Source organism: Mustela erminea, chromosome 1 (assembly GCF_009829155.1).
Source record: "Mustela erminea isolate mMusErm1 chromosome 1, mMusErm1.Pri, whole genome shotgun sequence".
NCBI classification, from domain to species: Eukaryota; Metazoa; Chordata; class Mammalia; order Carnivora; family Mustelidae; genus Mustela; species Mustela erminea.
In genome coordinates, this window is record NC_045614.1 from 164,140,245 (window position 1) to 164,411,191 (window position 270,947).

The 270,947-nt window shown below is 39.4% G+C and overlaps 2 protein-coding genes and 1 pseudogene across 2 annotated transcripts; all 3 read left to right on the forward strand.

Annotated features, from left to right (window-relative positions):
- Positions 1 to 15,064: 15,064 nt before the first annotated feature.
- On the forward strand, positions 15,065 to 196,160 carry MORC1 (MORC family CW-type zinc finger 1). The gene is made up of 28 exons (XM_032344363.1): positions 15,065 to 15,126; positions 18,934 to 18,987; positions 21,610 to 21,644; positions 28,225 to 28,293; positions 31,881 to 31,971; positions 32,639 to 32,747; positions 41,122 to 41,281; positions 43,642 to 43,747; positions 73,360 to 73,485; positions 84,605 to 84,684; positions 85,421 to 85,491; positions 87,656 to 87,720; positions 90,504 to 90,647; positions 92,927 to 93,081; positions 117,666 to 117,794; positions 120,669 to 120,774; positions 125,505 to 125,643; positions 149,861 to 149,923; positions 151,080 to 151,325; positions 155,610 to 155,717; positions 170,514 to 170,583; positions 172,718 to 172,784; positions 175,940 to 176,086; positions 183,123 to 183,210; positions 184,774 to 184,827; positions 191,148 to 191,342; positions 194,769 to 194,921; positions 196,116 to 196,160. The coding sequence occupies exons 1-28, from the start codon at positions 15,065 to 15,067 to the stop codon at positions 196,158 to 196,160; spliced, it is 2,937 nt and encodes a 978-aa protein (XP_032200254.1).
- On the forward strand, positions 95,300 to 95,800 carry LOC116594366 (annotated as a pseudogene).
- Positions 196,161 to 199,401: 3,241 nt separating the features above from the next.
- GUCA1C (guanylate cyclase activator 1C) lies at positions 199,402 to 241,171 on the forward strand. The gene is made up of 5 exons (XM_032301747.1): positions 199,402 to 199,650; positions 215,387 to 215,536; positions 220,308 to 220,395; positions 228,803 to 229,070; positions 241,134 to 241,171. Exons 1-4 carry the CDS (start codon positions 199,447 to 199,449, stop codon positions 228,970 to 228,972), a joined length of 612 nt encoding a protein of 203 aa, XP_032157638.1. The 5' UTR covers positions 199,402 to 199,446; the 3' UTR covers positions 228,973 to 229,070; positions 241,134 to 241,171.
- Positions 241,172 to 270,947: the final 29,776 nt, after the last annotated feature.

Sequence of the window (270,947 nt, forward strand, 5' to 3'; positions counted from 1 at the left end):
ATATTTTCTCTACAGGTAGCTCTGTGGGCATTGGTATTAGTTCCATAGGGAAGCAATCTTTTCCCATGGTTCTGGTAATATCAGAAGATAAATTGATGATCTAGGTTAGATTTGAAGTAAAGGCCATTCTATCATTTCATGATGGTTTTTCTGCTAAGACCTGTAGGAGAGCCCTTGCCAGTGTGACTTTCTCAGGATCAAAATGTAAGTGCAGATGTTTCAGTCTGGTACCTATAAAAACAACAGTTGGTTTAGCTTTAAGAGATTTAAAGTATCACTTGAAATTCCTGATCCCCTGGTAAAAAAAGAGGGTATTTAAGATAGAGGAGAGGAATATGGAGGAGGACATATACAGATGGATTACTGTGGGAAGGTGGGGGAACTGGGGAGAGTAAGCTGAGAATTTTGAGTTCCGGGTTGGAAGTAGCAGAGGTTAGAAAGATGGACGGAAGGCACAGGGGCTGGATCAAAATGGCAGCAATTGCTTCCTGTTGATTGTTTCTGGGCAATGTGTTGGTTAGCTAGGGCTGCCATAACAAATATCACAGACTGGGTGGCTTCAACGGTAGACATTTATTTCTCACTGTCTTGGAGACTAGAATCCAAGATCAAGGAGTTGGCAGTTTTGATTTCCTGAGGTCTGTCTTTTTGGCTCTTAGCTGGCTGCCCTCCTGCTGCCTGTTCACAAGAACATCCCCTATGCACGCAGACATCCCTAGTGTCTCGCTGTATTTCCTAATTCCTCTTCTTATCAATATACCAGTAAACTTGGATTGAGCATACCCGAAGGGCCTCGTTTGAACGTGATTACTCCTTTAAAGGCCCTGTCTCCAACTTCAGTCGCATTCTGAGGTAGAGGGCTTAAGGACTCAACATATGAATTTTGGAGGGATCCAATTCAACCCACAACAAGTAGCAAAGATTAAAATCCTTCCAGTGCGGATAGTTCTGCTTCTACCAGGCCTTGTTTCTGCTTAAGGAATAGGAGTGTTTAGGAGGATGATAGAGGATATCTGAGGGCAGAAGGGCCCCCATGAGGGTTTGTCAGCTGGTGATGTCTTTCCGGATGAGATTGCCTTTCTTTCTTTCTTTTTTCTTCTTTTTTTTTTTTTTTTAAAGATTTTATTTATTTGATACACAGAGAGAGAGATCACAAGGAGGTGGAGAGGCAGGCCTAGAGGCAAGCAGAGAGGCAAGCAGAGAGAGAGGAGGAAGCAGGTTCTCTGCTCAGCAGGGAACCTGATGCGGGCCTCGATCCCAGGACTCTGGGATCACGACCCAAGACGAAGGCAGAGGCTTAACCCACTGAGCCACTCAGGCACCCCACCTTTCTTTCTTAAATGGAGGAAAATTCTACACTCCCCTTCTCCATGTCCATTGATTCTGTTTCCATTCTAGGTCTTCAGGTATTGTTCAGTGATTTTTATCTCTGAATCACGTGTTGGGGCTAATATAAAATTTAGTTCTCCTTCCTCCTGAGGCTGACAAACAAGTTGATGGGGTCATTCCTTTTCTCATGGAAGGAAGATGTAACAGGGCAAGTACATGCGGGCGAGAGTGAGTTAGAGAACTTGGCAGAAGGACTTCTGTACCACAGCAGCATTGGTTTCATTTTTAGGAGGCTATTAAGAAGGAATTCACAAATTTCTCATGAGCCCTAAAACTAGATGATTTGGTTTATTCCTGGTTATATAGCAGACATTAAATGCATTATTATAGCCCTTTTTCTTGTTATCCCTTTTTTTTTTTTTTTCAAGGAAACCTGAGAATATGATCCTTTGGAACTTAAACATCAAGCCTAGTGCATGTTTCAAGGCTCTTGTAATTGTGATTATCTCCATACAAAGGGTTTCTATGAGGAACAGACATTTAACTTTTCTTTTTAAGATTTGTTTATTTAATTGTGTAAGACTGATGATCACAGACCTGTACCCCTGAAACAAATAATACATTATATGTTAATTTAAAAAAAAGAAAAAGAAAAAATTATTTATTTACTTGAGAGAGGGAGAGAGAAAGAGAGACAGAGAGAGAGCACGAGCAGGGGGAGGGGCCGAGGGAGAGGAGAGGCAGACTCCCCACTGAGCAACTAGGGGTTGAGGCGGTGGGGGGAAGAGAGAATCTTCATGTGGGGCTCAGTCCTATGATCTGGAGACCACGACCTGAGCTGAAACCAAAGGTCAGATTCTTTTTTTTTTTTTTTTAAGATTTTATTTATTTATTTATTTGACAGAGAGAGAGAGAGAGGGTGAGAAAGAGATCACAAGTAGGCAGAGAGGCAGGCAGACAGAGAGGGAGAAGCAGGCTCCCAGCTGAGCAGAAAGCCTGATGTGAGGCTCGATCCCAGCACCCCGGGATCACAACCCGAGCCAGAGGCTTAACCCACTGAGCCACCCAGGTGCCTCCAAAGGTCAGATTCTTAACTGACTGAGCTACCCAGGCACCCCAGGCATTTAACTTTAATACAGGCATAATGCTCACAGAATCTCAACCTTTTTTGATCCTCTTTATGTTCAAGATATGCTATATTCTCTACAGTCACCATCAAACTTTCTGCTCAGGATTAACACTCTTTGGGTTATTCTAGATGAGAATTTAATGCTATAAAGAAGAGAACTTTAGGTGGAGACAATAATAGAAGGGTAGTTCTAAACAGAAGGATGAGAAAAAGGAAAAGAGACTACAAACTCAGAAAGAATAAGCAGCATTAGGACTCAGTCCAAGATAATTAAACAAATATATATATATGTATATATATACATATATATATATATTTTAAGGTTTTATTTATGTATTTGACAGAGAGAAAAATCACAAGTAGGCAGAGAGGCAGGCAGAGAGAGAGGAAGGGTAACAGGCTCCCCGCTGAGCAGAGAGCCCGATGTGGGGCTCGATCCCAGGACCCTGAGATCATGACCTGAGCCGAAGGCAGAGGCTTAACCCACTGAGGCACCCAGGAGCCCCTAAACAAAGGTATTTCATGGTCTGATTGAGATACAGGTACAAAGATGAGACCATGATAGGAATTGGGGGTGCGTCTGTGTACCAAGAGAAGGTGAGAAGCCAACGAAGGGGTAGGTATATGACCAAGTATCTAGTATTCCCTCAGGCACTCAGCAGTCTTGAAAAAAGTTTTGAACTCCTAAGTTGGTAAAATAAGGGAGCAAAATTTAATAAATCGAGTCAAGTCTAATGAATGTGCTCATTTGAACTCTAGCATATGATGGCTGCCTCTTTCTAGGGAAAGGTCCTGTTGGTGGGAAGTTGATAAAATAATCATTCATCCTCTCTGGTATTTATGGGGATTTTTATCTCTAAGAATTAGCTACAAGAGGAAGGGAGATACCACTCTGGAGTGGTGATATCTACTCCAAATATCACTTCATTGGTGAGAGGCAACCTAGTGATAGGCGTTTCTTAAATGATGAAGTGATTAGTTTTGGCAGGAAATGATGTTCTGTATAAGACAACAACCCGATTTACCAATTCCGTGGTTAGTGATCACAGGGTAGAGAGTGTTTCTTCTAGGACTGGGGAGGGACAAGAGAGAGAATTAAGGAGAAAGAGATAGCCCCCCCCCCAAAAAAAAAGAAAAAGAGACTGAGAGAGGCATGTTACAGAGATTGATGCAAAGTCAGGAAGCTACTGTGGAAAAGATTCAGAATTTAAATGAACCATTCACTTTACACCTCCAACCTCCCTGTGCTGCACCAAAACTGAATGATTTTGGGTGAAAAGGTATGGAATTTGGAGGCCTGAGAGATGTGGATTCTCAATCCTGATATGCACTCTACACACCAAAGCCTTTTGGCATTTTTGTTGTTGTTTAGATGTCCTCCAATAGCAGCATATGCTATCACAGATCAGACCCAGGAAGATGCTCCTTCATTAACCGCACCAGGACGATAAGGTCCGAGAGCAAGGTGCCCACTCTGGACACTAATCCAGTCCTCATCCAAGGTGGGAACATCCAGCAAACACCTGTGAGCCAGAAGAGCAAGACAACATCAGTGTTTCAACTTGGAACCTTGCAAGTAGCTATTTCTCCCTTCAGCTAACAGTAATTCTCCATCACACCCTATTATTTCTTCCAGTAGGATCTGAAATGGAAGTCTTTATGCCTTATAGAAGAAATTTCAGGCTAAAAATAAGAAGGAGGCACAGTGTTGGGTTGATGGCAGAAGATCCCTGACGTCATATCACAGGTTCATTTCTGTCACATATTGGATTTTTTCATTCCTTTATCATTAAGTTATAGTTTTGGTGCAACACAGATAATTCACATTCAACAATAAAATCGGGGTGTCTGGATGGCTCAGTCGGTTAAGTATCTACCTTCTGCTCAGGTCATGATCTCAGGGTCTTGGGATCCAGCTCCATGTTGACTCCCTGCTCATCTGGGAGCCTGCTTCTCCCTCTCCCTGCTGCTCATGGTCTCTCTATTGCTATCTCTCTCTCAAATAAACAGACAACATCTTTATTTAAAAAAAAACAATAAAATAATAAAACCAAAAACTATTTTAAAACTGTTGTGTTGTTTGGTTATAGACAAAAGCTGTGCCTGCTCTTTTTCTTTTTTTTTTAAATTACAAAATTCTAGGTGCCTCGTTAGTGCGTCAGTCTCATAAATTACAAAATTCTTTGAGCTTACCTCAAATAAAAGAATTCTGGCAATTTGATATAGGAGGGATATGTTAATATGTTAATAGTAAAATATATATTAATATATGTTAATAGTAAATAATATGTTAATAGTAAAAAATGTATGTCGGTAGTCATCAAATTTTACATCAGAAACAAAAGTTTGAGTGCCTGAAACATGTCAGGCATCTTCTGGATGTTGTGTTCTGGTATGAGGGAAAGACAGTGCAATTATGGGCAAGAAAGATCCCTAGACTGAAAATTGTCAGAGAACATCTAGGAAATCTGTTTCATTTCAAAGGTCTGCAATTTGAGTTAGCTAAGTAATTTTAAGAGTTTTTTTCCCCCCATAGCAGGAAAAATGTGCTTACCTCTTTCTTGGAATTACCAGTTATTCATTGCACGTCTGTAAGTACTATGAGCAGAGGTCAAGGTACGAGTCTTCCTTACATGTGTGAGGTTTTTTCCACCTTTGAACTTTTAAAAAGACTTTTATTACAGAGTGCCCCAAAGATCAAAGTGTCTTATTTCATTACTTTGCATTCTAATAATGCACTAATTTGACTATTTGCATTTTTTTGGTTTGTTTGAGATTTTATTCATTTATTTGACACAGAGAGAGAGAAAGTACAAGTAGGCAGAGAGGCAGGCAAAGGGAGGAGAAGCAGTCTCCCTGCAGAACAGGGAGCCAGACCCAGGGCTCATGGGATCATGACCTGAGCCAAAGGCAGATGCGTAACCTACTGAGCCACCTGGGCACCCCTATTTGCAATGGTTTTAAAAGGGGTTTTGTTGAAAGAAAGTGGAACCAGCATGAGAGGAATCTAGATGCATTATGCATTATTTTCCTTTTATTTTCTTTTTCTTTCTTTCTTTCTTTCTTTCTTTCTTTCTTTCTTTTCTTTCTTTCTTTTTTTTCTTTCTCTCTCTTTTTTCTTTCTAGATTTTTAAATTCCTTTTAAAAGATGTTATTTATTCATTTGAGAGAGAGAATGAGAGAGAGTGAGAGCATAAGAAGAGGGAGGGTCAGAGGGAGAAGCAGACTCCCTGCTGAGCAGGGAGCCCAATGCAGGACTCCATCCCGGGACTCCAGGATCATGACTTGAGCTGAATGCAGTCCCTTGACCAACTCAGCCACCCAGGTGCCCTCTAGATTTTACCTTAAGTAATCTTTACACCCTATGTGGGGATTGAACCCACAGCCCCGAGATCAGGAGTCTTATGCTCCACTGACTGAGCCAGCCCCCTTTCATTTGGTATGAACAAATCCCAGAAAATAACAAATATGGAAAACACTGTCTTGAGGTTTTAAGGCGAGGCTGGGATATGATAATTCTTGGCAGCCTACTGAAAGGATATATAGCCTCAATTCAGAAATTAGACATTAGTATCTAAGTGGAATTTCTGTACAGAAAATTTTCTTTGCAGATTTTTTTGGTCCATCTTGACAAATATTAACTTATATCCACAAAATGTGCATTTCCCCAGACATTTACCTGTGCATGTCTTTCTTTCTTGGTGTCTCTATCTTCTCTCATTCTCATTAGTTCCTCAGCCTCTGATTTTGGGGGCACACAAAGCTAAATAATTTGACTAACATTTCCTGTAACACAAAATTATATTTTCTTGAAAAATGACAATCTATTGTTAGCTAACTCTATGGAAGACAGGAAAACCACGTGTGTGTGTGTGTGTGTGTGTGTGTGTTTTAATTTAGGGAAACCACATATGTATTTAAAGCACATTGACAGGGTGCATGGATGGCTATGTATATTAAGCATCTGCCTTCGCTTCAGGTCATGATCCCAGGGTTCTGGGATCTAGCCCAGCATTGAGCTTCCTGTTCAGCAGGGAGCCTGCTCCCTCTCCCTCTGCCCTTCCCCTGCTTGTGCTCTCTCTCAGTCACTCTTTCTTGCTCAAATAAATAAATAAAATCTTTAAAAAAAAATAAAGTACATTGACAATTCTCTATTAAGATGTGCAAACGACATATCAGATAAAGGACTAGTGTCCAGAATCTATAAAGAACTTAGCAAACTCAACACCCAAAGAACAAATAATCCAATCAAGAAATGGGCAGAGGACATGAACAGACATTTCTGCAAAGAAGACATCCAGATGGCCAACAGACACATGAAAAAGTGCTCCATATCACTCGGCATCAGGGAAATACAAATCAAAACCACAATGAGATATCACCTCACACCAGTCAGAATGGCTAAAATCAACAAGTCAGGAAATGACAGATGCTGGCGAGGATGCGGAGAAAGGGGAACCCTCCTACACTGTTGGTGGGAATGCAAGCTGGTGCAGCCACTCTGGAAAACAGCATGGAGGTTCCTCAAAATGTTGAAAATAGAACTGCCCTATGACCCAGCAATTGCACTACTGGGTATTTACCCTAAAGATACAAATGTAGTGATCCAAAGGGGCACGTGCACCCAAATGTTTATAGCAGCAATGTCCACAATAGCCAAACTATGGAAAGAACCTAGATGTCCATCAACAGATGAATGGATCAAGAAGATGTGGTATATATACACAATGGAATACTATGCAGCCATCAAAAGAAATGAAATCTTGCCATTTGCAACAACATGGATGGAACTAGAGCGTATCATGCTTAGCGAAATAAGTCAAGCAGAGAAAGACAACTATCATATGATCTCCCTGATATGAGGAAGTGGTGATGCAACATGGGGGCTTAGGTGGGTAGGAGAAGAATAAAAGAAACAAGATGGGATTGGGAGGGAGACAAACCATAAGTGACTCTTAATCTCACAAAACAAACTGAGGGTTGCTGGGGGGAGGGGGTTTGGGAGAAGGGGGTGGGATTATGGACACTGGGGAGGGTATGTGCTTTGGTGAGTGCTGTGAAGTGTGTAAACCTGGTGATTCACAGACCTGTACCCCTGGGGATAAAAACATATGTTTATAAAAAATAAAAAATTAAAAAAAAAAAAAAGATGTGCTGTTTAGTGCTAAATCTCAATGTGACAATAGTGAACTCACTGTCTTCTATCTTCCAAACTTGTAATTTTTTGTGACTTACCCATTACTATTTCTTAATTTATTTTTTATATTAACATGTAATGTATTACTTGTTTCAGGGGTACAGGTCTGTGAGTCATCAGGCTTATGAATTTCACAGCACTCACCATAGCACATACCCTCCCCAGTGTCCATCGCCCAGTCACTCTATCCCTCCCACACTCTTCCCCTCCAGCAACCCACAGTTTGTTTCTGAGACTAAGAGTCTCTTATGGGTTTGTCTCCCTCTCTGGTTTCATCTCGTTCATTTTTCCCTCACTTCCCCTATGAGCCTCTGTCTTGTTTCAAATTCCTCATATCAGTGAGATATATAATTGTCTTTCTCTGATTGACTTATTTCACTCAGCATAATACCCTTTAGTTCCATCCGTGTCATTGCAAATGGCAAGATTTTGGGTTTTTTGATGGCTGCAATATATCTATATATATATATATAGATAGATATAGATAGATAGATAGATAGATAGATAGATATAGCTAGCTAGCTATGTATCTATATATTACTATCTATCTATCTGTCTATATATCTCATATCTTCTTTATCCATTCATCTGTTGATGGACATCTAAACTCTTTCCATAGTTTGGCTATTGTGGACATTCCTGCTATAAACATTCGGGTGCATGTGGCCCTTCGGATCACTACGTTTGTATCTTTAGGGTGAATACCCAGTAGTGCAATTGCTGGGTCATAGGGTAGTTCTATTTTCAACTTTTTGAGGAAGCTCCATACTGTTTTCCAGAGTGGCTGCACCAGCTTGCATTCCCACCAACAGTGTAGGAGGGTTCCCCTTTCACCGCAACCTTGCCAACATGCCAACATGTCATGCCAACATGTCATTTTCTGACTTGTTAACTTTAGCCATTTTGACTGATGGGAGGTGGTATCTCACTACGGTTTTGGTTTGTATTTCCCTGATACCAAGTGATGTGGAGCACTTTTTCCTATGTCTGTTGGCCATTTGGATGTCTTATTTGGAGAAATGTCTCTTTATTTCTTCTGCCCATTTCTTGATTGGATTATTTGTTCTTTGGGTGTTGAGTTTGATAAGTTCTTTATAGATCTTGGATACTAGCTCTTTATCTAATATGTCGTTTGCAAATATCTTCTCCCACTCTGTCAGTTGTCTTTTGGTTTTGTTAACTGTTTCCTTTGCTGTGCAAAAGCTTTTGATCTTGATGAAGTCCCAAGAGTTCATTTTTGCCCTTTCTTCCCTTGCCTTTTGCAATGTTTCTAGGAAGAAGTTGCTGCGGCTGAGGTCGAAGAGGTTGCTGCCTGTGTTCTCCGTGAGGATTTTGATGGATTCCTTTCTCACATTGAGGTTTTTCATCTACTTTTTGTGTGTAGTGTAAGGAAGTGGTCCAGTTTCATTCTTCTGCATGTGGCTGTCCAATTTTCCCAACATCATTTGTTGAAGAGACTGTCTTTTTTCCACTGGACATTCTTTACTGCTTTGTTGAAGATTAGTTGACCATAGAGTTGAGGTCCATTTCTGGGCTCTCTATTCTGTTCCATTGGTCTATGTGTCTGTTTTTGTGCCAGTACCATACTATCTTGATGATTACGAGACTTGCCTATTGCTGTTAATGACAATACAATCTCCTTAGGATTAAGGCTTAAAAGCATGGAGCAACTTTGGCCCTTTCTTTTCTGCTTCCTTCACACCTTTGAAGAACTAAAGTAAGCCACCCACACTTGTCCCCCCCCACACACATTTACTATTACATTCTTCTGTTTGTTTGTTTTAGAGAGAGAGCAGGAGGGGGGCAGTGAGTGGAGAGGGTCAGAAGGAGTGGGAGAGAAAGAATCCTAAGCAGGATAAGCAGCTAAATAAGCTAGCAGGGCATCAGTTTATCTCTTTTCCCCTTGATATCAAGACTTGCCCATCTTAAGAGTCTATTCCTCACTTTTTATTGCAACAGTGTTCTAACTGGACTTTCTATGTCTGGTTTTGAATTCTCCCTCTCTGGTATTCACATGTTTCCAGAGTGATCCTTAGGAAGCATGAGTTTATTGATTCTACTGCTTCAGACCTGACTCTGGATTCCCACTTCCTATGGGATACATTCCAAATTCTTCAGCACAGCATTGAGGGTGTGCCACAATCTGCCTCCCATTTCCTCCCCAGTCCGCTCTAAACTTGCACCCCCACCCTCTGCCCTACTTTGCTTCCCACACTGCACACATGATGAGCTGCTTGCTAATGTCCACTTTGCCTTTTTTTCAACTAAGTGCTCCACCTAGCATGTCAACCCTGATTCTGCCCACCAGGCAAATGTAAGCTCATTTTCAACTATCATCAATTCTTTTTTTTTTTTTTAAGATTTTATTTATTTGACAGACAGAGATCACAAGTAGGCAGAGAGGTAGGCAGAGAGAGAGACGGGGGAAGCAGGCTCCCCGCTGAGCAGAGAGCCCGATGTGGGGCTCAATCCCAGGACCCTGAGACCATGACCTGAGCCAAAGGCAGAGGCTTAGCCCATTGAGCCACCCAGGTGCCCCTATCATCACTTCTTTGAGATCTTTCCTAACCCACCTCCCTCCTTGGAGCCTGACTTCTCTCAGAGGACCTGTAACACCTTCATGTACCAGTTAGCGCTTTAAAGTCCATTAATGTGGTAGACACTGTATATTGTCTCTTTCAGTCCCCACGTACATTTTCTCCCAGCTCTCTACTTAGAGAGGTTGGAAAACTGGAAACTGTACTGAGACACCTTAGCATCCCAGGCTCTGGACATGGAAGACATTGCTTTGTTCCATTTTGCTGCTACCATGCAGGACATGGGATGTGAGTGTATTCAGGCAGCAGCCAACCTCAGTGTTTCCGTACACGGAAACCACCCTTGTGGGTAATTGGAGGCTGTTGTAGCTGTGCCATTAGTGGACTGCTGTCCTCTGATCTGTACCTGCCTGGTGGGAGCCTGAATTCAATGAGCAGTGGTAGGCCCCTGATTTCAGCCCTTCTGTCCCTTCCAGAGGTTTTACAAAAACTCATTTCCCCATATTATATTCCTTTGTGTCTAATACACCTGGAAGGGTTTCTGTTTCCTACCTTGAAACTTGATACTGTCTACCTCTATTAAACTGTACCCCTAGAAGGAAGCAGCAAGATATTTTTATATTCTTGGAATCTACATTAAAGCTGGCTCTCACCAAACAGATGTCTGACTCACTGGATGAACCCATAATGGCTCCAGCTTACATATCACACTAAACATAAACTTCACCCTGACTCTCCCAACTCCCTTTTAGTTCTCTCCTTCCTTATAAGGCCAACCTTGTCCCTTCCAGCACTGGAGTCTGATGATTCTAGTAATTATATTCTGTACACATACATATGTCTTGTCCTTTCCCCAAGAACAAGGGGTTCTGATGACTGTGTTCTGATGGCTGCTTCTGTCTATGGTGTCTTCCTTCCTATGGACTCACATTTACCATCTCTGGCAAGAAAAGTCTTCTAAATCATAGTCCATAAAAAATATTCTCTACTGATGCCCAGTGATGGGAAGGAAGTATGTTTCAGGACACCTGGGTGGCTCAATTGGTTAAGTGTCTGCTTTTGGCTTAGGTCATGATCTCAGGGTCCTGGAATCGAGTCCCACATTGGCGGTCCCTGCTCAGCTGGAGCCTGCTTCCCCTTCTGTGCATGCATGCTCTCTCTCTTTCTCTCTCTATCAAATAAGTAAATAAATTTTTTTAAAAGTAATTTCTGGGATTTCTGGGATTATTTTTTGTCATTATTGGTTAAGAATAGTTTTGGTATAAGCAAAAAAGAACCACATTTTAAGTACTTAATCTCATAAAGATAATGTTAAGTTTTATTTCATATGAAAATTCGAGATGGGTGGCTGTTGGCTTTGGGAGAGTTTCTTGTGATTCTCTTGATTTTTCTTTCATGGATGCAAATAAGACCCCTAAATTCAGGCATTGTGCCCATATTTAAGACAGAGACAAGAAAGATGGGAGATGGAGCCAGCCCTGCCTCTCTCTTTTATAAAGAGAACAAATGCCTTTCTGGAACCACTAAGCAGATTTCTGCTTCAATTTTATTTATACAGACTTGGTCAAATGGCCACCCCTTACTACAGGAGTGTCTGGGAAACAAGTTTTCACCTTTGAAAGTGGAAAGAGGAAAGTTGGGGAAATGACTAATGTGTGAGCCAACCCAAGATGACTATTATACCAATTCATTTAATAACCATCATTATTTTCTGGGCAAGCTCTAGGCCTCATATTTTCCATGGTCTCCAGAGATGTTTACCATAGTGCTGCATGGAGTAGAAAGACTGTTACCTATGTGGGCAACTGAGAACCAAGGTAATGAAAACCCTACCATTCTCTAGTGCGAAGGAGACTGGAAATGGGATGAAAACACACCAACCAGGTTCAGAATTGCACAAAAGCAAGCAAATGAGCAAGTGGGTATGACTCCTTTCAGAGATATTTCACTATTGTCCATTGAGGGTCAGTAACATCTTTCAATATTATTACCTCAATAGTGTTTGGTTTCTGTGTCTATCATAATATACTAATGTCATTTCTTAATTGTAATTCTTAGAAAATGGCATACCATTGTGCTTAGTTGGTAGGTACACACATCTGTTTTCTTTTTAGTGTTCATCAATTTTGTCTTGAGTTTAAACGTGTTTGTGAAGAGTAATAAAATGTTGGCTCATGCAATTTTATTTTATTTATTTATGAGAGGAAAAAAGAATAAAGCAAGAGAAGGAACAGAGATAGTCTTAAGCAGACTCCACGCTGAATGCAGAGCCTGATGCAGGGCTTGATCTCATGACCCTGAGATCATGACCTGACCCGAAATCAGTTGGATGCTTAACTGACTGCGCTTACCCAGGGGCCCCACACAAAGTTATTTAAATGAAAAGGGGAGAGAATAGTTTGAAAGATTTGAGCCATTTTTTGCGACCAGTACATGAGTGTTGGAAAGCTGAAATGTCTAGTTAGGAAGAACTGAAGAGTCTCTTATCCCACACTGACTCTTTAAAAGCAGGATCAATCAAAAGATGAGCAGATGATGTTCTCATTTTTAAATTTCCCCTTCCTGTTATTTCCCCAATAGTTTGTATCATAAAATGATGTTAAAATGAATCTTGAGGCAGGATTGAGGGAGGTGGCTAAGATAAAGAATTCCAAAAGTATACTGGAAGAGGAGCAAGATTTACCTTTATGATTGGAGGGTGGCTAGGTGGAGTTGAAATTGTGAAGAGGAATGACTTTTGGGGGTTGTGTGCAATGACTCTCAGGTCTCTGTTTTAGCATATCTAACAGATTCCTCATGAATGCCTGCTATCCAGGCCAACCAGAAGCCTCTAGTGCTTTGGGGCTGGCTACTTACTGTAGGAGGGCTCCTCTCATATTATTAGAAGACCTGATTCTATGATAATCACACCCTTCCCTCTGGTAGAAATTAGATATTACAGCCTTTACTAATTACAGGCGAGTGGCCCCAGTGCCCTCCCAATAGTAAATTGCTTTGAGATAGCAGCTGGAAATTGGGGTAGTAAAATAAATCCAAAAGAGGCTTGTCAAGCTTTTCTTGTTCATAAAATGAAAATAAATATCATATGTCTGAAGTTCTATGGAAGGAGAAATTGGAAAGATAGCTCAAGTTGCTTAGTAAAGAGAATTTTCCTATCAAAATACCACCATGTCAGCCACTGTTAAAACAAAAATGCAATCAGGGAAATTACTTGAAATGTTTATGTTTACTTCCAGTTTTCAAATTAAAGTAGAGCATCATGTTCCTTTGGGTTGTCATTCAAATTCTCTCTTCCTCTCCTGATTCCTATAAATGTAGTAGCTGATAAACTACTTTCTTTAGAAGTAAAATGATTATCCCAAAACTGACTTTTTTTTTTTCTTTTCTGAGACCTCATTGCTTATATGATGCCTGGAAATCACAAACACATCTAGTTCAAGTTCTTTATTCAATAGACACTCATTTCTGATTTCAAAACTATCACAAAATCGCTGCCGAGTTCTATTGAACTAATTTAGTTTGCAAGTCATCTAGCCCTAGATTGAATGAATCTGAACACTTTTTAGAGGTTAACTAGGTTAACTCTAATTTCTCATCACTACCAGGACCATCCCAGAAAACATCTTTGACAGGTGCTATTTCATCTGGGGTTTCTGTGACTTGGAACTCAGTGCTTTGTGAGCAACAGCATTTGGACAGCTGGTGCTCATAGTTCTTCCTTACATTCACCCCCACCTCCTCATTCCCCTGAACCTTTACCTGCCCAGTTCTATCTTATAGAACAGTACAGAATGTCTGTTCTTTGAGCTGGGCCAGCATATAAAAGAGTTGACTATCAGCTGACAGGTGAGAAAGTTTCTCACAAACACAAGCCTCCACATCACAGCAAAGTCCAAATTCTGTTCTGACCACCTTTAGTCCTTCCTTTTTATCTCTGACTGATCTTTTCTTCCTTACTTCTTTGATGGGAGAGAACAGTTGCAACCCAAGAAACACAGGAAGGCAAGTTATGGGTTAGAACACAAACACCTCTGGTGCTGTGTAACAAACTAATGCAAGTAAAGGAAAACTACCCATTTTCCTCCTCTATAACCCCCAACCTCCAGACCCAGCCTCTTCAAATTCTTTGTGTGTGTGTGTGTGTGTGTGTGTGTGTGCGTGCGCGTGTGCTCAATCTTTCTCATCAAATTCTGATCCTAGCCTTGGGCTCCATTTCCCATCCGGGGAATGACAGAACAACTATGCGGGAAGGTTAAATAAATCTCAATGTGGAAAGAGAAGTCTAGCTCAGATGCCTCATTCTCAAGAATCTATTCAAGACAAGGAATAGACTTAACCTTGCCGGATACCCACGCCGACAGCCCAGGGTGAACTTCACCTTCCAACCGGCAGGGGGCGTGGGTGTTTGCAGAGCTGGTGTTTGTGCACAGCCCTGAGCGTGGGCGGAGGAGGGCGTGGGCAGGGAAGAAGACGTGGGCGGGGACCAGCACGTGGGCGGGGCAAGGGCTGGGTACAGCTGTCCCGCCACCCGTAGGCCGTGGTCCGTGTGTCTTAGGGCTGCGCTGGTCGAGTTCGAGGACATGGGTGACAAGTACGCTACTCTGCGGCGGGCTCAGCTGCATCTGGATTTCATCCACGCCAATTCGTGAGTGTCCGGTGAAGCCTGAACGAGGGAGGGTCCCACTAGTGGAGAAGAGTTTGGTCTGTCTCCTAGTGAAATACCCAATTTGACACACACACAAAAAAAGAATTTGGTATCATCGATTTATGGAAATTTTACTTAAAGTTTTTGTATTAAAAATAATGAAAAAGTAGACAAGATACCATTCTGGGCCAGATTATGATTATTTTTAGGGAGAATAACAAGCCAGTATGCTGGAGTTGGGGGCGGAGGTTGGGGGCGGGTGCTCGTGGAGAGTTTCAGAGTCCCCATGGTACTGAGCATGACACGGGGCTTAGTCTCAAGACCCTGAGATCGTGACCTGAGCATAATCAAGAGTCCCAACAACTAACCAACTGAGCCACCCAGGTGCCCCTGCTCCAGGCTAGGTTATAAACCTTTTTGTTGTTCTAAAATTAAGACCAGGTGGTAAGAAGTCCCCGCATTTAGCGAACTATTTAATTGGGGGCTAGCAGAACCCTAATTCTACCAACCTGGCCTATGGTTTTTGATTTCTCTGCCCAGTGCACTGATACTTTCAAGATTAAGTTTGCCCTCCAGAGAGTAATTTGTATTTATTGATTCCAGCCTTTGTCGTTGTGTCCTTGCAAAAACATAACCTCTCCCAGGATAGAATCCTCCCATTTTAGTTATTGCTAGAGCACTGGGCTTCTCTGTCAGGCCCAGGTGCCTTTTGCAGCCTCATCCGGTATTAATTTCAGATCCTTAGGTTCCCAGAGACAGATGACGGGGGCTTCCTGTTCCATCTGTCATCTCCAACACAGCACAGCCTAGCAGTGAGTGCTTTGGTCTTTGAGTAATCCGGAGTTACTAAAAGTACGGATTGATACAAGGGATTCACCAGGTTTGAAACCACAGAAAAGAAAGTGTAAAGAATGCCAGGCAAAGCCAGCCTTGCTGCTTGGGACAAGCATGTAATTTTTCTAGAAGACAAAGTAAAATAGGCAGTATTTGGCAGATGTTTACTTTTTTTTTTTAATCTTTTTAATCTAGAGAATAATTTCAAGCTGGAAAGGATAGAACAAATATTTAAAGGTTAACTGAGACTGAAGACAAATGACAAAATAGCAGTTTTGAGTCGAGTTTAAGAAAAGTTACTGGTGGAGCAGTGCTTGGGTGGCTCAGTCATTAAGCGTCTGCTTTCAGCTTAGGTCATGATCAAGGTCCTGGGATCAAGCCCTGCATCCAGCTCTGTGCTCTGTGAGAAGCCTGATTTCCTTCCCCCGCTCCCCTTGCTAGTGTTCCCTCTCCCCCTGTGGCTCTCTCTGTCAAATAAATAAATGAAATCTTAAAAAAAAAAAAAGAAAAAAAGGAAAAATTATGGGTGGGATGCTGGAAGGACTATGCATTTTATCTTAGGAAACCTGCTCAGCCTCAGTGTTGTGTAGTTACCACAGCTGTTATTCCCAGGGTACCTCCCATCCCGGGGTTCCCCCTTGCCTGTATCCCATTATCAGTTGGTGGCGCACTAACTTAGTAACAGAAGTGACAGCAGTCTGAAGGAATAACCAAAACATCAAATACAAATTGGCATTTTCTCAGCTTCACCAGAGAGATTTTTGTTTGTGAGTTCCCTCAGTAAGAGCAGGGGTGATTTTTTTTTTTTCTCTTCATTTCGCTCCCATATCCAATTCAACAGCAAATCCTCTTCACCATTTCTGTATGTCTCTGATTCATCCATTCCTCTGCATTGCCGCTGCCCTTGACTTCAGTCCAGACCAGCTGCTGTCTCCTTGGGGAGATAATCCATGTAGCCTCTAAACTGGGTTCTCTGTTTCCCATTCTTACTCCGATGGTCCATTTTTCCTGAGAGCTGCCAGAGTGAGATTTTTTATTTCTTAAAAAAGATTTTACTGGAGCGCCTGGGTGACTCAGTGGGTTAAAGGCTCTGCCTCCGGCTTGGGTCATGATCCCAGGGTCCTGGGATGGAGCCCTGCATTGGGCTCTCTGCTCAGCGGAGAACCTGCTTCCTCCTCTCTCTCTCTCTCTGCCTGCCTCTCTGCCTACTTGTGATCTCTGTCTGTCAAATAAATAAAATCTTAAAAAAAAAAAAAGATTTTACTTATTAGAACACTAGTGAAGGAGGGGCTGTGGGAGAAGCAGACTCCCCGCTGAACAGGGAGCTTCCCAGGGAGCTTCCCAAAATCATAACCTGAGCCAAAGGCAGACGCTTCACCTACTGAGCCACCCAGGCTTCCCCCGCAGAGTGAGATTTTAAAGAAGTAAATCAGATATGTCACTCTTCTTAAAACATGACCACGGTTTCCAGTCACATGTAGGGGAAGTACAAGCTCCTAAGCATGGCGTAGAAGGCTGGGCTTGACCGGCCACCCTGTATCTCCTCATCGTCACCCTGTTTTGCCATAGCCAGAGCCTCCTGGCCTCCTCTTCCTGCATCCGTGTCCTTGCAGATGCTTCTCTTGCTGCAGAGTTTCCTCTCTGGCTCTGCAAGGGACTGAGTTCTCCTCAGCCTTCAGGGCTCAGCTTAAATGTCTTCTATGAAGAGAGGCTCTCCTTGACCACCGTGTCCTCTGCTTACCATTACTCTTCCCCATCACCCTTTCCTCGTGGTATCTAATCGTGATCTGTTATATCATCTCTATGTCTGTTTACTTGTATGTTTTTCATATCCCCCCACTGGCTTGAGTCCCAAGATGGTGAAGACCTTGTTGGTCCGCATTAGCACATGGCGAGCAGTGTGTTAAAATCTCTTGAGTGAAATAGAACAGAAACTTCTATGGCACTTCTTGGTCAGAATGACCCCGGTTACTTTCCTAAGGTATTGTTTGTATGTTGAGTTTTTATATATTAAATCATGTATTTTGAATTCACTAGTAAGTCCTATGGTTTCAAGTGCTCCTTTTGTAAAGCATGTAACCTTCACTTTTTCTCTATTTTAGGTTTTTATACTCTAGATTTCTTTTGAGTGAAGGCCATCTTTTCACAGCAGTTGTATTTATTTTTTTTTTAATTACAAACTTGAGAGATCCCACATCAGCATGTGTTTAAAGTTTAAAATTCCCCCAAAATGGAGGAGTAAATGGTTGGTGCAGTCAGTTAAGCGTCAAACTCTTGATTTTGGCTCAGGTTGTGATCTCGGGGTCCTGGGATCCAGCCCCCACTTGGGCTTCCTGCTCAGTCCGCTTGAGGATTCTTTCTCTCCCTCTGCCCCTCCCCCGCTCACTAGAGTATGCTCTTTCTCTGTAAAATAAATAAATCAATCTTAAAAATGAAATACACTTTTGGCTAATGTGTTGTCTTGTGGCCTAAGGTTTTTGGAATCTCAGAGACATTGCCGATGATCTTTCTTCCGTACAAATGAGCAGATGTTTTTTGATCAGTGGGTCTTTCCTGCTTCTGCTACCCGTTTACTAAATATAAAAAAGAAAATTGCAGACTGAATCTTCCCTTAATGCTGTGATAGAGTTGCTGACTGAAATATCTACATCAGGAAATGAAAAGCAAGTGTGGGCCCCCACAGGCAGCTACTAATGATGGCTGTCTACTGTGCTCTGTTACCCGGGACCTAGCGTGAGGGGTACAGGGAAGAATGACCACGGGTATTTGAGAGGAGAAAAGGGCCTTCAGAAAAATATGAAGAGAGGATTAGTGGCACAAACAGGGGTCCCCTGCCAGTGACTGTGTCTGCGGATGGAGCCTTAAGGCCTTCTAGTGTGCCAAGATTTTGATCAAGATCTTTCAGAAATAATTTGACCTTAAATAATATAATTTTAATGACAGGTTCTCCAAAAAAACTTGAATAAATGCTTATGAAGCAATTTGAAAACATCAGAATTTGCTGTAAGTACAGTAAGGTCCTTGAAGTCTCTGTTTTATTAGAAACAAACAAGCTATTTTGGCAATCGTGTTCTTAGCCTTGGCTTTGTAATAGACCGCATCTACTTCAGAATCTTTACTGTGCTGAGAAAGTTGTTTCTAGAATAAGTCCTTAATTGATTACCTGTCCTGAGCCGGAGAAGGTTTGTCTGCATGTATCCTGAAGCTTTTATGCTCATTACAGAGTTGGTTTAACTTTTGGCTTTCCCTCTTTCTTCATCAGCACCACGCACAGTTTCCTTTTTGGAGCGCTGGCCGAATTGCTGGACAATGCAAGGTAAAGCTCATCTGTAAACCACCCCTATGTGGTAGAAGGAGATTGGCAAAGAAAAATTGACTTCAGACCCAGGGGAGTGAGAGAAATGTAGTCAATAAAACAATTCTCAGAGCAGCATCTGTAAACTGTCAGGCCTCTAACCAAGTCTAGCCTGTTTCCTGTTTGACTCAGGGTGAGTTTGTATGGGAATTATAAAGAAAAAGAAGCAAAGAAGGGATTGCTTATAAAGTTTAAGAAACAGGAGGTTCCACACAAGAAATCTGCATCCCCTGCCTTCACCCCTCACCTCCCTCCTGCTTTTTCTTTAAAGATTAGAAGTAGCAGCCCCAAGGTTGGTCACTGGGCTCAGGTGGCATAGCCCATGTGATGCGCTCTTGGGACTAACTAGTCTGTGCCTTCAGTGCTGGTGTTCCCAGTGGTCCCCATAGCCAGCCTGGACAAACCAGTTCCTCTGTCTTCAGCAGACACTGGAGTTTGCCAAGGTTGCTCAGATGCTTATAATTGATATCACATGAAGCTCTTTCATAGACTTACTCAAGATGCTTAGTTGTTCTCATGAAGAAGGTCTTCATGAAGTTCCTGTGTTATTCTAAGAAATTAGTTTATATCATTTTATTTAAGAGTTTTGTGGTTTCCTGTGGTTGTCAAAATTAAAACTGGAGGATATTAAAACAATATTGTAGACATCAGGCAAAAAACGTGCCAGTATAGGAAGAGATGGTTGGTAGCCTCTTCCTGATATGAGAGCTGATCAGAGTACTGATCAGTACTAGGGTTAAACTATAAAGCTTACTATAAAATTTATTTAAAAGATATTTTATTGGAGTGCCTGGGTGGCTTCTGCCTTCTACTCAGGTCATGATCCCAGGGTCCTGGGATCGAGCCCCGCATCAGAATTCCTGCCTGCTTTGCGGGGAGGCCTGCTTCTCCCTCTCCCACTCTCCCTGCTTGTGTTCCCTCTCACGCTGTAATAAATAAATTCTTTAAAAAAAAATACTTATTTGACCAAGAGAGGTAGAGCACAAGCAGAGGGAGTGGCACATAGAGGGAGAGGGAGAAGGAGGCTCCCTCTTGAGCAGGGAGCCCGATGCAGGATTTGATCCCAGGACCCTGGGACCATGACTTAAGCCCAAGGCAGTCGCTTAACTAACTGAGTTATGCAGGTACCCCTATAAAATGTCTTAATATGCTGTAGAGGTGAATGATTTTTCTGTCTTATTCCATGGAATTTTTCTATGAAGAAACTCCTTCTTTGAAAAACTTCCATTTCAGGGCAGCAGTGGCATTTACTGAGCACCTATCATGTGCATGGTGTTTTATATAAAGTATAATTATATAATGGAGATGATGATACTCTTGTGTCATGGGATTGTGGTAAGGATTAGGAGAGGCTTAAAAATACTTGATTCAGTGCTTACTTGAGCCACAGAAAACGCTCCAAGAAATGGCAGTAGTGCCTCCCGAATTTCCATAAAGGAAGAGCTTATAAAAGCAATTGGCTAGAGGAAGGAGCTAAGTTGACTAAGGCCAACTTTGAAGGCTTGTAGAACAAGCCGTTGTACCTACTCAGACTTACCTGGTATAGTTTGGGGTTAGAATTGATGGAAGTTTTGGGAGAGCCTCAAATTTCCCGGTTAGAGTCCCAGCGGTTGTTACTACTCTGAGCTTCCCTTACTCAACCCCTCTACTGCTGCATCAGCTAAGACCGCTGTCCTCATTGTCTTCACCCCTCACACTGAACCCAGGCTCTTTTGGCTCTTGTTCTTTTTCTTCTGAGATTTCTTCTTAAAAAAATAATTTAAGAAAATACACAATATCTATGAGCTGTAGAAAACTGAGAAAATAATAAGAAAAAGAAAGTCATCAGTAATCTCATTACATGACAGGGGAGGTGTCATGTTTCAGAAGCATGTCATGTGTCATGCTTCTCTGTAAAAGACCAGAAAGTAAATATTTCTCCCTGTGCAGGCTGTGTGTTCCCTGTTGAAACTACTCAACTTTGCCATTGTGCTGTGAAGGCCACCTAGGCAATATGTAAATGAATGGACATGATTGTGTTCCAATAAAACTTTATTTACAAAAACAGTTAGTGGGCCCCATTTGGCTTTTGGACCATAATTTGCCAGCCTCCAATCTAGAGAAAACCACTGTTTTGATTTATTTCCTTACATATATGGACATGCATATCATATACATTCTTCAAAAACATATGTGATCACAGGGTACATATTAGTAATTTGCTTTTTCTTATCATTTTTGGGGAACTAAAATATAACATGAAAATCTGTCTGCAATTTATGGATTATTATCCAACTAGGTTTTTTTTAAATATTCATATCCATTTTTGGTGAGCTTTTGTGTAACTACCATTAAATTCCATCTATTCTTTCAAATTTCCAAGTTTCAGGTTTTGTAACATTCTCAAATTATGAGTGATCATAGGTCTTAGTACATAAATGTAGAGTGAAACATTTTAGTAATTGTTTTGAAGCAATTTAAGTGGATTTCTCTATTATTTGCTATCCGACAATAGGTTATACATCACGTAAGCAATTCAGATTAATGTAATTTTTTAAAACATAATTTCGTATTGAAGCAGTGATATTTTTATATTGTTTCCAGAGATGCAGGGGCTGCAAGACTTGATGTATTTTCAGGTGAGTGTTTTTGTTTTCTTTTTTTCCCCTTCTAATGGAAAAGCTTGTAGTTATTTTGCTTTTATTTTATTTCATGAAATCAAAGCACTTTTTATAGATTTCTAATGTAATTTAAGTGCTTTGTAAGTACAGTGACCCTATGGGGAGCCAGGTTGAGAAAAGTATACTCTGAGAGTGGAATTGTTCACTTGTTAGGGGACCCATTTACAAAATTAGATCTTCTAGGGTTTTGTGAAAGTATCAGAGTGATGTGGAACAGTCAATTTGCCTGCCACAAGAAAACAGTTTTATTTTAAAAAGCACATTAACTTAATGGTTATCCATAATTAAATATACATCATTCTCAACTTACCACAGTTTTAAAATGTGTAAGTGAATGTGAAGCATGAATGTTTGAGGGCTCTAAAATTCAAGCAAGGTGTGTTTTCTTCCCTGACTTCATTTTTAGTCATCAAATACTTATTGTACTTAATAGTTCATTTCATTAGAATATGATGCAGATGAATTTAGGTTCTGAGATCCAGTCTTGTATTAAGTACTGCCTGGGTAAATGTCTGCAGTGTTAAAACTGATCCCCAATCCTGATTCTGTCAGCTCTCCTGTAAACATTGGCTGTTGGTCACAGGCAAGAATATATGGTCCATGATGTCAATCTGTATTTATAATGAAAAAGCAGCGCAGTTCAAATCAGTTTTTTGTGTTAAGTGTTTAAGATCCTGTGGGGCACCTGGATGGCTTAGTTGGTGCAGCATCCAACTCTTGATCTCAAGTCTTGATTTCAGAGTTGTGAGTTCAAGCCCCACATTCGGCGTGAAGCATACTAAAAAGAAAAAAGAAAAATGAAATCCCGTGTTAAGTGGGTGCTTCTGGTTCATGAGGCAGAGAGACATGGACATCTTGAGACATCTGAGAAAACATAATAAATGAACGCTCTTCTTCCCTTTCTACTCTTAAGGTTCTGAAAAGTTTGAGAAGGTCAAGAGGGTCAGTCTTTATTATTTATTCAAAAATGCTAGTCAGTCTTTATTGTTCAAAAGTGGAGGTTAGCGTGAGAAATCCAACGGATTTGCTGGTCATACCCCAGAATCAGATACTTGCCCGACCTGTGGAGTCAGGCTTCCCCTCAACACTGGTCCGCTTGGAGTGAGCCGAGCAGAGCTCATGCACTCTGCAGGCAGCTCATTCCCAGGAGGGAACATGAGAGCTGGAGAGATCTGAACTGAGCCTCCCTAGATGATTCTTCCCTAGGTTACCAGTCAGATGAGTGAGAAGTGAGTCAAGGGACAGAGAAGGGCACCTGTACTAATATTAATGTCACTCCATTTCACATGGAAGGAAATACCAGTAGTGGTGAAAAAGTGGTCTTCCCTTATATATCTATCCCCTTAGGTAGTATAAGATAGAATAAGTGCTTCTTGCCCAGGAGAGGCTCAAAGTATGGTAGGAACACAAAGAAAGAATACCTCATATTAAAGAGCAAGGGCCTAACATATAGATGTAGTTTTTGTCAAGTAGTGTTTGGAAAAAAAAAAAAAAAAGAATATCCCTGTCTGAGAAATTATTGTGAGAAAGAGAATGGAAGTAGATCGTTTTAGAGATTCATTGATTCAATAACAGTTTATTGAGTGTCTGTCATGAATGAACCAGGTGCTAGGGATAGAGCACAGAGCCACATGTGTGACTAAATACGTGTTGTCAGGGATGTGTGTTCTCATGAGGGGGAGAGAGACAGTAAGGAAGTGAACAAATGATACACCAGGCAATGAAAAGTGCTAAAAGGAAAAAGAAAGTGGGAGAAGAGAACCAAGAGCAATGGGCAGGGTGTACTATTTTTCATGATGTGAACAGGGTGAGTTTCTCTAACCAGGTGGTGTCTGGTCAAAGACCTGAATGAGGTGAGGGAGCGAACTGTGTAGGTATTTGGAGAAAAAACAGTCAGAAAACAAGGAGTAGGCCAGGATGATAAAGCTAATTGTTAGAGCCAAAGAGATGAGCACCTTCAATGCCATGCTAAGGTTTCTTTCTATAGACGGTGACTGCTGAAGAATTTTGAGCAATATCATTTGGCAAATTAGAAATGTGCCCTTTTCAAAGAAAGTTACTCCAGCCATAGCATGCAGGGTGATCCTTAGAAGTGTCAATGATGGGTATGCAGGGGTGTGGAAATGACCTATGGAAGATTTCGTGAGAATTGGAACTAAGGAAGTGGTCCTAGAAATGGAGAAGGAGAAAAGATTTAAGCTGCATTTCATTCACAGCACACACGCATATATTTTTGAAGATACTGTTTATTTGTGTAAGAGAGAGCACATGAGAGAGTGAGCATGAGGTCGGGGGAAGGAAGGGGCAGAGGGAAAGGGGGAAGAAGGCTCCCCACTGAGCAGGGAGCCTGATTTGGGTTTGATCCCAGGACTCCGGGGTCATGACCTGAGGTGAAGGCAGAAGCTTGACTGACTGAGCCACCCAGGTGCCCCCAGAGCTCACATATTATTGATGAGGGGTTGAAGGGTTGAGAAGAATGATCCAGAATCACAAAGCACAACAAATATCATTGGAATTCACATGTTATGTTCTTTTAGGTTTGTAGCAGAACACCAGCAGGGCATGGCTGTACTCATTTCCCCAATTTTCTCTAGCAATTGGCATGCGCGCGCGCGCATACACACACACACACACACACACACACACACACACACACACAGTCTTTGCCATTTGACTTCAGAATGGCACTTCTTTATTTAGGTTATGTGTTTTGTGAAAAACTGAACTTACGGTTTTTGGTTTTAAATTACCTATTCATAAAAAAGTACCTATTCATGTTATAAAATTTTTTATTGCTGCAAATCACAATATGGCTATCAACTTAGCAAATCGATTTTTTAAAAAAAGTAATAAGCCAGGGTCAGGGCTTATACAGCAATAGATAGAATTGATATGGGGATAATTAATTAATCTAAGCATTGAGCCAGTCTTCAGATTATTTACTGAAATCCCTGAATTACTTTTCAGCCTTTTTTTTAAAGATTTTGTTTATTTATTTGACAGATCACAAGTAGGCAGAGAGGCAGGCAGAGAGAGAGAAGAGGAAGCAGGCTCCCTGCAGGGAGCCCGATGTGGGGCTTGATCCCAGGACCCTGGGATCATGACCTAAGCCCAAGGCAGAGGCTTAACCCACTGAGCCACAAAGGTGCCCCTACTTTTCTATCTTAAGTTTTCTTCAGGTAACTTGAGGGAGGACCATAAAGTTCAAACTAAACATGTTTGGCCATTGTTGTTTATCTGTTCATATGTATTGGTTCTAGTAAATGTGGATTTGCAGTTAAAATTTTTTTTAAGTGCTTAGCAAGTGGCAGGCACTAGGTTAAGTGTTAAGCATGCAGTGCCTGCTCTTAAGAAAGACCCCATCCTAGCATGGGGGTCTGTAGAAAATACGCTGTATATCTTCACTTTCATGGGTGGAGGGCCCTTAGCTTGTACCGTACCTCTGAGGCTACTGTGTTTTAAAAAGTAAGAGCCAACAGTTTGAAAGATAAAGAGATACATAAGAAAGTGGGGAACACAAACTACAAAGAAAATGTTCACTGTGGGCTCCTGTGATGTGTGGGAATGAGGAAGTTGTCCTAGAAGGAACCTTACTGGATCTAAAGATCTATAGGGGAAATAGGCTTCCACCTGGTGAATCAGGGGCAGAAAGGGAAAATGGGGAGCATATGCAGGGGCTTGAATTTGGAGAGAACATAGAACACCGATGGAGTTGCAAAAATGTTTGTGATGCTCAAGGTTAGTTAAGGAGAATATTTGCGTGGAAGTGGAAGTTTGCAGTATGGGTGTGGGGAGGGAATGACAAGAGGTGAGCTTGGAGAGTGTAATTGTTAGGGTTCTACAGAGAAACAGAATCTGTACGAGATAGCTACATGGACAGACAGGTAGACAGATAGATGGACAGATCTGATCTGTCTCCCTCCACTGTAGATATGTACGTGTGTTGCTATATTGATATATAACTGTATCTGTCTACATCTATAGCTATTGATAGAGTGTCTGGGGAGGGTGAGAAGGAGAGATTTTAAGGAATTGACTCAGGATTGTGGGATGGGGGCCGGCACACCTGAAATCTGTGGGGCAGCTGGCAAGTTGGAAATCCAGCTAAGAGTTTGTGTTGCATTCTCAAGTTCTTCATCTTCAGGGTAGGCCAGCAGCCTAGAAACTCAAGCGCAATTTCTGTGTTGCAGTCCTGATGCAGAAAATTGCTTCTTTGAAGAACTTCAATCTTTGCCTTTAAGGCCTTCAACTGATTGGATGAGGCTCACCCATATTATGGAAGTTATTTGCTTTATTAAAGTCAACTGATTGTAAATGTTAATTATATCCACAAATGTTTTCAGAGCAATATCTAGACTAAAGTCTGACCAAACAGCGGGGTACCAGAGCTTAACCAAGTTGACACATAAAATTAATTGTGAAATGCATACTGGTCTGCATTCTGCTTTTAGCAGGAACAAGGAGTGAGGCAGCTGTTGCTGTAATTCAGAAGGCAGATGATGGTTTTCTGAGCTAGGACAGTGTCATGGTGATGGAGAATGTGCTCAAACTTGAAAGGCATTAGGGGGGTGAAATTGAGAATACATGGCAATCCTGAGGTTTAGACTTGGGGAGCTGAAGCCTAATGGCAGAGTGGTGGACATTTATTGAACAGGAAACATCAGAAGGGGAAGTTAAGTCTGATGAGGGAGAAGGTGCTGGGGTGTGTTTTAGACATGCATATTTGACAGATAATGGAAATTTATCTAAAATGCTTAGCTTTAAGGAATTGAAATAAACACGACCAAGCTTCAGCATGGATAGTAGGGGAATATTACATTCTGAGGCTATGATTGTTTGTAGTTCCTCTCTTGGGTTTATAGAAAAAGTAAGCACTGTATATGTCTCTTGGGAATTTTGAGTCTTTCCCACCTTTGCACCAAAGAAATTCCCTTCTTTCTGCAAGTTCCTTACATGGGGACTTTATCCCAAGAGCTGCAAAATCTGTACAGAGCCACCTAAGGCTTGGATCAGGTGGTTCCTAGTGCTGATACACAGCAGGATAATTGGGGGAGATGTTTATTCCTGAGCCTCACCCAAGACCAGTTAATTCGGAGTATCTCCATGTGATTAAAATGTTCAGCCACAGTTGAGAACCACCTCACTGGCAAAGAACTCCACAAGAGTTCTTTGTTCCCTTTGTTGACTAGTGGGGTTTGCTCAGAGCAAAGTGGGGGAGGAATATTCTGATACATGAGTTGAGGTAAGCACTCCAGAGGACCAGGCAGAGAGAAGAACTGGGAAAACGAACTGGTAGGGAAGATCCAAAGTGCTTATAGACAGGAAGGGAAATAGTGGGGGTGGTAGGGAATTAGAAGTGGGCATGTGACGATAAAATTATGAACCTGGAAAGCTTAGGTATATGTTTTATGTATTTATTTACAGGTTATCTTGAACACTATTTGACTTTTGAAATGTTGATCAGGGGTGACCGTTGAACGTAGAACTGACTTAACAAATGTGCTACAACTGAATCATAGGTATAGAGTTAGCAAATCAGTGGCTGCCTGAGGTTGGTGTGGGGGGGATGGGCATGGAAGGAGGCAGAAGGGAGAGACTGTAGAGTGACCTGAGGAAACGTCTGAGGTGATGGGTATGTTCACTACCTTGATTGTGATGATGATTTCATGAGTATGTACATATGCCACAGTTCATCCCACTGTACACTTTACACATAGGCAGTGTTTTGGTGTGTAAGCTAGTTCTCAAGCTATTATCCAAAAAAAAAAAAAAAAAAGAGAGAGAGGGAGGGAGAGAAAGAGAGATGTGGTAGAAGTCATATATCCAAGTGTTTAAATTACTCTGAGCCAGATTGGCCAGATCACAAACTGAGCATTAAAATTAGTCTCATTAGTTTTCGTTACACCTTTCCATTTTTTTTTTAAACAAGAGATGACTTTCTGTTATCTTGATGATATCTCTTGATCACCACAATTGATTCCAAATAACCTGATCATTTAAAAAATTCAAAAGCTGTTTCAAGAGGCAAATATTTACTGCCACTAAAAGCACACAGAAATGCCTCTTATGGGAATTAACTACCGACAGGAGAGCCTGAGGAATTAAAGAAGAACAGCCTGGATTGGCTTTAGAATGAGTGCTTTGGTAGAAGGGCACAAAGGTGGATCAGTGGGAAGAGGGATCCTGGGGTCACATCACCATCTCCCTTTATTCCCACCCCCAGGGTGGAAAACATTTGAAGTTTAAAGGCTAGGCGGATTCCAGAGCAGGGCAAACCCCACTGTACACATAATTTATTAATGTTTAGATGTTTCATGATAATTTAAAGCCTTCTTGGTGCAGGACTGTCTTCCCCCTGCAGTGTCCTGTGAAACTATAGCTTGGACACCTTTCTGAGCGTCATCTTTGCACCCTCACTCTGTCACTCCGTGGCTGCCTTTGAGGGGGACAGATAATTATGTAAGCAGCATGACTTTCTGATGAACAAATTAAGGCCCATATTTATCAGTGATAACGAAGGAACTGCTTTCTCTTACAGTGGATAATGAAAAACTGCAGGGTGGATTCATGTTGTGCTTCCTGGATGATGGATGTGGTATGAATCCTGGTAAGTTAATTAACTGGCTGTTCGGGGAAACAGAAAACGCATCAAACAAATAAAAATAAATTGAGCTATCTATGCAAAAAAAAGGTATGGAGCTATTAAGGGAAAATAAACCCTAGACTTAACATATTGTTGAACTTTCTAGATTTAAATATTCCAGCTGACAGAGTAAATTAATTGTAATCATCTAAACCAAAACAAAAAGGGAGCGTAGATAAATACTGCAAGAAAGATGAAAAGCAGAAGGTGTGATTATGTGTGAGGAAAAACATCTGGGAATCCGTGGAAAAGGCGGGGTAACTGGATGGATTTGGAAGTTGTTTGAGCGCACCCTTCAGGTAGTGCTTGCAAGAGGCCTGAGGCAGTTTCCAGTACCTTCAGGCTGTTTTTAATTTTCTGCTTAACCTTGAGGAAGAGGTTACCTCTTCTTGTTTTTAGTGGTAGATTTTTTTTCTCGGTATGTTCAAAGGTTTAGTAGCTTCAGTCAGCTATTCTCACCGTAATGAATACATCTACAATTCTTTGCATGATTTTTCTTTTTCTTTTCTTTCTTTTTTTGGGGGGGAGTACCTTAAGGCTAACCAAAACACAACACACAGTGGGGGCACGATATCAGTTTACTATGAAATTGAAATGTTATTTCTTCTGATAAGAGTTTTGAGTCATTTGGGATAACTTATCCCTGAATTCTTATTTAATACTTGTCTATGTCCCACAAGACAGGGTGGTTGACTGCTAGGTTAAAAAACAAAAAATCGTGAGGGGAATTCAAGTAATAGGGAACAGTTCTGGTCTTTTCTACAGCAGTGGAAAGCATTCTTGTCATTTTTGGAAACTCAGAATACAAAGTAAAGCAGTTATCTTCTTGCTAGTCTCTGAAGTACTCTCTTGGTATGAATAGTCAGAGATTATTAGCAAGCTTAGAAAATGGCCAGATATCTTACTCAGGTCTCATTCTGACTTTATTGGGATAATTTTGATTTCTCCAGGTGATTTTGACTCAAGGTATTGTTGGTTTCTTTATTGTTTACAAGAAAGAAGAGAGTTTGTGAGAAAATCATGATGAAAAAAAGTTTTTTCACTTCTAGACTGACCGTTAAGTTCATTTTCCTAAATATCTAAATAACAGAATGTATGATATATTCTAAGTCACTTCCTTTAAAAAAAAAAAGAAAATAGAAAAAGAAGCAACTCCTTTTATAATATGGCCATGAGCAAAATGATGAAAACACAGAAAAGTGGCAAATGCTCATCTTCAGAAGGAACTCACACTTCAGTTGAAATATACAGGACTATTTTTAAAAGCCTGCTAGTGTTGAGAGAGCAATTCCTATTAATATCAATTGGAAATTGGGGCACCTGGGTGGCTCAGTTGGTTAAGCATCTGCCTTCTGCTTAGCTCGTGATCCCAGGGGCCAGGCATCTAGCTCCCTGTTCAGCAGGGAGTCTGCTTCTTCCTCTCCCTCTGCCCCTATGCCCCCTCCCACTCCTTGACCAGCTTGTGCTCAAGCTCTCTTTCAAATAAGTAAATAAAGTCTTTTAAAGAAAAACATTGATTGGAAATCAAGTAATAAGTTGGAAGGAAGAGTTTATCTGATGGCTGAAGATAGAAACTGTCTGTGGCCCAAACTGAGTTAAATCAACCTTAAGCCAGAGGGTAACTGAAGGAATTTTCACTCTTGGCTTCCAGTCTTCCCTATCATGGTCCATTCCTCACACAGCGATCCCAAGGGTATTTTCTTTTAATAAAAATGACCTCGCGGGGCGGGGGGGCGCCTGAGTGGCTCAGTGGTTTAAGCCTCTGCCTTTAGCTCAGGTCATGATCTTGGGATCCTGGGATCAAGCCCCGCATCGGGCTCTCTGCTCAGTGGGGAGCCTGCTCCCCCACCCCACTGCCTGCCTCTCTGCCTACTTGTGATCTCTATCAAATAGATAAATAAAATCTTTAAAAATAAAAAATAAATAAAATAAAAATGACCTCGGGGCACCAGGGTGGCTCAGTTGGTTAAGATTAAGCATCTGCCTTCAGCTCAGGTCATGATCCCCGGTTTCTGGGATTGAGCCCTGCATCAGGCTCCCACTCGCTCACTCTCTCTGTCAAATAAATAAATAAAATCATTAAAAAAAAGATATCTATAATACAAATTATCACCTCATATCCTTCCCCTGCTTAAAACCCTTGGTGGTTTTTCATTACTTTGGGATATAATTTATACTCCCCAGTAATGCTTCCAGTTTCTCACATTATTTAGCCTTTGTCCACCTCTTTGACCATTTCTCATGGCACTCACTCCCTTGCTTGTAACACTCCAGCCACAGCTGCTGGCCTGTGATTTGTAGCTCATCTCAGATGTCACCTCATGAAGGAAGCCTTCCCTGATCATTCTGTCTGAGGGCCACACCTCTCTTAATCCTCTATCACATTACCCTGGTTTTATTTTCTTCACTAACGTTCTTAGAAATTATCTTGTTTGTTTGTTTCTAATCTGCTTCTCCTACCATGACATAAAGTTGTGGTGGGAAGGGGTCATGTCAGTGTGCTTTGAAAACCACAGAATATGTTCTCTGACAGCCTTGGAGTATTATCCTTACAGTCGCATTCATCAGCTGTTTCACCTTGGACACGTTATGTATACTTTGAACTTGAATTTCCTCATCCATAACATGCAGATCATCATCACAGTATCTATTCTGTATGTTTATTATAAATGTTACATAGGCAATGCATGTAAAATATATGATACAGTCCCTAGCATATACCGAACAGTAAAGGAAGCTAATATTGTTATTATGGATACCCTCACTTAATACCCATCCCTTTATAAGAACACGTGATAAAATGTCCAGTTGGCTGCAGACAAGCAGAGTGTCTGCACATAGACTGACACTGGTCTTTGGCACACTTTCAGAGCACATATTCAGGTATGCCCATTGGGTGACCCGTTTCTATCCTTCCCTGTTTCTCTAGGGGCATTCTGGTTTCTGGAGGTATGTATATTTTGAAGTTCAGACAGTTCTTCTCTAGAATTCCAGAATGCTCTGGAGATATCTGGTAAATGACTCTGAGAGTCTGGAACAAGTGGCCTTTCATCCCCAGTGAGTGTCAGACCAGAAGCCATTCTGCCCTGCTCAGTCTTCCATGGAGCTGGCTAAGAGCCGAATTCATGGAAAATGATTAGTGGTATGGATAATTTTAACACTTAAAATTAATTGGCACTTATTAAGTGTATTGTGTTCAGAGTTTCACAAACAAATGATCACATTTGATCTATTTGTCTTCATCAACAACTCTATAATATCGGTCTTAGTACTTTTTTAGAGATGAGGAAATCAAGACTCAGAGTTTAAACCCTGTTTACCCACGGTCATGTGGCTAGGTCTGTTTGACCTCTTTCAATATATTACAGTTAAGATCCTGGTCAGAATGTGAAGCCTGTCTCTGGGCTCCACATGGAGCTGTACCTGGCCTGACCCAAGACATATGGGTTTGTCTTAATGTCCTGAGATACGTGTGACATCCTGACAACTGGACCTATGGCCAGTGTCAGTGACTTTTAATTTCTAACCACCTAAATGTCTGTCAATTATAGAGGAAGCTTCAGAAATCATTTACTTTGGAACATCCAAGAAACGGTCATCAGCCTTGAAGTTTATTGGACAATATGGTAATGGTCTCAAAAGGTAAGAGATTTTTTTTTTCCTTTAAAGCATGTATTATTGATACTAGGAACAAATTTAATTTAAAGGCAGTCTTACACAGAACGATCTAGGTTTGTAAAGCTTTAAAGATATATATAAACTGAAAGGTCCTATCTTCTTTTGGGATGTCCATACTGATAACTGACTTGGATCTTTACAACATTTGTAAATTTAATTCTCAAATAGGGGATGGATCATCTCTCAGGTGTGGTAGCAGAAGCCTTGAACTTCAGAGCTTCCTTGAATCTCTGTTCTTTTGTTTCTCAGAGTGTATGTTAGTTCAGGTGTAATATGTGTCCACAGCTTATTTTATTAGTCTGCCTCCATGGAAGGCGAGGACAAGAGTAAATTGTCACCCATTTGACTCCTGCTACGGGCACATGATTGTTCTTTTCTTGAGTCCTGGACAGCACCTTACTTCTAGTAGTCCTGTCTTAAGCAAGAGTGTAGAGCTGGATTGGTTTAAATCCATCTGCTGTACTTGGAGGAAAAAAAAAATCATTATTTACACCCTTTTGGTGATGGGTCAGCAAAACAGGGACATTACTTCTGTGAAAGAACAATTCATTATAGTGCAGTTTTGTGCCTGCCTCTTTCTTCTTTTCATTGTTCATGATGTAAACCAGTATGTTCTTGATTTTTAATATAGTGGATCCATGAGGATTGGGAAAGACTTTATTCTTTTTACCAAGAAGGAAGAAACAATGACATGCGTGTTTTTTTCTCAGACATTCTGTGAAAGAGAAGGTCTTACTGAGGTAAGAGTTGAGATTTTTCCTTTGGTTTCCATAGTAACAGTGTTTTTTCATTTACTATCTCAGGGTGAAGTCTACAGTGGTTCTTTTCTGATTATGATTTAGAAATTTAGGAATGTATTTGGGAAATGGAGAGAAGGTGGCTGGACGTTCTGGGCAGGTCAATAGAACCTGTCCTGTTGAGCAATCTTTTTTTTTTTTTTTTTTTTTTAAGGAATCTATGGGCACTTACTTTTCTTGGGTAGTATTTTTTAAAACAGATTTTATTTATTTATTAGAGAGTGTGAGCGTGAGCACAGTGGGGGGCAGAGGAAGAAGGGAAAGCAGGCTTCTTGCTGAGTAGGGAGCCTGATGCATGGCTCCATCCCTGAGATCATGACCTAAGCCAAATCCTATGCTTAACCAACTGAGCCACCCAGGTACCCCCCTGTTGACCCTTCTTGAGTGGCTTATTAACTCCTAGGCAGTTTTTAGAATGTTATTTTCATTATACATATACCCAAATCTCCCAGCATAAGAGGCTCCCTTTGGCACAGTGAGATTTTTGGAGGGAGCCTGCAAAACATTTCCCCTATTTATGCCATAAATGGGTTATCATTTTAATAATAACTTTTGGGGGCACCTGGGTGGCTTAGTGGGTAAAAGCCTCTGTCTTTGGCTCAGGTCATGATCTTAGGGTCCTGGGATCAAGCCCCGCAGTGGTCTCTCTGCTCAGCATGGAACCTGCTTCCTCCTCTTTCTCTGCCTGATTCTCTGCCTACTTGTGATCTTTGTCTGTCAAATAAATAAATTTTAAAAATCTTTAAAAAAATTAATAGAAAATAAAAAAAATAAATTTTGGATTAAAATACTTGGAATACAAAATCTAAAGAAAATGAGTGCAAAATGGACTTAAAACTGAAACCCCGGTGACCATAATTTCAACTCCATCTGATGACCTAACTATGCTTTATTAATTTGCAGTGTCTGAGCTTCGCTATTCAGAATGTCAGTGTAATTCAATACAGCAAATGCGGGTTAAGAAACTACCCAGCACTTCTACCCTGTGGAAGGTAGAATACCAGCAGGAGATCATCTGACCATCAAAGTGGTCACAAAATATAGGCAAACACATATGTGAATTGGACACATAACAAAATGAGGGTGTTTAAGAAGAATGGCGTTCAGCATACTCATGGATTTCTGCTGTTACAGAATTGTCAAAAGCAGGGGTATGGATGGAGAGATTAGAGAGCCTTGATTGGTCTACGAGGGTTTTATGGAGTGAGAACCACTTGCTGCTGGAAAGGCTGGTATACGGAGAGAAGTGTCATGCGCAACTCTCAGACCTGGACAGCAATATGGCGGTGGAAGGATGGTGGAACTGTGAGGTTGTTCCTAGGGATGCAGCATGCCCACGGGCCACAGTGGGGTCGGGTCAGAGAGGCAACATTTTGTAGGCAATAGGGAGTAGCTGAGTGGGAGATTGATAGAAGGAAAAGCAGTGGCTTAAGAATTGATGTTGCCGGGACGCCTGGGTGGCTCAGTTGGTTGGACGACTGCCTTCGGCTCAGGTCATGATCCCGGAGTCCTGGGATCGAGTCCCGCATCGGGCTCCCAGCTCCATGGGGAGTCTGCTTCTCCCTCTGACCTTCTCCTCGCTCATGCTCTCTCTCACTGTCTCTCTCTCTCAAATAAATAAAATCTTTAAAAAAAAAATAATTGATGTTGCCATTTATGTATGTAAAGGCATGGAAAATTGGGCCAAAGCTGAGGTTATAGCTCTCCTAAAATGGGCCATTTCCCCATTAAAAAAAAAAAAGGCAAAAAAATTAAAACCAGCACCCCCTTCCCATTTCTACTTCTACTTCCAACCAGGCAATCTCTTTCAACAATATTAGCTGATTTTTTTCAGTATTTTCCTGCATATTGCTGTGTAACATACTTATATTGCTACTTCTTGATTTCATGTATTATGTATTAACTGTTCATTATAAAAAGATTTCTATATTATTTCCTCTGTATCACACATACATATCTTTCCAATTTCCATCCTCAACATAGCTCCATTGTAAGTTTATGTACGCTAATGTTCAGTATTTACATTATAAGACTGTATAAACACTATTCACAACTATATCCTGTCATAAAGTGTTTTTTCCTTTTTCTGCACAATTCTTATTCTTCCTGGAATTAAAAATTGTCTGTTTCGTGTTCTGTGTACTTACTGCTGTCACTGAGTACTTGCTTGGTTTTCTGTCTTTATCACTATGTTAGTTCCAGTCTCCAGCTGTACTCTTCTCAGTCCCATCTTCCTGAAGACTGTGCTCTGGAGTCTTCTGTGCTACCCCTCACTCCTGGTGGTGTTCCGCTGTGCTCCTAGGACCTTCCCTTGCCAACACATCCTCCGTTAGCTTTCTTTCTTTTTTTTTTTTTTTTTTAAAGATTTTATTTGTTTATTTGACAGAGAGATATCACAAGTACGCAGAGAGACAGCCGGGGGGGGCGGCGGGGAAGCAGGCTCTCTGCTGAGCAGAGAGCCGGATGTGGGGCTCTATCCCAGGATGCTGAGAGATCATGACCTGAGCTGAAGGCAGAGGTTTAACCCACTGAGCCACCCAGGTGCCCCTCTCCATTAGCTTCCTTAACAAGGATGCATGAGAGGTCAAGTATTTTGAGGAAAAAACACTTTATGTGAAGACATGCATGAAAATATTTTTTTTTAAAGATTTTATTTTATTTATTTGACAGAGAGAGATCACAAGCAGGCAGAGAGGCAGGCAGAGAGAGAGGAGGAAGCAGGCTCCCCGCCAAGCAGAGAGCCCGATGCGGGGCCCGATCCCAGGACCCCGGGATCATGACCCAAGCCGAAGGCAGCGGCTTAACCCACTGAGCCACCCAGGCGCCCCAGCATGAAAATATTTTTATTCTACATGAGCACTCAATGGTAGTTTGGCTTGGTGTTATTTGTAGGTTGAAATGAATCTTCCTTCAGGAACTGGAAACCATTGATCCATTTTCATCTTATTTCCAGCATTGTCATTGAGAAGGCTGAAGCCATTTTAATTTCTGAGTCTCTTCTTATCCTCTATCTACTCTTTGAAGTCAGTAGAACTTCTTTTTGTCTACTCAGAACTACTCTTTGTCTCCAGTGTTCTGATTTAAGTATTTTGCCTTTGGATGGGTGTATTTGCATCCATTGTGCTGGTTGCTTACTGGACATTTTCAATTTGGAAATACGTGTCCTTCAGTTTGGGAATATTTTTCTGTAATGCTAATGATTTTCTTCCATTCATATTCTCTTTCTTTTTACAACTTCTCTTCTTAGCTCTTGGACATCTGGGACTGGTTCTTTGATTTTCTTATCTTTTCTCTCCTATTTTCTGTGTTTTATTTTCTGGGAGGTTTTCTATTTATTTATTTATTTTCAGCTTAACAGTATTCATTGTTTTTACACCAGACCCAGTGCTCCATGCAATATGTGCCCTCTCTGGGAGGTTTTCTAACATTTCTTCTTCCAGCCTTGTTAGAAATATTTTTCTGTAGTCATATTCTTCATTTCTAAGAAGTGTGTTAAAGTCTCTCAGTATTCTTTTTTAAAGACATATAGTTCTGTTTCATAGATACAGTAATTCCTTTTAGCACTCTGGGTTTCTTTCTTTCTTTTTAAATTTTTATTTATTTTTTAAAATTTCTTTTCAGTCTTCCAAGATTCACTGTTTATGCACCACAGCCAGTGCTCCATGCAATATGTGCCCTCCATAATACCCACCACCAGGCTCACCCAGCCTCCCACCCCATCCCCTCCAAAACCCTCAGTTTGTTTTTCAGCATCCACAGTCTCTCATGGATCATCTCCCCCTCCAATTTCCCTCAACTCCCTTCTCCTCTTCATCTTCCCATGTCCTCTGTCTTATTTCTTATGCTCCACAAATAAGCAAAGCCATATGATACTTGACACTCTCTGCTTGACTTATTTCACTTGGCATAATCTCTTCCAGTCCTGTCCATGTTGATACAAAAGTTAGGTATTCATCCTTCTGATGGAGGCATAATACTCCCTAGTATATATGAACTGTATCTTCTTTATCCATTCTTCTGTTGGAGGGCATCTTGGTTCTTTCCACAGTTTGGGACTGTGGCCATTGCTGCTATGAACATTGGGGTACAGTTGACCCTCCTTTTCACTACATCTGTATTTTGGAGGTAAATACCCAATAGTGCAATTGCAGGGTCATAGGGAAGCTCTATTTTTAATTTCTTAAGGAATCTCCACACTGTTTTCCAAAGTGGTTGCCCCAACTTGCATTCCCAGCAACAGTGTAAGAGGGTTCCCTTTTCTCCACCTCCTCTCCAACACATGTTGTTTACTGTCTTGTTAATTTTAACCATTCTAACTGGTATAAGGTGGTATCTCAATGTGGTTTTGATCTCTGATGGCTAGTGATGATGAGCGTTTTTTCATGTGTCTGTTAGCCATTTGTATGTCTCCTTTGGAGAGGTGTCTGTTCATTTCTTCTGCCCAGTTTTGGATGTGATTATCTGTTTTGTGTATGTTGTTTCAGGGGTTCTTTATAGATCTTGGATATCAGCCCTTTGTCTGTAGTGTCATTTGCGAATATCTTCTCTTATTCCATGGGTTGCCTCTTTGTTTTGTTGACTGTTTCCTTTGCTGTGCAGAAGCTTTTGATCTTGATGAAGTCCCAAAAGTTCATTTTCACTTTTGTTTCCTTTGCCTTTGGAGAAATATCTTGAAAGAAGTTGCCATAGCCGATGTTGAAGAGGTTACTGCCTGTGTTCTCCTCTAGGATTCTGATGGATTCCTGCCTCATGTTGAGGTCTTTTATCCATTTCGATTCTATCTTTGTGTATAGTGTAAGAGAATGGTCGAGTTTCATTCTTCTACACGTAGCTGTCCAATTTTCCTAGCACCATTTATTGAAGAGCCTGTCTTTTTTCCACTGGATATTTTTTCCTGCTTTGTTAAAGATTATTTGACCATAGAGTTGAGGGTCCATATCTGGGCTCTCTACTCTGTTCCACTGGTCCATGTGTCTGTTTTTGTGCCAGTACCATGCTGTCTTGGTGATCACAGCTTTGTAGTAAAGCTTGAAATCAGGCAATGTGATGCTCCTAGTTTGGTTTTTCTTTTTCAACATTTCCTTAGCAATTTGGGGTCTCTTATGGTTCCATACAAATTTTAGGGTTGTTTGCCTCAGCTCTTTGAAAAATGCCAGTGGAATTTTGGTAGGGTGGCATTTAAAGTATAGATTTATGTTTATTCTTCTGATCCCTGAGCATGGAATGGTCTTCCATCTTTTTGTGTCTTCAATTTCTTTCATGAGTGTTCTGTAGTTCGTCGAATAGAGATCCTTTACCTCTTTGATTAGGTTTATTCCCAGATATCTTATGGTTTTTGGTGCTATAGTAAGTGGAATCATTTCTTTCATTTCCCTTTGTGTATTTCCATTGTTAGTGTATAAGAAAGCAACTGATTTCTGTATATTGATTTTGTATCCTGCCACATTACTGAATTGCTGTATAAGTTTTAGTAGTTTGGGGGTGGAGTCTTTTGGGTTTTCCATCTGAAGTACCATGTCATCTGTGAAGAGGGAGGGTTTGACTTTTTCATTGCCAATTTGAGTACCTTTTATTTCTCTTTGTCGTCTGATTGCTGTTGCTGGGACTTCTAATACTATGTTGAACAAGAGTGGCAAGAGTAGGCATCCTTGCTGTATTCTTGATCTCAAAGGGAAAGCTGTCAGCTTTTCTCCATTGAGGATGATATTTGCTGTGGGTTTTTCATAGATTTTATGAAGTTCAGGAATGTTCCCTCTATCCCTATACTTTGAAGCGTTTTAATCAGGAATGGATGCTGTATCTTGTCAAATGCTTTTCTGCATCAATTCAGAGGACCTGTGGCTATTCTCTCTACTCTTACTGATTTGTTCTATCACATTGATTGATTTGTGAATTCTGAACCACCCCTGCATCCCATGGATAAACCCCACCTGGTCACGGTGGATAATATTTTTAATATACTGTTGGATCGTATTAGCTAGGATCTTGTTGAGAATCTTAGCATGCATATTCATAAGGGATATTGGTCTGAAATTCTTTTTGGTGGGGTTTTTACCTGTTCTGGGGATCAGGGTAATACTGGCTTCATAGGAAGTTTTCCTTCTGCTTCAATTTTTTGAAACAGCTTCAGGAGAAAAGGTATTATTTCTTCTTTGAAAGTTCTGTAGTATTCCCCAGGGAATCTGTCAGGTGCTGGGCTTTTGTTTTTTGGAGGTTTTGATCACTGCTTCAATCTAGTTACTAGATATTGGTCTACTTAGGTTGTCAGTTTCTTCCTTATTCAGCTTTGGAAGTTTATAGGTTTCCAGGAATGCATCCATATCATCTAGGTTGCTTAATTTATTGGCATATAACTGTTGATAATAATTTCTGATGATTGTTTCTATTTCCTTGCTGTTATTCATGATCTTGCCCTTTTCATTCATAATTTTATTAATTTGGGTCCTCTCTTCTTTTGGATTAGTTTGGCCAATGGTTTATAGATCTTATTGATTCTTTCAAAAAACCAGCTTCTAGTTTTGTTGATGCGTTCTACTGTATCTCTAGTTTCTCTCTCATTGATCTCTGCTCAATCTTATTATTTCCCATCTCTTGCATGGAGTTGGCTTAATTTGTTGTTGATTCTTTAAGGTGTAAAGAGATCTGGTGTATTCTGGATTTTCAGTTTTTTTGAGGAAGGCTTGGATGACTATGTATTTCCCCATTAGGACTGCCTTTGCTGTATCCCATAGGTTTTGGACTGAAGTGTCTTCATTCTCATTGGTTTCCATGAATTGTTTAAGTTCTTTGATTTCCTGGTTGATCAAAACATTTTTTTTTTTTAAAGATTTTATTTATTTATTTGACAGACAGAAATCACAAGTAGGCAGAGAGGCAGGCAGAGAGAGAGGAGAAGAAGAAGGCTCCCTGTTGAGCAGAGAGCCTGATGTGGGCCTTGATCCCAGGACCCTGGGATCATGACCTGAGCCTAAGGCAGAGGTTTTAACCCACTGAGCCTACCAAGCACTCCAGATCCAAACAGTCTTTTTTTTTTTTTTTTTAAAGATTTTATTTATATGTTAGAGAGAGAGATACAGAGCGCAAGCACAGGCAGACAGAGTGGCAGGCTAGAGGCAGAGGGAGAAGCAGGCTCCCTGCCGAGCAAGGAGCCCGATGTGGGACCCGAACCCAGAACGCTGGGATCATGACCTGAGCCGAAGGCAGCTGCTTAACCAACTGAGCCACCCAGGCGTCCCCAGATCCAAACAGTCTTAAGCAAGGTGGCCTTTTAGCACTCTGAAGGTGCTAACAATGATTTTTCCTGAAATTTTCATCTTCCTTGTACGGTTTTGGTTTCTGATGAGTTGCTTTGTTTGTGCTTATTTATTTAATCTGTTTTTATCATATTAGAGGCTTTTCTCAGATGGTTATCAAGCCTGAATACTTTAAAGAGTATTCCAGTACAGTTTCAACGGAAAGCTCTGCAAGAGTGGGGTTGGGGGTGGGGGTCTTGGCAGCTATGAGTGTCATAATAGTGAGCTCTAGCTGAGCTGTATTGTTAGGAAACCCTCGGTGTAATTTTCATTATGTCTTTCCTTCTGGGCTAGTCCAGTTTCCCAGAGAAGGATCCTACAGTCTTCTGCCTGAAGGACTAGCTGACAGCTTTCTGGGACCCAAATGAGAGAAGAAATCTGGGTTCTCAGCACCCAGTATGTATTCTTTAACCCCGCCAATCTCAGTAAGGTCCCCCTGACAACTGTACCTGATATATCCTCTAATCTAGAAATGCTTTGTTCTGCTCTTTCCAGAGAATAAGCATCTAGTCTCTGTGGAGGTGGGGAAGCTAGTGCCAGATGGGGATCTGGATGCTACTTCTATTTCTCTTCCCCTTTCTCCCATCCCCGAAGTGAACTCATGCCATCCATCTCTGAGTCTTTTAGGGTATTCCAAATAATAATCAGACTGTTTTTCTCTTCTGGCATGGGCCTCAGATTGGTTTTCCTGGATTTGCTGCCATGTACTCTTCAGCTTCTAACATGCTGCCACTGTTGTTCCCTCTGCCATCCTACCCATATTTCGTTAGGGGCTGAAGTAGATTCCATCTGTCCCCACCTTCTACAATGGAGCCTTTTAGAATAATACTCTTTGAGTATACATAATTAGTTTTTGTCTCTTTCTTATAAAACTAGAATACAGGGGGAAATAAACTTTTAACTTTGTGTGTTGTACTTTGACTAGATGATGAATGGACTGAATCAGGATCAAATGAAAGGATGATGGTTTTTATTTGTGTACTTCGTAGTAAATTGATGTGTGTATGTGTGTGTGTGTTTTATAGGTTGTAGTTCCAATACCTTCATGGTTAACAAGAACCAGAAAATCTGTCACAGATGATCCTCAAAAACTATCAACGGAATTGTCTATAATTTTTAAGTACTCTCCATTTAGAAATGAAGCTGAACTGATGCAGCAGTTTGATGTGATCTATGGGAAATGTGGTAAGATCATCAAAACTCTGCAGTTTTGTTAGAAGTATTTCATTTTTAGTATCTTTCAAAAGATACTCTGCATACACTTTTATATTTTTTTCTATTTGTAACACCATGCAGGATCTTACATGGGGGCAGTCATTCATTGTATCCACAGGAATTTTGTCTTAAGTGAATCCAAACATAAATAGCTCCAAGTCCAAAGTTGTACTTGGATGAGCTTGGTGAAGGCTGGATGAGAAGGGGTGGCATAGTCTGTGACCCCAGGGAATCCATAGTCCCTGCACTGCACAGCAGATTTAGGACATGCTTACTGCAGGGTCTACGACTAGATGATCTCACATATACAAGACAGTTAGCAGTTTATAAGCCAGTGAATCCAGGTTTCTGAGGCATAGAGTTTCTGTTTTTTCTGTATTCTTTCAACCTACACCAGCCTTCTACTCAACATGTAGAAAGCCCTGTGTCTACTAACATTTTCCAGTGCCAGTCTTTCTCTAGATGTTTGCCTTTCTTATCTGGAAACAAGAAGAATCCTACTCTAGAGAAAACTATGTGCATTTTCCTTTTTGGAACTCCTTGATTTAGATAATGTTTTTAGTGAAAATCTTTTTTTTAAGGTTTTATATACATATGTGTGTGTGTGTATATATATATATATATAATATATAATTAATAATAATTATGTAATATATATATTATAGATAATAATTATATATAATATATAATTTAATTATATAACTATAATTATATAATATATGGTAATTATATATAATATATATTAAATAATATATAATAAATATATATTTATTTGAGCAAGCACAAGCCAGGGGGAGACATAGAGGGAGAGGGAGAAGCAGGCTCCCTGTTCTACCCCATGACCCTGGGATCATGACCTTGGCCAAAGGCAGGCACTTAACCCACTGAAATTCTGAAAAATTTGTTTCTGACTTGGCTTGTATTACCTTCAAAATTTCTTCTCTAATTTATGGCATTTTGTTTAAAAATGATTTTTTGTCATCCTTTCCCTTTTAGAGGAAAACTAGTGGCAATTCAATAAATATTAATCTTCTTAATATATACATGTTATACTTTTTTTTTTTTTTAATTTTTGGGGAGAGAGTGGATGCAAGCAGTGAGGGAGGGGCAGAAGGAGAAAGAGAGAGAGAATCTTAGGCAGGTTGCACGCTTAGCGCAGAACCCAAGTTGGGCCTTGATCTCGCGACCTGGAGATCATGACCTGAGCTGAAATTACGTCAGACCCTCAACTGACTGAGCCACCCATGCACCCCTATTCATGACATAATTTAAGGACAGCAAATGTTAACTTGTTAGCTGACTTTTAATTGTGAAAGACTCATGTAAGTACTAATGAATGGTGTGCTGTTTCTTGAATACTTTTCTAAATGTTTTATTAAAAATTAACACATTTAATTCTCAAAATAATTTATGTGTTCTGTTGTGTAGATTAGAAAAATTTAGGTTCAAAGAGGTTAGGAAACTTATCTGAGGTCATTGTGCTGGTAAATAAATGGTTGATTAGGATTTGGACATTCTTAGTCACTGTGCTGTTTGTTCTCTCTTGTGTTTTAGTACTACCAAGAGAAGTATATTTGGTTGTTCTTTTAATTTCTCTGACAATCCTGTTTGCCTTTGTATCATAATCAATTTTGTAAAGAATTTGGATTATTTTGTTAACAATGCTGTAGAGCCGGGGTCAGCAAATGTGACCTGCAGGTCAAACCCAGCGATGCTTGTTTTTGTAAATGAAGTTTTATTGAAATATAGCCACACTCATTCATTTATGTATTCTCTGTGGCAGCTTTCATGCTACAGTGATGGAGGTGAGTTGTGAGTAGACGTGGCAGAGACCATTTGGTCTGCAAAGCCTGAAATGTTTGTTATCTGGCCATTTATAAAAAAAGTTTGCCAACACCTGTTATGGGGTCTAAAAGCAATTCTTTGTATCTGTACAAATTTTAAAAACTCATCTTTGTTCTTATGTGCATTGATTATAGTTCCACCAGTGAGACCTTTACCTACAATACAAATTTTAGCTCAGACTCCTAACGGTTTTCATAATGCAAATTATGAAAAGAGTGCCAAAGTGTAGAATCTACATTGAGAAACTTATAATGAATTGAATAGGAATAAGCACTATAACGCAGAAACTCAACACTCTTTGGCAGAGAGTGGAATTTGCCGTGAGACTTATATCTTGGAACTTATCCAGGCATATTACTTACTGAAGTACAGAAGGAAATTTGGTCTAGAGTTGGCTTAATTCCATAGATGAGATAATAACACTATAACTAATATTTAGTGTAATTAAAGTATTGACAAGTCAAATGTCCTTTTCTTCCTACTAGGTACTTTGCTGGTTATTTATAACTTGAAGCTTTTGCTTAGCGGAGAACCAGAGTTGGATATTAAGACCGACAAGGAAGATATACTAATGGCTGGAGCTCTTGAGGAGTGAGTAGTGTTTGTGTTTGACAGAATGTCTCTCAGGGATGGCAGCAAGCTGGCTTTGGAGCTCTTTGTCCTGGTTCTAGGTCTGAGGCCCCTGTCCTTAGGTTCTAGGAACCTCCCCACTAGGTTCTAGGACAGTACATTTTTTCCCAATTACTGATGAAGTAAGTTAGGCTAGACCACTGATTCCCAAACCTGGCTCACTCTCTGAATGACCTGGATAGATTCTTAAGAAGTATAGGATTTTGTCTTATCTCAGACTGTGTTGAGTCAGAAGTCTCCCAGTATCAGGCCCAGGAATCAATATTTTTCACATGTTCCCCAGGTGACTCAGAGGTGGCTGTGCATTTGGGAACCACTGGAATAGTATCTCTAAGCTTCTCTAATTCCAAAACTCCTATTTGATGAATATCAAAACTGAAAAAACCCCTCAGAGTTCATTATCCATTACATGTCATTAAAATTGGGCATCAGTGGGCGCCTGGGTGGCTTGGTTGTTTGGGCGACTGCCTTTAGCTTGGTTTGTGATCCGGGAGTCCGGGGATGGGGTCCTGCATCAGGCTCCCTGATCGGCCTGGAGTCCTCTTCTCCCTCTGACCCTCTCCCTTCTTGTGCTTTCTCTCTCTCTCTCTCAAGTAAATAAATAAAATCTCAAAAATAAAAGGGGGGGCATCAGTATGGTGAGAAGCAAAAGGAAATAGGACCAGCTGACAATTCAGAATGACAATATGAACTTCATAGTTGTAGTTTTTAAGTAAATAAATTGGCACATCATTTTTCCTGGCCACTAGGGATCCGTAGGAAACAGAATAAGGAAGCATTGGTGAGCATGCGTGAAAAGGATGGAGAAATAATGAAACAGTGACTGAACCTAAGTTTCTCCAAAATAACTTTGTATTTGAAACTTAACAGCTTGAGCCCACAGTCTCTTAGTGTTAGAACTCTGGAGCTAGAAGGGATTTTGAAGGATTTAAATTCAGACTGATTCATTATAATTAAATACTGGTATTGTCCAGTGGAAATGGAATGAGAGACACAGATATTAACCCTATATGAAATCTAAATTTTCTAGTAGCCTCATTAGGAAAAGTAAAAAGAAACCGGTCAAATTAATTTTAATAATGTTTTGTTTAATCTGTTATATATAAAATATAATTTTAATATGAAAAATATTAATGAGACATTTTGTACCCTTTTTCCTACTAAATCCTTGAAACCTAGTGTGTTTCTTACACAGATAGCATGTGTCAGTTTGGACTAGGGCCCAACGGCCACATATGGCCAGAGGCTACCATATTGGACAGTGCAATTTTAGATTAAGAGACTGAGACTCAAGTAAATACATAAAATTACAGAGAATTTCTTCTGTCTTTGAGGTGAAATTTGAAAGTCCCTTCCCCAGTTAGAAAATTTAATGTTTGATAATGCACTTTTAGATTATCTTTTCTTTTTTCTAATTTATATTTTTCCTTATTTCATTCTAATGTATTATTCTTGATTTATACAGAAATGAAGGTTTTTGTCTCCTGGAAAAAAAATCCAGCCTCATTACTATTGTACAAATGCTGGAACCCATTGGCAACATTAACACGCTGATATCAGAAAGGAGGCACAGACCTGTTCCTGGCATCTCCTCCTTCCCCCGGCCCTGCCCTTCTCACAGCCGCTTCCAAAACCAGTATCTCATGCTCTTTAAAAGCTCTGAACCCAAATTTTCTAACAGTTATCTGTCAGAGTGCCTTGGCATTTCAGCACTAGCATCAGAAAACAAACACATTATTAGAGGAATAATTTGACAGCTAATTTCTTTGGGAAAAAAGTTCTTACTGTTTCCAGATTGTTTAATGAAGTCAGAAGCTTCTTAAGCCATTTAAATCACAAAATGAAGAAAATGGGTCAGACCAGGACATGTACAGTTTAATTTTGGAACATTGACCACGTTGGATTTGTGTGATTTTTTAACGTTTTTTGTAGTTTCGTCGTAAGAAAGGCTTTTTAAAGAAAGGGTGGAGGATTTTTATGAGGATGGGTTGTTGTAATGAGGAGACATCATTTCTCTACCAAGGGTGCTATCTATACTATACATTTCATGGCTTATGATACGAGTCTCACAGTAGTGCGAAAGAGGGACAGCAGTACCACCTCCTGGGGAGGAGTGATGTGTAGTTTTCCCCTCTGAAAAGTCAGTGGGTCTGACATTAACACCCAGTCCGTCTTCATTAAGGGGCTGGAAAACGGTTAACCCTTACAGCCGAAAGAATACTCTAGTAGAAGATGGATCTTTCTCTGACTCTTCTTCCATTTATGACTTCAGATACTTGAACTTCTGATCAAATACAGTTTCCCTAATCTTGGTTTCAAGAACAAATGGTTTAGTAATGTAACAACTCCTTTGCCATTTCTTTTTCTTGTGGTTATGGTGTCCTCTTAAAGCCCCTGGGCATGATTCTTCATCTGTTCTAAACAAGTTTCAAACCTTGGAACTATGCAATTTCCACCTTTGGTCTTAGACGGCTTTGTCCTGCTGATTCTGAAAATAATTTTCTACATAGAAATAGGAAAATTAAAGCCTTCAGACTTTTTTTCTGACACATTTTCTTCCAATTTTGTTTATTATAAAGTCAAAAGTGAGACAGTATTTTTAAAAAATTTTAACGAAAAGAATTTATCATAATTGATCAATTTTTTGTTATTCAATTCTGTTTTTTTAAGTGTGATTTCTCCTTTTGTTGCATTTACGATTTGCTTCTGAACTTTAAGTTATTATGTAGTCTTGGTAAGTCTCATTTTATAATGATTTCTTGATAAGTGGTTTTACAATAGTGCATTAAATTGATTCATCATAGATTCTATAGCGATTTCATTTTTGATAGTAGCATGGGTCCAAGTGTTTTACATTATTTTTAGATTTTTTTTTTGCTTTTTTAATATTAACTTATAATGTATTATTTTTCATAGGGGTACAGGTCTGTGAATCATCAGGCTTACATATTTCATAGCACTCACCATAGCACATACCCTCCCCACTGTCCATAACCCCAACACCCTATCCCTGCCCCGCCAACCCCCAGCAACCCTTAGTTTGTTTTATGAAATTAAGAGTCTCTTATGTTTTGTCTCCCTCCCAATCCCATCAGGTTTCATTTTTTCTCTCCCTTCCCAGCCACGACCCCCACCCTGCCTCTCAAATTCCTCATATCAGAGAGAACATATGATAATTATCTTTCTCTGATTGACTTATTTCACTCAGCCTGATACCCTCTAGTTCCATCCACATTATTGCAAATGGCAAGATTTCATTTTTGATGGCTGCATAGTATTCCTGTGTGTGTGTGTGTGTGTGTGTGTGTGTGTGTATGTGTGTGTATACCACATTTTTTAAATTTATTCATCTGCTGATCGTCATCTAGGCTCTTTCCATATTTTGGTTATTGTGGACATTGCTGCTATAAACATTCAGGTGCACGTGCCCCTTTGGATCACTACATTTGTATCTTTAGGGTAAATAACCAGTAGTGCAATTGCTGGGTCATAGGGTAGCTCTATTTTCAACTTTTTGAGGAACCTCCACGCTGTTTTCCAGAGTGGTTGCACCAGCTTGCATTCGCACCAAGAGTGTAGGAGGGTTCCCCTTTCTCCGCATCCTCGCCAGCATCTAGTTTCAACTTTTTGAGGAACCTCCATACTGTTTTCCAGAGTGGCTGTACCAGCTTACATTCCCACAACAGTGTAGGAGGGTTCCCCTTTCTCTGCATCCTCGCCAGCATCTCTCCAGTAGTGCAATTGCTGGGTCATAGGGTAGCTCTATTTTCAACTTTTTGAGGAACCTCCACGCTGTTTTCCAGAGTGGTTGCACCAGCTTGCATTCGCACCAAGAGTGTAGGAGGGTTCCCCTTTCTCCGCATCCTCGCCAGCATCTAGTTTCAACTTTTTGAGGAACCTCCATACTGTTTTCCAGAGTGGCTGTACCAGCTTACATTCCCACAACAGTGTAGGAGGGTTCCCCTTTCTCTGCATCCTCGCCAGCATCTCTCATTTCCTGACTGGTTAATTTTAGCCATTCTGACTGGTGGTATCTCATTGTGGTTTTGATTCGTATTTCCCTGATGCTGAGTGATACTGAGCACTTTTTCATGTGTCTGTTGGCCATTTGAATGTCTTCTTTGCAGAAATGTCTGTCCATGTCCTCTGCCCATTTTTTTTTTATTTTTAATATTTTTTTCTTTATTTTTTAAATTTATTTTTTATTTTTCAGCATAACAGTATTCATTATTTTTGTACCACACCCAGTGCTCCATGCAATCCGTGCCCTCTAGAATACCCACCACCTAGTACCCCAACACCCACCCCCCGCCCCTTCAAAACCCTCAGATTGTTTTTCAGAGTTCACCTCCCCGTCCAATTTCCCCCAACTCCCTTCTCCTCTCTAACTCCCCATGTCCTCCATGCCATTTGTTATGCTCCACAAATAAGTGAAACCATATGATAATTTACTCTCTCTGCTTACTTATTTCACTCAGCATAATCTCTTCCAGTCCTGTCCATGTTGCTACAAAAGTTGGGTATTCATCCTTTCTGATGGAGGCATAATACTCTATACTGTACATGGACCACATCTTCCTTATCCATTCATCCGTTGAAGGGCATCTTGGTTCTTTCTCTGCCCATTTCTTAATTGGATTATTTGTTCTTTGGGTGTTGAGTTTGATAAGTTCTTTATAGATCTTGGATACTAGCCCTTCATCTGATATGTCGTTTGCAAATATCTTCTCCCATTGTGTTGGTTGTCTTTTGGTTTTGTTATCTGTTTCCTTTGCTGTGCAAAAGCTTTTGATCTTGATGAAGTCCCAATAGTTCATTTGCCCTTGCTTCTCTTGCTTTTGGTGATATTTCTAGGAAGAAGTTGATGTGGTTGAGGTTCAAGAGGTTACTGCTTGTGTTCTCCTTAAGGATTTTGATGGATTCCTGTCTCACATTGAGGTCTTTCATCCACTTTCATTTATTTTGTGTGTGGTGTAAAGAAATGGTCCAGTTTCATTCTTCTGCATGTGGCTATCCAATTTTACCAACACCATTTGTTGAAGAGACTTTTTTTCTGTTAGAAATTCTTTCCTGCTTTGTCAAAGATTAGTTGACCATAGAGTTGAGAGTCCATTTCTGGACTCTATTCTGTTCCACTGATCTATGTGTCTGTTTTTGTGCCAGTACCATGCTGTCTTGATGATGACAGCTTTGTAATAAGCTTGAAGTCTGGAATTATGCCACCAACTTTGGCTTTCTTTTTCAACATTCCTCTGGCTATTCAGGGTCTTTTCTGGTTCCATGTAAATTTTAGGATTATTTATTCCATTTCTTTGAAAAAAATTGAGGGTATATTGATAGGGTTGCATTAAATATGTAGATTGCTCTAGGTAGCATAGACATTTTCACAATATTTGTTCTTCAAATCTGTGAGCATAGAATAGTTTTACATTTCTTTGTGTCTTCCTCAGTTTTTTTCATGAGTACTTTATAGTTTTCTGAGTACAGATTCTTTGCCACTTTGGTTAGGTTTATTCCTAGGTATTTTATGGTTTTGGGTACAATTGTAAATGGGATTGACTCCTTTATTTCTCTTTCTTCTATTTTGCTGTTGGTGTATAGAAATGCAACTGATTTCTGTGGATTGATTTTATATCCTGATACTTAATGAATTACTGTGTGAGTTCTAGCAGATTTGGCATGGATTCTTTTGGGTTTTCCACATAAAGTATTATATCATCTGCAAAGAGTGAGAGCTTGACTTCTTCTTGGCTGATTTGGATGTCTTTTATTTCTTTTTGTTGTCTGATTGCTGAGGCTAGGACTTCTGGTACTATGTTGAATAGCAGTGGTAATAGTAGACATCCCTATTTCCTGACCTTAGGGGAAAAGTTCTCAGTTTTTCTCCATTGAGAATGGTATTCACTGTGGGTTTTCCATAGGTGGCTTTTATGATATTGAGGTATGTACCCCTGTCCTTACACTGTGAAGAGTTTTGATCAAGAAAGGATGCTATACTTTATCAAATGCTTTTTCAGCATCTATTGAGAGAATCATATCTATTTTATTGAACAGTTTTAGGAGAACAGGTATTAATTCTTCTTTAAATGTTTGGTAGAATTCCCCTGGGAAGCTGTCAGTCCTGGGCTCTTGTTTTTTGGGAGATGTTTGGTGACTGCTTCAATCTCCTTACTGGTTATAAGTCTGTTCAGGTTTTCTATTTCTTCTTGGTTCAGTTTTGGTAGTTTCTGTTTCTCTAAGACTGCATTCATTTCTTCTACGTTGTCAAATTTGCTGGCGTATAGTTGTTCATAATATGTTCTTATTATTGTTTGTATTTCATTGGTGTTAGTTGTGATCTCTCCTCATTCATTTATGATTTCATTTATTTGGGTCCTTTCTCTTTTTTTTTTGATAAGTCTGGCCAGGGGTTTATCAATCTTATTAATTCTTTCCAAAAACCATCCTCTAGTATCATTAATTTGTTGTACTGTTTTGTTTTGGTTTTTGGTTTTTTGGTTTCTATTTCATTGACTTCTGCGCTGCTCTTTATTATTTCTCTTCTCTTGCTGGGTTTAGGCTTTCTTTGCTGTTCTTTTTTCAGCTCCTTTAGGTGTAGGGTTAGGTTGTATACTTGAGACCTTTCTTGTTTCTTGAGAAAGGCTTGTGTTGCTATGTACTTTCCTCTTAGGACAGCCTTTGCTGTGTCCCAAAGATTTTGAACAGTTGTGTTTTCATTTTCATTTGTTTCCATGAATTTTTTAAATTCTTCTTTAATTTCCTGGTGAACCCATTCATTCTTTAGTAGGATGATCTTTAGCCTTCATGTATTTGAGTTCTTCCAACTTTCCTCTGGTGATAGAGTTCTAGTTTCAAAGCATTGTGGTCTAAAAATATGTAAGAAATGATGCCAGTTTTTGTACTGGTTGAGACCTGATTTATGCCCCAGGATGTGATCTGTTCTGGACAATGTTCCATGTGCCCTAGAGGAGAATGTGTATTCTGTTGTTTTGGGATGGAATGTTCTAAATATATCTGTGATGTCCATCTGGTCCAATGTGTCATTTAAAGCCTTTATTTCCTTGTTGATCTTTTGCTTACATGATCTGTCCATTTCAGTGAGGGGAGTATTAAAGTACCCTACTATTATTGTATTATTATCGATGTATTTCTTGATTTTGTTATTAATTGGTTTATATAATTGGCTGCTCTCATGTTAGGGGCATAGATATTTAAAATTGTTAGATCTTCTTCTTGGACAGACCCTTTAAATATGATATAGTGTCCTTCCTCATATCTTATTATGGTCTTTAGCTTAAAATCTAATTTATCTGATAGAAGGATTGGCATCCCAGCTTTATCTTGATGTCCATTAGTATGGTAAATTGTTTTCCACCCCCTTACTTTAAATCTGGATGTGTTTTTGGGTCTAAAATGAGTTTCATGTAGATATCATATTGATGGGTCTTGTTTTTTTTTTTTTTTTTTTAATCCATTCTGATACCCTGTGTCTTTTGATTGGGGACATTTAGCCCATTTACATTCCGGGTAACTATTGAAAGATATGAATTTAGTTCCATTGTATTACCTATAAGGTAACTATTACCGTATACCATCTCTGTTCCTTTCTGGTCTGTTACTTTTAGGCTCTCTCTCTGTTTATTGGACTCCTTTCAATATTTTCTATAAGGCCGGTTTCATGTTTGCAAATTCTTTTAGTTTTTGTTTGTCCTGGAAGATTTTTAATCTCTCTTCTATTTTCAATGACAGCCTAGCTGGTTATAGTATTCTTTCTTTCTTTCTTTCTTTCTTTCTTTCTTTCTTTCTCTCTTTCTTTCTTTTTAAAAGATTTTATTTATTTATTTGACAGACAGAGACACAGCAAGAGAGGGAACACAAGCAGGGGGAGGGGGAGAGGGAGAAGCAGGCTTCCCGCAGAGTGGAGAGCCCAACGCAGGGCTTGATCCCAGGATCCTGGGATCATGACCTGAGCCAAAGTCAGATGCTTAATGACTGAGCCACTCAGGCACCCCTGGATATAGTATTCTAAGCTGCATGTTTTTCTCGTTTGGTGCTCTGAATATATCATGCCAGTCCTTTCTGGCCTGCCAGGTCTCTGTGGATAGGTCTGCTGCCATTCTAATATTTCTGCTGTTGTGTGTTACAGACCTCTTGTCCTGAGCTGCTTTCAGGATTTTCTCTTTGTCACTGATACTTGTAAGTTTTACTTGTAGATGCCTGGGTGTGGATCTATTTTTATTGATTTTGATGGGAGTTCTCTGTGCCTCCTGGATTTTGATGCTTGTTCCCATCACCATATTAGGGAGATTCTCTACTATCATTTGCTCCAATATATCTTCTGCCCCCATGTCTCTCTCTCCTTCTTCTGGGATCCCAATTATTCTAATATTGTTTCATCTCATGGTACCACTTATCTCTCAAATTCTCCCCTCATGGTCTAGTAGTTGTCTTTTGCTCGGCTTCTTTATTCTCCATCATTTGGTCTTCTTTATCACTCATTCTCTCTCCTGCGTCATTTATCCTAGCAGTAAGAGCCTCCATTTTTGACTGCCCCTCATTAATAGCTTTTTTTATTTCAACTTGTTCAGATTTTAATTTTTTTATTTTTCCAGAAAGGGATTTGATTTCTCTGCTTTTTTCGAGCCCAGTTAGCACCTTGATAACCGTCATTCTGAATCGTCTAGTTCTGACATAGTACTAATGTCTGTATTGATTAGGTCCCTAGCCAGTGGTACTGCCTCTTGTTCTTTTTTTTTTTTTTTGTGAGTTTTTCCACCTTATCATTTTATGCAGATATGAATAGATGAATGAGAGAACAAAATACCTAAAGGGTAGCAACAACCCCAGAAAAATATACATTAACCAAATCAGAAGAGACCTGAAACTGGGGAAGAAAGAAAGGGGCAAAAAAGAAAAAAAATATATGTTTATGTATATATAATTAGAGTGGTGAATAGAACAGAGCCAGACACTTTATTTTGAGTATATTTTGGTCTGTTAGAAGAAAATACCTCCCAAAATTTTAAAGACCATATGTATATATATATATATGTATATATACATATATATATATATACACACACACACACATATACACACACACACACACAAAATAAGGGTAAACAGGATGAAGAGATGAAATATGACTATGAATATGAAAATTAAAGATTCTGAAAAAGGAATTGATAAGTTGGTTGAATAAAGAAAAAAAAAGAAAGAATGTAATCAGGCTGGAGATGAGAAAGCTGTCTGCTAGGTTTAGGGTATATTTTGATCTATCAGAAGAAATTGTTTTCCAAAATTCTAATGAAGAAAAACCTATATGTATACAAAAAATAGGGTTAAATATAATAAAGGGATAATATAAGACTATAACGATGAAAATTAAAGATTTTTAAAAAGATATTGATAATGTAAATCATTAAAAAACATTAAAATAGGAAGAAGATAAATTAAAAAAAGAATAAGAATAAAAATTTAAAAAATTTAACTTTGAAAGACTAAAGGATCATGGAAAAAAAACCATGATTTCTGTGTTTCTTTCCCCTACCTCTGGAGTTCCACAGTTCTCATTGATTAGTTAACTTGGTCTTGGCTGGATTTGAATTTGGATTTTCTTGCTGATTTTCTAGGGGAGGGATCTGTTGCAGTAATTCTCAAATGTCTTTGCCTGAGACGGAATTGCACCAACCTTGCCAGGGGCCAAGCTAAGTAATCTGCTCGGGTTTGCTCTTGGTAGCTTTTGTACCCTGAACACTTTCTGTACAGCTTTGGAGAACAGGAATGAAAATGGCAACCTTCTAGTCTCCTACCTCATAGGAGCTGAGAGTGTGCCCTCAGAGAAAAGCAGTCAATCCCTCCCATCTCCCTGGTTTCCAGTTATGCTCCAGACTTACCAGCCTGTGACCAAGCGTTTCTATCTCTGGGGCACAGCCTCCTTTGGAGTCTCTAAACCCAGCAGATTCCTGCCAAACGCTCCTGTGTTGCTCCTCCCAGGGGAGGAAGGAGGGAGTCTCCCCAGATCTGCCACTCATGGGGGTCCCTGCTCAAAAAGCAGTGGTCCGACTGTGCCTTGGATCATGGTTTAAGGTAATCCGGAGCTGAGAGCCCACTCCCCAGCTCCATCCCTGCAGCTGGTCTCCCCACTCCAGTACCTGAGAGCTCTGCTGCACACAGGCACCCCCAGTTTTTCTGTGATCTCATGGGTCCCAAGACCACACTGTCCCTGCGAGGGGTCTTCCTCCGATGTTTAGCCTCTGGAGTGATATCCCTCAGTGGAAAATACTTCTCAAAGTTCTGATTTTGTGCTGCGCTGCTCTACCGCTTGCCAGGAGCCAGCCCCTACCCCTGCGGTCTATCTTCCCACATGTTGAATCAGATTGATTTCTCCACACATCCTGCCTTCTGGAAAGTGGTTGATTATCTATTCCTGGGGTTGCTGCTCTTCTCTTCTCTCTCCTCTTGAGTTTGTAGCTGTTCAGAATGGTTTGATACCTAGCTGAACTCCTGGGACCTCTGCCATCTTGCTCCTCTCTTATTTATAGATAATATGGAAAAAAACCATTTTCATACAGATGGATTTTTTTTAGAAAAAAATTTTAATGATTTTATTAGAGAGAGTGTGTGTGTGCATGAGCGGGGGGAGGGGCAGAGGAGAGGGAGAAGCAGACTCCCCACTGGGCAAGGAGCCCGATGCAGGGCTCAGTCTCATAAAACTTGGATCATGACTGGAGCAGATGTGTAACCCACTGAGCCACTCAGGCAGACTTGAATTGTTTTATATATTTATTTATTTTAAACAAATTCCCAAGAAGGGAACTACTGAGTCACAGTATCTGGACTTTCATATAGTTCTTGTGAATATTTCATATCAGTTGTAAATTTTGCAATCAAAACCCTTTATCTGCTTTGGGCTGAGGCTCTACAATCATAATCCGACCATCAGCAAGGCCTTGTTGCAAAATGACAATAACGTCATGAAAATTTCATTAGGAGTGATGTTCAAGTACACAGGCATGTGCTTTGGCAGTAGCTGTCTAAAAGCCTGTTTTCTCTTTGAAAAATGTAGATAGATAAGTCATCTCAGAATTTCAGAATCAGATGAGGCAGAAGTTTGCATTTAATGTATGATATATTAAATCAGAATTCGAATCTGTGAATGTGGCATGTGGAGAGTGCCAGGGAATCATACATAGTTGCAGGGTGATTTGCGGAAAGTGGGTTATATCTGCAGGGAAAGAATCTGCCATTTTAAATTTAGGCAAAGTGCCCTAAAAGGGAAGATGATGATATGAAAAATAATTTTGTAAGAAATCAAAATAAAGTTAAGACTTTGGAACAAAGAAGCAGGGGAAGGACTCAGAATATGGAATATTAATGAAAATAGTAGTGAACTAATGACAGAAAATAAGAGTTTTCTTCAGAGCCGGCTTAGACAATGTTTCTTTGTTAATTTATGTTGCGGTAATTTTTGGAACTCTGGACCAAGTCCCACATCTCAAACTTTGGCAAATTTTACTCCCACCAAGTTTTTTTTTTTTTTTCCTTTGAGGTAGTCAAAACAAAGTCAGATAACTTGTTCTTTCCTTCTCATTGGTGGCTGTTAGTAAACTTTAGTTACAATTAGATGATTAAAATCAGAGTGATTTGCAGAGGTCCTCTGTTGGTTGAATGCAGAAGGACTGAGCAAATGGTTGTGATAGGTGGTAGAGGGGAGGCTCTGAAGAGGCCAGTACCTGGCCTTGCCTCACATGTGGCTAGTATCAACTGGCTTCTGCAGAATTCACAGGATTGTAATTCTACTTCTGTGTTCTGTACCCAGAGAGTCTATATAGATAGCACATATGGAATTACTCTATCATTCAGATGTTTTAAATTTCCTTCGTAGGACATAGAATCCTTTATGTGGATATGAGTATGGAATTATAATTTCAAAATTGAGATCTTGAAATTTTATATAAGGTATGCCACCAAATCCTGGGTCCAAGTGTTAGTTTTTTTCACGCTCTCCTGGCTCTCACTCTTTGTTGTGGTCTTCCTGGTGGTCCAGCACCTGCTCTAGGGACAGTAATCTTTGGGGCAGAGGTAAAGTGGGCCTCAAGGCAGAGGTAGAGTGGGCCTCAAGTAGTACACAAATATGAGTTGATTGAAAACCACTTAAACATACATAAATATAATAGTGCTCTCTCATTCTCTACCCCAACCCCCTTCCCACCATCTTGCTTCTACTATAGAAACCATTCTGCAACTTGGGTTTTTAAATATGTCATCAAGATTTTCCAGTAGTTGTCAGTTTAAATTAAAGTCATCCTTTTTGTCTCCACGGCTTTTTCTTTTGATGTAATTTAATCTTTTCAATAAGGTTGCAAAGATAATACGGAGGATTCCAACATACCTTTCCCTCGGATTCCCCAGATGGTATTCTCACACTTGCTCTATCGGTCTTCCTCTCCCTCTTCTTCTCTGTAAGTATGGTAGAGACCCATGCAGTCCTTCTAATTTTAAGGGCAATAATCTGTCACTCCCAGTGTTTTGTGGCCAAAGTTGTCCTAGCTTTGGCTAGGGGGAGCCTGTTCAAGTGGGCTTTATTTTTATTTTTTAATTTAAATTCAATTAGTTAACATACAGTGTATTACTGGTTTCAGAGGTAGAGGTTAGTGATTCATCAGCCTTCTAGAGTACCCAGTGCTCATTACATCACATGCTTTTCTTAATGTCCATCACTCAGTTACCCCAAACCTCTACCCACCTCCCCTCCAGCAACCCTCAGTTTGTTTCCTATTATTAAGAGTCTCTTATGGTTTGTCTCCCTCTCTGCTTTCATCTTGTTTAATTTTTCCCTCTATCTCCCTGTGATCCTCTGTTTTGTTTCTTAAATTCCACATATGAGTAAGATCATAGGATAATTGTCTTTCTCTGATTTATTTCAATTAGCATAACACCCTCTAGTTCCATCCATGTCGATACAAATGACAAGATTTCATTTTTTTGATGGCTGAGTAATATTCCATTGTGTATATATACTACATCTTCTTTATCCTTTCATCTGTTGGCGGACATCTGGGTTCTTTCCATAGTTTGGCTTTTGTGCACATTGCTGCTATAAACATTCGGGTGCACCTGCCCCTTCAGATCACTACATTTGTATCTTTAGGGTAAATACCCAGTAGTGCAATTGCTGGGTCATAGGGTAGCTCTATTTTCAACTTTTTGAGGTACCTCCATCCTGTTTTCCAGAGTGGCTGCACCAGCTTGCATTCTCACCAACAGTGTAAGAGGGTTCCCCTTTCTCCGAATCCTTGCCAACATCTGTCATTTCCTAACTTACTGATTTTAGCCATTCTAACAGGTATGGGGTGGTATCTCATGGTGGTTTTGATTTGTATTTCCCTGATGCCTAGTGATACTGAGCACTTTTTCCTGTGTCTGTTGGCCATTTGAATGTCTTCTTTGCAGAAATGTCTGTTTATGTCCTCTGCCCATTTCTTGATTGGATTATTTGTTCTTTGGGTGTTGAGTTTGATAAGTTCTTTGTAGATCTTGGATACTAGCCCTTTATCTGATATGTCATTTGCAAATATCTTCTCCCATTGTGTTGGTTGTCTTTTGGTTTTGTCAACTTTTTCCTTTGCTGTTCAAAAGCTTTTGATCTTGATGAAGTCCCAATAGTTCATTTTTACCTTTGTTTCCCTTACCTTTGGAGATATGTGAGGAAAGAAGTTGCTGCAACTGAGGTCACAGAGGTTGCTACCTAGGTTTTCCTCTAGGATTTTGATGGATTCCTATCTCATATATAGGTTTTCATCCATTTTGAGTCTATTTTTGTGTGTGGTGTAAGGAGATGATCCAGTTTCATTCTTTTGCATGCAGTTCAAGCTAGCTTTTGTGTTCTTTTGACATATAACCATCATTTTAAAACATTTTTTGGCATTATAAGATATTCCAGGCTCATAGTATACTACTACTGTTGCTGTAATGTAATCAGCCATTTCTCCAAGAAATCCTGGTTTCTTTTATTGGATAATTATAGTCCTCATTTTTTATTTTTATTTTTTAAAAATACTTTATTTATTTATTTGACAGAGAGAAACAGAGATCACAAGTAGGCATAGAGGCAGGCAGAGAGAGAGGGGGAAGCAGGCTCCCTGCTGAGCAGGGAGCCTGATATGGAGCTTGATCCCAGGACCCTGAGATCATGACCTGAGCTGAAGGCAGAGGCTTAACCCACTGAGCCACCCAGGTGCCCCTAGTCCCCATTTTTTTAAATGACTTTTTAAAAAGTCTATAAACTAATAAATTACTATACATTAGTGTATAACAGTTTTTGCATAATATTAAGTTACTTTGCGTTGATATATGGTATGTCAATACTCGCTAACTAATGATGGGAGCTTAAGTTGACTTTACTTTTTCACTATTTTAACAATGCTGATCTGTATTTTTTAAAAAAGGTTTTATTTATTTGAGAGAAAGAAAGCAAGCAAGCATTAGGGAGGTTCAGAGGGAGAGGAAGAGAGAGAATCTAAAACATACTCCCCACTGAGTGAGGAACCTGATGTGGATTTTGATCCTAGGACTCCAAAATCGTGACCCGAGCTGAAACCAAGAGTTGGCCACTTGACTGACAGCCACCCCCAGCTGCCCTGACACTTGGTCTTTTTAAAATTAAAATCTGTATTTGGGTAACTGTAGACTTATAAGCAGTTTCAAGAAATAATATAGAGAAAGTTTATGTACCCTTTCCCCTGGTGCCCCACTGCTGTTACGTTGCTAAACTTTTAGTACAACATCACAACTAGGACATTGACATTGATGCAGTCTACCTAGCCTGGGTCAAATCCACCAATACATCAGACAAGGATCTTTCCTATTGTCTCTTTTTTTTTTTCTTTTAAGATTTTATCCATTTATTTGAGAGAGAGAGATGTGTGAGAACAAAAGAGCACAGGCAGGAGGAACAGTAGAGGAAGAAGGAGAAGCAGACTTCCCACAGAGCAAGAAGCCTGATATGGGCTCGATCCCAGGACCCTGAGATTATGGCTTGAGCCAAAGGCAGACACTCAACTGACTGAGCCACCCAGGTGTCCCCTTCCTGTTGCCTTTTTTTTAAAATATTTTATTTATTTATTTGACAGAGAGTGAGATCACAAGTAGGCAGAGAGGCAGGCAGAGAGAGAGGAGGAAGCAGGCTCCCCACTGAGCAAAGAGCCCGATGCGGGGTTCGATCCCAGGACCCTGAGACCATGACCCAAGCCGAAGGCAGAGGCTTAACCCACTGGCTCAGTGGGTTAAGCCCACTTAACCCAGGTGCCCCTCCTGTTGCCTTGTATAGCCACATACACTCTCCCTCCTCTTTCCCAACTTGATCTTTAACATTGTTAATATTGTCCTTTGTCTAATAGAAATTTTTGATATTTTGAGATCAAATCTGAAATACTTTTCTTTATGAGGCTCTTTTGCATTTCTAAACCTTAGATAGGTTCCTTAACCAAATATATTTTCTTATCATTTCTTTTAATATTTGTAGTTTATTTCTATAGCTTTTTAATCTATCTGGAATTTGTTTTTTGAACATGGTGTGAACAGGGGAGGACAGATTAATATTTTCTAATGGATACAGCATTTTAAAAATAGTTCAGGCTTTCCTACTGATTTGAAATGTATACTAATATAAGCTAAATTATCATCAGATATGGATCTGTTTCTAGATGGCCTATTTCTTTTCATATATTTTTTCTGTTTTTGCTTAATTAGAACTTTTTAATTGCTATAGCTTATATAATGTGTCTTGGGATTTAGACTGGGAGCCCATTGAATTTATGGCTTAATTGGAGAAGAACTAACATATTTATGTTTTGGTTCTTATTTCAGTTTACATATAGTTGAGTGGAGTTTTACATCATCGTATATATCATAGTAGTTAAGAACAAGACTTTGGTAGTTAGGCTGTATGAGTTCAATTTGTATTTCTATAAGCTGTGTTGATATGGGGAAGGTGATTAACCTTACAGAGCCTCTAATTAGTTATCCAAAAATGGCAATAATAATAGCAGTTGTATTAATAGTGGTATATCACAGCATTGTTGTGAGGCTTACATGATGTATGAGCTGAAAAGTGCTTAGACCACTACCTGGCACAGAGTTCATATTCAGTAGTTGTTGGATATTATTATTTCTTCATATAGGTCTTGTACATTTCTTTCTCTTTTTTGTACATTTCTTGTTAAGTATGTAGGTATTGTGACTCTTCTTGGCATTCAAACAGGATCTTGTCTCTATTGCTTTTTCTAATTACTTAATTGTTAATGTGCATACAGGAAAACTGTTGACTTTAAAAAAAAAATTTTATTTATTTATTTTGAGAGAGGAGGGACAGAGGAAGAGGGAGAGTCTCTAAAGCAGACTCCACTCAATTCCATGACCCTGAGGTCATGACCTGAGCTGAAATCAAGAGTCAGAGGCATAACCAACTGAGCCACCCAGGCATTTCAAAACCATTGACCAGTCAAACACCTCTGATTTTTTTTGAAGATTTTGTTTATTTATTTGACAGAGAGAGAGATCACATGTAGGCAGAGAGAGAGGAGGAAGCAGGCTCCCCTCTGAGCAGAGAGCCCAATGCGGGACTCGATCCCAGGACGCTGACCTGAGATCATGACCCGAGCTGAAGGCAGAGGCCCAACCCACTGAGCCACCCAGGCGCCCCAAAACTTTTGATTTTATATCTCACCATTTACTGAATTCTTTTATTCTAAGTTTTCAGTTGAATTTTCTATTTAGTCTTTATTTGCAAATAGTTATGGTTTTGTGTCTTCATTTCTGTTACTCTGTTTTAACTAACTAGTTAACTAAGAGTGGTAATAACAGACATGATTTTTGGTTTGGTTCTGTCTTAATGGGATTCTTTTATCTTTGACTATTAGGTGTGATATTTGCTCTAGTTATTATTCCTTCTAATCAATGCCTTCCGTCAAATGTAGGAAGTCATTTTATTTCTAGTTTATTGAGTGACTTTTATTTTTCACATCAGGGTATTGATGTTAAGTTTTGTCAAAGCTTTTTGACATCTGTTGAGGTAATTTAGTTCTGTTTTTCTCTTTTAATCTGTTAAAGAAGTATATTTATTTGAGTAAAGCTTGTGATACTGAATTATCATTCTTCTGTTCCTCAAACCCAACTAGTTCACTGTGTTAATTCCACTGGTATTTTATTTAATATTTTTTGCCCTTATGCTTATACATGAGTCTGGGCTATAAATATGCTTTTATTTTCCTTACCTTATTTAGTATTAGTGTATAGATTATGGAAGAATGAGTTGAGAAGTTTTTTACCTCTTTGGTTGATTTGGAAGAGTTTGTAAAATGAGTCTTTAATTTGCCTATAGGTTTGGTAGAAATTCTCTGAAAAAACTGTGATTTTTTTTTTAATTTCTTTTCATTGTTCCAGAATTCATTGTTTATGCACCACACCCAGTGCTCCATGCAATACATGCCCCCATAATACCTACCACCAGGCTCACCCAACCTCCCACTACCCCCCAAAACCCTCAGGTTGTTTTTCAGAGTCCACAGTCTCTCATGGTTCATCTCCCCCTCCAATTTCCCCCAACTCCCTTCTCTCCATCTCCCCATGTCCTCCCTGTTATTTCTTATGCTCCACAAATAAGTGAAACCATATGATAATTGACTCTCTCTGCTTGACTGACTTCACTCAGCATAATCTCTTCCAGTCCTGTCCATGTTGATACAAAAGTTGGGTATTCATCCTTTCTGATGGAAGCATAGTACTCCATAGTATATATGGACCACATCTTCCTTATCCATTTGTAGGTTGAAGGTCATCTTGGTTCTTTCCACAGTTTGGTAACTGTGACCATTGCTGCTATGAACATTGGGGTACAGATGGCCCTTCTTTTCACTACATATGTATCTTTGGGGTAATTACCCAGTAGTGCAATTGCAAGGTCATAGGGAAGCTCTTTTTTTAATTGCTTAAGGAATCTCCATAATGTTTTCCAAAGTGGCTGTACCAACTTGCATTTCCACCAACAGTGTAAGGGTTCCCCTTTCTCCACATCCTCTCCAACGTGTAGTTTACTGTCTTGTTAATTTTGACCATTCTAACTGGTGTAAAGTGGTATCTCAATGTGGTTTTGATTTGAATCTCCCTGATGGCTAGTGATGATGAACATTTTTTCATGTATCTGTTAGCCATTTGTATGTCTTCATTGGAGAAGTGTGTCTGTTCATGTCTTCTGCCCATTTTTTGACATGATTATCTGTTTTGTATGTGTTGAGTTTGAGGGATTCTTTATAGATCCTGGATTTAAGCCCTTTGTCTGTATTGTCATTTGTGAATATCTTCTCCTATTCCATGGGTTGCCTCTTTGTTTTGTTGACTGTTTCCTTTGCTGTGCAGAAGCTTTCGATCTTGATGAAGTCCCCAAAATACATTTTCGCTTTTGTTTCCTTTGACTTTAGAGACATATCTTCAAAGAAGTTGCTGTGGCCTATGTCGAATAAATTATTGCCTGTGTTCTCCTCTAGAATTCTGATGGATTCCTGCCTCACGTTGAGGTCTTTTATCCATTTCAAATTTATCTTTGTGTATGGTATAAGAGAATGGTCGAGTTTCATTCTTCAACACATAGGTGTCCAATTTTCCCAGCACCATTTATTGAAGAGACTGTCTTTTTTCCACTGGATATTTTTTCCTGCTTTGTCGAAGATTATTTGACCATAATGTCGAGGGTCCACATCTGGGCTCTCTTATCACTGTTTCTTGTTTTTGTTTTTACTTTCATTATTTTTGAATTGTGCTATAACTTAATCTACTCAGATTTTTTAAATTCTTGGGTCAGATATGTCATTTGTAATTTCTTATAAAAGCATTCACTTTATTTAGATTTGCAAATTTGTTGATAAGGGGTTTTACATAAAATATTCTTTTTAAAAAATTACTTATTTATTTGAGTGAGAGAATGAGACAGCACAAACAAGGAGAGGGAGAAGCGGGGTTCTAGCTGAGTCGGGAACTTGATGTGTGGATTGACCCTGGGATCATGACCCAAGCCAAAGGCAGACTTTTAACTGACTGAGCCACCCAGACACCCTGCATAAAATATTCTTATAGGGACGCCTGGGTGGCTTAGTTGGTTGGACGACTGCCTTCGGCTCAGGTCATGATCCCGGAGTTCTGGGATCGAGTCCCGCATTGGGCTCCCAGCTCCACGGGGAGTCTGCTTCTCCCTCCGACCTTCTCCTTGCTCATGCTCTCTCTCACTATCTCTCTCTCAAATAAATAAATCAAATCTTTAAAAAAAAAATAAAATATTCTTATAAAATTTATTTTCCCCAGGCTTATAGTTGTGTCTGCTTTTACCATTTTTATTGCATGTTATGCTGTCTCTTTTTCTTGGACAGAAATGTTTAGTTGTTTCAACTGTCTTCTTTCTTTTTTTTTTTTTTTAAAAAGATTTATTATTTATTTATTTGACAGAAAGAGATCACAAGTAGGCAGAGAGGCAGGCAGAGAGAGAGGGGGAAGCAAGCCCCCTGCTGAGCAGAGAGCCCAATGTGAGGCTCAATCCCAGGACCCTGGGATCATGACCCAAGCTGAAGGCAGAGGCTTAACCCACTGAGCCACCCAGGTGCCCCTCAACTGTCTTTAAAAACAAAATAATTTCCAATTCTTTTTAAGTCTACTAGGTTTATATTATATATTTCTTTATTTTCTCCTACATTCTTTGGATTTGTTTTTTAATTTTTTTTATTTTTATAAACATATATTTTTATCCCCAGGGATACAGGTCTGTGAATCACCAGGTTTACACACTTCACAGCACTCACCAAAGCACACACCCTCCCCAATGTCCATAATCCCACCCCCTTTTCCCAACCCCCCTCCCGCCAGCAACCCTCAGTTTGTTTTGTGAGATTAAGAGTCACTTATGGTTTGTTTCCCTCCCAATTCCATCTTGTTTCATTGATTTGTTTTATTTTACTTTTTCTCCTTCCTTGAGGTGTATCTTTTATTTGTTTACTTTCAATTCATTTTCTACCCTAAATAACTGAGGCTTTTATGTATCTTCCTATCCCCACATCCTGTATCATGGCTCTATTCTACAGGTTTCAGAAGTAGACCTATCATTATTGCTTCTTTCCTTCTTTCTTTTTTTTTTTTAAGATTCATTTATTTGAGGGGGGATATGAGGGGCAGAAGGAGAGAAGCAGATGCCTTACTGAGTGTGGAGACCAATGAGGGGCTCTATTCCATGTCCCTGAGACTACAACCTGAGCAGAAACCACAAGGGTAGGATGCCCAACTGACTGCACCATCTTTTTAAAGATTTATTCATTATTGCTTATTTCTAAATAGTTTACAAATTCCGTTTTGATTTTCTCTTTAGCTCAAGAATTACTTTAAAAAAGTATTCTAAAAATCAACAAGTACATAGGTTTTTGGGGATGGTGTCAAAAATCCTTTTATGGTTCTGATTTTATTATATGGTAATCAGAGAATGTAGTTTGCATTAAATCTGCTTTTTGAAATTTGTTGAGATTTCTTGTGGCCTAACATTGGAAAAATTGTGAATCTCTGAAAAGGGTAGATTCTGTAACACCGTGTGTTTAATTAAGTTATTCAGATCTTCCATTTCTTTTTTCCCCTCAATCCCTTAATTTCTGAGAGTAGTATGAATCTTACTGTGCCTGTGGTTTTGTCCATGTTTCTTTATTTCTTCTAATTTTTGCTGAGTATGTTTCTGAATCATTAGATTTATGGCAGATACACATTTTAAGTGAAACTTTATTAATATAAAAATCCCTCGATGTTAATTAATGCTTTCTAATAAATTTGTTTCGGTTTTTGTCTAATATTTACCTGTGTTTGCTTTATTTTTGTTAAATTTTCTTACCATTTGTTTTTCCACTGCTTTATTCTCAACAGTGTTGTTTAATTTTTAGTTTGTCTCTTATAAATGGCATATAAGTAGATTTGTGACTCAGTCTAAGTGCTTCTATCTTTTAATAAGAAATTTATCTAGTTTACACTTTGTGACATGTGCTACAGCTGGACCTACCCTGCCTTATCAATTTATGTTTTATATTTAATTTGCTTCTTTTGTTGTCATTGGTTTGCACTTGGGTTGTTTTTTAATTTTGTTCGGCTTTATTCTTTTCCCCCTTAGTGAGATTGGTTGACTTGTGATTTTTTTGGCCAAGAAGGAAGGTTCATTTTTTTTTTCTATTCCAGTAGTTTGAAAATTATTTCTTCCATTCTATTTGTCATAGTGAATTACATTTACATTTTGTTTTATTTATTTTTTTTAAAGATTTTATTTATTTATTTGACAGAGAGATATCACAAGCAGATGGAGAGACGGGCAGAGAGAGAGAGAGAGGAAAGCAGGCTCCCTGCTGAGCAGAGAGCCCGATACGGGACTCGATCCCAGGACCCTGAGATCATGACCTGAGCCGAAGGCAGCGGCTTAACCCACTGAGCCACCCAGGCGCCCTACCTTTACATTTTAAATAAACATATCTAAACCTAGTTTTCTTATCAAACTGTAGAGTTAGTATAAATTGCATCTCACAAATAAGTCAAGACCTTAATATGCTTTGTTTCTCTTCCATACTAGTTCCATATTTTATGAATATTCTTTTTGGATTTATTTATAACATTTTATAGTATTATACCACACCCTGCATAAAAAGTTATTTAGACTGAATTATAAGATTTAATTTTTCCTTTGCTTACCACACTGTCTTCATCCTGTATCTTTTTCATTAACTCAGTTCATTTGCTGGGTTATATCCTCAAATAATTATCTCAAAGTCCATTTGAGATAAATTTTTGAAAGCTTTGTATCCTTAAAAGTGTCTTTATCTTTCCTTTCCTCCTCAATGTTTGTTTAAATGAATGAAGAAACTTTGATTCAAAAATAGTTTCCAAGGGGTGCCTGAGTGGCTCAGTAGGTTAAGTGTATGACTCTTGATCTTGGCTCAGGTCGATCTCAGAGTTATGAGTTCAAGCCCTGCATTGGGATCCACACTGGGTGTGGAGCCTATTTAAAAAGAAGTTTCCCCCAGGATTTTTTGCCCATATGACTTTTTTATTTTTTTAAATATTTTATTTATTTATTTGACAGAGAGAGATCACAAGTAGGCAGAGAGGCAGGCAGAGAGAGAGAGAGAGAGGAGGAAGCAGGCTCCCTGCTGAGCAGAGAGCCCGATGCGGGACTCGATCCCAGGACCCTGAGATCATGACCTGAGCCGAAGGCAGCGGCTTAACCCACTGAGCCACCCAGGTGCCCTGCCCATATGACTTCTTGAATCCATGCTGTTAATGAGAAATCTGATCCAGATGTGATTACTAAGTTTTTGTAAATTACTAACTTTTCCCCCTTGGATATCTTTGAAGAGTTCTCTTAATTTTATTTATTTATTTATTAACATATAGTGTATTATTTGTTTCAGGGATACAAGTCTGTGATTTATCAGTCTTAACACAATTCACAGCACTCACCATAGCACATACCCTCCCCAATGTCCATCACCCAGCCACCCCATCCCTCTCACCCTCTCCACTCCAGCAACCCTCAGTTTGTTTCCTGAGATTAAGAGTTTGTTATGGTTTGTCTCCCTCTCTGGTTTCATCTTGTTTCATTTTTTGGAGGACACTTCTAACTTACTTATTTCACATTGGCTCTGCCTTCAACTAGAAAGAGACCCAGCCATTTATCACCTCCTCTACTCCTGTGATCCTTGTGCAGGCCACCATCATGTCTTCCTGGGGTTATAGAGAGCCATCCACCAAGTCACAGTTCTCTCTGCTTCCACCCTTCACCCTGTGAGAACTTTGTCACCCTTGCCTCTCTTTAGCAGCCAGAGCAGTCTTTTAAAAACTCTCTGTACAAGATTCCTCAGTGACTTCCCATTACACTCAGAGGAAGAGTGAAGGTCTTCATAATGCTCTGAGCATCCTGTGTGATGATATCCTCTGTTATCTCTCTGGCTTACTTTCTCCTTCCATTCCTCTCTAGGCTCATGGGCCTCCTAACTATTATTCCTTGGGTTTTAGCAGAAGACAAATATGTGTTCATAGTTACCAACATGCCTTTGATTTTTTTAAAAAAATGAAGTTTACATAATAGCATGGTCTGTCAGCAGAGACATGAAGGTTAATTGAAGATGGGGGGGAATATTTGCAGTCTGTTGCCATATTAACATTTTCTGTGTGTAGTAAGGTACATACAGAATTAGATAACGTGGTCACCATACCTTTGAGTCCAGTTTTGTGGATTAAGCTGAAGGAACCAGAACCTCAGGCTCATAGGCAGGCAGGGTCCATGGGGGGCGGGGCTGCCCAGCCAACTTCTGATTCCCACTCCAAGTCACTTTGCTTCAGACCAGTCATCTTGGGAGGCAGGTAGTACATTAGAGAAAGAATGGAGTTTGTAGTTGCTTGGAACAGGTCTCAAATCCTGGTTCCTTCCCCTGAGTAGCTGTCTGAATGTAGATGGATTCATTTTACATCCACTCCCTCAGTGGATACTTACTGAGTATCAGGCCCTGTTTTAGCAGCCGGGGATATATAAGGAACAAAACACAAATATCTCTGCCCTCACATGGCTTGAATTCTGTTGGGAGAGCTTTCATTCTATTGATAAGTTATCTGTGCTCTCAGACCCTCAATGTTTTCATCTACAAAAAGAGGCTCTGTATAACATCATCTATGAATGCTGTTGAACTAGAATACTCACAGACCCAGCATGTGGGGATTCTGAGTGCATCTTAGTTCCTCCACTCTGGTTTTCTCTACAACACTTTTTTCTAGCACTTACTATCACAGTGCTCTGGAAACTGTGTCTGATACATAACAAGCAACAAACTGAATTGAATGCCAATGTGTAGGTAATTTTCTAAGAATATGTAGATACTTTATTTGGAAGACACTGGCACTCTTAGTAGTGGCTTCTGTCCTCCATCCTTGAAGATTATTGGGGATCCTTATTGGGAGCGGGGGAGAGGGAGTTTTAGGAAATTTTGTAAATTGCCTCTATTACCTTTGAAATCTCTTTTCAACTCCATATTGTGAAGACTTGATCACTCCTATACCATTTTTCCTGATTCCTTTTTTGGGGGTTGAGACCATGTGAGCATTTTACCTGTTCTTTTGCATGTGTGAGATTTCCCTGTGCCATGTTGCTTTTGTGACTTGCCTTATTAACATTATAAATATTTTATTATTCAACTTTATGAGAAAATGCAAGAAAGCACAGACTCTTGTAAAAAAGTCATGTTGTGGAATTGGCGGTCATCTAAGAGGCCTGTCATACACCTGGAATCCATCATGGCTAGGATCTCAGGCAGCTAGGGGAACTCATATTAAAAAACAGCTCTGAGAATGGTGATATAATATGGAATAATGGAGTTGAAATTTTGTGCTAAATAATGTTTTGAAATTCGATGCCATGTTGCCAGTGTGTTCCTAAATTGACAGTCATTGGGCAGCATTCCATATTGTCTCTAGTTTATGTCTTAACTGAGCTGGCTGGGAACACATCAAAAGTTACAGCTTCAAATTGTAATGTGCTGCTTGCCATACCGTGGGTATGACAGAAGCACTTACATTACTTTGCATAGCTTATAACTCTTCTTTTAAATTACCTCTCTGGACTGACATTTCTCTTAGGTATAATCCACCCTAAGATTAAATTTGGTTAGCCCCTTCATAGTTCAGAATTTAAACTAGTTAAAAACCTTTATGCACTTCTTTATACTCAAGATAATGTAGACCTTGTTAATTTCAACTTTAAGAACTCCTAAGAGATTTTGTAGGGACTTTAGCAATAAATTTAGAAAACAATTTTGGTTATAATATGCATTATTTTCATGAATAAAAATATGGCACTTCTAAGATATTCCAAAAGGAATCTAATTTAGTGTCTGGAGTTTAAAGTCATTTTCTCAACTGTGGACCTTACAAGGGCAGTTCATTGGGAGTCTGTGTACCCATTGTTGATCAATGTAGAGGGTGTCCTGCATCCAAACACCTACTTCTGTCTTTCAGGTAGTCTTTCTTGCCTACTACCCTGTCCACTAGGTCAACCAAACCAGTGGTTCTCAAAACTTGGAAGAGTTAAAGGAATCACCTGGGTAGTTTAAAAAAATTTACATTCTTAGACTCCAGCCACAGAAATTCTGAATTGGTAAATGAAGGAGATGTGACACTTGTCATGGGACCTCTCTTTCTGGCCCCTGTCCTGTCCTTAACAGTTTGGTGACCATACCGATGTACCCATGATATACCCCATATAAAACAACACTTAAAACAGTAGCAGAGCAGTGTGCCTAGACTGGGAGAAGAAAGAGGCCACACCGAGGCCACAGACACAGCTGCAGGCTGAAGTAGAGACTTTATAAGAATACCTAAATGCTGGACTGGAGACAGACGCATAGGCTACTCCATCTGCTGTTATTCCACAAACTTTCAAGCCAGTTTCCAACTTAGAACACTCTTTTTCCCCATGTCTGTTATGTGGCTGTGTGTGTGTGTGTGTGTGTGTGTGTGTGTTGGGTGGCGCGCTCTCTTCCTTTCTTTAGTTTATTATAGCCAGTTAAATAGAAAATGAGAGAGAAAGAGATACAAAGATAGAGATATGGGTACTTTTGGCAAAGTTCAAGACAGAAAAGAAAGACATGTAGCAGTAAACAAGAGAATACTTGTTGAAAAAATATGTGAAGTAGTTCCTGGTGGGTGGGAAATAGCAGTATTTTTTTCTTAGATCTTTTAAAGATAACTTAGTACTCTTGTATTTGTTTCCCAAGTAAATGGCTTTATTTATAAAGACTGATAGCATCATCATTGAAGATGATCAGTCATTAAAAAGTCAGTCTTGTAACGGGAATTCCCTGTTGTTCATTCTAAATTAAGCCAAGGAAGTCCTGAATAATTATCATTGATTCAACAAATATTTATTGATGCAGATGCTAGCCTCATGGGGCTTACAACGTGAAGGGGGTACAGATAAATAAAGACAGTGACACTGCTAAGTAGCAAGTGCTGTAATGGGGAGCACCAAAGCCACTCGATTCACCCAAACTTGGGGAATGCAGGAGGGCTTCAGGAGGACAGGAGATCTCAAGTTGCATTGTGAAGGGAAAAAAGGTGCTAACCAAAAATCCAGGGAATCAAATGTGCTAAGACCTGGATATAAGAAAGCATGACCACTATCTGGAGACCTGAGAATGGTCCTCAATGCGTATACTATCTACAGCTGGCAAGTGATGGGGCTGGGGAGTTAACTGGATGCCAGATCATGAAGAACCTTGTACATCATATAGAGAAGTTCCAAAGTTATATTTGGGTTGCCTGTTTCATATGTAGCTTTTATAATTAGCTACCTTTGTCTTCTTTCTATCACAGACTTCACAATAGCATAAGAAGTATTGCCATTCTGTTTGTTACAAATAACGAGGAACTTTGAAAGTGGCACGTGTATAGAAAAGGATTAACATGGAAGGCTTTTGTCCATAGAAAGTCTTGCTTTCAAGGTTGACCCTTGGCTGGTCCCACCCCGATAGAAACGTTCCCTAACCAATAAGGTTGGCTCACTGTATCTAAACTATGCAAACAATATGGTTTATCCTGGAATTTTGATACAGGCTAGAAGACCAACTCCCAGTGAAACCCTTCAGTGCTGTCTCTAAAGGCCTTCCATAGGCAGAAACATCACACACGTTACTGTATTTTCATAAGTGGGGGAAGAATGAGCTCTGACCCATCATGAGAAGGAAAAAACACAAAAAAGCTGCAGTCATATTCCTTCATACCCCACCTATTTTTCCCCATTATGATCCACTGTATATCCTTACCGCATCACTGTGATAATACTTAGCCATAAATACAACTCTATGCGAAGTCCCATGAGCCCTTCCTATGAATTTCCTAACACAGGGGAAGTCTTGAGGCTCACCAATACATCTGCTAGGACTGTTTATACCTAGAGTTATTTATTAGACGAAGACAAAATGTGAGCTATCAAATGTAGACGTAACAGTTTCCTTATTTTGTTTTTGTAGTATTTTTTTAAAACCCATACTCTTCTAACCCAGTTTGATCTGTCATCACTATTTCTCAAATTGGGCTCTGAGTTACTTTTGACTTTTACTTTCAAATGACAGAAACACGTTAGCTTTTAGGAGAGTGAAAGAAAGCTACTGGGTCTAAGGGTAATTTTTAATCAAGAGATCCAGAAAGGATTTGAAGTCCTTGGAATAGTTGAGGTGTCCCAAGGTGATTTTTTTTTTTCCTTTTTCTCTATCTCTCTTTTTAAGATTTTTTTTTTTTTTTAAATTTGCAAGAGAGAGAGTGAGAGTGTGCAGGAGAGGGGAGAGGGTCAAAGGGAGAAGATACTACCCGCTGAGCTGGGAGCCTGACAGAGGACTCTATCCAGGGACTCTGGGATCATGACCTGAGCCAAAGGCAGTCGCTTAACCAAGCCACCCAGACCCCCTTTCCTTTCTCTTCTAACAGGTGAGGATGTATTTGATTGGGCAGCTTCTGATGTACTTGCACAGTACTATGGTGTAGCACCATAGTACAGACAGCCTCTCTGGCCATGTTAAAGATGCTTTAGTATTTATAGAATACCTGCCAAGAACCAGATACTTTTATATATTTTTTATTGGGAAATTCCACTCAAGTCTTACTTGAAAAGAGCTTCTTTTTAAACCATTGAAAGAAGTCCTGAAATAACTTACGACCATCCAGGAAATCCTGGGATTTCTTACAGGCTTATCTTCAATTAGGTAAATTCCTTGGGGCTCTGCCCTCTCTTATGAAGTAACTGGTAGTGGTCTGCCACTCAGTTGAGCCGCCCCCCGCCCCCGCCCTTAGGCAGGCTTTCTGTTTCCATCATCTTTGTCTCCCTTTAGACTGTGGTAGGACTGTCAACATGGTGGGCATAGGGCTCCCTGCTTTCTATTTGACCTTGTAGCCCTTCATAGAAGACTTTTCTGGGGTCTAGTAGGTAAAGAGTGCTACTTTCACAGCACAGCTGAGCTTGTTTTTGATCTTTATTTCTCATCTAATTGGAGAGGATTTACAGTTCATAAATGGACTCTGATAGAGGAGGTCCCTGGAGTTAGTATATGGCAACACAGTGATTTCCCAGCAACGTGCAGTTTTACAAGGATAGCTTTCTTCATGAGGCTATTTACGTTGTGTCTGCTCCCACTTTATTGCCTTTCCGTCCTTTATTTTTTCTCCTTTATCCTCTCACTTACCACGTTGTCAGACTTCTCCCTGCAGCTGGCCATAAATACTTAATACTTAACTGCACTTACAGACCGAAGTTTTGTATTTATTGTTCATAACTTCCAATGCAAATGAAACATTTTTATTGTATTTCTCTGTTTACAGTAACTCCATGGAAATGTTTCTTATTCATGGGAGCCTAGATTTTGTTGTTGTTGTTGTGTTGTTTTGTTATGTTTGAGCAGGGGGATAATTTTGTTTGACTTGGTTTTGCCCTTCTGATCCAATAGCTGTAATGAGAAGTGGATTTTCTATTGCTGGTATAAGTCTGCTTAGTATCAGTTGCCAACAAAAATTCAGTTATAATCAAATTGGAGGTGATTTATGCTGCCCTTTGTATTTAGAGTCCTGCTTAATGAGGTATGTGAGTGTTGCAAGATTTGCTGGTGCAGCCTCTACACTGTGCCCTTTGATATATATATATACATATATATATATATATATATATATATATATATATATAAATATATATAAATTTAATTTAATTTTTTTCAGTGTTCCAAAATTCATTGTTTATGCACCACACCCAGTGCTCCATGCAATACATGCCATCCATAATACCCACCACCAGGTTAACCCAACCTCCCATCCTCCTCCCCTCCAAAACCCTCAGTTTGTTTCTCAGAGTCCACAGTTTCTCATGGTTCATCTCCCCCTCCGATTTTCCTTAATTCCCTTCTCCTCTCCATCTTCCAATGTCCTCTGTGTTATTCCTTATGCTCCACAAGTAAATGAAACCATATGATAATTGACTCTCTCTGCTTAATTTATTTCACTCAGCATAATCTCTTCCAGTCCCATCCATGTGGTTATAAAAGTTGAGTATTCATCCTTTCTGATGGAGGCATAATATTCCATTGTATATATGGACCATATCTTCTTTATCCATTTGTCCGTTGGAGGGCATCTTGGTTCTTTCCACAGTTTGGCGACCGTGGCCATTGCTGCTATGAACATTGGGGTACAGATGGCCCTTTTTTTCACTACATCTGTATCTTTGGGGTAAATACCCAGTAGTGCAATTGTAGGGGCATAGGATAACTCTATTTTTAATTTCTTAAGGAATCTCCACAGTGTTTTCCAAAGTGGCTGCCCCAATTTGCCCCACCAACAGTGTAAGGTGGTTCCCCTTTCTCCACATCTTCTCCAACACATGTTGTTTACTGTCTTGTTAATTTTGGCCATTCTAACTGGTATGAGGTGGAGTCTTAATGTGGTTTTGATTTGAATCTCCCTGATGGTTTCTATTCTAGTTTTCCAGAGAGATGGTCATTCAGAGCCTACACGTCTGTTCTGTATTTTGAACCTTGGATGAGAATATTCATTCAGGCCAAAAGAGTTAAAACAAAACATCTCTGTTACTGCCTCTACAGACCCAGGTAACTCACCTTCTTTCAATTAACTTCATAGAGTTTTTATTTATAAAATCAATATGCCCCTTTCCCTCAACGTGTCAAAGTGATTTGATAGTAAGAATCTTAAAATTTGATAGTAAGGTTTATAGATGAAAGTCAGACTGCTTCTGAAGGGTTTGCTGAAGGGTAATCATGTGTAACAAATATTTTGCCATAATATTTGCCATAATAACAACACACTGCCATGAACACTCTGAAGTTAGAGAATCATTCCAAGGGTGATTTTATTTTTTACTCCGTTGCATCTTAGGTGCTTTGATTTTGATGTTCATTAAACAAATCACAGTTCACTTACGTGTTCTGTTTACACAGATATTTGAACTATTAAATCATATATATGTGTATGTATATTTTATATGTACAATGAACTTACAAATTTGGTTCACTTGTATTTTAGTGTAAACTTTTTTATACCATATAACTTATACCACAATAACTTATTATAACCATAATAACTTATTATACCCATATAACCCAAATAACTTATTATAACCATAATAACTTATTGTACCATAAACTTATTATACCTTAATAAGTCTAGTTAACATACATAACCACACATAGATTAAATTTTTCTTGTGATGAGAACTTTTAAGATCTCTCTTAGAAACTTTCAAATATGCAATACAGTATTGTTAACTGTGCTATACATTACATCCCCAAGACTTATTTTGTAACTGGAAGTTTGTACCAGCATAAATTTTTTTTAAGATGACATTTGCATATTACAAAATTCATCTTGCCCAATTACACATGCAGTCAGAACAGTCTTTGTGTGTGTTGTTTCTGGATGGTCATTCATTTACTCACCAAAACATTTATCAGAGTCTCCTATGAGTCCTAAGATTGTGCTAGGTTCAAAGCATAAAAATGATTAGTTCTAGTTTTGAGGAGCTTAATATCTTTTGGGAGAAGCATTTAATGCTTGTATGCTGTTGATATATATATGTCTTATTACATACATTGTTGTGTTTGGTTTTTGTAGTAACTTTATGGGTCACATTTGATTTTCACCATTTCAGAGATAGGGAACTATCACAACTGGACAAGAGCTCAAATATTCTGGCTTCAGATTCTTTACCAATTCACATTCACTGCTTCTTCCCCTATATTACATTAAGTTTTTATAATAGACCTACATTTGTTATGTTGTCTTTTTTTCATGAAAAATTAGTGGCTTTCCTGGGGCTTTGCAATCACTCATGTTAATATCAGTATTAAAGTTATAGATCTCTTAATCGTATGTCGTGAATAAGTCTAGTTATCATCTGTCACCATACAAAGTTATTACAATATTTTGACTGTATTCCCTATGGTATACATTACATGCTTATTACTAATTTATTTTATAACTGGAAGCTTGTCCTTCTTAATCCCTGTCACCTGTTTTGCCTGCCTTCACCTGTCCCCTCTCTGGTAATCAACATTCTGTTTCTTATATCAGTGAGTCTGTTTCTGTTTTCTCTTGTTTATTCATTTATTTTTTAGATTTCACATATAAATGAAATTATATGGTATTTGTCTTTCTTTGTCTGACTTATTTCACTTAGTATAGTACCCTGTAGATCCATTCATCAGGTTATTTTTTATACTAAGTTGTATAAGTTCTTTATATATTTTAGATATTAACTAGTTATTAATTGTTTGATGTGCAAATATCTTTTCCCATTCAGTAGGTTGCCTTTTCATTTTCTCATGGTTTCCTTAGCTGTGCAAAAACTTTTTAGTTTGATGTAAATCCATTTATTAATTTTTAAATAATAATACTTATTAATATTAATAATAATTATAATAATATAACTATTAAAACTTTTGCCCTTGCTTGCTGAGACTATTCTAAAATAATATTGCCAATACCAGTGCTGAAGAGCTTACCATCAATGTTTTCTTCTAGGAGTTTCATGGTTTCAGGTCTTAGGGTCAAGTCTAATCTATTTTGAATTTATGTCTGTATATGGTATAAGATGGTGATCAAGTTCATTCTTCCCCATGTATTTGTCCAGTTTCCCCAGCACCATTTATTGAAGAGATTGTACTTTCCCCATTGTATGTTCTTTCCTCCTTTATCATAGATTAATTGACCATATATGTGTGAGTTTATTTCTGGGCTCTCTATTCCTCTTCATTGATCTTGTGTGTCTGTTTTCATACCAGGACCAAACTTTTATGATTATTATAGCTTTGAAGTATATCTGAAATCTGGAGGAATGACCTCCAGCTTGTTATTTTTTTTCCCCCCAAAAGTGCTTTGTCTACTTGGGGTCCTTTGTGGTTCCATTCAAATTTTAGGATTCTTTGTTCTAGTTTTATGGGACATGTCATTGGTATTTTGATGAGGATTGCATTGAATGTATAGATTGCTTTCTGTAGTATGAACATTTTAATGATATTAATTCTCCCAGTCTATGGCATTGACATACCTTTCCATTTATTTTTTTCCCAGTTTCTTTCATCAGTGCCTTACAGTCTTTGGAGTACAGGTCTTTCACCTCCTTCGTTAAATTTATTCCTGGGTGTTTATTCTTTTTGGTGTAATTGTAAATGGGATTGTTTGTTTAATTTCTCTTTCTGATAGCTTATTATTAGCATATAGGACTGCAGCCAATTTCTTTTTTTAAAATCAATTTATTTATTCATCCATTTAAGACTGTTATATTAGTTTCAGGTGTACAATTTGGCAATTCACCACTTCCATACATCGCCCAGTGCTCATCACAACAAGTGCACTCCTTAATCCCATCACATATTTAATCCAACCCCCCACCCCTCTCCCCACTGGTAACCATCAGTTTGTTCTCTATGGTTAAGAGTCTATTTCTTGATTTCTCTCTCTGTCTTTCTCTTTCCCTCTTTTTCCCTTTGAAACACAGCCAATTTCTATGTTATGTTATGTATGTTAATTTTGTATCTTGAGGCTTTACGGAATTCCTATTTTAGTTGTAATAGTTTTTTGATGATCTCTTTGGTTTTTTTTTTTAATGTGTAGTATTGTGTAACTAGTGATAGACTTACTTCTTTCTTCCTAATTATGGAATTATTCTTCCTAATTATTCTTCCTAATTATTTCCTTTTCTTACCTAATTGCTGTAGCTAGGACTTCCAGTACTATGTTGAATAAAAGTGGTGGTGAGAGTGGGTACCTTTGTCTTGTTCCTAAGCTTACAGGGAAAGCTGTCACCTTTTCACCTCTGTTGTTTGTTGTGTAGAAGCTCTTTCAGTCAGCTGTTGTTCTTCAGGAGGAATTGCTTTATGTATAGGTATACATGGGTATCCATGGGTAGAGGTGATCAGGATCTTCCTGTGCTACCGTCCTGGACTGTCTCCCTGCTTTACTTTTCATTTCTGATTATACTGCAGATTATAGTTGAAAAGTGAAATGTATCATGCCCAATACTTTCTTTATAAGTCTCCTACTTGTTTCCCAGTTCATATCAAAGTGATGCTTCCTTTCCATCAGTCTTATTCTTCTGGGAAGTACCGAGGGTCTCTTGGATCAATCAATATAGCTGATCTTTTCAAATTAAATTACTTCTCTGTTAGTGAGTTTGGGTAAAAAATGTTTAAAGCCAAAGGAAAATGTGGAATTGTCTCATTTTCTCAGGGAATTATAGTAAATTGAATGTCAGGTACCTAAATTACTGGTATTGAGTGATAACTGTTTCCCATTCTAGTATATTTTTTATTCACCTTTCAAAGTTATATTCTCAGGTATGTGTTACTAGGAAATAGAGATAGTGTAAGTGCTTCGTTTGTTTCATAAAAGTTATTTAAGGAGGTCTGCACCTTTGCGAAGCTTCCCTTAGGGTTCTGATAAACTGTCAAATCTGATATTTGGTATTAACGGTATGGACAGATTTAATCCTTTATGGCTTTGTCCTTTTTAGACTTACCTCTCTCTCTGCTATATTTACTTGCATATAATTTCCCTCACTGGTTCTCTGGAGGGAGAATTTTTGTGTAAGAAATTGTACAGCTCCTCCATGTTATCTCATCCCTAGTGGGTTAACCCTTCCTTTCCTTTCCTTTTCCCTTTCTTTCCTTTTTTCCTTTTCCTTTTTTTCCTTTCCTTTCCTTTCTTTCTTGAAGGGCATTATAGCTCTCTCATGGCTGCATCAGAACAAATTAAGAGCTGGAAATGACCCTATTTGATCAAAGTGGGGGCATGTAAATGGTATTAAAAAGTGATTAAATACTTTGTCCACCCAGGCTCTAATAAACTTCTAGAAATGAACTCTGAAGTATTATTAATAAGAATACATTACTGTACTTTGTGGTTAGTCATTTTCTGTATTTTTGTAGCAAACAACAAAAAAAAAGAATACTACATTTTATTCTTGGTAAAATTACAGTTGCTTCAGCTACTTTTCCCCCAAGATCTCTAACAAGTTCAGAAGAGGACTAGGATAGGACTTTTTGCTGTCATATCATTGGTTTCCTTCCTTGATCATATTATGTTCAATATTTTTTTATCAGTAACTTAGATAAAAAACAAACATGTTTGATTTCATATTAGACCCTGAACTGGGAGGAATATCTTCTATTAGGCATAACTGAAACAAGATATGAAAAAGCTGAAGTCCAAAAGATAAATGTGGTATCACTAATTTACAGCCCTGAGTTTAGATTTAAAAGATCTATCATATAAGCATAGAGTTAAGAGGGTTTTACATGAAAAAAGAAATAAAAAGCATAGATGTCTTAATTGACCAAAGCCTAGGATAAGCTGGTAGTGTGAGGACAGAGTTGTTACAAATGTTTGTAGAACTTAGCAGAACAAGATTGTGATAGTACTGATAAACCATATCCTCCTGCCTATACCATGCCCGGAGGGCCATGTTCAGATGGGGATGCTTTGGGATGGACATTGATTTACTAGCTCACAGGAAATTAACTATTTGATAGGGGGTCGTTGATGGAACTGACCATCATTTTGAAGAGAGAGAGGGGCCTGAATGAAAATGTGTTAGCCTTATCATGTGATACCTGGAACTCCAGAGAGCAGAACTTGGATAGCTGGATGGAAGTTGAAGACAGAGTTAGTCAAGCTCAGTATGATGGCAGTGTTAGATATTTTTGCAAGGAAGAGACACAGACTACCTTTTTCCATTGATGTTTAGTAGAAGGATATTCAGAGAAGACGAGTTAACAGAGAGCCGTCACACCTGCCTCACTGCCTCCTTTGACTCAGTGTTTTCAGGAGGAATGTTTTGGAGAAATGAAACAACATCCCAGTGTTGCTTTGGTTACAGCTGTGTCTGCTTTATGTGCCTAGCACTTGCCCCTCTGAGAGTAGGTTATCTGCCATCAGATTTGAAACTTCCCTATTGGACAGAATTTAGGAACAAGACACACCAGAGGGGTTTAGGTTCTCATGTAACTTTCTCTGGTTTAGCACCAACCAGTGTCTGGTCCAGCTGGGAAATTTATTAGCCAGAATACTAATCTAGTGGATCCAGGACAGCAAATTTAGTTTCTCCAGACACACATGGCATGAGGTATAGCAACTCAGAGAGGGCCATGAGTGTGGCATGAGATTAAAGAAGTTTATACTCTTTTACAATAGAAGGCAATCCCACCCAAGATGAGGACAGATTTCCCTGGACAAGGCTAGATTATAGTAGATGTTACTAGTTTGGGAAGAATTTTAGCTAGGTGATTTCTAAGATCTGTTTCAACTTAAAGGTTTTATAAGTCTGTATTTCTTGAAGCATTAAATATTGTTTATTTGTATTGTACAGACAAGTTAATATATGGCCATGTTACTTGATTGTAGACAGCAGACAGTACTGATTTTCTTTGGCTTTGAATTCTTCAACTTTAGTAGAAAGATTAATAGCTCTCAGATTTATGCAGGCATTGTATCTCTGCACATTACGTCTAAAGACAGATGGAAAGTGGTCACTTCTGAAAGCTCTTTTAGGGAAACAGGGCTAAAGTATCTGAAGGTATCCATTCTTCATTGAAACTGTTTTGCCAAAGACCCATAGCATGGAAAGGAGCCCAAATGACATGGAATTGGAGTCATTCTGCTTTCATAGGAGCAGCATGGTTCTTTATAAGTTATTCAGGGACTCTAAATTTATAGTTTGCTGTTGACCACTCCGCAATACTATGCTCGTTGGATGGTCTTTCAATTTTGGGACATGCTTCCTACCCTCTCACATCCCACCCACCTAAACAAACTAATAATACTTAAAAAGTATCTCTTTTGCAAACTATGCATTTTATGTGTCCCTTCATGAATTTGTATAATTTTAATTATTTAATCTTTTGGTATATGGTAGTAGTTGCAAACAAAATCTGGATGAGCGAAACCTGGATCTGAGTTCTGATTTTGTCATTTACTAGTTGTGAACCTTTGGCAATGCCTTGAGCCTGGCTCTTACCCTCTGTGCATTGGAAACTCCTCTGCCACTTAGGGTTGTTGTGAGGATTGAAATAAAAATAGGTTTTGTTTTAAACATGAAACTGCTCAGTGCAGTTCTCAACATATTCACAAATAAACATTAATTGTTACTGTACAAATGAATAGTGACAAGTGGATGGAATGACCTATGCGAGGTAATGTCAAACAACATCAGAAAATTTCTGTCCTCACAAACCTTACATTCTAGTGGAGAAAAAAATAATAGGCAAACAATAAATAAAAAATAAGTGAAATAATGGGTAATTCTAAGTGCTATGAAAAGAAACAGAGTAAGGCAGGGAATAAAGACCTAGGAGGAGGAGGAGAACTGTTCTAGATAGGAAATCAAGGGAAGGGGCTAGTTCTAAGTAAGTAACCTTTGAGCAGAGAGCTGAATAAACTGAGAAAGTGAACATGTTATCTACCCTTGCATAATAAATCACCCCCAAATTTAGTGGCTTATTAATAAAAGTAATTCCTTATTAGTTATTCCTCAGTTTCTATAGGTCAGTAATTGGAGAGTGGTTCTGTTGGGTGCTTTAATCTTGGGATTCCTCATGAAGTTGCTGAGACATCTTGGCTGGGCTTGCTGAAGGCTTGATGGGAGCTAGAGGATACACTTCCCAGCTGGCTGACTCACATGGCTGGCGGGGGGGGGGGGGGGCGGTTCCTGTTTACAAGGACCACTGCACTGGGCTTCCTGAGTGTTCTCATGGCAAAGGGACAGGCTTCTACCAGAGTGAGCAGTTTAAGAGGTTACCATTACTGTATTGCAGGTACAGGTGGCCTGAGTTGGAGTGGTAGTAGTGCAGTCACAAGAAGTGTTCAGATTAGAGATACGCTGTAAAGACAGAGCCAGCAAGACTTGATGATGGATTGGGTGTGGAGTGGGGAGGAAATGGGGAGTCATGGATGCCTTCTCAGTTTTTTGCCTGAGCACAGTCTTAGGAATGATAGGGAAGATGCTAGGTAGAGGTGAAGACTGATGGTGAGTGGAGTTCTCTCTACCCACTGTGAACGAGCTGGTCCATTCGACATCCTGGTGTAGCTATCAACATTCTACTGGCCAGAAAATTTTTGATCATGTTTCATTACATGTTTTGATGAATAACTAAGGACTATAGCTATTTCATAGTATGACTAAACTAGATAAACTCACATAATTTTAAAAAAGGAAATAGTTATGATTGTGAATTCAATAACATAATTAACCATGGGCTAATTTTTTCTGCATCAATAAAAGTTAGGAACTGTAGTTTTCTTTACTTGTGGTCGTTTGACCAACTCAAAAACTTAAAATACTATAGTTTGTGTTAGCCAAAATGTCTTTCACAAATTTTGTATATGTGACTATCAAGGGCCAATAAAAGTTTTAATTTCTGAAGGTGGTTATGATTGAAATACTCACTCAAGATGCTTTATTATGCTCTACTCTATACATCTGTAACATAAAACCTTAAAAATCACTTTGTTTTCATATTTTTATTTCTCTTGGGGGGAAGAGTTCTATTTTGCTCTTAAAAGTGTAAAATTAATAAAAATACAAATAATACAGTTAGGTTATTGGGGAAAAATCAAATAACTAAATTCCCCCTTTGCCAGTTGGCATTCACTCTGTGCTCTACCAATCCATAGTCTCCCCAGATGGGAACCTCTGCTAGAAGTTTAATAAATACTCTTCCAGATTGTCTTACACACATTTACACACATACGTGTGTGTGCAAAAACACATTTGTATATAGAATTCTTTTTTAAAACATAAAATTCATATGCAGATTGCTCTTTTCACTTACAAATTATCTCTTGGAGACCTTTCTCTGTCATTTAAAAAATATATTATGTAGTACTCTATGGCTTATTTAACTTTGTTGCATATAGTTAGGACTTTTAGAGTTTTTATTGTTACAGTGCTAAACTGGACATGCTTGGGCATCATTGGACAGATGTGTATTTATGCTAATATGTCATTATTTCTGTGGAACGGACTTCTGAAGTAAATTTCTGAGTAAGAAGAGAGATAACACCATTAATTTTAATGGGTGCGCCATTGATTTTCCCTCCAAGAAGACCCAGTTTATTCTTACACCAAGTGCCCTTTTGTCTGGTTCCAAATTTGCACTTGCTATTAACAATATTTTCTTTTTTCATTTTTACCATTCTGAGGAGCAAAACATTTGTATTGTTTTAGTTTTCATTTCCCTCAATATTCTCATTGACCTTAAGTTTTTTCAACTCCTTCAGAAGAAAATCTTCAATAAATTGTTTTCTGTAGTAAGTGAACATCAAATATGTGAATGCAGTTTTATTGATGGAAAGATTCAGGGAGGTAGAAGCTGAAATGGGGGAGGGAGAGTGAAGGCCTACAATGTGGCAGAATGCGGTGGTTTAGAGAGAAAGCAGAAACAGTAGGAGGGCAAAGGCTGAAGCCTAGCATTGTGGACAGAAGTGTCAAGTAAAAGTGAAGTTTGGGAGATGGGTTTGGAAAGAGTTCTAACCCCTGAAGAACTGGAGGCCTAGTCATAGAGGGAATCCTATTCCCCTGCCCTCAGATGCAAGGAAGGAGAAATAGACAGTTGGAAAGATTCCCTTCCTTGTCCTCCAGGGTGTGCATTGTTCTGGCTTTTAAAGGCGTTTTTATCTGCAAGAGTCCACCATTAGGAAGATTAGAAGTGTCCGGCTGAAGTAGACTCCCGGTTATGGATGGGGATTGACCGAAAATTCTTTCCTTATGACAATGGTCAGATTCATTACACTGAATTCCCACAAGTACATATCTTTCTTTGTTAGCTTTCTAAAACTGGTATGGACACTTGTAAAATTTAAATTGTGAAAGCATGTGGATCATCTGAGATGTCCCAGATCATCTGGGACCAGGTTGTCTCTGATGTAGACTACAAAGAGAGCACATGCTCTGTTGGTCTTCATTGTTTAAATCAAGCACTAATGTGTGTTTGGCACCTTCTGTGCCACTTTTACTTTCTAGGACTGTAAACACAGCGTCTGTAAAATGTTTGAATAGTTTAATTCATAGCAGTTTTAAAGGATCACTTCATTGTTCAAAGTCTCTCCTTAATTTTGCTTTTTTTTTTAAAAAAAGAAAGATTTAAAATGAACAATTCATACCAGATTAGTTATGTGATTAATGTGTGATTTTTCAAAAAACAAATGGTAATTCCAGTATGTCGAGACTAGTAATTTTTTTTACTTTAAAACTTAGGTTTTGCTGTTTTCTAAATGTAATAGAGGTTGATTTGGAATACACCTTGGGTGTGACTTAAAATAATAATGTTCATTGTAGAAGAAAAGGGAAAAAACTGAGAATTACTTTACCTTAGATTTTATGGGTATTCCTTTCTTTTTAAGATTTTTTAATTTATTAATTTGACAGACAGAGATCAGAAGTAGGCAGAGAGGCAGGCAGAGAGAGAGGAAGAGAAGCAGGCTCCTTGCTGAACAGAAAGCCTGATTTGGGGCTCGATCCCAGGACCCAGAGATATAACCTGAGCTGAACGCAGAGGCTTTAACCCACTGAACCACCCAGGCACCCTCTGGGTATTCCTTTCTTATGGTTAACTGTAATTCCATTGGAAAATGAACCTTAAAGTTAGCCATAAAGAGACTAGTTCCTTAAACCATAGAAGTAGATGAATATAAGGTGACATTTAGCTATTTTTTTTTTAGTAGTTAAGCCTTTTCATCTAGGTAACCGGACAAACCTCTACAAATCCTTCAGAGTCTTAAGAGAAAAGCAATTTATCTTGCTTCTTTTTTTTTTTTTTAAGATTTTATTTATTTGAGAGAGAGAGAGTGTGCCTGTGAACAGAGGGAGGGGTAGAAGGAGAGGGAGAAGCAGGCTCCCCACTGAGGAGGATACCTGATTGGGGCTTGATCCCAAGACCCTGGAATCATGGCCTGAGCCCATATCAAGAGTCAGATGCTTAACTGACTGAGCCACCCAGGCACCCCAGGGGCATATAGATTCAGACTCTGTCTCTGCCTGAGCAAATGCCTTTTTTCTAGATATCTGTAGACATTTTGGCTTCCAGGGATGATCTGCAGGTCTCTCCCCATCTCTGGCTGAACATTTGATGCCTTTCTAAACATGGAAGGTTTCAGAGAATAGTGAGCTCCTGGGTTTATAAGGGTAAGAGGCAAAAATTACAGAATGAGGTATATCGTTAAGGTATACATATAATTGTTTTTAATGTATTTATTTGTTTATTTCTTTACTTGGTGGTTCTTTGTGTTTCTGATCATTTTAGTTAAAGAAAGATAGCTGTTTGGGTCTGGGAGAATGGGTTTATCCAGTGTCTATGGCCTGAGTAAGAGGGTTATGTATATTAACTAGAAACGTTGATAATGGGTCAGTTACATAGAAATTTTTCTTTTTAAGAAAATTATCCTATTTTATATGTATCAATGAACATTTGTATAGGCAGAAATTTTATCTCTCTCCTGAAGTTCCCTTTCAAAAGCAAAATGGCCAAGTACTAAAAGGCAAGGAATTTCTTCCTAAGTATAAAATTTGCTGGTTTATCAGTTGGATGCAACTTACTCTATGACTCTTTCTTAACAATTATGTATATCCGGATTATATATTCTTCCTAAGGAATATTCTCTAAGTATTATGGACTTCAAAATGATCATCTGCTTATGTTCTTTCTTATTTCTCTTCAGAAAGTATCTGTATGTCACATCTTCTTTTAAAGGAGCATTTAAAAATGAAGTTAAGAAGGCAGAAGAAGCTGTCAAAATTGGTATGTAATTACCTGTGACCTAATCATTGCTCAGTCAGCCATTAATTGTGCATTTATTCTGAGACATGTACTGTTCTAGCATGGTAGGAATGACCACAATTAATCAAATCCCTGCTTCTCAAGAACTTCATAACACATTTTTCTGTCTTTGCCTTTGTTTAATTATGGTGTTATTTATTATTATAACATACATTGCTATATCTCATTATTTACTATTATTCCAAGTACACACTTGGAACTAGATTGGTATATATTGATATAGGAAATTCTGGTTGGCATGATGCTGAGTTAGATCATTTAGAGACTAGCATGACATGCACTTTAAGAAGGAATGTTCTACACATTCACTCCCCCCCACCCCACCACAAGAGGACAAAGCCATCCTTTCCTGGTGGTCCAGGAGCAAGGAGTAATTTTAATCTATACTTCATGGATTTTAGAGAGTTTTTAGTGAGCCACACATTCAGTCCTAACTCTTTAATTGGTATGTATAAAGTTGTGCCCTGTCAACTGTACTGTCTAAGAGGAAGCCCATGTGGCTGCCTCCATCTGGCACGTGTGGGACCTATGTAAGGAATGTAGGATTTTCCAAGATTATTTTCTATAAGCCATTCCCACTGGTCACAGCCATAGAGCGTGCACACGCGCGCGTGTGTGTGTGTTTGTATCTACCTCTCACTTAAAATTGCTTGAAAGGATTTTCCTGGTGTTGTAATGATCTTGCTTCTGCTTCCAGCCGAACTCATATTGAAGGAGGCACAAATCACAGTAAACCAGCCTGACAGGACTTCTTTGTCTTCTGCCGAGGTATGACACCTAGCCTTCTTAAATGGCAAAGTGTCATTTGCTTTTCCTGCACACAGTTGTCTCTTATCATTTACTTCCCAAACTTATAAACACAGACAAGCTCAGAAGCTTAAGTTGATTTTCACCCAAGTAAACAGAACAGAGGCGTGCAGGAAAAGGAGAGGCGCCTCAGCGGTGAGAGAAGGCTGAGTCTGAGAGCAAAGATAAGCAACGTGGGGTGAATTCAGAAGAGTGGGGAGGAGTACTGCAGCTCGTTTCTTTAAAATGAAAAGTAATAAGAGAAAAGGAGAAAATAATGAAAAACTAGCAGAAAAAAAACTAGCCTATCAAGTTTCCTTGAAAATATCTTTTCAAATTATTGCTCCCTACAGACCTGAATAAATGGGGAAAGCAAGGAGAAGACTAATAAGCCATCCTTTCTTCTGGTGTTAGGAATTATGTGCTATAATTATGAATATTAATAACAGTACTTCCAGCTTACAAAGCTCTTTCCTTAGGAGTTGCTCCATACAGTTCATAAACATTTTCTGTAATCCTTGCCGTACGCCCATGAGTAAGATAGGTTATAAAGAACTATTATTATTAATTATAATGCATGGCAACTAAGGAAAAGAATATTGCTGCAGAACATGTGTTCTAAGTTTGCCAGATTTTACCAAAAATGTGGTACAAAGCTTTCTACCATGGTGAATTATGAAGCAACGTTTTATTCGCTTGCATATAAAGGAATACAAAGGTGTAAGGAGAAAAAAATGCTTCATTTCACCTTTCCTTCATCCTTTTCTGCAGATTCAGTAGATGAATCCTTTCTGTGATTTGCCCTTAAACTTTCAAGGACAAGGGCTGATACAGAGCTCTCTCATCTCTAAAGATCATGAATTGGGAGTAATATCAAAGAGTAGCACCTGGTAATACCCCAAAGTTATCTATGGCTTTCCTGAAATTATCTAACTTTTTTTTTTCCTTTTCAATTATTATTTTAAGGTAAACATAGGCCTATCTTACTGTTACTGATTTGTAAAGAAAGGTTTAAGCTTTTTAAGTTCTGTCTTGAAGAAATCAGTTTCCTTGGCTTTATGTATTTGAGAGACAAGGGAAACAGACTCTTTCTAATGGGTCAGGACCTTGCTTTCTTCTTGCCTTATCCTTACCTCTCACTGCCTCTTTGCTCTGTGTTCTGAATGCATTGACAGGTAGGGTGGGGAAGTCTTTGACCACCTTGCTTTGTTGCTCAGCAAAGAGAGCAAAGCAGAATGACCTTGGCTTCCAACCTCTTAAATTCCTCTAGGCAGTTGAGTGGTTGCATTTGATGCGAAATACTTAACCATTTTACCATTTGCTTTTACTTTAAAGTCAGGGAAAATAGTATTCAGTGAGTGGTTTACTCACTGAATGAGATGGCCATCTTTCACATCAGGTGGATAGAGCACATTAAAAACCTGTTGTTATTTGTGAAATAGTAACAGTGCATTATTTCTTTTCTGCCTGGTTAGAGGGAGAGTACTATAGAGATAGGGCAGTGAATGAGTCAGTACATCAAGATAAAAAAGAAGATAAAGACAGGTGGGCATTAGTATTGAGGTACTCTGAAAGGCAGAAAGCCTAAGGATGGGCTAACCTATTAAGGGACAGCTTGGGGAGTAGTATTCGGGGTATCTGGAACTTGATATAAAGGAGACATTTTCTTATGACAAAATTTTTAATAACAAAATTCTTTAATAGCAACTTTGTTTTTCCTGAAGAAGCTTTAGTGATTGCTCATGCGATTTAGCAATTTTTGTTGTTGTTGTTCTCACAGACAAAAGTCAAAGTCATTCAGTGTATTAGTACATCAAATGACTTTGTTAAGCTTTTGTGTAATTTGTGTGAAAGCCAGTGTGACCTTACAGGGAGCAATGGCTCTTTTCTAAAAGGCAGAGAGAGAACATTGGAATAAGTACAAAAAGAGAACTGTGGGTTAGGATTTGGTGTGTCCTCTTAGCTACTGGAACCGAATCATTTATCAAGTATTTATTGAGTCTCTACATGGTACAATTGCATTAGGCAATGTGACCTATCACTATTACCCTTGTGAAACATTTGGATAATAGGATAATAAATATCAGCTCAGCTTTCATTAATTTAATAGAATTATGTTCTCTCCTAACCAAATGTACTTCTCCAGGACATATTACAGAAAGCTCTGGACGATGTAGAAGAGAAGCGTAAGATTCTTAAAGAGAAACAGAGGTAAGATGTAAGATTTTCTGTTCCACCAGAATCCTCTGCACTTTGGTAAAACAAATTCTGATTTCTGAGGAGACAGATTTGCTGGTTAATTTGATAACTTCTCTTTCTCAGCCTATGACATCTTATTATATTAAGATGTTATATTAAGCATAATATGGTCAAAATTCCCCAACCACATAATCAATGAGAGTATTTATAAAATATATATTTGCATGCATACATGTATTTACATAATGTTAAAAGTTATGCATAGAGAGTGAAAAGTCAGCACAGTGTCCAGTTGAGGAAGTGAAATCTGCCCAGAGGATCAGCTGACTACTTTCTCTGTGTCCTTTGCCAGGCATAAGCCTTTAGAGGGTTGGTTTCTTTTCTCTTCTTGTTTCTGGTTTCTTTTCTCTTCTAGTACTGCTTAAAATTTAAAATTGAAAATGTTTCAAATAAATGTATCACATATATAGTTAAAATAAAAATAGCAAGCCTAACTTACAAAACCATTATTTAAATTTGTAAAGTTGACTTGGTTTCCAGCTCAGGTGTTAAACCAGTTAAACTCAGAATATACAGTGTTGTCTACGTAAGGTCAGACTTTGAAAACTGGGACAATGTTGAGAAACAGATTTTTAAAGAAGCATTACCAGTTTCCAGAATTACTGTTTGTGAACTATAAAGTGCTCTATAATCATAACTTTCCTCAGAACTGAAATTTGAAATGTTAACTCTATGCATTTATCAAAATAAATATTAAATAAATCTCATAGAAATCTTCATTAAAAAACAAAGTCCTCTTTACTTTTTAAAAGTTTTTATTTAAATTCCAGTTAGTTAACATACAGTATTATATCCATTTCAGGTGTATAATATAGTGATTCAGCACTTCGATACAACACCCAGGTTCTCATCAGAACAAGCACCCTCATTGTTTTTGTGGCTGAGTAGTATTCCATTGTATGTGTATAAACACACACACACACACACACACACACACACACAGCATCTTCTTTGTCTATTCATCAGTTGATGGATGCTTGGGCTGTTTCCATAGCAAAGGCCTCTTTAAAGTTTCCAGAAAGAAAAATCTGGTTGATGAATTGTTTGTAGTTAGTTACATTGATATGCATGAAAGGTGACTGATATACATTTTATTTATAATAATGCCTGTTAGTTGGTATGAACTTATTTTTAGAACGAAATGCTTTTTAACTTATTGATTGATTTTTTTAAATTACTTACTGATTTTGAGAGAGACACACACACACATAAACACGCAGAGCAAGTGTGAGGGGGAGAGAGAGAGAATCTCAAGCAGACTCCCCACTGACCCACAGAGCCCAGTGCAGGGCTTGATCTCACGACCCTGAGATTCTGGCCTGAGCTGAAACCAAGAGTTGGATGCTTATCCCAACTGTTCTACCCAGGCAACCCCAAAATGCTTTTTTAAAAGAAAATTCAAGGCAATCAGTATTATTTACTTTTTTAGAGTGATTACATAATATCCTATAACACCCTGTTTTGGGGTCCTTTACATAGTCAGTATTCTTTTTTGTTGAAGAGTAAGGATTTAATATGGAGTATACATTTTTGGGAAAAAGTGTGATTTGTATACATTTGACCCAACATGTATGTGCTTAAAAAATAGATACTATATTAATCCAAGTCAGTAATTTCCTTACAAAGTCTAATGTATTCTGTATATCCTATCTACATAGAACTACTAGGACTTTTTCTTAGTCCATTAATGATAGACGTATTTAACCAATCCAGTAAGTATATTACGTCAGTCATAATGGCATGTTATCATTAATTTGAAAAGAAAAGGCTGTTTTTTGGAATGAGGAGAGCTACAAGATGAGTGGAGGGGAAGGATTATACTGGGTACCATTCTTGATAGGAAAAGGAAAATAGCATTGGTGAGGCACCTACTCTGTTCCAGGTTTATACTTAACGTTCTCTTTTCCAGTCCTCATGACATCCCAAATGGCAGGGTGTGCATTTTTCCAATTTTTCAGATCAGACAGAGAGTTAAAGTGACTCATTCTTAGTCACATGGTTATTACAGAGATGAGCTTATATTTGAACCCAGCTCCGTCTTTCTGATTCTTATATCCAGGCGCTTTTCATGGCTCCAAGCTGACTCCTATTACTACGGTTGTTTCTAGCATATTCTGCTGTGTCTTGATTTCTGTTTTTACACTTTTATAGAAAAGTCATATACAACACAAGATAGCAGGACAGAGTCAGAAAAACAGGAGCTCATGGCTGTTGCCCTTGTAAACTTGCCTTATTAACTTTGATTTACCTTTGATTTTGGAGAAAGAGAGAAAGCTACAGAATATCTTTTGCACATTCCAATCTATATAGGATATTGAGAGGCCTGAGGACATGCTGAAAGTTAGAAATCACATCCAGTGTTAAAAATACCTAAATTTAAAAGAGTCAAATCAACATTTTTCAAAAATGCTGCAGCATATATACATATAAGACCGCGTAGCATTTCAAGAATCTTTTGGAATTTTCTAGTTCTTATAATTTGAGGTTGGCAAACCTGTTTCTTAATCAAGTACTGCTGGTGTTTGACGGGTATGACCATCATGTTTATACAAAGTACTAGGCTCTATAGAGATGCTGAGGGTACCAACTAGGTTTTACAAAACTCCTGGGTATTTTATATATAGTTCTATTGATTTTCACTGTCACAGTTTAATTATGGGAAGCCTGTAAATTGTATATTTTTATTTACTAAAAACTTTTTTTTTTTTTTTTTACTTTTCTAAATATAATGCCAGAGAATTAAAAAAAGCAAGGACACTCTGCTTGTTCTTTGGAGTGAACATAGAAAATCGAAGCCAAGCTGGGATGTTCATTTACAGTAATAGCCGCCTGATCAAAATGCATGAGAAAGTGGGTCCACAGTTGAAACTGAAGTCCTTGTAAGTATGTTTTTGTTCTCAGAGGCATAGACAGGATGAGGGAGGCTGCAGTAAGATTCTGTCTGTGGAGTTAGATGAGTGATTAATCATAATGGGAGCAGGTGTCATGTCCTCTGTTCACCCTTCCCATCAATATGCAGGCATTAATCTGCCTAATTTATAATATCAGCAGAGCTTCATGCCTGTCCTAGGGCAAAATCATACTTCGGGACATTTTTTCAATACATTTCCTGAGCAACCTGATGTTTTACCATTCCTTGCACCATCTATTTGGGTTAGGTTCTTAATATTTCACCAATTTAAAAATGATACAAGCATAATAAAGAAATTTTAGGAAAGAAAAATCCGTAGTCTTGTAAAGCAACCCTGTTAACATTTTGTGCAACCCTTACATGTGTGAGTTCTTGCCAGTTACCTTTGTGAGCGTGTATTATTAACACTCTCCAGCCTACTTGGCTTCTGGAGTAACACGTTCTGGTGCTTTCCTGATGGGCTGAAACTCCAGGAGCTGCTTTCATGAATTATGTAGAGAGTGAAACAGGAAAATTGTGACCTGTAAAATGGTGCAGGGCTCAAACACAATAATTGTGACTAGTAGAATGGCTCAGGGGAACATTTTTCATCTTCTGTCTCACTCTCGAGGAATTCATTTGCTCATTCAGCAAGCTCTCATCTTGCGGGGTCATGCACCAGGCACGGCACCAAGTTCTGCAGACAAGACGGTGAATGCCTGCTGCCCTCTGCTAAGAAACTTACAGTCCAGGGAAAGGGAGAAGTATATGAATACGTATTTTTTTTATATTCTATGGAATCAGCAAGAATGATCTTTTAAAAAAAATTACTCTCTTGCTTAAAACCTCACTGCATGTCATATAGAATTGGTTACCACGGTTTTCCAGTGATCTGGCCTCTGCCTGGCTCAGGGACAGCCCCTGCCCTGCCCACACTCTCAAGCCTTCTCCTAACACCATAGCTTCCTATCTCTCACATATCCTAAGCTTGCTCCTGCCTTACTGCATGGTGCCTGCCCTCCCCCTGCCTTGAACCTTCTGTCCTCAGGTCTCCCTACTTCTCATCCTCGCATGTTAGTTAAGCACCAACTCTAAAATCCCCTCTGTAGGAAGGTCTTCCCAGACTGTCTAATTAACATTAGCCCCTCCCACCAGCCCCTCCACCTTACCACCTTCACATATTACAGGACCTGCTTGATTTATCACCATCTGAAATGATCTGGTCACCCATACTGCCGATTATTCTTCAATAGAAGAGAAACTTTATAAGGAGGGACCTTGTTTTTCTTGCTTAATATTACATTCCTGGTTCCTGGAATAGGGCCAGGTGCTATGGATGGATGGATGCATGGATGGATGGGTGGATGGATTCTAGAGGATGAATATGTGCTAGAGGCTTACTTAATATATGCAGAAAGAGCATTGGGAGGGGTAATCAGCAGAACTGCAGGAAGTTGAGTCAGGCTTCCTGGAAGAAATGATGCCCAGACATAGACTTAGAGAATGAATAGAGGGCAGGGTGGAAGAGGAAAGTATTGGAAAACATCATAGGCAGCTCCACATCGGGAAGACTTGGTCTGTGTGCCTTGCCAAGGGGAGTTGGGAGAGCTAGACAACTGGATGTTCTTTCCCAAAACATGGAAAGTAACCAGAATATTCTGTCACTAAGTGGAAATATCCCAGTTACGTACATCATAAGCTGCTGAAAATCTGGAAAAAAGATTGAATTTATCCATCAGACTCAGGCATATACCTGTTGCTTTCTGGAATAATCTAGCCCTTACGTTCCTTTAGCAGAATTCACTAAGTACCCCACAGACCTCTGAAATGATGAAGAAAAATCCAATCTGACAGATGAAATGAGGATGGAGAAAGTGACTCTCTGGCCAGATCACTAAGAGGGTCATGTCAGTTTATTTCAGCAAAGCCTTGTTACTGGTATCTAATGCTAAAAGGCTTCCTCTTCCCACTCTGATTCCCACGGAAGGTTTCAGTTTGGAAAAGGAGTCATATTAATTAAGTAACAGTGTTCATTAAGAGATTTTTTATTATGAGACCACACATACCGAGGATTACCATAGATTTATATAACAAAAGACAGTTTTAACTTGTTAAACTTTGACGTGGTCCAGACCAAGTGAGTCAAGTTATTTGGTAAAAAAAAAAAAAAAAAAAAAACTGATTTCAAAAGACCGTGGTATATTTGCTTTTCCTTTTTCCTTAGCTAAATTTCACAGAATTTACTTCTGTATTTATTTATTCTTCCAGACTTGGTGCAGGTGTGGTTGGAATTGTTAATATACCCTTGGAGATCATGGAGCCATCCCATAATAAGCAGGAATTTCTCAATGTCCGAGAGTATAATCATCTTCTAAGAGTCATGGGACAGTACTTAGTCCAGTACTGTAAGGACACTGGGATCAGTGAGTATTCAGTAGTAAATAGTAAGAGATACTTAACAGGGAGTCATCTTGTGTGATTTCTTTAAGCTGGAATGATTGCACTGATTTAGGTAACTGGTAGCCCAAAGCCCTGAAAGAGAGTTCCTTTTATTTATAAAAATAATAATATTGGGGTACCTGGGTGGCTCAGTTGGTTGAGGTCTGCTGTTGGCTCAGGTCATGATCCCAGGGTCCTGGGGTTGAATCCCACATTGGTCTCCCTTCTCAGTGGGGAGTCTGTTTGTCCCTCTCCCTCTGCCCCTCTTGTGCTGTCTCAAATAAATAAATAAAATCTTTAAAAGATAATAATAAGTAAGAGAGATGAGAGGGGAGTCAGTCTCAAAATCTTTCCCAGAATATTATGTGAAAAATATGAAAAATATAGCAGCAGATTAAAAACTGTAAGAGGAGGGCAGTCAGCAGAAAGCTGATCGTAGAGGAAGGAAGCAGAAGTCTACTTGAAGAAGGCCTAGGGGGTCACTCTAAGAGTCTGCTGTGTGGGAAGGAGCACATATGTCCACACAGACTGAGAAGCTCCCTTAGCATTGTTGTGTCATGCCATAGCAGAATCATTGTTGACCTTGGATAATTGTGGATATGTGTTAAACCTTGTTTTGTAAGACTAACAAGTCTAGGATATGTTAATGAAAATTTTGACTAAAAATCACTGAAACAAATATATTTGGAAACTTAAAAAAAATCTGATTTATTTATTTATGAGAGAGTGTGCGAGCCTGTGAGCAGGGGGGAATTGCAGAGGGAGAGGGAGAAGCAGGCTTCCAGCTGACAGGGAACCTGATGCGGGATTCAAACCTAGGACTCTGGGTCATGATCTGAGCTGAAAGTAGATACTCAACTGACTGAGCCACTCAGGCACACCCCCCTTTCTAAATTTTCATTTTTTTACTTATGAGAGAGAGTGTGAATGCGTGAGCAGTGGGGAGGAGCAGAGGGAGAGGGAGAAGCAGACTCCCAGCTGAGCAGGGTGCCCATATATTCAGAAACTTAAGATAAACTTTAGTTATCTGGAAAATTCGGTTTATTCAGACTACTTCACTTTCCAGAGATACCTGAACAATGAGATGGTGTGCTGTGCATTAATGAAATAAACTTCCTTTAAGTTATGCAGACATAGGGCTTCATTTATGGAAAGAAATAGGCTACCGTGTTCAATGATTTGCATGAAGTATGTATAATTCATGCATATCAAAAATTATGTCTCTACCCTTGAGACAACTTAAAAATCTTACTGCTCTACTTGAAGTCATGATTTTAGAATATTTTCTTTTCTTTTGTACTCACTTAGCTCGGTGCTGAAATTTTCTTACAGTAGCGAAACAGGAGAGTGTACAGGAACTCAGGGGAGAAGAAGGGGAGTGGGAATGAAGGTGCGGGCACAGATTTCCTGCCAAAGCTGGGTTTTCTTGTCCTGGTCTAAAACGTACTTAGAGTGAGCAACAACAGCATCACCTGAGAGCTTGTTAGAAATGCAGCATATCAGACCTGCTGGCCTACACTCAGCATGTCAGCAACATCTCTAGTAATCTGTAGGCACAACTGAGTTTGAGAAGCACTGCTCTGAAGAGTATATCCATGTAATATTTGCTTAGCATAGACATACTTTTTCCACATGTATTTTTTTCTCATAGACATGTCTGAAGTTATACTAAATGTAGGAGTGAGTACCTTATTTGGCAGGTCATGCTTAAAGCTGTAGAAAGCAGAGGATTATCAGAAGAAGATCTAAATCAAGGATTTACTTTCTTGTCTTGAAATGCTAGCATGACATAGTACAAAAGAAAAAACATTAAGCCTTTGAAAGCTGCGTGCCTTCTCCATTCTCATGTTTTCTCTGTAATCTCTTCCTTGTCTTGTTCATCCTTGCAATAAGGAATAACCTCAGAAAGAGGCATGAAACTTAAAGGTGATAGGATCCATCTCCATCTGGCCCAACTTCCCCAGAACAGTCTTAGTGAGTTCTGTTCTGGGGAGAGCTCTCTTGAAGCCCCTTTTCCTGGTGGGTTTGCCCTCCTAACAACTGAACTTTCCACCCTTGTCTGCTTCCTCCCCTCTGTGTAACTCCCCAGCCCTATCCCAACCTAATTTTTTTCAGAAACTTCTCAGTGGATGTACTGGGATTCAAAAGTAAGTTAGGTTTGGCCTTTTGTCCAGAACTGTCATCTTCTAGTAAATCGCCAAAATGACCAACACAAAGAGAAAGAGGAGAAGTACCCGCTGTGTTCTCTAGGCGTTGTAGAAAACATGGTGGTGTTCCTTTGGCCACATACATTCAAATCTATAAGAAATATGATATTGGGGATCTCAGAGGAATGGGCACTATTCAAAGAAGAATGCCCCACGAATGTTACCATGGCAACACTGAAAGAATCTATAAGGTTACTCAGCATGCTGTTGGCATGGTTGTAAACAAGTTAAAGGCAAGATTCTTGCCAAGAGAATTAATGTGTGCATTGAGCATATTGAACACTCAAGGAGCCGAAATAGCTTCCTGAAGCCTTTAAAGGAAAATGATTAGGAAAAGAAGGAAGCCAAAGAAAAAGGAACTTGGGGTCAATGGAAACACCAGTATGCTCCAGCCAGAGAAGCACACTTTGTGAGAACTGATGGAAAGGAGCCTGAACTGCTAGAACCCATTCCCTATGAATTGTGGTTTGATAAATGTAAAGAAAATTTAAAAAAACTCAAGGTTATAAAAATGTTTCTTTTTCTTTTTAAAAATTTTATTTATTTATTTGATGAAAGCACAGTGAGAGAGGGAACACAAGCAGGGGGAGAGGGAGAGGGAGAAGCAGGCTTCCGCTGAGCAGGGAGCCCAAGGCTGAACTCGATCCCAGGGCCCTAGATTGTGCCGTGAGCTGAAGCAGATATATAACGACTGAGCCACTGAGGTGCCCCAAAAATGTTTCTCTTAATTGAGTAGAAATATGGTGTCCTTTCCCCCCAAAAAATATTTAAAGCAAAAAAAAAAAAAACCTGTTAGGTTTGTATTTTAATTATTAATGCCATATTGTTTTCCTAATTTCATAATTGCCTAGGAATTGATTCCTGGCTGGGGGTACTTTTATAAAAGGTATTCCTCAAGAAGGACGTCAGTGAGTGGAGAAATGAGAGCGAGCATGTGTGTGTGTTTACATGACAGCCTCATCTCAAAACTTCTTATTGAACTGAATCAAGTAATCAAGGTCAGAATTGGTAGTCTCGGGAACTGTGCTGAGGAGATGGGCTTTCAAGTTCTTTGTGTATTAATTCCCAGAGGAATAACCAAAGTTATCTAATGCTTCCTAATACTCTAAAAGCCAGTATTATAGGGCACATAGTTTTAATGAAAAGTATTTGGGTAGATTTTTACTTTATAAATAAAAGATGTAGTCTCTGTATTTGCTATAAATTTGGTCTGTTTTTATGGAAAATTGAGGCCTTGTAAAAATCAAATCCACAGAAAGGGAAATGGAGAGGTAATGACTTTGTGTCATTTATCAAATCTGCATTTATGTTTGGCACAGTTGATGCTAAGAACCTCAAAAATATTTCTCTTGTCTTTAGTCTGACCTCACCTCACTGTCTGCTACATATTTCCTGAAGCTTTATGCATCCTTACAGTGAAATAGAGGTATTGATCATCAGCTTTTTGGAGTAGGGAGAGAAGGGGAAGGAAAAGATAGAAAACCATCAAGTGAAATTTGGATTTGAAAGGAAGCAATTACACAGAAATTTATCACTAAAACTTTTCTAAAATGGATCAGACAGAATACAGCTGATGTGCTAAGGGAAACCTGGGACATAATAAACGCGACCTCTCCTAGCAGAACTCAAACAAGAGGGCTGCAGAGGGGCAAGGAAGCTAAAAATCGTATAAGCTGGTCACCCCCCTGATGCTTTAATCTCCTCTACCTCACCCACTCCTGCCCCAGGCAAGTGGACCACCATTTTAAGCCTGGGTGAGGGTTTCTTGTGAGAGAAAAATTGCTACTTCCTGAGGCAGCCCATGAATCTCTACACAATTGTATTAAAAAATTACATTTTCATAGCAGAGTCACATCTGTTCCTCAGATGTTGTTACATTCATTTACCTGTGGTAGGCACAGAGTGTTAGAGGACTAACAGATCAGACCAGTCCAACCTCTCTGGGAGTCTGCAGTCTAGCAAGGCTAACATGATTTGACAATTAGAAGTAGGATTTGTGCCCAACAGAGAAGAAGCCAGTGCTCTGGAGCCAGAGAGGCCTCCATGAGGAAGTGATGTTTCCTGAAGGATGAGGAGTCCTTAGCCAGATCAACAAAATTTTTCCCTCTTGGGACCATGAAGGATAGGCCTAAATAAAGCCTTTCTAAATGACAGGTATTTGAGGACAATCTTTCTCTTTTCAGCTTTATTTTATCATAACATTTCCAAGTTCTGTTGCTATTTTTCATTTGATGAGGGTTAAATATATTCACCATTTTAATGTTATATTTTATGAAGTGTGCTGGTCATGTAAAAACAAAAATTTCAGAGGAAACCCAGCCTCGAATAAAATGGGATCATCTCTTTCTTCTTAAGTTGTTGTAATTCTACTATTGAAGCCTGATGTATTAACTCTCAGTAAGCACATTATTGGCTTTCAGTGTCTTTATTGCCAATTAAAATTCTTAATAAAATTTTTTATGTATTCTTGTTAACCCATACATCTCATCTTTTTTTTTTTTTCCAGTGTTTTTGGACCCTAGATTAGAATCCTACATTTAGTCCTATTAAATGCTATCACCTTATTAGGCCCATACTTTCAGGAATCTCTTGTTGACTTCTAACTGATATGCCATTTTTCCAGATAAATTTGGCTAGTATTTTCTCTATAATTTCTTATAAATCCTGCTGCAAAGGAGAGAAAAATCAAGCACGTGGCCCTCCACTGTTGACATCCACTGAGAGAGAATATACTGGATATTTATTAGATTGGATAAATATATTAATCAATTACAAATCTTCCTAGTTAGGCTGTCATTTCGCTTACATCAGTGTCTCAGTTTGTGTATAATTTTGAGAGTGAGAGATAGTATTTGTTAGATGGAATAGTTTAAAAAAAATAGATAATGCTTTACATCTTAGGTTGGGCTGCTATAACAAAATACTATAATCTGGTGGCTAACAAACAGCATGAATATATTTCTCACAGTTCTGGAGGCTGGAAGTCCAAGATCAGGGTCCCAGTATGGTTGGATTCTGGTGGGAGCTGTCTTCTAATTTGCAGACTGCTGCCTTCTTATATTCTCACCTGGTAAAAAGAGAGCTTGCTCACTCTCTGGGCTCTTGTAAGGGCACTAATCCCATCATGAGGGTTCCACTCACATGACCTAATTACCTCCCAAGGACCCCACAGCCAAATACCATCACCCTGGGGATTAAATTTCAACATATGAATTTAGTGGGGTTGCAAACACTCAATCCATAACACTAATAGCTATAATTAGCTACTCAGCGACAAATATTGTTTCTCTTATGATATGTTTCCATCTATAAGATCTCAGAAAAGCACTACAAGAAGAATGAAATGGGACATCTCTGCTAGGGATACATGTTGAGTGAGGAGGTCTATATAAATATTAAAAGGGACTATGAGTCAAGTTTATTTGGAGATGTAAGTCAAAGAGTTAGAGAGAAGAAGGGAGTTGAGGGAACTTGGAAGGAGAGGTGAACCACGAGAGACTATGGACTCTGAAAAACAGTCTGAGGGGTTTGAAGGGGTGGAGGGGTGGGAGGTTGGGGGAACCAGGTGGTAGGTATTGGAGAGGGCACAGATTGCATGGAGCACTGGGTGTGGTGCAAAAACAATGAATACTGTTACACTGAAAATAAAAAAATAATAATAATTTGTATCTCTTTTTTAATTCAGTTTTTCAAGGTACAGATTTTATGTATTCTATTTCATTTTATATATATATATATATATATATATATAGTTTTAGATTTTATTTATTTATTTGACAGAGATATCACAAGTAGGCAGAGAGGCAGGCGGGGGGGTGGGGGGAAGCAGGCTCCCCGCTGAGCAGAGAGCCTGATGCGGGGCTTGATTTTAGGACCCTGAGATAATGACCTGAGCTGAAGGCAGAGGCTTAACCCACTGAGCCACCCAGGTGTCTCTAAAAAATATATTTTCAATATTATATGTTATTTTTAAAGAGTTTATTTATTTATATAAGGCGGAGGGAAAGAGAGCATTAGCTGGGGGTGGGGGGGAGGACAGAGACAGACAGAGAAGCAGACTCTCCACTCAGCATGGAGCCCTGACCGAAGGCTCCATTCCAGGACCCTGAGATAATGACCTGAGCAGAAGTCAGACACTTAATGAGCCATCCAGGTGCTTCTTATATGTTATGTTTCATTTTGAAATTTTTCATTTTGGTATTAATGGACTGCATTGTTTCACCAGAATTCTTATGTTTTAGTCCAAACCCCTAATACTTCAGGATCTGACTGTATTTGGGGCCTTTGAAAAGGTGATTAAGTTAAAATGAGGCCATTAGAGGGGTGCCTGGATGGCTCCCCTCTGCCTTAAGCCCTCTGCCTTTAGCTCAGGTCATGATCCTGGGGTCCTGGGATTGAGCCCTGCATCGGGCTCCCTGCTCAGCGGGGAGCCTACTCCCCTTCCTCTCTCTGCCTGTCTCTCTGCCTACTTGTGATCTCTGTCAAATAAATAAAAATCTTGAAAAAAAAAAAAAGGCCATAGAGTGAGCCCTAATCCAGTCTGACTAGTGTCCTTATAAGGAGAGGAAATTTGGACAGAGTCTGTGGATGGGTGTCTGCAGAGAAAAGATGATGTGAGGAAATAAATTTCCATCATTTACACCACCCAGTCTGGATTTTGTTGTTGTTATTGGAAGCCCTAGCAAACTAATATATATGGGAATTTGTGAAATTAGAATTAAAGAGAATATTATAATGAAACCCATAAATCTATCATCCAGTCTCAACAGTTATCAACTCCTGGTCAAACTGGTATCATCTATATTCCTCCTACTCCTCAACAACTAGATTATGAAGAAAATTCCAGACATTGTATGTCAAATATATTTATCATGTTTTTTTTAGTTTTTAATTTTTTTAATTTAATTTTTTCAGCCATCCGAGACTCACTGTTTATGCACCACACCCAGTGCTCCATGCAATACATGCCCTCCTTAATACCCACCACCAGGCTCACCCATCCCTCCACCCCCTTTCCCTCCAAAACTCTCAGTTAGTTTCTCAGACTCCAGAGTCTCTCCTGCTCTATCTCCCCCTCTGATTTCCCTCAATTCACTTTTCCTTTCCTTCTCCTAATGTCCTCCATGTTATTGCTTATGCTCTACAAGTAAAAACCACAATAATTGGCTCTCTCTGCTTGACTTACTTCACTCAGCATTATCTCCAGTCCCGTCCATTTTGATATAAAAGTGGGTTTTCATCCTTTCTGATGGAGGCGTAATATTCCATTGTATATATGGACCATATCTTCTTTATCTTTTTGTCTGTTGAAGGGCATCTTGGCTCTTTCCACAGTTTGGCGATTGTGGCCATTGCTGCTATGAACATTGGGGTATGGATGAGCTTTCTTTTCGCTACATCTGTATCTTTGGGGTAAATACCCAGTAGCGCAATTACAGGTCATAGGGAAGCTCTATTTTTAATTTCTTAAGGAGTTTCCACACTGATTTCCAAAGTGGCTCCCCAGCTTGCATCCCACTGACAGTGTAAGAGGGTTCCCCTTTCTCCACATACTCTCCATCACTTGTTTACTGTCTTACTAATTTTGGCCATTCTAACTGTTATCTCAGTGTGGTCTTGATTTGAATCTCCCTGATGGCTAATGATGAACATTTTTTCATGTGTCTCTGAGCCATTTGTCTTCTTTGGAGAAGTGTCTGTTCATGTCTTCTGCCTATTTTCTGACTTTATAAAAGAAAGAACTCTGTTTAAAAACATAATCACAATACAGATATAATACCTAAACAACTATCAATACTTCCTTAATACAATTTCTAATTATTTTACAATATAATTCATGGTCCTTCTTACCTATCCCCACTTTTCTTTTTCTCCCTTGTTTTCCCCTGCAATTTAATTGTAGGAAAACTGGACTGGTTGTTTCAGTTTCTACATGCTCTAAATTTTGCTAACTGTCTTCCTGGATGGGGTTTAACAGCTTTTTTCATTCTGTTGATTTTTCTTTTTTTTTTTTTTTTAAGATTTTATTTACTTGTCAGAGTGAGAGAGACAGCACGAGCGAGCACAGGCAGAGCGGCAGGCAGAGGCAGAGGGAGAAGCAGGCTTCCTGCCAAGCTAGGAACCTGATGTGGGACTTGATCCCAGAACATTGGGATCATGACCTGAGCCAAAGGCAGCTGCTTAACCAACTGAGCCACCCAGGCATCCCTCTGTTGATTTTTCTGCAAATGAGTAGAATCTAGCAGCTTGACCAAATTCAGACTTGGAGTTTTTTCATTTGTTTTTTGTCAAGATGCTTCATAGGTAGTATTGTGTTCTATCATCAGATTGTCTGATTCTCTCTCTTTTAATATGAGCAGTTAATGGTCAGTGCTCAGATCCCTTAGGAGTTCCAAATCTTGTATTTCTATCATATTTTTATCATTTATTAGCTCTAAGACTTCTGTACAGAAAAACTGTTTTCATCTTCCATTTGGTCACCTATGCTAGTTTGTATTTAACCATTTGACAGAAACAACATAGAGCTCTATACTGATTAAAAAAATAATAAACTTGTATTTTTTAAAAAGGTTTTATTTATTCATGAGAGACAAAGACAGAGAGAGAGAGAGGCAGAGGGAGAAACAGACTCCCCACTGAGCAGGGAGCCCGATGCAGGACTTGATCCCAGGACCCTTGAATCATGACCTGCCAGAGGCAGAGGCTTTAATCTATTGAGCCACCCAGATGCCCAGAAAACTTGTATTGAGTAAAAGCTTGATTAGAGATCAAATTAAAACAACAAAAATGATAAAGACATTTACCTGCCTTATAGGACATAAATATGTTTTAAATAAATATGTATAAATAAATATGTTTAAAATAATTACTTCATGTCAGTTTTCAGCAAATAGCAGGATGGTTCAGGAGTTCACTGAATTGGTTTCTGTTCTAAAAAAATCACATTTTATCCATTTATACTGCTTTCACCTGGTAATTGAAATTATCACCATCGACAGTGGTTATGCTTCCTTTTCTTTCTGACTGCACTTGTATTATTATCATGATAATGACATTTTTTACATCTACAATGAATTTTCATGCTAAAATATCTCAGAGGATCTTACTTATATTGCAAATAAAATATTAAAAAGCCTGGTGGCCGTCTTTTGTCTGGAATTAAATACACTCTTATTCTTCCAGTCTGATTTCCCTTGCCATACCAGGAGCAAGACCTCAAAACTCTGTTAGTCCACTTTTGTGCACCTTTATTTAGTAAAGAAGAGTAGGTTTCATCTTCATGAATTTAAAACAGTGCAGCCAGCATTAAACATATGTTGTATTAACAAAAAAAAGTAGGTTGCATTGGCCAGGGTCAGAGTGCACGGAGGAAATCCTCGTGCTCCCCATCCTGAAGTTAAATGGTCAAACCATGAAGATTGATCATGTCCAGCCCAGAGTACCTACACAGCACGTGAATCATGTCCAGCACAGAATACATCTGTTCTGTCAAGAGCTCATTGGGATTATTCAAGTCATGGTGGATGGTTGGCAAGTGTTGGGAGAGGGTCATCTAAACATCAGGTCAATTTTTGTCTCCTCTGGAGACTGGGGCCTGAAAGTCTTGCTCCTGGGCCAGTGCTAGTATTTGGGTTTGCCAGTGGCAGATTACTTCAAGCAGTGGGTTGATCTGAAAAAGGCTTACAGCTTCACCATGGGCTGCCGGCCCAGTAATGGACTTCTAGATATGAACAAGGGCATCAGCCTGAAACACACAGGCACTGATGATTGTAAGAACATTGCCACCATCATGAAGATACTTGAAAAGCAAGGCTTCATTATCAAGCAGACCTCACCATTCTGATTGGTGGAGGACAAGAAGGGGCAGGACAGGAAGCTTCTTGGCCTAGCCCAGAACCTTCCTTTCCTTCACCAGAAGGGAAAAGGGAGAGTAGCACAGCTCTACATCCAGGGTGTCCCACAGCCTTCCCTGTGGGCTTATGCCCTGGGTAAGGACTTGGCCACTTGGCCCTTCTGGAGAAGACACTTTGTGCCCCCCACCCCACCCCTCAACCTCAGCCCAGTATTAGGGGGATGGGGGACCTAGGTACTCACTGCCTCCTCCCTGGTACACAGGTTTCTGCTGGAGCCACTAAGCTCCCCCTGAGCCCCCTCCTGTCTGTATTGCATGGTGTTTGCTGCCCGCAGCACTCCAGGACAGATCAGGCCCAGTCTTGGTGTCTCTACCTCTATCCCCACTGTGAACGTACCACTGAGTAAAGTCAGGGAAATGAGAAAATTAAAAAAAAGTAACTTTGAATCTTTAGATCTCTAAGGACCTTAGGTCGGTGGGCTTTGTGTATGTCTGAGCAAAGGAAATCCTGGTAGAAAGATAAACTTTGCTAACCCAGATATTTGAGAGAGTGAGCTGGTTGGCTAGGCAATTGCCCATAACAACACAGGACTCTAGCACTATGCTTTAGATTAGATTATTATGTCTAATTTTAATTTCCCCACTATAGAGGGAATTAGAAAAGTTGAGTGTATGAAAAGAAAAGCAGTGAAAATGATTAAATAAGAATATAATCTAAAAAGAGAAAGTGAAAGTTCTTTCTTCCTGAGGGAAGACACAAAAGAAGCCTAACATTTGTCAGTTTTGTTTCTAAAGGCTTGTTGTCAATGAGGCCCCTAACCCTCTTCCTTCTAGGGTCCAGCGCACACAATGTCATTTTTCTGAGCTGGGAGCCACGCAGCCCTAGAGGATTCTAGAGTATGGTTTGGAATCTTCAAATCCGTGTCTACCAATAATTGTCTAAAGTGGCATTATACCTTACATATGCATATGCTACAGTTTTTCCAGTATATATAGATGTAGTTTGGATAGTAAAATCTAGAATCACATAGGAGTGCTATTGAATTCAGTTAATTTTTTTTGTCATGTTATTTTCTCAGGTAGGGGGGTGGTTAGTGGTTCTGAACTTTGTGTGTGTGTGTGTGTGTGTGTGTGTGTATAGCTTATGGAGCTTCTCATGGGAAACCACTGATACAGAACAAGAGAAAATGATGCTATGTTGCCAGGTGAGGTAATGAAGTTGACACTTCCAGGGACTTGGCCCAATTCCTCAGATTCCTGGAGCTCTGTCCTGGAGCCTACTGTGCTCACAGCAGAGTGAAGTGAAAACATTCTGGCCATGGCTGCCACCTACTTCTGCCACTGACCATCCTGGTGGAGTGAGACTTGCACAACCCACTCTGCCCCACCCGGGAGCCAAGGGAAGCTATGGAGGTCTGTTCCCTGGGAACTATGTTGAATCAATCATGCACTATACTGATTAAATTTTTTGCTTTTAAAGTAGGTGGTTCTTATTACTCAGTCATACTGTGGGACTATTATGGTTAACAGAATTGTCTTAAAATGTTTTAAAATGTGCCCATACTTTCAGGACATGCTGTTTTATTGATATAACTGAATGTCTACCTGTAAGCATACATCTTTGAGGCAGTTTGTGTATTGCTAAACAGCAATTTATACAAGAGGCTGTCTGTAACTGATTATGCTTATGTACTTACTTACACAGTTAACTTTATGACCAGCTTAAGTATTCTGGGGGTGTGGGGTATAATATTTAACAAATCATGATTCAGATTGTACCATTACATGTTCAGTGCAGCATGGTTACTAACGCTATGTCAGACTAATATTAAAATCAGAAAATTTCAAAAAAAAAGGGGGGGGGGGCAGCTTCACCAGCACTGAAGACCTCTTGCTTTGCTGTCTTTGGGCAAGTGGTTATATAGCAGCTGTCATCAGGTGCCCTGCTGACACTTTAAAGCCGCCATGGCAGCTCTCTCTCGTTAGTAGCCTTTGGCTTCACAGTCCTCCGCAAGAGTGTACAGGTCTCACTATGAACTGATTGGGGTTGGCATGTTGGTTGAAACCAGTTTGCCACCCCTATCTCAGCAACTCCAGCATGAATATAAATGATCAGTGATCCCACATGGATCAGCTTAGGAAGGGTCTGATGTCTGGCTTGGCTAAGAATGAGGGGTAATGATAAACAGGACAATTTCAACAGAGCAGGAGGCATGACTTAAAATCCGCTGAGAAGGGATATGTAATTTCTATCTCAGGAGATCTTTAAAAATAGAATATAGTCATCTATTTAGTTGCGGAACTACCTAAAGTTGGGGACCTGATTTAAGTACCTTCATCTTACAGTTTTCCTGGTGCTTTGATTTTGTAACTGTTGTAACCTTCCTTATTTTGATTGAAACCATCAAAGCTTTGCTTTGGTAGTTTATTACTGAGTTTTATTACTTCTTCTCTTGGCTAATTGATTCCCTGGATGTCTCTGTACATTCTATGAATAGATGTGAAACTGATATCTAGGAAGGTGTTGCATTTCTCTTCCTTTTAAGAGGCAGAGTCTTTGTGAACTGCTCTTTTAGTTACTGGTGTTTGGCAAATATTTAGTAAGTTACTGCACCAGTTCCCATTATTTTTTCTGAGTTTTAAAAGTCTCCTGAAAAATTAATTAGATTAATTTAAACATTTGGAATCTCCTGAATAAAGTACTCTGTACATAGCTAGCAGTAAATTAAATTTTCAGTTCTCAGATACTCGTCTAGAAATTAGGACTTTAATTCTGTGTTCACTAATCCCTGATTATTCTAATTTAACAAGCTTGTTGGTTATTCAAGCACAAATCTCAAGATAGGTATTCTTTTATAATTTTGAATATTGTCTGTGTGCTTGCAGTCATTTCTTGTTTATAAAATAAATTGAATTTTTAGATAAGAATACCTTTAGGATATTAATATAATTTTGAAATTAATAAAGTTTGGGTTATCTACATAGTAGCCTTTATAAGTATGTGTATTAAGATGTATTTTAAAATACAAGTATTAAGATGTATTAAGATGTATTTTTAAAAATCAAGTACTTTTCAAATTTTGGAAATTTCACCTCTTTTAATGCCTAGATAAAAGGACAATTTAAAAATCTTCATCAAGACATTAGCAAAACATTAACAAAAACATCAGTTATTAAGGACACATATATAACCAAATGTCCATAATTATATACCATACCATTAGCCAAAGCCAACTTAATATCATGAATGATTATTAATTTTACTATTCCTTTCCAGACTAGAACAAGAATTTTTTTCCAGCTTTATTAGAATATAATTGACAAAAAGAGTTGTATAAACTTAAAATATACAACATGATGATTTGATATGTATATACATATACATATACATTGTGAAATATTTACCACAATCAAATTAATCAACAATCCTTCCCCTCACACAGCTATCCTTTTGCATGTGTTTGAAGGTAGAATGCTTAAGATCTGTTCTCTTAGCAAATTACAAGTATACAATACTAATCATAGTTGTCATGGCATACATTAGGTCCTCAGAACTTACTCACCTTATTACTGAAAGCTTGTACCCTTTGACTAACATTACCCCAATTTCCCTACCCCACAGCTACTGGCAACCACCATTCTACTTTCTATGAGCTCAACTTTAATTTTTTTTAGATATCTACATATGAATGATACCATACAGTGTTTGTTTTTCTCTGGCTTTTCACTTAGGATAATGGTTTTTAAGTTCAATCATGTTGCAGATGGCAGGATGCCCAACTTTTTATGGCTAGATAATATTCCATTATCTAAATCTAACCATATTTTCTTTAACCATTCATCCATCAATGGACATAGAGGTTCCATATTTCTGTATGTTGGCTATTCTCAGTAGTGCTGTAGTGAACATGAAAGTGCAGATACCTCTTTGAGATACTGATTTCATTTCCTTCAGATGTATATCCAGAGGTGGGATTTCTGGGTCATATAGTAGTTCTATTTTTAATATTTTGAGAAACCTCCATACTGTTTTCCATAATGGTTGTACCAATTTACATTCCCACCAACAGTGTGTGAGGGTTTCCTTTTCTCCATATCCTTATCAGCACTTGTTATCTCTTCTCTTTTTGATAATACCCATTCTGACAGGTGTGGGGCGATATTGTGCTTTTGACTGCCCTTTGCCTGACAATTAGCACATTTCCATGTACCTTTGGCCAACTGTCTATTCAGGTCCTTTGCCCATTTTATTATCAGTGTGTAAGTGTTATGTTTTTTTTTTTGCTATTGACTTGTGTGAGTTCTGTGCATATCTTAGATATTAAGCCTTTATCAATAGATGGTTTTCAAATATTTTCCTCCTCCTGTATGTTGCCTTTTCATTCTGTTGATTGTTTTTTTTGCTGTGAAGAAGCTTTTCAGTTTGATGTAGTCCCACTTGTTTTTTGTTTGATTTTTGTTTGTTGTTATTGTTTGTTTACTTTCCTTACCTGTGCTTTTGGTGTTGTATACAAAATAGACCTGTGTCAAGATTTTCCCCTATGTTTTATTCTACGAGTTTTACAGTTTCAGGACTTATTTTTAAGACTTTAATCCATTTTGAGTTAATTTTTATATGTGATATAAGATAGAGCCCAGTTTCATATTTTTGCATGTGGATATCCAATTTTTCCAGCACCATATATTGAAGAGATTGTCCTTTCCTCAATTGTGTGTTCTTGGTACCCTTGCCAAAGATTAGTTGACCATATATGAGTGGGTTTATTTCTGGACTTTCTATTCTATCCTGTTGGTCTCTGTTGTGATACAACAGTATCCTGTCTGTTTTTATGCCATCATCATACTGTTTTAATTGCTATAGCTTTGTAATATGTTTTGAAATCAGGAAGTGTGATGCCTCCGGCTTTTTTCTTCTTTTTTTCAAGATAGTTTTGGCTTTTCAGAGTATTCTCTGGTTCCATACAAATTTGGAGATTGTTTTTTATACTACTTTTGTGTTGACTCTATAGATTGCTTGAGTAGTATGGACACTTAAAAAATATTAGTTCATACAACCCAAGAATGTGGGATATCCTTCCATTTATTTGGTATCTTTGCAATTTCTTTTATAAGTGTCTTATTGTTTTCAGTATATAGGAATTTTACCTCCATGGTTAAATTTAATCCTAAGTATTTTACTGTCTTTTTATGTTATTGTAAATGAGCTTGCTTTCTTAATTTCTCTTTCGGACAGTTCATTGTTAATGGCAGAAATGCAACTGATTTTAGTATGTTGCTTTTGTATCCTTTGTCTTTACTGAATTAGTTGATTAGTTCTAGTAGTTTTCTTGGTGTAGTCTTTAGATTTTCCATATATACTGTAATGTATCTGCAAACGAGAAATTTTTTTTTTTAACTTCTTCCTTTCTGATTTGGATGCTATTTATTTTTCTTTTTATCTAATTGTTCTAACTAGGACTTCCAGTATAATGTTGAATAGAAGCGATGGAGATAGGCATCCTTGTCTTTTTCCTGATCTTAAAGAAAAGCATTTAACTTTTCACTGCTGAATATGATATTAGCTGTGGGCTTGACATAATGGCCTTCATTGTGTTGAAGTACATTCCTTCTATACCTAGTTTATTGAGATTTTATCCTAAAAAGGTAATGAATTTTGTTATTGTTTTTTAATTGAAATGTAGTGGACATATACTATTATATTAGTTCAAGTGTACAACATAGTGACTCAACATTTATGTATATTACAAAGTGCTCACCATGATAAATCTAGCTATCAATTGTCATCATACAAAGTTGTTACAGATCATTAACTATATTCCCTATATTGCAAATTGTATCCCCATGTATTATTATTTTAGAACTGGAAGTTTACACCATTTATTTATTTATTTATTTATTTATAAAGATTCATTTATGTATTTTAGAGAGAGAGGGCGTGGTGGGAAGGGGAAGTGGGAGATGGAGAGAGAGAACCTTAAACTGCCTCCCTGCTTAGTGCAGAGCCCAACAACCCTGAGATCATGATCTGAGTCAGAATCGAGAGTCAGAAATTCAATTGACTGAGCCACACAGGCACTCCTAGAAGATTATACTTTTTAATTCTCTTCCCTTATTTTATTTATTCCTCCTGGCAACTACCGGATTGTTCTCTATTTATGAGTTTGTTTCTGCTTTGTTTTGCTTTTTAGATTCCACATATAAGTGAAATCATCTGGTATTTTTCTTTCTCTGTCTGATATTTTTCACTTAGCTTACTATCATCTAGGTCCATCTAGGCTGTCACAAATGACAGAATTTTATACTCTTTTATGGTTTAGTAGTTCATTGTATATGTATATTATATCTTTATCCATTTGTCCGCTGATGGACACTTAGGGCATTTCCAAATCCTGCTATAGTAAATAATGCTGTAATGAACATAGGGATGCATGTATCTTTTCGAATTAGTGTAAATACCCAGAAGTCTTATTGCTAGATCATATGGTAGTTCTATTATTAGTTTTTTGATAAAACTTCATACTTTTCCCATAGTGTATGCATCATTTTGCATTCCCAGTCACTGCACAAGGGCTCCCTTTTCTTCATATCCTCACCAACACTTGTCATTTCTTGTCTTTTTATTACTGGTCTTTCTGACAGTTATGAGACGGTATCTTATTGTGGCTTTGATTTATATTTCCTTAATTGTTAGCGATGTTGAGCATCTTTTCATTTGTCTGTTGGCTGTATCTGTTTTTTTGGAGAAATGTGTATTTAAGTCATCTACCCATTTTTTAATTGGATTGTTTTTTTCTTTTGATATTGAACTGAGTGAGCTCTTTATAGATTTTTGTTTTGTTTAATTTAAATTCTAGTTAGTTAATGTATAGTGTAATATTGACTTCAGGAGTAAAATTTAGTTATTCATCATTTATATATAACACCTGGTGCTCATCACAAGTGACCTCCTTAGTCCCCGTCATCCATTTAACCCATCTGCCGCCCACTTCCTCTAGAGCAACCCTGTTTGTTCTCTATAGTTAAGTCTCCTGTGGTTTGCTTCCCTCTCTTTTTTTTTCCTCTTCCCTTGTGTTCATCTGTTTTATTTCTTAAATTCCACATATGAGTGAAGTCATATGGTATTTGTCTTTTTCTGACTGACTTAGTTCACTTAGCTTAATACACTTTAGCTCCGTGCATGTTGTTGCAAATGACAAGATTTCATTCTAATTTATGGCTGAGTAATATTCTATTGTATATAAATATCACATCTTCTTTATCCATCAGTCAGTGGACATCTGGGCTCTTTCCATAGTTTGGCTATGGTTGATAATGATGCTTTAAACATCAGGATGCAGGTGCCCCTTTGAATCAGTATTTTTATATCCTTTGGGGAAATACCTAGTAGTATAATTGCTAGGTTGTAGGGTAGCTCTATTTTTAACTTTTTGAGAAACTTCCATACTGTTTTCCAGAGTGGCTGTACAAGTTTGCATTCCCACCAACTGTGTAAGAGAGTTCCCCTTTCTTTGCATCTTCATCAACATCTCTTGTTTCCTGTGTTGTTAATTTTTAGCCATTCTGACAGGTATGAGATGATCTCTCATTGTGGTTGTGATTTGTATTTCCCTAATGATGAGTGATGTTGAACATCTTTTCATGTGTCTGTTGGCCATCTCAATGTCTTCTTTAGAAAAATGCCTGTTCATGTCTTCTGCCCATTTCTTGATTAGATTATTTGTTTTTGGGGTATTGAGTCTTATAAGTTCTTTATAGATTCTGGATGTTAACTCTTTATCTGAGAAGTCATTTGCAAATATCTTCTCCCATTCTGTAAGCTTTCTTATAGTTTTACTGATTGTTTCCTTCACTATGCATAAGTTTTTATCTTCAAGTCCCAGTAAGTTCACATTTGTTTTTGTTTTTCTTGCCTCTGGTGATATAGCTAGTAAGAAGTTACTATGGACAATGTCAAAGAACTTGCTGCCTGTGTCTCCTCTAAGATTTTGATGGTTTCCTGTCTCATATTTAGGCCTTTCAACCATTTTGAATTTGTTTTTGTGTATGGTGTAAGAAAGTGGTCCAGTTTCATTCTTCTGCATGTTGCTGTCCAGTTTTCCCAACACTCATTTGTTGAAGACACTGTCTCTTTTCCATTGGATATTCTTTCCTGCTTTGTTGAAGATTAGTTGATCATATAGTATGCATCCATTTCTGGGTTTTCTGCTTTGTTCCATTGATCTGTGTGTCTTTTTTTGTGTCAGTACTACACTGTCTTATGACTACAGCTTTGTAATGTAGCTTGAAGTCTGGAATTGTGATGCCTTCAGCTTTGTTTTATTTTCAAGATTACTTTGGCTTTTTGAGGTCTTTTGTGGAATATTTTTTTATATTAACCCCTTATTAACTATTTGTCATTTGCGGATATTTTCTACCATTCAGTATGTTGACTTTTCATTTTGTTAATGGTTTTCTTTGCTGTGCGAAGTTGTTTAGTTAGATGTAGTCTCTTTTGTTAAGTTTTTGCTTTTGTTGCCCTTTGCTGGAGGAGACCCCCTCCCCCCCCAAAAAAATACTGCTCAGACTGATGTCCAAGAGCTACCCCTAATGTTTTCTTCCGGGAGTTTTATTTGTTTTGGTTTTACATTTAAGTCTATAATTCATTTTGAGTTATTTTTTGTATATGGTATAAATTTCATTGTTTTGCATATAGTTGTCCTCATATGTCCTTTCTATATCTGTTGGGATGATCATGTGTTTTTAATCTTTCCTTCCATTAATGTGGTACATTGCATTTATTGATTTTTATATTGATTGAACCATCCTTTCATCTGGGGATAAATCCAACTTTATCATGGCATATGATCCTTTTTTTGTACTGTTGAATATCATTTGTGTGTATTATTTTGAGGAGTTTTCCATCTGTATGCATTGGTGATAGTAGCCTGTGCTTTTCTTTTGTTGTAGTGTCTTCATCTGGTTTTGGAATTAGAATAATTCTGGCTTCCTAAAATGAGTTTGGAAATGTGCCCTCCTCTTCCATTTTTTGGAAGAGTTTGAGAAAGATAGGCATTAATTGTTATTTAAATTTTTGATAGAATTCACTAGTGAAGCCATCTGGTCCTGAGCTTTTCTTTGTTGGGAAACTTCTGATGATTAATTATATCCTCTTACAAGTTACAGGTTTTTCAGATTTTCTATTTCTTCATAATTCAGTCTTAGACATCTGTATGTTTCTAGGAAATTACCCATTTCTTCTAGATTATGCAATTTGTTGGGATATCATTGTTCACAGTAGTCTCTTATCTCTTATCAATTGTAATGTATCCTCTTTGGTTTCTGATTTTGAGTCTTCACTCTCTAGTAATTAAACTAGAGTAATTAAGGGTTTGTCAATTCTGTTTATATTTTCAAAAAGCAGTTCTTAGTATCATTGATCTTTTCTATTTTTCTATTCTTTCATTTATTTCTGATGATATTTGCTATTTCCTTCCTTCTAACTTTGGGCTTCATTTGTTCTTTTTCTAGCTCTTTGAGGTAGAAAGTTAGATTGTTTATTTGAGATCTGTCTTGTTTCTTAATGTCAGTATTAATCACTATGAACATAGAACACTATGAGCTTTTATTGCATCTGTTAAGTTTTGATATGCAGTTTCTATTTTCATTTATCTCAACATATTTTTAAATTTATCTTTTGAGTTTCTTCCTCTTTGACCAATTAGTTATTTAAGAGTATATTGTTTAATTTTTGCCTGTTTTGAATTTTTCATCTATTCTCCTATTATTAATTTCTAGTTTATACTATAAATAGCCTGAAAAGATATTTGATAATGATTTTAGTATTTGGAAAGTTGTCAAGACTTGTTTCTGGTATAACATGATCTGTCCTGAAGAAAGTATGGACTCTGAAAAACAATCTGAGGGGTTTGAAGTGGTTGTGGTTAGGGGGAGGTTGGGGTACAAGGTGGTGGGTATTATAGAGGGCACGGATTGCATGGAGCACTGGGTGTGGTGAAAAAAATAATGAATACTGTTATGCTGAAAATAAATAAAAAATAAATTTAAAAAAAAAAAGAATGTTCCATGAGAAGAATGTTCCATGTTTTGAGAAGAATGTGTATGCTGCTGCTTTTGGGTGAAATTTTGTGTGTCTCCTAGGTCCATTTGCTCTAAAGTATGATTCATGAATAGTATTTCCTCACAATTTTTCTCTGTGATTAATCTATCCATTGTTGAAAGTGGGTTAATGAAGTGTCCTACTATTATTGTACTCATTTATTCTGCCTTCAGGTTTGTTAAGATTTGTTTAATATATTTAGGTACTCTGATTTTGGGTATATATACATATCTATAATTATTATTTCCTGTTGATGAATTGACTCCTTTACCATTATAAAATTACTTCCTTTATCTCTTCTTGTGCTTTTTGGGTTAGAGTGCTTTTTGACTGATATCAGTATAGCTATTTTTACTCTTTCAGTTTCTATTTGCATAGGATATCCTGTTCATTCCTTCAGTTTGAGCTTATGTATAGCCTTAAAGCTGAAATAAGTTTCTTATAGTCAGCATATAGTTAGGTCTTGTTTTTTTAATACACTCAGCCACTTTATGTTTTTGATTAGAGAATTTAATCCATTTACATTTAACATAATTATTGATAGATAAGGACTTATTATTGCTATCTTAATGTCTTAATTGCTGTTTTTTTAGGTCCTTTGTTACTTCCTATCTTGCTGTCTTCTTTGCTGTATAATTTTCTATAGTGTAATGCTGTGAATCCTGTCTCTTTATATTTTGTTTTGTTTTATCATTTGTTTTGTTTTACTTTGTTTATCCTAGGTTTTGCTTTGTGGTTACTATGAGGCTTGCATAAAGCATGCTTTAGTTATAATAGTCTATTTTAAGTTTATGACAGGTTACCTTTAATCTCATACAAAATTGAGATTTTGTTGTTACATTGTTACTCTCTGTCCCCACAAACATTCTTTGTTTTTTATTTCACAGTTCACATGTTTTAATATTATATATCCACTAAGAAATAATTATAGCTATACTTATTTTTAATATTTTTTTCTTAACCTTTGTACTACAGGTAAATGAGTTATACACCACTGTTATAGTATTACACCATTCTGAATCTGATGATATACTTACTTGTACCAGTGAATCTTACACTTTTATGTTTTCAAGTTACTAATTAGTATCCTTTCATTTCAGCTTAAAGAATTCCCTGTAGCTTTTCTTGAAAGATAGTGGTAATGAAAAACCTTGGTTTTTGCTTGGGGAATTCTCTGTGTCTTCTTAACTTCTGAAGGACATATTTGCAGGCTAAATTATTCTGGGTTGGCAGGTGGTGGTGCTCTCAGGTTTGTTTTTTTTTTAAGCACTTTGATTATATCATTCCATACTCTTTTGATTTGCAAGGTTTCTGATGAAAAATCCACTGATAACCTGATGGAGTTTCCCTTGTATGGGAGGACTTTTTTCAGTTTATCTGTATACATGTCTACAGACTGAGTAACACATAAAAAAAATAGAACTGGCATGATATGTTTGCTCCTGCTGCTATCCCTCTGGCTTACTTATCCACTTACTGAAGCATCTGCCTGGTCTTCAGGGTCCAGTTCTTGGAAATTTGTTTTAATAACATGTTGTAAGTTGTGCATGTTGGAGTTGTTTCTATCTGGAGAAACAAAGTTGAATTTCTCTTGACAGTTAGAAAAAGCTGTTTCTGACCCCCACAGTGAACAACTCTGGTTGTTTTCTTTGTCCTGATATTTGCTTTTAATAGTATAATACCTTCTACCAGGCCTGCTCTTGATATTTTGAGCTACGGAATATCCTCTCTTCTGCTTTGATAGCCAGTCATTCTTTAGTATTGTTTAGTCTTACAAGTAAACATTAAACTCTGTGTGTCAGCCTCTGGAAACAAGATTCTAACATAGCCACTCTCTTCAAGGCTTTTGCTATCTAGAGGGAAAAGGAGGCATATAGTAAGCTAAAATGTAATGTGTGAGAGTTAAAGTGTGGTTTGATCACAGAGCAGGGATCATCCCTCCCGTGAGAGTTATGTATCTGTGTTTCTAACATCCTAGTAATTTAACCACCCTTAAGGTATTATGTTGGGGTTCACAGTTGATACTTGTGTTAGAAGTTAGGTGGGTTGTGTTAACTGTGTTTAGTTAATGTTTCATGGAGAGACATGATTTCACCTTCATTTTAACCCACACAGCACATTATTAAGGTAGTTTGTCAAGATTAACAGCAACATTTTTTGAGGGCTTGTTAGGTGCAGGATGCTGAGCTCTGTATTGAGGGCATGCAAAGTTATAAAGCACACTTCCTCCTTTGAAAAAGTACAGTATCCTTGGGGAAGCAATATTTAAAGAAAGGATAAATATAATACAGCAGCAACTTAAATTTCTACAGAGTGCTACAGTTTTTAATATACTTTCATATTTATTCTTTATGATAACCCTATAAGGCAAGTTATTGTAAAAACTTTATAAGAAAATTCAGTAGCTTCCCATTGTTATACAACTAACATGTGGCAGAGACAACAGTCCAAGCCACCTGACTCTAATCTGTAGCACCTTTTACTTTGATGTAGTAAGAATGGAATAGTTCATGTGGAAATCAGAGGATGAAGTTTCACAAGCCCTGTCCAGACACCAAAGAATATTTCAGGCTCTGGTGTGCAATGAAGAAGTAAGAGTCTGGGCTGGGCCAAGACTAATGGCTGAGCAATTAGCTGAAATCCAGGAGTTTAAGTTGAGAGAATCCCAAGAAGCAGAGTCCAAAGGGAAATTTGTTGGGAGAGCTGCTAGGAGTTTTGTGAAGAGATAGGGTAGGAGAGCTGGAAATTTGTGGGGGCAGCTTTCAACCTGGAATGATTTCATACTTCCTTTTGAAGACAGAGTTCCTTCCTTCCTGGGCTTAATGTCACAAAGCATTCTGAACCTAAATTTTAACAGGAATAGTAAGGTATGAGGATGTTTATTTGTAGTTTGCATGGATTATACAGTCATATGTTAAGGTTGATGTAAGGCTGGTCCTACTGCATATACTTCATTTCCAAGGTATATGTGTTAGATTCTCACTGTTTGACTGCACATAGGTGAAATGTTTTAATATCTGCCACTTTTCAAGTACTCAGCAGCCACATGTGGTGGTTACCATATTGGACAGAATGGTAAACTTGGATTCTTTTTTTTTTAATGTTTTTAAAGTAATGTAAATTACTTTACATTACGTGCTTTACTTTACGTGTACATGTAAAAATATTCTAAGTGTTCAAAAGGTAAAAAAATGAAAAGTGAAAATGTCTTACCCCCCACCTTCTTCTCGGTTTCTTTCTCTTTCTCCAGTGACATCCACTATTAAAACTTTCTGCTATTTCCTTTTAGGAATAGGAAGGCATATCCATCAAAATTGTATATGTATAAGCTTTTTATAAATTAAAAATTGACTATACTAGGTTTTCTGTTTCATATCTTTAAAAAAAAGTTATTAACACTCTATCCAAGAGGTCTTGACACAACTATGTATTTAGCTCTAACTACCTATTTTAAAGGTTGCCTAGTATCCCTTGTTCAGAAATAAAATGATCAGTTTCCTATTTTAGGTTTTTTTTTAAAGATTTTATTTATTTATTTGACAGAGAGAGATTACAAGTAGGCAAAGAGGCAAGCAGAGAGAGAGAGAGGAGGAGGAAGCAGGCTCCCTGCTGAGCAGAGAGCCCAATGCGGGACTTGATCCCAGGACCCTGAGATCATGACCCTAGCCGAAGGCAGAGGCTTAACCCAGTGAGCCACCCAGGCGCCCCCTATTTTAGGTTTTTATGTTGTTTCCTTTTTCTTTCTTTTGTTATTCGAACAGTATTGTGATATATATAGTCTTTGTTTAGTATGTTTGTAGGGAAGAATCTTAGCAGCACTATTGCTGGATCAAAGGATAAGATCACAACCTCTTAAGAAGGGCTCCTAGTGGTCCTCCATGACAAGTGCTATTTCTAAGCAAGGAGGCAGTATAGAATCTGGGGCAAGGGTTGGGTATAAAACACTAGATGGAAGGGGACCAGAGATAAAATAATGGTGAAGAAACTGGCTGTAAGACAAGATGATAAATATATGTATCAATAGTCTGAAGGGTGGCCTTTAAGTTTAATCAGTACAATTGCTTCTTGGGAATATTTAAGAAAAAGTTTCACCTGTATATATAGTTTATTGCAATATGTATATATTTTTATAACTGCTATTGTGTTTAATTTTGCTATACAAATATTACAATCATATATTTATTATATATAGTTTGGAAAATGCAAATATAAAGCAGAAGACAAATTTCACCCATATTCAGAGAAAACTAATATTATTTTTATTTCTTATTTTTGAATATGTAGTAGTTTTTACATAGTTGAGATCATATTGTATGTACATGTGCTTATATTAAAATTTTGCTTATATTCTAATCTTGTTGATTTAATTTTCTTTCATTATTTTTTGCCTGCTTTTTTTTTTTTTTTTTTTAGGTAATAGAAATCTGACATTGTTTTGGAATGAATTTGGATACCAGAATGACAAGGACAAGGAGAAATCTTTAGATTCTGTTCAGTATCAAAGACGACAAGCCATGGCCATCCCATTCATCATTCAGTGTGGTGAGTCTCGAATTCCATTCCAATCAGCAAACATTTAGTGTGGTCCCAATAGCAAGTCATTGTGCTAAAAAATGGGTTGTGAGAGGGACGTGGATGGGACAGAGTCTCACTTTCAAGAAGATTAAGGTCCTAGGAAAGGTTCAGAAACACGTGAAACTAATTGTAATCGAGATGAAAATAAGGTAAATGAGGTCAAAGAAGTGTAAAGTTACTTGCGGTTTCAAAAAAAGGGAGGTGGTGGAAGTTGAGGTCAAGCCTCATGACAGAGGTATCTTCTTCGATGTGGCTGCTTCTCTCCCTTTAGTTGTGGAGTTTGTCCCAGTCTTCAGGTCTATGTCTGGGATATTTAGGGTGATGTGACAGTTATCTAGCAGTCTTTGTGGGAGAAGGGGAGCCTGTGCTCCTTCGCCTATGCTGTCATCTTCCTCTGTGTCTCTCAAAGATAGAATTTTCAGAGGTGGAATAGTGGGGAGTATGTGCTAATATCAAGCGTAAACTTCAGCTAAAATTTTTGTGATAGAATAATAGAAACAGTTATTTTTTAATTTTTAATACCTAGCACTGTGTTAAATATATAATGCTTAGTAATTGACTCCTGAGTGAATGATGAATGAGTAATAAAAGATAAGAGTGTTCAGGTTGAGTAAACCTATTAGAGGTCCTCGAATGCCAGAGTAAGGACTTTTTTACTTTGATAAGTAATGATGAGGCTTTGGGGGTTTTTCGGTAGGAGAACAACATTACTGAAGCATTCAGCACTTAGGTTCATGTGCCTCTCATCCATCTTCTAGCCAATATATAAAGGGTTAGAGAATTAAAGGCGCTCTTTACTACCTGCAAGGAATCTGCCATCCAGTGGGGAAGGCAGCCAGGCAAACAAAAAAGTGCACAATAGTGTGCAAAATTCTGTAGTCACTTACACTGTGCCCAGGGAACACTTGTCCCATCTTGTCCCTGCAGTGGTCCAAAGAGGACCTGAGTGTCATATGTAACTTGTGGTAAGGTAGCTCTGGCAGCTCAGTCTAGGATGATTTGGAGTAGGCCTACCGCCAAGATTGAGGTCAGACCTGTGAGGAGACCACTGGCATCATCCAGGATCCAGGGGAGAAATTATAAATCTCCAAAGAAAGGCATGGCTGTGCAATTTCAGAGAAACATACATGCCACACACTTAGAAGGAATAATTAAGGAAACTGATGATACAACAATATGCAACAACCTCTTGGTTGATAACAATAATGGCTAAAAGTTACTGTGTGTTTTTGATGAGTGCAGGGTACTGCCAGAATCCAACTTCGAGTATCCTTGAGCTGTATGAAATTGTGCAAATTCCTTGAATTCCGTAAGCCTTATTTTTCAGATTTACAAAACGGGGTTAGTATTTGTAGGCACATCATACAGCTTTGTGAAAAAATGAATGAACACATACGAAGTTTACTAAGTGCTTAGGATGGTGTATTAGGGTTCTCCAGAGAAACAGAAGGAAAAGGACAGATGGATGAATGGTCAGATAGATATTAATTCTGGTGAACTGGGTCACATGATTAAGGAGGCTGAAGAATCTTGAGACCAGCAGTCAGCAAGCTGGAGACCCAGGAGAGCCACTGGCTTAATTCCAGTTTGAGTCTGAAGGCCTGAGAATCTGGAGACCTGGTGATACAGTTCCAGTCTGAATGTTGACAGGCTTGATACTCAAGAATTGCTGACCTTGTAGTTTGAGTCTAAAGGCAGGAAAAAAACTGATGTCTCAGCTTAAGACAGGACGGAAACCTTACTTATAGGACAGTAAGCCTTTTTTGTGTGTCTATTCAGGCCTTCAGCTGACTAGATGAGGCCCATCCATGTTAGGGAAGATAATCTTTATTCAGTTTATCAGTGCAACTGCTCTCATCCAAAACACTCTCACAGACACACTCAGAATAATGTTTGACGAGATATCTGGGTATCCTATGGACCAGTCGAAATGACACATGAAATTTACTGTCATGAATAATCCCTAGCAATGTTGTCTTTTATCACTATTATGTCATTTAATCCTCAATGATCCTTTTGGGTAAGTGCTAATATTAATCGCTTTTCACAGATGATGATACTGAAGCATAGACAAGTACTTTGTCCAAGATCATAGAGGTGGTAACTGGTAGAGCTATTCCAGTTCTTAGCCACTGTGACTTGAACACTGTGTTCTTAACCAATGTGGATACTGCCTCGACTTTAGATGAAAAGAGAATATTTACCTAAGATCCATTACCTGTGGATCTTACCACAGGATAATGTGGATAGAATTCAGGATTAGAGTTGAGAATAACCTGGAGAGACTGGAGTGCCTTGGTTCTACAGGCAGAGAAGGAGTGACAGGAAGAAACAGACAAAAGTCAGAAACTGTAGGCTGGAGGGTGGGGTAAGAGCAGGAGACAGGTGCAGAGTGAGCACCTGTGTAAATGGTTCAGAGAGCTTGATTTTCCTTGTTATGTTACTCATGTGGTTGAAGATGGAAAGTGGTGGAGGCAGCAGAGGGATTGTAGGTCAGAGAAAATTGAAGAGTCAAGTCCCTAGAAGTCTTCCTGTGGTTCAAGAAGAGGTGGGGACCTATTAGCAACATTCTTCTGGCTGAAAGGAGCAGGAACCAATTGGAAAGAGCTTAAGCAATAACAACGACAACGATAATTGACAACAGTTTATTGGTGGTGTCTTGGGGGTAGCTTATAGAATCCCAGGCTAGTTGTGCCATCAGATATAAAGGTATGTGATCATGGATTCACTTGTCTCTGGATTGAAAGATGCATCATACTTTTAGTATGTGCGATCTGTATGTTACTTGCTATGTTCCTTATGACTGCTCTTTCTTGTCTGTGATTTTGTTTCCATTATCAGATCTTTGCCTTAAATGGAGAGTCTTGCCTTCTTCTATTACTTATCAGGAAAAAGAATTTTTTGACCTCTGGATTTGTGCTAATAATCCTAACCTCTTGGAAAACAGGTAGTTTTTGATAGTTTTCTTAAATTCACTATCCATTTAATTCCCAAAATGCATATGTGTGAAACTGGAAAATGTCAGCGATAGATACATTTTAGCTTAATAGCAGTTATCCCTGTGAACTCTTTCTAGCTCCTTGCCACCTGTGGAAAGATACTTCGTTAGTGTGCTTTTCCATCAAGATAAAGGAGACCTGCATATAACTATTTGCAAACTTTGAGATGTGCAGCTCTGTGCTTCCACCGGCAGGAGACAATGACCCACTGTTGGAGTTCTGCCTTCCACGGCCTTACTGTAAAGGAGCCTTATCCAGAGGGTGTCTCCAGGGGCACTAACCTGTTAGACCATGTGCTCTTTCTATTTAAGTCACATATTGATTTCATTGTTTTGTGCTCTTGGAGGAAGAACTTCAGGCTAAAACAGGAAAAAGACCAATTAAGTATTGATGAATGTCACTGTTATTATAGGCCCTTTAGACTTACGTTATTTTCCTTGGGGAGGGAATGAATGAGTATCCCCCCTTTAATGAAGGCACCCCTAAATCAAATGTTGCTTCTCCATGGAGTTTTTTCTAAGTTCTTTGGCCTGGATAAGTGGATCAATATTGCTAATACAGACATTAGAGTAATAACCCCTGTTTTATTATTTTTATCTAGCCCTAAAAAAAAGAGAGGGAAATTATAACACACACACACACACACACACACACCCCAACATTTAGAAACTGCTGCTACTACCCTTGCTACCTGGAGTCCCCAAGTTATTGTATTTAGAGACTAAGGAAAATAGCAGAGGTGGTAAGGGCTCTTAGATTCCTTATGGCCGAGGGCTTTCTAGTCTCATTTTTTTGGTTTGCAGCAGAATCTGTTTTCCCCAAATAAAATTTGTTCAAACCCCAAATACATAAGATAAATGCAGAACTTTCCTGAGTAAATTGGAAGCTGGGAATCTGAGGGCCTGAGACTCCACTTCTCCTTTCTCTTCTGTACTATCTGCGAAAAGCTTAGAGCTCCAGGGAGCCATGATTATAAATTACTGATCTAGCCTCACTCCTTCATTTTAGAGAAGTGAAAATTGAAGCCCGATGGGGGCTAAGAAACCTGTTCATGAGGCTACTGGCCAAGGTCTCTGACTCCTAACTGGGTTCCAGCCCTGGCTTGAAACTCAAGTATCTCCCACATAAGATCCAAGAGTTGGCTTGGTTTCAATATGAAGAAGAGTTACTCATATTGATCTCTTCCTATGAGCTAAGAACTTTTCCTATAGCATTAGGATAGTGTTTAGAGTTCTGACTCTGGTGGAGCCAGCCTGCCTGTGTTTGACTCCTCGGGCTCTATTAGCTGTGAGATTTTGGATAGGTGACATAACCTCTCTTTAACTTGGCTTTCTGTCACTTAGTATGGGGTGTAATCATAGAACCTTTTGCATTCTCTCTGGGTCCAGCTGAGCCCCTTAAAAGACAGTTTACTAAATTTACCAAGTTCCTGGTTACTGGGAGCTTCTAGGTCCCTCTCTACAGATCTAACCTATATCTGTGACTTCTTAGCCCAGTCTTGGGCGTTCCTGGACCCAGAGAACTGGTATCTATCCTCTACGGTTTTCCCTACCTCCAGCTTACCATTGTCTGTGAATCGGCACATTCTCAACCTTTCCTCCCTGAAAAGTGATGATGTCATCACAAAGCATTGCAAAATTAGTTTCAGAGCATCAGTTCTGGCTCTTTTATACATCCAAACGGTGCCCCTGGTGACGACAGGCAAGAGAAATTTAGCCACATCAATGGAAAACTGATGGTCGTTCAAAGCTTAAAATGCAGAGTTGTCCTATAATTTAAGTCCCTGATTCTTGAAATATAATGACATGATTTTGACCATGTGTATTTCATTTCCGCTGAAAAGATTAGGACCCAAAAATATGCTTAATGTGACAGCAAGCAATTTGGGGGCCGTGTAAAGAAAAGCTCCTGATTATGAGGGCAATTACTTGAGAGTTGACACTTCCTTTACTGGAGGACATTAACGGCTCTGGTTCAGTACGGTAGGATGGACCCTGTGTACTTTGAGAACATGCCCTGAAATAGCAAAACCTTATGCCATTTGATTTGGATAGAATCCTGTAAAATCGGTGTATGTAAGTGATGAGAAGTACAGTATAGTTATTAGGTAACATTCGGTGAATGGAAGGCCTGAGTAATGGGGTAAAAACATGGCCCTGTCTGTATTTACAGAAAGTAGAGTGTTATTGTCAGCAGTTAATTGCCAATGTCAGCAGTGTTAATCCCAATGAAGAGCATTTCAGTGAACATGTCTGCGTAACCAGAACTTAGCAGGAAACATAGTAACAGCTTTCTCTTACATAGCAATTACATATGTCATCTCATTTCCTCTTTACCATAACCATATGAACTTGCATCATTTTTCAGAGGAGGAAACAGTGAGGGCAGGAGAGGCCCAGTGACTTGTCCAGGATGCCTCCCTAGAGCTGAGGCTTGAAGCCAAGCCTTTGGATGCAAACCTATACTCTTGGTGCTTTATCACACCCACTCCCTGAAGGCTTGCTCTCGACGATTTTTTTTTTAATTATTGGACTATAGTTGACACACAATGTTCCATTATTCTCAGGTGTACAACACAGTGATTCAACATCTGTATATATCGGGCTGTGCTCACTGCCAGGGAAGCTCCACCTGTCACCATGCAAATGCTATTATCGTATCACCCACTGTATTCCTAGTGGTGCCTTTTATCCTGTGACCTGCTCACTCCATAGCTGGAAGCCTGTGTCACCGGTCCCCCTTCCCTCCTTTGGCTCACCCTCCAACCCCTTTCCCTCTGGCAACCTCTGTATTTAGAAGGCTGATTCTGCTTTTTATTTGTTTATTCATTTGTTTTGTTTTTTAGATTCCGAAGGCCTCCTTTTACATTCGGGAAGCCTCATGCCAGTCATATGCTCTGTGGTGACAAAATGCACCATTTTACAAATGGTAGTGTTCCGAGCTGGTCACCCAGGCAGGGTAAAATGAAGCCGGTCTTCTTTGGACCACCAGAGCATGTTTTTCTTTTCCACTTTAAACATAGAGGGAGGCTAGACATTTTTTATCACAGTAGCTGAGAAATAGGTACCCATAGACTTCCATTACATTCATGTTATGCGTTTATATCTGCATTTGGAAATAGGGATCACCAGCAGGGGAAAAGTGATGCTAATCGTTCGCTCGAACCAAAAAAGCCTGAAAACGATGTTTAAAATATCCATGGGTCATACTGAAAGTTAAATCTTTAAAGATCATTGAATGGATTGTGTTTGATTAAAATCCTTGAGGTTTCTCTCTTCTGAATTAAAACTTAATGTTTTTAAGTTAATGTTCATTTTCTCAAATGATATAGAAACCCATATAGGTACCACCCCAGGGTCTTCGAATCAATACTGCAGGTGGCTGTATTTATAGTCGATGTACCCTGATTAGTGTCTCTACCCCCTTTTTTGGGAAAGTAGCAATAACAGCCAATACCATATGTGGGTGGAATTAAGTGTTTTTTTCAGTCATACTTGAATATGATTGTAGCTCCTCACTCTCCTCTCTTGCTAGGGGGAAGGGAAAAACACCCTGTAGCCTTGAAGAATGGAAATCATGGGTTTGATCTGCTTTGCTTTCCTGCGCTGGTTCAGAAGGGAGAAGACCCTCTTTCTAGTCTCAACCTCCTCCTCTCCGTCCCAGCTTAACAACACATTTATTTTATATAAACTTTGCCCCCTCCTTTGGGTTCCAGTCAATAATAGAAAAACCCTTGTGTAAAGCAGGCTCTTAGAATCGACCCTGACATTTTGCTCCACTCTAGAACATTCCCAGCCTTACCCTGAATCGAGCCACACCCAAGGGGAGCTGAGCTTCTTATCCTTAACAGATAATATAATAGCTCAACTTTTTGTTTGTTTGGCTAACTCAGCTCCCCAGAACATAGCCATGGAACCAAAAGTAGGGGGAAAACAGGACCCGCAACCTCTTGAGCCATATGTTTCGAAACTCATTAGTATTTTTGTGACTCTAAGGTGAGAGGCTCTCATTCACAGTCTGCTTACTGTCCATCTACATACAGTTCAGCTTGATTCTGTAGTACATGTGTTGAAACAGCACAGCAGTAAGACTGGGAAGCGCAGTGGCTGCTGCAGCAGGGGAGAGAAGGACGTGTGATTGCTGCAGCCCGATCCTGGGGCTACTCCATGATGAAGGGCTGCCGGGGCACAGTGACCCGCAGGCCTGTCACTGAGCACGACACCCCATCCCAAGGGTCCCTGCTCTTCACAGTCAGCCTTCACGGTGGATCCAGAAGCAGAATTATTTGGTGTTTTTTAGGAGACATACGGATCCCTACCTGACATTTTTTGGGAACAAAAAATGGCAATAATGAGATAAGCCTCAGTATCTAAAAGCATTTTTGCAAAAGGCCTCATTTCATGATCTTTCAGGGTAAATGAAGCAGTTGTAAAAGAATGAATATATTCTCCCATTCTTGGAAGTAGACGACACTCCACGTTTTCCCTTAAGCTCTATTCCATGCGAACTGGCGATTTAATGTCCCGTATTACCTCAAGTCACGGATATACACTGCTCTTCCTTTGTATTCAAATTTTGGATATAAGGCATAAAGAGAATCTGTTTATAGAAGTAAAACATCTTGTATAGACAGTAGTTTTATATTTCCTCCTGACGCTGTCTCCTGTTGATTCTGAAGTTGTCATCAGGCTGAACGCCTTCCTTCCATCCCTCTGGGAACCATGAGCTCCATGTCGCCATCGAAAACCGAGAAAGAGAAACACCTTCAAGAGGTGGTCCAAAGGTATCAAAATCGACTGGCAGATGCACAGCTACAGGTGAGCCGTTATTCTTTCCAGAATCCACTAGAAGTCTAGAGCTCTTGGTTTTATGTGTGTGAAGGAACTAATGTGCTTTACCCCTGTAAATTGTGTAGCTTCTTTTTTCCATCCTTTTTTGTCACATTCTTCTAATTTTGACGCTAAGGACTACTCTAGAGACAGGCACAAGTGCCCCAGGGGCTCAGGAAGGAAGGAGAGTTAAAAAAAAAAAAAGAAAGAAAGAAAAACTACCTGTCATATTCAAGCCCATCTACACAACAGCACATGAGAGGAACAGGGGGATTTATTTCCAGCCTGCAGAGGCACAGAGAGCTTTGTATAGATGACACGGTCAAGACTGGGACATAAGTCTGTATGCTTCCAAAGGCTAGGCTCTTTTTGTTTCATTGGGCTTCTTCCATGAGGGTGGATTTTGGAAGTGAAGAGCTGTTCTTTTAAAAAATATTAGCCTATGGGCGCCTGAGTGGCTCAGTAGGTTAATCCTCTGCCTTCAGCTCAGGTCATGATATCGGGGTCCTGGGATGAAGCCCCGCATCAGGCTCTGCTCAGCAGGGAACCTGCTTCCCCCCACCCCTGCCTGCCTCTCTGCCTACTTGTGATCTCCCTCTCTCTATCAAATAAATAAAAAATGAAATTATTAAAGAAATATTAGTCTATTTATATATAAATTCAGTGTCACTTAGTTAAGAAAATTCAATAAATAAAACGTAGCTATCCCATAAATATAAGTAACCATGATTTCAAGGGAAAGAAAAAGTGGTATGGAGAAATATTATTTTAATCTCTTAATTAATGAAGTAATTAGATCTCTGTTTACTTTATAGATTTAATACCCAAATTCAGCATTTTTAAATTGGATAGCCTGTCAGCTTCCTCAAATAGAACTTGAGGAGGTCAGCAGCGTATGTCCAAATGTGTTGACTCCTCTGTAAATGTCAGGAAATAAAATACTTGAATAGCAAATTCTCTTATGGAGCAAGAATAGATTCTCTGGCTTACTATCTTATTATTATTAGTTGTGTTCCCGTGCTTTTAGATCAACTTTCCTCTCTACCTCATTTCATCTTCTTGCCCCTCCCACTTTGCTAGGGATCTGCCATGCAAGTCAGCCACCACTTGGGGTCACAACCAAGGAAATATGACCCGCCTTTTTAGTCTGGAGTCTCTGGGTCTCTGGGGAAGACACTGAGAGTCACTTTGCAAACACATTCTCAGAAGCATTCCCCGTCCCCCCAAACTGGTTAAACTCTCTATAGTTCTTAGAGCTTCTAGTTGTACGTTTGATAACAGAGGTCAGAAGTAAGGGTATCTCAACCTGCAGCTTCTTTAATTGACAAGCGGGTAAAGTCCCATCTTTCCAACGGGGAATGTCTTCATTCTTGTTAGCCACTCCCTGTAGATTTGCGAAGGCACACTGTGTCTCCTGAAGTGCCGCTGCCTTTATTGCAGTCTCTGAATGCTTTTTTCTTTCCTGTGGAGGTCAGGGCTGACCCTTGGATGTGCCAATCACAAAGTCTTGAATGGTGCCAATCACAAAGTCTTGATTATCTTTTTGTTTGTTTAGTATTGGATGTTTTATTCCTTACTAAGGTAGAGATTTTGAGGGTAGCTCTTGGGGTAACCTATTTGGGCCATTCATTCTGCCTATTCTTTCTTGGTAGTTGAGTTTTTCATAAGAATTTCATAAGGCAGGTTTATAGATTCAGTCTGTTTGATGTGTAAACAAAGAAGGTTAGCAGTCCCTGCCTAGAGACTTGCTCCCATCAGTTCAAAGAACCAAGGAATCCTCCCCCTCCTCCCTTGCCCCCTTTCGTGAAGGTAGGTAATCCCAACATCTTTAACTCCCTTTCAGTAGTGCCCTTAACTGATCCTAATTCTGTGGTCCTCAAGAAAAGCTTTGTTTAGAGTTCACCAGCCATGGCCAGCCAGTTAACTTTTTTTTAAATTTATTTTTATTTATTTTCGGTGTAACAGTATTCATTGTTTTTGCACCACACCCAGTGCTCCATGCAATCTGTGCCCTCTCTAATACCCACCACCTGGTTCCCCCAACCTCCCACCCCCCTGCCCCTTCAAAACCCTCAGATTGTCTTTCACAGTCCATAGTCTCTCATTGTTCACCTCCCCTTCTAATTTCCCTCAAACTCCTTTCTCCTCTCTATCTCCCCTTGTCCTCCATGCTACTTGTTATGCTCCACAAATAAGTGAAACCATATGATAATTGACTCTCTCTGCTTGACTTATTTCACTCAGCATAATCTCTTCCAGTCCCGTCCATGTTGCTACAAAAGTTGGGTATTCATCCTTTCTGATGGAGGCATAATACTCCATAGTCCAACCAGTTAACTTTGAGGAGGTCATTGATCACATACTTGCTTTTGGCTCTCTCCCCTGCCAGGCATTGTGGGGAAGATGGAGTAACCTTTATACCATGGTGTGAGCTCTTTGAAAGCAGAGATAGTCTTGGTCTTGTTCAGTGTAAATCTCTTACCTAACACAGTGCCTGGCAAGCAGTAGGTATTCTGTAGTTGTTGGGCCAATATACAGAACACGCACTCAGAAAATAAACAGTCCTTTCCTGGACCAAGCCTAATAGCTATTTGAAAATTAGCGACCACCACCACATGATACTAGTTCAGTATCTGTCTGATCTCAACTAAAACCACTAAAGAAGTTTATGACATGAAGTGAGTGAGGGCAGCTTTATTCAAAAAAGGGTTCACAGAATAAGTGGCACTTAGCTTGTGTCTTGAAGTCTATTTCAGAGAATTAGGGGAAATGACAGAGCAGGCATTCTAGGTGAGAAAATCACTATAAAAGAAGACTTGGAGATCAGCACTGACTTGTTCCTTCAGGATGCCAATCCTTTAAATTATATGCCAAACTTATATATTTTAAAAAATAGACTTAGCATCTGTGTGACATGTCTCTCTTTTAAAGACTGTGTGACTCGTTATAAAATATGGTAATTGTTGAATAGATGACCTCTGGAAGGTGACCTCAATTCCCCTTTCACAAAAATAACCCATGAAAATATTCAAAAACTGTATTTTGGTGATAGCTGCCTGATGCCAGAAACAAGACTCAAAACCATCCAATATTCATTGTGAATTTGCTTTTTTTCCTGACTGCATTTTAAAAGAAGTTCTGTCAGAATACGACACAGGCAGGGCTGGGAAAGGCAGGAAAATAGGGCATTAGTGCCCTTCAGGTACAATGCAGACATGATTCAAGTGTAGAGTAGATACCACTGGAAAATCAGGAGCTTGCTAGCATGTGACTATGATTCGCTATGTCTGTGGTGGTGCCCATTCTCCCATATCTGGAAATAATAAGGTGCTTGCCGTGGAATTATAGTCTGCCCCCTCTTGTTCTCTCTCCCTGCCTCTCTCTACCAGTGCCTGCTTACTTACCCATTGACTAGACTGGGAAACAGATATAAAAATGACCAAAGTCTGCAAATCCCATTTCTTACTTTCTCGTATTACATCTTTCATGGCTGAAAGCATCCTGATCTGGAAAAATGAAAAGTTGACTAGGTTCATTAAAGACCTTTCTGGATCTTAGATTCTGGGGCTCTGGGCTTTGTGTTACGGACAAGCAGGAGTGATCGAATAATGGTAGCAGAGATAGTATTATGGTGGTAATATGTGAAGTTGGCAGCTATAGCCTCTTTTCCACTCCTCACACGCCCACCTGCTGTGTCAAGTGACTAACTCTTAGAAGCAGCGCCTACCTGATTCCCTGGTTAGACAATGCTTGCAGTGAGTCAGGAAGCTGTTCTGGTAAGAGAGGTAACCACTGAGATCGGTGGTTAGATCGTGTCCTCTCCTTCCCAGGAGTAAATGAGGTCGCGTGGTCCAAAGCTGTCATTTCCACAGATGGGATTTTATGAAATCGCTGCAACAGAACAGTTACATTAATTATAGCAAAAGAGGAAAGTAAAGTTCAAAGACGTTAAATAACTTGAATCAATCACATATTTTTAAATGGTGAAGTTGGAATTTGTTTCCTTTTTGTCTAATTTCAGCAAAGATCTGCTCAGTCTCATAAGGATAAACACACACAGAAAGGACCTAAGAACATTTGCAAAGGCAACAAACCGATACATTGCAAAACCTATTTGCTAAGGAAAATACTGAAGTTCAGTAACCTAACAGGAGAGCTCAAATTCAAGATGTAATTGATAAACTGTGTCGGCAGCCCGACACCCTCTCTATAAATTGTGCTTCCAAAACAGCCCATTCCACTAGTTCTCCTTTCCAAAGGGATGAATGAATAACCTGTTCCTCGCTCCACTTTCAAGTTCATGCCTCTGTACCTGCTGTTTTCTATACCGAGTGACAAGTGCCATCTGCTGGCCATACGATGAACGTTTTCATTTTCTTTGTGTCCCTCTCGACTGCTCAGCTACTAAGTGACATGTTACTTGAATAATTGTTACTCTGTTTTTTCAACAAACCTAACAATAATTTTAAAACCATAGAGTCGAGTTACGTAATCAGTTTCTCTGCATCTCAGGAACTTTCCAGTCCTCAAATTTGCTCTTTTCTCAGTTTGAACTTACCAGTTAGATTCTCATCACCTTCTATGGTATGACGAGGAAGGCAGCATCATAATCGTACACATGGCATTTGGTTTTAGGTGCACTCGTTCAGGGTGTTGTGGTCGCACTTTTTAAATCCATTTAATGCCTTTAGTCGTTACAAAACAGATCATAACCCAATTCCCTGAATAAAGCCTACTCTATTACCCATTTGTCCAGAAGTACTGTTTATTGGTATTCGTTTATATAATTCCTGCTCGGACAGTGTGTCCAGTATCACTTATGTATCCTGTAGGGATTTATGGGTTCATCTTTTCTGATTAATATTAATTTTTAAAAAGATTTTATTTATTTATTTGATAGAGACATAGTAAGAGAGAGCGCATAAGCAGGGGGAGTGGGAGAGGGAGAAGCAGGCTCATGCTGAGCAGGGAGCCCAATGCAGGGCTCAATCCTGGGATCCTGGGATCATAACCTGAGCTGAAGGCAGATGATTAACGACTGAGCCACCCAGGTGCCCCTAATATTAATTTCTTATCCTACAGTCTAGGCTCTCCCTAATCTGCCACTACTTCCTTTCCAACATTACGGTGGACCCTTGAACAACACAGGTTTGAATGGCGCCGGTCCACCTCTGTGGATTTTTTCCCCCGATAAATACAGTACAGTATTATAAATGTATCCTCTCTTCCCTGTGATGTTTTAATAACATTTTCTTTTCTCCAGTTTGCTCTACTGTGAGAATGCAGTATGTAAACAATCCAACATACAAAGTAAGTGTTCATTTGACTGTTATGAGTAAGTCTTCTGGCCGATAATAGGCTATTAATGGTCAGGCTTTGGGGGAGTCAAAAGTGTACGCAGATTTTCAGTTCTGCAGGTGTTGAAGCCCCAACCCATATGTTGTTCAAAGGTCATCTGTAGTGTCTTCCTCTCTGCGGGAATCCCCCTGAGCCTCGTTTCCTTAGCTGTGTTCTCCCTCTCCCTGCTGCTCTGAGTGCCTTTGTTCCTTCCATTGGGTCTTGAGTGCCCTCTGTCTCTTCCACTATTCTTCAAGATCCAAAAATAACGTCATTCCTGTATGAAGTGTTTTTCTCCTTCCCTACCTGTAAAAATATCTTCTTTCCAGTTCTCTTTGTTCTGAATGGGTCTTTCTTAAAACGTGTTTTACTCTCTACATGGTATGATAGTTACTTTTGTATCTGTTCTGTCTCCTACTTTAGGCTGTAAACTTTTCGAAAGAAGGGGCCATTTTATTCACCTTTTAGTTCCCCCAGACACCTAGGCTGAACCTTTCACGTAATAAGCATTTATCAAACTGTGAATGCTGGATTGAAGGCATAATTTGATTTACGCAGAACTCCTCATGAAACAGGTCCCCAAACAAATATTTTTCATTTGACTGAATAGGTCGACTCTATAAAGGTTAGACTTACCACTTTCTGCATATATTATTGGGGACCAAGGTGTTCTGACACTGGGTCAGAATAAGGCGTGGCACTGGCATGGGATTACAGAGGCCGTATTTGGATTTCATTGGCTACGTTCATGGTCTTTGCATCAAGTGCAGAGCTGGTGTAAAATGTCGTGCCTCGTGAAAGGGATTCCAGCAATAGCATTCTGTTCTTTTGCAGTGCTCACATGGACACAAAAAAATGAGATCGTGTCATCTGACAATTCCCACATTGGTTGTTTTAGCAGTAAATGCAGAGCAAAGGAGGCTTCCTGAACTTTTCGCTGTGTTTTTCAGATTGAAATGGCATATTTGAATACAACTGTGTAATGAAGACTATGAATGCATTTTCCCATTTAGAATTTAATCTTTTAAATGTGTCATTATTGTGTAGGATGCTGAGACTTCAAATCTGTATAACTGCAGAGACAGATGCCTTAGAAAATATATTTATTCATCAAGAGTACTTTTCAGCCTTCTTACATAAACCTCCGTGATCGAAAATTTATGATACCTAAAGACCCTTGTCTAACAAGAAGCTATTATCTTCACTGTACTTGAAATATTTTACCTTATTACTCTTGCTACAAAGATCCCATTTCTCTGTGATGATGTGTTGTTTTTCCAAAAGGGCTAACGCATAATGTACTCGCAGTCATGGGCCCTGCATTCACAGCACAGCAAATGAGACGTGAAGCGAATGGCTCGTGTGGCACAAGTTTATAAGTTCCTTGAGGCTGGAGACTGGGTGTTCTTTTTCTCCGGTCCCTCCCACCTTCACACCTGGCTCAGTGTCCGGCACAGTAGAGGTGTCCCAGAACAAGCTCACTTTCCTGACTGAATTGCTTGTCTGAATTATTTTCTGACTCAGCCTCTCCTGAGGAGCTGGTGTCCCTCTCCCTGATGGAACAAGGTGTCCCATGGAACTGTCGGGGCTCCCTGCACAAACCACCCGCCCAGTGCGAGCAGTTAGAGACTCATCAGAACAGCCCAGAACAGAAGCCCGCAGGGAGCAGTGTGGTGTGTGGGGCCCAGGACAGTCCCTGCTCCTGGCTTCATAAGTCACCCTCTTCTGCCCTAGAGCTTGGGACCGAGAAATTCCATCCACTTCTGTCTGTTGCTAGGTTTCCCAAGCAGGTCCCAGGGCAGCTGCTGGGGGCCACTAGGAATGGGGGTCCAGAAGGAACTCGTCTTTCCTCCAGGAAGGACGGAAGCAGCTTTGACAGGGGCAGGTAGCCTTGCCATATTACACCCCTCCCTCTGTGTGGCAGTCGGTCACTCCTCTCAGAGATGAAGAGAGAAGTTCAGGTGTGTGGTCGGAAACGACTTTCACCGGAGGGGTACTATTTTGGGTCTCAATGCAAGTACACCCAGTCCATCTCTGCCATGTAAAAATTCCTTGGGTGCCTGAACTGCATGTACAACCAGTTCTCAATTAGTGTGCATGCTCTTTAGGGATGAACAGAGGCTGCCTGAAACCCTGGAAAACTGCAGGCCTGTTTCCTGACCTCCCAGAGTAAGGTACAGACATTTGGCTTCCTTCCAAAGCGGGCTGCTCTCTGGTCCCTTCTGAAGGAACGCTGTCTCTGAGCCTGTGTCCCTGAGCACCGGCACTCCTGAGTCTGCCCCTTGAAGCTTGCATTTCCATTTCGTGTTAGACCGCATCTCCTCTCTTCCTCAGGACCCAGTTTCACATTTTCAGTTCCGTCTAAGGAACTGTACTTCCTGATTGTTCTGATTTTGAAGTCAAACCCCCTATCTTGTTCCTCTTGATTTAAGATCGTTAAGCCTTTGCCCTCTGATTGTCTTCTTGCTTTCAGTCTGGTTCCTTCCTCTGCCCTTAATCCTATAGGCTTGAGTGACCTTCAAACATAATCTCTGTTTTCTACCTTGTCCTTGACCAGCTAGTGCTTTAACCCTGCTCCTTCAGTCACTCTTGCTCGCCCAGACCCCGCCTAACACAGGCCAGTCTCTTGGCACACCTGGGGGCTCTCATCCAGACACAGAGAATTAACTGTTATTTGCCCATGACCTTTCTTTCTAATGGTCTAGAGTCAGCCTTCCTCTATTCAGAGAATTCTAAAGGAGGTCTTCTTGCCAAGACCATTAGTAATAGTTCCTGGTATTTGAAAATAAGCCTTACTTAAAATGTTTCTTAACAAGGGCAGATCTGGTTGTTTTGGACCTTGAAGTTTGTACAGTTTTGCCCTCCTCCACCAAGAAAAAAAAGAAACTGCAAAATTTATAAGTATGAAGTTAGGGTCAGAGCCTTGGAGGGGGCCTGTGTTGGGGAGGGGTCTTGAAACCAAGGCTTCATTTGCTCCATGGTTTATCTGCCACTTGTTTCTGCATATACAGGGCCATTTGTTCTCCACAGGATTTTTTGTATTAAGATAATTGCTTTTATATTTTTTTATATTTCCAATTCCCTTCTCCTCTCCAGTTTCTTCCCAGAAATTTCCATAACTATGTACGTTTTGGTGAATTCAAAAACTACCCTGAGTGATTAACTGTATGTAGTCTGTAGATGAGGTTGTTATTAATTTTGAGCCGAAGGCAGATGCTTAATGACTGAGCCACCCAGGCGCCCCTCAAATTTTAAAAATTAATTAATTTTTTAAAAAAATTTATTCATAAGAGAGAGAGAGGGAGAGGGAGAAGCAGATTCCCCGAGGAGCAGGGAGCGTGACACAGGGCTCGATTCCAGGACCCTGGAATCACGACCTGAGCCAAAGGCAGACACTTAACCAACTGAGCCGTCTAGGTGCCCCTCACATCTTTATTTAAATTCTAGTTGGTTGATGTACAGTGCAAGATTGGTTTCAGGAGTAGATTTCAGTGGTTCATCACTTACACACAACACCGAGTGCTCATCATCACAAGTGCCCTCCTTTTTTTTTTTTTTTTTAAGATTTTATTTATTTATTTGACAGACAGAGATCACAAGTAGGCAGAGAGAGAGAGAGGAGGAAGCAGGCTCTCCGCGGAGCAGAGAGCCCGATGTGGGGCTCGATCCGAAGGCAGAGGCTTTAACCCACTGAGCCACCCAGGCGCCCCACAAGTGCCCTCCTTGATCCCTGTCATCCATCTGGCCCATCCCCCACCCACCTCCCTCCACCAGCCCTCAGTTTGTTCTTTATAGTTAAGACTCTCTTATGGTGTGTTTCCCTCTCACAGGTGAGGAGTTAAAGGAGAAGGATGAAGGGAAGGACTAAATGACAATAGTGCATAGAACATACCACTGTTAGAGCTGCCTTAAGTATACTGACTCACTTAAACTCTATGACAGTCCTGTGATGTTTATAATTCCTCGTTCATAGAGGAGGAAACTGAGGCACAGAGAAGTAACTTGCCAAGAGTGGGGTTAAGAAACTGGAGAACACAGTCCTCTGACACAGTCAGGATCCAGACCCCTCACTCTGATATTAAGCCATGTCTCTCTCTTGGCTTAAGACACCTAAGCAGGAGAGGACTATAGATAGACCTAAAGTAGGAGACTGATTTCTTATTTCAAAGCTGTTTGAAGTACTCTGATATCTTACTTTCAGTGTAGATTGATAGCTCTTCGGTATGGCAGAAATTGAGAAATTAATAGCTAGCAGCAATCATCATTTTTCTTTTTGAGGTGCCCCGTCTCTATTTAGGCAGATATGGAGGGCAGCGAGCTCATTGGAAGGCGGTATGGAGGGAATATGCTTTGGGGCTCCTAGAGATGCTGGAGGCAGCTGAATGTGGTAGGCAGCACTGGCTGGTGTCAGGATCCTGGGCTGCAGGTCCCAGCTCTTGTTTCTGGGCAGCAGACCTCAGGCCTGCTCGATCTTAACATCCCCTAGCCTAAGAAAAAGAAGGGGATTAGAGGTGTGTGGGTGGCTCAGTCAGCTGAGTATGCAACTCTCCATTTTCTTTTTTTTAAGATTTTATTTATTTATTTATTTGACAGGCAGAGATCACAAGTAGGCAGAGAGGCAGACAGAGAGAGAGGAGAAAGCAGGCTCCCTGCTGAGCAGGAAGCCAGACATGGGGCTCGATCCCAGGACGCTGGGATCATGACCTGAGCTGAAAGCAGCGGCCTTAACCCACTGAGCCACCCAGGTGCCTCTACAACTCTCCATTTCAGCTCAGATTATGATCTCAGGCTTGAGATGGAACCCCCCAGGCTGAGCGTGAAGCCTGCTTGGGATTCTCTCTCTCCCTCTGCCCCCCGACCCCGCACTCGCTCTCTCACTCTCCGACTCCCTCTCAAGTAAATCAATAATAAAAAAAAGGGGATTAAACTAGTTGTTTATGAAGATCCATTGAAATTTTAGAACCTGTGAATATTGCCCATGTTTGTTACAAGCTGTTAAGTTTCAAATATCTATATTTGTTCATTTTATTCTGAATATAAACATGAGGTTTCTGGAGCAAAGGAAATTATTATTTAATTATAGCAAATAATCGTGCTGATTCACATTTGTCCTAATTTGTATCCCTGAAGCAGTGGATGAGATGAGTCAGATCAGATGTTGTCCTATATATATGAAACTTTGTACTACTGGTAAAGAACTCTGAGAAAAGGAAAAGAAAAGAATCTGGATGTTTATATGGGAGAAGGACCGCCACCTTGCTATTTCCCTCCATGCACATCCCTTTACTCTTTTGGGAGGTATCCTGGATTCTTATTCTTATCCTTTGGAATATAAATAAATCTTTCTTGGGGAAGATAAGACTAGCTTCTCCAGCTTTATAACTGGCAATGTCTACATGGTCGCAAATTCTATTCTCCCCTTAAAATGTAAACACATACCTCCAAGGAGGTAAGTCTCTCTGGAGGTAATGTCTTCAGGTGCTCTCTCACTAATAATTAAGTCATAAATTAATTTCCAAGGTTGGTTCTCCTATTCCAGGTCTCAAGTTATAGTAAAATTTGCTCCACTGTGAAGTATGTAAACCTTGTGATTCACAGACCTGTACCCCTGGGGCTAACAATACATTATATGTTAATAAAAATTTTTTAAAAATGCTCTGAAAGCCCTAATGCTATAGATACATAGAAGTATTTTATCTCTAGTATCACAAAGCAGAGATACATTTAGAGGGGAGAACCCCCTGCCTCCCAGGGCTGGGATGCTATGATGACTAGGTCACCTAAATGGGAATGCCACAGGTTTGTAAAAATGTGGATTCCCTGGGATCTACAGGACTGAACAAGGGTCTTGGGGACTGAAGCCTGGGTATCTTGGCATTTTTACTATGGTCCCCAGATGAGTCTTAGGTACCACCGATCCTCCCGGCTTGGGGATCCCTCAGCTTCTGTGCCGCTGGCGATCCTTCATCTAGAGCAGCTTTTGTTGATTCAGTCTGTGGTTTTCAGGGCTTCCAAAATATGTAAAGGCACTTAAGAGTCTTTCTGGGAGAGTTTATAAGTGTCCTATAAAAATGAATGCTGCTATTAGCAAGCTTTCTAGGGTGATGATGGTTCTTTGAAGCCTGAAGATGATGGTGATGATTAAAAAAAAAAAATGCTGTTGTTAGTAAACTACTCCTTAAGCAAAGGAGACTGAATTCAAAGCAGATGAACAGTTATGTAGATTTCTGTTTTACAAAATATACAATTAAAAATATGTATACAATTAAAGATGTAAAAATGTGTTTTTCAAATAAAAAAGCATATACGTGATTTTAAAAACTATATTTAAAAAGTATAGGTCAACTCCGTAACTAATCTTCATTCATCTATTAGTAGAAATGCACCTATTGGTTGAAATATCTATCTCTAATTAAGAAGAGAAAAGTTTTGCAGAAACTGGTAACATTTTTCATTAAGGTCAACTTCAACTTAGCACACTTAACATGGGCCAATTTATTTTAGTTCACTAATTATATGTCATCTCTGTTTCCACAGAAGGTATTTCATTAGATAAAACTGAAATGCCCTACTTTTTGTCTTAATGCTTTAGAAAACTTTCTTTCTGATCTTACTTTACAGTGTTTTGTTTTGGTCTTTTCTCATTAATTCTGCTGAATTGTTAAGTGTGCAAGTATTACCTTTGTATCTATGATGTATCTATTTGTATCTGTTGTGATCTGGGCATTCCACTAAGTATACTTTAAAAAAAAACTTTATTAGGGCTCCTGGGTGGCTCAGTGTGTTGGGCCACTGCCTTCGGCTCGGGTCGTGATCTCGGGGTCCTGGGATCGAGTCCCGCATCGGGCTCTCTGCTCAGCGGGGAGCCTGCTTCCCTCTCTCTCTCTCTGCCTGCCTCTCCATCTACTTGTGATTTCTCTCTGTCAAATAAAAAAAAAAAAACTTTATTATTTCTTTTAGAGCAGTTTTAGGTTCATAACAAAATTGAGAGGAGGATACAGAGATATTTCCTATACTCCCTGCCCCACACATACATAGCCTCCTCTGTTACTTGTATCCCTCACCAGCATGGTATCCTTGTTATAATTGATGAACCTATTTTGATACATTGTAACTACCCAAAGTCTGTAGACCCTTAGGGTTCACTGTTGGTATGCAATCTATGGCTGTGAACAAATGTACTATAACATCTATCTACCATTATAGTATCATGCAGAGTATATTTATTGCCATAAAAATACTTCTCCTGTGTTCCATTCATCTTTTTCCACTCAACCTCTAGCAACCTGTGATCTTTTTACTGTCTCCATAGTTTTGCCTCTTCCAGTATATATATATAGTTGGAGTCACACAGTATGTAGAAAATTCAGATTGGCTTCTTTCACTTAGTAATATGCATTCAGTTTCCTCATATCTTTTCATGGCTTTAGAGCTCATTTCTTACTATCACTGAATAATATTTCATTGTTTGGATATACAGTTTATCCATTCACCTACCAAAGTTGATCCTGGTTACATTCAAGGTTGGACAATTATAGATTAAGCTGCTATAAACATCCATGTGCAGAATTTTGTGTGGGCCTTTATTTTCAACTCTTTTGTGTAAATACTAAAAGTGCTGTTGCTGGTTCAAGTGGTAAGAGTATGTTTAGCTTTCTAAGAAACTGCCAGCCTGTCTTCTAGAGTGGCTGTACCATTTGCTTTCCTGCCAGCAGCAAATGATAGTTCCTGTTACTCCACATTTTTACCAGCATTTGGTGTTGTCAGTATTTTGGATTTTGGCCATTCCAACAGATATGTAGTGGTATCTTATTATTGCTATTTATTATGTCTTATTATTGTTTTAACTTATATTTCCCTGATGACCTATGATGTGGAGCATATTTTAATATGCTATTTTCCATCTGTGTATCTTCTCTGGTGATGTGTCTATTAAGATGTTTGGCTTGTTTTTAAGTCAGATTGATATTTTTAATTGTTTGAATTTTAAGGTGTGTGTGTGTGTGTGTGTGTGTGTGTGTGTGTGTGTGTGTGTTGGATAAACATCCCTTATCAATTTTTATTCTTTTTACAAATATTTTCTCCAAGTCTGTGGCTTACCTTCTCACTGCCTTGATCCCGTTGGTTTTTACAACTGAGCTGATTGCTCAGATCAGCAAGATAACTTTCTGAAAGAAAGCTAGGTGGGTGGAGAGATCAATGAAAAGTAAAGAAGTGGGAGCCATGAGCAATCAGCTCATTTTTAAAGAAAATTTCAAAGAAATTTTGTACTGAAGGAGCAGAGAAAGTAAGTTAGTTTGTAACTAGAGAGGTAGGTGGTAGGGTTGAGGTAAATTCGTGATTGGGAGAGGTTTGACAGTGTTTCTGGACTCGTGAGATAGGAGCCAGTGAAACGGGGGAGACTTTGCAGCAGAGATGAGACATGACTGACACAGAAAGATTCCAGCAAAGACAGGAAGGAAAGGTTATTAGGACTCCATTGGAGAGTTTAATTCAGGGTAAGAGGAGGGACATTTTTTCCCTCTGAGATTATGGGAGAGAAGGTAAGGGGGGAGGGTCATACAAACCTACTAGTCTAGTTTTGTTTCTTCTTTTTCTTTCTTTCTTTTTTTTTTTAATAGTTTTGTTTTTTCCTAAAGAAGAATCAGGGCCATCTGCTGATGGTGAAAGAGGCAAACTTTGTGTACAGGTATAATGAAGATTTGGAACAAACTTTGTCAGGGGGCAAAGAAGCTAAGTAAGGATAAGTAAAAGGAAAAATCCAGAGAGGATGAGAACCATACCTTTTTTATGGTGTGGGTGTGGGTTCAACAATTACACAAATTTTACCAGCCTGAAATTTCTGAGAAGACTTGGAAAATGATCAATGATCTGATTGATTAAGGGTGGGATTTATTGTGATGGGTGTGGTAGAGCAGAGCTGAGGTGATGAATTGTTTTTCTCAGGCAGAATGGGGAATGGGGAAGGGAGGCCAAGAGGAATGTGATAAATTGAAAGAAAAGACAAGAATTGAAAGAGAATAAAAGTTTCAGGAGCTGTGAAGAGCATTGATAATCCTGAGAGAATTAGAAGAACTATAAGTTTAAAGAAGCAAAAGGATTCCTTAAGAGCTGGGTAGGGTTTAAGAGATGGAAAGCCTGGTGTAAGTTCACTTAACTTGAGCAATCCCTGGAGTTACAAGGTGAAGGAAATCATATGATGAAATTAAGGAGCAAGATGAACAGGACTCAGGTAAAAGAATTGGACCCAATATTATTTTTTAAAAGATTTTATTTATCTATTATTTGAGTGAGAATGAGAGAGAGCATGAGAGGAGAGAGGTCAGCGGGAGAAGCAGACTCCCTGTCAAGCAGGGAGCCCGATGTGGGATTTGATCCCAGGACTCCAGGATCACAAACTGAGCCGAAGGCAGTCACTTAACCCACTGAGCGACCCAGGCACCCTGGACCCAATATTATTAAGGATATGGTGTGTCTTTAGTGTAGATTTTCTGAAATTACTCACTGAATGTAGTAAAACGTTCTGGATATAGAACCGTGCAGGGAAATGTAGTTATTCAGTGTGGCTGTCACTGAATGCCTCTTCCGCCAACTACTGGTGTGTTCTTCTAATTATGAGTGAATTTTGCCTTCATCTCGAGGCTTTATTACTGGCATCTGGAGGTTATCTCAGTGTCTGGTATTGGCTTCTGTATTGCCTTAGCATGTTTTATTTGACCATGATTAATGTTGTCCTTCTGTTCAAAATGTAACTGAGACATTTTTTAAAAAGATTTTGAAAAACAATCTGAGGGGTTTGAAGTGGCGGGAGGGTGGGAGGTTGGGGTACCAGGTGGTGGGTATTATAGAGGGCACGGATTGCATGGAGCACTGGGTATGGTGCAAAAATAATGAATACTGTTTTTCTGAAAATAAGTAAATCAATTTAATAAAAAAAAGATTTTGTTATTTTTTTTAAATTTATTTGACAGAGAGAGAGAGAAATCACAAGTAGGCAGAGAGGCAGGCAAAGAAAGCAGGGAAAGCAGGCTCCCCACTGAGCAGAGAGCCTGATGCGGAGCTCAATCCCAGGATCCCGGGATCATGACCCGAGCTGAAGGCAGAGGCTTAACCCACTGAGCCACCCAGCTGCCCCTAGTTGAGGCATTTTAATTTTTGCTGTGTTGTTTAATATCTGAAGTTCAGTAGAAACACAACCCTAAAATTAATACAGAGGAGGAAAGTTTATGGAGTTTATAAAAGTTTTTATTTACTCATAATTCTATTTTAGTGATGTGATTAGTACAAGTCCAAAGTCATGACAATAAAACTATATAGAAAAAGTCTTTATCTTGGAGCCAGTACCCAAAATGATGCAAACCCACATAACTGAACTGTGTCATACATTGTTACTAGGCTAGGCTCAACCCATTTTGCTGTATCAGGAACAAATCTCATCCTAGGGTGATGCAAGTATTAGAAGAGAAGATATGCAGGCATTTAATATAAGGCATCTCAAAGATGTGATAATATCCAACAGGAGTGGGGAAGTAGTCACATTAAGCATGCAGAATAGACTTGTGACAGTGTCTCAGCTGTGGGGAATAGATGAACCATAGGCTCTGGGGACATCTAGTTATCCCTTGAATCATTAATATCTTATTGAATGTCTATAAAGTGCTAAACATGTGTTAGGTACTGCAGATAAACAGGGAGTTCGGAAGTTTATGGTCTTTTGAGAGAGACACACATGTTAACATATAATTCTAAGTGTGATCCATACTATGATAAAGAGAGGTAAAGTGTTATAATAGGATCCTTCTGGTTATAAATGTGGCTATGCAGACTTAGCGTTTTCCCATTCTTTTTTCTGGAGGTCTTCTAAGGGCAACAAGGAAAACAGACAACAAAAATGTAAACTCAAATTTCAGTCATACTAAAAGACATACTAAACTATTGCTCAAGGCTGCTCGAAGCTGTCAAGATAATGCAGAAACTGCACACGAGGCAGGGGAGAGAAATGGAAGAAATAAATAGCCCAGCAGTAGCACATCTAAAGGATTAATATAAATAAACTTAGTGAACAAGTGTATCTGGAGAGGAAAAGTGATAGCCACTGTCTGCTCTAGCCAGGAGGGAACAGAAGCCCTACTAGACCTACTTGGTTCACAGAAGTGGTTGGGGAATGCACATGAAAGTACTCAAAAAGTCATAGTTGCAGGGCTGTGTGTGTGTGTGTGTGTGTGTTTAAAGAGAGATGAGAATAAAAGTTTGGCTTGTGGAGTGAACAAAAGAAAACTTGCCCAGAATCTTATCTTCCCTTCTGATAGAAAACTCTGACAAAGAGCTAGTCCTGGAAAACCTGACTGTTATATGTTTAAGAAATGAACTAGCATAACAGCTGGAAAAGATACCCTACAAAAAGAAAAAAAAATTCCAGTAAAATATGAACAAGTATCACATAAATACATAACATAAAAATAAGATTCCATAATAAAATATTTTTTTAAGATTTTATTTATTTATTTGACAGAAAGAGAGGTCACAAGAAGGCAGAGAGACAGGCAGAGAGGGGGAAGCAGGCTCCCAACTGAACAGAGAGCCTGATGTGGGCCTCGACCCCAGGACCCTGAGATCATGACCTGAGCCAAGGGCAGAGGCTTATTAACTCACTGAGCCACCCAGGAACCCAAGAGTCCATAATAAAAGAGAGAAAAAACCCAGTAAAATGTAAATGACATGACAAGAAGAAACCAAATCCATACCTGATGAAAAGTCACATCAAATCAGGAGCAGAAGAACACTGTCTCAATGTGATAAAGGGCGATCTGCAAAAAAAAAAAAAAAAAACTTACAGCTTGGATTGTACTTCTAGTGAGAGAATAAATTCTCTTCTCTAAAGATCAGGAATTAAGCAAGGAGGTTTGCTCTCACCACTCCAATTCACATTGTACAGGAAGTTCTAGGCAGTGCAAGAAAGAAAGAAAAATAAAACATATTCAGATTGCAAATGAAGAGATAAACTTTTTAGTTGTGACAGTTCATGTAGGAAATCAGGTGGAATCTGTAAAAAAAAAAGTGACTAAAACTTGGGAAATGATCTTAGCAAGGTTGCCTGAATACAAAGGCAATACTGTTTCTACATATTTGCAGCAAACAATTAAAAACTAAAGTTAAAAAAAATGCTATATACAATGGCATTAAAATTTGTGAACTACCATAGGAAATATAGTAAAAAAATAAACATGTAAAATACTTAGGGACAAATTGAACAAAAATATGCAGGATCTGTAAATTGGAAATTATAAAACATTGCTGAAAACATTATATGAAACAAATAAATAGAGAGATAACCTATGTTCATGAGCTTGAAGATTCAATATTATTAAAGTGTCTTCTCCCCAACTGGTCTATATACTTCAAGCAACCTCAATCAAAATTCAAGAAAGACTTTTTTGGTAGAAATTGCCAACATTTCTAAAATTCATGTAGAGTGCCAACAGTAGTCAAAATAACATTGAAATAGAACAGTTGGTGGACCGACACTACCTAATGTCAAGACTTATTATAAACCTACAGTAATCAAGATAGTGTGATATTGGTATAAAAAGAGACATAGAGAGCAGTGGAATAGAGAGTCCAGAAATAGACTCACACATGTATATTCTGTTGTTTTTCAGTAAAGGGACCAATACATTTCAATGGGAGGAAGAATAACCTTTCAACAAATGTTACCAAAACACTTGGATAGCCATATGTCCTCCAAAATAATGAACCTTGACTCTTACTTCAGTACCAAAATTATCTTGAAGTGGACCATAAGCTTAAATGTAAAAGTCAAAACCAAAAACCTTCTGGAATAAAATATAGGAAGACATTTTAGTGACCTGGGGTTTAGCAAAGATTTCTTAAATATGATCAAAAAGCACCAGCTCTAAAAGAAGTTTTGACAAATTAGATTCCTTTAAAATTAAAAAAAAACTTTTGCTTTTCAATGTACACAGTTAAGAAATTGAGAAGACAAGCCACTGACTGAGAGAAAATATTTATGAAACAATATCTGACACTAGACTTGTATCTAGAATATGTAAAGAACTTTTAAAACTCAGTAAGAAGACAAACAACATAATTACAATAGACAATTATCTGAACAGACACTTCACCAAGCAAATATACATATGAACATAAGCGTATGTCTACACAAAAACTTGTATGCTTGTGTTAGTTTTGCTTGTAATAGTCAAAAACTGAAAACCACCTAAATGATGATTAATAAGTGAAAGGACAAATTATGGTCTGTCTAATCAGTGGAGTAGTACTTATCAAGAGAAAGGAATGAACTGTTGATTGACATAGCAACATGGTTTAATTTCAGAATAATTCTTCTAGTGAAAGAAACCAGAAAAAAACTTTCATACTATATGATTCCACTTAATAAAAATTCTAGAAAATGAAGACAACCTATATTGAGAGAAAGATCAGAGAAGGTAGGAAGGGGTGTAGAGAGGGATTGCAAAGAAGCACAAGGAAACTTTTTGGCATGATCAATATATTCATTATCTTGATTTTTATGATGACTTTATACATATGTCAAATCTTATCAAAATATACACTTGAGTTATATGCAATGAACTGTATGTCAATTATTTCTCAGTACAGCTGGAAATGTAAAAAAAAAAGTGTTGACACAGATCAGAAGGAAATTTTACATACATATTTAGAAAGAAGTTTTTACTTAGTAAAAAAAAAGGTTTTGTTTTTTGTTTGTTTGTTTGTTTGTTTTTTTATGAAGGAAGATCTCAAAGAAGAAATATAAGAACTTGGGAAGAGATGTTGAAACAGCAAGAGACAATGAAAATGAAGCATGATTTGGTAGAACTCAAGGGAGAAATGGAAAAAATAAATCATACAACTGGAAAGAATTCAAAGGCAGATTATCACTCTGATAACACAATGGGGATATAGATCCGGGGTCAGTGAACTATTACCCATTGACCAAATCTAGCCCACTACCAATTCATGTGTGGCCTTTAAGCTAAAAAGGATTTTTATTTATTGGATGATTGAAAGAAGAAGAGTATGCAACAGAGACTATATGTGGTCTACAAAGTCTAAAATATTTGCTTTCTAGCCCTTCACAGAAGTTTGCTATCTATCCCCTGCTATAGAAGACAAATGTGAAAAAGCAAATAAAATGAATAGAAATTGGGAAGGACCTCTTAAAATTACAAAGAAAATGATAATGGAAGTAGGAAAAGGAGATTCAGTACTTGTATAGCTGGAGTACTGAAAGAAAAAGTAAGGTAAGAACACATTTTTAAAGATATAAATCAGGAAAACTTTTAATTAAACACAAAAAATTTTGAAGCAGCATATTTGAAATAGAACACTGCATGGTTAGGGTAAACTGTCCCAAGAATAGATGACCATAAGACATATACTAGAAAAGTTACTCAACTGTGCAGAAAAAGATAAAATGTTTTGATAAGTAGGCATAAAGATCAAATCACAGAGACAAAAAAAAAAAAAATCAGGTTGGCTTCAAATTTTCTACAGAAAACTTCACTCGGATGATAGTAAAGTAAGAACTATAAGACCTTCAAGGAAAGGAGGTATAAACCAAGAATTTTATATTCCTCATACCATCCTTCAGATAAAAAGCCTACAAACAAATAGTTTTGAAAGCAGGAAAACAAACAAACAAACTCAGGAATCCCTTTTAGAGGAAAACAAGATCAAACCCAGCCAAGAGGTACCTGAAAATTCTACAGCAAGAAAACTGGAATTAGCCATTGACTATAGACCGTCACTATAGTTAAACTATAGGCTAAGCTATATGGAACATTAGGTAGCAAACTGAATGTAAATTCCCTGGCAACGTAGAAGTAATTCAACCAACAAAAAAAAGTCAAGGATGGAAGAAGATAAAAGGTAATTTGTTTGCTTCATCTATAAAAAGATGGAGAAAGATTGAAGCAATTTAAGCATACTTTTTGGTACTGATGTAAATACGAAGAAAGAGAATACCAGTAAACAGTGGAAGAAAAGAAGGTAGAGAAAATAAATTTCATCATCATCCAGGGTAGAAAACTTATAGATACTGTGTAAAGATGGAAAGAACTAAGAATAAGAGTTTTATAAAATCATCATTGTAATGGTATCTCCTTGGGGGGAAAGAAAAATCCTCCATAGTATCAGAAGAAGTATCCAAACAAAACAAAAGAAAATGGAATGTATCATTAAAAACTTAAGATAAATTTTTAATAAAAACAAAATAATATGACAGCTAATACCAACCACATATATGGTATTAATAAATGCAAATGGCCTAAAATTTAACTTAATAAAGAACAAGGAACTTGAGGTTGCATCACAAGGCAAAGCTTGTGCTGTATAGAAGATGCCCATCTGGAAGAGATTATGCTGAGTGAAATAAGTCAAGCAGAGAGAGTCAAGTATCGTATGGTTTCACTTATTTGTGGAGCATAGCAAATAACGTGGAGGACATAGGGAGATGGAGAGGAGATGGGAGTTGAGGGAAATTGGAAGGGGAGGTGAACCATGAGAGACTATGGACTCTGAAAAACAATCTGAGGGTTTTGAAGGGATGGGGGGTGGGAGATTGGGGGAACCAGGTGGTGGGCATTAGAGAGGGCACAGATTGCATGGAGCACTGGGTATGGTGCAAAAACAATGAATTCTGTTATGCTGAAAAGAAAGAAAGAAAAAGAAACATTGGTTTTTCGGAAGATCAGTGATATTTAGCATTGGAGAGTTGACAGGCCTAGGTCTCTTAGGAAACAGAAAAAAAAAATAAGGTTAAGTGATATTTAAATAATTTCAAGGAAATTTGAAAATAATCTTGTAAGATTATCCCCAAAGAAATTTTCCAAGAGAATAGAGAAATTCACTGCCTTGAAATGGTTCAAAGATGAAAAAATGTAATTCTCAGAAACCACTTAATATTCTAATTTTACATTAAACTTGTATTATATTATATATTATATTTCTGTAACATCCACTGCTTACTGTCTAGCTTCTCCTTGCAACATTTGTACTTTAGTTTTTTTTGTGTGTGTGTGTGTGTTTTTTTTGTCAGAGAGAGTGAGCACAGGCAGACAGAGTGGCAGGCAGAGGCAGAGGGAGAAGCAGGCTTCCTGCTGAGCAAGGAGCCCGATGTGGGACTCGATCCCAGGACGCTGGGATCATGACCTGAGCTGAAGGCAGCTGCTTAACCAACTGAGCCACCCAGGCGTCCCGTACTTTAGTTTTTTGTTTGTTTGTTTTGCTTTTTGTAGTTTAGATTAAAAACTTCATTGTTCATGATAAAAGCAAAATGTTTACAAATTATATTTTAATATATCTAAAAAAAAAAGGCAATTCAGAAGGATTGAACGTGTGATCTCAAACAGATGTACAAAAATCAAATAGGGGTCGGTCCAGCCTAATATTAATTTGGAATTCAAGAGAAAAAAAGATTAAATGACCAAGGAAGGGCATTAAATTAGACTAAAGTCTTCAGTTTATAATAAAGATGTACCCATTACAAATCTCTCATATCAGCTAACATCGTGTTGAGTTCCATAAAGCAAAAAGCTACAAATGATACATGGAAAAAGAGTCAATCATGCTAATAGGAAGTTTTAATTGAACCTCAACCTAGGAATGTCTAAACAATCAATAATATATAATAGTCATGTATACATAATTGATATATACTCTCTACTCTCAAAATAAAGAATGTAGTTTTTATCACTGCTCTTGAAATAGTCACAAGGATGACTATGCTGAGCCACCAAATAGCCTGGTGGAGATAGTGGACAGTGTCTATCAAAATTACAAATGCATATACCTTTTGATCCAGAAATTACACTTTTAGAACTTGATTATATATACATAAATATAAAATTATCTATTTACAAAATTACCTATTTTATATGTCATTATAAAATACTATGTAGAATGAAATGTTGAGTAGACCTAAATGTTTATCAGCAGGTCTGGTTAAATAAATTTTTATATAACAGTACATTATTAGAATATGACGCATCTGTAAAAGGAAATGAATAAGTTTTTTAAGTACTAATAAAGATCTCTAGGATGTATCCTTTGTGCAAAAGCAAGATATAGACTGGGTGCATAGTATACTCATCGTATACTCAAAAAAGATAGGGAAAGCTTATTTATATATGCTTCTATATGAGGTATAAACAGAACTCTGGAAAGATAAACAGAAAAACAACAGCAGTGGAATGTGAACTGGACAAATGAAGAATAGAGTAGTATGGAGAGTTTTCCAAATATACTTTAAAAATTGTGTGTTGTTCCATGTGAGTATATTATCTGCATAAACATCTCAAAAGAAGCAATGTTATGGGGTTATAGAAGATAAAGCATTAATTCTTCTCTGGGGGACCAGGGGAGAGGGAGTAGAAGCAAGTAATACAAGATTATAGAAAATAGTTCAATCAAAAGATGGTAAAAACCTTAAAACAATATGTTGACTTGAGGCTAGAGAAAATTCCAAATTTAAAAGACACTTAATTGAAGAAATCTATAAGACTTCGCCACTGATAAGGTGGAGGGTTGAGGGTGATGACGGAACAAAGATAACCTAACTTTGGTGTCTGGATGTTTGGTGATGTCACTAGTCAAGAGGGGGAATGCATTAGAAGTACTGGTTGAGGGGCACCTGGATGGCTCAGTGGGTTAAAGCCTCTGCCATCAGTTCAGGTCATGAGCCCAGGGTCTGGGATCGAGCCCTGCATTGGGCTGTCTGCTCAGCAGGGAGCCTGCTTCCTCCTCTCTCTCTGCCTGCCTCTCTGCCTACTTGTGATCTCTCTCTGTGTCAAATAAATTAAAAAAAAAAAAAAAAAGAAGTAGTACTGGTTGAAGGCAGGTGCAGGTATAGAAGCAAAATAATTCTGTTCTGGAAGGGTTGAAGGGTTGTCTTGAAAGGTATGTGAAGTTTATAGGATGTTCCAAGAGGCTTTTGTGTCTCAGAAGAAAAGGCGCTATTTCAAAATCTGTGCAGGCCATCCATCTCAGAAAAATTTTTATCAGAGCAGAACCAACCCTTCATCAGTCAGGACTCCCAATTTTGAGTTAGGTATTTACAAGAGGAAAGGAAATGTTGTGTCCCAGAGAATCTGGCCACTGAGCTGTTTCCCACACGGGTGTTTGTGGTCCAGTAAACATGAATGGTTGTTCTACCAGAAAGGAGGTCCAAGCAGACCCCGAACCAGGCTCACATCCCAGGCGGAATGAACCTGAGCCTGGGGGTAGGGCCTGTATTTTTCTTTATCTTCTCTCGGTGTATTTCATGAATGTCTCATCATTTTAACGTGGCCATCGTCACATCAAAATATTAACTTAAAAGGCACTTCTTTTACAGGCAGAACAATTGCTTCCTCTCTTTGTTCAGCTGTGCCTGTGAGCACAAGCAGCATCCCGGTATCAGGGACACCGTTGAGGCCAGTCAGCCCTCAAATGTGCCTTGACGCTCCAGCCCCGAGCTCTGAACCAGAGCTATTGCTGAAGGTCAGGATTCATTCCAGATGCTGGGACCTGCACGTGCAGGACAGAGGGCCTCCAGAGAAAGCAGACAGGGGCTGTGGGGGCCTGTTGGATATAGTGGCTCCTGAAATTGCTCAGGAGACATCTGATCTGTGATGTTTGACAGACCATTGCATTCTCATCTTACCTGGTCACCAGTCATTACAACAGAGTTGCAATAGATCTAAACTACAACGGACCCCTTAAACAGTTATTAGTGAAGGTGTGCAATCTTGAAACTCCATTAAGAAATAAAGACAGTTGGATTATTGTAATATTTCAATTGAAAGGTTTTTTTACTTACATTCATCTAACCATTTTTCCCCCATAAAAGCCTCAGTTTATACCAAATAGGATCACCGAGTCTACTACTACCTGCGGAACTTCAACATGTAAGGTGAGTAATTAAAGTAGGATTTAGCCATTTGTGTCTTGTTTCCCATATGAAGGGTAAAACTTTCTCAAGGGCCAAATGTCACCATGGGTAATGAGGCTCAGAGAGTGAAACACTAACATATATTTTTAACTACCATTATTTGTTTGTCTTATTAGAGTGATACATGTTTCCTAGGAAAAACTTCGAAAATAAAGTAAATAAGAGATAGATAAAATTTAAGTCACCCATAATCTTACTATCTGGAGGTGATGACTGTTTTAAATATTATAATGTATTTTCCATATTTTCTATGGCTATGTATGCATATATGTATATATGTAATCATATATATAGAAAGATACATTGATTCAGTCTGTGGATATATATTTGCCTAGAAATATGTTGTATCTGCAATTCCTACATTGTTTCTTGTGGTTCCTTTGTGTTCTATTATATTCCTCAAATGTCTGTTGCAATCTAAAATGGAAGTTTTAGAATATTTTTTTTAACCTTTGGGGTTTTCAGTTATACCAATCACACACGAACATGTACATACGGAAAACTACAATTTTAGTTATTTCTTAACATGCAGATGATGGGATTGATAGCTAGATTACTGACTTTTTGCTCCAGAGAACCAAAGGCAAGTAAACCTCTCTTGGGAGAAAGTCAGGAAACATACTATGTTCTCAGTCTGTAGTCTTCTGCATCCTCAGAATCAGAAGGATTTTTTTGTTTTTTTGTTTTGTTTTGTTTTGTTTTAAGATTTATTTATGTGGCAGAGAGAGCGACAGCGAGAGAGGGAACATTTGCAGGGAGAGTGGGACAGTGAGAACAGGCTTCCTACGGAGCAAGGAGCCTGATGCAGGGCTCAATCCCAGGACCATGGGATCATGACCTGAGCCGAAGGCAGATGCTTGATGACTGAGCCACCCAGGCATCCCAGAATTAGAAAATTTCTTGGCTCAGGCCTCCTCTGCTGAATCAAATTCTGAGTGAGACCTTATGATGGTATATATTTGCTAAAGCCTATTTTCTACACTTCTGCTTTTTAAAGTTTTTACAGTGTTTATTAGTAATAAGTATCACCTAATGTCATATGGTTTTGAGGGAAATGATAATTAATTATAAATAAACTGGCTCCCCCAAAATGAAAACATGTTTTTTGTTACTCCAGGAAAACACAATAACTCAGAAAGTCAGGCCTAGGGGCGATGACTTGAAGCAGGGGTCCCTTGCCTCCTTTGAGCTTCGTGTCAGCCACAGAGGCTGGAAGAGAAACACAGAAGGGACAGACTCTGATGTGGAATGTATTACAGACACTAAAATTATGAAGAAGTCTCCACAGAAGAAAGCAAAGCTTCAGCAGCCCAGACGTCCAGCCACCCTGCCAGAAAACGTCAGCCCAGTCCAGAGGTCCCAGGTGTTTTTCTTTTCTTATCCGCAAAATGTATAGTCATTCACTTATTCCGGAAATAGTACTGGGCAAAGGTTCTGCTTCATTTTCACGTTTTTAAAGCACTCTAATTATAGCATGCGTATTGTCAGTGTAGTTTCCAGGACAAGGTCCCAGTTTCTATTTTTTTCCTCCCTATTCTCTTTTGGAAGAAACGTCAGAAGGCTAATACCAGCACATCAGTGCACTGTGTGATGCTCAACCAACTAACAGGGCCCTAAGAATGCCTGCATGGGAAAAGGATTTAAGATCTGTATTTGAGAGAAACATATTCATATAGGATGAACCTATAATCTGGAGGATTCTGCATTTGATGCTTTATAGCAAAAATTCTTAGCCAGATTTTATAATAGGTACTTAGCCCAGTAGTTGAGGTTCTGGAAAAATGGGATATAATCTTGATAATACGCTTAAGTGGTGGGACTGATTTTAAGAAATGCACCACCCCACAATTTCCAAATGAGTTTTTTTTTTTTCAAAAGAATCACTGCACTTTCATTCTTACAGTATTATTCTTATTTAATCCCTTTTTGAGAACTTGCTCTTAGATTTAGTGTATATTAATAAGAATACCTACAATTCAGTGGTCATTTAACCTATGCCAGATTCAGTGGTAGATGGTAACAGACAATATCTCACCACCATTTAAAATCTTTTATAAGCCAAAGTTCATTGCCTACCTTATATGCCTTGTTCATCAAGTTTGATTTCTAATGACTTTTTACTGTTTCCCCAAATTAAATTTACCCTTAAAGGGTAGAGATGGGCCACCAGAGAAAATATTCAAATAAATTGCCCTAGGCTCTGAAAGCCGTAAACTAATATGATCAGCAAATATCTACTGAACTTTGCTCTGTGTAAAGATACTGTGTTAAGCATTGTGGGAGACAAGATATTTTGGGCATGGTTCTTTCTAAAGGAATTATTCTGTACAATTGTTACACTGCAGAAATATCTCACACATTCTTTTGTAAAGTCTTTGGCAAACGGTATATAGGTTCTTCTAGAAAATCTTTAGTGACAGAAACGTATTACCTCTGGAGGTAGTATTTCTCATTCCATTTTTGGGTAGCTCATTCTCTTAAAATATCTGAAGATCAGTTCCCTCTAATTTTGAAGTTTGGGCCCTAAATCTTTCTTCAAGACTGTAGGGGAAAAAAACTGTCTACAATCGACAGAATTATTGGTCATAATTACTTTGAATTATATACATACAAGCTCAAATATTCAGAAGATATTTATTTAACATTTGCTATGTCAAAAATGCTGCATGTATGTAATATAAAAAGTAGTTATATCATTTTATAGCCCTATCTCCTTTAAGCCTGATTTCCACTCATTAACTGGCCAATTTCAAGATTCGGGATTTGTTGACCCATTTTATGAGTAGGTTTTATGCTGTAAAAACATAAGTGATTGAGAAGTTGAAGAGTACCTTGGTGTTAAGATAACACATTTTAGACTATAGAGATTCACTTAGTGTGGTATGTGTGTATAAAATAATCTATTAAGTGCCACTCAGTCTGCTAGCCAACTACAGGGGATTTAAGTGTGAGCAAACCCACATACATTCCCTGGTTGCATTAAACTTACACGGAGACAGATAATCCAATAATTAAACAAATGTAAACTGCTACTTTGGCAGTTTTTAATGACTTAGTAGCATGAGTACTTATAATAAGGGATTTGACCCTGCCTGGAGGGACTGAATGGGACAAAGTGATGAAAAAATCCTGTGAAAACAATGGCTGAATTTTTAGGACTGAATCCCAATTAAATTGGTAAAAAGAGAGGAAGAGCATTTCCAAAGGATGCACACATACGCTAAAGAAGGATGTTGGTGAATACAGAGTACCTTGCGAAGACAAGGAAGCTCTGGCAGGGCGGAGAGATGGAAAGGGACTGTGGGGTGAGAAGCTTAGAGAGTGACCAGAACCATGCAGGGCCTACAGACTTTGACAAGGGGTTTTGCATTTATCCTAAAAGCAGTGGGACACCACTGAAAGGAGGTGGTATGATCAGATCTTCCTTTAGAGAAAATTGTTAGCTAAGTATGAAAGCCTCTGGTGAATATGGGCAGAGCAGTCAGGGGCCTATTAACAGTGGTCTCCTAGGGGAAAACACTGGCAGCTTGGGCTGAGGTGATGGCGGCCAATCAGAGGAGGGGGTGCATTTGTTCCTTGTGTGTTTGTCTTGAGGAGGAGACACTGACCCGTGCTGGCAATGTATTAGGTACAGAAGGTGAAACAGAGGGGAATGTCAAGTACTACAGTATTTTTGGGCCCTGCACCTGTTTCGATGGTGGTTCCATTCTTTGAAATAGAAAATTCTAGAAGGTGGCTGGGTCTGTTGGTGGTAAATCAGTTTGAGACCTCAAAGAGGACATGCTGAGTAAGGAGTAAGGGTAAGAAGAGAAGAAAGACTGGACAGAAGCCTGAGGGATTTTACCATTTAATGGCTAGCTATAAGGAGTAAGTGTGTCCAGGTGATGGTGAAGGAATGATTGGGCAGGAAGAGGACAAGCCAGGTACTTGTTTTTTCATTAAAACCAAGAGGTAGAAAATGTCAATTCAAGGAGAGTTAGTCAGAGAGGCTAGCTTCTGTTGAAAGGCCTAAAAAAAAGTCCATTTATTTAATGACTTAGAGATAATAGGGGTGATCTCTGAAGAATTTTATTGTTTTTGTTGGAGTGAAGAGGGTAGAAATCAGATTGGAATGGACTGATTAGCAAGTGGGATGTGAAGACGTGGAGGTAGGTGGATGTCAACTCTAGGAAATGCAAGAAAATTTCACTTCAGAAGATAGTCTATACAAAAATCTAGAATTGGGGCAGATCAGGAGACTGGAATTCTGTAACATTCAAAAAATGAATTTAACCAAAATTTAAACCTCAACTGAAACAACTTTCAATTACTTGAGGAGTATTTGCCGTAAATTTCTAATATTCTGTCCAGTAAGCACTCTGGGCATTACCACTACCAGACGAGGCACGGGAAGTATCATTAATTTTATCATTAGCCTAAGTAGATGGAATTAGGAAGACAGATATGCCCGAGTCAATCTTATAATGTGCTCTAAAACCTTGATAAGAGTAGCTCTGGAATTAGTTAATGTTTTAACTTAAATGTACCACAATTCAGTTTTATTAACACAGGTGATTAATTAATTGTTAATTGTTAGTTAATTGCTCTTCCTAGAGAATTATTTTTATCACCTCCTTGTGTTTCTCAGAATGTTCCACTTTCCTTACCCTCAACAGCTTTTCCTGAAAGCGGGGCTCCCAGTAAAAATAATATTCTTATTGTTTCCTACATCTGCAGCTTTTAATTCCCTTTTATGTTCTCTCAGTGTCCTTCGTTAATTCATTCCAGCAAACAAACATATGCTAAGCATTTCTGTGGGGCCAGGTGCTGAGGCTGCAGAGGTTGACACCGTTCTTGCTCTCGAGAAGCCGAGCACCTACTAGTAGCCATTCCAGTCAAAAGAGACCTTTCCCGGCATCATACATTTTTCATACCAGCTGTTTCCCATCTTTTCAAGTGTGAAGACATCTTTTTTAAAAAAATGACACAGAGATCTCACATAATAATAGGCATTGTCCATCTACCGATTAAGAACTACATAACAGAAAGCCATTATAGATATTTTGAAATGAAGGTATATCTTATGTCCCCACAGCAACATCTACCTAAATTTTAAGAACAACGTGTATATCCACATGAGACATATTTATTCAGAGTATGGGCAGTAATTCATGAAGATTGTTTGATTCACTATTGAGGCTTGTAGTCTGCAGCACTCATTTCACACTTAATTTGCCTTATGATACTCTTATTTTATTGTTGTGTATTGTTTTTTAACTTTTACAAATGCTTACCTAAATCATATATTTCTTGAGGGCAAAGATCAGAAATTGAATTTTCCATATTTCCCACAAATTTCTTCTTTTTTTTTAAGACTTTTTTTTAAAAAAATTTTTATTTATTTATTTGACAGAGAGAGAGATCACAAGTAGGCAGAGAGTTAGGCAGAGAGAGAGGGGGAAGCAGGCTATCTACTCAAGAGAGCCCGATGCGTGGCTCGATTCCCGGACCCTGAGATCATGACCTGAGCCAAAGGCAGAGGTTTAACCAGGCACCCCCAGAAGTTTGCTTCTCTACAGAAGTGAATAGAGACTGAATGAATGTGGTTTAGTATGTACCAGTGATTGCTGCTAACTCTCATATAGTTCCTGTTAATATCTTGCCACAGGCCTCTTCCTGGGAAATTAATAGGAAGGAAAGTCAAAACCTTGTGCAGGAATCTAAGGCTTTGATTGAAGTTGAAACCAGCAATGGCGATTATCCAGATATAATCCTGGTGAGATAAATTTCATAGGCTAAATGACACCTTGAGATTGATTTGCGTTCATGAAAATTAGAGGAATTAAAGAAGCATGTCATATTAGTACCTCAAAGTAATGAAACATTTAATTGAATAACTTAGTTTTTAGGTGAAGAAACAAGACTCAGAAAAGTTAGTTACATATCTAAGGCTATAGAAACTAGTGAAAATGGCACTGAGACTTATACATTCTGACAGCTAATCATGATGCTTTTTATTTGAGTTGTTAGGGTGAAAAAACTTTAATAGTATGCAAATCCATATAATTTATGTATATATAATATATATACAGGTATATATACCTGTATATAAAATATATTTGTAAAAATTGAAGATCATCCTGAAATCTACATGCCCAAACCTAAAGCATATGACACTTTCTGTAATTTATAGCAGGGATCCCCATCAGAAAGTGTCTGTAACTGACTTATATTAGGCCACTGCCAGAAACCCTAGAGAAATCTATTCAAGAAATATAGATGTATTTCTGTTTATTCCTCCTAGATTATGTATCCCTGATTCTAACTTTGGTAGTCACTATCAAAGGCCTTTGTATCTGACTATCCTATAGATCTCAGCAGACTTGCTTTGCCTTATTGATACAGGTGTGGAAGAAAGCCTTTGATATATAGGAAGAACTGACTCCAGGACTGGCCATGTGAGGAACACTGCATCTTACTATTTAACACTGCCGTGTTAAAGACATTATCCATTATGCTGTTTAGTGTTCTTTGCACTGTAATTTAAAAGTTCATTTAGATATTAGAATTTTTTTTTTTAAGATTTTATTTATTTATTTGACAGAGAGAGAAATCACAAGTAGGCGGAGAGTCAGGCAGAGAGAGAGAGAGAAGCAGGCTCCCGCTGAGCAAAGAGCCTGATGCGGGGCTCGATCCCAGGACACTGAGATCATGACCTGAGCCGAAGGCAGCGGCTTAATCCACTGAGCCACCCAGGCGCCCCTAGATATTAGAATTTAATGTCAGGGAAAAATCTATTTGGTGCTTCCTTTTGTTAGAATATGAATTACTATATGAGTTCTCTTTTTACTTTGATCACCAAGGAGCTTAGAGCTACCCTTTAAATAAGAATAATTATAGTCACCTACATGGTTGCTGTTTGTTGACATGATAATATAAGGGAGTGTATTTAGAAAGGGACCTGGCCTTGCCTGAGTAGCTCAGTTGGTTAACTGTCAAGACTCTTGATTTTGGCTCAGTCTTAATCTCGAGGTCATGAGATCAAACCCCGCATAGTGTTCCATGCTGGGCATGCACCCTGCTTATGATCCTTTCTCTCTGCCCCTGCCCAGTGCATGTGCACATTCTCTTTCTCCTCACCCCTCAAAAAAAGAAAGGGGCCTGATCTCATTATACCTGTCTTTAGCTGAGGTGTCTTCTGACTTCAGCCTAATTTTTGTGCCCATCAGCAGAAAATAATTGTCAGAAAGTACATGGCGTAACAATTTGTTTCTCAGAGTCCACAGTCTCTCATGGTTTATCTCCCTCTCCAGTTTCCCCCAACTCACGTCTCATCTCCATCTCCTAGTGTCCTCTGTGTTGTTCCTTATGCTCCACAAGTAAGTGAAACCATATGATAATTGACTCTCTCTGCTTGACCTATTTCACTCAGCATAATCTCCTCCAGTTCCATCCATGTTGATATGTTGATACAAAAGTTGGGTATTCATCCTTTGAGTTGGAGGATAATACTCCAACAATGGAATTTTTATGAAAAAAATGTTTTCGGGGCACCTGAGTGGCTCAGTGGGTTAAAGCCTCTGCCTTCGGCTCAGGTCATGATCCCAGGGTCCTGGGATCAAGGCCCATATCAGGCTCTCTGCTCAACAGTAATTCTCTGCCCCTGCTTCCCCCCTCTCTCTCTGCCTGCTTCTCTGCCTACTTGTGATCTCTGTCTGTCAAATAAATAAATAAATAAAATCTTAAAAAAAAATGTTTCCATGATGGAATATTTCAAACATAGTACCGTTAACTCCCGAGTGCCCATTTCCCAGCTCCACAGGGACCAACTCCGGCCAGACTTGTCTCATCCACATTCCCTCCCTGCCCCCTTCATCCCAGGCATCACATGACTCTTGAGTTAAGAGGCCATCTGAAGGGATATTGAGAAGGTCTAGGACTCATTTGTGAAAGGGAGCAGGAAAAACCTTCATTTTAACAAAAAGGAACAACTAAACCCAGGAAGAAAGGAAACACCAAAGTGTTCTCCAAAAGGAAAAGAATCAAAATGTAATTGGCAACCAGAAGGGAATAGGAAGTACAACTGGTATTGGAAAGAACATGATTTCCCTGTCCCTGTGAGCCGTACTAGTCGCTGCGTGTTTTCCACAATCCTGTTGGCGCGTTTTTCAGGTAGCCATCCCTCTGTCTCCTTCCTAAGCTCTGCATACAGCTTTTAGTGAGTACTTTTTCACAAGCTAGGTATGACATTTATATTATAATTGTTTTCTTTTTATGTAATATTTCTCAAGTTTTATGTGATTCGTGTGTGTGGTGGGGTTAGGATTTATTTGTGCCCCGTTGATCCTCGTGGGACATCTGTTCTCATACTCAGGGTGCCTGATTTATTTAGATAAATATGAATTATCCACAGGTGCACATCAATTTCTGTGTTAGGCTGTCATTACAGTAATTCCAGTAGGAAATAATTGCTTCTGAATGTTTGTCTATACTTTCTAAAACTCACAAATTAGAAAAATGATTCTTCTTAACCCCTGGCTTTCTACCCAGTTCTCTTTACCCTGTAGTGCTTCCGTGTGTGTGTGTCTCTATGCACATGCCTTAATTCTGACCCCGTGTGTAGAAGGGAGGCACTCAGCCAACAGCGCTGCAAGAGATTATCACTTAGAGAAGAAGAATCAGCTACTACACAGGACTCTTCTCATCCCCTTACAACCAGGTGGTTTTATTATTTTGGTGAATTTACTGGGGCCCAGGTCCTTATTTTCAAGTGTAATAGGCTTAGAAATATATGTTCAGGGCGCCTGGGTGGCTCAGTGGGTTAAGGCCTCTGCCTTTGGCTCAGGTCATGGTCCCAGTGTCCTGGGATCAAGCCCCGTTTCGGGCTCTCTGCTCAGTGGGGAGCCTGCTTCCCACACACCCCCCCCTGGCTGCCTCTCTATACTTGTGATCTCTGTCTGTCATATAAATAAATAAAATATTTTTTTAAAAAAAGAAAGAAATATATGTTCAGCACATCAGAGAAAGCCCATCATCGCACAGGGATGATTTTACATTATCCAAACTGATGAGACCATTGTACAGTATCATAATAGTGGTTGGGTCATTTGAAAGATAAATACAGTCTCTGTCCAACTGGAAGGCACACACAGACTGACACCGTGCACGCTCTCCCTTTGTGCCAATCTGCATGGGTTGGCCAATTACGGTCTGACACTTGCTGGCGAGTTACTTGACTGAATATTTAAAAGGCTTCCCGCGAAGACAGGCTGCCCTGTTGACCTCCGCTAAAAGCATGACAGTGACGATATTACCCACGTGACTGTACCGCGAAAGCCACAGGCCCTGTTCCTCCTGTGCTCCGAGGAGTGTATCTTTCTCATATTGTATGGATAAGGAGTCCGTCTGTTAAGCGCCCTCTTCTCTTTGCTGTGTCTGTCCGTCTGCCTTTTTTTTTTTTTAAGATTTTTATTTATTTATTTGACAGATAGATCACAAGTAGGCAGAGAGGCAGGCAGAGAGAGAGAGGAGGAAGCAGGCTCCCCACTGAGCAGAAAGCCCAATGCGGGGCTCGATCCCAGGACCCTGGGATCATGACCTGAGCCCAAGGCAGAGGCTTTAACGCACTGAGCCGCCCAGGCGCCCCTGTCCGTCTGCCTTTTGAATGGATTTTTTTCATAGTCGTGTACTTCATTTTTCTCTCTTCCAAGTTCCAGGCACATCTCACTCGGGCTGTCCTACTGATGGCTGTGCACCTTTGCCTGAAATGATGAGAGTGTTGATGGCTTTTCCGATCTCTCCCGAGTCTGACCACCACTGATGACTGCCGCGTTCATTCTCCCGGATGTCTCATCTGCTGTGGCTTAGGGTGTCAGCAGTTTGACCTGTTTTCCTAAGTTCTTCCTCTTCTCACTCCGCCTCGTTCTTGACTGAATTTTCTTCATATTCTTTTCTCTCCAAGGCCTATGGTCTATGGAAGCTATTTTTAAAGAAAAACTATTCTTTTGTTTTCTTCTTTTTCTCATTGAGATATAATGCTCATTGTGCAGTCATTTTTAAGGTTTGTCTTTTTGTTCTATACCGTGTCTCACACTTAACATGCTCCCAGACTATCCATGTGGCCCTGGGCTTCGTTTCTCTTTTCTCCAGTTGCTTCTGATCCCGTAGTTTGCTGGTGTCACCTCTGTGGCCTTGTTTTGTCCTTCCTGATACTAATTTATTCTTGCCCTTCTCGCCAGCGTGGTTCATTCATTTTCAAAGTCTATGCAAGGAGAGAGTTCTTGGTAAGACCTTGCATGTCATTTGGCACTGTGGAAGTCTCCAACTGGGACTCAGTTAAAACTCTAGGTGTTTTCTAGAGATTAAAAAATTGTCATGGAAATAATGAGTTTTTTTAAGAACATCTTAAACCTCTTCAGGATGCCCTAGGTAGCCTCTCCGTTGGACCCTTAGAGACATTACATGTGGGGTTATCCGTCTGCACTGTACCAAACTTCTTTCATTATTTTTCATAATCTCGTTAGCACAGGTACAGTTCCCTCCACCCCTTCAGGGTAACTGAGATGATCCAGATTCATTATCTCTCTGACCCTGTAAAACTGTATTCTGAAATTCTTTTGTGTGCCTGCCTGTGTATGTGTGTGTGTGTGAGTGGGGCGTGCCTTTCCCCTTTCTTTATGGCCATGATGAAATTCAGGTATGGCTCTTCACACAGATCCTCTCATCTAATTCTTCTTGCAACCTGAGGGGTAAATTCTTTTTTCATCCCCAACTTACAGGTGAGGAAAATCAGCTTGCTCAGGGTCACACTGCCAGGAAGTGGTCACCTTGAACCCTAGCTGTTCAACTTGAGCTCCCACGTTTTTAACCACATCTCCTTGTGACTTCTCACTTTCTCTTCCATCTCCCCGCACTGTTCCCCACATCTGTTCACCAGCCCCTTCCACACAGGTTGGTTGGAGTACACAGATACACTTTATGCAGGGGCAAGGATTTCAAGGGACAGACAACACATCGATTAACATTCAGCATTTTGGGTTGGACAGGTTTCCTGAATTCCACAGATGGGCCTTCTCTAGGCAAGGGTCTTGAATTCATTTTAAAAAACCAATCCATCATCCTTGCCCACGTTAAGCTAACTTCCCTTTATCTCATTTCTTCCCTATCCACCCTAAATCTGACCTATCCAATAAAGTTCTTTTCTGCTTAAGACCTGGCCCTTCTTTTTCCAGTCCACCCAGAGTCCCGTAGACATCATCAGGACCATCATCACAGGGATGGTTCCTGGAGAGGAGAATCTTCTTCTTGTCTAGGATTACCACTTGTAGGAACATGGTTGTGGTCATAACTTGATCACCATCCCCTTCCATGAGCTGGTGTTGCTTGACCTTTGACCTATTGTTTTTCATCTTCCATGCTCAAAACGCATACACCACCCGCTCTGATTCTGAACTCTTTCTGTCGCAGGCATTTCCAAACCCATGTGTAAGTTCAAATTTGTCCCAGTTAACCCCAGATGGGAAGGAAGTAGAAATTCCTTCAGATCACCTCTTGGAGAGGCACCAGCCTCTGTTACGGGGATCAGTGTCTGAGTGAAGGTTGCCACGGTTCTGCTTTACTAGAGCATTGCCCTGTGGCATTGTTGTAATTAAGAGTTTGTCTTAGTTCAATTAAAAACTTGAGCTCACTGCTATGCGATTTACTCCAGGCAAAATTTTGGCATATGAGCCCCATACCACATTGGTGCCCCACAAAATCAAGCCATCTGATCAATGGGCACTGCACCGTGCTTAATAGGAACAAGAAAAATAAAAGCAAAACTAGATTGCCGAACATCCTAGCAAAGAGGAAAGAGTCTCACGTTATGTCACCATGTGGGAAGAGACTGTATAGACTAGATGTCCTAGGGGGTCTGTTCTGAAAGGTGACTGGGAAAATTAGGTTTCCAGGCTACAGCAGATGGTCAGGAAAGCAAATGATCAATTGGAAGAAAGCTTCAAAATTCAGGAAACACCAGGGGGAATAACATTGCCAATGCTGACAGTAAGTCAGAGAAGTTGAGTGGGACTAATTTCCTGAGACTTGAGTCAGGGTATAAAAGTATTGACTTTTTGTTGCACTGTGCATGCTTTTATTCATCTTGGGGGAGCACATGTTCCCAACTGACATTATGAATATTTTCTGACTGATATGAAGCCATACTGGTATTTGTCATTTTTCTAAATTATGTAATAATCTTTTTTTTTCTTTTTCTACTCTGAATATCAGTGGCAAGCCCATATTGCTAAGACTTTGGGAAGAACATCTGTTGTGGCTCCTTCAAGTTGGGGTAGACCTGCTTAGTTAATAACCAGAAACCCTACTTCCTTTTTGGTTGGCCCGCCTTGAGCCTTTTTGTCCTCTGTGGTCATTTCGGCCTCTTTGGCTTGCACCTGGTCTCAAGAACAGATTGGCAGATGGATTCATTTCATTTTTCTTGATCTGCATATATTTTTTATTTTTTATTTTTATTTTTTATTTTTTTAAATAAACATATAATATATTTTTATCCCTAAGGGTACAGGTCTGTGAATCGCCAGGTTTACACACTTCATAGCACTCACCTTAGCACATACCCTCCCCAATGTCCATAACCCCACTCCCTCTCTGAAATCCCCTCCCCCCAGAAACCCTCAGTTTGTTGTGTGAGATTACGAGTCACTTATGGTTTGTCTCCCTCCCAATCCCATCTTGTTTCATTTATTCTTCCACCCCCTTAAGCCCTCATGTTGCCTCACCACTTCCTCATATCAGGGAGATCATATGATAGTTGTCTTTCTCCACTTGACTTATTTCGCTAAGCATGATACGCTCTAGTTCCATCCATGTCGTCGCAAATGGCAAGATTTCATTTCTTTTGATGGCTGCATAGTATTCCATTGTATATATATACCACCTCTTCTTTATCCATTCATCTGTTGGTGGACATCTAGGTTCTTTCCATAGTTTGGCTATTGTGGACATTGCTGCTATAAACATTCAGGTGCACGTGTCCCTTTGGATCACTACATTTGTATCTTTAGGGTAAATACCCAGTAGTGCAATTGCTGGGTCATAGGGTAGCTCTAAAGCTGTTTTCCAGAGTGGTTGCACCAGCTTGCATTCCCACCAACAGTGTAGGAGGGTTCCCCTTTCTCCACATCCTCACCAGCATCTGTCATTTCCTGACTTGTTAATTTTAGCCATTCTGACTGGTGTGAGGTGATATCTCATTGTGGTTTTGATTTGTATTTCCCTGATGCTGAGTGATGTGAAGCACTTTTTTTTTTACTTTTTTTTTTCTTTTTTTTTTTACAAGTAGGCAGAGAGGCAGGCAGAGAGAGAGGGGGAGGCAGGCTCCCTGCCGAGGAGAGAGCCCGATGCGGGGCTGGATCCCAGGACCCTGAGATGATGACCTGAGCTGAAGGCAGAGGCTTTAACCCACTGAGCCACCCAGGCGCCCCATGTGGAGCACTTTTTCCATGTGTCTCTTGGCCATCTGAATGTCTTCCTTGCAGAAATGTCTGTTCATGTCTTCTGCCCATTTCTTGACTGGATTATTTGTTCTTTGGGTGTTGAGTTTGCTAAGTTCTTTATAGATTTTGGACACTGTGCAGATATTTTTTAAAAAAATATGATGGCCAGATCATTGTTGACAGATGTATTTTAAGAGTTTGGCAGCGGAGTCTCTGTATTTGCTACGAAAGATTTGCCCTCCAGTGTCTAGCTCAGAATGTGGCAGTTTCTGGGGCTAAGGAAAGACATATGAATAAAGGAAGGCGTAGATGGAACCATCTTCCTGTCTCACAATGAAGTCCTTTGCCAGCTATACCTCCTTAGCTCTGTAGGGACATCTTTCAGAAGAGGCTGATTCCAGCTCAGGAAATTCATCAAACAGTTCTGAATCTCTAGGGCCACTCACAGGGTGTCTGTGGTACGTCACAAAAGCTGGGAGCCATCTGGCACAGCTGATGAGTCTCCCGTGTCTGTGTCTGTGCTTTGTGGTAGCCAGAAACGAAACCCCACCACACAGAAACAACAGCTATAAGCACTCTGTTTCAGCATCAGTCCTACATGACAATGAAGTGAAAAGATGACTCTGTAACCCCAAGAGCAGGTGAAAAAAAAAAAAAAAAAAAAAGAAGGAAAATAAGTAACCTGCATAGCCAGTCAGTCCCTAAATGCTGCATTTGCCCTAAATACACATCAGTTTTCCAGCTCCTAACAGAAATTGTTTTTTAAGAGTAAACTGCAGTGGTATTGTAAGAATGTGATTTCAGATGATCAAAGTTGCCTTAATTTCAAAAGTAGGCCCTTTCTTAGTTTTCCTGGTTGACGATGTTATTTATGAACTCTGTATGAACTTGTATAATGCTCTGATTGTTGCTAACACTATCAGAAATTTCACAGGCAGAGACAGCTCCTTTACAAGAGGCAAACCAGAGCTTCCCTAAAGGTTATGGAAGAAAAAATGTCTATACTCACTCTCCACAGCATAATTCATCAGGTCACCAGCAGACTTACAATAGACACAGAGATAGCATGTGATACAGCTCCTGACCCTAAGGACGATCTTATGAACTTGAGGGAACTTATGAACCTGAATATTCAAGTGCCAGTATGTGGACTACCAACAACCATGCACCAATTAAGACAAAGGTATAAACAATACTATATCAGAGATCCTGAGATCAGAGATCCAGAGAGATGTAATATATATATATATATATATATATATATATATATATATATATATACACACATATACACACACACACATATATATATACATATCTAATTCATATATATGATCCTTGCTCTAAAGGAGCAGGAAAATTGGAAGAGAATTTTATAAAACCAGGTGTTAACATTACTTTACAGAAAGTTGACAGACTCTGTGCTCTGACAGACCGACCCAGGTTCAAAGTTAGACCTACAGCCCCCTCATCAGTTGTATCAACTTGTGGCCTTCTGCTTTTTTAATATATAAAATAGAAATAATCTTACTCTCAAGGTTTTTATGAGAACAAATGTGATGATTTGTGACAGAATGAAATAATGAAAATAATTATTTGTGTTATGAAAAACATTTTAAAAAACCATTTTCTCTGATTCTGAAGAGGGCAAATTCAGCCTTTATTGGTTGGGCCAGGACATGGGAATAAAGAATGAAAATTGAGAGACTGAAATTGCAGCAAAGGGAGAGCTAGAGGGGTGTGTGTAAGGATTTGGGGAAAGGAGGAAGGTCATCCCAGAAGCCAAAAAACATAGTGCTGCAGAATTGGAGAGGCTGGAGGGGGTGGTGTGGGGAGAGAGCTCAGCAGGCAGCCAGAATCGAAGATGTAGAAATAGAGGTGGTTCATGGTGACCTGAAATAGATTTTTGCTGGATGTAACCCTGCATTTGTCAATGCAATCTTCAGTACGTTATGCATATTTATTAATGCTTTGTAGAATTGGATTTGTTTGGGGGAGATGGACCCAAGTTTTGAATTCTGCTCTGAAGTATCCTGAAAGAATTGAAGCTGCTGTAAGATCTCAGGCTTATCTGGGTTGCAGAGATAAGATGATTGGCCATTACTAATAACAAAGAACTGTAATTTACTATTAGTTTTTCAGAGAAGGGAAGAAATCAATATGGGCTGGAGTAACTAAAAAGGACATTTTGGAAAGAGTAGGACTTACACTTGTCTTAAAAGAGGGAAGGACAGAGAGGCATACCACCTAGAGAGTGAAGGCAAAAGTATATACAGTGCTTGTAGGGGATTTTTGAGGATAGCCTTCTGTTATAGCAGAGGGGCTTTGTTAAGAAGTACTGAAAATATGTTCATGTAACTTAGAATGGCTTTGAAAACCAGATTCAGAGTTTGTACTTGAGGTAGGAAACAGTCAGGACCTGTGGGAAGGTTTTGAGAAGAAATCTTTGATCATGGAGATTTTGTTTAGGAAGATGAACCAGGTTGTGGTAATGCTGTTGTCCTGGGCAGAGGAGAAGCTGAAGACCCAAAAATCAAGTAGGATATGCTGCCTAAAGACTGCAGTGTAAGGATGACAAGGAACATGGAACCATTTGGAGGGAAGCAGAGCAGACGCTGGAGAGGAGCACGGAAGATGAGGCAGGAAGAGCAGTTTGGAGATGGCAGCTGGGAATGACAGGCTGTTTCAGACAGGAAGAGAAGAGCTGACAGGGGATCCGAGTTAGCACATGTGGGACTGAAGATCTGAAGTTCCAGCAGAACGTCAGCTGGAAGTAAACTGGAGCACAGGTGGAAAGTTAGGGTTGGTGATGCTCATCAGGCCATTGTTTGGATAAAGTTGATGGTTGAACCCCTGAGATTTTAATAGGTTCATTGAGGAATTAAGTGTGGACAGAAAAATAAAGATCCTGGGAGATTTGGGACACAGAAAGTTCTAGAAATCAAGGGAAGAAGAAACAGCAGAAGACTTCTTCCTGCTTCCTTGTCTCAGTAAATGGCACCACCGTTCACAGCCACTCAGGCCCCAGCCCAGGAGGCATCCTGAATTCCTCTCCTCCCTCCACACCTGGCACTCAACCTGGCAGCCAGTCCTGCCCACTCACTCTTTGAACCTATACCCCGTATTTCCTTTTCCACAGCCTCCACCCTAGTGAATTCACCAACATCCCTTGTCAGGGCTGTAGCAATAGCTCTATAAATGATCTCATTGCTTCTCTTGGCATCCACCGTCTAAAAATCTGATGACTGCATCCGAAAGATAGGTCATGCCATTCTACTCAGGACCCGCCAGTGGCTTCTGCTCACATTTGGAGCAGAATCCAACATTCTTGCTGTGCCCTTCAAGGCCCTAGGTGACCTGACCTGACCTCTTTTTAGTTCTCATCCCCTACCACTCATCCCTTCATTCACTTCTCTGTAGCCACCCTGATCTTCTTTGGCCTCCAACACCCCAAGCTTATTTTTGCTTCCGACTTTTCCTTTGCTGTTTGTAATGCCTAGATTCCACTCCCCCTATCCCCCAGCAACGTGTACATCTGGCCAGGACTTTCTGCGATTCTGTACGTATACTGAGTGAGTGTCGGGTTCTGTCATAGATCCTGGAGATACAGCAGGAAGATAATAGATGATACTCCCTGACTTCGTGGTCCTTCCATTCCAGTGGGGGTACCAGACCCCAAATAAGACAAATAAGTAAACTGTGTTGTAGGGTAGGTGGTGGCAAGTGGTCATGAGGAAAGGAAAGCAGAGGAAAGGGGTAGGAAGTGTTAGTGTTGGGTATGGTGAGGGTGAATGAGTACAATTCTGTAGCAAGACGGTATTCTTCATCAGAACAATGCCTGACCCATACTGGAACTCAGTTTTAGGGAATAAATTTATGAAAGAGAGAGAGGAGCCCAGAACATAACATTCACTGTGGAAGAGTGAAAACAGAAAGGACCTTTGAATTTGGCAGGAAGTTGTTACTGGTCTGGTAGCCTTTCAGGGTCCTTGGTAATAATAGAGGCTTATGGTGGAGATAGTGGGGCAAAGAAATAGCAAGAAAGAAAGCAGATACAGTGATAGAAACCAGTTCTTAAGCATTCCTAACAACAGCTGAATTAGAGAAGAGTTACGCAGCTGACTGTGGTATGTTTTTTTCCCTTCTCTCTAACTTATTTATGATTTATTTAGCCTCTTAAATAGATACTTCATAAAATTGAGCATGTGGTATTATGTTCATCCGTTGAATCCCTTGGAGAACCGACAAATCCCGCTCTGCTCATTGTTAACATAATTTTAATTAAGGTGTCTAAAACCCCAAGTGAAGAGTTGACTATAATCTCATTTACTGAGTGGGAGGTGTTATCTGTTTCATGACTGAGGTAAAATCTTAGGAAAGAGATATCCCTCAACTGCAGAGTATGAAACACAGTTAAGCCTAAGAGACTGAAGAACACTTCTCTAATGAAACGAAGTAATGTATATGAAAGAGCTTTGTAAGCAGTATCAAAATATACAAGTAGTGTCGTCGAAAAGACAGCCGTATGTCTTGTCTCAGCTTGAAAGTATTCAGACCTTCAAAGCCACAAATGTATTGTGATGGAGGAGAGCATCCAATGAACTCAGTAATTCAGTGTTATTTAAAAGGGAACACTGGAGCAATGAGTTGTTTATCCAGAATCTTTTAAACATCTCTATGCCAAAGAATAAAGAAAATACGGGAAAGGAAAAGAAGGTAATCTCTCCTGCAATATAGATGGGAAAGCTTTGCGTGAGTACCATTTTTGGAGTGAGAGGACACACCTGACCTTCACGGAAACAGCCTCTATAAGGCACGGCTCCAAGCAGACAACTAAACGATAAAATGCAAAAACAATTTCTTGAGGCTGTGCTAATACCGCCACCAACAAAAGTTCCCCATGGGGAGTGCTGTCATTTTGGTTAATCTTGGATGCTACCCTCTTGTCTGATTTTTATCACAAGGATGAGTTACCAAAGGAAGAAACACATTCTGAGCTGGATCATCACGGATTACAACAAAGCGGTTGTAACTAAAGGATTAAATAGCTCCTGTCGTCAGTTTATCTTGTGGTTGCTGTTAACTGCTGTGGGAAATAGTCTATACTGCTTATAAACTGTTCAAAATATATGAAGTCAGAGGCATTCAAAAAGGCACACATGTTTCCTGTATGTATGAGCATAGTAGGAAAAAAATGTAAGTTTGATGATACATCAGAGAGAAATAAGATGTACATCGGAAGGTCATTTTGCAAAATGAACTTTAAAAAATATATGTGTTTATTTACTCCTGGGGCAGGACTTTATTTATAGTACAAGTAAAAAACTAATCTGAAATGGACAAAACAGCTTAGTATCAGTTTTTTTCCCTAAGATTTTATTCATTTGAGAGAGATGTGTGTGTGTATGTGTGCGCAGAAGAGCAAGGTGAGGGGCAGAGGGAGAAGCAGACTCCTCACTGAACAGGGAGCCCAAAGTGGGGCTTGATCCCAGGATCCTGAGATCGGGACCTGAACCAAAGGCAGAACACTTAACTGACCAAGCCACCCAGCATTAGTTTTATTTATTTCCCTTTCCCTAACAAGACTTTTCTTGTTATGGCTTTGAGTGAAACAGAAGCAGCAATGATGGAGAGCCTTACAGGTCTTTTGTTGCTAGGCTACATGTGTGCCCATTTAACCTGCTTCCTGAGGAGTGGTTTCTAGAATGCCATGTAAAATATATGCTTGTGTTTCCTGGAAGGGGAGAAAAGGGGAGGTGATAGCTTCTCCCTCTCACATTTGTTTAGCAGGGCACAGCGGGCTTGATAGGTTATGGGTGGGGCGCCTGGGTGGCTCAGTGGGTTAAAGCCTTTGCCTTCAGCTCAGGTCATGATCTCAGGGTCCTGGGATTGAGCCCCACATCGGGCTCTCTGCTCAACAGGGAGCCTGCTTCCTCCTCTCCCTCTCTCTGCCTGCCTCTCTGCCTACTTGTGCTCTCTGTCTGTCAAATAAATAAATAAAATCTTAAAAATTAAAAAAAAAAGGTGATGGGTACAGACACAGTGGGCAAGCCCCAGAGAACCTACAACACCTTCCACCAGGTCATAGAAGTGGGGAACACAGTTGTATCTCAGCACATGTTGAAGGGTCTTCAGATCAAGGAGCTCTTGCCTTACCCCTGCCTTCTCCATTGCTGGTTTTCACTTCCTGTTCCCTCACCTTCTCACAGATTTGCAGAATACATGAAGGGAACATTCTAGGTCTGTTTTCCTGAAGGGCATGAACTAATTCTCTCTCTGATCTAAAGAAGTATGTTTCCAAAATGTAAGTTTATTTTGTGTGAGCCTTGCAAAATGGGTCTTCAGGCTTCCCAAAGCAATGGTAGACATGGTTTCTGGATGGCACACTCCTCCTCCTCCCCCAACCCCCACTTCCGCCCACCTGTCCCAGACATCATACACACACACATACACCCTCTCACTCCCAGGTGCCAACAACTCTCCTGGCTCCTGTGTTCAACACATTAAGGCTCTGTGACCCCTTTTAGCCAGATTTCCTTGGATTTTATCAAAAGTCAAGATGTCCCCATCTTGTCCCCTTGTTGGCCTGGTGCATTCTCCATCCCCTTCCCTGTCTTCTCCCCGATCATGCTGTGGGCCTCAGGCCCCAGACCCCAACCTCCCCAAGGATTTCATTGCACTGATGTTGAGCTCATGCTCTGTGTCTGCTGTATCGACCATGGATGTGATAAGCTTCCTTAGAACAGCAGAGGCTTCATGGTTGCTCCTGGTGAATCAAATACTTGTCTCATTTGTTAGAGTCATTGTTACATCCACACATGATATGGATTTTTAAAAATACCTGTACAAATATTGATAGAAGTATTCAGGTCCTGATAAAGAAATGGTAAAAGTAAGTATGACAACTATGATGTAACCATCATTTTCTACAATGCGCATGATTGTCTACCGTCATAACATGTGCATAACGGTGCCTCTGGCCTCTCTCTCTGATATGGGCACTGATACTCAGGTCATCTCTCACACTATAATGTATCCTATATTTTTGTGCAGCTTTAAGTAAACAGCTTATTTTTCAGGTTTTAGATAAAAGTGACACTGAGGTCTCATTGAAACAAGAAAAAAAGGAAGTTTCTCTTATGAAAAAAGGTAAAAGAATAATTCAGTTTACCTCTATTAGCTGTGATGTTTGAGTTGTTTTCAGTGTGACTTATGAGGCACATGTGATGTAGATGTAGATCAGAAGTTTGATAGCAGTTTGGACTTTTAAAAGTTAAAATGTGTTGTTCCAGAAGTGGGAAGATGGGTGGGTGGAGAGTGAGCCTCCAATCTCCTGTGTTTCAGAGGAGCCAAGAAACCCTTCCTTCCCAAGGAGAGTTCCCCCAGCACTGCCACACACGGCCTGACATCTCCAGCAGCAGACTTGGGCCACACTCTCCATTGAATTCTGTTTAGAAATTTGCAGTAGATTGATAAGAGCTCTTTAATTCAGACTGTGTTTTGAAAATTATAATAGTTCTCTGTCTTCAATTTTGTAGTCCTTTTCCTGCTTTTCATGATTCCCCTTAGACTAGTTCACCAAACACATCCATTAGTTCCTTTATCCCCATGGGACGTCCTTTGTCTCAAGTGAGAGACTTGAACTTTAAAAAAAAAAAAATTACAGTTGCCATCTTTTAATATTCCATCCAAAAACTGTTACGCTGGATAGAAAAGCTGGAAGCAAACCAGACTCAGAAGATTATGTTTTCTTAGCATCCATTCATTAACCCTTTTATTATGTGTTAAATTATTATTATACCATTCTCTCTCTTGTTTTAATATTCTACCATTGGTCCTGAGAACCAAGCCCATTATCTTCATGGTTCTGCTCTTATTCTGATATAAGTTCTAAAGCTTTTCTTAGCTTCTTTCACAAGCCTCAGATCCTTTTGGCTTCACCCTTCCTAGTCCTTGTATCAGTCCATGGCTTCACTCTGTGGTCACTAGCAATCCCTGCATACTTTGTTGCTCAGGTAACCTAATCAGCTGTCCTTGCACATCTTGATATTTGAACCCATTAGTGAGGTCCCTAAGAAATCACAGTTTTTAAAATCTCTCTTCTTAATTAGGGTAATTTGCAATTCCACAATCAAGATTTCTTTTGTAAGGCTCTTTTAATCTTAAAGCCTGTCTTTCCTAGAAGTTTCAAAGTATTAAAATGATTTCAAGTATGTGCCTGTTGGATTTCCAAATCATAATGGAAAAATTGTTAATACAATTTTGGTCCTAAAATTAATATTTAATTTCAAATATTCATCCTGGGTTTGAAAAGAACAAATTGTGAAATAATTTCAAATGACTGTACTTATAGATTAGTTGGCCATTGGGCTAAAAAAACCTTCATTTTGTCTGCAAGCCGGTGAGTAAAACCAGTGGCACCTGCAGTATGCTTAGAAAACCTCTTTTTGTGTTTTCTCTTTCCTATTTACTTAAAGGAGGCAGATCCTCAGCCGTTCACCCACCATCTAAAACTTCCTTTGTTGCTATGTTGTTCCACTTGGCCTTTGATGGCCCTTACCTTGTTGGAAAGGGTTTACTTGGTGGAATAAGATATTTGGACAGTTACCACAATGAATTCTGGAGACAGGTGGAAGAAAGACACATTGGCTTATTGCATATACTGCCTCCAAGTCACTCTTAAAACCAATCCAAGGAATCAGAGCATTTCTGTGAACTATAAATGAATCACTCACCTCTCTGAACATAAAATAATGAAGTTCCTTCAGTAAGTAGGTCAACTAGATGACTGTAGGTCTCTTTCTGCTTTAAATTTCAACTCTCTACTAGAGAAATGTTTGGGGTCAGGGTGTGTTAGGATGTTTTTGAACCGGAACCTGAAATGGAATAGAGTGGGATTCTAGGGGGGAGACAGGAGGTTGTCTGGGCAGAGGCCTATAAGAGAAGGGAACCCCAAGCAGTCACCCCATGCACACCAGTTGCAGGTAATAAACATCATGAAAAAGAACTTACAAAAACACAAGTTACAAAGGCTCTTGGATTATTATATATACCATCTATACTTTAGTAAAAGGCTATTGTAAGTTGTATTAAGAATATATTGGTCCATTTTTACAAGAGGATGTCTGGAACACAAAGCCAAATTATAATAATTTTATATTTATAATATTTATAAATATATTAATAATATATAATAATGAATAAACTGCTGACACTTCTTTCATTTCACATTATCGTGTGATCATCAAAATGTGATTGTCTTCATTTTGTCTGTCTTTTGAAGAAAAACAAGAGCCGAGCAGTGATACTCTGGAAATAAAGAGAAACTCTTCATTGCCTAACCGGGAAAGGTGAGTGTACTGCAATTACACACATTCCAAGTGAGTGCAATTATACTGTTGCAAAGTAATTATCAATGTTTAAATACAAGAAGAAAGAAAATAATAGCAACAAGCAAAGGCAATTAAGAATGGAACCAAATTTACAAAGGAGACAAGAAAGAATAGAATACAGCTAGGTTTCTTACCTTTTTCCTGAACCTTTTTATTTTCTTTTGTGAAGATTTGAGGATAATGAAGTGGAACAGGCTTAACTTCCTACTCACAGCGAGCAACTAATTCAAATTACTCTAATGTAGTGAAAGAACTGAAAATGTCACATGTGTATAAGGTGTGAATATGCAATCAGAAACCTGTTTTTTTGTGTGTGGCTCATTATCTTATTGTTACACGTGTATGTAATTATGATAATCATTGCATGCTAGAATTTTCTTGACATGAGACTTTTGTCACTTTTAACATAAAATCAGCTGAATAATTTGGATGCCCAATAAAATAGAAAGGACGTTTCCAAGGAAGTGAGCTCTTACCCTCACTTAGACTTGTCAAAGGTGCTTCCCAGGCATTTAGACCCTGTGACTGTGAATCCAAATCGTGGGCCCTTTTTGCATAGGAGCACATTGAATTGAGTGTCGGAGAAAAACAGAGAGTTGTTTTATTTTCTGCATTTGCTGACAGAGGATTCCCTCTGAGACTCAGACCCTCTCACTTCACTGTTCTACTCAGAAGCCTTTCATGGCCCCATCACTTGTGAGATAAGTTACAAACTCCTCAGCACGGTGGAAGTCCCTTTCACTCCTGGTCCTTCCTGGAGCCCCCACTTTGCTTCCCAGAGTTTCTGAGTTGCTTTGAGTTCTGTTTTATCACATTTCCATCTCTGTCCATGCTGCTTCCTTTGCCCTCTGCAAGCTGTACACCAGTCTATAACTCTTTCCTTCAAGTTCGGGTTCAAGTGTTCTCTTCTCTGGGACCCCCAACTCTCGCAGGCAGACTCAGAGTTTCAGAGAGCCACTAATGCAGTTATCAGAGCAGTCATAACTCCTTCAACTTCAATAATTATCTGTTAGGGGCGCCTGGGTGACTCAGTCGGTTAAGCGACTGCCTTCGGCTGAGGATCCCAGGGCCCTGGGATTGAGCCCTGCATCGGACTCCTTATTTAGCGGGGAGTCTGCTTTTCTCTGGAGTTCTGTGATCTCTCTCGCTTTCACTGTCTCTCAATAAAATCTTTAAAAAAAATAATTACCTGTCAAATATCAGCTGTATTCTGACACGATGGGTGAGCAACACCATTGTCAAGTGGAATTGTCCCTCTGAACATTTGTCTTCCCATAAGGATGGGGACCAGATATTTTCTTCTTCATAATTCCAGGTGTCTGAGCAGTCTTCCCATAGCACTATATCCACAATAGCCTGTCCCACTCCTGACAAGGCACAGTATCAGATCTTAGCATCCTGCATGGTTTTTTTTCAGAGCACTTATTACTATTTTAAAGTATCTTATTGAGTAGTCTCTCTCTCTCTCTCTCTCTCTCTTTTTTTTAGTGTGTTACATTCTAGCTTGCTTACTTTCTGTCTTTTCACTAGGAGCTAATTCACTCCATAAGAGCAGGGCTGTCTTGCCCACTTCTGTGTCATTAGCATCCAGAATAGCAGCTGACTCAGAGCTGTTATATTTGTTAATTGACTAAATGATGCAGTTTTCCCCCTATGCTGTCACTAGACCACTTTATGGATAATGGTTTAGCCTAGAGTTCTTTATTAGAACTTGACGCATAGAAGAATCTTATCAAATTCATTAATAGTAGTAGTGATGATAAAGATCATAATGACAGTAATAATTCGGCACTATTTACTGAACACTTATTAAGTGTAAGAGTTGGGCTGAATTCTTCGTGTGTCTTGTTTAATCCTCAGCACAGCTCTGTGAGGTTGGCGTTATTATTATCTGGCAGGAAGAGAAATGGGTTTGGAGAGGACTCTTTGTGCTCAGGTGTAGTGTACTTTACCTTTTACCTCCAGTGCATGACTTTTCAGCATCCCAAGAAATGATAAAAAAAAAAATTTTAGAGGACTACCATAATAAAATTTCAGCATAAAGGAAGTTATACTTAATAAGCTTCAGATAGTCTATAAGTATTCTTTAAGAGACAAGCATTTGTTATAATCCTCTTATCCTTAAATAAAATATCAGTCGAAGTTAGAATTAATGCCAAAAAGCTGCCGACAGTAGAAACACATTCTATTTGATATAAACTCTTGTCCAATTTTTAAATAACCCATACAATATAAACATAAAACTCTCCAGAGCTATGGTCTTAATATTAGCATGAAAGGATTACAAAAACCCCCTCCTTATATGACAAGCAAATTCCTATGTGATCTGACCCCTACCTGCCCACACAGCTTTGTTTCCCAAATTACAAGTCCCCCAGCCCTCTTGAATGTGTTTTGTTCTCACAGTACTGAAAACCTTGGGTCTCATTAACACAGTGCACTATTCTGAGTGTCCTCATTGTGAGTTATTCTCCGCACTACAGCTAGTTACCCTTTTAAAACACACAGCAGATCACCTTGCTTCCATGAGAGAAACCGGTCAGTGGTAGTGCCTGCTCTACTTAGAGTAAACGCCAGTTCCTGCCCCCTGGCCACAGGCCCCAGCCCTCCCCTCCCTGGTGCCTCACTTTCCCACACACTCCACCCCAGTGGTCTTGCTTCATCTCTACTCATTACGTGTCCCCTGGAACACTTTTTTTCCTACAGATTCTGACTAAATAGTTCTTTCAACTGACTTGGCCCTTTTTTGTTTTATTTCTGTATGTACCTTCCCTCAGGCTAACATAGAACTTTGGTTTAAAAGCCTCTTTCAGCAAATGAAGTAAATGTTATGGGACTACTCTAGTTAAGGATACATTACTGCCAATTCTGTTTAATTGTAGCTCCCCCAAAAATCTTGAAACAAGATTTTTCAGGAATAAATAGTCATTTTTCTAGTTGAGAATTGATTTTCTGTAACTCCCTAAATGACAGTTTTTAGCATGACATTTATGGCCTTGCTCTCATCTATTGTGTATTAACATTTTATTTGTCATCTATTAATGTTTCTGAATTTGTTGGTACCTAATAAATTATAAGTCTGAAATTATAAGTCTCGGCTTGTTTTTGCACAGTGCCCAGGTGGAAGGTTTAAGTCCACGTTCGGGACACGGCGCCAGCTTCTCTGTGAGGGGTAGTTGTCACGTTGTGGATTTACCAACAAAATCTTCTCCAAGCACATCTGTTAAGGAAACTGTAAGAAAACTGGTGTCAAATTTAAGGTAAAGATATTTGCTAGCCTATTTCCATTTGCTTTGTGGCACTTTCTAAGCCATGACAACGCCTCATCTTTTCTTTTTTCCTCCCCCAGTGGAGTGGTAAAGTTATCAAGAAGATTCCGTAGAATGACTGTATGATTTATCTCCTAACTATGCCGCTACAGACACACCATGGGATTAAATGTCTCTTGAAATAGAACTACAGTTGCTAACTGCCGTATCAGGTGGTCCGTCACGTGGTCTGGCAGTATGGGGAATGTTAGTTCTCTCCTGGATGTTATGAAAAATTCTTACTGAATTTCTTCCTCCCTTTCTCCGTTCCTTCATCTTTCATTTTTTATTTATTTTGTTATTGCCTGATGAAGACCTTCATGATATTTGTAATGGCCTTCTGGGAAGTCTCCTTTTGTAGCTTTAGATAAGAAACTTATCAAGGGAAAGTGAGTTTTACTTTCTGGTTCAGTGTAGAAGGTGAACATTTGTGGGCAGGGTAAATGAGGGACTTAGACATCTGAATCTCATTTCTCAAAGTGTATAGAGAGAGATGGGATAAAGTCCAGGACTCAGAATTTTTCCAACTAGGGACCTATTATAGGAGGCTTTACAATCAAGCCAAAGAAGTTAGTATACGGAAGAGTGCTCTAAAATATGTAACATAGGGAGGGAAGGGGGCGGGAGCAGGAACACCACAGAATTGGTGGAGCCAGTGGTTTGGTTAAGGTTCATAGCCTAGAGTGGCCTGCCTTGTAAAGTAAGAGGCTTTCGGGTAAGGCAAACCCACCACATGTCCTGGCTAGAATAGTATTTTTCATGAGGACAGTGACTTTGACTTTCTGATTGATGAATGACTGCAAAAACTTCCTGAAGAAGAGAGTCGGCAAAGAATGGAATTAGAAAGTTGGCAAAGAGAAAGGTAGTGGTGGGGCATCCGTATAGGGAGCTACAACTTTGACTCAGGCCCAGGCTTTGGTCTTGTGTGGAAGGAGACTGCAAATTCAACTAAGACTTGAACTAAGACTTGAACTCACTTCTACAATAGTCATAGGCCTTATGGAAATTTCTGCAGCAACATCCAGGGTTGCGAGCCTCTGCACACATGGGCATGAAGGTCACCCCTATCCCTTAGGAACACACTCCTAGCATCTGTCCTGCCCTAGGAGAAAAGAGGAGGAACTCTTGGTTATGGAGTAGACAGATCTGCTTGGACTTTGCATTGGGGCACATCTTCACTAATGATACCAGGGATCCAGAGATAAGTTGTTGGCCAAGAAATGAAGCCAGAGTACTACGTTTCTGAACACTTAAGTTGTTTTTGCTTGTTTGTGTGTGTGTGTGTATGTGTTACTGATAGTATATATTTAGTGTGAGATACATATCTTTTTTATTAACATATAATGCATTATTTGCCCTAGAGGTATAGGTCTGTGAATCATCAGGCTTACACATTTCACAGCACCCACCATAGCACATACCCTCCCCTGTGTCCATCACCCAGCTACCCTATCCCTACCCCCAATTCCCCAGGAACCCTCAGTTTGTTTCCTGAGATTAAGAGTCTCTCATGGTTTGTCTCTCTCCTGATCCCATTTTGTTTCTTTTTTCCTTTCCTAGCCCCCCACAACCTCCTTCCTACCCCCGCCACAACCTCCCCCACTCCCACCCTGCCTCTCAAATTCCTCATATCAGAGAGATTATATGACAGTTGTCTTTCTCTGATTGACTTATTTCGCTCAGCATAATACTGTCTAGTTCCATCCATGTTGTTGCAAATGGCAAGATTTCATTTGATAGCTGTATAGTATTCCATTGTATATACATACCACATCTTTATCCATTCATCTGTTGATGGACATCTAGGCTCTTTCCATAGTTTGGGTTTGGGGACATTGCTGCTATAAACATTTGGGTGCATGTGCCCCTTTGGATCACTACATTTGTATCTTTAGGGTAAATACCAGTTGAACACTTGAGTTTTGACCACTTAATCTGCTTGGCACCTGAGCTGGAAGGCCGCCATTAGCCTGGTAATGGGATGGAAGCAGTCCAGGCCTCAGGGTGTTGTACAGATATTACAAGGTTGAAAAAGGCCACTTGTCCAGTGACCTGGATGGTCAGTCAGTCTTACACTGTCGTGATTCATGGTACAGTCCCTCAAGAATGAGATTCTCCAACCAGTTCTGTCAGTATTTGTCCAGAAGTAATATGTAAGCAATTTTGAAGTTGGTTAGCCTGAATCCTGGTTTGGTCCTTCCTGGTTCCAACATTCAGGCATGTCAACTGAGCACTAAGATTGGGTGGTATGTAATAAATTATATATAGGAACGTGTCTGTATATATCAGTAAATGTGTGCATGTGACTAAAAATGTATGAAGATGACCACATGTCCAATGATTGGCTTATTGTTTCTTGATAATAATAGCTATCATTTTTGAGCTGTTACTATATTTTAGGCTTACCCAAGTATCTTGTATATATTAGCTCCTTATTCCCACAAGTTTTTGAAATTTGGAAGCTTAGAGAAACAAACACACTCAAAGTCACAATTACACAACAACTAGGACAGGGCTGGGTTTAAGCTATGGCTTCCTGATTTGTCATCTTGTGCTCTTCACCATCGTATACACACAGACACAGGTGCATATACATATACATATACATATACATATACATATACATATACATAGGATGCCTTGTTTCAGAAATATGTATGTGTATGTATATACATGTAAGTGTGTATGTGTATACATGTACACATTTTATCACACACACACACACACACACACACACACACCCTTCACAGCTCTCCACACTGGGATCTGGTTGCATTGGAACAGAGTTTGGGTGTGCCGCTGTGTTTCATCTTTCTCCTTATTTTTTCCTTGGTTCATCTTTGTTCTGCATTTAAGTATATCATTACTATTAATTTTAATGTTACATGTGATCAAAAAGGGGATAATGTGATTTAGTGTACTAAGACTTTAAAGTACATTCGCTTCTATAATTAGGCATCCCTAGAAAATTAAAATTTCCCGGAAACCATCTCCCTAATGAACATGTAGAATCTTTGGTACTTGAAATCATCATGCTATTATCAGCTGAACACTATGAAAGCCAAATGTATTAATAAATCAGCTCTCAGTACAGGCTTGAATTTTTTTGTGGTGATTGTTTTACAAAAATATTAAGTGGGAAAAGAATTGTGCGGAACACAAAGCTTAACTGGAACAAAATGAGTTCTTCATTTGTCAATCTTCTCTTTTGCCTTTAGCAGCATGTAGTATGTTTTCTCACATTTCACTAGTTCTTGTCCTCTTTGTTTTTCTTACCCCCTGTACTGTGTTTTTCTGTATCTGGTCCACGTGTTATTCCTTGTGTTAACTAGACTTCACATGTCTCGGGGCATGAGGATTGTGGTAGATTGTGTAGAATGTGGAGGGTTCCATGTGCTTTGCTGTGACCATTGCTCACCAGATTTGCCTTCCTTGTCACCCGCCAAAGAGTCGTTGGAGCCCTTTCCCTCCACATGGTTCAGTCTGGACCCTTTCCACAATGCCACGGAGTCTGAACACTTCTTTTTATTACATATTAATGGAATAAATTAATAAAAATACTAGTTTTTGTTGTTCCTTTCCATTACCTGATTATGCTCAGTTTAGTGTTTTTGGACTTATATTGCTTTTTGTTTTATGTGTATTAGTTTATTTAATCCCCAAATATAGTAGCATCTTTGAAAACAGGTTGGATTTTCCACACTGTGTCTAGCATGTATTAGTAGGTATTCAAAGAATACTTTTTTTCTTAGCCTCCATGCCTGTATAGACCCCACTGCAAGGCTTGAACTCATGATCTTGAGACCAAGACCTGAGCTGAAATCAGGAGTCTGACGCTTAACCGATTAAGCCACCCAAGGGCTCCTCAAATGATACTTTTAATAAAGTTGAGAGGGATTAATGAAAAAGGCAGTGAATATTATTGCTGATGTTAAAATATTTTCAGATTATGGGGATCACTGACTTGTGTTAAGTCAGAGGTAGATGAGCTAAACTGAGATCCAGACTGTTAAATTGTATCATATGGTCCTAACATTGGATTATTAAATCTCAAGTCACGCTCAATAGTAATAAGAATAATACATATTTATTGTGTACTTCTTGTGTGCCAGGCATTGCCCTAAGGACTTTGCAAATGATAACTCACTTAAAACTTTCAACAGCCCTGTAAATAGATTTTTATTATTTCCATCTTACAGAAGAGAAAATTGAGGTCTGTACAAGTTGAGTAATTTGCCCACCATTACACAACTCTTAGGTGGTAAAGCTAGAATTTCAATCCTGGCAGTCTCATAGGCCTTGCTTTGAATTGCTAACCCTAGTATGCCTTGTTTCAGTTCATTGCTGTGTATGTAAACTTGATAATAAGGCAGACTTCATTTATTTCAACTCTGTGAAACATGCTTTGTGTTAGCTTAAATTTTAAAAGTATCAAAAATAAGTTTATAAAAGAAAGTCCCTCGTTACAGGTGGCTGCCAGTTACCAAAACAAGAGAAAAGCCCACAAAAGTAAATATACTAGCAATTGAGGTCGTCAAAAAACGTGATCTGATTCCTGGTTTTAGGAAATGAAGCTATGCCATTTCTGTTCATCTTCATCCTTCTCTTTCACTGGGTTGGAGAAGAGAGTTTTAATCTACCTCAAGTAAGAGGCTCTTTTTCTTAGCCAAGACCAGGTTTATTAACTAGGTTAATTTATATATTTATTTATATTAATTTTTATATATAAATATAAATAAAATACTTATTTTAATTTTAATAAATAAAATATTTCTATATAAATAAATATATATTTATATATAATATATTTTATATAAATAAATATATATTTTTTATATATTTTTTTATATTTATATGCTGTTTTTAAAAACAGTGGCTGGATGACCAGGTACTTCTGTGTTTCCTTTCTCATGTCTAGAGAGAATGGGGCTGTATTAACCCAAGTAAAAGATTTTTCTTAAGAAAAATCGACTCTGTTGAGGAGGGAATAGGACTGGGGAGTAAAAGGGTACCTGGGTGGCTCAGTCGGTTAAGCATCTGTCTTTGGCTCAGGTCATGATCCTGGAGTCCCGGGATCGAGTCCCTCATCAGGCTCCCCACTCAGTGGAGAGTCTGCTTCTCTCTCTGACCCTCCCCCTTCTGGTGCTCTCTCTCTCTCATATAAATAAATAAAATCTTAAAAGAAATTTGCTTTTCTGGAAGCCCCTCCTCGGAAGATTGCTGATTTGCTCTCAGTCTAAACCCAGAAGCGTTTATACCCACCATGACAAGGACTGGTGCTCAGGAGAGGCTCAAATCCTGTGTTGGGAGAAGGGAGACTGGATTTGGAGGGGGCTGGTTTGTGTAAAAGATCACCTTCAGGGCACCTGGGTGGCTCAGTTGTTTAAAGCCTTTCCCTTCAGCTCAGGCCATGACCCCAGGGTCCTGGGATCGAGCCCCGCATTGGGCTCTTTGCTTAGCAGGGAGCCTGCTTCCTCCTCTCTCTCTCTCTGCCTGGCTCTCTGCCTGCTTGTGATCTCTGTCAAATAAATAAAAATCTTTAAAAAAAAAAAAAAAAAAGATCACCAACCTTCTGCCCTACCAAACCAGCCCTAGCGGTGACCTCAGGTCCCTTCCTCAGGGCACCACTTGTAGCTTTGTTCTCCATCCCTTCTGATTTCTGCTCATCTCAAATACCCAGAACCCACTCCCCTTCTTACTAACTGGGTGAATAATTCTGGGTAGCGCATGCGTGTGCATGTGTATGTGTGTTTCTCGTTTTGCAGTGCTGAGTATTTTAACATTTGGATTGAATTTTGAAACTATAAATGAATATTAAAACATCATATTCTTAAAAAACTAGAATGTAAATTATGTAAGGAACAGCTACTTTATCTTTTGTGTGCCACACCACTTTACAACTGAAAAGTTTTATAAATCCCTTGGATAATATACATGAGGTCCTTAGACCCCTTCAACACAAAAACACTCTATGTACTTTTAAGATAGAGTAGCTATAAATTTCTAGACTTCACGTTCTCCCAGGGATGAAATATGCATCATCTGGGTGACTAATCCTAGAAAAGCTGTCACCCTACAAAGGTGGGGCCGCTACTGCCTCTTGGCAAAATGAAGCCCCTGTCAGAACAATGGCCAATTACTGTTTGGAAAGAACAGGGTCCACACATGATTCCTAAGAGTAGTTGCAGAGCCCCAGATGAAAGGAATTACCCTGGAGAATTGAGTTCTTCGGTTTTCGTAGGGGAACAAAAAAGTCAGGAGACAGTGTCTTTCCTCCAGGATCTTTGCAATGCTAAGTTTTCTTCAAGGAGGACACTCAAGTAGGTACGGTGCTTTCCTGGACTGATTGCTTATGGGTGGGCATTGTGAGCCCTGCCTGCCTGCCTTCCTCTCTCTTACTCTCCCTCTCATCCTTTTTTCTTGCTTCCTTTCTCCCTCCCTGTCCTTTCCTCTTCCTTTCCTTCCCTTCCCTTCTCTTCTTCTTCCCTTCCTCTTCCTCTTTCCCCTCCCCCTTTCCCCTTCCCCTTTCCCCTCCCCCTTTCCCCTCCCCCGTTCTCCCCTCCCTTCCCTTCCCTTTCCTTCCTTTCCTTTCTTCCTACTTTCTTTCTTCCTTTCTTTTTTAAATTTTTAATTTTAAGGTAAGTGTACGTTCACAGGCAGTTAGAAGAAATAACAGAGATGTCCTGTATCCTTTACCTACTCTCCCCCAGAGGTAACACTATCACAAGATGTCGGCATTGATACAGTCAAGATACAGAACAGTGTCATCACCGTGAGAATTCCTCCTGGTGCCTTTTTATAGCCACACCCAGGCCTTTGCCCCCCAGTCTATGCTTTTTGAGGAGGACTCTGATGACAGTGCTAAAAACAATTTGGTGGGCTTGAATGTGCATCTCTGGCAAGTGTTTAAGCCCCAGCAGTTCTGACAGGTGAGCGCTGCATCCCCGTTCCCAGTAGATCACCATCTCCACTCTGCTCACATTCCTAGGGAGATTCTTCTGTACTTTTTCCCTGAGTATCAGCTACCATCAGAATTTGGCTACACATCTGTCAAGGAACTTGCGGCAAGTTTTGAGGTAAGCTGGCTTTACTGGAACTTGGAGGGCATGACAGAATAGCCCAAACTTAATCTTCATTGCAGACACATGGTAAAGTGTTACTGAGAAGAGGACCTAGAATGGTGTAAGGGAATGAAGATGGGGGTCTTTGTGCCAAATGGATGATTCAGAATGAAAACTGCATTTAAAACCAGTGTGGCCAAGGTTCTGGTGAACTTGGAGAAGATCTTAAAGACTGAGAACAGAGAGTTGCGGAGATGAAAAGAAAGAGGACGTGGTCCCTGACTTCCCTCCATGACACCAAAAATAGAGTTTCTCTTGCTTGGATACATTTCCTCAGCCACCCTTTATGGGGGCCTGAGGTGAGGTGTGGGTGCATCAACCATGTCAGGTGTGAAGAGCTCTAGTCTGACTAAAATCACTAACATCATAGGGAAAGATGAGGAAAACTCTATTTACCAAATCTCCTTTCAGAGATAGTGCCATATATGATTAGAAGGAAGACCTGATCCAGCTGTCTGGCCTCATTTGGGTAGTTCCCAGGCCGCTAAGTCACTGCAAGGTATGGTGAGGCTGAGTGAGCTATGCTGGCCTGAGGCTTCCAGAAGCTGCTCCCTGAAGCTCAGAAGAACCTTGGGGTATGGGAGGGTAGGAGAATGCTTTCTCTGCCTTCATGCACAGTATTGCTTATGGAAAGGATGGATATACATGGAAAGGCTATTAGTGCAAAGAGCACCAAGTAATTTGACAGAGGTGCCGTATGCCTTTGTAAGATCCTGGGAAGAAACCCTTAATTTTCTAATGTATAACTATTGTTTCTGCTCCCTCACCTTCCTACCCTCACCTCATCCTCCTCCCCACCCCACCCCCAGCCCCCACCAGGTTTCTGACTCTGGTGCTTCACTGGGACTGTCTCATGAGGCCACCAGTGACCACTGAGCTGACAGATGCAGCGGTCACTCTTCTCTGACCTCTGAGAGACCAACCCAGCTGGCCACTTTTTTCCTTCTTAAACAACTTTCTTTGTGTCGTTTCCACGAAAACACACTTAGCATTTTGTTGCTTTTCTTCCTCCCATCTTTTCTGCTGGCAACTCAGTTCCTTCTCTGTTTGGTTTCTAAATGTTGGCACATCTGAGGGCCCATTCCTGGGCCCTTTTCTTCTTTCTGTTAAGTGCTGTTTCTGGGAGACCTCGACGAGTCTATGACTTTAAATACTATCCCATATGCCAGTGACTACCCAGTCTCTTTCTGTGATGTTCCCATTTAGAAGATCCAGACTCCAACCACCTCCTTGACTTCCTCTTGAATAATCTTTGCCATTTACTCCGCCTTCTCGTTTTTTTCTTCTGTAATTGCTTAACCATGTTGTTTATTAATTATGTAGACTGCCTTACTCTCTTTAATATACTTTAGTTGATTAATTTAATTAGACCCAAGCTTAAAGACCCACAATACCAGTGTTGGCCAGTTCTAGGCTTTGATGATTTCTTATATTAGATACTTCTCATGTTAGCACTCTGTTGTAAACAGCTCATTCTCTAAAAGTTAATATCCTGTTCCATTATCATTTACAAAACAGCTGGAGCAATGCCCAGAGCAGACAAACAAAAAGCTGAGAATGTGCTTCAACCAGGTAAGCTTTTTTTTTTAAATATAAATGTAGTCATTTATATTCTAAATGATCCCATATTCCAAAGAAATAATATACTTTTCCAAATGTTAGGTTTGGAATGAAATCAAATTTGCATTCTCTTATCAAGACCAAGATTAATGTGTAGCATATCAGATGTCACAAGCCAACATCTTTGTGAATTTGAAAATGCAAATGTTTCCACAGCAGAAAGCTCATGAAACACTGGGAGTAGGACTATATTTTGAACAGAATACATGAAGTTCGTGGTCTTTAAGAAATAGATTAAGCCCTTGAGACACTGGACTAAACCAGAAATCATTTGCAGATTAGAGTTTTTAATTATTTTGGACAATTTGATATCTCTAGGGTTTGCTTGTTTGTTTTTTTGTTTTTTGTTTTTTAGGGTCCTTTCAACAGTTTTTAAGTTTATGATTTTTCCATTACAAAAGTACTTATAAAAACAATACTACTAAAAGTACTTATGCTTCTAGCCATCTCCTGGAAAACTGTCATAATGACATGCAAACCTTAAAGACTACAAGGGGCGTGTTGACCCCTGGAATCATGGGAAGCAGAAACCGAAGGAAAGGCACTGCCTCATCTCTTTTGTAGGGAATGGAATAGATTTGGATATTCTTGTTTCATAAGTGAAATAGAATTACGAAGTCAGTTCCTGAAGACATATGACCAGACAAACTTGAGATGGAGATCAGAACCTAAACCAGACTCCTCCTTAGAAAGGCTGCCTCACAAAGTATTTGGAGTGTAGGATGTGCCTAAATTTCACACCCTTGTCGATATATTTGCCTCTGAGGTTTCTGAGTGAATGCCTACTGGACTGTGATAAACAGCTGGAAATGAAGGTTTCCCATCATTGTTCAACTGAAGAGCGAGTTTATTTTCTGAATCATGTCTGTTGAAAAGGAGTCTCCGACCATTTTCAGGCTGAAGATGTGCTTGGCCACATTTCCTAACTAGATTGCAGGACAAAGTTTTCATTCAATATATTTTTGATCCTATTTCTAGCTCTGTATTATTTTAATCTATGAATGTAAAGCAGGGATTGGTCAAGAGCCAATAGAGGTAGGCACTAGCCTAGGCCTTTTATATAAGCCAGTACCTCATTAACCCTCACAACCTCGGGAGGTCAATGCCACTATCTTTTTGATAGCTGTGAGGAATGAGAGAGTCAGCAAGGTAATAGTCCAGTGCTGTGATGCAAGTGAGTAACAGGTTCAGGATTGGAACCCAGATTTGTGCCACTCCAAGCTTGTTCTCTGCATCACTGTCTTCCATCTCACCCTTGTCCAGGCTGTCCTCCTTGAGTCTGTGACAGGATCTGCATGTGTTAATTGCCGTATGTATACCACAGCTTCTCAGGCTTTTGGTGTGAAAGATTTATTGTTTACTTACTTAGAGACCTTGATGTTGCACGATGAGATACATATGGGGGGGGTGCTCACAGTGGAATGGGGGAGTGGTACATGGTGGGCAGGTTGTTTAGTGTCCTACCAAGAATTGTCCCAACTGGAGGTCTATGGCAGCCAGCTCCAAGAGTTACCAGGAAGGCTCCTGGATCTTCCCAGGGATCTTCATTTAGTGGTTAGGGATCTCTGATTTAAATATTTAACATCATGAAACTTAGAGGTTTGCAAAGAATTAGTTTGTCACACACCTTAGTTCATCCAGGCTTATGTATGTCTTTCACGTCTGTTTCTAAATGGTATTTTTCTGCTATCTATATGATCAGTAATGGAGCCACATTGTTGTGGGGTTTTAGAGACCAGACTGAATAAGGTAGGTATTTATGCAAGTGAACAATGTTAGCAGAAATGATGAGTAGAATCCTCTTAATGTTTAGGGCAAGTGGGATTCAAAGAATCAAAGCAAGATAAACAGTCAGGAGACCGGGACCTCTTGTTGAAACAGAGATGTTGCAAGCAAAATACAGAACAATTGTGATCATGACTTCCCCGTTATGAAACTGCTTGGTCATGAGGACTTTATTATCGATTGGTAGTTTTAAGTGGGTGGTTATAAAAACACTTATAATCATCTTTTTTGAAATCCAAGGACAGATCTATGCAACTTGATTTAAGCTGTGTACTTTTAATAAAGACAGCTACATCAAAGCACAGGAGGACCCTTGATAAGTCACAGATGTCTTTGGTCACCTTGCCCTGGGTAGTTGTTAGTAGTAGTTAGTAGTAGATAGGTTATGAGCACATAGGTAATTGTACACAGCTTGGCTGGAACCACCATCTTTTTTCTTTCCTCTCATAAAACATTTGCCCCATTCGAAATGGAATTGCTGCAATCTACCCAACTAGCCTGCCTCTGAGCCTTTCCCCATGCTGCCCCCAGGACACTCTTGTCTACTCTCCCAGTCTGCAGTTGTCCTGTTGAAATCCTGCCCACCCAGTGTTGGGTCTGGTCCATGCCACCTTCCACTCCAGGTCTTCCTCAGTCTGTCCCTGTGAACTTAATCTTGATTTTCTGTGTTCTGAGAGAAACTTAAAAAAACTTGTTTATTTTTTTTTTTTGGCATTAATTAAATTTTCTGCCTTGTATTGTAGTTGTTTCTTGTATTTTATTTTCCCCTTAACTAGATTATAAAATCCTCAAAGTTAACAATTCTCTCTTCTCAAACTCTGTATCCTACCAGCATTTAATCAGTACTTTTAAATGCATCTAGACCCTACCATTTGTACACTAAATCAAGTTTGATTGTTTCTGCTGGCCCACATAAACACTCACATGTCATGTACCTAAAAGGAGAGTACGAAATCTACAGATCTTGTAAGCCAGCCTTCCTTTGTGCTAACTTGTTAGGATTCTGGAGCTCCAGAGCTGCTAGAACTCTGAATTTTTAAATTCAAGGCAGAAAATTAAAATCTCAGTTGAATATCCTTTCTTTCAAATACTAATTCTGTTCTGAATAATGGAGTTTGGAAAGGTTCCATTTTTGATCTGCCTCAAATACCTCTACAAGAGTAGGCTTAACCAGCAGAACTAAGCCTCTCATCTTGTTGCAATTCTCTGCTCCTCCTAATTAAAACATTAATACAACCGGAAGTTCTTTTACATTGGGCCTTGAATGCTCTCAGAATTGCTACCTTTTATAGAAACCTCCTGAAAATGTTAGTTTAGAAAGGGAAAAGAATAAATCAGGAAACTGGATGGCTGGTGGTATTTAAAAGAAATATAGTTTGCTTGGTTACAAAACTGAACTTTGAGAGACTAAGTGTGACCTTGAATGCAGTGTACTATATAAACATTCCTAATGTTGTACTGTACAAACAGTGTTACCTTCTGAACTTTTTACTGTGAAATAATTTTAGGTACATGGGAAATTATAGAATAGTAGAGAGGTCTCAGGTACCTTTCCATTTCTCCCAATGCTTATGTCTTACATAATGGTATAATTATAGTAGAATATCGAAACCACAAAATTGAAGTTGGTGAAATATGTGTCTCATTTTATCCATGTACGTGGATTTGTGTAACCACCATCAAAACCAGGATCCAGACTCCCACCACCACAGAGATCTCCCTGTTCTCTCCTTTAAAGTCACACTACACACACACACAAGCACCCTAACCCCAGAGAGATGCTCATCTGTTCTCCATCTCTATCATTTTGTCCATTCAGTCATGCTATAAAAATGGATTCATATAGTATGTGTCACCTTCTGATCAGCTGTATTCACGTAGCATACCACCCTTCACATCCATTCAAGTGTTATCAATAGTATGTTCCTTTTATTGCTGATAAGCATTTCAGATTTCTTTTTAATTTTACTTGGTTTGTTTTCTTACTACTACTGCTTTTATCAAAAAGTTGGGGGTGCCTGGGTGGCTCAGTGGGTTGGGGCCACTGCCTTCAGCTCAGATCATGATCTCAGGGTCCTGGGATCAAACCCCACATCGGGCTCTCTGCTTATCGGGGAGCCTGCTTCTTCCTCTCTCTCTCTCTCTCTCTCTCTGCCTGCCTCTCTGCCTACTTGTGATCTCTGTCTGACAAATAAATAAATAAAATCTTAAAAAAAAAAAAAGTGTTCCCTAGGCTATTATTCAGGTGGCAAAAGCCATGAAGTTCTAGAGCTCTGAACACCAAGAACTCTGCGTGACTGGTGACATCTGCGCTACCTGGGACCCTGTCCTCCTTATTCTGGCTGAGTTGAATTATTGACCCAACTCCACCTTCTGGCCATGGGGTACAGCACTCCCTGAAGTTGACTAAAGCCCCCACAGTTGATGTTACGTTCTAGAGAAAAGACAGATAACAGAGCATAATGTAAATGACATAATTGTAGATACTAAATATGTAAATAAACATAAAATAATTGCGCGGGGCCCAGGGATGGACCATGAGGTGTGTATTGGGGAAGATAACCTATTTCAGATGCAGTGAGCAAGGGGTACCTGAGCCGTGTTTCAGCACAGACGTGAGGCAAACAGGGAGTCTTAGGGAGGCTGGGCTTGAACTCACTGAACAGAGAGAGCAGCAAGGGTGAGGGGCCTGGGGCAGAATAAGCTCGGTGTTTTCCTGGAAGGGTGAGGCCCGCAACTCAGGAAATAAGCACAGGCAGAGGCAGGCCAAGGATTTCAGCATTGTGTTAATTGTCCCTGCACAAGTGTCCAGGCAGTTTGAGACTCTCAAAATCTAAGATTTCTTTACAGGGCAATCCACAAATCTCACAATTAAGTCTCACCATTAATGGAATACATTGTGTGTATGTGTTTGTGTGTGTGTGTGTGAATACACACATATAAGCGAGTGTTTGCCACTGTGGAGTGGTATTTGGGTCCTTGCTCCCAAATACTCTTCTTAATTAATAGCACACAAAAAGCATAAATAGGGACACCTGGGTGACTCAGTGGGTTAAGCAGCTGTCCTCAGCTCAGGTCATGACCTCAGGGTCCTGGGACGGAGTCCCACGGGGGCCGGGCTCAGTGGGGAGTTTGCTTCTCCCTCTTCCGCTGCTCCTCCCCCTCTCAAATAAATAAATAAATAAATATCTTGTTTTTTAAAAAGAAAAGCATAAGTAATTGGAAGGTAAGTTACTGATATTAATCCATGTCAATTACTTTAAGTATCTTAATGATCTTTAACGAGGAACCCATACTCTAATGATAATCTGTGCCTCACTTGGGGCATCATGAACCTTCTCCCATAAGATGTGATATGTGCATGCTTGTTTTATCTCATTCCATAGTTGATCTGAATCTTATATATCTTCATATCACCTACTACAAAATGCAGTGCCTTGGTTTTAGGAGGAGGTTAGTTAATGTTAAGGAGAATTCAGTATATTTAAGGGGTTTTGTTTGTTTAAAGGATTTTATAAAAAGGAGAAATACACGAGGGCAATGAATACTTAAAGGGGCTAATGTGGACAGTATCTGGGATGGGTCTGCAGTGAGTGTGGTGGAGGGGGTGCTGGGGAGGAGAAGGGTAAACCCAGAAGACAAATGAGACCACCTTACAGTTTTCCTGGGAACCCCTCATATCAGAACACAGAAATCTCCTCCTTACAGAAACCTTCAAATGTGGATCAAAACAGGATTTGCTCTGTATCTCTGAATATCCCCTGCCCTCTCCAAATGTTGACCCAAGCAATTCACATCATTTTGAAATTGGAGCATTTGGCCTCTCCATTCCCTTTTCTACTTTGTGAGTGCCTCGTTCACAATATGAACTCTTGGGAAACAATCAAGACTCTTGAATTAGCAAGGGTCATGTGTGTACATCAGTGACCATTCTCTGCATCAGGACAAGGAACCCAAAGAGAGTAACAGAACAGGAATTCCTCTGATTGTAGCTTCTCTGCTTTTCAACTGCTACAGACATGAGTTCTAAATAACACACCATCATCTGCCAGCAAAGCCCTGCATGGCCAGCCATTCTGTCATTGCCTGTGAGTTCCGCTGCTGTGGAGGGGATAACAGGCACCACCAGCTGCCCCCTTGGTGCCTTCAATACTCTGGTATCTCTGGTAGGCAGACAGATTCAACCATGACTGGATTCTTTTTCCCTTTCAAAGCAAGGGTGTCCAAGCTCACTTTGATGTGCCTCTCCCATCCTCATAGTTAATAGAGTATTGGACGTTTTTCCTTCTCTCTCTCTGTCTTCCATCACATGGAAAGTTCCTTCAGGGTGTCACTGTGTCTTAAATTTCGACCACCTGTAGTACACAGGTATAGAGTTGATGCTTTGTATTTATGTGCAGACCTGGAATATGAAATCACTTTCTGATATTAGGGGGAAAAGTAATACTTGAAAAATATACTAAAACTGTTTTTAAAAACATTCCCAGATCAAGAATGTTTACATGGTCCAATACGAAAGAGAACTAAAGAGAAAAATGCAGTCCATTATTTATGATGCAAATCGAAGAGGAGTGGCTAATGAAATATCTCTGGGACAGTGTGAAGAAAAAAGAAAAATTACTGAAGATAAACTGAATAATCTTCGGGTAAAACTGACAGTACTATTGCAGAAACTCCACCTGGTAAGTAACAAAATTTGGAGTAGTGGCAATATACTTTGTGGAGAGAACACTGAGCTACTTCCTCTCCTGCCCTCGTCATCCACTTACAGGCTGTGGACAGGTCACTTTATGAAGCCCTTATTCTCCCTACAGGAATATTGAAATCGTAAATAAATAAATTTCGAAAGTATCTATGAGAACATTTTTTAAAGGTCTGTTTTTTTTTTCTCTTCCAAAAATCAGAAACTTTGCTTGTGCTTGTGGTAGAGTTTAATGAACCCTGTCCCCTCAATAGTGTATTTTCAGTAGGATTTTTTTTCTAACTTTATCAGACAGCAAAATATTTTAAATTTTATCTCAACACATAATTAAGAATGGACTATTCTCATCTCCGAGGAGAGGTTAGAGAGGTCAGGAAACATTGTGTGAGTATGCTCTTCATCTTGTTTGGATAGACGAACGCATACAGCACAGGGCTCCTCTGATGGTTTGGGCTAATGAGGGAAGGTCCATCTTCTCTCTACAGCATATAGAAATTCAGGATGGAATACATAAAAAATTAAAATATGTATGGCCATGGTTGAAGAGTCTTTCCGTAGATGGCAGAAATAATTTGAGAAATCAACAGTGAGCCTAGGAAGGACATGGTGTTTTGTACTCAGACATAGGCCCTGAGCCTGGGACACGAGATAGGGCCTTCTTGGGCCTGGCAAGGTGAGAGGGCAGGAGCTGAGTGCCCCACAGAGAGCCCTGACTGAATGGAGGGTTACCTTGCCCAGGAAGGGGGGTCGGGGAGAGACCAGGAAATGCACACACATCAGGACAGGATGTGATAAGCATGGGCTTTGAAGCCAGGCCACCTGGGTTCCAGTCAGCTGTGAACATTTCAAGGTGGATCCGTTCCTCCTTCACAAAATATACATCTTTTGGGTTCCTTGGGATTTCCTTTATATTATTAAATACAAAATGAAACTCAGAAAATATTTTTTGCTTAATTTAAGTATACAGCCAAAAAATAGACTGCCCCACCCCCCCACTGTGGGTGGCCTAGGCAACAGTTCTTGTGGTTCTTGTGGCTGTAAAGGGTGGCAAATGTTTTTACGTGTGAAAGATCTGGTATGGAGCCTGGCACTGTGGTACAGTTTCAGCAACGATGGTTGTTTTACAAACAAAAACTCGAGAGACCAAAGACATTCTATGTCATAAAAATCAAATACTACGCTCTATCAAAAAAGTTCATAAGGGGCATCTGGGTGGCTCAGTCAGTTAAGCATCTGCCTTTGGCCCAGGTCATGATCCCAGGGTCCTGGGATCGAGCCTTGCTTTAGGCTCCCTGCTTGGCAGAGAGCCTGCTTCTCCCTCTCTCTCTCTGCCCATCTCCCCTCCTGCTTATGCCATCTTCTCTCCTTCTCTCTCTCTTAAATGATTACATTTTTTAAAAAGTTCATAAAAATTATTGGTTTTCAAAATAATAAATCTATGTGTGGCGAGGAGAAAAACATGAAAGAATAATGATTTACTCTTCTTTCTTTGCCAAACCCCTGGGTTTCCCACATAGTAGCCAGAGTAATTCTTCTTCTTCTTCTTCTTCTTCTTCTTCTTTTTTTTTTTTTAAAGATTTTATTTATTTATTTGACAGAGAGAGATCACAAGTAGGCACAGAAGCAGGCAGAGAGAGAGGAGGAAGCAGGCTCCCTGCTGAGCAGAGAGCCTGATGTGGGGCTCTATCCCATAACCCTGGGATCATGACCTGAGCCGAAGGCAGGGGCTTTAACCCACTGAGCCACCCAGGGGCCCCAGCCAGAGTAATTCTACTAATTTGTTTTATTCACAAAGTTTGAAGGAGGCAAAGGGGCTTGAGCCGGCAGAATATATGAAATGCTTCGCCTGGTATCATTGGAGAGGTACTCAAAAGATTCCTTGCCCAAATAGATTTACTTTCCTCCTTGACTTGAAATTTCGATTTCCACTGCCTCTGATCACCAGAACAACTGCACTGGCGTAGAGTAGACACAAGAGACGAGGTGGCCCCAAAGCTGAGGGACAGAGCAGGCCCATGAAGAGGCTAAGGGACAGAGCAGGCCAGCCTGAAGTCCTGGAAGGAAGCCTGGTTTGCCAGGGATAGAGCAGAGCCAAAGGATTAGACTCGGCCTAACAGACAGAGAGCTGTCAGGGTCAGAAGGGGTCACGTAGGGCATTCCTCAGGGCGAGGGACTATTTGAAAATCTAGGTGAACATGACTATCAGGTGAGTTTATCTCTAGGGACGGGGCCCCAGTCCAAAGCTGGGACTCAGTATAGTCCAGCCTTGTCCGAAGCCTAGGGCGGAGGGGCTGAGCACAGTTAATGGAACCAGGGGAGCCATGGAGAAGCTAGGAGGGTGGTGTCAGACACGGACTGGGAACAATCGTAAAACTGGAATTGTTTCTGAAAGGTCCCTTCTAAAAAAATTCTTTTATCTATCAGCCCAAGTTGGAGAGCAGGTTGAGCCCATGGCTCAGCTTGAGGGAGTGAGATTTAAGTCTGTGAAGAGGAGCATTTGTCCCGCTGTTCGTGGATTAAGCAGCCCAGGGAAGGACAGTATGAAATTGCCCAAACAGAGAACTGGGGAAAAGGAGAGAAAAAGAGACAGATGAGGGCAGCAAGCCCAGGGCTGGGGGGAAAGATGCTGCATAGGGAAGAGGAGTGACAGAGAAGTCAGAATCTTCTTACTCATCTGTTTTTCATATAAGGCTAAAGATCATAAACTTTTGAGCCCCACATCAGGCTCCTCGCTGAGTGGGGAGTCTGTTTCTCCCTCTGCCTGCCACTCCTCCTGTTTGTGCGTGCTCTCTTTTTCTCTCTCTGTCTCTCTGACAAATAAATAAAATCTTTAAAAGAATAAAAAAAATTTTTTTTAAATGGGGAGACAAGAGCCTGTAACAGAGAAGGACGAGATGGAGGCAGGTGGCTTTAGGAATATGACAAGTAATTAAATAGGAGGAAAAGTAGGGGTGCCTGGGTGGCTCAGTCATTAAGTGTCTGCCTTTGGCTCAGGTCATGATCCTGGGGTGCTGGGATCAAGTCCCACACTGGGCTCCCTGCTCAGCAGGAGTCCTGCTTCTCCCTCTCCCACTCCCTCTGCTTGTGTTGCCTCTCTCGCTGTCTCTCTCAATCTGTCAAATAAATAAAATGTTTTAAAAAATAAATAAAAAGAAATAAATAGAAGGAAAGCCGGTTGAACTAACCTCCACTAAGGAAGGAAAAAAAAAATGATCCAAGTTCCTAACCACTTGTGAACATAAAATGAGGTTAAAGGTGAAAACATATTAAAAGACAAAAGGCGTTATTCCAGGGTGGGTTTTGGTGCTACAGGAACCCTAGGGAAGACTGTTCCAAGGCCGCCCAGATTACAGGGGTGCAGCCTGCAGCTTCCCGGCCTGCTCTGATTGTTGATTCTCTTTTCCAGGGCAGTCCAGCAGGAGACCGGGAGCAGATTGACAGGTACTTAGAAGCTTTGCTTCAAGAAGATAATCCCCTTTTCCAGAACGCTTTAAATAAAGTGACTGCAGATGCAGGACATGGTCTCCCTTTTGAAAGGAACGGGGAGTCAAAATCAGAAGTCAGAAAAGATAATCCCTTTTAAAAATGCTAATAAAACGAAGATTCTTTTCGAAACGTGTTTCCCCTTGTACTCGTTAGTGTACTGTTTGTCCTGTTTAATCCTGAGGGGATTGTGAACTTTAGAAATAGAGACTGATTTACAATTGACACATTCACCATCCAGTTCCCTAACTCTACTGTTGCGGCAGGAACTGTTCCCGGAGTTCTCCAGTTCCTACGTAAGCTACCGAGAAAGGCGGAGATGTCCGTTAGGCTTAAATTCTGTTTTCACTAGAAGACTATAATAACTAGGAAATCATGGCTTTCAAAATCAGTGTATAAAGGACTACAGAATCACCTCCTCTTAAAACTTATTTTGAAACGGAAAGGCCATGTGCCCTTTCTCCATGACAGCCAATACTCACTAAAGCAGAAAACAGAAATCCTCAAAAACCCTAAGATATAATTTATATGATAATTCTGTCGTTGAGTTGTAGTACAAGTACATGTCTTCTACATACCATGTGAATGCGTATTACACATATGTAAGAATTGTTTTTGTATTTTCCTGGGTAACTGATTATTTTTATTTGTTTAGAAGGTGTCTGCCATTTTGGACAAAAGCAATAAAGCATTTAATATTTGTGGAATTGTATAATTTTAATTTTACATACATACACACAGTACAAAAATCCAGAACGTGTGAGATGGGATATGGTGGGGAGTCTTCACCCCATCTGTCTGTAGACAGTTACTCCTCTCCAGAGGTGTGCTTTTACCCGCTACTCATGCATCCATCCTAAAACAGTGTACATAAAACCGTATAAGTCATTATACAGGTATAAATATAAACGTAATGGCATCCAAAGGATTCTGTTGGTTTTTGCAGTTAATATACCTTCACAATCATTCCATATCAGGATCAGTACAGGGAAAGCCTCTTCATCTTTCCCTGCTCCTTATTGTTCTGTTCTGTGGACACACTAGAATTTCTTTCATTATTCTCTTATCGATGGTCCCTTAGGTTTTTTTCCCATTCTTTTGGGTTTATATGTGCAGATCTCTGTAACTATGTTTATTTCACACACGTGCAGGTATATGTTAAATAAATCCCAGAAGATGAATTGCTGCGTCAGAGGAATATACATTTTATTATTAATAGATAGTTCCCAGTAGTACTGCATAAAAATTTTGTTAGTATACATTCCCACAGCAACATATGAATGCCTGTTTCCTCACACCTTCAGCTACCCGGTGAATTATAAAACTATTTTTTATCTTGCTGACCCAAGTGGGTGAAAAGTGGTATATCCTTATAGTTTTAATGTGTATTTCTTATGCCGTATGTAAGATTGAGCATCTTTTCATGTTTAAAATGTATTTGAATTTTTAAATTTGGCTTTTTCCCCCATTTTTCTACTTCTATTTTTTTTTTAAAGATTTTATGTATTTACTTGAGATAGCTGGGGTGGGGGGTGTGTGTAAAGGGAGAGGGAGGAACAGACTCGAAGTTGGGCAGAGAGCTCAACACAGGGATCAATCCCAGGCCCCTGGGATCATGACCTGAGCCAAAGGTAGATGCTTAACTGACTGAGCCACCCAGGTGACCTGGTGGTAAGTATTTTCTTACCAATTTATAGGAACTATTTTTATATTAGGGAAATTGTGTTTTTTATATTATATGTGTTACAGCTATTTTCTTCTAATTTTTTATTGAAAAAAAAGTTATGGTATTTTGAGCCATATGGGATTAAAAAATTGTGGGAGGGTTAATTTACTTTTCTTTATACCTTCTGATTTTGAGTCATATTTAGAGAGGACATTCTAATGCTAAAACCATAAAGAAATTTTACTTTGTTATAATGACTTTAAACATTATATTGTTAAATCTTTGATTCACCTAGAATTTATCTGGGTGAACGGAGTAAGCTAAAAATCTGTTTGTGTTTCCAGATAGATACAGTATTGTCCCCAAGCTATTCATCAAATAACCAATCTCTTCCCCACTGATCTGCAGTGGCACAGTTACAGCATGTTAAATTCCTATTTATGTTTGGGCCAAGTTCTTAAAAAAAAAAAATTAGTTTTCATTGATTGTTTCAACTTTTCTCATGTTGGACCCATATTGTCTTGGTAGGTATATTCAATAATTTTATATTTTGGAATTTTCTTTTGTATGTTTGCATATTTAATTCTTATCCAGACTTAGAATTACCTGTTTCAGTCAATACTTACCCCTCAAACTTTATTTGCATTTTGTTTGGTGTGTGGTGGTATAATAGATTAAGGTAGAATTGCCTTTTTATAATTACCAAGTCTTTCTACCCAAGACCAAAATATGGTTTTCGGTAGTCTTTATAGGTGCCCTGTATTAGCATTTAAAATATTTCTTCAGATCCATCCAGCACATTCTAGTTAAATTTATTGTAATTTAGATTTATCCTTTGACCTTTTAGAAATGAAGTCTTTTCCCCATTATCTTATAGCAGGTTACTGTTTTATATAGCAGGATTCCTGAGTTTGGGATATCAATATTGTATCCAATATAAGAATCCTTTCACTATTTGTAATAGTTTTAAATATTTTTCTGTATCAGCAAGTAATCATTTTGCAGATTTTTTTTTTTTTTTAAAGGATCGTTTACATGAAGAAACAGTTTCTGGATCTCAGGTCCTTGTATTCTTGATTTATCCAAAAATCTTCCTTCCATAAGGGATCTCCTTGGCCCTTTGAAAACTTCCATTACTTTTCTCTTCCATCATCACCAGCCATTCTTTTCTTAATTTAAAAATTGGTGATTAATAAATGTTAATGGTGAAAAGAAGTCAGTGCCTCTGAGCATCCTTCTGGCAGACATTTCAAAGGAGTCTGCAGAGGGACTTCCCCAGAGAATCGTCTTTGAAGATCCTAACAGGGTAGTTCTCATATTCCTACCAGGACTGATTCCCCATTAGCTCATCATCTTTGTTTCTTTTTTTTTTTCTTAAAGATTTTATTTATTTGAGAGAGAGAGAGTGAGCATGAAAGGGGCGAGGGGCAGAGGGAGAAGCCGGCTCCCTGATGAGCAGAGGGCCTGATGTGGGACTTGATCCTGGGACGCCAGGATCATGACCCGAGCCGAAGGCAGCTGCTGAACCAGCTGAGCCACCCAGGTGCCCCAGCTCATCCCTTTCTTCATCCTCCACATAAGGAATCTCATCTACTCTAATGGTTTCAAGTGATACTTCCAAATGAATGAGTTCCTCATTTCTATAATCTTATTGAACACCGTTATTTAACTGTAATTATGGATTCAAAATTCTTCTATTTGAAGTCTACATTGGTATGTTTGAAACATAATTAATCCTGTATCTCCTAACCACCCCCATCTCCTGTCAAGGTGCTCCATTTAGGCTCCAAGGGCTCCTGTTCTTAGGGAACCTGGGGTTTTAAATAGGTAATCAGGTAGGACTAAGGAATAGGGACTAAGACAGAAACCAGACTTAGGAACTGAGTCAATACGAGAATTGGAGAAAAAATGGAGTAAGGTTAGGAGAGAACCATGCTTGGGACCAGATGACCCCAGATCAAAAATAAGGGAATTCTGTTAACTCCTACATATGGTTGGCAGCAAGATGGCTTGAGGACCACACAGGGCAATTTATTTCCACTTCTGGACCATGGATATAGTTTCCAGGTTCATTCACTCCGTTTTCAAGTCCTTTGTGATTGGGGCTTGACTCTCAGACAAGATTAGCTTGGGAACTGGAGTGGGACAAAACTGGCAGGCAGAAGATATGGGTAGAAGTGGACTTAAGAGACAGAAAAGACAAGGAACAGCAAAAAAAAAAAAAAAAAAAAAAAAAAGGAAAAAAAGGTAAGAACAATGAAGAAGACACAACTTGATATGTCCCTTAATCTATAGACCGCACTTTTCTGCTTACTACTTCAACACTTTTACTACTACTAATATGGTTATCTTTCCCCATTTCCCTCTTCTGTACATAGACCTCCTTTACATTTTAACAGTACTCAGAATGTGTAAATTTTCTGTGGTTTAAAATTTTTTTCGCCTAAATTTATCTTCACAATATTTAGGTATGAAAAGACAAGTATTCTTGTTACTGTTTTACAGATAGGAACTCTGAGCCTCTAATATTTCAGGGCAGTAAGTGCAAACAAAGCCTCGAGCCCGGGCTTCCTCATCGCAACTCAGAGTTCCTTCCATGAGACCCCACTCCGTGTTGTAGGCATAATTTATGGCTGACAATATAGCAAAGATTACTCTTTCTAAAATATTGCCTCTGCCCTTCACAGAAAACTGTATCTCTGAGTGGCAGTAAATGCAATCCCATCAGTCACAATAAATGACCTAGTCTTAAAACTGTACAGATGAGTTAATCTCACTGGCTTTCTATTCTTATTTAGCCTATAGCTATAAGAGGTTTAGAGTCGCTCTCTAAAGGCATATGTTAGCCTCCAGTTTTAGTGAAGAGTGAGGAACCAAATTGGTAGGGAACTTACATGAAAACAACCTGAGAAGAAGCTGCAGACTGTGAATCACGATGGGAAATAGCGAATCCGAAGCTGGTGGTCAGACAGCAGTTTCTGCTAAAGAGACCTATGTGTGGTACAGAAAATTTATGAGGGAATATCCATCCGGCCTGCAAACACTGCATGAATTTAAGACACTCTTGGGTCTGCAGGGTCTGAATCCAAAGGCCAATCAACATGTTGATCAAGTCTATAATACCTTTGACATGAACAAGGTAAGACCTTTACTTTTTATTTGGCTGTGGTTCTGTATTCTCCCCTTTTTGAAAATTTGAAATAGCCTGAGGTAAAACATGTGCATCTCACTGAATTAGGAACTCTTCAGAGATCCCACAGCTTGTAGGTAAGTGAGTCATTAAACACATTTAGCTACTGACGGCATGAAAGTAATTGGGAACTAGCCTCTCCGCCCTTGGAAATGTTCTGCATGTAGGGAGTTATTTTAAAACCAAATTAAATCTCGGCATGGAATTCTAATGCTATCGTTTAAACAAATCTAATAAGTGCAGATTGATTTACAAAGACTGTTTTCAAAGTATTTAATGCGTTGGTGACATTTTATAGAAAAGCAAATTACAGGAATCTGCTTTAAAAAGTGTGATTGCATCTAGATTGGCAGGTAAAATCAATACAAATTCGCCAACATGTTGTTTGTACTCAGAAGCTGGAATGCTGGAATACTTTTTCATATATAACCATTTTAGTTGGGGGAAAAAAAACAATTTAGTTTTAAATTCAGATAAATTTTAGTTTCTAAAGATTGTGACTCAACTATTGTCTTGAATTTACTCATTCCTGAGGAATTGCAGCACGTTGAATTTTCAAGACTTCTAAAGATACAAAGATGGGGGGGGAAATATAGGGAATAGAAAAAAAATAAGCCAAAAAAGTAACAATCTCACCTAGCAGGGTGAAATTCTTCTTGCCTAATTTTCCTTGTGCATTTCAGTTATTTTTCACCGGTACATTTCAAAATGGGCTGATGCCATCTAGAATGAAAGGGAAAGGGGGAAATATTACTCATTGAATGATAGATGACTTTAGAAGGCTGTGTGTGAGAATAGATGAGAAAGTGATAAATCAACACAATTAAAACGATTGGCTGTCCATTGAGATGTGTGGAGTCTAGCACAGCCCTTTGAGACCTTTTTCAAATCAAAACAAAAAACAAAATAACAAACCAAACAGCAGATGACTTAAAAAGAGGTACCAGCGAGAAACTGGGGAAATTAAACCTGTGTAATATTAACAACTATTTTAATTCTGGTAATAATGTAGGGAACACACTTCTTTTAGGACATGTTCTTTGTTATCAAGCATGAATGAGGCACTGCCTGCTTAGCGTGGCAGGGTCTCCCGCCTCGTAATTTTTCTTAGTGTAGATGCAAACAAACAACAATTCTGCCCTCAAGGAGCTTACAAATCAGTGGGAAAATGAGGCAAGATTCTGCTTTTGTTCTTAATGCTGGAATATATTCTAGATAGGCTAGAAGCTGAATGTTTGTGTCCCCCTGTTAACCTTAAAAATAAAACTATCAGTTTTACCAGCAAAAATGGGATTATTTGCAAATAGGAGAGAATTGCAATCTTGGACAAGCAAGCTATGGCCGAACCATAGGCCTGTCTGCCGAACAGATGAGAGGATCTCTTGTGCGGAGGAAAGGGCGAGATTGGGAAGGCTTTTATAAACAAAAAGTCGATTGGAGTAAACTGGGAGTTTGAAGTATAGTGGCTTTTCACTATCTGAATTGTGGTGGTATCTCCTGGCTGAACTGTTGTGGGGTGAGGGTGGGGCACTCGCAAAAAAAAAAAAAAAAAAAAAAAAAAAAAAGCAGTAGCCACAGACAAGAAACAGTCTCTTCTGGTTGGGTGTGCAGTGGACGAGGAGTGGTGGGGCATGAGAGCTCCCCCTGCTGGCCTCCTGACTCCATTCTAAACGAGCTTTCCTTTTTTATTTGTCACTTGCTCAAATTCATATGCTGAAATCTAACTCTGGCAGCGCCGTTATGATAGTATTTGGAGGTGGGGTCCTTGGGAGATATTAGATCAGGAGGGCAGAACCTTCATGAACAGGGTTAGAGCCCTCATAAAGAGACCCCAGAGAGTGTGTTCCTGCATGTGAGGACAGTGAGAAGACTGGCTGTCTATGAACCAGTAAGTGGGCTCTCACCAAGACAGTGAATCGGCCTGAGCCTTGATCTTGGATTTCCTCCCTCAAAGAACTATGAGAAATAAATTTCCGAGTGTTTTCAACCACCCAGTCCATGGTTTTTCTGTTACAACAGCCTGAAGTGACTGAGACAGGGACCTGTGTGCATGTTGGCATGTGGTCTGTGTGTCCCTGCCTATGTGTGTTTCCCTCAGCTCCTTCTCTCCACCATTCTAGATGTTTTGGTCTTTGTGTGGCAGCGGCTGTCTCACTGCGCCTGCTGGAAGCTGCCTCCCATGGCTCTAGATTGCAGCTTCTCAGACTCTGACAGTCCTCCTGGGAGGTTAGAAGATGAACTGTTGTCAGGTTTTTCAGTTCATCTTCCAAGTAGCTGGTGACCTATCCCATGCCAGAGATTCTGCTGTCCACCCAGTGTTTGTGGAAGCTATGCTTGTCTGGTTCCTGGGTAAGAAGAGGATCACAGGAACTGAAGTGCTGGGTGGAAACAATGACGCCCGCTATCGAGGGCCAGATGGCGTTCAGCCAGGCAGTCTGTGCGATTGGAGTGTCTTCTCCGTGACAGCCATAGGATGGCCAAGCCCACCTCAGAAGCTTAATTAAATGACTCACGAGTTCTGCTGGTATTCGTGCTTTATCGTCAACATTTTACGTTTGCTTAGCAAGCAAGAGAACCTAGGCAGGGATGACAGATGCCACACAAGGTGTGGGGATCTTGATATAAAATCAGGTTGTAAAATGAGAAGAGTAAGGATTGCTCATTATCAAGTGATAGTGAGAAATGATATGCAATTATGCACAGGAAAACAGAAAAAGCCATATATTTAATTAGATCAATAAAACTCTCAGCTGTCCAGACTCCTGGAGGATTTACTATTTCTGTGGAGCAGCTCCTCTGCGGTTTTAACTCTTCTGGATGGAAATCATTCTAAAATGCATGTCTTACTTTTCCTCCTCCTCAGAGTCCCAGTAAAAAGCTTTTTGATATCAGTCATTATTATGAACATGGGTTGTTACATATTTGAAATACCATGAAGCACCCATACCTGTTGAAGTTGCTGGGGTTAAGTTTCCTAAAGTTGAAAATCATGAAAATATATGCTTTTGTTTGTTTGCTTTTTGTTGTTTTTCTCTTTCCCTGCTGTCAGATACACCTTTCCCGGCTTTCTTTTAATTATTTATTTATTTGACAGAAAGAGAGAGAAATCACACGTAGGCAGAGAAGCAGGGGGTGGGGGAAGCAGACCCCCTGCTGAGTAGAGAGCCAATGTGGGGCTTGATCCCAGGACCCTGGGATCATGATCTGAGCCAAAGGCAGAGGCTTAACCCACTGAGCCACCCAGGCACCCCTTTTCCAGCTTTCTGATTGTTCTGATAATAACAAGCTTCCAATCTTTTCTTACACTGTCATTTCCAACCTGGCTTTGGCATGTACTCTAGTTAACTAAACTTGTTGGAATTGTGCTTAAAGTAGAAATAAATAGATCCTAAAGTTTAGAGCGTTGAGTTTGGAACAATTCCTTGGGCTTATCACACACCCTTGCAGGCAGGCATCTCCTTGTCACTCCTTAATAGTAGTTAATTAACCATAGTTAAATGTGTTAGACACTGTTTTAGGGACAGTACAGACTAACGCATTCAACATCACAGTGATAATAGAACCCACTTTACAGTAATGGCCATGACATTGGCACCTCAGACCAGAACCCCAGGTGCATTGCTTTGAAATGTTTTACCGCATGCACTGAGTCCATGCTTGGTTTTAGATGACCAACAATGATAGAACGCAGCAGAAATAATAAGGCCAACCCATTCCTAAGACACAGGATTCCTTTGTCATCAGGCTTTGACTCATGGATTTCCTGGTGGCTTTGTCAAACCATTGGTTTCAGGAATGTCTAGGACACTTCCATCCAAACTTCTTTTACACCCTTCTTTAGGTGGGTCAGATTAGCCCATTTAGGGTTTCCCAACTTCCTTCCTGTTTCATTCCAAATAACATTTCTCCAAATATGTTCCTTAAATTAGGATTAATATGTCTAATATCCAATGAATACAACCACAGGAACAGAGCCCAGAGAAAATGTAAAATTATAATAAAACCAAAAAAATTTCCCAGACCTGTTAGACACATGTTTCACAAGGGCCCAACACAATAAATAGAAAGACATCAACCTACAGTGTACGTGGAGAAATTTTTTAAACAGGGATTAAAAATAAGATCCTAAAAACCTAAGAATGAATATATATATATATATATATATATATATATATATATCTCACATCTTCTTTATCCGTTCATCAATGGACACTGTTGTTTCCATATCTTGGCTGTTGTAAATAATGCTGTTATAAACATAGAGATCCATTTTTCCCTTAAGCATACTTTTTTATTGTTCTTGATTTGAGTTTGCATCCAAACAAGGTCCATAGGTGGAAATTGGTGGCTATGACTCTTAAGTTTGTGTTTTTCTGTAATAGTCCCCTAATCACCTCCGTTCCCTCATCCACCCCCCCCCCCACATTTATGCCATTGATTTGCTGAGGAAAGAGAGTCACTGGTTCTGTAGAATGCTCTGCATTCTGGATTTAGTTGATTGCATATCTAACTTTCTAGTGCTATCGAGCTATTCTTCAAATTATGCATAAACTGGTATTTAGCTCTAGAAATTTAAATAGATTCAGATTCATTTGCTTGGCAAAAATACTTTGTAAGCACATAATTCTTGGTTGTCACACTTTTCTCGGATTGTCTGATAGGTTCAGAGATGTCAGCCTGATAATGATGAGGCAATTATTAACTCCATGTAAAATAAGGAAGTCCATAATTTTGGTATACCAATAGGCTATATACAGAGAACAAAATTTACTAGTTATTAAAATTAAACTCTTGACTTTTAAATTAACCTACAATTGTGTGAGTAGGGAGGAAGAACTGTGGTGTGCCGGGAAATGTTTAATAACTGGTTCTCTAGGGTTGGTGGGGGAAGCCCTGGTAACCTATGCTGATCTCCATGGTGTAAATACTCCCACCATGGCCAATTTCAGGATACCAACCATTTAATAGTTGGTCTGCAAAATTCCTGAAAATTTAACAATCAGCTCGCCCCAGCAGATAGAATAGGCTCCAGGACATTGCTTGGATATATGTGAGGGTCATAGAACTAAATACCCATCATTTGCTATAGTAAGATACAAACAGATAATGTCTAGAATTGATCTATCTAAACATTGTAGAATAACCATCATTGCAAACATATAAATAAAGGCTAGGGAAAATAACCTGTAAGTTCAAAGTTTTAAATGATAAGCCTTTTCATTTAATTTCAACTGTGCAATAATAAAAACTGATTGAAAAATGTCTGATGATAACAAAAAGTAAATTTTAAAAGACAGCACAAAACATATTAGCCCATCTTTGTAGGTGAGGTGAGCGATAGAAACCGTACTCCTCAAAATTAAGGTCTGTCTCTGTGCAAGGGACAGCCTGGATTCCTTACTTTCTGCAACTCTGAATTATCCATTGCATGATAGAAATCCTACGGATTCCAAAGCAGAGAATCAAGTCAAACTTACCATTTGCTGAGATCCAGCAACGAGAGAAGTGCCCAGGGCCAATAGGTGTCCTGGACTTTTGCGCTCCAGCCATCCTGCATTCTTTTTTTTTTTTTTTTTTTTTAAGATTTTATTTTATTTATTTGACAGAGATCACAAGTAGACAGAGAGGCAGAGAGAGAGAGAGAGGAGGAAGCAGGCTCCCTGCTGAGCAGAGAGCCCGATGCGGGACTCGATCCCAGGACCCTGAGATCATGACCTGAGCTGAAGGCAGTGGCTTAACCCACTGAGCCACCCAGGCGCCCCGCCATCCTGCTTTCTTAACACGTGATCTACAATTTGCTCTTCACTTCTCCTCTCTCTCTCTCTTTTTTTTTTTTTAAGATTTTATTTATTTATTTGACAGACAGAGATCACAAGTAGGCAGAGAGGCAGGCAGAGAGAGAGAGAAGAAGGGAAACAGGCTCCCTGCTGAGCAGAGAGCCCAATGCGGGGCTAGAGCCCAATGCGGGGCTTGATCCCAGGACCCTGAGACTATGACCTGAGCCGAAGGCAGAGAGGCTTAACCCACTGAGCCACCCGGGCGCCCCTCCTCTCTCTTTTTAAGTACAAGTGGTACGTGAATTCATCCTTGTGAAAAAACAGTGCAGAAACACGAATGTGAAAACACATTAATCATCCCTTTCAGATCCCGCATGCTTTCCCAGACCAGGAACATACCATAGCAGCATAGAGTAGATGTTGAACAAATATTTACCGAGTGAGTAAACAAAATAGTGACAAACGGAGTGTCCTCCCTTTTCTATTTGCACTTATTTCCCCTTTCCATTTCTCTCTCTCTCCTTCCCCACCCCCTTTTCCCCCCATATTTATACCAAGGAAGGCCACTGTGTCTTCCAAAATCTAACCTCACTCCCAATTAGAGTGATTATCTCAAGGGAAATTTTAAAGTTTATTTTTTACCCTTTTCTAGCTTGGAAGCATTTCAGCTCACACACTCAAGCATTCAGGAAATGTGACTTTACTTTTCCATGATGGAGTTAGTTTATATTTTGAGTCCCCCTTTTACCAAGGAGTGTTCCCCCTCCGCTTCCCATTGTTGCACGTAAAGCCCATGGCTGCGCTGATATCTGCACGAACACGGGGCAGAGGGGCAGCTGTCCACACTGGTATTCGCCGAGACCGCATCTCTCCTCACCTCCTGCCCCAGGCTCAAGGCCGCTGTCTGCACGGCGGGCCTCCCCCTGGCTCAGGGTCCCTCTGAGCTTCCTCATACTCCTAGTCACAGAAGCCTCTTAGGCTGGCTCAGGACTGTGTGACCAGCCCTTCCTCCAGCCCTTCCTCCCAAGCCCAGTGAGAGAACCACAAGTGCTTGTGTTCTTCTCTCTGCCCAACCTGCCCAGTGTTCCTGTCCCCCAGACCTCCAGCCATTCTTGGCCCTCATAGAGCACTGCCCTCTCCCCCGTCCTAGTCCCCAGAGTCCTGCAATCTCTCTTCCTTTCCCAAATCCAGCCTATAGAATCTCGGTCTAGTTTGGAAGGACTAAAGAGAAACTAGAGAAAACCGGCTCTAATCATGTATTCTTTCACATCTTTTGTTTATGGCATAAATTTTATGCTCTGAATCCTAAATGGCTTAAACTATTGAAAGTCAAGAGCTAAGCATGAACTTGATTTCTGCTTTTCTGCTACAGTGACTTAGCTGTTAGGCAATGAAAACCTTCACTGACTAGGGAGGGCTGCATGATAGAAGGGATTAGCAGGAGTGGAGTCACATCCTTAACACAGCACGTTATTATCCCGCTGGATTTGCAAATATTTACTGAGCAGCATGGTGGAAGGAATGTAGGCACAAAGATGCAGAGGAGTCGTTCCCTGTCCTCAAAGGAGTTGAGAATCTCGTGGGATGGCAAATGCATCTTCCAGTAATAGAAGGTAGTAGAGAATCAAAGACTGAGAGAGGGCAAAGCATACTGTTTAGCCGCAAGTTTCTAGATGGTCTCAGGTACTATAGGGCTGGTTTTAAACCCTGCCCAGGGATTTGACTGATGAGCCAGCCTCTCCCGAGACAGGCAGGCTGGATGGAGCGGCCGGGGAACTCTCCAGTGGCATCCCCGAAGGACAGGCAACAGTAGAAAAACCATACTCACATTTTATGGAGTGTGGGGGAAAGGGGGTGAGTAGGTAGGCAGGTAGGAGATGTGACTTTCTACACCTGCAAAGAGTTTACGATCTAGTTAAGGATGACAGTTATGTGGTAACTAAATGCCCAAAACGTAGATAAAATAAAGCAGCATAACAAACTGTAGCAGGACTGCGGTATTGACTGGGATCTGAGGATGGAACAAAAGCTAAAACATAGAGTCAGACAAGGATTTTTGGAGAAGCTGAGGCACTCTGGGATGTTGGGAGAAGGAAAGAACTTGAATTATTACTAATAAATGGCAACACTTACTGAATGCTTCTGTACAGTCACTGTTTTAAGCTCTTCAGTTAGTAGATTCCTCCCAGCCATAATGTATACGTAGCTACAGGTTTTCACATTCCCGTTTTCCCAGTGAGGAGACAGGCACAGAGAGGTTCAGTCACTTGCCTGAAACGACACAGCAGAATTGGAATGCTGGCCAGCTGACTCCAAGGGCTGCATCCCAAATTGCTATGGTATTCCTCTTTTAAGTGAGGAGTTGAGAATTTCAACGAAGAGAACAGCTCCACTAAAAATACCAGGTAGGAGAGAGGAGGGTACGCGGGGACCTCACTGCAGCAGGGGGTCCCTGCGAGAGGATCCCTGACGGCCGCACACATTGGGTGCCTCACCTGTGTCTCTGCCACATCCCGACATCGCATTGTTGCCACTGAGTGTGTTCTTACGTCACAGCTGAGCAGTGAGGCCCACTGAGCCCGGTGATACCGGTAGTGACTTGCCTGGAAAATCTCAGAGCAGAAAGTGAGCCCTCGGCCCCTCTGGCTCCTGGTGACATACTTACTCGGTGATAGGCATCAAGGTGAATGGATGGCACTCTGGGCCAATACGGGCAACTGGGCTTTATCCAAACAGAGTGTCATTGGGAGCTCTGAGATCAAAAGTGCTCTGCCCCTCCTAAGACTCCGAGGTCTACAGGCAAGAGAAAATGGTTTCTTTGAACTTACAGGTTTGGAACTCAAACCATAAATGGAGTGATGGTTCAAGCCAGAAGATCTATTGACAGCACTAGGATACCTTAAAATGCTAGGAGAAGGGGCGCCTGGGTGGCTCAGTGGTTTAAGCCTCTGCCTTCGGCTCAGGTCATGATCTCAGGGTCCTGGAATCGAGCCCCACGTCGGGCTCTCTGCTCAGCGGGGAGCCTGCTTCTCCCTCTCTCTCTGCCTGCTTCTCTGCCTACTTGTGATCTCTCTCTGTCTATCAAATAAATAAATTAAAAAAAATGCTAGGAGAAAATGAAACAGTGGGGAAGTTTTCAGGGTATCTAAATTCCTCGGAAAACCCTGGGAATCAAAGAGGGGATGTGAATGATTCCTTAGAAACACGGGTGATAACTGTTACAGAAAGAGCAAGCGGGGGATCTAATAGATGATTACTACAGTATCTGCTAGCTTACCTATACATATGTTCAAAGATCAAATCTTGGCTTCAATGTCAGGAGTCCTTGCTCTTTTTAATGAGCCTTTCTGTGACTCTCTGTACTATGAAGCCCAGGCCACCCGGGGAGGAGGGGGAGGCCCTGCAGGAGAGGGAGGCTGCCGGGCTCCTGTCCCTGCTCTGACCCTTATCACCGTGTGTAATCTTGGACAAGGTTCCTAACCTCTCCGTGTCAGTGACATCAGTTCTAAAACTGAGACAAGACTTCTCCTGCCCACACTATCGCTCAGCGCATGTGACATAACATAGGAGAAAACTTTGGGAAAATGTGCCCGAAGACCCACCAAGGGGTGGTGCGTTTATCTGTAAAATGCAGGTAACTCCGACCTCAGCCCCAAGGGTCTGATAACAGGAAGATTAAGTTTATCAAGCTCAGATTCGCTTTCCGAATGAAAGGGTGCCCCTCCAGGTGCAGAGGCGGCGTGCCCACCATTTCTCTTCTTTAACCAACCCCAGTGCTGTAGAGAGTCCTTTGTGTGGTTTGGGGACACATTAGCCCCTTCAAATGATTCCCAGTCACAGAATGAGATGAATTAAATGGGAATCATCTTAGAGTTTCAACAGTCTTTTCAACCCAGAACAGCTAGACGGAAGTGCTAGCTCTACTTGAAATGCACAAGTGACCTCTGGTTAGTTGGCTCCTTAGCCTCTCTCTGTGTGAGAACCCTTTAAAACTGGAGCAGGCAACCTGGCTTTTAACTTTTGTTGTAATTGCTGTTGTTCATTAACCCCCAGCTTCTAACACTGTATCAGGTTGTCTTGCCTGTGGGGCGACCGCAATTCCTGCTGCTCCCCAGTAAGACAGGTTTACTGCAAACAAATGACCATCTCCTAGAGACCACAAACAAGGCTGCCATCTCTTAAGGGGAAAGACCGAGCTTAGTGCTTCAGAAGGACTGACTTGGAAGCTCTCAGGAAGCATGTGTTGGTGATAATAAAACACCTCATATTTGGTTAGCACTTTGTAATTTATGAAGCATTTTCGCATGTAACATCAATTATCAACATGCTGGTGGAGCTTCTCACAGAATTTCACCTGCTAAAGCCATCCGCTGTACCTGCTGACGTACATTTCAACTTAAGCTGTTGTCACTCACGTATTTGAACAAAACCTGTTGGAATTGTCGTTCTCAAATCTGGCTCCATATGAGAAGCACCTGGGGTATGATTAAAATGACCACCGGCTAGGTCTCCACCTGAGCCCCACCGAATCCAAACAATGTTTTTTTTGTTGTGAACTTCCAGGTGGTTTGACTGTGCGTCCAGACAGGAGCACCACAGTTAAGCCAGAAAGACCACCGTGGAAGTGCTAGAAAGCTGGGCCCTATGCCCATTTCTGCTACCGAAAAGCTCTGTAGCATTGGGGTACATTTTAAAAAGGGACTCTGGGGCGCCTGGGTGGCTCAGTGGGTTAAGCTGCTGCCTTCGGCTCAGGTCATGATCTCAGGGTCCTGGGATCGAGTCCCACATCGGGCTCTCTGCTTAGCAGGGAGCCTGCTTCCTCCTCTCTCTCTCTCTGCCTGCCTCTCTGCCTACTTGTGATCTCTCTCTGTCAAATAAATAAAATCTTTAAAAAAAAAAAAAAAAAAGGGACTCTGGGTCCAAATCGTAGTGGAGACACACACAGCCTTGAAGCGTATAATACAGCTCTATACTTCCCACCGTCTGTTCGCCTCTGTTTACCTCTTCCATTCAGGAAAGACAAGAATCCAGGCTCTTCCATGGGAAATAATACTCTTAGGAGACAGCAAACTGTCTGAATTAGGGCAAGCCTGGATTTTATTTTGTCTGTGATATTACTTAGGGAGACACATTGGCTCCCTAAGGATGTTCCTTGCAAAAGGCTGCCATTGCTGTGATCGCTGGTGGGTCTTCCGTAGGTAGCCCATTCAGAAGTGATCAAACTCAGACAATTGTGTTGCCCTCCCCCAGAGCACCTGAGACTGGTTCTGATTCACACTGGTCCAGACAATACTGAGCTGGAGACGTGCTGGGGGCAGATGCTCAGGGCTTCTTGATTGATATCCAAGAAACCTATTCAGAATTGTGAGCTCGTTTGACACGTACTGTGAGACACGTGTTGTCCCAGGACTCTTGAATTTTGTATAGTCATGGTCAAGAACAACTGTGTTTGATCTGCATAAAGATCACATTATAGAACCGACCTACCAAGCCAGCAGTATATTTCTCATCTTAAAGAGCCGAGTCTCTTTTCAGGACATTCCAGCAATTCCATGGCTGATGGAGACTATGTTTGCTGTTAATGTTAAGTGTCTATCTATGAAAATGGGGCTAGGTCATAAATGCTGAACATAACTTTTATAGATTTCAAAAATTCACAAAGGTATTTTAAAAAGTACTCATATGTGTTTGACAAAATTTGGATGTCCTTATATTACCTATTTTTTGGTAGCTCCTAAAAAGCAAATTAAATATCACTGATGATTATTGATCAGTCATATAATGTACTTATACTAATTCTCTGAGTTACCATCTGAGCAACCATTTCCAGGCAGACATTTCAATTCCTATGTTGCTGCTGACTTACCACAGCTGGTAAAATGCCACTGGAAAGTGTCACATGTAAAAGAATGAAAACATCAAAATGTCTTCAGGTTAGGGTCTGTGACAATTCATGAATTTTTCACAGAGAGTGATTCTGTGAAAAGTGGCAGAACGTTAACGCTGTGAGAAGGGAGAGTTTTAATCTGGGGAATAGTTCGGAGGATTTTTGTTGGATTTAGATTATTTGTTTTCCTGAATGAGAGGGTACACTAGAACATATAGGGTCTGATCCCTAGTTGTTGTAATAACAATCCTGTTTCTATAGTCTTGGTGTCGCTAGACCCCAGGACACTTATTGGTATATACCACTCAGGGTGCTTGGCTAGGACTCTGTAGTGTCCCTTTGCTGGGCAAGGGGTTCTTGCTTTGGCTCAGCACTTCCCCCTCTTCAGGACCTCACACCTGCATTGCAGCCTTGACTAACCCCATCATTCTCCCCACGTGGTAAAATGCCAGGTAAGATGTCACTGAAGATAACATCTGATATGCCAGTGTGGTCCTGCCATCACTCTCTATATGCCTGAGAGACCTGGAGAAACAGATACCGAAATGTCATCTCAATATATTCCAGAGACATCGGCTTTGGAGTTTAGTCCCAGGGATGGAGCCACAAATTTATAATCTGGGTCATGTCCTTAGGGGAACTTGGCTTCACTTCACAGATTCAAATGGTAGAATTTCAGTTTTAGAAAGAGTCCTTCATTTTGCAAATAATAGTAAAAAATAACAATCATAATAATCATAATGGCAAAGAGAGCTATTTTTTAAGGAGGTGGAAGTCTATTGAATACACTGCCAAGGAGCAGGGGACAGGACGGCAAGGGAGAGACTGTCTGCCATGTGGCAGTGACAGGGGCTGTAGTTAAAGGAACTATGGGAAGAAATGGAATCTTCCTTTTTTATAACTGTGTCCTGGTATAAGTAACCCATTGGTCAGCTAGGGCCTATGGTATTTTGAGGTTGGTCATCCAATGGACCTGTTTGTATCCAGCCAAGGGGTTGGGGACCCCTACGCTGGCACAAGGCCATTTGGTATCAGACATCTTCAGGAAGTTCTCTGTGCCACAAGGAATCTGGGGGCTCAAATACAGAAATATAAACTTAAAAGGGTTTTCCTTGGATAGCCTTAAAGAAAAGTCTTTGGACATGCTCTGTTGCATTCTTCCTAGTCACATTTGCCAGAACATCTCACCTTCTCTGTGATTCTTTTTTTTTTTTTTTAAGATTTTATTTATTTGACAGAAATCACAAGTAGGCAGAGAAGCAGGCAGAGAGAGAGGGGGAAGCAGGCTCCCTGCTGAGCAGAGTGCCTGATGTGGGGCTCGATCCCAGGACCCTGAGATCATGACCTGAGCCGAAGGCAGAGGCTTAACCCACTGAGCCACCCAGGCGCCCCTTCTCTGTGATTCTTATCCACCTCCCCACCCTGAGCTTGAAAACTATAGGTTAACCGAAAGCAGCGATTACTTTATCTTCTTTTTTTTTTTTATAAACATGTATTTTTATCCCCAGGGGTACAGGTCTGTGAATCACCAGGTTTACACACTTCACAGCACTCACCAAAGCACACACCCTCCCCAATGTCCATAATCCCACCCCCTTCTCCCAACCCCCCTACCCCAGCAACCCTCAGTTTGTTTTGTGAGATTAAGAGTCACTTATGGTTTGTCTCCCTCCCAATTCCATCTTGTTTCATTGATTCTTCTTCTACCCACTTAAGCCCCCATGTTGCATCACCACTTCCTCATATCTTCTGATTTACAGAGTAAGCATTACCTAAAACTCTCTCCAACACTAACACAAACCATTAAATCACATTCACCAGAATTGTCCCACTGATGGAAATTTCCACAAAATCTTACCAGAAAGATAACTGGAAAGAATTGGCTGTGGATTGCTAAGAATTTGTCTAATTACATAATGGAATGCTGAAATGAAAACAGAAAATGCTTTGCTTGCAGGAGATTTTGCCAAAGGCTGCAGTTGTCTAAGGAAAAAAGACTTCCTTTCTTATCCACCATCAACTTTGGTTGTAGAGTAACTGGATTGTCCATTTTAAAGCCATACAATGAAAATACTTATGCTCCTCTCTTGATACAGTTTGCTCAGAGCTTCCAGAACCTGGTTTGGAAGGAGTTAGGGCCACCGGCCCACTGTGCCTAATCATAAAATACCAAATGTTCTAATGTCAACAAGGTTCAGTCTAGCCTGTTGCCATTCATTATATAGGTGACACTGAAAACTGTGATCACTGAAGCAGGACTCGAAAAGAAAAACAAACCATCACAAAATAGAAGGTTTTTATGGAAACTTTATAACAAGCCAGCTAAGATTTCTCAGGGAGGATGCTTCTGTAAGCTTTGGGCAAACAGGCATAAAAACTGCCCAGGAAACGATTGTATTGATTGCATGCCCTAAGACACAAGAGGAAGACCTGAGAGCCAATGTCCCCATTTTCCATTCAACTTCTGTTCTCTGCACCTGCTGGTCTCATCACTGAAAAATAATGGTCATGTCCCACCAAATCAGAAGATATCTTGATGTCATCTTCAATTTCCACTCGTGATAACTTATCTCCCTTGTCTCAGCCATAGCAAGGCTAGCGATTCACACAGTGAAGTGGTGACGAGCAGTAGGAAAGGCAGATGGAGAAAAGGTAAAACCAGCTATGTTTTGTAGACTTGAGCAAATTTCCTTCAGGAGGACTATTCAACCAGATTCCAAACTGTTAGCAGAAGTCCTATCACTTACAAGAAATATTAAAATTATTGATGGGATAAAGATATCTAAGCTGTAAAATGTAAAAACCTAATACATGTAGTAAAATTTTAAAATATTTTCTTACAGTATTTTTATTATATATTATAGAAAAATTTTAAAAACAATACATTTTGAAGACCAGGCTATAGTGATTAGCACATTGGCTTTCATTATCCAAGATATTGTAGTAGTCTACAATACAAAAAAAGCAAAACAAAACAAACAAACAAAACACACACACACACACACACACACACACACAAAAAGCTGTTAACCAGCAAGCAAGATTTGCTTCACAACCAGAACTACTAGTGATTTTTCATTTGCTTTTCTTATAGACTAGACACAAAACCTTGAGGCTCAAAGCAAAAGCGTGCCATTTTACAGGCCAATACGTTTCAAGCCCTTTACATCCAAGGGAAAGGGGTACTTTATGTTACCTCCCGTTTTGTAAATAGGACTCTACATTCCAAAGTTCCAAGGGGAATGCAGCTGACAGAGTGCTTTCTTGGGCTGAATATGCCACCATTTGGTATTTGAACTCCCGTGGGAACACAGCAGAGAGTAGATCCCATGCTCCCTAGAGCCAGTTACCTTTCTTAAGATAGTTGAGCAAGGTTTGTACGGTGTGAGTCTTAAGAATGATACCTACTATTTCTGTTTCAAATGAAAGTAAAACAAGAGGAGGGGAACTGCCTAAAGCTTGAGAGCTTTAAACAGTCTTTTCTAAGATTGACTAATATGGCAAAATCTTTACAGAAAAGAGGCTCATAAATTTTGATTCATACTGAAAACGACATACTTAAAAGGAATCGTGGAGTTTAGCATTCCAAAAATATCAATGGGGCTCTCTAAAGAGGAGTACAGAATTTAGCTCCTGGTAATTCCTTTCTACTAGAAACTGGTACCTTGTCTTTTCCTGAGTGGAGGACAAAACCTGAAGATATTCAGGAGAAGACGGTCACTGTGGGATGTCTGGTGGTGAGGATACAGCCTTCTCTCCTAGGATTTCAGAACTTTTCCCTTTTTGGGGGGGCATAAGTAGTAGATATTTTCTCCAAAAAAAAAAAGGAACTTACCTATATATTTAAAGTCGCTTGTTTCTATACACTGCACCCATGTTTTTGTTTGTTTAACAAAATGCTGGGAAGTTTTCTATGCTTTAATCTTGTGAGTTATATTAATTTGTGCTAACCATGACTTCTCAAATAAAAACAACTGTTTTTCTTAGATATTGATTTCCCTTTCCACCTTGCTTTTCATAGGATGGATTTATTGACTTTTTAGAGTTTATTGCTGCTATAAATCTAGTTATACGAGGAAAAATGGAGCAAAAATTAAAATGGTATTTTAAGCTGTATGATGCTGATGGAAATGGTTCTATTGACAAAAAGGAGCTACTGAACATCTTCATGGTAAGTGAAGCAGTGAAGCAACTTTGTAGGACATTGTAGAGTTAGTGTCATTTTCCTCCTTGTGGAGCTGGCGAGAGCTATGTGGTTGGTGACTCTTGGGATATACATTTGGAACCGCTGGAACAATGTAAATGTCACTATGCTATTGGTTACTGAGTGTGCACTTGCAAACCAGCATTTTCTTGCTGACGTTCAAATTCACAGATGTAGCAGAGTACGGAGATGAAAAATGAAATAAACATCATGTTCTAAAGCAATTTACCTTTTTTCTGCATCCGTGAAGAAAGTTTTGGGAGGAACAGCTAAGATACTAGGTGATTTATATAACAAGAGCCATGAACTAAGAACAAAGGTAGCTGAGGACTAATCTTTCTGGGGGCTGGACTAAAGTATTTTTAATAGGTAGCTCAAGGATCTCAGGTCCTTTCTAGCTCTAAAGATCAAGGAGTCCCTTTATGAATCTCGTCCCCCTCCATCATGGAAGTGGGAATAGTTATTATCACGGTATGAGATGAAATGGGTCCTAGAGTAAAAGATGGTTAAATGGGACATTGTACCTAAGTGAGGTTGTGAAGTAAAATAAACAGTAGGAATGTGATATAGTGAATTTGTAACACAGAGTCAGAATTAGAATCAGAAGTCTTAGAAATGATCTGGTCCAAATTCTTCCATTTACAGATGAAGGATCTGAGTTGCAAACATAATACATAGTATAATTTTAGCAAAATGCAAAGAAAAGTAAATGGATAGAACTACCATTATCATTAAACACCTCGATAAATGGACAAAGCTGTTAAAATGTAAACTGTTTAACAAATGTAGAGTTCACCAACATATGCAAAGAATTCAAGAGTGTGTTAATACTAATATTGCTTCCACTTTGATCTCACACAGGTAATTCACAAAAAAATACTAAGATGCACTTCATAATTGAATTTTGTAAACATTAAAATTCAGAAATTCTGTATATATATTACATATTGCAACACAAAATTAGGAATCTAAAATATTCTATAGAGAGTACCCAACCTCATGTAATTTTAGAATGTCCTCTTAAATAAATATTCTTGAATTTATTTTTAAAAAATATAAAATATGTAATAAAGCATACAGATATTGGGGGATGCCTCCAAAGCAGTACAAAAACCAAGCGTTCTTATCTTGGGATCTGTGGATCTGTGGTCTTTGGGAATCCTTGAAGGCCATGAAATTGAGGGCAGATTTTTTTTTCCTGCATATGTTATCCATTTCTGGGGGGAGAAAAGAATTAGGAAGAACAAAAGGATAAAAATGATTTTGTCTAAATCTTATGGAAATTTTTGCACAGATTTTCATTAGTTAAAATGTATAACTTATGTTAGTGAGAAAAGGAAAGAGAAATATTAAGTAGCTAATTGAATTTTTTTCTTAAAGCATTTAGAAAGAGAACAAAAAGAAATAAGGAAACAATAAAAACACAGAGCAGAAATTAATAATTGATACTATTTGTCTCCAGTGAAATTAATAAAAATTAACACGAATAAGATGTAATTCTCGCAAGGGCACTGTAAGAAGTGCACCCTTACACACTGTGGAGGAAGTATAAATGGATGGAATATTCCTGGAAATTTGGTAATCTGCATCAAGAGGTTAAAAGTTTATCTTCATTTTAGAGTCAACACTTTTGGTCAGGAAAAGCAATCATTAACATCAAAGATAAAAGTTCTATGACTTACATCACAGAGTCACTTAAAATACTAAAAAATAAGTGACTTAAGAGAGGAAAAGTTTTAAATAAATTAACATAATGGAATACGTATTTACCAAAAATGAGTGGTCGACAAACATGTTTTCTCTCTGGTGGCAAGTGAAAAAAAAAAATAGGGTCAGGAATAATACATGCTGTTTAATAGAAGTTCTTTCTTTTTTTTTTTTTAATGGCTCAGTTTTTTTATCTGGGGGAAAAGCACATTGTCAAACAGAGAGCTTTTTTTTTTTCCCTATTTAACATTTTTTTAAATTTAATTTAATTAATTTATTAAAAAAAATTTTTTTTATAAATATACAATACATTTTTATCCCTAGGGGTACAGGTCTGTGAATCACCAGGTTTACACACTTCACAGCACTCACTTTAGCACATACCCTCCCCAATGTCCATAACCCCACCCCCCCTCCCAACCCTCCTCCCCCCAGCAACCCTCAGTTTATTTTGTGAGATTACGAGACACTTATGATTTGTCTCCCTCCCAATCCCATCTTGTTTCATTTATTCTTCTCCTACCCCCTTAGCCCCCCATGTTGCATAGAAGTTCTTCCAATACATAATAATAGGATGTTAAAATAAAATACAGCCCAACCACCAAAAGGATCCAAAGGAAGTACTAGATTATAGGCAAAATTTATAAAGGAAGTAGTTTCACTTCAAAGGCATAAAATGGTCAGGAGAATTTTGAGCAGGATTATTAGAGAGGATTTCTTGGGTAAGAGCACTCAAGTCAGTAGCATGGGGATTTAAGGAGACCATGGAGTTTCGGGCGACACTGTGTTCCATTGTTTGAATCTGAGAAATCCATATGACAGAGTCGAGGGATATGGTTTAGGAAGTGTCGCACGCCCAGAATTAGTTGGGACAGAGGCTTTTTCGTGGATCAGATATGGGGGGTGGGGAAGCTGATATAGAGTTGTCTTGGATCTTGTCCAGCTGAGCCCCTTAGAGAAATGAAGCCACCTCAGAAGAAGAGGGAGCTAGAGGTAGAACCAGAGAGTGGTTCCCAACCATGAACGAGGTTGCCCTCCTTCTCCCCCAGGGGACACATGGCAATGTTGGGAGACATTCTGGTGGTCAGCAGGGCAGTGAGTGGGGGAGGGCATGGTGCAGCTGCTCTCTATTGTTTAGAGACCAGGGGTGGATGTTAAACTTTCTCCAATGCAGAGGACAATCCTGAACAAGAAAGAATTGTCTAGTCTGAAATATCAATTGTGCAGATACTGAGAAACTCAGACCTAGGACTTGTAGAAAGAGCCTTGAGGGGTCAGCTGGAATCAAAATGCCTGACGCATGTCTAGGGAATTGCAGGAGAGAGTCTCAGTAATGAAGGGGAGGCATGGTCTCAGATAAGGAGGGGATTTCCAACATCTGCCATCCGGACGGAGAGTTCTGACACTCGGTAGCAATGACAGTGCCTGCCAAGTCAGAGGTATCCTGCTCCCCCTTCTCTCTTACCTCCTCCTGCTCCCACTCAGAGTTCTCAGAGAAGGGCTTAGCTTTAAATGCAGGAGAAAGTGAGAGAGCCATGAGAGACAATGGACTCTGAAAAACAATCTGAGGGTTTTGAAGGGGCGGGGGGGGTGGGAAGTTGGGTGAGCCTGGTGGTGGGTATTATGGAGGGCACATGGAGCATTGGGTGTGGTGCATAAACAATGAATTCTGGTGTACTGAAAAGAAATGAAAAAAATAAAAAATTATAATAAAAAAAAGTACAGATATGCTAAATGAGGGAGAAGAGAAGAAAACAAGCCGTGCATCCTTGCCTGTCCCCCAACCATGTTTCTCCTGTAAGAAGAGGGAAAACACAGGCAACACTGACAGCTCCCTCTGAAAAAATCCCTTCAGGTCTAGTAACCTTCCAGTTAATCCTTCAGTCTCACTTATATTGCCCAGAGATGGGTGACAGACAAATCCTAGAAACTGCGTAATCTTTTATTATGACGTATACATACGGTCTAGCATCCCTTCCGGCTTAACCTGAAGATGCCTAGCCAAATTTTCTAAGCTTCTGAAACCTCTTTCAAGAGACTGAGAAACACTAAAAATGTCCAATAAGGTACTACATGTATGTAACCATTATTCTAAGTATCACCGTATATTTGACTGCAAGACCTTGACTTGCTAAGGCCAGGAGTTGTGCATTTCCACTGTTCGCTCTGGCTAATCCTAGATTCAGCTTCCGTAATGCTTGAGAAGCAGGAGAACAGATAGTCCTATTGCAGACTGTGCCCTCAATTAAAATATGTTGCCAGCGGTTTTTCCTAAAGATCCCTTCATGTTCAATCAAGATAGTTCTGTTCGGATTCCCAGATGACTACTCATTCTCTCTCCATCTCTCTTTCATTTCGTTATGCATTTCTACATCAAATATTGGTCACTTAATTTAATCACCTGGAGATGGGGGAGAAGTCGAGAATGGTTAAATTTTCCCTCCAGGAAAGCTGGAAATGTCATTTTCCCTGGGCCCCCTGACAGCTGTAATGATGAAGGTGCTGGCAGTGAGAGAAATACTGTGTCCTTCCAAGGCGTATATATCTGTCTTCCCAGTCGATCATTCCACAAAAGGGCAAAAAGGACCAGAGGTGCCAGTGTCAGAAGCTAGAGGGGAAGACTTAGATGCTTACAGAATATCCTTTCGTGTTTCTCCATAAAATCAATGATAATTGGTCTGAAGTTGAGAGCATTGTCTGTTTTCTAGGTCCAGAATTCTTACGACAGTGGCTGCTACAATTTTTTTCTCCGGTAGACTTTTTGCATCTTTTATGACCTAATATGTTGAATGGATCCCTTTTCTGCTCTATAATATCAAATTCAGATTGTATTCAGTTAATTAAATTTCTAAGCCTCATTACCCTGAACTGACATATAATCTTTTTATTTATTTTTAACAACTAGAACAGGTTGGACAGCCAAAATGACATGAACACATCCTCAAATTCTGTCATATTGTGGGTAGAAATGTCACACAAATGTATTTGCTTCCAGCAAAGTTGAACTTTCTGATTTAATTTCTCTTTGCAGGCTGTTCAGGCCCTCAACGGCCAGCAAACTCTGAGTCCTGAAGAATTTACTGACTTGGTTTTTCATAAGATCGATATAAACAATGATGGTAAGGCAATTACTCTCCTTGGGCTTACTCTTTAAAAAAAATCTACAAAGTAGTAGATGGTGGTGAGGGAATGTCATTAGGCAAAAGCATGAACCTTTCAAGAAAATCCTAGTTTTGATATCACTTGGGCTTCATAATTTGGCCAATTCAATGTTTTCCAGTCAGTACAATTAAATTGAGTAAATATTTATTGAAAAAATACACACATGCACACACACACACACACACACACACACACACACATATTTTCAGTTCATGATGCTTGACACTTTGGGATATATGAACAAAGTAAAGGGAGGTACAAGGAAAGAAAAGTAGGAAAATATGATTTGAAGGACTCTCTTGTTTGCTTTGGGGTATGTTCTAGTAATTATTACTTTCTACTGCAGGTGTCGCATCAACTTGCCAATAAACGCAAGTTTTCTATAATATAAAAATCATTTCTTCAATTGTGTAATTTACCTCTACTATCATATTTTCCCTTCCCTTTGAATACACACTTCTGGGAAGAGTTGTTGTGTTTTGCCTTCATTTCTGTTTTTCATACCTTTTCTACATTTCTACTCTTTCTGCTCATTTTTCCATCTGCTATTGCTACCCTCAAATCTGGCTTCCTCTTTAGCTCAGAGAAGGTACACTTCTTGTTCAGAAACTGAGTGAAAGGGAAGATGCAGACATTCTGGGAGAAGGGGAAATGCTTACACGGAAAGACTTTGATCTCAGTAAACTGATAGTGGAGCATATTGGTTGGGGATTGAGGCAGCCTATCTAGGAATGTTCCTTGAAAACAGAAAGTTTGACATTGTGGAAAATATGAAGTTAGTAAGTGATTTAAGTGGGGAAAAGGGATGGATATGAGGTATTGGGACTCCAGCCATGGTTGCCATCAATCCAAGGTAACTTTTTCCAAAGAACCAACATGACCGCCATAGGTCACTTCTTTTAATGGACACTAGAGGGCAGTAGACACCCATGTTGAGTGTGGCAGTTGGCACACGTCTACTGTGGATGGTGGGATGGTGAGGGGGCTGGGAGGGAGTTCACATGAAACCGCCACTATGAATGAGCCAAACAACTGGACAAGAGTATAAATCTCAGAATAACACTTTAGAAATACATCAATAGTATTAATCTCCCTCTTAGGACCTAGTCCTAGTTTGCTTCAATTTAATTTCAAGTCAGCACGGTCATTTTCCAAGTGACCAAGATCAGAGCCATTTGGTTGTAATCACTTATCTTTGGGTCTATCTAGATTGAGGGTAAAATAAGTCAGTTCATGTGAACACTTGCAAAACACAGATTCCGACTACCCAGAATTGACAAGGAAACTAAGTGAGGGTAGACAAGGACCAGAGAAATGGAGAGTGGAAGATCTTAGGAGGTAATGACAATTTTATTTAAAATATGCAACTGAAAATTCTAATCACCAAACAGGACAAATACTGTAGGTTTTCTTCTGTTTTAGTTTTTAATCTTAGAGGTGCTAGAGTATGACAGGGATTGGAGTAGAAATGATAAAACATTTCAGGCTGGGGCTGAAATCATTGACCAAAGAACAAGTATCATGGAAATTGATGGGATATTGTGAATGTTTCAGATTTAGTACTACAATAAAGGTCAAAAGGGCAGGTCAAGAATGTTTGAAAATATCTCTGGATCCTGCATCTAGGGATGGAAGTGGGAGGAAAGGAAAAGTGACCTCTCCTGGAGAACTTTGAGGATTGTGTTCTCCTTGAGAAGGGGCTTGATTTCTATAAGTGTGAAAGAACAGATAATGTGTTCCAGAAAACAAGAAAATGATGCAGGACTCTCTATTTATTATCTAAACAGTTTCCTTACAAACAAAGTATAAGGAACCAGTAAAATGGGAGAATGTGATTGGAAGAGCCTAGAAAAAGAAAGAGAGGGTTGCAAAAGGATGCAAATCTAGAAGAATGAAGGTGTTTTCTTGGACAATAACTAAGGATACCTGCAGCCCAGGAAACGGGCTCTTTGGTCTGAAAAGAATATGTCAAAAGAAAGAGAATATATTATGGTTTCTGGAATGGCTTATAGAACTAATCATGCAAATCATTTCCTCTGATGGAGGAAAAAAGATGTGTATCATTGTCTTTACAATGAAGATATCAAATAAACTAGTTGCGTTTTGGAACAACAGTGAACCACTGTTTCTTGGCAAATGCATATACACAACTGAAACTGAAAGAATTTGCTTTTATATGCAAATTATTGGAGGTTGTTGTATCATCTCATCAAGAGACAGCTGGATCATTCTCTATATCAAGAAAAGGATGCTGAAATTGTACATTTGGACAAAGACAGACCGGAGCACCAGAAGGCAAGGAATAGAAAGTAATGAAGACATAGAAGGTTGATATTTGCAGAAGTATAAAAGGATTTTCCCAGTATTTGACATAGGAAAATAAAGTGTTTCACTCACACATGAGAGTAAGCACCACTGGGGAAAATGTCTATTTATCTTTGTACAGATCTAAGTGTATATACCTCGAATAAGACTTTTTAAATTGTTGATTATTATTGTTATCAAAACATTAGTGTTGGGAGAAATAGAAATGTTAGTCAAGTTTACCAGAATAGTGTTGACTGTGTGCCAATGTATTTTTTAATTTTTCAAACTGAAAAGCAAGCATACTATTGGTATCTGATAATCCAGTAAATGTTGAAAACAAAGATAAAGAAGATCACAATACAGCAGGATACAACTTTAGGAACATAGACAAACATCCCAATTTGACTGCAAATTGTTTACAACAGAATGACCAATATCAAATTTGTTGGGACAAAAAAATACACAATAGCTGTGAAGTATTCTATACGTGATCATCATGGTAGTTAGCAAATCAAAGTTGGAAGACAAATCAAAAGAGAGGCATAGGATAAATGTTAAGAAAACAAAAAGATGCGATTCTACAAACTCCATGAGGGCAAGAACTATTTCTGTTTTATGTCCTTTGGTATTTATTACATGCTCACACTTCCTGACATGGACTAGTAGCTTTTTGAATAGTTGTTACATGAATGAGTGGTAAGAAGATGTCATGAAAAGTGGAGAAAGAAATAAAAAAGAAACAAGCACAACATGCAATTTTTTAAAAAAGATTTATGTCTTTATTGGAGAGAGAGCAAGAGAATGAGAAAGAGAGCACATGCACACACTAGTGGGGGAAGGGGCAGAGGGAGAGAGGGACAAGCAGACTCCTCACTGAGTAGGAAAGCCAAAACAGGGCTCCATTCTAGAACCCTGAGATCAAGACCCAAGCTGAATTCAAGCATCAGAAGCTTAGCTGACTGAACCATATAGGCCCTCCACAACATGCAATGTTATCTGTAGGAAGAAAGATAACATCTGCAATGTTATCTGTCTAGACTACTTTGGAAATTAGCATACATGTGTGTATGCTCAATTCACAAAATTTAAGTGCAATTGATTAGCAGGAGTTAATTACTCCTGGAAAGTGAAACTGCAGGGACAGAAAGAGATGATGGGAGGATTCTTTCATTTCATTACACCTTTTTGTAGTGCTTAAGTTTTGTATCATGAGCATGTATTATTGTAATAATTCAACAAGAAACTTTTTTATTCTTATATTATGAACAAAAGCATCAGGAAGGAAAACTTGAAGAGAATGACAAAGACAGAAGATTGAAGTTCAATATTCAATGTTATTGAGGAATGAAAACAGGCAGGACAGCAAGACAAGTCAGGATAAATGATTAAGCATGGAATTCTGCAGCCTTTCCTGCAGGAAGAATAGCAAACGTGTTCTACCATCCACTGCCTAGGAGTCATTCTTGACATGATTTAGGAAGATTTATGGTTGCTGTTCACAGTGTAAGTGCAGAAAGCGTCCAGAAGTTTAACCTGGCGCCAAACAGGACAGGGGCAGCGGAGACGTCAGTGGCTCATAATACTAAACCGTGAAAGTGAAAAGAGACAGAACAAGGCCCAAGATGAAATGAAAGAGGTAATTATTGGGTGGATATCTTGGGTAAAAGAAAACAGGGACAGGACATGAAGACATTTTATTGAGCAGTTACCCAGAAGGACCACTGTCGTCAGCCAAAACATTGATTGTAGAAAGCCACAAAAGTCACAGTGACTCAAGCTGGGAAGCAGAACTACCAGGGAGAAGAGGGCATCGGGTTTTCTCGTACAAGAGAAGAAACTGCTGCACTTAAAAACTGGGCTATAGAATGCTGCTAAACGCCGCTAGCGCCACCTTGCTAGTGACTACAAAACTGTGTCCTGTAAAATCCACTGGTTCCCGGGCACTTGAAAATCTGGTCGTTCTCTTCTCCTGAGACCCTGCCACCAACCTTCCCCGCCCCGCTCCCCCCCACCCCGTTCCCATTTCTGCTAATTTCCCAGCCCCACTACACTGTTCACCAACTTCTAATTTAAAAGCATTAGAAAGAATTGACAAAAAGTCCTTTACACAGGCTGGTTTCTTTTAAAACCAGGTTGACTTCTTTAGAGCAAAAATGATAATGTGGGCTTGTATAGGAAATCTTGGCTTTTCTTTTGAAGGGAGCGGGTAGGAGGCCTTTTTTTGTTTTGTTATGAAAGATAATATAGGAGGTCAATAGGAAGAAATACAGGACCCAGGAATATCAACAAGATAACCAGATTGCAAAAAGAGGCTAAAGAAAATATTCACATATTTCATCAATTCACATTTTCATCAGTGATATTTCATCAATTCACTATATCATCAATGAAGCTGCTGAAATCGGTAGTGGGTGATGGAAGAGCATTGACCTTCAGGGTCCCCAGGAGGAGAGAATGTATCCACAAACACAACAAACAACACTAAATCATGTAGCTATAAGTGATGTGTATATGTATATTTCAACATGTAAAAATAAAATTGTGTCCTTTTGAATTATGCCTTACAAATACTGAAATATGTCTTGAAACATACAGCAAAATAATACAAACTCAAAAAATTGTTTAAGATCCTTCTGAGCTCTGTGATCTCCAGCTCAGTCACCTCTTAACTGGCTTTGACTCTATGCTGGTAGGTTTTTTTTTTTTTTTTTTTTTTTGAAGGAAGCTTCTGGACCTGCATAGGCAATACTTTTTAGACAGATTCAGATATCATCCTTTTAATTTGTTTGGGCATAAATCTGAAGGCAAATTTAAAGGGATTAGGAAGCAATGTTTAAGAGCATCAGATAAAAGAAAGCAGTTTGTCAGCATGTTTTCTGAGCACCTGTCACATTCCAGAACGGTAACATCGGAGGAAATGGCACTTGTAGCTGGGACTTACTACGTGTTTGATGAGTAAGTGAACGAATGCTAAGTGCTAGAGGGAAAAGAGGAAAATTCCAAAGTAAGTACTTTAAACAGAAATAGTAAATGTTGTCAGTTGGTATAGGTAGAAGTTGGCTTAATTTAAAAAAAAAAATTTATGCGAAGTGGTTAGGTAACAGGAAAAAGATAAATATGCAGAGTTCACACATGTTTTGAGAAAAGAGGAAAAACAACAGCAAAGACTTCCATCCTGTAATTTGTTAAGGGAGTAGAACTTAAAAGTTCTCATCACAAGAAAAAAAAAGTGTAAAGTGTAACTTCTGTGCAGTGGTGGATTTTGCAATATGTGCATGTATCAAATCGTTACATTGTATACCTTAAACTGAAACAGTGTTATATCTCAATTTTTTTTTAATGTTTTTAAAGGGAATTCCATCTTTTCTTTCTTTGCCGTACCAGTAGCCTGTGTTGCTTTTTACTTGACATGGTGACTATACCCTCCACACCCTCAGACACAGCTCTTTCCTCTAGCACTGGTGACAGCGGACAAGTGTTATAACTGAGTGATCGAAACCCACTTCAGTTACCCTGTCTCCACTCTCACTTCTCTTTTGGTTATGCGAAGCCCCTAGAAATTTGAAAAGCTTTTGCTTGGGGAATTTAGCAGCTATGATTTCCCTTTGCAAAAATTGATAAGATTGTTTTGTTGCTGTTGTTTATGGTTCCCATGACCCAACATGCCACACCATGGTTGTCCCCAGCCCCACACTTACTACTCCTCATTTTGTTTTTTCTCTTTAACTTTGGTTCATTCCATTCCATGGTTATACATCCCCTGTGAGACATAGATGACTTCATGCTTACCCTGTGCATCTAGCACAAACTTCTTTGGCATAAGGAAAATATAAGGAACAAAGATTCAATTTCCATTTAAAAAACATGTTTTAGAATTTTGCTACTGAAACCAAGAGGAAGGTATCTTATGAGAATGTGATGATCCATGCTTATTTATATTTGAATCACTATCGTGGTGTTTTGGATATTTGATTTTATCCACTAAAAAGTATCTCAGGTCCTGCTGACTATTTGCCTCAGATGTTCATTCTCTAGTTACTGAATGTTCTTGGTTTGTCTTTGGCTGCCCTTCCACATAGCTACAAAACCTATTTCGTACAATCACTCTGAGATCAGAACTACATCTATACCCCTTGACTTGAAGACATTCATGTGCAACCAAATCCCAGCACACTCTAAGCCCAGGGCAGGTGGTGATCCAGTGAGGCCAAAGAAAAGACCTGGAGACAGCAATCAAGACATAGGGTTTTTTGTTTGTTTGCTTGCTTGCTTTTGTTTTTGTTTTTAAAGATTTTATTATTTATTTGAGAGAAAGAGAGAAAGTGAGCATGAGCAGGGGAAGGGCAGAGGGAGGAGGAGAGAGAGAAGCAGACTCCCCATTGAGCACGGAGCCTGATGTGGGACAAGACAGAGGTTTATTGGGAGAATTTACATATAGGGAATCCAGGAGTGGCCTCCTGGTTGGAACAACTGCTGCAGACATCTCTGTGCATCAAGTTTTATATCCTAGTAATTTAACCTAGCAACTATTAGTGGCCCTTCCCTTCCTTGCATGGAGAGAGCTCCCAAGGAAACCAAGGTCTGCCACCTGGACACCTTTTTAAGGGAGATACTCCAGGTTGGCCAACCCCAGGGCTCCTGATCACGTGAACACTAAACAATGCATTCTACAGCACATTCTGCTTGATGGGAATATAGAGAGAGGACAGGATTTCTACATTTTCAAGACAGTGATTAACAAGGGCATTTGGAGGTGCTTACACAAAGTAGCTATCCAGCATGTACCATAAAGCTCATAATTACAAACAAATGAGTCAGCAGAGAACCCCCATCCTTCCAAAATGTTGAAAAGTTGTCTTGTGGGATGAGGCTTGTGGCAAAACATAGCAACCATGGTACATGGGTATAAGGCAATGGTTTTATAGCCTGGGACTCACCAGGGTGGGTCCACGGCTTAAGTCAAACTGATGAAATTATGAATCAAAAATGAGAGGAGGGCATGAGTGGCTCAGGTGGTTGAGTGTCCAACTCTTGATCACAGCTCAGGTCTTGATCTCAGGGTTGTAAGTTCAAGCTCCACACTGGGCTCCATGCTGGGCATGAAGCCTACTTAAAAAAAAAAAAAAAAATCAGAAGATGGCCTACCACTAATTATATGTGGAATGAATTAATGTTTAACTTTTTTAGGGGCAGCTGGGGGGCTCAGTTGGTTAAGCGTCTGACTCTCGGTTTGGCTCAGGTCATGATCTCAGGGTCCTGAGCTTGAGCCCCACGTTGAGCTCCACGCTCAGTGTGGAGTCTGCTTGTTCTTCTCCTTCCCCTTGCACATGCTCTCTATGTGTGTGTCTCTCTCTGTTTCAAATAAATAAAATCTTAAAAAAAAAATGTTTAACTTTCCTCACAGCTTTGGATAGTCCCTGGAATTATTTCCTTAGAGAAGAATGTTGAAAACAACTTTAAACATTGTCATTTCCTCCTGATCTTAGAAATCAGCAATATTTATGTTCCTATCACTTGCTCCTATCTTCAAGATTAAATGTGAAATAATCGATACTGTGTAGAGACATGACTGTGTATGTGAACACAAGTGCATTGCTAATGTTCTCCACTCAAAAACAGACTGTAGTTGGGGCTCCTGGGTTGTTCAGTTGATTAAGCTTTGGACTCTTGATTTTAGCTCAGGTCACGATCTCAGGGTCATGAGCTTGAGCCCCGCATCAGGCTCTGCACTGGCCATGGAGCCTGCTTGAGATTCTCTCTCTCTTTCTCCATCTGCCCCTCCCCCTGCCCCTTAAAAAATTAGATTGTATTTGTCATCGATATTTTCACTGGCAACCCTACCATTGAATGCCTTTTTGTGTAAGGATTTTGTGTAAGGATTCTTGTGTAAGTATTTTGTGAATACCTTTTTGTGTAAGGATATTCAAAGAATTGAGAATCTGGTTGAGGTGAAAGGATGTCAGAAGAATATCAAGAAAAGTACCAGGGAATATACTGTATACACAAGTGATTGGTATGAACAAGGCTCTTGTTAATTGTTCATTTATTATTTTCTAGGAGAATTGACGTTAGAAGAATTTATCAATGGCACGGAAAAAGATCAAGATCTTCTGGAGATTGTTTCCAAGAGCTTTGACTTTTCTAATGTACTGAAAGTGATCTATAATGAGAAACAGTCAGTCACAGATGGGAGGCTTCCTTCAAGCCACATGAGAAGGCTGATCTAGGGAAGGTGGAAATGAAGCAGCTGTGAGCCATGAGAATGCCTTTCCCAACTTTCAGTGGATGCAAGACTTTCCGTTGAGAAGAGATGAAATTCTCCCATGTACATGCTATTGATTTCAGGTTTTTATTATAATTGGTATCGGCTTGTGAATACATCACTTAAGTCCCATGGATACTTCCATAAAGATCTTGGGCAAAATAATTGTTGCTCTTCTATCTATATTAGTGGTTTCTCTACAGATTAGAGCATGATGATTAAACTGAAGGATTATCTCCATCCTTTAAAATAGTGCTCACATGTTTATTTCCTTGCATGCCTAAATTAATGTGCGTCTTGAAATAGACCTGGATAATCTGGGCAGTGTCTCCATACTTTAACATTGTTCTTAAACATGCATTCAGCAAATATGTTTGTTGCCTCGTGGCTTCTGTCGTATCTCTCTACTAAAAGTGACCGAGTTCCAGTCTACAGAGAAACTTTTTTCTTCCCTTTTTCTCCTATTCTTACCCTGAATCCTGTCTTGAGTCAGTAATAATGTTCTGCTCCAAAGGAAAGGTCTTAAGCTTTGTAGTAAAAGGAGAAAATTTCAGGCTGGGCAATGAGAATGTTTCTGCTGATTTGTTATAAATCTGGGTCCAGTTGTGCATGAAAATGGGATGCATCATCTGTAATTATTATGCCAGTTGGGGGTTTGATGAGAACAGCAGACAGCCAGGCTATGCAACAACAAGCACTTGACATTTTAAATGGTCCTGACATTATAGCTCTGACATTTCATTTTTTATATCCTTTCCAAAAAATGAAATGATGAATGAGATTTCTTGATGGGTTAGAACTTTTAAGTTTTGGGTTCTGTATCATGGGCCCATTAATGCATCTGTCAATGCAAGGCTTTCTTGTGGGAACACAGTGGAGGCTGAAGAGCAGATGTGAGCTCTCTTTATATTAAGACCTTTGTAATTATGCTTTCATATTCAGATTTGGGCTAAACACACACAACTGAAACTACAAAAACAGACTTGGATGGCCCTGTCTCCCTTGTGGTTACAGATGTGGATAAAAATACGAATTAGAGATACAGATGAGGCATGCATGGTGGTAGAAATGAAGTATAAATGGAGGTAGAGAAGTTATAGATGAAGGTACAGATGAAAATGCAGAGGATGGTAGTCTAGATGGGTGTGGAAATATTCTGTGGTTTTCAAAAAGAATTTGAGGAGATTCGCAAAGAAGTGCACAATGTATGTTGAAGAAAAAGTATTGCTGGTAGAATAAGTAAGAAAAATCATCACAGCCATAATGACACAAAGTTCTACTCATTTGCTGACAGTGGGCTATCCACTGGACTCTGAGCTTTCTAGCAGTAGAAGGGAAAAGGAAAACATCCTGACAGTCTTATCCAAGCAACAGCTTTATCTTGGAAGTGGCATTGGGTTTCATCAGCCCGTTCCTTTGAGGCACCTAATGTCCTTTCCACAGAAAACTGGGTCCCAGCGTCCCCTTCCAACCTTCTATGTCCTAGTAACTCCGACCTTTCCCCTTTGTTCTTCTAGCCAAGGAGGGTAGCTGCTTCCATCCTTTTTTGTGTTGATTCTTCAATGTCCTCCCTTTGCTTTTTCACTCCTCCAATGTCTTTCTCACTAATACTTTATATTAATGCTGTGAATCAGTGTGATTTCTGTTTCCTTGACTGGATTCTGACTGATTCTGTGCCTTGACAGACTGAAAGGTCAGTCCTCATTCAGGTGTGTAACCCACCCCCTCCTTTCCTTGCATGCCCTGATATTTGCTCTGGAACTGTGCTGAGTGGGCTTGTTTAATCCTAATGGCCCAGTGGTGCGGCTGTTATCCCCACTTTATGTCTGGCACCTGAGACTCAGAGAAGTGATACCACTTTCTTAGAGTCCCTGCCTGGTAGTGTCCCTTTAGCACCACCTATAGACTGAGCTTTATAGGGAAACAGCCAGCAAAGGAGAAAGGTACTGAGAAGGACACCAGTCTAGCATCACAGAGCAAAAAATGGAAGGATAAAGTTGGAGCCAAGTGTATATAGCTTAATTTTCAGCACATTTGGAAGGCAGCTATGCTCACCACTATACCACCAATGCTGCACTATCATCACATTTGGGATAGTTGGTGTGAACCAAGTAGACACCTTAGGAAACACCCTCACCCCCATAGTTTCTATAGTCAGAGCATCCAAGGTCTGCTCTACCACAGGCCTCATCTTGTACTTTATGCTTTCAACCCTGTAGTTCTCCTCTGGCTTCACCCTGTTGCCTCTTACCTGGATCCTCCTCCACCCATCACCCCCTTTGGAATCATGACTGATTTGTCTAGTGCACCCAGGTTAGGTTTTGGTTTTTCCCTGGATCTGCCTCGGAGATTTCTAATCTCCGTTCCATGCCCTTTATGTGGTGCTCATGCCTCCCAAGTTGACCCCAAGGCTTATGGTGAAGAGGCAAGAGTGGTACCCCCTTCCCTTTTCAAAGAAGAGTGTCATCTGTAAGCAGGGCAGACAGGCCCACATAGTACAACTTTGTTAGCTTCTTAGGGAAAAAGGTTAGTGGGTACAGAGAATGTGAAGATACTAGCTGCTTGTGATAAGAAAACAGTTCATGAAATAGTTATCTGCCCCATAGTTTTGCTGAGGATAGTCCTAAGAAGGGGAATAGTCTGAAATTCAGGTACAAAAGAATTTAGATTAATTCATGGTAAGGTAAGACAGAAAAAAAAAAAAAAGAGGTCAGAAAAACAGAACTACATCCTTTCCCTCGTCTCCATCTCTCTCTCTCTTTTAAGATTTATTTATTTATAAGAGAGAGAGAGAGAGAGTAAGTTGGAGGGGCGGAGGGAGAGGGAGAGAATCTGGAGCAGACTCTGCCTGAGTGTGAAGCTGATCTCATGACTCTGAGATCATGACCCAAGCCAAAATCAAGAGTTGGAGTCTTAATCGACTGAGCCACCCAGGTGACTCCCTCAAGTCTCTTAAGGTCTATCTCTTAAGCTCTATCTCCCCAAGATCATGTTCCTTCTCCAGGCTTTCCTCTGTAGCTTAGTGCCATGAGCCTGGTCCAGGAAATAGTCCTAATCTACATATGAAGTCATGTTACTTGAATGAACTGGGGATTTTAAAATAAATCCTTTCCTCCTTCAGATGACTAGCTTTAAATAGAACCTACTGCCCAGTGACTTTTTTTTTTGGCAGGGTTTTTTGTTTGTTTGTTTGTTTTGTTTTTTAATTATTTATTTATTTGACAGACAGATCACAAGTAGGCAGAGAGGCAGGCAGAGAGAGAGGAGGAAGCAGGCTCCCTGCCAAGCAGAGAGCCCGACGCGGGGCTCGGTCCCAGGACTCTGGGATCATGACCTGAGCTGAAGGCAGACTTTAACCCACTGAGCCACCCAGGCGCCCCTTAATTTTTTAATTTAAACAGAATTCCATGTGTTTCCCCCCCAGTGATTTTACAGTAAAATTTCAAGTAAGGAATTTTATGACAAGTAGGGCCTAGTGTGTGAAGAACCTCAAAACCTTAGGTTAATGTCTAGACTATCACTTCCGTTTACCAAAAGGAGACTATCACTTCCATTTACCAAAAGGCAGTGTTCCAACCAGCATTATAACCATCTAATGAGAATCAGCATCCTCCAACACATTCTTCACTCTGTTCCTACAATGGCTTGATGTTCTGAAGGAAAGACACTATTTTAAAAAGAGATAAGGTATTAAAATATTTGATCATCTTAATCTTATAAAAGTGACACCCCCCCCAAGAGATTAAAGTCATATTACATCTCTCTATGGATTTGAAGATGCACCGGAAGATGGCCTGCGTCTTTGGTCCCAAGTCTTGAGAAAGAAAGGAAGAAAAAAGAGGAAAAGAGATGAGTGGCAGCTGGTCCAGGATAAGAACAAGCTCTAATATGATTTCTCTTCTTTCTCCTCATGTCAGTAGCTGATGACCAGCTGCTCCTTCAATTAAGCCTTGGTTCTTTCTGGCAGGGACATGGAACATTTCACCTAGAGAAACACCTGCTGATACAGAACAGGGGTTTAGATCACAAGGGTAGGCTGTGGGGGCAGGACAATGGTTTAAGTGGGGCAAATATTTCCTTTATTTATTTCCAAAAGGTGTTGGCACAAATGTAATGTGGAATTAAATGAGAAAAGTGGTTTGTTTAAAATTAAATATATGACCAAAAGGGAAGTGAAGGGACCTAAAGGAAGGACTAGCACATTGAAGAAACAATATGACGGCTGGAGACAGCCTGCTGCTCTGCCTACCCTCCACCCCCCACTTATATTAGAATAACCTTTAAACATGAAAATGAAATACAGAAAAGTCCTGACATTTAAAACCAAGCTAGGGTCTTATGCTTGCTTAAGAAATCTAAATCATTAAAACTGTGTGGACAGGGAATAGCTTTTTTAATACTTGGAGTTTCTTTCTGGGGACAGCTGTAGGTAAGCAAAATTGGACATTCAAATAAAAGCCAGAGAATACCAAGCTTTATCCATGGGATAGCTGACAACACTGAGAAAGATATTTAGGGAGGCAGAATTGCTTGATGGAGTCAGCGCAGGACCGAGACCACATGTGGATTCCTGGGACCTCCAGCAGGCCATCTGCCCTTCTGGGTCTCGGATCCTCAGCTTTCCAGAGAGACGACGAATCTCTGAGGTCCCTTCCACCTCCATTTTCTTAAATTGAATCAAACCTTAATAATGTAGGGAATGACATCTCAGTACCTCAAAAAGATTATTAGTTACCTAAAAACAAAATTTATGGAACAAATTGTGTCTGATATAACTTGCATGAAGCCCAGATTTTTTTTTTTTTTTTTTTTTTACTGATGGTCAGTGAGTTTCAGGTTGCCACCTGTAGGCTCTCTGTTGTCTCCAGTTGTTACTTTTTGTCCATACCCCTCATTCTGAGTGGCTCTTCAGCATGTATAGAACAGTGGGTTAGTGATAGACTTCCTACCTACAAGTCACCTGAAAGTCTTTTTCAGAATTAAAAAAAAAGTAATATCCCTGGCAATTCTTTTTTTTTTTTTAATTTTTATTTATTTATTTGAGAGAGAGAGAGAGCATAAGCTGGGGGAGAGGGGCAGAAGGAGAAGCAAACACTTCACCAAGCAAGGATCCTGATGCAGGACTCAATCCCAGGACCCCAGAATCATGACCCAAGCCAAAGGCAAATACTCAACTGTCTGAGCCATGCAGGCGCCCCTTCCCTGGTGATTCTAATGCATGGCCAGGTATGAAAACCACAGTCATTCACATGTCCTCTGTGAGAGACCCTTCTCTATGGTCACCCTGAAAAGGCCAGTGTCCATCTGACACGACATGAGATAACATAGGTAAGCACCTAGCACAGTGTGTATGTAGTAAGTATGTTACTTAAGAAATGTAACATACTTACTACATACTTAGTGCATGTTTGTTCCTCTAACTTTTTGCACTTTTCAAAGCTTAGATACATGGAGTTAAGGTTATTTCTTAGGGATTAGTTTCCATTCTGACCTAGAGGGAGGCTTCATTCTTGTCCCAGACACTTTAATCTCTCTGTTCTCAAGTCACGTTTAATAGGTTCTTCTAATGAGGTCTGAGAAAACAATTATCTATAAACTATTACCTCTGAATGGGAAAAATCTTTGAAGTGCCCACAGGGAATGGCCCCTCAAGCTGTCAGTTATATAGACTTTAAGATTTTCCTCATGCTAACATGACAACGTGCCCTCATTCATTTTCAGGCAAAAAAATCGAATGAGACTGCACACTTGGTCTCTTTGCCAGCGCATATGTTCATTTTTTTGCTCAGAAACTTTACATTTCTAGAAAATGTATACGTTAATGAGCATTTTAGGAAATATAACATAAAAGACTATACTATAGTACAGATAATACAAAAGCTAGTAACTCATTAATATAACGTACATGTTATGATCATTTAATCTGTATTATTTAGAACAACATATATGAGAATATTAAGTAAAAATACATCTAGAAATTAACTTCTTTCTCTACCAAACTGTCATCCCCCACACTAGCCGCCTGCTCTCTGCTGCCATTGTCTCTTACCTGGATTTTTACAGCAACCTCCTAACTAGTCTCCTTGCTTCCATGCTTGTCTCTCCACAATCTTCTGTCAGTAGAGCAGCCAGAGGGATCCAACGAATGCATAAGGGCAGGCCCTGTCATTCCAAACCCCCAGTGGGAGTGGCCTTCAGATCGGTACCTCATTGGCTCCCCTCCTCTCCCCTCCCCTCTGGTCCTCTCCCCTCCTCTCCTCCTCTTTCTCACCTCATCTGCTGCTTCTCTTCCCTCATTCACACCATTTCAGCCATAATGTCCCCCTTCCTCTTCCTAAAATACACCAGTCCCCAGCCCTCCTGGGGCGGCCACGGGGGGGGGGGTGGGGGGGCAGCGACACTTCTTTCTTGCTCTTCCATCTGCCTGGGAGTCTTTGCCCCAGATGTCCACATGGCTATTTCTCTCACCTCCTTTAAGCTATGCTCAATTGTCACCTTCTCAGTGAAGTCTCCCCACCCTCCAACCTTTCTAACATCGCAAATGTACCTCCCCATGCACTCCCACACTCCCAAGGCCCCTTTTCTGCTTAAATTTATCCCAGAGTACTATCATCTTCCAACCTGTTCTATTGTTGCTTATTTTGTTTATCCTTTGCCTCTCGCCATTAGAACACAAATTCCACACAGCAGAGATTTTTGGCTGCTTGGTTTATTAACATACAACACTGAAGATGGAGCCTGGCACACAGCAAGCACTCAACAACTATTTCTTGAACAAATAGAGGAACTATGACACTTGCCAATGATTGTGCATCTCAGTCATGACGGAGACAACAGAACTCTCTTTCTTCCCTTTGCTGTCTTTCCCAACTCATGTGTCCCTTCATTGTGTCCTAAAGGTCATAACGGAAAAAAAAAATTTTATTATCCTTAAATTTGTTTCCATGGGAACTCATATAATCCAACTGATGCTGCCATTTTAAAAAATGCTTTTGAAATTGGCTTTTAAGCAGTTTCTTGATCACACAAGAAAATCATTATGTTATCATCATATTATCATCACAGCTGGCTGATGGTTTTGTTTTGTGGCTTGTCCATTTTTGTAACCTAAATAATATTTGTTTATCTACACTCTGGCTACTGGACTTGACTACAAATGATTTCTGGCTCTTCTCAGAATTTAAAATATATTCTCAAAGAGTAGAATGATATGCCATCACTGAGAGCAAAATGCTTCTTAAAATATGAATAGATTCTTAAATGCTTAAAAATCTAAACAAACGAACAAACAAAAAAACAAACCACCTAACCTATTGGATCAAAACTTAAAGGTAAGTGATAAGTTGAGTTTATTTGTACAAGTGTGACAAAGATCTAAAATATAAAATTTCAGACGAATTTATAAGAAAAACACCCAGACTCCAAAGATAGGGAAGTTATCGGCATAGAAAATTTGCAAAGACACAAGTACAACAGATTACTACAACAAACACAGAAAAGAGTTTCCAAAGTCACAACTAACTAGGGGGAAAAAGCCCACCACAAATTAAAACAAAACTTAGAAACAGTTCCACATATTATATCAAATTTAAATTTTCTTTTAAAACTCAATCATAGAGGCGCCTGGGTGGCTCAGTGGATTAAAGCCTCTGCCTTCAGCTCAGGTCATGATTTCAGGGTCCTGGGATCGAGCCCCGCATTGGGCTCTCTGCTCAGCAGGGAGCCTGCTTCCCCCTCTGTCGTGGACGGCGTGACAAATCGATCAGAAACGTGAGGGTAAGAGGATGGTGAAAAGAAACTAAGAGACAAAGAGATGGGGGCAGGAGGAGCACTGAGGAGGATGTCCAACAGTGCTAAGTATATTCAAAGCATTAAGGCCATATATATAGTGATATTACATCTGTGTCTAGTTAAACAACCACGAGTTCCTCGTGACGCCAAATGGCTGATGCCAGTACAAATATAGCAAACCTGAAAGTAGTCTATGGACTGTACTAGGGCAGCAAGGACCAGCCACGAACTTTTAGCAAAAGTTTGTTTGTTTAGCAAGCGTGTAGGAAGTCACGTAGGTGAGCACACAATACATAGCACAGACCATTTCTCAGTGCTACTCAACTTTTCCCATCCTAAACTTTTGTTAGGTTATTTGGACTTTAAAGGAGGCACAAGTCAGGGCCTGGTTTGGTCCTTGTCTCAAGCCTTATTGCGGCCTCCCACACCCCTCTCTCTCTGCCTGCCTCTCTGCTTACTTGTGACCTCTGTCTGTCAAATAAAGAAATAAAATCTTTAAAAAAAAAAAAAAAACCTCAATCATAAGATCGTAATAGTAGGAGAAATGGGATAATAGATACAAAAGAATTCTTTTATTTTTGTAAGTTTCCTGTACATTTCAAATTAGTTCAAAAAGAACTACAACAACAAAAATGGATGCTCTGTTGTGTTTCATTGCTCTAGTCCCACATTGATTCCATTCTCCTTAATTACTATAGTATCGAGATAGTTTTGATATCTGGTATCTGCCTTCTTCGCAGTTGTCTCACTATGCTTAACCCTTGTATTCCCATACAAATGTAACAACAGCTTGCAAATTTCTGCAAAAATCACTGTTGGGATCCCGATAATTTCCCCATCTTTGGAGTCTGGGTGTTTTTCTTATAAATTCGTCTGAACTTTTATATTTTAGATCTTTGTCACACTTGTACAAATAAACTCAACTTATCATTTGCCTTTAATTTTTGATCCTATATTCCATTATAGGTCAGTATGGGGAGAATTAACCGTACAAGATCGGGGCTGTACCAACGTATTGTGTATATATCTGCCTCTGTTTTGGCTCCCTGAGATCCTTTCTCAGGTCCTGTATATCAGGTAAAGCTGGGCCTGATCAGAGCTTGGATCCCTCCAGATTTACTGTCTTGTCTAATGGGTGTACAACCTATTTTTCCACTTGGAGTATTCTCTTCTGATAAAATTTTAATCCAGTGTGGCAAATAAAGCTTGTCTTTCTGTCTTCTAAACCAAGTTCCATTTTAGCTTGTGTGCGTATCATGGTTTAAATTGATGACTCTGCTTATACCAGTTTAGGAATGGAGGATGAGGATTAATTCCAATGTCGTATCAACAGCAGAAACTTAGCTCAAAATAGCTGAAGTCAAAAAGGGAATCTACTCCTCACAGAAATATGCAGGCGGCTAAATACAAAGGATGTTATCAGCATTCTGGATCTCTTCCCTCTGCACGTCTCTGTACATTCCATGTATTTCCTAGAGGCTGGATGGTCCTGAATGAATCTAACCTAAATTATTCTTATAATTCTCCATTCCAGAGGAAGAGGGTCGGTCTCTCTCTCTCTCTCTCTCTCTCCTTTCCTTATCTCCCTCCCTTCTCCCTTAAGCACCCATATATCAAATCTGCGGGAAGACTGACTTTCCTGCTTGGGCCATTTCCTGCCTCAGTCACTGTGGACAGGGAGATGGAGGACTTGACTAATACTTTCTGAATTGGTATGTAGGGCAGACAGTGTGAGGTTGGGAGAGAGACCATCACCAGCCTCATCTGAATCTTAAGAATAGTTCCCTACAGTGTGGTTGCTGGATTGTAGGATAATTCTATTTTCAATTTTATAAGAAACCTTTATTCCATGTTCCGCAGTGGCTGCACCAGTTTGCATTCCCACCAACACTGCACAAGTGTTCCTTTTCCTCCACATTCTCACTAACACTTGTTTCTTGAGTTGTCGATTTTAGCCATTTTGACAGGTATAAGGGAATATCTCATTGTAGTTTTGGTTTGCATTTCCCTGATGATGAGTGATGTTGAGCATCTTTTCATATGTCTATTGATGGAGTATTTACTCAAAGAATATGAAAACACTAATTTGAAGGGATATATGCACATCTATGTTTATTGCAAGATTATTTACAAAAGACGAATTACGGAAGCACCCCAAGTGTCCATTGATAGATGATAGCTAAAGAAGATATGGTGGATATGTACAATGGGTTATTATTCAGCCATAAAAAAGAACGAAATCTCATCATTTGCAGGATAACATGGAAGGATCTAGAGAGTATAATGCTAAGCAAAGTAAGTCAGTGACAGAAAGACAAATACTATGTGATTTGAGAGAGAGAGAGAGAGACAAACCAGGAAACAGATTTTAACTAGAGAGAACAAGCAGATGGTTACCAGAGAGGAGGCAAGTGGGGGATGGGTGCATAGGTGAAGGGGATTAAGAGTGCACTTATCATGATGAGCACTGAGTACTGTATGGAACGGTTAAATCACTATATTGTACACCTGAAACTAATATAACCCTATGTTAATTGTTCTGGAATTAAAGAAAAGAGAGAGAGTGGGTTCTCTTCAGCAGACAATAGTTCTGTCTACAGAAGGGAAGAAAAGCTGGGTAGCTGAGAATAGCATATGTCCCTGAAGTTACAAGAGTACTGGGTCTTACTTCATGCACATGTGGCAGTGTCCAAAGGCCTCTCCTTTAGAGAGCTAAGTGTATGACAAGGTAAGGTAAAACACCTTTTATTAAGAATTATAGAAACAAAAGTTTGCAGAATCTGTGCAAATCTCAAGCCCTGTCTGAAAAATAAGACAAGTTTATAGTCTAAAAATACTGTAGAAATCCTTTTCTATTTAGTATTTTAACCTGTGAGTGCTCAGGACTATTTCCATTGCTGATGTGATTCCCATAAGACGTCAGCACTTTCCCGCTGCAGACTGAAGAATGTACTCCTAGCAGGTGACGGAAAACCACTGCTCTGGGCATTAGGAAAACCCTCAATTTCCCTTCATCACTTTGGTGACCACAACCAGGCTACATATTAGAATCTCCTGGGAAGCTGTTTAAAATTCCCATGCCCAGGTTGTAACCTGAATTCAAATCTCTGGGATTGGGACTCAGGCTTCAGGTGATTCCAATAGGTAGCTAAGATTGGTACCACTGATTTAGTAGATGGACAGCCCACATGTTGACTCCTTCTAGACAGGACTTTCTTCCCCATGGTGTCTTAAAACACAAAGAACTAAGATCTAATTATGTATTTACAGAAAATAGATAAGAGAGCTCTGCCTGAGTTGGTAGTAGGCCATGAATCCCAAAGAAGTTCATGGGCTAGACTGAATTACTTATGGTATTCATGGTGTATTTTAAAAATTAAAAAAAAAAATCCTAAAAACCTAGATTTGTATCTTCTCCTGAAAAGTTGGAAGATTGGGTAAATATTGAGCAGAAATCAATCAGCCACTGTTGAGTAGCAGATGTGCTCTATAAGAATGTGCTTTTTGGTTTTTCCTGCTTTTCACCACTTTCTTAATAAGTGCAGACAGTTTCACTAATCAAAACCATCTGCCTAGCCTTTCTGGGCATTTGAATTTACAACCACTTCTAGGTGCTAAGCCTCCTTATAACATGGGCAAAAATAAGTCTCTATATCAGATAGCTTAATTCATTAAAATTGGGTGCCCCATTGGGATAAAGGCCTTGCAATAAAAAGGCATTAATAACTTGTTAACAAGTTGACAAGGTATTTATTATCCTGACCTTTTCCCCTGCACGAAAATATTACTTGAGTGACTGTCGGAATAGGTCATAGAGATGCTAGGTTCCATATAGCTATAGAGATATGTTGATGCATATATACTCACAGATAAAGATGTATCTTACACCTTTAACAAGACTTCCCATGACTGTCAAAGGGCCATAAAAGGGACTGTCGGAATAGGTCATAGAGATGCTAGGTTCCATATAGCTATAGAGATATGTTGATGCATATATACTCACAGATAAAGATGTATCTTACACCTTTAACAAGACTTCCCGTGACTGTCAAAGGGCCATAAAAGGGGCACACACTGATCTCAGTGCTTCTCTTCTCCATGAAGGCAAAAATACATTGAAAGGGAATTGATTCAATTTAATTCAGCAACAAGTAACAGCATTTGTATAGGACATTCCAATTAAAGAACCTTTTCACTTGTCATCTACTTGATCATCATAGAAGCTATGTGAAAAATGTTTTATTATGATTTGCAGTAGAATGATTTATAAATATATATTTGACCATGCGGATGACTCAAATATATTTCACAGACATATGTGGTCTTCATTCACAGTTCCTGAAAATGCTTCAGAGCCACAAAGGTGAAACAGAAGTCTTGCTATTAACAGAGGCAAGTTTTGGTTCCCACCCAAGGGGGACAGCGTGCTGGTTGCCAGGAGGACTAACTACATGAGGAAACTGTTGGAACTTTCAGTCCTCCCCACCCATGCTCAAATCCGGCAGCGGGGAGTGGGGGCTGGAGATTGAATCAGCCAATGGCCAGTGACTCAATCATGACAATTTTACAGACCCTCCATAAAAACCAAAGAATACAATGTTCCTGGCCTTTTACGGAGAGCCTTATGCTTGAGGAACCAGAACACTCCTGAGCACCACCAAGCCGGGCCCCAAGCTCCATGAGGACAGAACACCTTTGTGGAATACTTGCTCTAGGCCTCTCTTCATCTGGCAGTCGAAACTGATAATTGTAAGCAAATATTTCCTGAGTTCTGGAAGCTGCTCTAGCAAATTAACTGAACCTAAGGAATGGCTGTTGAAATCGCCCATGTGGAGGCAGTCAGGTAACAGCTTGGAGTTTGCAACTGGGATCTGAATGGGGGTGAGGATGGCCTTGTAGGACTGAGCCCTTAACCTGTGGAATCTGATGTTTTCTCCAGCTTGATCAAAAATTCGCTGAATTGGGGCGCCTGGGTGGCTCAGTGGTTAAGCCTCTGCCTTCGGCTCAGGTCATGATCTCGGGGTCCTGGGATCGAGCCCCGCATTGGGCTCTCTGCTCAGCAGTGAGCCTGCTTCCCCTTCTCTCTGCCTGCCTCTCTGCCTGCTTGTGATCTCTCTCTCTCTCTCTCTCTAAAAAGAAAAAAAAAATTCACTGAATTTTAAAATGTATCTATATGAAGGAAGGATACTGAGGAAAAGGGAAACGAAGTATAAGAATGAGTGATACTTTAGTCCAAACTTGGAATGATACTTCTAACATGATTTGTTTTCAAGTTCCTGCCCCTCTTGGACGCTAATCTCTGTAATTAGAATTACTCTTCTCTGTCCATTTAGTTAATTTGTAATTTTATTGATCTGCCATCCACTGAGTTAATCTTACTGTCCTGTGTTCTCAGTTCATTTGCTGAAAAACGGTGTACCAGAGTGAGGATTCCATTTTATTTGGCTTCCCAAAATAGCTCCAGCATCCCACATTGCACAATGTGATAAAAGGCATTTTCATGGGGTTGCAATTACCCTCATTTGAAGTAAAAAGACTTGGGTTTTATTCCTAGTCCTGCCCCCTCCAATGTGGCCTCAAGGGCAAAGTCAATAAGGAATATGAAATTAGCAAGAGTGATGAATGCAACTTTCTGTGGCCCCTTACTACCTACCAGCCCCGTACTCCTGAAATACCAACCTTACCAAATGGCCTCCTGTTTTAATTTTCACAGCTTCTCCCACTTCTTCCCCTAGCACTTAACTGTAAGAGAATAAATATGAAATACAGTAGAAGTATGCATCAGAGGCCAATCAGATGTGGACAAGGGCATGTGGGTACCTGCTTTGATGATGTGTTTTATTTGAAACAGTTCTGACAGCTAGGCTCTGAGGCAGGACACAACTTGCCAACGTTCAGTGACTTGAAGGGACTCCAGTGGATTTTTTTAAAGGATTGCATTTAGGCTGTTCTGCTCTAGTGAGCAGTTCATTAGGCTTGAGATGCCTGTGAGAATTGGGCTGTGACTTGATGGAAACATTGTATAAAACCAACAGCATCCTTGTTGATCCTGACACCTAGAAGATATTTATCAGGAGAATTCTTAAATTGATTGGCCTCGTGTTTTTTTGTTGTCACTTCTCTCTATTTTTTGAATTTATTTTGCTTTCAGTTAAGTAATACTTCCTCTCCGAAGGGAAAGAGATTGTTGTTTTAGATGAGAAAGTTCTGATTTAGCACTTCCTGTCCCATATTGACAGGTGTCACGAGAAGTAAATCCACAGGGACGGCCATTACTACATGTTGTACAGACTGCTGGGAGTGTGTGTGTGTGTGTGTATACACATGTGTATAAGATATTCATGCATATAATGACTCAGTCCACACCATGAAGAGTGTAGGGAGTACAACATTATTTTTCTGTAACTGAACTTAAATTCCATTTGGGTTGGCCATTCTTCTGGTAATGGAAATGCAAACTCAATTTATGAGCTCTATTCCAGTCTCTCTTTCACGTGTCTAGAAAACTTATTGAGTGCCAAGGTATAGGAGAATGGAATCAGGTGTGTATTGTCACATATCAAGTGGACTTCTGTAGTGATCAGGGATAATCATCAAAATATATTAAAAATATCTAAAAATCAAAATGGTACAGACACAAGGATTCAAAATAATACAGTAGTTAATTATTACAAGTGAGCAGCACATACCAATGACCTTGCCCTTCTGGTCTTCAACTGTTGTTTTATCCAAACTACAGCTACGGCCTTTTGTTCCCATAGAAAAGCCTCTTCAAGTTTCTGTGCCACATCCCAGTGCATCCCAGGAGCATTAAATATATTACTTTCATCCCACTTTGGGCCATGGAAACTATGCCTTCTCTATTGCTCCTTAGCATGTGGGGGAAATTATGGGCCTTGCATCATCCTAGGTTCTACTCAAGAACTGGATGAGGGAGGGGAATTGATTTCAGAGGGCTACACAGCTCTTTATTTTCCCTTTATCAAAGTTTAAGTTGGGTTTAGGGTGCCCGAGTGGCTCAGCCCATTGGGCATCTGCCTTCACAAGTCATAATCTCAGGGTCCTGTGATTGAGCCCCACAGTGGGAGCCTGCTTCTCTCTCTCCCTCTGCCTGCCACACACACCCCCCAGCCCTGCTTGTGTTCTCTCTATCTCTCTGTCAAATAAATCAATAAAATCTTAAAAAAATGGTTTAAGTTGTATTTGGACCAGGCTACAGGTAGGGATCAGGTACCTGAAATGGTCAGAATACAGAAAAATTTTCAGAAATCTTAGCTTCTAGTTTTAGTATTTTATATTAAATTTTCTCCTCCTAAAGAATCTGAAGAATATTTAATAGGGGGACACTATAGCCTGGCTCTTCATACATATTCTCAAATATTCCCCAGATTTTGTTTAGGACAAAAATTTTTTGGTTTGAATCCTTCAAGGATCTTGGTCTCAATTGTTGATAATCAGTGGTCATTTTTCTACGGTTTTGTTGTTTCACACCCACCGAGGAAACAAATGTTGCCTGTTGTACAAGAGAATGTTCACGTCACAATAAAGAATATCAAAGATGGATGCCTTCTTTTCAGGCCACTTTGGTCTTTTTATGGTCTTATGGTCTTTCCATATGTCTTTTGGCCACAGAAGCAAGATGACAGGGGGGAGTCATCATTTGGAAAGGGTCACAATAAGACACACATGTTGTGTTGCTGTGGCTCTAAGGCCCGCCACCTTCAGAAGTGGACCTGCAGCAAATGTGGAAGTGGAAGGAAGCTGTCCCTGGGGGCCAAGGCTAAGAGATGAGATGCCACTGAGACTGGTCTTGTGAGGCACCTAACAATATTATGCCATAGATTCAGGCCTGGATGCCATTAAGGAACAATACCTCAGCCCAAGAAGGCACCTGTTGTGGTATCCAGTTCACATAAAGGATTTCAACGGTAAGTTGCACAATAAGTGTTCTGGTTTACAAATATATATATACACACACACATATATATATATATATATTTATCTATCTTTCTATCTATCTATCTATATCTCAAGAATGGCAAACTTACTGACTACTGCATATTTCAACATCCACCATCTGTGGATGCTTGAGGCTTCTGAGCCATCTGTCAGGTCTATACACGGACATCTCAAGTACAGGACAGTTTTCCTTCTTGAGAGCCCACCAGCTTTGGGCCACACTCTAAGGAAATTCTTTGCTATAATGGTCTGAAATCTGTCTCTGTATAACTTTCCTGAGAATATTAAGATGAAGAGGAAAAAAACAACCAGTTACTCCTGTGTTAGCACTTCAGATAGTCCGTTTTGTTCACCCCCTCAGTCACCTGAAGGTGAGACCGTGTGGTACATAGAAGTTGACCCTTGAGAACCACAGTATTTTCTGTAGCTCTTCTGCCATCCAAATTCATGCTGAAATTCCTGATTAGCAGTCTGGGCAACCAGCTTTTGATTAGTATGCTTTGTCTGCCCGTAAAAGGATTCCAAGCCCAGTGGCACAGGTTGGCAAGAGGTAATACGTTGGTCATTGGAATTGGAAATTCTCCACAGGTCATTAACATGGGGCTCTGTGAGTCAGACCTGGTCCAGCTTTGTCTGCAGCTCAAGCCTCATTCACGCTGCGTTCTCCCTGTGCTTTCACCATCCTGGACACTTTATCTTTTTGATTTCTCTTCACTTACCAGGCTTCCTTGTGACCTAGGCCTTTGCATTGCTGTACCCACTCCAAGAAAAGATTTTTCTTCTCCTCTTTACCCGGTATTACCCTCCTTCAGATTTTAGCTCAGATAATCTATCCTTGGGAAGCTTTCCCAAGTTCCTTAATGGAAACCCTTGTTTTTTGTTTTTAATTTTAAGGTCACTGATTTACACTTCTTTGTATGATTATTAATTTCCTGTATTCTTTCCTTATGGTTTGTCATCCCGCTGGCATATGGTAGGCACTGTGCAAATCGTTGTTTAAAATTTTTTATTTAAATTCAATTTAGTTAACATTCAGTATATTATGTGTTTCAGGCACACACAGTTTCTGAACGAATGAATGAAAAATCCATACCTATATGTAAGGATCCACTTATTTAGCAGGTCTTTCTCTCCTCTCTTCTGCCTCTTTTTTTTTTTTTAATTTTTTATTTTTTATAAACATATATTTTTATCCCCAGGGGTACAGGTCTGTGAATCATCAGGTTTACACACTTCACAGCACTCACCAAAGCATATACCCTCCCCAATGTCCATAACCCCACCCCCTTCTCCCAGACCCCCTCCCCCCAGCAACCCTCAGTTTGTTTTGTGAGATTAAGAGTCACTTATGGTTTGTCTCCCTCCCAATCCCATGTTGTTTCATTTATTCTTCTGTCTCTTTTTAATCTCCACATGTTTCCTTTTCCTCTTTAATTGCAGTGCCTGCTTCTAGCAAGCAACAGAATCAAATAGATGGTTAAATCTGTTAAGCCAATTACAGGCTGTAGTCATGATTATTCCATGGAGTCAGCCAGACCTTGTGTAATAAGCAACGGGAATCTGCAGGGATATACTATTTCCCAGGGTTCGAGTGAGTGAGTGCCGCAGAGGGGTTGCAGAAAAAAACATGGGTGGGGTGGGAATGAAAGAAATCCAGTGACAATTTTTTCCCAAAATTCATTTATATTGTTTTATAATATTTATAATATATCTTGTCATTCATTCCACCAATTAATGGAGGAAATGTTCTCAAAAAGTTTATAATAACAAGGGTGCCTGTGTGGCTCAGTAGGTTAAACTTCTGTCTTATGCTCAGGTCATGATCCTGGGGTCCTGTGATCGAGCCCCATGTTGGGCTCCTTGCTTAGTGGGGAACCTGCTTCTTTCTTTCCCTCTGCCCCTCTTTCCACTGCCTCTTTGTGCTCTCACTCTCATGCTCTTTCTCTCAAATAAATAAAATTTTTTTAGAAGTTTATCATAACAAACTCTGTTCTTGTTCATATTCTCTATCTAAAATGTAGCATATTTCATATTAGATGTTACAGAGCCCATAATTTACAACTTCCCTTCAGATGTGCCCCACGAAGTTACATAAAACATTGCTGAAATATATCTTCATTTTTCATGGAAATCAGATATGGCAATTTGAACATCGAAGGCAGGCTTAAACCAGTTCTTGATTATATTTTTATAAGTGGTGGTATTTTTCCAGTATAATTTTTTCCCCCAACACATTTAGAAACCTTACCAAGAACTAATATTCAGGAAATATTTATTCTGATCAGTTGCCTCTTTAGGAAGGTATGATTAGACATCCACTTGGCACAATTTTAAATGCTAATCTTGTTATATTGGTCAAAGAAAAGTGAAACAAAAGAAAACAAATTTAAGCTTGAAAAATGATGGCAATTTGGATATGAGCAGTTTGCTATAATTAAATATGGTAAAGGTAAGAAGTAAGAAACATTTATAGGAAGATGACTTCAAGTTTTAAAAACAAGTTTATTTGAAACCAAACAAAAGAATAAATGAGGCAGAGATTTACGGTACAAGCATTTTATGATAACACAATTTATGTGAATAAGAATCCACATACAAGTACGGGAATGGAACACTGAAAATAATTCAATTACACAAAACAAATTGAAAAGGCATAAAATCACCATCTGAAGGGTTCGTTAAATACTTTAATCTTTTTCCAATGCTGTTTATTCAAAGGAAAGTCCAGTTTGAAGGTTTCTATTTTTGTTAAGCAAAAATAAAGAAGGGAAGGAAGGAAGAAACATAGAGAAGCAATGGCAATTTGCTCAGTGATTTTGTTAGGTGCTGATCTGAGAAGGAGACTGTTGAAAGCAAAACAGTTTGACTTTGAAATATTGTTCCTATTACTTGGGTTTCTCTTGAAGTAATCTGTGAAGGTAGTTTGTGATCTAATCATGAATTCTGAGGGCCAAAATGAACTGCATCCCTTAAAAAAAAAAAATCTGTCCTCCATTTCATTATGAGGTGAGTTAGAACAGATGATCAAGGTGAAGACCAGAAATAGGAGAGTGGGCTTTTGGAGGTGGGGGACAGTGGAAAGATTGGAGAGGACAATGACAATCAAGGTAGTTGAGTAAGAAATGCAATTCCTACATTAAAAATGAAATTGTAGTTTCTCCCTGTTGTTTGCTCCCGCATTCCCTGTTTTGGAAAAAAAAAAAAAAAAGTGTGAGGGGGCACCTCAGTGGCTCAATGGGTTAAACCTCTGCCTTTGGCTCAGTTCATGATCTCAGGGTCCTGGGATCGAGCCCCAAATCAGGCTCTCTGCTCAGCAGGGAGACTGCTTCCCCCTCTCTCTCTGCATACTGCTCTGCCTACTTGTGATCTCTCTCTCTGTCAAATAAATAAATTAGATCTTTTAAAAAATGTGAAATTTGTGCCTTAGCAGTGAATGCCCAACATAATTAACATATTTTGGATAGTTCAATGACCTCTTTGTAAAATAATTGGTGTGTATACAAATGACATTAGGTATCCCTGCACATCGCCCCCTGTTCTGAATAAAGTTAGGAAATGTATCATTTTTTCTAGATAGGTCAAGATTGCCCATTAAAACACACACTCTCTGCTTGACTTCTATTTTTGAAAATTATTTAGTATTTCCAGCTACATTTTTTTAAGGCAGAAATACGTTTCAGCAAAGCTAAGTGTGGTCATAGCTAGAGTACCTTGTACCCTGACTGAATAGCAATTTAAAATGCTAAGGCCCTATCAAGTGAGAAAAATGGAATGTGTGACTTGTTTGGGATCACGAGTCATTAAGATGCAGGTACTAGAGTAGAAGATCAATTATTTTCTCTGTGATTTGTTAGGCTGACCTTTTGACTAAAGAAGTCCTCAGGAAAACCAGACTAATGGCCTTGCAGCCTCAAAGAAAAGGAAATCTCTGACCAAATTGAAATCACATAAACTGGGGCACGGAGTTATTTTGCACAATTGCAGTATTTCCCACTGAGTAGATGTTAAATTTTTTCCCCTTTGTTTCATTTTTTTAAAAACCACTAATAACTGGAATAGGAGGCAGTGGCAGCATCTGTCACCCCAGGGGTGGCCTGATACCCCTTACATTTATGAACTGAAACAAAGTGAGCTCTCTCTAACCGTAGCCTGCATTTAGACTACTGCCCAGGGAATGCTCTAGGAGGACAGGTGAGTCCATGAGGCTCTGCGCTACTAGAAAAGACCTATTATCTGTCAGACTCTGAGATAGACACTAAAGAGGCAAAGTTAGTAAGAGAGAGAGAGAGCATGCCCTCTTGGGGATTACAAGCCTACTGTTGACCAAATAAATTATATTATGAGTATAAAATTGCAACTTCCAACAAAGAAGTGAAAGAGAGGAAAGTCAGCTCAGCTCAGGATTTTATACAATGGTAATTCCATTACTTGCTTGGTGCCCATGGAGAATATGGGCCACTTTCAGCATATATTTTGAGATCTTGGAAAGGTTATATGTCACTGTCCTTGTTTCTGTGAAGGCTGTGAAATTGAATTGGTACAAAACACAAGGAAGTGGGATTATATAAATTTGCTACTGTCTGGAGTAAAATAAAAATTTGGGGAAAGAAAATATTTGAATTTTAATATTTAATTGATTATATTTACTTATATCAGGCACAATGTAACTTCTCAAAACTTGGAATCATATTGAGTACCATCCATCACTTCATTTCTTTTTCCATATTGATATTCACATAGTACTTGTTTTTTATTAAACAGCTTTATTTTGAGATCATGGTAGATTCACATGGAGTTGGAAGAAATTATAAGGAAAATTTAAAGGAAACCCTTTAGTGTTATATATATATATAAAGGAAATTATGTTTTCTTTATATATATATAAAGGAAAGGTGTTATATATATATAAAGGAAACCCTTTAGTGGGTTTCTGCAATGATAACATCTTGCAAAACTGTAATACAATATCACAGCCAGGACACTGACATTGATACAGTCATGCTACAGAATGTTTATGCTACCATAGGATCTCACATCTTGCCCGATTATAGCTCTGTTCACTTTCCACCTACTGCTACATTTCCTTAACCCTTGATAACCACTAACCTGTTCTCCATTCCCATAATTTTGCTGTTATAAGAATGTTATATAAATTGAATCATACATACTCTTTGGACTGGCTTTTTTTTTTTTTTTTTAATTTGACAGACAGAAATCACAAGTAGGCAGAGAGGCAGGCAGAGAGAGAGAGGGGGAGACAGGCTCTCTGCTGAGCAGAGAGCCTGATGCGGGGCTCGATCCCAGGACCCTGAGATCATGACCTGAGCGGAAGGCAGAGGCTTTAACCCACTGAGCCACCCAGGCGCCCCTGGACTGGCTTTTTAAACTCAGCATAATCCTCTGGAGATTCATTGAGCTATAACTTGGTATAACTACTTTAGAAAACAGTATGGCAAGTTCTTCAGAAACTGTGATCTCAGCGATGACATCTATGCTTGTCTTACTTCATTCAATTGAAATTATCCTTGCTCTTGGTATGATGAATTTTTAATGAAACCTGGATATTTTTGTATCATGGTATGAAACTCTGGATCTTATTTCAACCTTCTGTTTAATTGGTTTTCTCTTTCTCTGCTAGGGCAAGTGTTGGGGGAGGGGTACATTGTCTGATTACCACTAGGTGGAGGTAGAAGTCTAGGTTCTCTACTTCGCCTCCATTGACACCTGAGGGTGGGTGGAGAGACCTTGTCACTGCTGGGTTAGGTGCGAGTTCTGGCTCCACTGATACTAGGGTGAGTTTGGTTTCATTACTGCTGGATGATGCTAAATGTCTTGAGTCTCTGTCAGGCCTCCTCAGACACCTACCTTCTCCCAAGTGGTGAGGGGTAGGAATGCCTGATTAGGGCCGGGTAAGAGGTGGAAGTCCAGGTTCCCCATGTGATCTTCACTGACACCATGGCACAGGGATATGGACCACATCACCAGCTGGGGTGGTAGGGAGACAAAATCTTAGCTCTCTACTTGGCTTTTATTGACACTGTTTTGAGTTCTCATGAGTACAGAAATCTAGACTTCTCACTCAGCTTTTGACTGCATGATTGAAGATGGGCCACAGTTTTCTCTATGGAATTAGATTGGACTTGAGCAGTTATTGTCTAAGTTTTCTGTGCCCTAAGGGTGACCCTTCCCTGGTCTTTTGGCTAAAGAAAGTAGACTTTATTTCCTTCCTTCCTCATTCATTCATTCATTCATTCATTCATTTGTGTTTGCTGGCATTTACAGGTTGCCGGCTTCTTCAGTTTCAAGTATGGGATATATGAGGTAAAAGGAAACCCAGGGAACTTACTACTTGGTTGTTTCTTGGGACCCTCAATCCCTAGCTGGCCTGTTCCTTCTTTCCACCTTTCAAATCTTCTTATGTTTGTATAATGTATAATGCCTAGAGGTTACCTGTACTTAGTGGAGAAACAGGGAAAAGTATGTCTATTCCATCTTCCTAGAAGCAGAAATCAATAAATTTTTTTGATTAATGTATTTTTATTCAAATTCTCTCTTCTTGATTTCAGTAAATAAGAGTCTAAATAACTCAGAAAGGAACATGGGCACGCTCAAAATATATACCCAGAATCCAAATACTTTTCATCTTCATCACTGCTACCATTGTAGTCCAAACTCTCAATGTCTCCCATATGAATTATTGCAGTAATCTTATGATTGCTTCGTCCCTTGGTCCCTATTTTTTATATTCACTAAGTAGCCAGAGAGGCTCTATTAAACTGTAGTTTGATCACTCTGCTTAAAATCTCCCAAAGGCTCTGTATCACTAGAGCCAAAATCCATAGCCTGGCCCTATCAAGCCCTACACATTCTGCACCTCCTTTATCTCTTTTGACTCATTTCCTCCTATTCTCCCCTCACTCTGATGCAGCCATGGTGGCCCCTGTGATGTTCTCACATGTTGGGCACCTTCCCACTCAGGACTATTACAGTTGCTATTTCCTTCATCTGGAACATTCTTGCCCCAGATATCCTCATGGATAGCTTTATACCTTCTGTAAATCTTTTCACAAATGTTACCTCCTCAAGTCTTCCCGGATTACCATGTTTAAAACTGCAACTATGGGGAAAAGACAGTTTTTTTAATAAACGGTGCCAGGAAAACTGTAAAAGAATGAAACTGGACCATTTCCTAACACCATATGCAAAAATAAACTCAAAATGGATTAAAGACCTAAATGTGAGACCTGAAATCATAAAAATCCTGGAAGAGAGCAAAGGCAGTAACTTCTCTGACATCGACCATAGCAACACTTCTCTAGATATGGCTCCTGAGGCAAAGGGAACAAAAGCAAAAGTAATCTATTGGGGCTACATCAAAATAAAAACCTTTTATAAAGCAGGGGAATCCATCAACAAAGCAGAAAGGCAACCTACTGAATCGAGGAAAATATTTGGAAATGACATATCCAATAAAGAGTTAATATCTAAAATATATAAAGAACTTACATAACTCAATACCAAAAAATATCTAATTAAAAAATGGGTCAAGAAGTGTGTAAACCTGGTGATTCACAGACCTGTACCCCTGGGGATAAAAATATATGTTTATAAAAAATAAAAATTAATTTAAAGGAAAAAAAAAATGGGTCAAGGGCCCAAGTAGCCATTTTTCCAAAGAAGACATCCAGGTGTCCCATAGGCACATGAAAAGATGCTCAACATCACTTATCAACAAGGAAATGGAAATCAAAACCACAATCAAAGATCACCTTACATCAGTTAGAATGGCTAAAATCAAAATGCCAAGAAATAACAAGTGTTGGTGGGGATGCCGAGAAAAAAGAAGCCTTTGTGCACTGCTGGTGGGAATGTAAATTTGTGCAAACATGGTGGAGAACAGATGGAGGTTCCTCAAAAAATTAAAAAATACAAATACCATATGATCCAATAATTCCCCTATAGACTGTTTACCCAAAGAAGATGAAAACACTTACTCAAATGGATATATGTACCTCTATGTTTATTGCAGCATTATTTATAATGGTCGAGATAAGGAAGATGTGCTGTGTGTATATCATATATCATACAGCCATAAAAAAGATGAGATTGTGCCAGATGAGACAACATGGTTGGAACTAGAGGGTATTATGCTAAGTGAAATAAGTCAGATGGCGAAAGTCAACTATCATATGATCCCATTCATAAATGGAATCTTCAACAACAACAATGAAAAACCAGATGTATTAACAAACAAAAAGCAGAATCAGACCTATAAATACAGAGAGCAAACAGATGGTTGTCAGATGGGAGAGGTTGGAGAGGGGCAAAATGGCTCAAGGTGAGTAGAAGGTACAGACCTCTAATTATGCAGTTAATAAGTCATGGGAATAAAAGTCACCACATAAGGAATACAGTGAATGACAGGATAGTAGTGATGTAATGGGATAGATGGCAGCTGCACTTGTGAACATAGCCTATTGTGTAAACTTGTCGAATCACTAAGCTTTATACCTAAAAAATTAACGTAACATTGCATGTCATCTATACTCAAATAAGAAAGAGAATGAAACTGCAGCTGTCCATCACTCCCTCAACCCCACCTGTCCTCCTCCCTTGCTTTATTTTCTCCATAGCAATTTCCCTTCTGTTCTGCCATATAATTTAGTTATTTATTTTGTTTATGTTCTGTTTCTCTTTATTGAAATGTAGACCCCACAAGGGACATGGTGTCACGTTTCGTGCTTCCACTGCTGTTTTCTACATCATGAACACTGCCTGGCATGTACTAACCGCTCAATGAATATCTGTTGAATGAAGATATTACCTGCATATCTAGACTTTATTGAGGCAGAAACAGCTTCATGACCAGCAATGGCTCTGATGGTCTGACCGACTGCAGCTCTGGTGACACAAGGTAAATTCTAGTAGACGTTCTTTTAGATGCATTTATACACAGATCTCTTTTCTAGTGTTGTGTCACTCTATTTCTTTTTTTTTTAATTTATTTTTTATTTATTTTCAGCATAACAGTATTCATTATTTTTGCACCACACCCAGTGCTCCATGCAATCCGTGCCCTCTATAATACCCACCACCTGGTACCCCAACATCCCACCCCCTGCCCCTTCTAAACCCTCAGATTCTTTTTCAGAGTCCATAGTCTCTCGTGGTTCACCTCCCCTTCCAATTTCCCCCAACTCCCTTCTCCTCTCTATCTCCCCATGTCCTCCATGCTATTTGTTATGCTCCACAAATAAGTGAAACCATATGATAATTGACTCTCTCTCTGCTTGACTTATTTCACTCAGCATAATCTCTTCCAGTCCCGTCCATGTTGCTACAAAAGTTGGGTATTCATTCTTTCTGATGGAGGCATAATACTCCATAATGTATATGGACCACATTTTCCCTATCCATTTGTCCGTTGAAGGGCATCTTGGTTCTTTCCACAGTTTGGCGACCGTGGTCATTGCTGCTATAAACATTGGGGTACAGATGTCCCTTCTTTTCACTACATCTGTATCTTTGGGGTAAATACCCAGTAGTGCAATTGCAGGGTCATAGGGAAGTTCTATTTTTAATTTCTTGAGGAATCTCCACACTGTTCTCCAAAGAGGCTGCACCAACTTGCATTCCCACCAACAGTGTAAGAGGGTTCCCCTTTCTCCACATCCCCTCCAACACATGTTGTTACCTGTCTTGCTAATTTTGGCCATTCTAACTGGTATAAGGGGATATCTCAATGTAGTTTTAATTTGAATCTCCCTGATGGCTAGTGATGATGAACATTTTTTCATGTGTCTAATAGCCATTTGTATGACTTCATTGGAGAAGTGTCTGTTCATATCTTCTGCCCATTTTTTGATATGATTGTCTGTTTTGTGTGTGTTGAGTTTGAGTTCTTTATAGATCCTGGATATCATGTCATTTGCAAATATCTTCTCCCATTCCGTGGGTTGCCTCTTTGTTTTCTTGACTGTTTCCTTTGCTGTGCAGAAGGTTTTGATTTTGATGAAGTCCCAAAGCTGTGATCACCAAGACAGCATGGTACTGGCATAAAAACAGACACATAGACCAGTGGAACAGAGTAGAGAGCCCAGATATGGACCCTCAACTCTATGGTCAAATAATCTTCAACAAAACAGGAAAAAATGTACAGTGGAAAAAAGACAGTCTCTTCAATAAATGGTGCTGGGAAAACTGGGCAGCTATATGTAGAAGAATGAAACTGGGACCATACTTTTACACCGTACACAAAGATAAACTCAAAATGGATAAAAGACCTCAATGTGAGACAGGAATCCATCAGAATCCTAGAGGAGAACATAGGCAGTAATCTCTTCGATATCAGCTACAGCAACTTCTTTCAAGATATGTCTCCAAAGGCAAAGGAAACAAAAGCAAAAATGAACTCTATTTCTTTGATATTTTTTTTCCCTCTTCATCTTTCTGCCTCTCCCATTCTAGACTCACTACCAATTGTATGGTTTTCTCTATTTCTAAAAAAATAACACGACAAGATCAAATCTAACTGGTCTAGTGAGTTGTCCTCATGCCTTGGCAAAATCCTCATAACAGAACACATTGTAGATCAGCAGGTATGGAATACCCTTGGGTCAGCCATGGGTCAAGGCATATAGCACATGACCCCTCTTCTGGTCAATCACCTCTGGCAGTTTTCCCAAGGGCAGCAAGTAGGTGAGGCAGAGACCCAGACAGGAGTATATTCTTCTCTAATAGGCTAGGCAACTCTGCAGATGAGCTACTCAGCCTACACCTTAGAAAGGTGCAACAAAATCATGACCCACCATTTACCAAAGGGATCTCTGACCTTTTTGACTTTCTGTCCAGGAGAGGACTCAGCTCTTTGAGGAACATAAGAATCTATGCAAGAAATAGCAAATAGCTTCATTGAACTCAACTTTTATTTTTGAAATGAATTTGACTTTCAATCCAGATGAACAGAAAAGCTTTCCTCTTAGGTATATGCAGTGTCAGAAAAGAGAGAAAACCCTTTGCTTTCCTGTGTATCTTGGAGGGCCCCCCAAAACCCTTGCAAGTTCTTGGGTGCTAGGTCTCACTTATTACGGCTTTACTATGGTGCTTTTCTGAGCTCTCTAGAAAAGTACAAAAACAAAGAGAAACATCAGAACCAACTCCTGCCTAGTGTGACTGGTAAGGGACAGCAGTTTGGAATCAGTGTGGATTTTAGATTTTTCGTAGGAACTGTTTTCTGGCCCAACTTAGGGGAAAACTGATTCCAACATACAGGGCATAAATGGACTCATTGTATAATCTTGCGCTTTTCATATCACATGATAAACACATTATAAACAAACTGTTCTGTGACAAACAGCTTTCAAAACATACACAAAAAAAGATGAAAAAAATATTAAGCATATTTTCTTCCCTAGAAAATTCCTATCACATCCAACAGCTGCTTGTTATCATGTGGTTTGGGGGGGGTTTCCCCCCATATCTAGAGATGAGAGGAAAAAGCTATTATGGATAAACTGTGATAAAATTACTAAAGCCCAGGAAACCAGTGGAATGTTTTAATATGAGTATATTTAATTTTGGAGAAATGGGACTAATTTCAAATTTCAGTAGAAGCTTTTGTTTTCACTTTTCTTTAGAATCTTTCCCTCTTTCTTATTGAGCACAAGGTATTGATTATTAAACATTTATTCGCTTTTCATCGAGCCCCTTTGCCTTTTGCCAAATATAAGCAGGTGCCGTTAAGCCAAAAGCATGTACAGATAGCTCAGCTTTTTCTGTTCTACCTTATGGAACATTCTTTTATAATTGAGTGTGTTTTTAATTCCCCTGATTAGAGTGCAACATTACCCAAATTGAAAGGAGAGAGATTAAATAGCAGCATGTCTGAGCTAGATGAATTATCTGCTGATGAGAATAGAATGATAAGCGATTGCCACGCTTTTCTCATCTTTATTTGTCCAATTATCTTTACTTGTTTAATTATCCTTGCTAGAAAATGAGGCCAATAAAATTTTCAAGACAGAAATTTGTATCATTTTAGTACAGCTTATATTGATAAACAGCAGCCAAATAAAATAATCAGGACACAACAATGTCAACATTTAGAAAGTTTTATTATGTTGCTTTGTTAATATTTAGCACACGGACTGGCAGAGCCATCTGAGGGATAGTGAATCTGGGGCAATCGTTAAACAAAAGCCTTGAAAGAGGTCATGCTCCATATTTTTGCCTTTTCCTCTTCCCTCTGGCTCTAATAATACCTTGAGGCTATAAAATCCTGAGAAATGAAACACCAAGTCGCCTGGTAGACAAATGAGAAAAGAATGCAACTCTGCCCCCTTCTGCTAACTAAGCATCGAGGCTTCAATGTAATTCTGCAATGCAGAGTGGATGGTACGGTGTTGCACGGAGCTTCTTGAAGGCAGAGAATGCATGATTCATCCCTCTTCATAAACCCAGTGCCTAGGATGGTGCCTGTCACATTGTAGGCAAACAATTCAGTGTTGACGAAAGTGAATACCTGTAGGAATGAATTCTATTTCTTATTCTATATTATAACACTCAGTCTTCTCTTTTGACACCTTTCCTCCATCAAGAAAGGTTTACTTTATGTCAGCTCTCTAGTAGAGAACTGGACTGCTGGAAAGTAGGGCAGTTGTAAGTACATGGTGTGATGCACTTCTGTGAGAAGCCCTATTCATTAGGGCTGATGTTTCTGAGTAGATCAGATGATCTAACTGGGGGTCTTTGTAGGCGGTGGTAATCACTACATGATCTTGGATGAAATATGAACCTCTTTCACTCACAAGGTTTTCCTTTGTATACTCTAAAGGAGGGCTGGTCTTCAAATAAAATGATGCAAAATCAACCAGTTATTGAAAACATTAGAGAAGGTATGAATTTGTTCTACAACACTTTGGGACAAGAAAAGGTAGATTGCTTTATTCGGGTAAAGCCAATTAACTCTGGATTCATGCCTTTGGTTGTCAAGGTTGTATGAAATGCAATTCTGAGTATATTGGGAGGCCCCCCTACCTCCCTAGAGGGAGTCTTTCAGTAGTCATCCTCACGCAAATACAAGGAAATGCAAATATATGCGTATTCTTATTTCTTCACCTGGACTTTTCCTACACAGAAGAGAGCATACTTTATGCACTCTTAGACACCATCCTTTTTTAAAAATGTTAACATTTTCACATCAATGTGCAGAGCATGTCCTTAGCCCTCATTACAGCCCTTATGGTGTTCCGTTTGGTGGCGGTCCCAGGGTTCCCTGAACAAGATGCCTATTGTTTCCAAACGTTCACTACTGCACATAATGCCTCAGTGGATGCCGGGTGGAAATATCACCATGTACATACCAACGTAGCCACTGAATCAATTCTTAAAAGTTGGGGTCCTGTGTCAAAGAGCAAATGCACTTGTAATTCTTGTGAGTGTGGTCCCCGTGTCCCGCAGCGTGTCCTCCCCCACACTCTTCTGGAACGCTGTAGGAGAGTGCTGGCTGTCTGCTGGGGGATGGAAAACTAGTCAGTCAATTTCTTCCACAGTGATACAAAATCTTTTACTCTTCTGTTTTTTTTCCTTGAGTTACTTCTGATCATTTGTATTTTTCTGCGAATGTCTGCATTTTTGTCTAAATGGCTACCCATGTTTGCATATGTTTGTTCTTATTATCCTATTAAATCTTGTCCTGTATTTGCGGACGTGAGAATGTCCTTTGCGTTCCTGGCATTGTTTACTCATGGCTTCTCTCTATTCTTAGTTCACCGGGCTACACAGGGCTTCTCAGCCTTGGCATGTTGGGTCCGATGACTCTTTGGGGGTTGTCCTGTGCCCTGTAGGATGGTTGGTGGCATCACTGGCCTGGACCCAGTCCATGCCCATAGGGTCCCTCCACCCCAGGTTGTATTTCCAATTACAGAATGTCTGCACACTTTGCCAAATGATCCCTGAGGAAGAAAGTTTGGGGAGGGGGGAGTAAAACTGCTCGTAGTGGATGACCATTGACCTAGAAGATTGGCAGTACTGGCCTTCTTGCAGAATGAACTTCGGTTTTGTTCATTGTTTTTTCCTTTTTGTGGCTCTTCTTACCTTTATGTTTTTTTTCCATTTAGACTGATGCTTACTTTCAAAATTTTTATGATTAATATTTTACCCTTCAGTTTTCACCCTACTTTTTTTTCCTAACAGAAGCATTCAAGGCTCTCCGTTTACAACAAGAAGTGGAATTATAGTTCAGTTTTAGTTTTCAGTTTTGATTTTAATTATTTCCTCTTTTATCTATAGTTTACTTAAAGATATATTTTTATAATTTCCAAATTTATGGATTTTTAAACTTATTCTTATTTTTAAACTTATTTTAAACTTATTTAAACTTATTCTTATTTTTTTAATATTTTTTATTTTTTAAACTTTTAAACTTATTTTTAAACTTATTTTAAACTTATTGAAAATGGATTTCTAACTTAGTTTCATTGTCAAGGAACACGTCTGTGTAATTCTGATGTTTTGGTGCATATTGAGACTTATTTATGGCTTAGGATGTAGTCAATACTTTTCATAAAGTTTCCATGTGTTCTTGAAAGTCATGTCCAGTTGCTAAATATAGTCTTCTATACAAGCCCTTTATCCCCGTTCCTCACAAACATTTTCTGATTATTTCTCACTGGGGTAAATGGATGAGGTTGGTTGTGGGGTTGGATGAGACAGATCTGAAAGGGTGAAGATGAGCAGCCCGCTGTCAGCTCCCCCTAGAACAGAGGCAGTGAAGTCTGGTTTGTCTTGTAGTCCTTTCACAGTATGATGGTTTGCCAGAGCACGGCATCTTACCAGTTTTGCATTAGGTCAATATTGACTATGTTTTCCAAATCTTTCAAAGCCTTACTAATTCTTTTGTGTATTAGTCTATTAACTACAGACCAAGTTGTGTTGAAGTCTATTATTTTTATAATTTCTCTCTGTAGTTCTATAAATTTTGGCTTCATAGATGGTATTATATACATGCAAATTCAAATTCTTAAATGTTCCTATTTAATGTTAATGTCTTTAATTGCAGCAACTCTTTTATCTCTAGTATTGCTTTCTGTTTTCATGTCCATTTGCCTAACATTAATGTAACTATGTCAACTTTCCTTTATGTTATTTGCTTATTATATTTTTTCATCCTTTCATTTTCAACTTTTGTATCATCATATTTTAGATATACTACCAGTAGGTAGTGGGTAATTGGACTAATTCCCCATTTTAACAATATTTGTGAAATATTGTCCTTGATAAGTTGGTAGACGTGTCTCTTATTAAAACAAGAAGGTTGCTGTCATAGGCTTTAACTTTTTCCATCATGCTAGCGATTCTTTCTTGATATGATCTGTGAATCTTCCAAGTATTTATGTTGTTTAAATGCACTGAGACACCAATTATGATAATATTACCAGGTCAAGTAAGATAGCCAGTCAGAATTGTAAGTTTCTTCCGGTATTGTTACAAGGCATGACAACAGTCTCTAAAGTCTTCAAAGTGTTAGAAGAATCTTTTCTGATACTTCCAAGGACAAATTTATATGAAGAGGAAGAACGGTACAAGTCTGTAGCACTTATGAATATTCACACAAGTCTTCCCCTTGTTATAGAGGAAATAAGATTGATATTCTTGTGAACGTTCTCAATTTAATACCCTATCAGATCAGACTCCTTGAATGTGTTTTATGATGCAGAAAGCTCTCCCTCTCTGTAACTTCAGGAGATTGGGGATATCTCTTCATCTCTTTTAGACTCTTTTTGTTAATTGTGAAGACTAATACTTTTCTTTAGGCAAGGCTCTGCTAACTTCATTACTTAGCCCAGGAAGTCAAAACCAGGTCTAAGATCTCATTTTTATTTGCAGAGGTGGAGTAAAGGATGAACAGGATTATACTTATTAACAGTGAAAGAAGGTGCTTCTATCAGTAACCTTGAGTGTTCTGATTTTGCAAATGAGGAATGGGTTGTTTCTCATTGATTGCAATGACTACAAGAATGATGAAACTGGCAGGCAGAGGTATTTTCCTCTTAAGATAATCCAAGGTTTAAAATTTACAGAGCAGGGGACGCTGCAGCACTCTTGGTGAGAGGGTCTCATTTCTTTGTTCACCCAAGTGCCCTACAGCAAGGAGTTGCAGACCTGCCTCCTGGCTGGGATCTGACTGTCCCACTTCTCCCTACCTTTCCTCTCACCTGTATCAGAATTGAACTCTGCAGGCCACTCGATTTATATCTTGGCTGGAAACATGTCTTTCAGGTCCTGCTACGTTGACTGAATTAGGTCGGACTAATATCAGCTGGATAGTTGAAACTATAGCAAGTGATACTGTCCTTAACAATTTGATAGCAAGATTTAGAGAGTGAATGAAGTATAAGTAACAAAGGGATTAACTCTTGGTTTTCTAAAAGTAGTTTGTTTCATATTTATTAAAAGTACCTGTAAAGGGTACACGTGGGTAGCTCACTGGGTTAAAGCCTCTGCCTTTGGCTCAGGTCATGATCCCAGGGTTCTGGGATGGAGCCCTGCATTGGGCTCTCTGCTCAGCAGGGAACCTGCTTTCCCCTCTCTGTCTGCCTGCCTCTCTGCCTACTTGTGATCTCTGTCTGTCAAATAAATAAATAAATAAAATCTTTAAAAAATCAAACAAACAAACAAATAAATAAATGAAATGAAATAAATAAAATAAATAAATGTCTTGCCAAGTATTTTCTTTTAAGGGATCTCTTTTAGGCAAAATTTTATTCTTTCGATTATACATCCTCTGAATTAGTGAACATAATAACTACACAAATTTAGTTTCCGTTGTCATATATAAAGTATTCTAAATTTTATTCTATTTTATTTTACTGGAAAGATTTATTTATTTATTTAAGTGACAGAGAGAGACACAGTGGGAGAGGGAACACAAGCAGAGAGAGTGGCAGAGGGAGAAGCAGGCTTCCCACCGAGCAGGGAGCCTGATATGGGGTTCCATCTCAGGACCCTGGCATCATGACTTCATGACTTGATGCTTAACTCAGATGTTTAACGACTGAGCCACCCAGGTACCCCTAAAGTATTCTAAATTTTAATTGTGAGGAACAAGTTTATGCATTTGCAGGAATTTTAATATTCATCTTCCTGAAGATGGGTTTTTAAGCATCTCTGAGAATATTCTGAGTGGTGTAGAGTAGATTCAGTCTTGAAGAAAGCCACTGTAGACCCCATTTTGCCACCCACATCGCAGCCCACATGATGTCATGTTAGCAAGCCTTCTTACCTTTTGGGGAAAAATTATCTAAAAACTGAAACCAAGATATTTGTGGGTATATTAGCTAGATTAGGTCCACCCACAAATAACAGAAAACTCAAATAACAATGGCTTAAATAAAACAGAATCTTCTCTCTCACATTGAAAAGCTAGTGATAGTTTGTCCAAGGCAGGTGTGATGTTCCACATGGGAGGAAGTTGGGCTTTTCTTATCTTGTTTCTCTGCCATCCCCAGCCTATGGCTTCCTTCCTCTGATCTAGTATGGTTGCTTAAATTCAGTCGCCATATCTTTCTCCCAGCTATAGGAAATGCGGGCCAAAGAAGACCGCACCAGCTATAGGGGGAGGGTTTTTCCTGCAGCGATGCATTCAGCGTCCATTGCACTGAACAAAGTTAAACAGACAATGAAGACTTTATTCAAGACTATTGCAGTAAACGAGGGAACCTGAACTCCACTCTGCTGAACCAAAAAACTGGAGAGATTTTAAAAGCTGGGTGGAGGTGACCTTAGGTCACCTGTGTTTACAAATTGGACTTACCCAAAGGAAAACCCAATTTTTTTCTATCTTTGTGGCAGGGGACAGTTTTACAACTTTGAGAATAATGCCCACTGAAGTTAAGCTTCTACCCTCCCATGGACACTGGGAAATAGTGGCACCATCTTCTTTTGATGTTCACATTGCAAAACAGATGGTTGCCAGGTACCGGGGTCATTAAACCGCCAAGAGGCTTTTAAGCAATTTGTATTTCAAAGGAGGCAGAGGAATAATTTGCAACTACATTGTTTTAAAGGAAATACTCTAGGAAAAGTGAGGTCAGGGGCCTATAGTCAGGAAGAAATCTGTCTAAGGTTTGTCAAGCTGAGGAGAATATTATGGCCCCCCCCGTTAAAAATCAGGATTCTGTACTAAGAAAGAATGGGAGAATGGAAATTGGAAGACAACTGGCAATTTGCCCCAGTTGCCTTAATACTTTTTTCCTCAGTTACTTGAAGAAAAATTACAAAATGCAATAATGTTTAATTCAGTAATTAATTTTATTGGTAGATTTTCAGGTACTCCTATAACTTGTGTATTAAAGATTTTGTGGATGTGGGGGACCCTACCAGTGTTCTAAAAATTCATTCTGTAAAGCTGACTTGGATTTGAGAAGTAGGACATTTGCTAAGTGATCTCCACGTATGTGAGCTACTCTCTTTTCCTTCTATAAACAGACTGACTTTTGGCCACAGCATGAAAAACACTCAGACCACTAGATATTCTCTTATAACCTGCTGAATTTTCTTCAGTCGCAGCATGGTATGCTTTCCATGAGTCAGTGGTGTTCCTTTCTGAAGTTGATTGTCCTAGCTATACTTGTTAGTGTAGTTACATAAGATAATTAATTGTTATGTTTCCTAATGAAATATGGGTGAGGATGGAGCATTTTCTTTGATAATTCAGTTTGGTGCTTTGCAAAGAATCAATAAACACGACTTGCTTAAAAATTGCTGCCAATTCAGACGGTAGAAATACTTACAAAATACTTACAAAAGTCTTACCAAAAAAGGCCAAAAGTCTGGAGAGATCCTGCACTTAGATTTCATCACAAATGTTTTAAAGTTTTATTCCACTTTAAAGAAACTAAGACTGGGGCTATCAACAGTATTTTACAGGCAGTGAGATTTATAGAAAAAAATATGACATGGAAATCCCATCATAGATGTTATCAGGAAAATGTCTTGGTCCTATGTCTAAAGGTTAATAAAGATAAACTTATGCATTTGTGGTTAAAATGTTTATGGTACTTTTTATTATTCAGTGCTTAATTTTAATAATCTACCAACTACTCCTTCAATCAACTGGGATGAAAACAGAACAAAATAAAAGTTCTACTAATTGTCCAGTTTTATGACAAAGAGAGTTGTCCATTGCATCAGAGATGGCCAACAACACTACTGATTGAAATGCTTACTCTTTTTTCATTTTGGTTTAAATAGCAAAGATTTTTCTAATTCTAAGTGAAATAACTTTAACCCGCCCCCAAGATAAAGTTGGACAAAATTGAGCATAAAATAAGGTTTTAGCTTTAGTGTTGAAATGTGTGTGTGTGTGTGTGTGTGTGTAAGTTAGTTTTAAGTTTTCTCTGTTATGGGACATGAGCATGACTTTTGTATCCAAAATCACCAAAATGATGACTTCTGTCTTTCAAGGTATTTAAAAGCAAGTGGCATTGATAAAATGCTTACCTTTAAAAGCACTTTGATATGAACATTTTATGGTAGATGACTTAGTGTTTATTGAGAGCTATAGACTGTCATGTCAGTGATTATATTTGGATCTGACTTAAACTGCAGAGGCTCTTAGTGTGTGAAAGCTAACATAAACAGGCATTATTATTCAACATTTTAAAGAAATATATTTTTAAGTTGATTGTAATATATAAATAAATGTATATTTATATATTTATATATATTTTATATCTATATTATAGTTATATATTTATAGGTTAAATATAAATATATATTTAAGTTATTATTAAGTAATAATAACTATTATTTAAATATTAAATAACTATTTAAATTTCTATTATTTAAAGTCTTATTTTTATTATAAATAAATAATATAAATAAAATATAAATATTATATTTATATAATATAAATATAAAATATAAAAATAAACAATATAATTAAATATAAAAATATAAATAAAGTTTTATTATTTAAATAACAGAAATCCAATCTATTGGAAGTAGAGATTAACTATGGTCAAATAGGCAGGGCATAGGACAATCCAAAAAATAGGACTCAAAGTGCTTGAAACCAACTAGAGAGATCACTAAAAGATCACTGCTCTACAGAGCCAGCTCTGGACTTAGACTGTGTGCTCAAATATTGAACCTACAATTTATTTGCACAATATTAGGCAAGTTAATCTTCATCACTCTTGTTTTTCTCATCTGTAACATTAAGATTTAGTAGCATCCATCTTTTAGGGTTTTATGTATTTAAATTAAGTATGCAAGTAAGCTCTTAGACTAGTGTCTTACACTTAGCAGGTTTTTAATAATAGTTGTTGTTTTTATGGTGGTTATCTGATTAGTGATTAGTTATGGAATCTTGAACCCCACTCTCTATCATCTTGTGTTTACTCTTAGTTTCTGTCCTTTGTAATCCTGCTTTGCTTCCCAAGGCCCCATTTCTGCCTTCTGGTATCCTTAGGGCTCTGCCTTCAGTAATGACTGTTCAATCTCCTGTGTACAGATTGGTTCAGTAGATGAGTTAACAACGGTCATGATTCCAGTATCCACCTCTGATCCAGGCAGCCATGACTTCTTAGGTAGTAAACTGTGAGTGGGTAGGGTGTTTTCCTACAGAGCAGGTTGGAGGAATGACAAGCTGCATTAAGGGAGCACCTCTACTGCATATGTATTCTTTCTTGTTCCCTTCTCTAAATTTTGACATTTCCTGTTTTTAGCATCTTAATATAAATTGTCTATTCTGTTAGTCAAGTGAAGGAAAAACCTCAAAGAGAGATTTAAAGAATATTTTAAAACTAATCACCATACTTCTACTTTGCCAGAAATAAGCCCTTTAATACCAAAGGGAAATGAGTTATTGCTCTTATTCTTCAGATTTGAGTTGAACTTTTTGGAACTTTAACATTCTCAGTGAAAATCTCGAGAGTCTGGAATTCATCTGTTTTCTAGTCACAGATTTTCTCTTTATTCCTGTCTGTACATTTTTTTCTTAGTTGAACTGTGAAAGCTTATAATGAGACTCCTCTGGGACATAAGCCCTGAGAACTGCCACAGGTAAAGTATATATATTCCCTTAATAATTGCATAATGATCAGTAATTCATAGCTTACTAATTAACATTTAAAGGACTACAGGTTTGGTTACAGAATTACACTAAATTATACTAAAAATATATTGTAGAATTACTCTAAAGGGCTATGAGGTACTTGGAGTTTTGCTTCTGTTCGACGCGAAATTACATGTTGGATTTACCTTCTCACTTGGATACATATACCCTCCCACCTTAAACAGCTATAATCCAGACAAAATATATGAGACAATGGCACTCAAAACATTGAACATCAGGCAAAGAAGGACAATGATCTCTGAAAGATGGGAATGGAAATAAGGTGAACTCGACTGCCATATCTTGTTGTCTAGAGGAAGTTTTCAGACCCTGGAGCAGGTAGAGGGGTTGTGGTATTGTCCACTGATTGCCAGAACCGAGAAGATGAAGCTTCATGTCAAGCCAAGATGGTAGGGTCCTGGAGGGGAGAGAACTATGCCCAGAACTCTGAAGATGTGCAAAGAGTCCCCTTCGAGTATTTAGCTGAATACTGATCAGCGCATGCATGTAAGAAAGCTACCAAAAGCTTGGGGGAAAGACCAGCCTTAAAAGAGAAGACAATGCCCATGGCTCACCCAAGACTGGGCAGAGTACCTGTTTTCCACAGCCAGAGTAGAACACCTCATAATTCATGAGGGCCAGAGCTGCTTTCAAACTAAGTTAAATTTAGCCTATTGCTGAGGCAAGTCCTTCCTCTGGATCTGTCTAACAAAGTTTAAAAACAAGATTCTACAGGGGTGGCTCAGTCAGTTAAGCATTCAACTCTTGATTTCAGCTCAAGTTATGATCTCAGGGTCTTGAGATCAAGTCCTGAGTCAGGCTCCACGCTGAGCACAGTCGGCTTGAGATGTTCTCTCCCCATCCCTTTGCCACTCTCTTTGCTCACACGCACTCTCCAGAGTTTGCTCTCTCTCTCTCTCTCTCTAATTAATAAATAAGTCCTAAAAAAAAATAGTTGTAATGAGCACTGGGTATGATATAAAACTGACAAAACACTGAGCTCTACCTCTGAAACTAATAATATACTATATGTTAAGTAATTGAATTTAATAATTTAAAATAATATTTAGGGGCACCAGGGTGGCTCCCATTAAGCTTCTGCCTTCAACTCAGGTCATGATCCCGGGGTTCTGGAATTGACTCCTGTGTAGGGCTCTCTGCTCAGTGGAAAGCCTGCTTCTCCCTCTCCCACCCCCACTGCTTGTGTTCCTTCTCTCCTGTCTCTCTGTCAAATAAATACAATCTTTAAAAAAATAATAATATTTAACAAAAAAGAATTGAGGTCATAATGTTTCCTTTGAGTAAATCTTTACCATACTGCATAGGTTTTTAGAAATATTCTTTACTTCATTTTTTTCTAGAAAATCTGTTATTCTAATTACAATTTTCTCATTGATCTAGAAGTTATGTTAGAAAATAATGGGGGAGCCTGAGTAAGTCAGTTGGTTAACTGTCTGCCTTTGGCTCAGATGGTGATCCCAGGGGCCCCATATTGGACTCCCTGCTCATTGGGGAGCCTGCTTCTCCCTCTCCCTCTGCCACTCCCCCTATTTGTGCTCTCTCTCTCTCTCTCTCTCTCTCTCTGTGTCACATAAATAAATAAAATCTTTAAATAAAAAAAAGTAAGTGTTCTATAATTTTCAGATAGTTGAGGGAGTTTGGGGATCAATCTTACTGATTTCTAGTTTCAGTGGCCTATAGTGAGCATCTTTTTTGCGAGATCTCTGCTCTTTATAACTTATGACTTTCCACTGTGTACTAATACATGACTAATTTGGTAAACTTCCCAGAGACATATGAAAAGGATGTATGTTCTTTGTTTCTGATGTTAAAAATTCTAAAAATACCTATTAAACTGAGCATGCTGATTTTATTACTTAATCCTCTGCATTATAAGATCATTATTTGCTTACTTGACCCAAGAAGTTTTTCAAACAGTATATTAAAATGTCCAACTATAACTCTTTATTAAGTGTTTTTGTAGGCCTAGGAATTTTTTAAAAATATTTTATTTATTTATTTGTGAGAGAGAGAATATGAGAAGGGAGAGGGTCAGAGGGAGAAGTAGACTCCCTGCTGAGTGGGGAGCCTGATGTGGGACTTGATCCTGGGACTCTAGGATCATGACCTGAATCTGAAGGCAGTGGCTTAACAAACTGAGCCGCACAGGAGGCCCTGTAAGCCTAGGATTTTTTACCTTAATATTGGATATATATTCTGTATTGTACATATATAAATGTATAATATTAATTGATACATTGTTTGTAGCTTTTACACAGACTTTTAAGTTACATAATAAAGTACCCCATCTTAAAAAAAATACTAGGAATTTTAAAATGTAAGAAAATATAACCCATAATGAGGGAAATCTTTGGGTTGAAACTCAGAATGACAGAGATGGGGGCATCTGGGTGGCTCAGTGGGTTAAAGCCTCTGCCTTCTGATCAGTTCATGATCTCATGGGGCTCTCTGCTTGGCGGGGAGCCTGCTTCCTCCCTCTCTCTCTGCCTGCCTCTCTGCCTACTTGGGATCTCTGTCTGTCAAATAAATAAATAAAATCTTTAAAAAAAGAAGAATGACAGAGATGATAGAATTAACAAATAAAAACATTATAACAGTTGTTAAAACTACACGCAATATGTTCAAGAAGTAAGAAGAAAGTTTAGACATGTGTGATAGAGATGTGAAAAATGAAGAAAAAATTACTTGAGCTGAATTTATAGAGGTAAAAACAAATTATCTGAGATTAAAAAGTATCCATCTTGGATTACTGGCAGATAAACATTTTAGAAGCAAACACTAGTGACCTTGAAGACATAGCAAAAGAAACTACCCAATATGGAACACAGAGAAAATATTGAAATAAACGTATCAGTGGAATGTGGGAGATTTGCAAGTGATTGAAAATCTTGAAAATGAGTTGTGGGCGGGGAACAGGAAAAATATTTAAAGAAATATTGGTTATTTTTCTCCATATTTGATGAAAACTATAAATACACAGATTCAAGATGCTCGACAATCTCCTAACACAAGACATAAAAACAAATGAACAAAAACTACTCCAAGGCATATTGTTTAAAATCAGTGAGGAGGAAAATCTTAAAACAATCAGAGAAAATAAATAACAGAGGGACAAAGACAAATATGACACTAGAGTTTTTCTTCGGAAAAATGTAACTGAAAAAACAGTAAAGCCATATCTTTAAAATACTGAAAGAAATATATAGTCAACTCAATCATAAATTTTTTTACCCAGAGAAAATACCTTTCAAAAATGAAGGAAAGTAGAGGCTTTTTCAGTAATATGTAAGAGCTGGAGGAATTAATCACCAGCAGACTTGTTCTAAAACAATGTTTAAGAAAGTCCCTTAAGCTGAAGAATAATGATACTAGCTAGATAGGAGCTTGGATCTACACAAAGGATTGAAGAGTTCTGGAAATGTTAAATACAGGGATAAACAGGACAATATTTATTTTTATTTAAATCTTTAAAAAAGAGAATTGGCCTTATTAAAGGAAATAACATGGATAATTCCTTATTAAGAGAAAAATAATAACTGTGTAAAATAAAGAAATCCCAGAGCACAAAAGTCGGAATAGAATTGCACCATTTTAAGGTTCTTTTACTATACCAAAGTAGTAGTATATCACTTGAATGTAGACTGTGATAAGTTAAAGGTGTTTTTCATAGGGGTGCCTGGTGTGGCTCAGTCAGTTTAGCCTCTGCCTTTGGTTCATGATCCCAGAGTCCTGGGATGGAGCCCCATGTGGGTCTCCCTCCCCAACCAGGAGCCTACTTTTCCCTCTTCTCCCTGCTCTCTCTTGCTATCTCTTTCTCTCTCCATAACGAAATAAAATCTTTTTGAAAAAGATGTTTATTATAAACCCCAAGCAATCAGTAAAATGACAAAACAACAAACTTCTAACTAATAATCTGTCAATGAAGATAAAATAGAGTCATAAAAATATACCAATGTACAGTTGGCCCTTGAACTGCATGGGTTTGGTTATATGAAGTTTTTTTTTTTTATGAAGTATAGTATTGTAACTATATTTTCTCTTTCTTGCAATTTTCTTAATATTTTCTTGGGTTTATTTTATTGTAAGAATCTAGTATGTAATACACACAACATACAAAATACATGTTAATAGACTGTTTACATTTATTGGTAAAGCTTTCAGTCAATAGGAGGCTATTAGTGGTTAAGTTTTGGGGGCGTCAAAAGTTTTATGTTGGTTTTTCACTGTGTTGGGGGTTGTGCCTCTAGCTTTTGTATTGTTCATGTATCAATATATAGATATATAGAGAAGATATAGAAGAAGTCATAAAAAGATAGAAAGGATGAATGAAAAATAGAAGACAAATAGGAAAGAGAGATCAAGAGTATTGCTTTGAACCCAACCGTATCAATAACTGCATTAAAGGAGAGTGGTCTAAACAGTCCAATTAAATGTCATAGATTATCAGATTGGATTTAAAAAAGCAAAATAAACTATATGCTGCCTATAAAAATGCCTTTTAAATAGAGAGCATATAGAAGACTTGAAAAGCTTTATCAACCAAGTTAACCTAATTGACATTTATAGAATATTCTATCTAATAAAAATAGACTATGCATTCTTTTCAAGTGTGTATCATCATTCACCAAGATTGACTGTATTCTGGGTATTAAAGGAAGGCTCAATAAATTTAGGATTCAAATCATATGCTTTCTTATCACAATGGAATTAAATTCAAAATCAATAACAAAAAAGATCTGGAAACTCTTCAAATACTTGGAAATTAAATAACACACTTCTAAACAACCAATAGGCCAAAGAAGGAACCAAAGGGAAATTACAAATACTTGAAATTAAAATAACAACACAATATATCAAAATTTGTGGAAGATTTGTGAAACCAGATGTCCATTTTAGACAAGAAGAAAAGTTTCATTACCGACCTCAGCTTTTACCTTGAGAAGCTAAAAAAGAACAGATGAAAACACAATAAACAGAAGAAATAATATAGATCAGAGGGCAAATTGGTGAAACAGAAAATATAAAAACAATAGAAAGATTATGTGAATGGT

Bases quoted from the DNA above. Each gene is read 5' to 3' on its own strand.
- MORC1 (XM_032344363.1), top strand. From the start codon at position 15,065: ATGCTGGAGTTGGGGGCGGAGGTTGGGGGCGGGTGCTCGTGGAGAGTT. The intron at 149,924-151,079 runs GTGAGTAATTAA...TTGTTACTCCAG, and splicing joins GCGGAACTTCAACATGTAAG to GAAAACACAATAACTCAGAA. The intron at 170,584-172,717 runs GTAAAAGAATAA...TGTCTTTTGAAG, and splicing joins AGTTTCTCTTATGAAAAAAG to AAAAACAAGAGCCGAGCAGT.
- GUCA1C (XM_032301747.1), top strand. From the start codon at position 199,447: ATGGGAAATAGCGAATCCGAAGCTGGTGGTCAGACAGCAGTTTCTGCT. The intron at 215,537-220,307 runs GTAAGTGAAGCA...TTCTCTTTGCAG, and splicing joins AGCTACTGAACATCTTCATG to GCTGTTCAGGCCCTCAACGG. The intron at 220,396-228,802 runs GTAAGGCAATTA...ATTATTTTCTAG, and splicing joins GATCGATATAAACAATGATG to GAGAATTGACGTTAGAAGAA.